The sequence below is a fragment of the Ixodes scapularis genome, unplaced genomic scaffold (genome assembly GCF_016920785.2).
Source record: "Ixodes scapularis isolate PalLabHiFi unplaced genomic scaffold, ASM1692078v2 PGA_scaffold3__209_contigs__length_174095766, whole genome shotgun sequence".
Taxonomy (NCBI): domain Eukaryota; kingdom Metazoa; phylum Arthropoda; class Arachnida; order Ixodida; family Ixodidae; genus Ixodes; species Ixodes scapularis.
The window spans coordinates 93,934,704-94,223,061 of NW_024609868.1; the positions used below are offsets into that span (position 1 = coordinate 93,934,704).

At 45.7% G+C, this 288,358-nt stretch overlaps 3 protein-coding genes and 2 pseudogenes across 4 annotated transcripts; 2 read left to right on the forward strand and 3 right to left on the reverse strand.

Annotated features, from left to right (window-relative positions):
- The first annotated feature begins 11,375 nt into the window (after positions 1–11,375).
- LOC115332939 (syntaxin-6) lies at positions 11,376–29,692 on the forward strand. 2 transcript variants are annotated; one of them, XM_029995421.2, is made up of 7 exons: positions 11,376–11,590; positions 13,067–13,236; positions 15,030–15,124; positions 19,015–19,077; positions 20,351–20,452; positions 24,271–24,472; positions 29,302–29,692. In XM_029995421.2, exons 1-7 carry the CDS (start codon positions 11,556–11,558, stop codon positions 29,376–29,378), a joined length of 744 nt encoding a protein of 247 aa, XP_029851281.1. In that variant the 5' UTR covers positions 11,376–11,555; the 3' UTR covers positions 29,379–29,692. The 2 variants fall into 2 exon arrangements, with proteins under 2 accessions (XP_029851281.1, XP_029851280.1); XM_029995420.4 differs by lacking the exon at positions 11,376–11,590 and adding an exon at positions 12,193–12,287.
- Positions 29,693–65,507: 35,815 nt separating this feature from the next.
- On the reverse strand, positions 65,508–125,749 carry LOC115332940 (cytochrome P450 3A4). Its single transcript, XM_042292801.1, has 14 exons — positions 125,499–125,749; positions 84,895–84,991; positions 83,465–83,517; positions 82,322–82,418; positions 81,564–81,689; positions 79,916–80,165; positions 79,476–79,606; positions 78,043–78,145; positions 77,806–77,893; positions 75,754–75,862; positions 75,540–75,628; positions 75,040–75,180; positions 69,331–69,496; positions 65,508–65,600 (listed from the first exon to the last, which is right to left on the reverse strand). Exons 1-14 carry the CDS (start codon positions 125,747–125,749, stop codon positions 65,508–65,510), a joined length of 1,794 nt encoding a protein of 597 aa, XP_042148735.1.
- A 20,750-nt stretch (positions 125,750–146,499) lies between these two features.
- On the reverse strand, positions 146,500–231,404 carry LOC115313149 (venom metalloproteinase antarease-like TtrivMP_A). Its single transcript, XM_029972067.2, has 14 exons — positions 231,356–231,404; positions 205,226–205,383; positions 204,201–204,293; positions 203,598–203,715; positions 191,898–191,939; positions 191,413–191,537; positions 191,209–191,280; positions 190,223–190,356; positions 183,064–183,116; positions 162,253–162,364; positions 159,562–159,717; positions 150,890–151,022; positions 147,846–147,935; positions 146,500–146,565 (listed from the first exon to the last, which is right to left on the reverse strand). Exons 1-14 carry the CDS (start codon positions 231,402–231,404, stop codon positions 146,500–146,502), a joined length of 1,401 nt encoding a protein of 466 aa, XP_029827927.2.
- LOC115313159 lies at positions 170,920–172,280 on the forward strand (annotated as a pseudogene).
- A 15,457-nt stretch (positions 231,405–246,861) lies between the features above and the next one.
- On the reverse strand, positions 246,862–279,272 carry LOC115313148 (annotated as a pseudogene).
- Between the last annotated feature and the right edge of the window lie 9,086 nt (positions 279,273–288,358).

Here is a 288,358-nt window from a genome sequence, read left to right on the forward strand (position 1 = left end):
AAATCATTTGAGACATATGGCGAACTTTAATTCGCATTACATGTCATGTTTTATTCACTTTCATTCCAAGCGTGATGTCACGTTTCACGTGAGTATTGTGGGTTGTTTGAAATTCCTGCACGAGGGCATGTAGCTGTGAAGTCATGACCCTATCGACCAATCAGGATTTTCCAGTCACGCCACCGACGTCGGTTTTTCTCCGACATGAGCTCCCTAACGCTATCACGTTAAAATCATCGATTAAGAAAGGTGATGCTGGTTTGCAAATTAAATTGACTGGCATCTTGTCAAGAACAATCCTCAACAGCGAGGCTATGCCAGCTTATCCTCTATAAGAAAATGTTTACTTGGGCAAGCGCTATTTTGGGCCAAATTCGATCTGAGTGTGAGGTTGTGTATAGATTAAAGTGAACAATTTCGATTAGTCCTTTCTGAATGATTAGTCGCATGCATCGCGGTGCTGAGTGTAAATAATGTTTGGTTAGAAAAACAAGCATTGTGATTGCCGCTCGGTGTTTCTATAAAAAAAATAGACTGAAACGGATTGCCCTAAAAGTTTCCTGACATTTTGAAAATTTCATTGCGTTTAGCTCAGTTGTGTCGTCCATACATATATATTGTGAAACATATTTTGTAAACCACATTTCATAATATAAATGACCACGAGGTGCATATTTCATAATTTCATTCGATGTAATTAATTCCTCAGTTCAAGGACGCAATCACGATTTAAACTTTCATCCTGCGACACAAAGCTCAACCAATCACGGGTATTTTATGCGACCTACCACACTTCGTGACAACATTTTATGCTGTGTAAATAAATGAGCTTGAACTTTAGAATTTTACTTAAACACGAAGAAAGAAAGGACAGTAAAAGACAGTATAGTTCTAAATTTCAAGCTGAACTATTTAGAGGTATGTATCAATAAGGCCCGCTTCAGACGGGGCGATTTCGCCTAGCAACTTGACGTCGCAACACCAGCAAAACGGGCCGCCCGCGTTCACACGCAGCAACCGAACTGCTACGACTTGCCATCATCATCATCATTCAATTTGATTTTTCGTGCACTATTTAGACGCACAACTACTATACGTGCTAAAAGCTTGTTTTTTTATATATTTTTGAATGGCGTTGGAGAACAATAACTCATCTTTCCGAAAAGGTTTATTTCTAAAACAATACATTTCAAACCAGAACCATGTCTTTAGCTGTCATCATCACCACCACCGGGTGTCACGTGAAAAAATCGCGACCGCCCTGATTGGCTGTTGCCGCTTCAAACGTCTCCGAGCTGTTCGAGTTGCTCGTCCGTTTCGAGCCGGACCCGATCTCAGCAATTCGTGTCGATCTTGGGAAAGCTAGGGAACAACCCGCCAGAAACCTCAAAATTGCTGGAAAAGTTGCCCCGTCTGAAGCGGGCCTAAGCTCAACTCTTTACTGTTGTATTTAAACACTTTAGAGCGCAGCTCTTAGGCTCCCGTTTCCGGCTTGAGCGGCGTCGCCGTCGGCGTAACCGCGCGTTGCATTATGGGGCGTCTCGCATAATGACGCCACTCGTGACGTCAAGTGTGCCGTCATGAGAATCAAGAGTGACGTCACGAGTGACGTCACTCCGCGTTGCGTTATGGGTAAATGTCCTCGCTAAATATAGCAGAAAGCATTCACCGCTAAATTTACCGTAAAGAATTTGCGGGAAAAATTCCCCGCTAAATTTAGTGGTAAAATTCCAGGCTAAATTTACCGGAAAAAGTCCCTGCTAAATTTAGCGGAAAAAAATTCCGCTGGAAAAAAAGCCCCGCTAATTTAGCGGAAAAAAATTAGCGGGAAAAATTATCCGCGAAATTTAGCGGAAAATATTCCCCGCTAAATCTAGCGAAAAAAAATTTTCCGCTAAATTTAGCAAAACAATTCTCCACTAAATTTAGAGAAAAAATTTCCAGCAAAATTAGCAAAAAAATTTCCGCGCTAAATTTAGTGGGAAATGTTTTTCACTAAATTTAGTGGAAAATTTAACTAAAATTTCCCGCTAAATGGGAGGGGCGCAGGAGGGGAGGATACGGGTGAGGAGGAGGGGAATACCCTCCTCTCTAGCGGAGGGCAAGTTCGTGTGCTTCTTGCGCAGGGGGTAGTGGTGACGTCAGAACGCCGAGCCCTGATTGGCTGATCGCGCCCCCCTATCTGAGCGTCGTCTGCTCCTTTGCAACGTCGTCTGCTCCTTTGCAACGTCGTCTGCTCGCAACGTCGTCTGCGTCTGTCTTACCTTTCCTACGACTTTCGGAAGTGCAGAGGCCAGATTCACGGAACGATCTTACGCCAAAAATGTGCGTAAGACAAAACTTAAGAACAAATTCGTATTCACGAAACGAAATTTTCGTAAGTTTTGCGCAGGTTACGACGAAATCCTACGACAGCTCCGAAGCTGTCTTACGCACTTCTTATAACGATCAAATCAGCATGGCCGACAGCGTCGCGGTGGCGACGACCTACGGACGTTTATTTTTCTACGGGCGCTTCTCACGCGTCCCGACTTCAAGCAGCAAGAAAAAAGTAAAAAGTACTTGAAACAGACCACGACGAACAAGAACGCTGGATCCATAAACACACGGGAAAAGCTCCAACGACCACGATCACACCGAACGCGACCAAGCGAGATCGGCAGTTAGACCTAGCCACCTAGCAGACACTCCGCGACTCAGCGACCGTCTGCCCACGACCGGCTGGCGTGCTGAATGGAATATGCCCGCGCGACCCTTGTGAACTTTTCCCGTATTATCGCTGACCTCAATTTTAGATTAAGAGGTCTGTTTCTTCCTCTTGTTATCTCCTTGTTTCCAGAGGCAACGGTGACTCTCGCCGGTGAAAAAGCGGTGAATCTCTGACAGACACAGGAAAGGTAAAGCAGCCATTGCTTTGACTAGCAGACGTAAAGCAGACGACGTTAACTGCGCCAACCCGCCGACGCCGTTAAAGAGTGAGGGGTCTCGCCGCGCACGAAAGGAGGGAAAAAGTATTTGGGAGTGAACTTGCGGACACTAACACGCTTACTCTCGGTTCTTAGCAAACAAACCTCGGCGCCTCGGGACACCTCGTCAGTGAGTCCTTTGAATTCCCTCTTTGGTGCACGTCTGCTAGTTGTTAGACAAAAACAACGTACCGCTCGAGTTATTTCGTCTGCCCTCTCTGAAAGGCGAAGTCGAGCTCGCTCGTAAAAGACCTGCACTTCCGCAAGCCGCAGGAAAGGTAAGACAGGCGCAGACGATGTTGCGAGCAGACGCGTTGTTAAATTGGGTTATGGGGATATTTATACAGCATGTATAGTTGGTCAGCCATTAAATTTGCGACGAGTCACACGCTGTAGATGAGTAACTTAGCCAGTGCAGCACAACCGCTAGCCTGGGGTCTTTAACGTGCACCACGCAGTAGTGATACACGACCGCACGCCGGTACGATGCTCATCCAGATCGAAACGGGCAGGGGTGGGGCTCGAACCCAGGATCCCTGGGTTCTGCAGCGCGAGCTTTCGCTCCACGCGCGTCGAGCTGGGTGTGCGCTTTAGCCCACTCGGCCACCGATCCCCCTCCCCCCCCCCTTTTTTTTGGAAAATCACAATGTAAAGTTCGAATTCTATATACACACAGTGAATGTTATATACATGAGGATGGAGGTGGCGGATGGATGCTCTCCTGGTGATCAGTCCTTAATGAACATAATGACTGTACTCGCACTCGTATCGCACTCATGTCTTCACTCTGGGCTTCTGCGGAAACGGAGACTACAAATTATTCATGGCATACACTTAAACAAATTCCTAAGGCAAGCACATTTCAAGTGTGTTGTGTATGAAAGACATAATTTGATTTCACTATATTAAAAACCAGGAAGTCCTAGACAAGCGTCAAACAGAGGAAACCAGTCGGGCACTGGTGGGTGGGCCTCATAAACACTTCCAACTTTTGCAATTTCTTCCAGAAATATGGATTTAGTTGTGCGTGGAATGTCAGCTTTTCTGTCGATCGTCCGGCATCTCCAGGGACTATGTAAACCAATCAGCATGAATAAATCATAAGGGATATTTGTTTCAGTCGGGACGTATAAGTAACGAATACTGTGATCAGTTAGGTCAATATCTTTTCTTAGGGTTCTTTGGAGCACATCCCAAAAGAAAATCGCACCTGTACAGTAAATAAAACAGTGCTCTATTGTTTCCGGCTGGTGGCATAAACGACAGTCAATTGACCAAGGCACAAAGAAACCGCGGTTCTGGAGCCACCATTTGACTGGAAGCGTTGACGTGTGTAGTTTAAACATGAACGTTTTAGCGCTTGGAGATACAGACATACGCTTTACACGTTTTAGAACGTCCTGTCCGTCACAGTTACCGAAGTTAGATCTGTATAACGGAGCGGGAAAAAGACTTTCGATCAACGCTTGTGCTAACCGCTTTCTGGGTACTTCAAAAAGATAGTCTAATGAAAAACGGACTTTTAAAAACAAGAAGGTATCGACTACCTCTTTCCAGAAACCCCAGAGGCCGCTTGGAGCAGAGCTTGTAGTAGAAACGATAAGAAAGAGTAAATGATGAACCAGTTTTCTTTGAACAGCCATGAGAAGAAACGGATGGGATAAATTCCTTAAGAAAAACAATCTTGAGACCAGTTGGCGCACAAATAAATGCGCCAGGCCCAGGCCTCCCGAGTCCAAAGGCAAGAATAAATTATCGCGTTACATGCGTTCCCAAGGAGAACTCCAGATAAATGTGGCGAAAATTCGATGAAAAGCTTGAATTTTAGAGCGATTACAATGCAGTACTTGCAAAACATACATAAGTTTGGATATTAAGAAGGTGTTACAGACGGCTGCTTTAGCGAAAATTGCCATTTCTCGTGCCCTCCATGCCTGCGATTTACGTCTAATTATAGTTACGGCGGTGCTCCAATATGGATCAGTGGAACGAGTTTGGTCAAGGGGAACACCAAGGTATTTGAAAGAACAGCGATTCCATGAAATCCCACCAAAGCATTTTGGAGTGGTTTCCCACGCTCCTATCCAAAAACCGTTTGATTTTTCTGCATTCAACCTTGTTCCAGTTAGGTTGCAATACTTCTCCGTCACCTGAAGTGCTTCTTCAACACTCGCCTTATTTGAACAGAATAACGCCACATCATCGGCGTAGGCTAGTAGCTTCACCTCTGCGGAGCAAAGTTGAGAGCCACAAATAGTATCTTTGTTGATAACACTACGGCCAGGTTCAAGATATAAGGCAAAGAGCAGTGGTGAAAGTGGACAACCTTGTCTTACCGAGGATTTTATAAGTATAGGTTCAGAAAATGAGTTATTTACAATTAGTCTTGTGGTGCTGTTCTTGTAACATAGCTGAATGCCCTTTATTATTGTGGTCCCTATGTTTGCGTGAGAAAGTAGCCTGAATAAAAAGGAGTGGCTAACTCTATCAAATGCTTTGGATAAGTCTAGTTGGACTATGGCTACTTTATTTTGTTCGTCGGATACTGAATCTATTACGGACCTTGCAACATGTATGTTCGTTTGAACATTTCTTTCACGTATACCGCAAGTTTGATGAGTTCCGATTAGAATGTCTATTATGAGATGTAAGCGTTCATTTAAAACTTTTGCGAAGATCTTATAGTCTACATTGTAAAGTGATATAGGCCTGTAAGCCTCCATCTTTTTCAAAGCTAACGTGTCTTCTGTTTTGGGTATAAGCACTGTATGCCCTTCGTAAAAGGTTGGCGATAGTGTTTGGTGCTCATATGCGGCTTTGAATACATCAAGGAGGAATGGACTCAGCAGGCATAAGAATTTCTTATAGAACTCAGCGCCCAGGCCGCCCGGGCCTGGAGTCTTATCTGACGGTAGAGCTTTTATCGCAGCTTGTGTTTCTTCCAAGGTCAGAGAGCCTTCAACACTCTCTTTCTTTTTGTCTGTTAAAGATGGCACGCACTCTATAAGTTTTTGTATGTCTTCGCTCTCTTTGGTCTCAACACTCTTTCCGAAAAGATAAGTGTAATGGTCTTGGAAAGCTTCTATAATGCTTTGCGTTTCAGTGCGGGCGCTGCCTTTGTGGTTTATTTCGAGTATTTCTTTGCTTAAAGCATATCTCCTTTCGTCATCAAAGGACCGGCGTCCAGGCGTCTCTCCGAGCAAATATTTTTGCGAGCGCGATCGGATCACCGCGCCTCGATATTTCTCGGTATCGTATCTTTGTAGCTGTGTCTTTGCCATGTTAATCTCCTCAGTATATTCGCCGGGATTGAGGCTTTCAAGCTCATAAAGCTCTGATAGCATCGCGAGCAGGTTTCGTAGCTCTAGCTTTTTCATAAAGGTAATGGAGCTTGAGCGTTCAATTGCCCAATTTTTAACTTCTTGCTTGAACATGTCCCATTTACAAAACACGTATAGGGAAGCGTTCTGTTTGACACGGGAAAGGATAGCGGGTATACCATCGGTGAATATTTTGTCGTTTAAGAGTGATGTGTTTAATTTCCACAGGCTCCATTCACGTCTTAAGGGGGGTTGTTTCTTTGTCCCAAAAGTTACCGATACAAGGCAGTGGACTGAGAAAAATATAGGTTTCACTGAGTAATCAGAAATATTGTCATAAAGGTCTCCAGTGACATATTTCCGGTCGAGTCGAGCGTGAGAGGAGCGTTGGGAATGTGTATAGTGCACTCTGCCTCGTTTTTGTTTTCCGATGTCTACTAAGTTGTTATCGCTCACAAGAGATTGGAGTACAGCTGCACTAGGGTCGAATCTAGTCGTTAGTTGGGAGCGATCGTTTAGATGTAGCACACAGTTGAAGTCTCCCAATAGCAACAGTTTTCTATCTGTGTCAATGTATGGTGTTAGAAAAAAAAAATGTTTGCGCGCTGTCGCATCATTTGAAGCGTACGCGCAAATAATGCGCAATTGAATGTTTACATGGTCTAGGTCGCAAGATATAAAGCGCACTACCTGGTCGGTAGTGAGAGAAGCAACAGTTAAACCCCCCCCCCCCCCCCAACCCCTTCTTTAGAAACAAAAAAAAACATCCAGCCGATGTGCCAGATGCATGAGTGACACACACTTCGAAATCTTTCAGGAAGGGCTCCAATGCGATCTCGGTTTGTTCCTGGCTGCACACTTTCGTTTCCTGCACAGCTAATATATTGATCTTCTGCTGGACTATTAGTTGTAGAAGTTGACACTGCTTCCGCTTAGAACTGAGACCTCTCACATTTAAGGTGGACACGCGAAGTTGGAGGGTGCTGGACATGCGATCATTTATGGTCGGGCGTTATCGCCCGTTTGCTTGTCTTCAACAAGCTTGGCGCCAGGGAGCGTCTTCGAATACGGCTTATGTCAAACAGCGCCCAGTCTCTTTTCATAGTGCTTTGCTCTAGTTATAAGGCCGGCATTTAATCCCACGTTGGTAAGCGCTTCTAGTTCAAGAATTGAGTCCTGTACCTCATCGTTTTCCTCCGTTTCGGTGTCTTCCAGGTTAGCCTCGGTGGTTGTTTCGCACTGTTTTTCGTTCGTGAAGACGTCCCTATTTGTTGGAGTCGCGGAGTTTGTCGGGGTGCTGTTTTCGGTTGCAGGCGAAACGGTGATTATTGGGTCTTCGCTAGAGGTAGTGGCCGACGTGAGGTTCTCTGGCACAACCGGTTTTCTGGAGGCCGATTGAGACCCACCGTCCAGGGCTCCTGCCTTTGCAGAGACGTCGCCATTAGGGTCAACAACTTCGCTTACATGAATGAGGTTCTCTGTTGTTGATTCTTCAGTTGTTCCCAACCTCAGCATGTCAGCGTAGGTCATGACGCAGTCCTCCGGTTATGCCCGTACCGTCGGCATTTCGCACACCAGGGAGTCCGGCAATGGCGGCGAATGTGGCCCACTCGATGGCATCGTAGGCACGAAGGAGGCCGACCTGAGATAAGAAGCAAGCTCTGGCACCCGAAGATGGTCATCAGGTGTGGAATCTTGTTCACGTTAGTGTCGTCTCGAATGGTCAGTTGTACTTCACGGTTGAGGGTTTCCATGTCCTCCATTCCTTCACATCTCCACTTTTCTCGCACTACGGAGCGTACTGTGCCGTAGGGTTCCATCGCTTCAACGATTCTTCGGTTTTCCATATAAGGTGGTAACCAAAGCAGTCTGATCTTCACCTCCTTTGTCCCTGGATCAACAACGAGACATTTCCGTCCTTTCACCTTCAGGTCTTCACATGCGACGAGCTTTGCTTTTGCAAGCGAAGTCGCACACTGGACCATCCACACATGAGACATTTGGTATTGTCCCATGGCGATTATATCCTTTAGATATACTTCAATTCAATTCAAGATCAAAGATGCCCTTGATCTCTGAAGTTCGGAGCTCGGTATGGTCTGGCAGCGAGATCCCCATGAAGGAAGACAGAATTTAGAACGAGGTTACCTGTAGGCAGACGTGGCATCAGAACACGGTAGTCGTCGATTGCAGTAATGGTAGCATCTGAATCTGTAGCCTGAATTCCTCGGCCAGAGGCCGATTTGTTTTCTTGAACGGAGAACATGAAAACGCAGCCTTTCGCTGCGGCGTCTTCTTTCTCCAGGCCACCGATCCCCCCAGACGACGTTGCAAAGGAGCAGACGACGCTGAGATAGGGGGTCGCGATCAGCCAATCAAGGCTCGGCGTTCTGACGTCACCGCTACTTCCTTTCTCATGCGCAGAAGACGAAAATGAGCCCATTTGCGAGGCGTATACCCTCCCCTCCTCCTCCTCAAGAGCTGCTCTCTAATTCGGTGTTACAGGGGTTTGTAAACGTCTTCCGTTTTTTTTTTTTTAATTCAGGTAAAATATATAGACCATTCCATTTAGTGCTCTCAGGGCGGTACCATTTTGTTCAACCGCAGCGCCCTCTCCGCACATCCGGGAAGTTCAGTGGGTTCGGCCAACACCACCTGTACGGCGGGGTAAAACGAGAGAGAGGGCACGCGCCCGACTCATCTAGCAGACAACAAACCGGGAGGTTGACGCTCTCCACCTTTGGGCTGTACCGGCGGGCTTTACGTAACATCGAACTCTCGCTCGTGGCTGCCGTTGCGAAGTGGTTAGCGTTCTTAGAATATTTATGGCTACTCAAAAATCAGCGTATAGCGCTCTGATGTTTTATTTCAGTAAATGATCAACTAGCTTTGCTGTTGATCATTTACTGAAATGATCAACAGATGCTGTTCCATCGTCGCTAGAATAGAAAAAAAGTTAATTATATTATTCGTCAGCAGCTTAAACAAAGCGCGAACTGGAAGGTAAGAAACGCCACTAACCTCTATGGACGCACAAGTCGCACCTGGATCGCGCAGTACTCCGCCTCGTACGGCTTCGAAGGGACGATGTAGTACTACGTGCCGTGCGCGATCTTCGACGTACTGTTGCAGCCGACCACGCAGCAATTGTTGCGGCTTTCTTGGTGTGGAATAGCCATCTCAGAAATTACAGCGCCAACCCACTTCAACGCACAACCAACGCAGCGACTGGCAGAAGCTCCCCGATGCAATGGACCCGTTTGCCGCTAGGGGCGCCCTGGTCGGGGCGCACGGTTCCTATAAACACGCGGCCCGCGGGCCGCATGCGGCCCGCAACTTGCTGGGACGCGGCCCGCAGGTGACCAGCTACGAGTCCCGGTTTCCATGACTCCAGCGCTAGAAATGACATGCGCCAGAGTGATCTCATATCGTCGATTCATTTTTGTTCGAAAAATAACTCTCATATTTTAACGTATTCACATGGTTTATACTTATTGTGTTGATTTGCTCTTTGTTTCGCTTTATTTTTTGCTTCTCATCTCTTTGTAATGTACTTACAATTCTGCTACTAGGGTGCAAGCGCGAACTCTTCGTTGAAGAATGCATCTCGGCTGCGCTAACTCCCGATCAGCAAAAGCAACAGCCAAAGATAAAGCTACGCGCTCTGCTCTCCTAAAAAACAATATCCAAATTAAAGTACAAGCATTTGTTCATAGTCTTGTATTAAAAATTGCCCGGAAAGCAAAACCTGTAAAATTAACTGATTGTTTGTTAGAGTCATCGTGTTGAGATTGACTAATTCCTGAGCGAATTGAGAAACGGGAATGACAGTACATGTACTTGATCTTGTTCTACTAAAATTCCCAGCACATTTGCGAGCCAGTGTCATTTTAATTCTTGTTATCACATCGTGTCAAGGCCCAAAGTAGTCCTATAAACAGATCATCATCATCATCATAAACTTTATTAATCGATAAAGTGAAAGGACCTTGCGATCTCTGGTCCATGCCCTTATAAACATAAAATCTAAAGCTGCCACTGGCAAAACTGTGGGTTTACAGAACGCAAAAAACACAAGGTCTCTTCTCTTTTAATCTTTGAAATCTCTCCCCCCCCCCTTCGCCTTACGTTGGCCCTCGGCCTTTCCTGTGTGCACTATCTGGCCCCCACACTCAAATGAGTTTGAGACCACTGATCTATTTGAGACCACTGATCTATATGACTCGTAAACAAAGGGATGTTGAGTCGTATGAACACGACGTTATATACGTGAAATTATAAATAGCTGAATTTCATATTTTTGGTACCTGAAAACACAAGTGAATTGCCCGGACGATAGAAGCTATATAGTTAATCGTTTCACGGCGTAAATACTGTCTATTGGCAGAACAACGCGGAAAATGTATTCTCAATTTAGCGGTTCAAACCGGTTTGAACCGTTATTTTTTGCTCCCCGGAACTGAACCGGAACCGAACCGAAAGCCGTGAACCCGAACCCGAACCAAACCGATAAAAATTTCGGTTCAACACTCTGCGTGATCTCATTCAGCACTGAGTCCTTGTTATCTAGGGGGTGTTGCTCAGCGCCTCCTCCTCTCTGGCTCCGCGCCAGCTGTGCGCGTAACTGACGAAAACCAAAGGGCTCGTTTTGACGAAAACCTGGCGGTGTCTTTCAGTTTGTCAGCTACTGGAAAAGAGGGAGAAGGAGGGGGAGAGCCTAGAGATTGACGCATGCTGACGCCAGCGCTTCGGACCAACGGGAGCGTCGTACGCGCCGTCCTCTCCCCTTCCTTATCTCTCTCTTCCTGTAGCGGGCAAACGAAAGACACCGCCGGGGTTTTGTCAAAACAAGCGTTCTAATGCTCACGCATTAAAAGCAAAACAAAATGAAAGTTGAGGCGTTTTCCTAGAGCCGTCTGTTCCTTCGGCTTGAAAGTTTCTTAATTTTTCCGCACCAACCGTACCGCAGTGTACATAGAGGCAGTGTATGTGGTTTTCTCCGCATCTAGTGGTATACAATGAGGTGACGACAACACTGTTATTTCGGTTTTCTCGGCTTCCACCTCTGGCAACAGTGCGCGAGCGTTCCAATTTTGGTTTGTTGTTTCTCGGAGACGTCATCGGCGCTGCCTACCGTAATCTGTCCAAAGGCTGATCGTCCGTGCTCCCTCCCGTGCGATATCACAAATTTCGCCCACTAGCGAAACAGTTTCATGAGAACTCATGCCATTACTAACTTCGCGGATGTTATGAGTGCATCGTAGAGGTCATGAGTCTTGAGGATCCATTCTTTGCCGTGAAAGAGTGAGTTGGAACGCTCCGTTTGCTCGCGTTTTACACTGCACGTTGATTCAATCAATCATAATTAGTCACGAACTTTGTGTTGTGCTGTTTCTTTAGGGACAGTGAGTCCAGGCGCTGTTTGAAATATCTTGACGACCTTCGCCTGTTTTGCTACTATGTCTCTTGTTCCAGGAAAGAACAGTGCGCCCAAATGCAGGTGTTTTGCTAGCTTTAAAGCTGGGGTGACGCGCGCGGAGGAATGCGACTTGTTTTTTTTTTGGTTCCCCAAACTCGAGACTAGCGTTACGGCTTATACGAGGCGCGAAAAGCTTCGATTCAGTGAACGCGTTGTCGCGTTCGACCGCTGTTCGTCACCTGCGACGACGACACGACACGAGGAAAAGTCAATAAAACTGGACTCCACGCAAGTTCGTTTGGAAACATTCATTGTCACGGAAGGTAGCAGGCAGTCGTGGAATCAACATTCCTTTTAGTAATCTACTGATCGGCGACGGGGTGCTGTACAAAGGTTCCTGTTTTTGTTTTGTTTTTTGCTTTGGGGATAATGTTGAGAGGCTCGGACCTCTACCTGAGGTTTATCGTGCGACGTCGTGATACGGGCGATATGACGAGATGGGAAACACACAGGAATGAGATCTTGTTCTTTGGAGTACTACCTTGCGCTCGCCTTGGATGTCTCGGCGATGGACACTCTAAGGTATGGGAGTTACAGAGCATGAAAAACCAATAGCAACACTTTTTTTTTTTTTTTTGAGCACTTCGATTGACGGTTACCTTTTTTTTTGAAAGGCCGGGGAGCACTTTTAAATGTAGCTGTTGGAGGTGTATTTATGTTTTTCTGTTTACTATGATTCAGACTTTCCCCTAGGTGACTGGCTAGCAGGCGCATCACATACGGGTTTCCACGTATCCGCTCAGCCTAGCACGTCACCCAGGGTAGTTTTTCTTATCTGCAAATACAATATTATTATTATTATTATTATTATTATTATTATTATTATTATTATTATTATTATTATTATGAACCCAATACAAGCTTTGCCTTGAGCGCAAGCTTTCTGCCTTTGATAGCACATTGTCAAACGTGCAGAAGGCAATGAGTGTGTGCTGGAGGCAGAGCATCTACGAAGTTCTTCACCTGTCACTGACTATGAGTGCACAAAATCACTCGCTAAAAATAATTGTTCTTTTTAAATATGAAAACAATAATGTGTTCGGCCTCAATAGTGATGGCAAAGTCTATCTTATCCGTAACAATCTGGATGAGCAGTCGTATCAAGTAAATTATGTGGGCATTACTTTTTACTTTGTATTGAAAGATCAGCTGCATCTCTGAGTAATTTCGCCGTTGATTCTTTTAGGAGAATATCACGTAAGTAAGTGATCCCTTTAACGTCTGGTGGCAGTTCCTTTTGCTGCATCATGCTGCTGCCATTCTTCGAAAGGGGGCTAAAACGATGACATTGTGATTTTCAGTGAAATTGTCAAGGCCATAGCGAAGAACAAGAGCCTCTTTGAGAGGTGGAACCAGTACCAGGACCCGTCCAGCCTGCCCTGCAAGGAAGAACTCGACTGGACCACGAACGAACTTCGCAACGGCTTGCGAAGCATAGAGTGGGACTTGGAAGATCTAGAAGAGACGATCGGTATCCTTTTACATTCAAGAAATGCCGAAGAAGCTTGGGGACGTGCTTGTCGAGCTTGTGCCCTTGCGCAACCTGACGCCGCTTTGCAGATTACTGCAGCTGTTCAAACTTTTTATGTTTTCCTGTCTACACCTACAGAGCCAAGGTGCAGCTGCACTTGTTAATTAAGTTGTGCTCAGAAAAGCACAAGCCACGAAAACCTGGGTGTGCCATTACACCATTACAATGGGGTTTTGATTTGGAGATCGACAGGATCTGCAGCTTGGGCAGGTCCTGCTGACCTTAAATACCGTATAATTTTTCTCAAATAACCCTGTTCGGGCTGTTTCCTTGAAAGAGACTTGCACCCGTATTCACCAGGCGCGACTAACTAGCGGCCTTTTAAGGTTAGTAGCACGACTAAGTAGTCGCGAGCTAAATGAGAAATCTGCAACTAACGAGCGATTATGTTTTACGGTATTCACGAGCGTGAAGCGAGCGGGTGACTATCTAGTCGGAACTAACAAGCGGAAGTGACGTAAAAAGATAGGTCACGCATATGCATACTTAAACGCCACTGCGTAAATGGGTATTTTATCGTATAAAAGCTAAACTTTAAATGTTTGTCAGGAAAAGAAAGTTACAATGAGAGACATATTGTCCGAGACGGAGCTTTACAAAGAAAAATTTAAAAACAACGCCAGGGAGAAACACGGAAGCCGCATTGCCAGCGACATAAACAAATATGGAAGCGCCTGTAAATGTGTTTTTTTTCTCGTCATCTAGTGCCCTGCCGAGATCTTTTTAGTGGTATCTCTGACCCCTGAACATGGCTACTTGCACATTATTTGCTCCTCCAATTCTTTCTAGATGTGTCCCCCAGCGTTCCGTGACAGCAAGTGCTTCGTTAGCACTGGCGTCCAGTGGTAATACGAGTCGGCCATGGCACTGAGCCGCTAGTCACCCGCTAAACACGTTCTAAACTAGCCCTACCCCATGACTAAGATTTGTTAGTCGACTTCTTATTTGCTTGGGGCGACTAGGCCCTAAACACCCTGAATACCAAGCGCTCACTTAGCGACGACTATCACTCGCCATGTGATCATTTTAGTCGATGACGTCACTAGTCGGTGGTTAAACAGGCGCTACTCGCGCCTGGTGAATATGGGTGTTGATATTTAACAATAGGGCTTCTGAGGCATTATTGCACAACATGACTTTTAAGTATGTTTATCTCTGGGCAGTGTCACCAGTCAAATTATTCTTATTGCATTTCATCCAGTAAATCTTGGATGGTAGCAGTGGTGTAGCAATTGGGGGCCCTGGGCTGGTACCAGGCGTCTCAGTCATGTACCCCTGGCATCAATCACCCCCCCGCCCCCTCCTTGGCAGCACCCACCCTGCTTTACTGGTTGGCTGCGATCTCGGGGAGTGAATGGGGGGGTAGGGGGGTTTACGAAAAACATAAGGATGGCCTAGCTATGCCACTGGATGGTAGGCTCAAAATACCGTAAAATACTGAGCAAGTGCTCCTGAAAAATTTGGAGGTGAGCTGTACAAAGTTAGAGGACACCTGCTCCGGAATGGTTAAAAAATTCGAGATGGCCGCGAGCTCAAAGACAAGACAATTAAGTTGTTGTTTAAGGACTTATAAATTATATAACTAATAAATTTAACATTAAAAAAAAAATTGATGAGACGGGGATTGGGTGTTAGCCCCATTGGCGGCATGTGCACGATATGTTTCGCTTTATTTCTTAAGTTGAGCTGCTTGAAGTCTATAGTTGCAAGATTTTGCCTTTACCCACACCTAGCTATCGTTGAAAAAAATCCAAAGAAGTTTAAGATTGACGACAAAGAGATCCGGAACCGCAAGTCTTTCATTGAACAATCCAAAAATGAAGTCAAGGTGAGAGGTCTCAACTTTGTCTCTGTTTATTGCTCCAAACCAGTGTTGGGTAAAGTACAAAGTAAATGAGGGGTTATGTACTTCAAGTAAAGTAGTAAGTACACTGGGTGCAATCTACTTGGAAGTACTATAAATACAGCGTTTTTTCAGGTTAAAGTACAAATACTTTTTAATGCAATCATGGTGAACTTTCATTCCCAATCTGGTGTGCATTGCCCCAAGGTTTATGGGGGGGTGCATCAGTTATTCTTGTAAATGGTGGCAAATTTTGGTAAAGTCAAGTGGCCACAGACTACCGTAAAATACGGCAGAAGCACCTGCTTCGTTCAAAAGTCCACTATTAACATTTCCCAAAGTTGGGAATTCTGCACATTATACGTTAAAGGGATACTTCAATGAAATTTGAAATATACCTGTCATGTTCAGAAATAGGCTTAATATGATCCACATATCTGCAAATAACAATTGCACATTCGTATTTGAGCCTGATGGCTGTATGTTTCGTTATAAAAAGCCCACTCTGGCAAGTGCTCAGAGAGCACGCAACGTCGGGCACAATCGTGACATAGTCTGTCTCGGGATGAGCAAAGCTGCGGCGAGGCTGATGTCGTCAGGATGCCCTAGCCATACCTGCCACCAAAGCGGGGAAAGCATGCCAGCAATTGGTGCCACCGCAACTAACCAACTAACCGCAAAGGTGCTTTGTGTGAATTTTGAGTGACGGGTTGATCTTCTGTAACCTTGTAGAGAGAGAATTGCGCCGTCTGAGACACGCAAAAGAGGGTCCAGTTGAGTGGGGAGTTCCTCCCTCCCCTCTTCTCTTGTGCTTCTCTTGTGGTGGCCGTAGAGCTGTCAAGATGACGTCAGGTTCAAAGCATGTATAGTTGTAGGTGAGACAGTTATTGTCACTACCTGTGAAGGTTCCTAGATGGGCATTACAAACGAGGCTTTAGCGACATCTGCCAGGTGCTCTCTGCTAATCATGTAATTCGGTTTTAAAATTCCTTTTCCTGTCTTTTAACAAGATATTAGTGTGTCCGATGTGATACTGCTCTTTTAAACACGTATAGACCAAAAAATAAGCGCCGAAATCTTGTTGCAGTATCCCTTTAAGTGCCCGATCTGACCGGACAAGTACACACGTCTCGATCAACCCAGTTTTTGGTGAAAGGGATGGGCGCTCCGGTATTTTACGGTAGTTCTTTTACTCTCACTGGCAAACTATTTAACAATCAACTTATAAGGCACCTATTTGTATCGGCCTTGTAGCCACCATTACTTCACTCAGAGCAACGATCAGACGATATCTGGAAAGACGATAGCATGTTTTCACATGATGATACACTGTTTCTTTGTTAGCGGTTTGTGAACTCTTATATTCGCCCCTTTAGTATTTATTCAGAGTTGACAAAGCATCTTTTTGTGATACAAATTTAACGAGGCCAAATTTGGATAGTATACATTGAAGTCGGGGGTTGCTCTTTTCTTGGTAGGTACCAGAAAAAAATACTTTAAGTAAAGTACAAGTACATACTCAGAGAATGTACTTAAGAAAAAAAGGACAAGTTTTCTAAATCTAGTTGAAGAAGTACTTTAAGTATGTTGTACCTAAAGTAATTCCCAAGACTGCCCCTAACCATGCAGGTAGCGCATTGTTGATTACGCGATATGCTTGAGGGTGATGGAAGCTGCAGATGCACAAATCTGTTTTTACAAAACCGGTGCATATGGCGCACGTGATACCGGTTCTTATGACACCAGAGTTTGTAGCTGGTTCTTGCATGTATATTGCACTGTGGAGTGTGAATGCTCTGCGTCCGAGTTCTAGTGTTGTACCCATATCGGGGGTGTTCATAGCAAATTCCCGCATACTTATCGTACCAGGGGACACGAATTCGCCGTGTCTGCGATCCGTGATATCATTATTGACAGGCGAGCTGGTGATGTTAATAATGATGTTTAAAACCCGAGACTTTGGTGAGGGAAAAAATAGGAAACTTTGAAGTCGAAGAGTTCCCGTTTCACGTAACTTGTAATGCCTCCACCCTCCCCTCTTCTTCCCGAGCTTATCACCAATTTTTTAAATAAAAAAAAATTTTGCTGTCACATGGTTTTACCCGAAAGTTTTTCAACATTTATCTTTTCATTTTGGGTGGGTCTTATTTCGGGACTTTACGGTATCTAAGCATACCTTAGAACCTGCTGGCATGTGTTCACCTATCATCTAATCTCTGGGGAAAGCGATAGCTACTCTACAAAACTGAACAAACATTTGGCACCTTTTTTTTCGTGTTTAGGGTGTTTCTTTTTGCTGGGACCGCTTCCGTTCTTTGGGCCGTAATTGTAACAATAAAAGCGATAATTGGTTGCCTCATCTGTAAACTTTCTTGTAAATGACGTACGTGGCAAATACACATTCTGGCACACAAACAGCAAGCCGGCAGAAGGACAAGGAGAGCAGTGGGAATGTCCTGCTGAGCGATGCAAGCTCTAAACTGTTGTGCTAGTATGCATCCAAGCAGTTGACTTGTGATGAAAAACCTTCCATTTTATGGTCTCACTTGCTAGTTTTGTCAGTCACTTTTTTTGTTTTATCCAACTCCTAAACCCACTTTTTCTTCATTCTATACAGTCGTGCTTGTTCTAGTAAGGGCTTAAGTGCATATGTTTGAGCGGGGATGATATCGTGAAGTTTTTAATATTTTGGGTTTATACTTTTATCAGATAGAGTAGCTCTGTTAATTATGAGTATTTGTTAGCTAAACAGGGACTTGGAGCATTTGTATTTCCTAATAAGGAAGAGTGTAGTCAATAAGTATTCGGCTTTATTTCATATTTGCATCTTGAAATGGTATCTTGGTACCATATTTACTCGAGTAGTAGCTGCACTGTTTATGAAGAAAACCTGAGGGTTTGCTTTTCTGCGGAGCATGCAGATTACCAATCACCACGATGAACAGCATGATTCCAGCGGTTTACAGGACAGAGATAATGTTTTCGTGCGAAGATACCATCTGTGAAGATTGCATTTGCATGGAGAATCGTGTTATGTTATGCTACGTTATTTATGCGCAGCGTAATGATTTGCTGTATATGTGTTCTGTGGGAAAGTAGACGCAAGGGTCATGTTCATAAATAGTGCGGCTATTACTCGAGTCAATACAGTATACTGCATCTGGAAATGGTAGATTGCATCTTGAAATGGTTTTGTTTTCAACTTATGGAACTTGTGATTTGGGTTGTTAAATAGACACAACTTTTTGTTTTCATGAGGCTTAAGTTGTGCTTTTGTTGATGCCTTTTATTGGAAATCCATAAGAGGAACCAGCCCACTACCAGGACAGTTCTAAATAGCTGCCATTCAGAGAAATTGCAATTATGCTGTTTGCTTTTTATTCTATGGGCTGGATTATATTTCAGGAAAGGGTATGTTTGGATATGGTTTCCGAACGTCACATGGAAGTGCTTTTTCGTTGTTTTTGTATTTAGAAAAACACCTCTGCACTTACAGCCCCAAGTTTGGCCTGGGTGACTAGCTCCAAGATTTACTTATACTGCTAAGAAACTTGACTTTTGTGGCTGCTGAACTGCTACAAAGCAGAACTTTTATTGTTTCATAGCTGCTCCAAAGGGGCATTTTTGCTGCTTCCAGACCTGCTACAAAAGGTTGAAGCTTGCTTCCACCCCTGGATCCCTTTACTGTAGCTGGCTGACATCCCTCTTGACGTTTAAAGGGTATAATCGAAACGCCAGCTGCTTCGATTACTATATGAGAGAGGCGAGGATAATGAAATTGTCAACTGGTATCGCAGAGAGTTTTTAACAATGCCCCTGTGTCACCCAGTGCATACCAGGCACGGCCGGAGGAATGATTGTTATTTTTTTTGCAGTGTATGAAAGAGAAGGTTCTTGAAAGCAAGTCAAAGAATAAGAAAATGAGGCCTTCTAGTATGGTGAGTAGTGCCTTTCTTTTCTTCTGCTCTGCATTCAATTTTTACTAATGTCTGTTGAAAGATCGAGAGCATGACAAGCCCAAGTGTGAAAAACGTAAAACTTGTTTCCCTAATTTTATTTGTCATTTGCTTAGTACCACAATATAGCGAGAAAGCATCCATCCTAAGTTGCATAAAAGTTTGTTACTGATTGTTACCAAACTTGGGGTGGAGTGAGAAGGTGGGGGGGTGCTCTCCTCATTGAGCAAAGTTTGCCAAGGATTTTGTCTGGTCAGTTCTAAGGTTATGAAAGATAAAAGGTGGCCACCTGCAAGATCATGAGGGGATGCTCGGTATTTCACAGTAGGTGGCTCTCTTGCGGCTGTTTCAGGCATAAGAAAGGCCTCGGGATTGGCAAATACCATATTTACTCGAGTAACAGACGTGGGCAAAGCCTGCGCATCCATTTTCTGCGGAGCACACATATAGTCGATCACCACGATTGAGAGAAGCCCAGCGATATATGAGGTATAGAAAGCATCCTTAGGTGAAATACTTTTTTGCACCGATTGCATTTTTGTGGAGAATCACTTTCTCGACCTCGTTATTTGCTACATTTCTTACCCTGAACGCAATGACGATTTTATGTGTGCTCGCTGGAAAGGTGGATGGGCGGCCGTAATTAATACAGAGAGCAAGTCGTCTGCTGCTTGCACAGGGGTTGCAACGATGCCAGAACGCCGAGCTGATTGGCTGATAGAAAAAAGAAAAGATAAGGTAGACCTCAAGGCATCTAGCATTGAGGTCTACCCACTATCCTTTCAAACAAAGCCAATCAGGCCTCGGCGACGTTATCATGTCACCGCAACTCCCGTGCAAGAAGCAGTCGACTTGCTGTCTGCATACTACCTAAAAGACCAGACCCACGCACTGCGTTGTCGTCGGCGGATCTCAGATCCACCCCAAGTGGTGAACACGCCGAAGCTCGCTGAATGTACGCTGCAGTGCGGCAGACACACGCGTCTCGGCGTCTCCACGAGCTAGCGTCTACACAGTCACAAGACGCTGCGAGGTGCCGGCGCGGCAAACACTGATGGGAGCTGGCCAGCCGTGCGGATTTATTAGTGGAGTAGAGGTGCGGGTGAATACTCGAGTGATTGCGTCACTTTTCTACCGTGTGCGTGCCGATCGAGTTTCCAGCATTGCATACACTGGAGACGGAGGATGTCCCATGTCGCGACCTAGACGGCTTGCATCCTGCGTTTTGATTTTGAGCGAGCTTGTCTGCCCGCAGGAGCTGTTCAACCCCTCTCGGACGGCCAAGTACACGAGCCTGAGGAACGAGGTAGAGAGTCCCATCCGACGTCTGCTCGACACAACCCAGAGGCAGCAACAGGTGCGTGGGGATCCCGGGCGGCACGGACGTCTTACGAATGTCCGTGGGACGTCTATGGAATGTTGGGACATCTCAAGGGGTTCTGCAGAATCATGCGTGCGCTCAGGCACTTGACAGCGGGTTCGGACACATTTGCGAGGCAGTATAAAACAAAGGTTTTGTGTTTTTGGTATGCACCGATAAATCCTGAAAAGCAAACCCCCAGGAGCCAGTTTTGTTCGTCGGGGGAATGTTGAAAAACCTTGAATTCAAACTGTTGTTAAATATAAAAGATCTTGAATTAGAGTTGTTCTTGAATAGAAAAAACCTTGAATTAAACTTGTGCTTTACTAGGCAAAACCTTGAATTAGAGCTGTGCTTGGATAGGAAACACTTTGAATTAGTACGGCCTCCTCTAAGCTGCCTGCAAGGTTGCTTCATTCTTCAGGCACCATGCCCACTGTCTCTTTTTTCTTCTCGTGTTGGTACCAAGAAGTTTTTTAAGTTTTTGGCTCATCCGCATGTTCCCTGGGGGTTGGGGAGTCCCTGTCCCGGTTTCTTCGACACGAGCCTCGATAAACGCAGATATCTTGTCCGACAGCGAAAAACACAAGGTGCATGGGGGAAAACAAACCCTAAAAAAACACTCAATTTCATACTTTTGACACTGACTGCCGGGGCTGGCATTGGGCACGAGCTACCAGGGCAGATGCGCCAAGCCTCGTGCTTGCACCAGGGCCGTGAAAGGGACTGTGGAATGTGGGACCCACAACCCACAGTGCTCGAACCAGTAAAAAAAAAATTTGTGTTTATGCATCAATAACAAGTGCCAAAAGAAAAGAAGAAGAGGTAGAAAAATAGCTTTTTTTTTTGGGGGGGGGGGGGGGGGGGCTTCGGGGAGAGGGCACATAATCATGTCAACCATTCATTGTTTCTCTGCAGCCAATTTTCTGATTGGCGTCTTCTTCGTTTGGGTGCATATGATCTCTTATTTGCTAAATGGTCAGCATGGGTCCCGATACGGTTACTTAACAGTGACAGTACTTATTCACACAATTCATGAATTTCTTTTCATAGTAGACAAGAATGGCCAAGCGGATGGCATTTTTTTAGATTTCACAAAGGCTTTTGATAGTCTCGCACCGGAAATTACTATACAAACTTAAACAGGTACTAAAACATGATTCTCTTTTACGATAGATGGATGCTTACCTTAAGAATCGTCAACAATATGGTACTGTTCGTAAGGCAAAATCTGCAGAATTACCCATTCTTTTAAGAGTACCCCAGGCTCAGTACTCAATCCTTTACTTTATTTGGTGTTTATTAATGATCTGCGAGATTGCGAGCCCCCAGTACAGTAGTAAAAGAATTTAAGTGTCAAGAAATGTGTGCTAATGACATTAACACTGAAAAGGTGTCCACTTTTGTTTATGCTATCAACTCCCTGCCTTTAGAAATCGTCACTTCATATAAGTATCTAAGTGTGGTCATTATGTCCAATTTAAATTGGTTTCTTATATTAAAAATATTATAGCTATTGCGTCCCGAAAGTATGGTCGTTACGCAAGGCAGTGTGTCGTGCCTCTGAAACGAAGCTTGTGGCAAACACCTCTTTGATTCATCCTTTATAGCTGATTCACACGACGGATCGAATCGCGATTTTCCTCCGCAGATTCTGTATCACGTGACTTGCACATCACCGATTCCTGCAATCCACGCCTCGGCCGTGGACGCATAGACTGATAAAGCCAAGCGCCTTTTCACTCGCTGATTTTTGGCGGGAGATTGACTTGAAAATCAGTTAACAATAGTACAATGTTTTATTTTTTATTTTTAGATATTTAAAACAAAAATGGTGCATCGTTGTGTTTTGTGCGTTTGCTGCTTCAATTTATCGCGTGATTTTTGGTTCTATGCGTGAAAGAAACTGCAGACACTTTGCCCGGGTGATGCTACGCACGTTCTGGTACTCCTCCGGGTGCATGTCATGAAGCTTCCGTGTCATGAAGCTTCCGCCGCAATAATTCTTGCACGTCCGATCAGCCTTTCACCGAGCAAGACCTTTTTTCTGTCTGCAGTGTGGTTGGGTGACGTGCATGAGTGTAGATTGCGTGAAGGCATCTCCAAGTGACCCTCCACGAACCCAGAACATTGTCACTTCTACATCGAAGCCTTCTCTAGCAGGACCTTGCCTGTGACACTGTCATGACTTAGTGGCAAAAGCAGTGGCGCTTCGTGCGAGGCCTATCATGGTGTTCGGTCTCGATCTGCACGTAACAGCGGCATACGATTCTTTATCGCAGTAGCAAACATTGATTTCTCTCTTGGACAACGGTGCAATGTTAGAGTTTCGTGGCACTGTCGGGTTGCGAAGAGGTTCGATTCGTCCTTGTTGGTGCCTGCTCGTCGTCTCGCTCGTGTGGATACGCTTGGGAGACGGACAAACGGTGGACATGTCGTTCGTGATCAACTTGTCCTGCAAGTTGGTTCGTCGTGTGAGTCGGCCATTACTGGAATATGCGGACATTCTGTGGAATCTACATTCTCTATCATTTACTGACCAATCGAAAGGCGTTCAAAACAAGGCACTATAATTCATTTATAATGTTTACGACATTTGTAAGTCTGTGTCATCCTATACAGTTTCTGGGTTAGCAGACTCTAGTTATCTAGAAAATTAAAGCGTTTTAAATTTTTGCACAACATAATACACGATAAGATTGCCGTGAACTTCAAGGATTATGTGAGAAACACAAGACGAATACACAATAAACTAATACCCAAAATTTCAGTGCAAAAAATACATTTTAAATATTCATTTTTTCCAAGGTCTATCCTTGATTGAAATGGTTTGCCTTCTAGCATTCCTGCAGTTGAATCTTTTGCTAGTGCTCTTGATGAATTATTTTCATTATAAGTGAATGATTATCATTCCAACTACCAGATCTCGCTAAATAGAATGTCAGTTTATGTATCTCCCTATAATTTCCTGCCCTTATACTGTGTACTCCTCCATACCTTGGCTAGCAAAAGTCGATTCTTAGTATTCTTAAAACAAATAAAGAAATATTCGCTGGATGTCCTTGCCACCTTTAAGAAAATTTGCTTTTCTTGTTTGTAGCTATATTTGAACAAAACCAAATGTACATGTATATAACAGTGTGATGTATAATTTAAATTCTGACACAAAATTAAGTTTCCTTCCCCTCTCCTTTTTTTTTTTTACCATAAAATTTCAAGCAAGCATCCACTAAAAATTTGGAGATAATCGTGCATAACTGGGGGATTGGCGCTTCTTAGGTCAACAACATGTGAAGCTATGTCCTTCAAGTATTTTTAGAACATTACAAAATTGAGGGGTGGGCACTTATTGTGGAATGAACGAATACTCAGTATTTTACGGTGTTTCTTTTTGTCCAGTGCCTCGCGTTGCCCAACGCCGGCCTTGCTGACTATTCTCGCACGGAACCCTACGTATGACGTATTGGAAAGCCACAAGAGGATGCATAATGCTAGGGTGATTGATTCAAAGAAAAAAGGAGCGATAGCACTTCTTGCAATAGATGGTGCGGTTGTGCGAGATGCAACGGCGACAAAGTGGTTATTCCTTGCGATCATGTGTGTTTTTGCGTACGGACGTTGCAGGCTTTCGCGGGAAAGGGGCACTAAGAGCTGTTACCATAAAACATGCCGCCCCATGTTTAAATGAAGAGCAACTGCATCCGCTGCTCCTGGGCCAGCAGTGCGTCCCGAGCCCGCATTTTGGCTTGGGCGTGTGTCAGCAGCAACTGCGGCTCGGATGTCGGTCGCGAGGGGTGTCGGTCTCGTCGTCGCAGGAGCTGATGGTGAGCCAGGACGAGGAGCTGGAGGGCATCCAGAAGTCTGTGGGCAGCCTCAAAGTCATGAGCAAGCAGATCGGCAACGAGCTGGACGAGCAGTCGGTTATGCTGGACGACCTGGGACACGACATGGACAACACCGAGTCCAAGATGGACGGGGCCCTCAAAAAGATGGCCAAGGTGCTGCACATGTCCAATGGTGAGTGCGGCCGTCCGTGCTGGGGCCACCCGATCAGAAATGTTCAAGCGGGAGTCCTCAAACTTTGCTATTTCGAGGACAACCCTACCGGGCATAAATAACGGCTGAGGAAATCCCCACTCCCAGTCTCGACGCTGATGTGGTAAGACAGTGCAGAATTCTGTGGAGCCTATGCGGACAGCAAGTCGTCTGCTTGTTGCGCAGGGGTTGTGGTGTTGTCAGAACGACGCTGAGCTCCGATTGGCTTTGATCGATAGTGGGTAGACATAATGCTGATGCAATAAAACAGCGCAGAATTCTGTGGAGCCTATGCGGAGAGGCCTACTTACAATTTTATTCAATCAGTCAATAAAAACTCGGCACTTTTGACATCAGCGCCTCCTGTGCAAGAAAATGACAAACTTGCGCTCCACATGAACAATAATGTGCGTTCTAGGAAGTGCTTTGCCTCATGGTTGTGCATCAATAAGTGGCTCGTATCTGCTAAAATAGTGCTTAAATCGGGGAAACACTTTCCCCCGAGAGTCGGGGACGGCCGAGGAAATTTGGGAGCCCGGCAAACTGCGAGGGTGCTCTGGGGAATCCCCACGCTTCCAGGAATCCAGTTTGCAAATCTCTGGTCGAGAGTGTCGATACATTATCCCTTGGCCGTCTTGTGGGCTTTGTTGCCTGGCGTAGTGCGAGTGCAATAGGCTCGTTCCGAAATTCAGTCTGGCCACTTCGATAACTATCATCGCCTAAGTGTATGTTATCTGTACATGCTAATGGCGGCCTTTTCATGGCTGGTGTAGGAAGAATTTGAAGACGAGAACCGATGCGAAGCCCGAGCATCCAGACAGTTTGCTGTATTGTTGTTCGACGTCGCCGTGACGAGACTTACAAGCTTCTTTGCACAATGCCCCTTTGCACTCCGCATTTGAGGGCGTTGTGCAAGTCCTCGGCATGCTCTACTTCGGCATACCCCGGACAGCTCGCGGCATTAGAATGTATGTTTTATTGAAGTTTACTCAACCAAGTCCCTCGTACGGAATGGTAGTCTCTTGGCACCATGCAAACAAAAGCAAATAAAGAAATAACTGTTTGGTGAAAAACGTTGTATACGTCTACCGTTGGTGAATAGGTACTAGATTTGATCTGCCATTAGCTTAATTTAGACTGATATTTCAGCCACTAGATGGCACTGAACTTGTGAAAGGGTTTATTGGCGATCGTTACAAGTAGAAAATATGAGTTCCCGAGCTTTGGGCACGACGTCGGGAAGCCCGAACATCATTCTTGCGCCCTCGCGTAAACATTTAAACTTTTGGTCTCATTTTTGAATTAAGCCGAAGTTCAGCAGCTAGATTTGTAGAACTTTTTCTATACATTATTCTGACCTCCTTTTCCTTGTAAAGAGCAGCTCATTGGCTACATTTTGCTGTATCATAATGAGCCATATGCCGATTAGTTGTGTTAATAAAAATCGTTCGTTCATCTCTCAAGAACAGCCCATTGCGTGGAAAGTTAAGCAGTAGTTTAGCACGTCTGAGCCATTCATTGATGGATAGGTATGTGCCGGACATGCCCAGTGTGCTCATTACTGTTAGCATACGCACTGCTTAAAGGGGTACTTGGCCAATTTTTGAGCTGCCCAAGGTAACTACATTTATGGTATACTCAAGCATGTCATTTAGTACCCCTTAATTAATCTTTAAATTCTGAACAATTTTCTTAGTGCTGCCACAAACAGCATTCAAATTTTGCTACACTTTTCAGTGGCATGATGTCGCTGGCAGGCATACCTTCAGCTTGAGCAGGCAGTCTAGAAAACAAAATGTCCCACACTGGTCACCCTAGGCCTAGCAAATAACGAGACCAACAATGTTGGGATCCAAAATGTTAGACTGCACTAGGGCCGGTACTGGTATGCTAAGCATGATGATCTCATACTTAGCATTTATTTATTTACAAAAGAAAACCTGCAGCGCCAAAACTTTGGCAGGTACAGCCCATGGATGCTTAATGGAGATCTAAAAAACAGTACACTTGAATCAGTCATGTGTAAGTTACTTTTAAAAAGTAATTCGTTACAGTTACTTTCAGAAAAAAGTAGCGAAGTTACCGTTACAGTTACCGCAACAAAAGAGTAACTCGTTACAGTTACAGTTACTTTTAAAAAGTAACGACGTTACTTTACAGTTACTTTTCTATAACACAAAACAAAATTTTAGAAAAACTAGAAAACGCCCCTCACATTGTTTTATTGCATAAAATTTAAAAAAAAGTATGCTTTTTACTTCATATTGTAACTTAGCAGCAGTTGCTTCTCCAAGTTAGTGCTTGAAAGTTTCCACGCCAGAGTAGTGGCGCAAATCAAAATACGAAACATGCGCAGTGCGGAGTAGTGGCGCTAATCAAAATACGAGACATGCGCAGTGCCCTTCACGTGTATTATTGTTTTACGGTTGATTCACCCGATTAAAAAGCGTTTGCACAGAAAAAAGAAAAAACACAGCAGAGGTAGTTCTTCAAGACACTAACCGCCGAATTCCAGAAACCTCACTCAAACTACACTGAAACTGAAGGGCCCCTCCACTTCCTGAAGGAAGGCGCGAGGGCCGGCGCTGGCCAATCGCGAGGACGGATCCGCCGTCGCGATTGGCCAGCGCCGGCCCTCGCGCCTTCTTCGAGGAAGTGGAGGGGCCCTTCAGTTTGAGTAGAGTTCGAGTGAGGTTTCTGAATACGGCGGTAAGATGGTAGTGTTTAGGCACGAAGTACAAGCGCGTGCGTAAAGATAACTAGGTATTTTTTCATAAAATCTACACGTGGCTATATTCGGTTCGTGACTCGCGAGAGAGAACGTATTCACAACTTTGTGCAAGGCCAACTTGACACTCGAAATTTCGGAATAGACGATTTGGAAAGTGCAAGGAATGGCTTAATTGCACCCTCGTTCAGTGATATATTATTCATAAAACACTGCAAAGTAACGACAAAAGTAACGTCGTTACTTTCATCGTTACTTCAGAAAAAAGTAATAGAACTAGTTACAAGTTACATTTTTAAAAAGTAACTCGTTACAGTTACAAGTTACCAAAAAAGTAACGAAGTTACAGTAACGCGTTACTACCCAAGACTGACTTGAATATACAGCCTCGGCTGTCAAAAAAGAGAATACATACATAAACAAAAAATCAAGACCATTTCCCGAGAAGAATAATCCCACATTATTAATAAAAAAAAAAAAAAAAAAAGACTTTGGTAACAGGTTTTACTGAGGAATTGTGTCTGGAAATATTTAAAACTTCTTATAATCTGTTCACAGAAAATTTCCCTTACCTTTCTGGAATGATCCATACGATTTGAAATATAGTTAGGCAATTCTGTGTATTCGCTTTTATCAACACCTGTCAAATCGTTAAAAATTGCAAGCAGGAACCTCAGTCGAAAATCTTTGCGTCTTAACAATAAAGTTTCTCAACCAAGTACATTTTTAATCTGTTATAATTTTTTAATCTCCATTATAATTTCCTGTTACAAATTTCGCCGCTCGGTTTTGAAGTTTCTCTAATTTATCTGCAAGGTACTGACATTCCATTGCATTTCTCTCTCTGTCAGGTGGTTATTGCCGACTAGTCGTTCGCTGGTGTCTGTTCGCAATTCCCCGTGGATAGCTGGCAAGAGGTTTGGATGGCACACTTATTGCTCTACATTTATGATGTCAGGTCAAGGTTATGACTTCGGGACGATGGTTTTCAGAGCCCATCCACCCTCGGTAACATCAAGTTCGGGGGCGTGCACAAAGGCATAGTATGACCAAGTATTTTACTAGGGTGAAAACTGGTCACCGCACGACTGCAACACCTCTGGAGGCAACGCATGTTTCCTCCAAACGCCACATCAAGATGGCACTGGTGGTCGCTGCAACAACCTTAAGCCTTTGCAGAAGGGAGACATATAGAATACTATTCACTCTGTTTTACATTCACTCATGCTAAATACAACGGGTCACCGGCAATGCTGGGCACACTGCCCAATCAGGAGGGCTTCGTACAGGGCAGGTTCCTTACGGTACGAAGCTTACCTAACCTTGCGCCGGATACGACCGCGAGTCACTGAGATACCCCTGCTTCGTACAAAACGTTGCAACCGATTAAAGGAAACAGCTTGGCCCACGGAATGCGCACCACAAATGTGCTGGTGACTTTTGGTTGTATCTCGATGCAAGGTTACATAAATTCGCAACGTGAGAAAACGGCGCTGAATTAACCAGCCTTAACGGTTCCGTCTCACGCAGATGGGGCAGGCATCCAGTATTCTTCGGGTCCCTTGTGAAAAGTTTCATGCGATCACGGGCTCTGTGGCAGTTCCCTCAACACCACCAAACAATTTGCCCTACCACGATACCCCTCTTACCGTTCAAAGCGAGAAAAAGTTCTACCAAGGACTTTGCATGGAGCACATGGCCAATCGTGGAAAGCCACTAGTGGCAACTTCTAACGCACAGCGTGTTTTGGTGGCCGAATTTTACGAGAAAACCGTTGCAAAGAAAACCCTCGCATCAATTTCTCCAATAAACTTGGCGGGGAAATTGATGTCCCGTGACATCCATCTCCTAGCTAAATTTGGCGGGGAAAGTGTCGCGACGCGACCACGTCGTGTTACCTCGAGTCATGACATCAATTTCTGCGATGTGGTAGTTTGTGCCAAATATATTCTATGCTGCGTGGTCTTTTGTCAGCATGATCGAGCTTGCGTAATATTTTTGGCACGGTTGTGCGTGTTACTAATAGAACCACACTGTGCTTTGAGTGCTCCAAAACAAGATGGGGGCGTGTTTCTGTTTGCAGATCGCCGGCAGTGGATGGCCATTGGAGCTCTGTCGGGTGTCATGGTCGTGGTGGTGGCTCTCTTCTTCCTCCTCTAGAAGCCTAGGTCTTCGCCTGCAGCTTAAAACAAATTTGCAGCTTGGCAAACACCTGCAACTGAGCGATTCCACGGGGGGCCATCGACAGCCGCAACAGTCCCTCAGGGGACGAGCCACCATTTTATTGTTATTGTGATGTAAATACTACATGCACGTGTCTACTGCATACATACACCATACAATTGTATGCGTCTCGGACGCCCAGTTTCTCCCTATTATATTATGTGCCATAGGGTGAATACGACTCAACGATAACCCTTTTTGGTTGAATGGTCTGGTCTACGTTTTTAAATAAAATGTGATGGATACCTCAACCCGCAAGCCTTGACTGACATTCCTTTAAAGGAGACGACACAGATTTTGAGGTATGTTACCGAGATCAGCGACACCCAGGGGAAAGAGCGCAAAGCAGGTAAGTTTAGGGTGCGGCGAGTACTGTCGCACTGAGGCGGCAAGCGTCTAGAATCGGAAACACGTCGACCCTACAATGTACCCACCTAGCCCAGCTGAAATCACACAGACCCCGGAGACGAGCACATGTAAGAAAGACTAGGAATGCTCCCAGGGGAATCGCACAACCATGCAAGCTAGGCGGACGCTTCTGGCAGCCGGGGACAACGCAAGTTCAGAAGAGCGCAATGCCGTGTCGTGGGTGGTGCATACACCTTGCACCTTCTTTGGGCCCCATCTTCACGGCCGTCACACTACATGATGCTGCAGATCTGACTCTGGAACGACTGCTGGTCTGCACGAACGCCGTTAGACACGTCGATGTAAGGTTTTCCAGATCCGCTGTAGGCGTAGCATTTCTTAGTCTCCCCATAGGATAGGAAACTGGAGGGCCTCTGCTTCTCGCTGCGCTCTTGAAAGAGGACGTGGGACGTGTCCTCATAACGCCTTTTGATGTCCCCAACGGATTCTGCAATGCCAGGGATGGTCGATGCCTTGTTCATCCCCTCGAGTCTTCTGTGGAAATGGGAGGCCCTGCAAACAATGCAACACATTTACAGCTCATTCTGAGAAGTTGATTCTGTTGTCTGGGGGGGTCTCCCACATGGGATATGCTATGCTCTCAAGCATGCATAAAAAACGGGAAGCCAAAGGGCCAGCCTCCAACTTGGCAAAACTCTTGTCTGGCCTTCCCCCTTCCTGCCTTGGCTAGGTTCTTTGCTGCTGAGCACAGTGGGGTATTAGTGGCCCAGTGGGCTAGCGCACACCAGCTCGGAACACGTGTAGCAAAAGCTTGCACAAGAAAACCCAGGGATCCTGAATTTCACCCCCACTGCTGCTTAATTCGATCTGAATGAGCATCATACTTGAAAGCGGTCGTGTATCGCAACTGCGTGATGCATGGTAGAGACCCCAGGCTAGTAGGGATATTGCACTGGCTAAACGTCTCGTTTACAGTGGGGACATCAGGCACCCATTGGGGCTGGCCAACTTCTGGCTGTCTCGGCATGTGCACGGGTCCATATCAGATGAGCGAATGACAATTTAGCAAACGGCAATCATTTGAGCAGATCGACGTATTAGCGAATGACTGGGGACACGTTAACCTACCTGCAACCCCCCCCCCCCGCCGTTTTGCGGTGACAGTCTGCGGCGGCTCATTGCAAAAGAGTTAACTGACCTAGCTCACCCGTAAACGCCGCTTTGCAGTGGCCGACCATTTGCTGAAGTGTCTCAGTGAAAAGTCTGCGTTCGCTAAAACGTTGTTGGACCAACTGAGTGCCACCCGTTATGAGCTCGTTGTGATTTGTCCCATCCTGCAAAATCGTCAGACCTGCTGAAGAAGGTTTGGCAGGTTATCCTTCAGGCACATAACGGTGTGCACCTCTTCAAAAATCTTGAAGTGTGTTTTTTTTCCAACCATGGAACTACATTTCCCTCGAAGACAACTTGTCCGGTGGTTTTTAAACATCTTTTAAAAACAGCCAAAGCAGTACAGTTTTTTTTTTTTTTTTTTTTTTTAATAAACTCGTTATCAACCGCGAATGGAACACATAATACCGTTCTAAAGTGATGCAGAGGCTACAAGAGAATTTCTTGGAGCAGAGTCCCAGCATTCTCGGGGCATCCCATGAACCACGTTTAGGAAAATGAGCTTACAAGAAGGTTGATCGAGTTTTAAATACAACCCGAATCCTTCACCGCGGAAGATTAGCACGACCACGCAAAAAGCACATAATTCGTTTCAAAGAAAGAAACAAAAACAGACCCGTTCGATTTCGTTGGAAGACGTCTGGATAGCACCTCTCGATCTTACGTAGTGCGTTTTTATTTTGTCTCGGACAGCAAGGTGACAGCATTCTATGGGTCAGTCACGTTTTACAGCTAACTTTCTACGGACCGGAAACACGGTAGTTAGATCTGACAGAAACACGGAAATCACAACCGAGGGCAGCAAGTGCACGGCCTTCCATCACCTGAATGCTGCGGACACAAAAATTGCACAGAACAAACATACCTGCTTATGTCATGAAGGGTTCATGATCTCGACGATTTCTCTGGCGATTGATATGGTCGTGCATAAGTTAGAAACTTCAACCACGGGCTACGCTAGGCGTAACCTGTTTACCAAATACCCGTGACTGCTGACATAGCACTATTTTTAATTGGTGTGCGAGTAGTACAAGCAGTACGATCGTCGAGCACCCGCTTTGCTTCGCTTCACACAATAATAACGCTATTAACCCAATAAAGCGGCGCCATATTGCGATGTTGGGCAGCAGCTAAATAGATACGTAAACAGAAACATAAATTGATAAAATAACCTTCGTAAGAAAGGTAGCTTGCGCCATCTATCCTACAATATTTACACTGTCATCAAACTTTTGCCTCGCAAACATTACGCATTATTTCCTGTGTCATTTCACACTTTCCTAGAAATTTTTGCAATTATTGTAACATTCTTTTTGTGGTTCTAAAATTTTTGAGTATCGTTCATGACCACAGCTCTTTGCTTGATCGCGCTTCCCCGCTCCGCGAGTGCGGCCTACGGTACCGGACGGCCATCTTATAGACCTTTGTCCGGAAGTGCTCTTTTTAGCCTCGACCGCAAGGAGCAAAAGCGAACAATAATCTCGAACGCAGACGCTCACGGGGTGGGGGGGCTGCGTCGGCCTGCGCCGCCGCTTCCCGTTGAGGGCTTCTTCGCTGGTGTGCCGACTGCCGTTTCGCCGGCATCGGTCCTGTTTACCGCGGTATGTGAGTATAGTGCCCATAATGTGAGAGCCGTGTGTCCATAGGCCACTTTGCCACTGTTGGTTTCCATCTAGCCGAGCCAGAAAACATCTCGCGACGAGTTGACCGCGCCGCGAGTGACGAAGAAGAAGCAAACATGGCGACGGTTTGTGCGATTGCTTTGGTGGCTCCGGTGTTGAGTGTCTTCAACGTCCTCGTGGGAAGGTTCCCCCGCCCTTCGAAGTTATTGCAAGCACCACGAAAGATGTAGAATCATCGTCTCAACTACAAGTAAGCAGGCCTTCACGAGCAACAACGGTGCCGCGCAGGCGCTCGGCACAGTTGTGTCAGGCTCACGCGCAGTTGTGTTGGTTGTGTCGTCAGATGTTCAACAACGCCGAGGTATTTTCATTTATCATTTGGAATGGCTTCAAGAGTGGGAAATTAATCTATTTCGCGGATTGTTAACGCCGAGGCGAGTGCCCTCCGTTGCAGTGCCGTCGTCGCGCAAAGTGCAGAGAAAACCGGGTGGCGACGGCGGCGGTGCTCTTTGATCTTGCGCCGTCGGGTTCATGAAGTCCGGAGTAAACGTACGTACGTGCGTCTGCTGGATCGGTGTTTTGGACTTCCTCAAAACACTTTCTCACGCGCATTTTCCTTGTGAAGCTTAGTAGCTCATTACACCTCATCGTCGACTGCGCTCATTTGACTACGACGGACGAGCCTGAGTGATGTGAATTTCACTGCCTAAGATCCTTGGTGTGCTGTAACGAGGGCTAATAAAATATCACCGCGAACTTCTGAACAAACGAGTCGAAGTTTCGTCTGCTATCATAACTGATCGCCTGTCACAATATTAATCAGTAGCGTTCCTAGACTCCGCCCCCACAGGCACCGTGCTTCGTTGCCCGATAGTAATGGCCCGTTCACACGATGCATTTTTCTCGCGCATCTAGTGTCGCGAAACGCAGTTTCGCGAAATGGTTGCGCCGTCTGAACGAGTCCGAAAAGGTCGCGCGCATCTAAAAAAGGTTGCGCGCACACCTCGCTTCTGGAGCGAGCTTTTGCTGAAACTTTGCCGAGTCCTGTCAATCACTCTGAGGGCGCCGCCAATGGCCGCTCAGAAACGCTCTCATGTGGCCTTTGAGGGGGGAGCGAGCTGTTTGAGAAGACCACTTCGCTGCCAGTGTTGTAGCCGAGCCAAATCCGAAAAAAAAAAAGAAACGAAACCAGGAACGATGGATACTACCGGCGCTTCCGCAAGCGCGTCAAGCACCACTGAAGGATAAGTGAGTAGCATATCGGAAAAAAAATCCAGCGATGGACGAAGACAATTGGCCTCATTCACACAGCCGGCGTCTCGCCCCGTCCCGGCGAAAGCGCCCTGGGCGCCGTGCCGAAAACGGGACGGTGCGGGGACAGAGGAGTGTTCGAACCAGCGGCGGCGGAGCTGCCGGCAATGCTGGCGGTTTTTAGAATGTGGCGGGAGATGGAGAACACTACGCTGAATGGTTAATGGTGATGACGATGATGTTGGCTTTCAACTGAAGCGCCACTTTATGGTCAACACCCAAACTATTTTCGCGAGTCTAAACGTCATCGTTGTTGCACGTGAAGCGGTACGTGTGAACGAGCACATTTCGCGAAACTTGAGTGTCGCGAAACTGTTGCGCGCCTAAAAGATGCATCGTGTGAACAGACCTTAAGTGTCTCCTGGTACCTCGTAGAATTCCAGCTCCCACTTCAAGTAAGTACCATCCTTTAGAACTGGCAATTAAAAGTTTCGAACCCAGACGCTCGCAGTGTGTATTTGTGTGTGTGTGTGTGGGGGGGGGGGGGGGGGGGGGGGGGGACGCGTGCTAACATACTCGGAGCCCTCGTTTACGCCGCTTCGCAGCGGCAGACAAGGTGCCACATTACAAAAGAAAGGTAATCCGAGCTGTCTATGTAACTAGACCCATTCGCTAGTCATTCGATGAAACGTCGTGGTCTCGTTTTCATTCGCTAAAACTGCGTTCGATCAAGTGAACGCCTCCAACTTATTTCGGCTCGGCAGAGCCGCGCTGCCGCAGAAAGGCAAGCAGATCGCGAAAATCGGTCTCAAACGTGCCACGAATGTAATGTCGCATACAAGAAGCCACCAATCAAGCATTTGAAGGCTAAAAGAAAGCGGTGGCGAAATATTTACAACGCAATGAACCCGGACTGAAACGCGGATGTCAAGGGTCAGCAGACACCGAGAACATTTAAGACAAGAAAGGTTTTCTCTTGTTTTCTTGATCGAGATGTATTCTCGAATGTTCACGACATCTTATCTGTTGAAGAACGGGTCGCGGAGGCTTCTGGTGAAGACATCGTTCACGATGTGCCGGTGCATTCGGACAGCCTGCCGCATCCAGCTCCCCAAAGCAACGCCGCCAACGCAGCCCCCCCCTCCTGCCTGCCAGTTCTCTCCGCGTGGTGGCGCGAGCGTAGATAAACATGGCGGCGCCCTGGAATTGGCGCGGACACTGGTCTATATGCGGAGGAATCGCGTTTACGCTAGAGCACTATATAGCTCCTTCGGAGCAGAGTAGCGCAATCTAGAACGCCGCCTCTCGGCGACTAGCGGCGAACGCCCGGAGGTTCCAACTGCGGTCAGAAATGCATGGAGAACGTGAGAAAATCGTTGTTTCTCCAGTATTGTGGGAATGTACGGAATCGCAATCATTTTTGACATAATAATGGAACACTTTAGAATAATTTGCGCTATGTTTTGTGCCCCGCAAGGACCTGACTTTTTTTTTAAAATTGCCTGAGCGGCATCATGCAGCAGACGACACGGCGACGTCACACCATTCACGTGACCCGCTCCGGCCAACCCGAAAAGCCCATCTCCGCTGCGAGCAAAAATCGTCTGCTTCAAACGCCATTGCCTTGGAAATTGCCTTCTCAAAATTTGCACACGCATCCGATATTGTTAAAACTTTGATAAAGTGTTTAGTGCTTTACGAACTTCACGACAGACTAGTTTTGAAAAGTGTGAACTCGCCGTTTATTTTTTAATCAGCCGTGTTGTGTCGATCTCCATGTATTCTCCCATAGGGCGGGCCGCCTCTTGGAACCCTGAGTACCACGTGACTCGCGCCGAGCCGCTCTGTCGGCCATGTTGTCGGCAAAACACGGGGTTCAAAGGATTGCGTTACTCTGCTCCGTAGGAGCTATATAGTGCTCTAGTTTACGCTAGCGTTGCAGAGGCTGGCGGCAGCGCGCTGAAGACGCGTTTTCTATTCGTTCGCCGTGATTCGTAGAAGAAAATGTTTAAAACTGTGTCTAAGCGGTGAGACTTGCCGTTGAGACACGTGAAAAGTTTTGCGAAAGCGCCGTGCCGCAGAAAAAAAAGGCGCAACTCGTCGTAAGCAGGTTTTGCCTGTTTCACGGCGTGATTAAAGCTTTCTTGACACGCCGAAGTGCTGCGACTGCGCCATCGCACGCTTGGACACCGATCAAGAATCGACGCCGTGTGGATGTGTTTTGCGAGTACAATGTACGTGAAGCCGTATGTAAAGGCACAACTCGTCGAAAGCAAGTTTCACCGGTCTCGCGGCGTGATCAAAGCTTAGCACGCCGAAGTGCTGCGTCTCTGTGCCTTCGCACGCTTGGACACCGATCACGAATGGACGCCGCGCCAAAGGTCTGGAAGTATGTTGCGCGTAGATGTCTTTGCATTATATATCGGCCGCGGACTTCTGGATTGCCCAGCTATTCCGGCGAGTTGCTCTCAATAAAGGGGGAAAAATCTGTACAGTTTCTTTTATGCACTATGGCTATATATGTTCCAAATCTTCTCTAATGGATCGCATGCAGCACAAATAGAGCAACGCTGTGGAGCAAGGAAGCCTAGCTTTTCGAACGCAAAAGTACAAGACGGCGAGATTGAAAATACTTGACGCGCGGCCCATATAGTTTTGAAGGGTTCAAATCACATCGCCACGTAGCAATAAAGTCAGGGGCATCGTAAGTGTTTTGTAGGAAAGGGGGGGAGGTGTGTGCACAAAAATAAAGATTTCTGTTCTACTGAATTGATTGTCCTATATGTCTAATAAACAAAAAAAAATGCGCCACTTTCTTTCTTTTTTTTAAACTTTTGTCGCGATTGGACACTGGATCAAGCTCGTTTCTGGACCGCGAGTGCCGCAAGTTACAAATGCAGTCAGAGTAAAGTAAAACGCTGCTTCAGAGGCACATACAGCTTCATACACATAGCGCTCGCAAAACACACATATCCATTCGGCGTCGATTCTGGATCGCTCTCAAATCATGCGAAGGCACAGAGTCGTGCAACTTCGGCGTTCAAAGAAGCCTTGATCACGCCGCGAGACCGACGAAACTTGCTTTCGACAAGTTGTGCCTTTTTCCTGCGGCGCTGCGCTCTCGTAAAAATTCACACGTGTTCTCAAAAGCAAGTCTCACCGTTTTCACAGAGGTTTAACAAACTTCTACGGAGAATAACGACGGAGAAGTAGAACGTGTCTTCAGCACGCTGCCGCCAGCTTCTGCAACGCTCGCAAAAACGCGATTTGGCTGCATGCAAGATGTACGTCCAGTGGCCGCACTCGCGCTACAGTTTGCGCTGTAGCGACCAAACGGGGATGCGCGATCCAGCAAATTGTCATAGAGATCAGTGTTCATGACGTAGTCGGAAGGATGGAGCGATGGAGCACGGTGGCATGCATCATGCAGATTTCTCAGCTCGCCAGCTCGCTTTATACGTTGTTTAGTAATATGGCACAACTTGTTTCACGCGTTGTAATTTGTAATTTAGTCGCACATGTGGTCAGACATTTCATCCAACGAGGTAGAGAGGCCTAGAGTGATAAACTGGTATCCCGTTCACCAGGCAAAAGGGACCCCCACTTGGCCGCCGCCATATTGTAAAATTTTGACCACTAGACACTTGATCTCACCAAATTCTGAGGCTTTCACGTAAAACTCAGCCGAGATTTATAATGCGATCGCCGTAAAAAAACATGATAAACTATTTTTTCAGTACTGTTAGCACCAGAGATCAGTGTCATGCTCCGATGAAAACCCAAAATACAGCACCGCGGATGACGGCATCTAGCGGAGGCATTGCAAAGCTGCCCGAGTTTCTGTCTTAAAAGCACATTTTGGACTTAAAACAATCGGAACATAACTCATCTCGTCGGTACTGTTATTAAAGTTCAATAAGAAACTATTTGTGCTCGGTACTTCATTAAAATATAAACAAAAATGAAAGACATTTACAATTTTCTGTAACGCTGAATTAGAGCGCCACTCTTGAGGAGGAGGAGGAGGGGTGGGTACGGAGTAGACCTGTGCGCCGGTCAAAAATCGCCGGCGGCGGCGCGCCGGTGTTTGTACCTCCGGCGGCGGCGTGTTGACGGCGCGGGGATGAACGGATCGGCGGCGGCGCGGCGCGGAAGAGGGAGGGGAGGGGGGATGGGGGAGGGGGTGTAAATTAGAGAGTGAGAGAAAGAGAGAAAGGAGTCGTTTGAATTTGGAAAGCAAGATGCAAATACCATTAAAAGGAACACTTTTTTATTTTATTTTTTTCTGGAGAGGTATGGACATTGCCTTCGCTGTGAAGAGTGCGTCCGTTAAAAGAATCACGTACTTCAGCGTCTTGTTTATTCTCGTTTGTAAGAGAATATGTCGCCGGCTGGTAGCCGCGGCGCAAGATCCTCCGCAAGACGAGGACCGACGGCAACAGGCATTTTATCACCGCGTTCCGCCTCACCACGCGCTTGTCGCACGCCCCGTGCCTAACAAGTCGACCGAGCATGTCCTTCGATTTATAGAACTCGTACTCATTCGGTACGCCGCAAGCCGTTATCACCGACAACGACAGGGTCCTAACCTCTCGTTCGGCTTCGCGGTACTTCGCCGACAGGCACATTCAGAGCATCCCTAACAGTACCTTAGGCTCCCGAAGCTAACGGCTTTGTCGAACGCGCCAACGGAAAAATCCTTCCATGTCTGCGCGAAAAGAAAGTCAACGGCGACATCGACCATTGGAGCGATTATAACCAGCTTTCGAGTAAACCAGCAGCCGTACGCCAGACTCCAGAAATCACCGTTCGAACTCCTGTTCAACTTTGTCCCACGTCGACCAATGGAATTTTCCCCGCTTCCCGACGAGGTCGGTGACGTCCGCGCGAACTGCGACGCTGCAAACGCGAACCTCGCTTACCTTCACGGCATGAAGCGTTCCTACGATGCAAAATATCGACCAGCTCCATACAACGTCAGGGACAGGGTATGGTACACGAACGGCCTTCCTACCTCGAAACTTGGCCTGCTTTTCCACGAACACTTAAGTCATCACCAATGTGAACAATCAAACCTACACCATTTCCAGGTTTACCCCGCAAGGCACACCGGATTGCCGCCAAGCTGCCGCACGATAGCTCTTTTTTTTTTTTTTTTCCACGAACAACCTGCAGCGATTGACGTCGATTTCAACCGACTCGCCTTGCACCGCAGCAAATCCTCCGATTACAAGCGCATCACGCCGACGCCGCCCTCCACGATGGCTAGACGCATAACAGAGGATCATGACAACATTAACAAAATGTGCGAGGGCGCAAGGATTTTGAGCTCGGGAGTGTAAGCAAACACGCTGGCGGAAAAGACCCGTAAGGAGAGCCTCCCCTACTCGACCGGATGGGAGCTCGACTTCGACCCCCGATGCTGGATCCCGGCGTGGAAACGAGAAAGAAGGGCCCCTAGAAACACGACGTGACACGAACAAGCCAGGCGTGTGGATCAAAATAAAATACGCTTGAAAGAAGCCTGAAAACGGACGCGAATATAGCCCTCTTATCAAATTATTTCACAAAGTTTTCATTAAATCGTTTTACGGTCTACAAAACTGTTCAGTCCGTTATAGCACTTTAAAAACACAGGCGAACTGGTGAAGAACTTACTAACGGGAGACACGAAACGATGAAAATAACGCACTAGACAACAAGTCTCAAACACAGCTTTTATAGCCGTTTTCACGTCAAGAACTCTAGTAAAAAGAGTCCGACTTTTTGCGAACCACTACTAATTTCCACCTTTATGTGGAGAATTAAGATATATGTAGCTGGATTCCACTATATGTGTTATCAAGACGTACACGTTCCAGCGCCAAAATCATTGCTTCTTTCTTCGACAACCAAATCTCGTAAGACTTTGCGTCGCGTATACGAACATCTTTGTTTCGTGTATGTGCTCTCCCCCTTTGTAATGCCTTCGGGCCCTGAGGGTACTTTAATAAATAAATAAATAAATGCTCAAAACTTCCTTTTTTCTTGAAAAAACGGATGTAGCTTATTTGAACAAGGAACGCTCCTCACCACCAAAAAAGAACTTTTTTAAAAAAGGGTATCACCATACACCCTTTTGTCCCATTTAACGCACCCCAAAACTTTAGTTTGACGCACAGCGCACAGACGGCCATACATTTAACAAAGGGCTTGATAACGGAGCGATATAACTTCTGAAATAGCTAAAGTACGTATCAAAGACCACAGAAAGAAAGCACTGGGGTTTTGCAGTAGGGCCAAGAAAACCTCGATTATCTTTTTTTGTAGTCAGTAACACGTACATTAGCTATGTTAATAAGTTGTACCACACGGCTATCAAGCCTCTCGTGAAAGTTAGTACCGTCAGATCGACGTCTGAAGTGTTGGGGTGTCTTATAGAAGACAAAAGGTGTAAGAGTACATCCTTTTTTTAGAGTGTATACGTCACTGAAAGCCGGACACTCAGACAGATCCAAATGATTCATGGTCACACCAACCTGCCACCCAGACGACCCCGCTTGATGACTGACCAGCCACATGCGATAACAGGCAACTCCATCAAAACCCTTACTAATGATACACGCGTGACGAGATGTCCCTAGACTCCCTACAGCGTTCAATTCGCTTAACGAGTGTCGATGAAACGATCGTGTCGACAAAACGCGTGTCCGTGAAACGTGTGCCCATGAAAAGTTGTCTGCGATACGCAATTCCACGAAACGAGTTTTGACGAAATGAGAGGGTCCCGTTCACCACTCCTGCCTGAAAAGTTACATTTGGTTTCTTATGTTTTTTTTCTGGAGCCCCTGAATACCATCAGAAAGGGGTTGACCTTTCTAATTTGTGCTGAGCTTTGAAAACTAAATTTACACCGAACCTATTTGCCACTTATATAAAGTTATGAGAGATTCCATGGCAGTAAGGCACACCCACACCTTTCTTCACAACCGGTTTTTCCACAGGAGCCGGATTAAACCTTCAGCACCTTGAGCACAACTCTAATACATCGTGGTGATGGCCCGTTTCCAGACGACGCATCTTTTGCAACTCAACTGCCTCACCAACCCAAAACATACGGGATTCTTTACAGGCGTTATCCATCGCAGACGCACTTACACCACTCTTAACTATTTTCAAGTGACAGCTGTCAGCTGCCAACATAGACGCTGCCAGCAGAGGCTTGGCTGATTCCTTGCCGTACCTCCAGCACAGGCCCTTTTCCGTGTGCAACAGTAGGTCTATAAGTACTTAATTCGACTGCTGCGATGGCAGGGTTCTGCAGTCCAATCAACAAGGACCGCACAACCGTGTCAACGTGTACATAAGTCTCGTTAAAAAAAAAAAAAAATCTCGGACAACACGTACTGAAGCAATTCACGACCCGATACGCACACCCTGTTTTTGAATAAAAAGAGAACCATCAAAGTCTACGGCAGTGGACTCTAAATGAAACTCCAGAATGCTGATAAAACTATCTACATCAATCCCAGTGGCAGACTGCAACTTCACTAGATTATCATCACACCACCTCCTGACCCTTATTAACAGCTCCGACTTATCCATAAAGTAACGTAAGTCCTTGATGTCTACAGTTGTCACATCGCACCTTCTCTCATGATGTGGATTCAATATTTCAATCAATTACTCAGAGTTTTTGAGTGACAATGGACTGTTGCTCCACTTCTGTCAGGCATTTCTAGATAAAAACAGACAATACCTTCTACCAAGCTCAATTTTCCTTCACAACCATTTTAACAATTACACCAGGATGGGATTGTTACAGTTGTGCTGAAGGTGTAAGGAACGTACGTTCAATCCGGCTCCTGTGGAAAAAACCGGTTGTAAAGAATGTTGTGTGTGTGCCTTACTACCTAATTGGAATCTCTCATAACTTTATATCAGTGGCAAAGAGGTTCGGTGTAAATTTAGTTTTCAAAGCTCAGCACAAATTAGAAAGGTTAACCTCCTTTTCGGGTGGTCCTCAGGGATGCCAGAAAAAAACACGCACAACACGTGCCGGAACTATTGATGGCGTCCGCCTCAGTTATCTCTCTAACAGTCTTATCTTTGTGCCTAGCGAGAACAGTGGAAGAAGCAAATAATGGTTTGCACCTGCAGTCATGCGTGGTTTCAATCGACTTTGCAGAAAAAGAGATAGTGTATTTGCCGTCCGCGGCGGGGCCACGGATTGGTTGAGATGTGGTGCGGTGACGCAGTGTGTATCTACGCTGAGGCTCTTGGATTAAATCAATTGACTGTATCTTCGTCTGTCTAAGCCTTAAAGCGCAATCATGTTTTCTCACGCACAATACCAACTCGCCCAACAATCAGCAATGGTAGGAGAGTTCTGAGGGAGACCATGCGTATTTTGACCTCTGGTAATTGAGTAAGCACACCGTCCTTGGCACTGGACAGTGACATGAGGCGTTTTTAGTGTCTGTTTTCTAAAAATTGTAAGGGCTGTGCTGGAGCTGGAGTTTCCTGTTATTGCATGTGGCTGGTCAGCCCTCAAGCGAGGTCATCAGGGTGACTGATTGGTGTGAATCTTTTAGATATGTCTGAATCATGATTCATATGGGTTCTGTCTGAGTGTCCGGCTCTCGGTGACCTAGTGAAGAGTAGGTGTTTCTTTTTTGGTGGTGAGGGTTTTGCGGTATGTGTAACAACGTTCGTTGTTCAAATAAACAACGAACGGTGTTTGAGACTTGATGTTTTGTCCGTTTTTTTTTATCGTTCCGTGTCTCAGTTTTTTATGTAACTTCTACATTTATTGATATATTTACAGGAGTAAAAATGAAAGGCAAAAAATCTATTCATTTTTATGCATAATATACTAAGTAAAACTCATACAGAAGCAGGAAAAAAAACACCAATACCCCCCCCCCCCCCCCCCCCCCCACACACACACACACACACAAAAAAAAAAAAGATGGTGGTGCCGGCGGCGCGCCGGATTTATTGTGAGGCGGCGGCGGCGGCGTGCTGGCTCTGGGGACTCCGGCGGCGGCGCAGGGCGGCGGGAGCAAAACAGGCGGCGGCGGCGGCGCGGCGCGGCGGCGCACAGGTCTAGTACGGAGTGGAGGGTAGCCCCTCTTTCTTCCCTGCTAAATTTAGCGGGAAACTTTTACCCTCGTGACGTCGCACGTGTCATCACAGGCGACGTCACGAGGGCAAATTTAGCGGGAGTAATTTTCCTCCTAATTTAGCGGAAAAATTTCTCCGCTAAATTTAGCGGGAATATTGGCAACGTTAGGTGCGTGTGACGTCACGTGTTTTCTATAATAAAGTCACACGTGACGTCACCTGTTACGTCACAAAGGTTACCCTCATGAATGTAACCCTCCTGAGGGTTACCGAGGGTAACCCTCTTGAGGGTAACCTCATGACCCTCGTGAGGGTAACCCCCTTGAGGGTGACCCTGGTGAGGGTAAGCCTCGTGAGGGTAAGCCTCGTAAGCCAACCCTCGTGACGTCACACGTGACATCCCGTGTGACGTCATTATGGGAAACGTCCCATAACGCAGCGCGCGGCTCCGCCGACGACGCCGCTCAAGCCGGAAACGGGCGCCTAAAGAGCTCAGCTCTAAAATATAAGGTCACGTGTCTAGTGGTCAAAAATGTGCAAGATGGCGGCGGCCAATTGGGGGTCACTTTCAGCTGCCAGTTTATCGCTCTAGGGCCCTCTACCTCGTTGATTTCATCATAGATCGTAGTGGCACCAAACAAACACTACTGGTACTAAACTGTCAAAGCACCAGTGCAAGGGGGTGTCTGAACTTCGAAGGGTCTGGAGGGGGGTATGAGCACATGGAGGCAATTTTTGTTTCTGTTTGTACTTTCCCCCTTTGCCGTTGATGTGTCCTCGAGTGTTTTTTGTGACCTCCAGTGTACCAGATTTGTTGGTTTACTCTGTTTAGTTATGTTTCTTCTTTCTTGTTGTCCCACCCTGCTTGAGCCTCAAATGGCCTGCAGTATGAATAAATAAATAATAAAATATTTTTAGCGCGGGGGCAGAGATGCATGCGTAGCGCCCGACAGAGTTGCTGGAACTTAAAGGACACATGCAAAGGAAAAGAAAACATTTTTTTAGACAGCTTAGATGGAAAAAGGATGTCATAAAACGATTTTACAACGGAGAAAAAAAATTTTAGAGCTATATTGACGGCGCTATATGAATTTGTAGTTGGCGCTCGCGGGAGCCGCCGCTGGTCACGTGGTAGGCCCGCGCGCCGCCGCACGCTGAGCGTTGTGCGAACGCCGCTTCAACGCGTTTCTCCGCGCCGCCGTCGCCGCCACCGCACAAGTTCGTCTGCTTCGGGGCGCCGCCGCCGTCGTCTGACCGGCGGACAGGTCTATCACGTCTGCTTGCGCTTCTTCAGGAGTTTCCTTTGGGCTATAAAAGTTACTTACTCATCTCAGTTTTTTGTTATACATCAAACAAAGATGAATAAGTCACTTTTAGAGGCCTAAGGAAGCTTCCGAAATGGCGCAAGCACCACGTGACAAATATGGGCCCGTCACGTGATAAACAAGGGCCTCTTTTCCGCGGCGCCCGTCAATATAGCTCTAAAATTTTTTTTTTCTTGGTTGTAAAATCGTTTTATGATATCCTTTTTCCATCTATGCTGTTTAAAAAAATGTTTTTTTTTTCCTTTGCATGTGTCCTTTAAAGGGCAACTCCGCTCAATTCCGAAAAATTTAGGCTTCCATGTGATTCACATTCACAAAGCACTACTAAACAACTCTACGTCTTCGGATTCGCGAAATGTGGAATATTATTTGTGTAATCCTAATCTAAACATCAGCAGATACCGAAACCGAAACTTCGGTTGCGTCAGGCAACATTGGTCTCGGGTCGTCAGAGTCATGGTCCCGTGACGTCGAACCACGTGGTCTTGTGACGTTCGGGAGGGAGCGAGAAACAGGACACGTGACGCGGGCAGGTCTTTTTTTATTATTATTATTGGACGCGGGTCGGTCGCTTCGCATGGCGTGGACGGTGATGGCCCGGGGGAGAGGAGGAAGGGGAGAAGACGAAAGAGGAGAAGAGGAGCGGAAAAACAGACCGATAAGCGCGCAGAGCAGCGCAAACTAGCGCATCCGTGTTACGGTGATCACGTGAACGCCCGGTCAGCCAACACCGGGAGGAGAAACTCATGACGTCATCGTTCAATTTCGCTTTGAGAAGTAAATACAAACAAAACGTGAGAATGACGTACACATGCCTCTGACGTAATGGTTCAACGTTGGCCGCTCCAACTCCGTGGCATTGACTGCGCTGATGATTGCGCCTCGCGCCGCACGCTAGAGTTGGCAGATTTCGGCGACTTGGCTCGCTTGAAGGTTTGCTGGCCAGTTTATTAAATATATAAACGGAATTAGATCGTTATATTTGACATGGAGTCTTCCTATATGATACTGAAGAGGGCCACATAGTTTTCTAAATATCAAAAATGAAGCGGAGTTGCCCTTTAAAGGGATCATGAAATGACCTTTTTACTTTTTCCAGATAACTTTTACATTAAACCGTCAATGTTCACTGAATGCCGAACAGGCATCCGTTTTCGTCTCGGTTTATTAACTTTTACACAAAAAATTATTGAAATATCGACTTTTTCATTCTCTCCAACTGACCGCAAAAGAAGCCGTGACGTAGACCGTTTCCGGAACCGGAAGTTCTCTCGGCAGTAGGAGAATGGGAGTGTTAGCGGCAACGAGTTGGGGTGCGCCGGTAGGTTTTACTGCGCTGATGTCACCGACGTATTTCCTGAATCGGCGCCTCTCATCGCCGCATCGCAGCTGAGCGAAATTCAATGAGATATGTTGCGCTACAGCGACAGCATGGGACTAGTCCCATACGCCGGTATGCCTGTTGGGAAGTGCAGCGAGTCTTGTCACCACCCCGTCATTGTTGGCAGAAGGGCCGGCCCGTGTCAGTCGTTTGCAAAGCGACGTAGATGGCGTTTTTCGCGGCCTCGGAGATGCAGGAGCGAGCCGACGTTAAAAAAGATACGTTTGAACTACGAGTGTCAGCAAGAGCCACGTAAATACCTGCTTACACTCGGAGCGGACGCGCGCGCTTGATGGAAGTCTTGTATTCGCGCTGTTGGTAAGCGCTTCGGGACCGTTCTTTTACGATTGCAACTCGATACTGACGCGACACTTGGCAAAGAAAGGTTGGACCGGGGTCGACAGTGACGTGCAGTCTGTCAGAATAAAAATGGCATACCAATAACAAAGTGTACATACCGTGTTACGAAGGCAATCCATACGGCGTTTATTTCAGCTCTATATCACACAAAACAAGAAGATAGAATCGACGAGTGTTCGTCAACACTGCCTCGGAAAACAAGGGGAAGAGATTGACCTCCTCACCTCTTAATCTAGAATTGAGGTCAGTGATCAAACTATAATACGGGAAGGGTCCACAAGGGTCGCGCGGGCATATTCCATTTAGCACGCCAGCCGGTCGTAGGCAGACGGTCTTGCGACGAAGCAACGCAGCGCCGAGTCGGAATGCCTGCTAGGCCTATACGCTTCGTCGGAGTCGGTGAATCCAGCGTTCTTGTTCGTCGTGGTCTGTTTTAAGTACTGTTTTCTTGCTGCTTGAAGTCGGCACGCGCGGGAAGAACACGTAGAAAAATAAACGTTCAGTCAGTCAGAGTTTTGAGAGGAAGGAAAACAAAGAAAATAAATGTTCGTCGGTCGCCGTCACCCAAGTAACTGGCGGCCCTGCCCTACTGCGCACGCGCAGTAGTTGCTTCGTTTACCACACGATAGATGGCGCTTGGCTCTCAGCATTATCAAATTTGGCAATTTTCGCCACACATCTCTAATTATGCTACAAAATGTGGATCTGAATATTATTTAACAAAACTTTTAGGAAACATTCGCCGGCTATTTATTGTTTACGATCGCGGTGCTGGTGAGGTAGGCTCTTACCCAATAGGCGATGTGGATTCGGCTGACGTGCACCGATTCTGCGTATGCAACGTAGTGAACAGGCGAAGGAAGGAAGGCGCAAAAGAGTCCAGTTTTCTTTTAAAAGTTCTACAGCAAATAATTTTTTTGGGCTCCCTATTTTTGTGTTTTTGTGTTTCTTTTCACACCTTTTACGACGTGCGGTGGATGAAACTCGATTTTAAAATCATTTCATGGTCCCTTTAAAGGGGCACTCAAGTCGATTCTGAGATCGTCCTTTTGTGGTAGCAGCTCAATCTAGACGCTCTAAGCATCCCAACAAACCCTAAATCGCAATCGTGCGTAGCTTATTTCCTCGTTAAAAGCGTGTTCAAAGATCGCGACACGCCCTTTTTGTGAAGAAATTTCTTCCCAGTGAAGTGGTCGACGAAGGGCGCTTGTCGGCGAGTTGCAAGCGATGGCTTCACCCGCGGAGAAAAAGTGGAGTCTTATCCGAATGTGCACCTATCAGACTCTCTTCGAAACGAGTTATAATAAAATCATTCGGAATCTGCGCGTACTGTAGGGCTTTCATTGGTTCACACAGTGTAGTCCGGAAGAAAAAAAGTTCTTCATTTTTTTCTTCCGCCCTGAGATGAATAGGCGGTTTTGTAATATAGGACTTGGTATAGACCCTTTCAGGCAACATTTCATGGGCGCCGCCATCTTGACGTCACGTGACCCTGCCGCCATAGCCGCCCTTCAGTTTCTCGCCGTTGCTCCGCGTTGTGTGCTGTACCGGCCACTACCGGAGCTTTGTTTTCGCGTTCTTTTACGTTCCGCGTTGACATCGCGTGTTTTCTGTCGGTCTTTTCGATATTTCGGGCTTTCATTTAATTATTTGATATATATATTTCAACATAGCTCTTCTATTTTTTTATTTATGAAATGGAATCGGACAGCGAATGGATCGACGATACAAGATTATATGGCTTCAGAGACCATGTAATTTCATCGCATTCTAACGTTTTTCTCGCTAATAAAGGGCAGTCAACACCATTGCGACATATGCAAATTTCAACTGACGCAGTGAGGCTATCCAGTCGTGCTTCTCGCTGCATGTGCGCGCTCGTTTCCGTAAAGCCGACCCGCATGTAAGCGATTTAGCGTGCGACGAGACGAGCGACGGCGACAACGACGAGAGTCAGCGACGAAGATTTCTCAATGTCGCCTGTTGCATCGCTCGGTTTTTTGGGTTTCCAGAAAACGTCACTCACCGTCTTGGTCGCTTGCTCCCGTCGCTTCCGTGCGGTTTGCCTCGTCGCCCGATTGCCCGAGCGACAGCGAAGCGGGTCACCGTCGGTTGTCTTGTTTCTCGCCGAATCGCTTGCATGCGGTTTATACTTAAAATCGAGGCGCCAATGGTTCAATGGTGTCTGCATGGAAATTAATTAAGTATAAACCGCATGTAAGCTATCTGGCGAGCGACCAGATAAGCGACGGCGACCCGCTTCGCTGTCGCTCAGTCAGTCGCGCGACGAGGCAAACCGCATGGAAGCGACGGAGCAAGCGACCAAGACGGTGAGCGACGTTTTCTAGAAATCCCAAAACCGAGCGATGCGACGGGCGACAGTGAGAAATCTCCGTCGCTCGTCTCGTCGCACGCTAAATCGCTTACATGGCGGGTCGGCTTTACGGAAACGAGCGCGCTCATGCAGCGAGAAGCACGACTGTGATAGCCTTACTGCGTCAGTTGCAATTTACATATGTCGCAATAGTGTTGACTGCCTTTTATTAGCGACAAAAACGTAAGAATGGGATGAACTTACATGGTCATTGAAGCCTCATAATCTTGTATCGTCGACCCCAATTGCTGTCCGATTCCATTCCATAAATAAGAAAATGCAAGAGCTATGTCGAAATACAAATATAAAATGATTAAATGAAAGTCCTAAATATCGAAAAGACCTAAAGAAAATCCAAGATTTCAACGCGCAACGTAAAAGAACACGAAAACGAAGCTCCGGTAGTTGCCTGTGCAGCACACATTGCGAAGCGACGGCGAGAAACAGAAGGTCGGCTATGGCGGCCCGGAATGCGCGCGAAGGGCGCGTCGACTGGTGGCAGCTCGAGTAACTGATTCGCTGAAAGCGTCTATATGTGGGAACTAACACATTTTAAACAATATAAGATAAAAAACTACCTTTTTTAAAAATGACTTCTGTGCCCCTTTAACATTCAGCATGACAGTTTAAACGTTTGTTGAAGAACGCTTAATAGACCGATCTCACGAGGAGTTGCGCGACGCCACCGCTGCCGCGGTGCACTCTGGTACCTGTAGTTCTCCCCAGTTTTCCGGCCGCGTCGGCGCGCATTGTACGCCGGGCGTTTGGAAATTTTCGGGTTAGCACGAGACTTTTAGCCAGGTGTTTACTCATGGTTTTCAATCGGTGGCTTCACATGGTGTACGCCACGGAGCTATAATAACAGCACCAGGCAAAAAGGCCTCGGATATTATGTCTTCCCGGACAGAGCGGCAGGAAAAATAGCGTTTTACCGTTTCTTTCGCGATTTGCTTCATAATTTATATCCAATTATTGTACGTCAGCTAAAATATGTAAGATTACAGGGCACGAGACATAGAGCGTGCCGAACTGTTCCGTAAGCTGGAATCTCTCTGAACATTTGCTCCGTAGCGGCCTATTCATTGGTCTATCTCAAATAGGACCTCCGCACTGCTTTGCGGAGGCCGTTTTTAAAACACTTCTTACTCGGTGTATTTTGGTGGTTATAACTGTTATTGCGACGACATATTTCAAGCACAACTGTGCTTCAAAAGATCAGGACAATCACTAAAAAGAGCAGCGATTCTCGATATGCACCATTTGATATAAAACAACTTTTTTTCGGAAGCAGCCTTCATTTTGTTTCCATACCAACGCGAAAAGATTACATAATGCAATTTAGAAGTGCAACACGTACTTACCGCCAAAAATGTAACAAACGAACCTCATCCATTTTGTGGTGGTCTATTAGGCTGGTGTTACTGGTTCATTCTGCACTAGCACCAGTCGAGACCGCAGAAAAAAGCTTCCCCCGTCGGGCGACTGTTAGCGTTCGGATCTTGCGCAAACAAAATTAAACTGAATAGAAACTGTGCACGAAAAATCATCTCCACCCCAAGCTTTCAGGTATCTGGCATGGTTGCTTTTTTTTTTTTGATAGATGCCAATTATTATGGCCCGTCAGGCATGGCCTTTCTGTAGATCAGTTCTTTGTGTGCAGGCTTCTCCCGCTGTTCATCTGTACTCTGTCGCACAGGCTGTCAACCAGAATGAAACAACTTTTAGAAAACTATCCCTGACCGAGAATGTCTATTTAGCTCCTCTTACTTGATGGCTGATTAAACGTTATGCACAAGACTCAGCACCACCAAGCTCAGTTTTTCATCACATTTGATGCTGTTCCGTGGTGCTTCGCCGAGCCGATGGTCCCTCGAATTTTCTTGTTCTTTGCTATTGCACTAGATGTTCACTTGTTTGCAAGGTAATTGAGACGTCCGAGGACTCGGAATGCTCGAGTAGTTTTTTTGTTTTGTTTTGTGTTTTTCCGCGGTCGCAGCGGGATTACCCCGTGAACCGCAGTCAGCTCACGCGTTCACGAAAACGAAGAAGCAGACGACGACGAAGCAGACAACAAAGCAATTTAAAGCGATAAGACGACTGAAACTGCTTTTCTCCACTTGCTGAGGAAAGTAAGGCATCACAAACAACACAATCTTATGAAGTAAAAACATGCAAGAGAATCAAGGTGATACCGGGGCGTGCCAAATGATAATCTATGATGATGTACGTACGCGCAGCCGTATGTAGCCGGGAAGCCATGAAGGGATGACTACAAGTAGCATGGCGGCGGCACCACTTCCGGAATGCACGCGCCTGCGCAGTTCGCTTGGTGACATCGGTCTATTAGGATATCGCAGTTCCCGAGCCCTATGCAATTCAAATGGCCCAATGAGGTAGAGGGGCTTAGAGTGACAAACCGGAAGTTCGGAAGTGGCAGCCCCCCGGTTGCCGCCATATTTTACGCAAATGTGACCACTCGTCACGTGACCTCCCAAGAGCCGTGACGTCACAGGTAAGATGGCAGCGCCCAGAGCTGGCGGATGCGAGTTTGTTCGGTGCGCGGCAGCCGTGATGTGCAGCTGCTTTCCGACGATTTCGCGCTTTTTCGTGCTCGCTGACGCAGGTATAATGTGAAAATATGAAGGAATGAGACTTTGTACCGTTTTTGCGCAAGATCGCTCTGGATCATCTGGATATTAACACCTGTGAGACAGCATCAGCCATATCGCCGTACCGGTGCTCGGATTCGGGATCTGTTCGAGGATCGATAAAACTTTGACTGGTTTTAGCATAAAATTTTCGCATTCTCTTCGCTTTGTTTGAACGTTGGAATGTCTGAGAATCGATGCGAAAGGTATACGTCGCGTTAGGACCTAGGAGAAGTTGTTTCAGCCCTGCGTCACCGAATAACCATAGCAACTTTTAGCGAGGAAGCTCCTGCGATCTTTAACCCTTTGTGCTAATCGACGATTCTACATTCGATCGCTTTTCTTCCTTTTTTGGTGAGTGCGAAGTGCACACTTATTTTCAGCTACGAGGATGACGTTTTATTGAGTGTGGGGATGAATAAATTGTTGCAGGCACCTGCTTCAAAGCTATTTGACTTGCAATAAGAACAACTCTTTTGGTGTATGCATAGATTAACTGCAGCTTTTTCTCTTTCGTAGGATTTATTGCAGCAATACTTTTTTTCGTCAAGAGTGCATTATATTAGTCGGTCAATTATTTACTTGTTCTAATTACCTGGTAAGATGATTCATATTTGTGTTCATTCCTACCTTGCCCGAAGAGCAGTCTTGTTGAAAAATGTTGACCATCCCTTTCGGTCTCTTCAATAGACCTTTTTGAAAAGTGTGGGTTGCCTATACTTCGTATCATTGTAACCTGGAAAAGGGCAACCACCACAGCCCCCTCGAACCAATCAGAGAGACAGAGCGAAGGTGTGTGACAAATCTGTGCAGACGAGCACTCTAAATGACATGTTGTCATGTGCCTCTCTCCAACGTGCATATTGACTCACCGAGAGTGTAGCCTTTGCCAAATTGGGATGAAACGAATTACAGTAGCTACTACTCTAATTGCCCCAGGCTTTCATACTTTGGCCATTTGTTCGACAAGAATGTTATGTCCGCCATCACTGTGAACTCGGCTCGGCACCTATTGGACTCGAATGCTGCATTAGCATTCGACATGAACTGGGGCCCATTTGTGTGCTCTACGCAGAAAAAAAATGGTAACAGTTGTGTTGCTTGATGGGGTTCTGCAAACGGTCTATTGTGTCATACATATAGAAAGTGTCCTGCTATATAACAATGCATCAACACATACTATTAAAGTATATGCTGAGAGGTGTGTTTGTTTTTGCAATTAAGAAGTTACAGCAGTGTGCTTTAATGTTATTATCATGTGTGTAGTTTGAAGTATCCTCTCTGCAATGCCTACGAAGGCCCCTGAAGGGAATAAATTAATAAATAACATTTTCACATCACTGGAGTTGGTTTTCGGATGTGCCACATGTTCAGGAGAAGTGGAATGAGTGCAGCCCAATGCAACAAGTCTGCCAGTCTGGTATGTCCCATTAATTATTGAAGGGTCAGAGATGCGACTGCCCTCAAAAGGACCTGCGCGTGCGGTGAACACAATTCTTGCTGTATAAACTCTCGAGGTGTAAAAGCAAGCGGAAATATGTTTATGTGGTTAGCGTATCAAATATGTTTATTTCCGCTGGATTACATAATTATTGATTCTTAGTTAATGGTTCCAGAACGAGTTCTTTCTGCGACAGTCTCCTGTCAGGCGTTGAGTCGTAATACCCGGGGACTTCGTTGTGGGATGACGCTCCTGGCATATCGGTGTTCAGTTTGGTCGAGTAGCAACTTTGACCGACCGATGCCGTCTTGTAATCATACGTCATGTGCGGCCACTGACATCTGATGCACTGAAAATGCAGGGCTGGCTTTTAATCCGCAAAATTTTCCTGGTCGTTTTCTGCATCAATGCAGCAAGCTCGGGCATGTATTGGTTATGTGGCTGTGCCTTTTGCTGTACCGTTGACTTGATAGCTGGCAACAATGTTTGTTTGCTATCCAAGCAACTTCACTTCCATTTCGTAATGGAGATTTATTCTGCATCCCGCGACCACTGCAACTTGTGTAAGTCTCATGTGGCAAAGTGAAGTGTGGTGATGCTTGCAGTCCACTTTTGAGAGCAACCAACCATTCTATTTCTTTAAGTCACTGAGCGGCATTCTCCCTCAAAGTTGGAAATCGTGTGCTTTGTGGCGTGGACACAGACAATTAGTGTCAGCAAATTGTTAAGTATTGTCCTTGGACGACAACCGACACGAGATCAACTCTCCTTGCATTGCCGCTCACCTGCTTTGTCGTGCTTACCTCCCGTCCAGATGAAGTAGATCACGAGCTTCGGGGTAATGTCGACACCAGGGACAAAGACCGCCGAAGATAATCCTCAATCTTCCGCGGACGCTCGTCGAGACGTGGTCCAGGGCCATTGGGCACGAACCTTTGCAGGCCAATTCATTGGTACGGGCACCTCCAGTAGACATGGTCGGCCTCATGCAGTGGTAGCAGAGTGGTCTTCGGTCGGCCATTCGCAATACCTCCGTTTTCCTCGGTGTACTTTGTTTAGCGCGGACCTACACTGGTTCTTCCCGATGTCGGGAATGCTTCGGCGTTGGGGTGTCTCGTTGAATTGGCATTCAATAGTAACAGGTAGCAGGTGGTGGTCGTTGTGACTTTGTGGCATAAGTCGCCCTCAGTTCGTCAGATGCCGCTTCACTCAAAGAAGTCTCCAGTTGAAATGCCTGTCGAACTGCTTCTGAAACAATCTCGGCGATCAAAATAAAACCCGGGCAACTGATGGCAAAAACTAGCTTCCTTATCTCCTCCCGGACACCGTTGTGGATGATGTCACGGATGCCTGGCGTCGAAGTCGCAGCTGGACAACTCGAGTGTCGAGACGCTGGGGAGTTGTTGATAGGGACAGGCTCGGGTCTGCAGTGTACATTCAATGTTAGAAGCCTCATTTATATGAACCCTTCGACTGTTGTCGTGGGGTTGCGGACAAGGCTGCTGAAGGTGTTGTCCCTCACTTGAGGGACATGGGATTCTTAGGTTCTTGTCTTCTGTAGCATCAGGGTTGGCGTGGGTGCTCGATCAGAAGCAAAACATCCTCCACGAAGGTGGTGACGCTCTCGTTGGGGCTGTGTCCTGGACAGAATCAGGAATTCGGCTCTCTCTCGTCAATGTTGACTGATGAACGTGCACTTCAGCTCGATGTTGCAAACTTCCCACGACGTTAAGGAAGATTCGTGGTTCTCAAACCAGTGCCTCGCAGTTTCTTCCACGAGAAGTATAGGTTCTGCAGGAGCTGGTTGTCCATCTACCCACTGTGGCGGGCGACACGGACATATTGTTCAATCCAGCCCTCGATGGCTTACGCACCTTGCGTGAAAGTGCATCAGAGTGTGAGATGCAACGGGCATGCAAACGATGGTGGGAGCGGACGTGGTTTGCTGCTACAGGTTTGTCATTGTTGGCTTAGTCCGCTTCGGTTTTTCTGGCCAAAGGCCTAGTTCCGGTGGCTCTTGATGATAGCAGCGACTTGCTTGGATTTCAAGTTCTTCGTGGTGTATTTCCGAGTTTCGTCCTTGTGGTACTCTCTCGTCTTGCAGTTTTTCTGCCGGGATCGGGATAGGACTTGGTTCACGGCTTGCCGGGGGTTTAAGACTCGGGATAATGTGCCACCCGTGTCTTCTTATCGGGCAACTCGGCTGAGGAGCCGCCAGGGTCTACACAGAGTGAAGGGCTATGGATAAAGTGCGCAGCACCTCCACCAGAACATACAATGACAGCTGAGCATGGCCTGGAACTTTCCAGAATAGTAAATATTGATAGAAAATAGGACTGGAGCAAGCATCCGTCACAATATAACAAAACAGACAGAAAAGAGTCTATCCTGACCACTAAAGAAGCTGCATTGCTTTAGTGGCATTCTGTCCGAATAAATCCTCTCCTTCGGGGTCTGGCGGCTGCCGTGGACGAGCTGAACTGAAATCGATGTGGGACCACTTTTCTGGTAATAAGCCCCTGCAGACTGCCGTCGCAAAGCGGCGTGAACGGGTGGACTGGGTAGGTGACACGCGCGATGTAATGTCCATACAGCTTGCAATTCGCGTAACGAGTGTTGATGAAACTTTGGTGTCGACGAAACGTGCGACAGACCTGCGGAATCAATACCAACTGCAACACCTGTGCTCCGTGAAAATGCACGTTTACGCCGGAATAATTTCGGAAGCAGCACAGCATCACCTAAAGCATGGCATAGGAGATACCAGCTTGAAGGCAGCTCTTCGGTACGTCGCACACCTGTGCTCCGTGAAAGTGCAGGTCTACGCCGGAACAGTTAGGGAAGCAGCACAGTATCATTTAGCACGGCACGGGAACTACAAGCGGCAAGGCAGCTCTCCGGTGCACCGCACAACCAAAGTGAGCCTTCGGTCATTTGAACGAAGCGGCACCACGATTGCACACTGCCAAGCACGACTCACGCAATTTCCGTCGCTAAACTGTGTATCTAAATATATTGCACACGCTTTACTGCAGATCTCGAGGGGTCCGATGGTCAACGAGAGCACAGAAACGTCGCCTTAAAATTTATCCTAGTGGTGTCCGAATCAATCCGAAGTCCGAGCAACGTAAGGCCGATTGTCTCCTTCGTGGCAATATCCCCGTCGGTCACTAGCGAAATGCACACCGTTCCTCCGTATTTTCACGTTATACCTACGTCAGGCACCACGCTGAACTCTGAAGTCGCTTTCGATCGGCCTCATATGACGGCTTTCGTGTCTGAAATCAGCTCACCGAGACGAACGACAACCAACAAAGCATCCGACAAGCTCCGGCCCAGCTGGGGCCAGCCGCTGCATGGGCGCTGCCATCTTTCCTGTGACGTCACGTCTTTGGTTTTGTCATGTGACGAGTGGTCAAATTTGCGCACAATGGCAGCCGCCTTATGGGAATCATTTTCGAGTGCAGACCGGAACCCCGGTTTATCGCTCTAAGCCCCTCTACCTCGTTGAAATGGCCACTTTTTAGTATTTTTTCTCGAGAACCACCGAACAAAGTGACTTGGGAATGGTTTTATTAGAAATATAATAAAAATACTGAGTAATATTGCGGCGCTACACGTCCCCGATTTCTAAGCTTAAGCATTTTTACGGGAACTGGAATATGCTTGAAAAAACCTTTTTTTTCCCGTTCCGTCCTTCATAAACATTTAAAAATAAACCGGGGCCTAAACACAAATTTCGGCGTGACAATATTCAAAACCAGGACTTTTTGAATATATCTCTTACAAGATCTTTTTTCCAGAGATTCTCATTTTGATACATTTTAACGAAGTTTGTAGCCGATCAAAACGTCAAGAAATCCAGCTGTCAACTGGCGCCATCTATAAGTGTGTCCGCAATACATGCTCTTAAAATTGGGCAATGTGTTATTGCGCCCCGGACTACTTGCATCTTCAAGGTCGCCGGGTTGACAGCCGAAATTTTGAGGAAGAGTGCCTCTGAAATCACGTAGCTTATTTTTTATTTTTTTCTTTTGTTTGGGGGTCGAGGATATTTCGCGGGTCATCGCGATAGTGAGTAATAGGTTGTACATCGCTCGAGCGCTGCCTTAGGAGGATGTTTCGGTTCGGGGTCGCACAAATGCGAATAAAAAGTTTCTATGTTTTTTTTTTGTTTTGTTTTGCGGCAAAGATATTTAGCGGGTGGGTGAGAGTCATACGTCCTCAATCGCCGAAGCACGTCATTGGGAGGATGTTCCATTCTTTGTTGGCATTTTGGGTCAAGAAAATGGGAGTGAAAGATTTCACGCTTCAAGCGGTTCTTGCGGGAGGCCTGAAGTTAGCAAATGCAGGCAGACAAAGCTACCAAAGCGTCAAAGAGTATGTTCACCACTTCTTTCTGGTCGAAGAAGGGATAGGTGATTTGATCTGGTGATTTCAATATTCTGCAGAGACACATTTAAAATGTTTACTTCTTTTAAATGTGGAAGAAACATACGTGAGCTCGTCGATTTTGTTTTATTTCGATATTCACTTTGCATATCAACTTGTGGAGGCGGATTTCTTCCGAAATAAAACAAACATTTGGAAAAAATTTTCAGGGAAGCTAAAAACAGAACAAGCTTTTTAGTAGTAGGCGTGACACGTTGCTATTTGGAAGTTGTGAAAGTCGCGCAGAAGGTTTTTTGTTTGACCCGAACCAACACACTTTTGATTCAGTATTTTATTAAGTAGAGGCGAATGTATTGGAAAACAGCCCGCACAACTTTTATTATGGTGTCCGACTGCACTGTCTTGACTGCGATGAGCCCTTGGTCGACTGTTACTGTTGGGCAGGGGCGCAAGCCCCCGCTGTTGTCGCCGCGTGGGAAGTCAACCTCCACCTGCTTGAGGTGCGCCCTGCCAGCTTCATTGCTGCAACGGAGGTTCTGGTGAAAACCCTCCCACCTGGGGTGGAGAACCCTAGCTATGGGGTTCCTCATGTGGACGGGGGGACAATGAGGGTCTAGCCAGCCCTAGCTTTCCCCGTTGGAGGACGGAGCCCCTGAGGCGGGGAGTGCGGCGTGTGACAAGTGGCGTGAGACGTGGGGACGGCGTGAGGCCACATGACGTGAAACGTATGACATGTGTGGACGCATGACGTGTGACGATCTGAACTGAAAAGGGATGGAAGTGTGACGTGAAGCGTGTTGACATGTGGGGCGTATGACGTGGAGTGGTACACGTGAGATCGAGACGTGTGACGCGGGACGTGGGACGCTGCGCAGTGATCCGAGACGAGGCATCCATTCAAGGGGAAGGTTGACAAAAAAGTGGGAACCCCTCGAATCTTCCCAAGTAGGGAGGCGCCCCGCATTGATGGCGGAGGTGGTCTCCAGGGGAGCCGAGGGACATGAAAGTGATCACTGCGACGGGGCAGTTTGGTTCATGATTGCCAAACAGTGACCGTCGGACCCACTGTGAGACGCACTCGTGTCTTAGTAGCGGAGCTGGACAGTGAATCGAGCACGTGGGTACTTTCAGTACCGGTTGGTTTTCCCGGGCCGTTCCACTGGCTGTTACAATGGTTGGTTTCATTCATCCCCACTTAACTCCAATTGGCTTTTCCTGAAAATTCCCACTTGATCATACGATCCAATTCATTTTTATTTGAATTGGCTTTAAATCGGCTGTGCCCTCGAGGCGGTACCGATTGAGGCATTTTTATTTTTCAATCTTTTTAGCAAAGCCTCGCCTTATCAAATGTTACTGTTGGGCGGCAGACAAAAAATCTCACCGGAGAACGGGCGGCGGAGAAAAGCTCACCGGAGAGAAGCTCACCAGTGAAATGCTCACTCCAAAACCGACAAACGCGGAGAAAAGCTCATTTACGAAATATTTTATTATTGTTCGCATTGCGGTGTTTATATTTAAAACTCACGTCCGCACTTTGCTCAGTGCTCATGCTGCGCTTTTTGCGTGTTCGTATATTTGTAAAACCAAGTGTTCTCGTTCAGCCCTAGAAGAATTGCTTATTTTCTAAGAAAAATGGGGAAGAGGCAGACGAATCCACAGTTTTGCAGAACGCGAACACAAAAAAGTGGGGAACACTTTTTTTTCTGTTAACTTTTACATGAAGACAGGACATTGCCTCAATGTTGAGTACTACGAAATGCAACAATGTGACCTCCGTCTCGGCGCCCGACGACTCCTGACCTTCCAAAAAGCATCAAGTTGTTCGTCTTAGGCCACATAACCGAAAGAGGTCATTGTTTGTTACAAAGCAAAAGAAAAACAGAACATAATATTGTCGCGCGCGCAGCCGCAGCCGGTCAATTAGGCAGCGCGCCCGTGGCCTAACGGTTACCGTGCTAATCTTCCACGCAAGTAGCCGAGGTTCGATGCCTGGCCGCGGATATACCTTTTTATAGTTTCTGTGATGTCGCGTCCTGGTAAATTCGAGAACCCTGTTGGGCTTATTTGAGGTTAGAATGTTCTACACACCGAACCTTCTAAGCCGAGTGTTCCAGGAGCCCACGCGTGTACATTAGGAGCTTCGCGTCCACAGTTTTGCAAAATGGGAACAATAGACCGATCTCACCAGCTAGTTTGAGTACGCCACCGCTGCCGCCAAGCATCCTGGGAATTGTAGTCTTTCTGCACGCGCGACAACCCTGTTGGAGGTCTGCGCGAGCAGACCACGAGGCAGCATGAGCTGTTTCGTGAACTGGCGTCTGTCTCATATGAACTACAGTTATGGCGGCGTCACGCATGCGTGGAACGCTTGGTGAGATCGGTCTATTAACAAAGGCATAGACACGTCTTTTTTTCTATAAAGACATTGCCTCATCGTTGAGTTCCATGAACAGCAACGAAGTGATTTCGTGATTGCATCCGACGACAACATGCAGAGAGCCCCCAAATTGTGTCAGGACCCATCACACCAGAAATCACAAGTTACTGCAAAAAAAAAAAAAAAAAAAAAAAGAAAAGAATACGGAAAAGAATGTTTTTACTATCCATATACCAAAAGAATGCCATTTCCGAAACCGAAAATCGTAGGTCAGTTTCCACCGCATTCATCAAGAGACCGATAAGCTTTTCTCCGCGTCGGTCGGTCTTGCGGGGAGATTTTTTTTTTTTTTTTTTAGGTTTTTTCTGAGGTTTGTGACTTCGGCATCGATCTGAACCTTTTTTTATATCGAAACCGCAGAATATCGCATGGGCCTGAAAGACGATGCCGGTTTTCAGCCATCACATTTTCACAAAGTGAGGCACCTGAGGTTCTGTTGCACACTAAAAGGTCACACGCACCTACACCGGACATTTCATCGAACGCCGTTTCATTGAATGCGTCATAGGTTTCTGCAATAAAATTTGAAAATTTCCCATTGTCCTCTCGTACGGCAGACGCCTGGATGGCACGACGAAGGAGACGCCCGCATGGGGTGTACCCAAGCGGATGGATTCGGGTTCCACCAGTAGCCCCGAATTTTTTCGTTTTGTGTTGTTAGCAACGTTTTTTGGCCGGCTATTAGGATTTCTTGTTTAAAAATCCCGTCCAATTGTTGCAATTAAACGTTTCGGTACGGGACGTCCACTTTTTCGATGAAACGGCGTTCGATGAAATGTCCTGGAATCTACGCGATTGTCGCGTTTTTTCCTTCGGGGTTATTTCCCGGAAGGAAATAACCCCGAAGAGGAAATAACGTTACAAGATTTGCTCGACGACAACTCAGGCACAGCTTTGTACCCCCCCCCCCCCTCTCTTTTTTCCCCCTTAAAGGGTAGCTGCAAAGAAAAAAAAGTGTTTTTTAAACATCCTAATTGGGACAATCTGGTCACAAAACAAATCTTCCGCGAAAAAACAAATTTTTTCTAGCAATATTTATGCCACAGGACGCTATTTAGTCGGAGTCACAACTTCTCCACATTTGAAACTCCCGCTCTTTCGACGCGCGCAGAGTGGCTGTTATACATCACTCCGTGACGTATAGCAGCCACTACGTGACGTATAATACCAACTTTGTAGCGCGCGATTTAAAACGGAGTAAATAGCCGCAAACTAAAATCAATCTCGCGCAATAAATATTGCTGTAAAAATTTTTGTTTTTGGCGGAAAAATTATTTTGTGACATGCTTGTCCCAATTAGGCTGTTCAAAAATACATTTCTTTTTGCAGTTCCCCTTTAAAGAGAAATTGGCAAGACACGAAGAAGGTCCAGACTCCTCGATATGCCATATAACGACGCCTACCTTAGCCACAATCCAGTGGACCTCATCCAATAAACCGATCTCACCAAGCGCTCGGTGCATGCGTGAAGCCGACAAAACTTTTGTTCACAAGAATCAGGCTGCAGTGTACGAGACGGCACTTTATCGCGCAGAGTTCCAGCGAGGTTCGGGCACGTGCAGAAATACTAAAGTTCTCTCGATGCATGCGGCAGCGGTGGCGTAGTCAAACTGGCCGTCGTTTCGTCACCCTTTCTTTGTAACATCGCGGAGGTTTGTGGAAACTTCAACTCCGGCTGAGAGCGAAGTTGGAAACCGTCCGCGCCAACGTGGTGCCTCTATTAGCCACCAGAACGAGCTTGCATTCAGTGTACTGACTGGTTGCTCTGTCCTCGCCGTGACGTCACGGGTAGAACAGTGGTTTTGTCCCCGGGAGATTAGAATCGCATGAATAAAAATATAGGCACTGTGGCACTGCGGGCACGATAATTTTTGCCTCGCAAGAACGAGGCAAAAATTATCGTGGAATATACTATCAGCCAATGCTAAATTGTTTCAGAGACGGCTAGGCAAAGAAATGATCTCGTCAGGTCACTATATCGGAACACGCAACAATGGAAGTTATTGTTTGAATATTTTTTTTAAGGCATAGCTTTGTGACAATAAAACTACGCTTTGATCAGTGCGTGTATGGGACGTAACACTATCTAAGCCTGTGGGTATTGATTTTTTGGCATCCCGGCAGTACAACATATAGTCCTGATTCCGTGCCATTTAGAAATCGGGGTGACCGTTAAAATCCGGTGCTTTAGAAAAAAAAAAAAGAAGTTGGGACTCTACTCTATTGGCTGTTGATGGTATCACGAACTGGTTCATTTCGTTTCTTTTTTCGCAAAACGATATCAGACACTTTTCAGAGTGAGTAGCTTTATTTTTCAAAGCACTGCTTCGCGGGAGTAAAAAGTAGGCTCTAAAGGGCCGCTATTTAGGACGCAACGCCATTCTGACTTGTGGTAGATTGTTTCGCAACATTACGACACGACACATGACATATTTGGTTTTGTAATGACGATATGGCATAGTTTGTTTTTATGTAATGACGGTATGAACAGACTACATGCTTTGCAAATCGTATCGCAGGAAAAATTTCGGAACGCGAAATAGCCGAAGAGCCGAGCCAAATGAATCCTAAGTATCAGGCAGCAAAATCGGGCTGTTTCAGAATCGAAGAGGTCGTGTGGGCGACTTATTTTAAATCGGGCGACTAACGTAAAACAAAACACAAACTGTATTCACACTAATAAATCAATTGAATATTATCATTGTACAGAAGCGTGCAAAAATGTTCCTCCAAATTCAGATTTACGAGCATCGGAAGTTGAGATTGTTGTCGGATCCCTTCTGAGGCGCGGATATTCACAAGGTTTTATTGAAAACACGCTCAAACAGATGCAGTAGGGAAGAAGAAAAGCGACAAATAATTACAAAGCAGGCATGGTGACCATCCCTTATGTAAAAGGATTCTCAGAATCTATTCGCCAGTGCCTCCTTCCCATTAGGTATACGAATAACTTACGTGAGCTCATCTCTAAGCCAAGTATCCCACCCCTCCTGAGTCACAAAGTGGTGTTGTATATAAGGTGAACTGTCAGGACTGTGACAAGTGTTACATCAGAGAAACCGGCCGAAAACGAAGTACCCGCCCCAAAGAGCACAGATGAGACGCGGAGAAGGCAACGCATGCAACAAGATCAAAAACTGAACTGTTGGACCATTGTTTGACTACTGATCACACTTTTGACCTGGTGAACGCTGTGACCCTGGCACGTGAACAACGGTGGGGCCCCAGAAGATATCTGAAATTATGGTGTATTCGAAGTGACCCATCTGCCAGTAATTCTAACCACGGCCCCCTCCCCGATGTGTACACCGACATCCTGAAGTAACTTTTCATTTAACATCACATCTACAACGGACCAAAAAAAGGACCGCATCTCCACGTGGTGAATGAAGTTGATTGGGGCGAAGCTTTTGTTGTGCTTGTCTGCGTAAACGGTGAGCCGCAGCATGCCAAGCCTTTCGTTCGTTTTCATTCATGTTAGAAAGAGAATGCGTGGTATGGGAACGTGGTTATATACGCATTTGAGCATTTGACCGCAGCGCCCTCTCGTCTATAAACGTTAAGCCAATGCATGCAAAGTTTAACGCGATTATATACGCATTTTACCGCAGCGCCCTCTCCTGTATAGACGTTGAGCGGCTACATGCAACGTTTCATCTATGACATCCCAGGCTCTTGAGTTACTACCACATCTCAGAGCCCCCTACTCGTCCCGCAGTCGTGGCCGTGTGGTGAAGGCGATAGACCAGAAATCCATTGGGGTCTCCCCGCACAGGTTCGAATCCTGTCAACTGCGCAGACATTTTTTCTTCTTTAAGAAGACAGATGGGATGACAATCGTTGTGAGCACGGACGCCAGACAAAGCTAAACCCTAAGAAGCTTCGCCCCTAAAAAAAAAAAAAAAAAAAAAAAACCAATATAAGGACGGACACACACACAGACAGGACAGTTCTTTTATTTAGCTTATCAACACAGTAAGAACGCCTCCTCAAAGCTGGGTACCCGAAAGATCTCCTTTCGACCACCCTCATTTGTCTAATTTAAGTTCCGCGAGCTCTCGGTCTCCCAAAAGGAGGACTTCTCATAAATAAGCGCAAAAAATACAAGGACGAGGAAGTAAACAGACAAGAGCGCTCATGTCTTTTTGCTTCCTCGTCCTTGCATTTTTGCGCTTTAAGTGATCATGAACCAACTGGCCCAAATTACTACCTTAATGAGGACTTCTCGGGTAGTTATCATACCTTACGTTCATAACACTTCTCACCGCTTGAAAACTATCTCAGCGCTGTATGGTTCTTCTGTTGTTTCTCGTGCAAGGCACGCCTAAAACAATTATGCCAAAAGGTCAATGACAACAGTTCCCCCAAAGTCTGCTCCCTCCAGCATGCCAACCCATTTCTACCTGCGGGGATAGGTACGTCGGACAGACCGGTAGGTGCCCCAGCACTGGCACTACCTCGAGGTAACCCGTGCGCCTATAGTAACTCCCTTCATCCCACTGTGTAGCTCAACCGCATTTTTTTAAATTGTGAGTCGGACTTTCAAGCTACGCGAGTGATTGGGAGATACAAGGACAGACTAGGACGAGCTGTTATTGTGTACTTTAGGATAGCCGGGGATGATTTGGACTATGCCTTACCCTCCCTTAGGTTAACCAAGGCAGAGGTAGAGTTTCTGAAAGAGGAGTTGGAGCGGTGAGCTCAAGTTGGTTCTGTGTTTTTTCTTTTTACGGCGGTGTTTTCTTCTCCTTCTTCTTTCTCTAGGGGAGGTAGGAACTTTCATTTTTTTCTTTTAATCTTAATTAACTATCTTGTTTCTGTTTCTTTTTCCTTTTTCCAACGGCGTTATCTTCTCTGTTTTTGCGGGTTACTTCCTATTTTTTCTAGAGTTGGATTAGAGAAGCGCTTACCCATTGAGGAGGCATCATAAACGTCGATTGCTAATTGAAAGAACTCTCGTGTCTCTGTGTGTCAGTCCCTATGTGTTTTATTCTTTAGTGTTCCAAGTCATTTAATTAGCTGCGTTGCGAAAGTAAGACGACCGGGACTCTACACGCTGTGCGTTTCTGAAGCTGTCAGTGACGATAGTAAAGCACATCAGCTAGCTCATGCATGGCGGGGATGTATGCGGCGAGCAAGTCTTCTTGCGCAGGGATTGCGGTGACGTCAGAGCGACGCCGAGTTCTAACTGGCTTTAATTAGACGGATAGTGGGTAGAGCTCAAGGCTAGATGCCTTGAGGTCTACCCGCAATTCTGTTCAATCAGCCAATAAGAGCTCGGCGTGACCTGTGCAAGATGAACTTGAGCTCCGCATGGCCGAATTTTCATTGCCACTTACAAGCAGTCTGCACAAGTCAAATCTAATATACACGCTATTCACACGGAGTAAGTAAAGCAAAGTTACTTGGGAGGCTTGTTTCTTGTGCACAATAAGGGGCCTTATTTAGTGTGTAGTAAAGGGTGTCCTTCCGTGCTCTTTTATTTTGGCCTCTTTAGACATTCTGTCTCGTTGGGCGCATAACTCGGGGAATTTTGGCCTCTAGAAATTTTGGCCTCTTTGACACGCATGACATGTGATCTTTTGGACACTTTGATTCGATGGTCATTTGGTTCAGAAGCTCGTTTGATTGGAAAGACACGTTTTTGAAGGATACACTACCTCAAAAAGCGAACGGAGGCGAGCACTGTGAGGACAGTCCTATATCGTTCCGATTATTCAAAGCCTGGTAGTTTGAGTGAGCCTGTAGTCCTTGCTTGACATCCGCAACTTTCTTGTACATCAACGCCTCGGCGCTTCTCTGCTAAAATAAGCATTTCAACTGAACAACAACAAACAACTCGAAGTGCCCCGGGAATATTTTAGACAGTAATAAAATACCAATACGCGGTAATAAGGCTTTCTGGACGTGTATAGCTTTTATTCCGCAACTCTACAAATTTATCTGCATTGAATCCCATAGGCAATATTTATACAATTGTATATGTCTGCTTCTTTTGACAAAAGATCGTAATGTCCCCTTCCCTTGGACTTTATTTGCCTGGATATCATAGAACGAAATCAATTTGAATTTTCACATTTTCTCGAAAAACTTTAATTTGACAGAAGGTCACCAAAATTGGCCATGTTTCTCCCTAAAAACACAGCCCGTCGTCGTGTTTTTTTTTTTTTTTTTTTAATATAGGTGTTTTAAAGAACACTCGAAATCTTCTGAAGCTTCAGCCAAACTCCTTTCCGGGGATAGCAGAAAATAGAGCTGGAGTCGAGTTCGAAAGGATTCTCCTGCAGCAGGGCGAAATAAAAGAAAGAAAAGAAATTCAACTTTTAATAAATCCAGTAATGAATAAGTGTGTAAAGATAATGTACAATGTTGAACCAAAATCAGCTTTAGGTTATTACAGGGGACAAGAGCGTACGCCAGTTGATAGTAGCGCTTTGTCTTGTCCTGTCCTGATCTTCTAATTGTCCGCGTCTTTTGCGCTCTTGTCCTCTATAATGCTTTGAGTAAGATACCAACTAGCCCAGCAGTTAATTTTGATTCAGCTTTATGGCTTGTCTACTTTTATTGATTTCTAAACTCAAGCTGGTGAAGCAATACTAAATTTATACAATTAAGTTTTTTTTTCAAGAGTTGTTTTAATTGAGATATTCTAAGATAATTCCGACTTCTCTCAAAAACTGAGCAGCCTTTATTATTTTTTTAAAGGAAAGCTTGCATGCCTTAATTTTCCAGCAGGATAACGCGGTTACTCATTCTCCTGCGCGGTATAAATAAATCAACAAGTGACAAAACGCCGATAACGTTATAAAACAGCACTCTAAAAAAAAAAAGTTTTAGTCAGTGACGACCTAAGAAAGGCTGGGTGTCGGCTTATTATGTTCACGAAGCTATTTTGCTCCGTGATTCGCTCCTCGCTGTTCCCAACGGTTAATGCCACAATTTGATTGATTGTGCAGCGAAAATGAGACGCTTGGGGGAGACTGGCCACACCCATCGTTTCTTACGTTGTCGGTGACCCCGGTGGCCGTCCCGTTTTCCACAGAGCCCGTCAAGATCTAGTCGCAACAATTCAAACGCCATGGGCGAAGATCAGACTGCCAGAAAAACACCATTTGTCGTGCGATTCATTCCCGCGCTAGATCGCGCTTTTGTCAACCCTCTCCTACGCATTGCGTCATTCGCCGAACAAGTTCCGTAGAACGAGGCAGAGTGCAACGTTACAAGATTAGCTCGGTTGAGGAAATCCCGCGGAGGTAAGGTCTCTCACTTACCCCCCCCCCCCCCCCCCCCCTCGCCCCCTCCGCCTGACCCTCCAGAGCGCCTCCTGCCGTTTGAAGTGCCATCTAGAATTTTCCTTTCAAAACTGTATTCCACAGAGTATACGGTGAAACGCCATCCAGACGCGGTGCTTCAAGACACATGTGGTCCATGTAGAATACACTTCAGTTACCACAGCTGCCGTCCTGAAAACGGTGGGGCGTTGAACGACGGGGGCCATGCCGCGGGAGGGGCACTGCTTGTGGAAGCCGCGTCTACATGGGCGCAGTTCCGTAATTGAACAAATCTAGTAACGTCGGCAACCACAGTGCTGAATATTATACCTCACCCACAGGAGGCTAACTCGGTTCAGAGACTGGGCAGGAGTGCTGCGTTAGGGATCGGCTGGGACATGTGCCAAATGAGGGAGAGAACGAGCCGCAGCAGAAAGCTGACGCACCACTCTGTCCACTCCATCCCTCGCGGTGGCAGCTTGTTGGCGCTTACGTCCAGATGCAGTCAATGCTACGAGCTAGTGGGCCCAATCAACCAGCGTCAAAAGCGTATAGCCAATGGGCCTTTGTGTTTATGAATGGTGCGACAATAGTAGAACCCGTACAGAAACAGTATGACCACCATGGTGGTGCGCTTTTGACGCAGTCTGATGGATAGCATCAGCTCGTAGCGTCCGCTACGTCTGGACCAAAGGTGAAACGAAGTATAGGCAGTGTTGGCGAAACGTGCACCAATTTAACCGGTGCATGGTTTGCAAAGAAGCAGACGCGGAAAGATTTTGTATCAAATATGGTCACCGGATGGATAGATGGACGGATGGATGGATGGATCCTTGTGGCTCTTCCCTTTATATCTGGCGGTAGCTCGCACCACGTAGCCTGAAAATCTTTCTGTCCATCCGTTTAAAATTTTGTACCAAGCGTTTGTGTCCCGTTAGCTCGTATAGCCCGTTAAGTTTGTGCGCAGTGCCAGGCTTCCCTGGATCTCATCGACGAATCCTCTAATCTCCTATTTACCATCGTAATGCCCTTATCATTCGTTCTTCTATTTTTGGTCTGAAAACCCCAGCGCTCCGGCCAAATCTGCCGCTGCCTCCGAGGTGGTGAAGCAAGCCCTGCGTACTTCAATACAATATGTTCTACTGTTTCGTTTTTTCCCCTGGCATACGGCACACCGCGTGTCCATTTCCTCGTACTGAACCTTATATGTCCAAGTTCTTAATACTTCTGTTCTAACTTCAAATTACAACAAACTCCCCGTGAACCATCATACCAATTTCCTTTCATTATTTCTTGTTTTTGTGCTCTACACATAGTTAAAAATGGTTTTTCCTGTACTCTTGTCTTCCCTCCAACAGTTTCGTCTCGGCTTCTTTTATTTACATTTCCACCGAGTTAGTCTGCCCAGCGCCAGCACACACTTGGTATTTATATTTGAGTTTTAGAGTTCGGTTTGTTCAATTAGTGTTCATACTTTCCATATATGAATGCTTATATACCTTTCTTGCTCATCGTGCATCCTTAATTGTGTCTTGTTTTTGTTCAAGTTTAAATGTGCTCGTCGCCTTTATATTTCATTCTGGATTGTTGATTTTCTGCTACAACCAACTGAAAAGGCCTTTCTGTCAATTGTCATGCTTATGGTATCACTTGCTTTGCAAGAAGGAAGATACAAATAATTTATTTAATATATCGCCATTTTTGTGACTTTATGACGCTCTTGGGTAACTGCATTGGATACTGGGTCATTTATTTAGAAATATTCTTGGCTCCACTCAAAGAGCTTGTAGGAGTGGTTACAATAATAACGAAACAGGAAAAAACAGGGGTCATAAAAAAAAAAAAAAAAAAAAAAAACCTATCCAAAGCAATACCGAATAACTTCTACAAAATTATCGAAATTATTTAGTCACAATGTTATTTGTTAACTTATTTAATTCCTGAATAGCACGAGGGAAGAAAGGAAATCTAAAACAATCGTTTTATATCTTTATTATGTTAATACTCGTCAATGGTAGTGCTTTTCTGTATTCATAGCTACCTATGTCAATGGATTCGTTCATTACATTACAAAAAACAAAGTTTGATCTATCAATGCTTTTGTCTGTAGTGTCGGAAGTTGAGCTGCTTACTAATTCGGTGGATGATGATCTCGTGTTGATATCTTCTACTTTGTTTTTAATATCTTCTACTTTGTTAATTGCATCCTTGATGAAAGGGTACTGCGCTAAGCTAGCGTAATTTAAAACAGGTCAAGCAAAACCTTTGCTGGCAAAAATTGTATTAACACAATCAGCAAATGTAATTATTTTCATCGCAGTACAAAGTGCCTCCGGCTTTGTTAACTTTTTTTTTAAATGTTGGTTTCGGATCAGTTTAGTATTAAACATACACCTAAAATATTTGTAATATATGGCTATTGGCTTATGTTTAATTATGAGTATTGAGAAACTATCTTTTGGTCCAAAATATAGCGTGTGACCATTAAGATCTACTACCAGACTTTTGAGTGCTCTTCACATCTAAGATTAGGTTCTCTCCTCGCGCATTTAATTACGTAAAAGAGGAAGGCAAATATTACGAAAACAATTATTCAGATGGATAACAGACACAACACATCGACAGTCTTGGTAACGTTATTGACTTTCTGATGGATATTACCTAATGAGAACAAAATGCAGGTAAGAAAATCACAAATTTGTTCCTCGTAAACAAAGGAAAACACCGTGACGTCGCTTACTTTCATCCGCTTTTCATCCAGAAGCAGCTTGTAATTTGCCAAGAGCTTTGCCAACATGAGCTTAAGTTCCAGTTGAGCGAATCGCATTCCGATGCAATTGTGTGTGCCGTTGCCGTAGGCCTGATATGCCATGGGAACGATATTTCCCTTATTGTCGTCGCTGAACCTGTTAAATATAAAGATACAAAGTTGCGCTTTCTTCAATGCTATTTTTGTAAGTAAAAACATACATATTTTGCTATTTATTAACATTCGTCGATAAATTGATTTTGTGGGGAAATGGTTTGAGAATATTTTGCCCAATACCCGGTGATGCTGTACACTTTAGCCTCCTGTGATCCCTTTCTGAAATCCCTTACCGCGTGCTTTTATAGCCACGTGTGGCAATGCAATGATGTTGCGAATTGATATTCATTCAATAACTCCAAGCAAATAATGAACAAAACTCATTGTTAATGATGAGACGATCTTAAAAAGAGAAATTTCGCCATACCTATTTTTCTGTTTTACATACCCACCTTTGTGGTTAAATGAACTGCTTCGACAGCGTAGTCTTATTTTTCTTAAAATCCTTAGGATTTTTGAAGGGCGTCTCCTGACTAAATTCGTCAAATGATCAACATAACCCCAGTGTTGTAGGCGTCACCGAAAAAAAAAGTAACGAAGTACGTTACTCGTTACTTGCAAATAAAAAGAGCGCGTTACCGACCTATGTTACCTCTAAATAAAAGCAACGCGTTACTGTTACCGATAAAAAGTAACGCACGTTGCTCTTGCGTTACTCTTTTTTTAATAAATTGACGGTAACAGCGCATTCTAGGGCGACAGCGTTTTCCGATACTAGAAAGAAGGGCGTAAGTCTTTTTTTTTTTTTTTTAGTAAAGTGGGACGTTCTGCGTTGAGAAAAGTAAGGTAAAATGTAAAGGTACGCGGAATGAGTGCAATAATTAATTACTTGGCTCTAATACCTCGTTTCAGCTTAAGTTCAGACGCAGCCACGCTACGAGCTAATGGCGCCAATCAAGCAGCGTCAAAAGAGCAAGTCACCGGGTATTTCTTGTTTATGGTTGGTTCAGCGATGATGGAACAGGTACAGAAACACGAAGAACACCCCGATGGTGCCCTTTTGACGCTGTCTGATTCGTCCCATCAGCTCGTAGCGTCGGCTGCGTCTGGATTCAAGGTAACGTTGTTTAAAACTGAGTATTGTGTCGAACTGTTGCGAACGTGGTGGTGGGTATAGGAACTGCTGACGCGATCACTTCATGAAGTGGAGGTGCCAGACACCCGCGTAACTATAACGCGTCTTCCAGAAGGCCAGTCGACGGAAACTTGGATGGCCAGAAGTCGCCTGAAAGCCACAATTGCGACGATGCCTGCTTGTTCTTTACGACCAGCCACCACATTTGATCATAAAAAGGGTTCCGCGTTTTCGGTTTATATTTTTTCAAAATTCGGCGTACTTTTTTCGGCGTTTATTTTATAATTCAATTTTCGTTTTTTTTGTGGCGTATATTTATGTCCACAAAAGTTTGTCGGCTTTTTCGGTGAATACAAAATAAACACTAACGGACACCGGATCAGAGTATCCTTGTAGCTCTGATATTTGTGATCACTCAAAGAATAACGGCGCAGATACATTGAAAAAGAAATGGACACTTTATTTGGCAAATATGTGCATCTCTGAAAGAAACAAGAAAAAAAAACAACAAAAAAACTCAAGTACAAACAAGTTAGATATGAAGCCTATGCCCAAAATCATTGAACTTCACCTTCTGTATATCAGGATTATGTGATCTTATTTTAGCACACCCACACATGTGCTTTCCCAGGTACTCCTCGTTGATCCGCACTCTTTCTTTCTTGTTAATATGACACTGAGTTTCGAGAATGCCCTCTCAACGCTAACACTGGACACTGGCAGGCTGAGGAGGTGAAGCGCTGTCCGAGCCAAAATCGACCAATCAACCAAATGTGACCGCCAAAAGAGACACGGTGAAACGTTTTAACGCACAACACAACATGCAGAACTTGCATCAAGTCAGTCTTCCTTACAACGAGTTTGAAAACACGCTCGTACATATCGAAGTTGCGGGGCATTTCGGACTTCTCGTTCCGATCGATGATGCGCACATTAAACCAAAACGTCATGATGGCACCCGTGCATCTCATACATTCGAACACGTTTCGATAGACACTGTCGTTCCACTTTTTCACCACGGCTCTGTGGCTCGACTGGAAGGTCAAAGTGACCTTTTTCGGTTAAAACCGAATTTTAGAAAATGGATTCGACGTACGCTTATCAGTTTTTATTGACTTAAATCGAAAATGCCGAAACTAAAAACTGACCTTTTTCGGTTAAAACCGAATTTCTGATAATGAATTCGGCGTACTTTTATCGGTTTAAACCGAAAACTCAAAACCCTAATCATAAATAACGTTCTGCGTTTGCAGAACTATCCTATAAAATCCAAAATTTACCCACCAGGAAAAAAAAAAAAAGACTAATGCGGATATATTTGAAAATACTCCAAACATAAGGACTGCCTATTCCACTCTTGTTCGTTAACTTTTACAAAAGAAAGTCTCTTGACTTATCAGAAAGATGTGGCTACCTTTCTACGACAATACAGTCGCACATCGGTCGCCGATTTGCAGCCTTTGTTTCAGACGGGTTCCTTTCCTAGGCGGTCATTCGTCTCTCTCGGAGTTTCATTTGTTGAAGACAGAACTTATCTTTAATCCGCTTCGATGAGGGGGATTTAGGGATATTCCCTCAGATATTTAATGACGCCAGGAAGCGAAAGTTCCCTAGTAATTAGGCAAAAGTGTAGTTAGATTTCTTAATGCTCTGTCGCCTACGTTAGTGCGGCTGATGGAGAGGGCGAATCGCTTAATACTTGATTTACCATTGGCCTATCCGTACGAAGAGAGCTCATCTCGATACAGGAGGATATTCAATTAACGGTACACATAATGTATATTGAAGGAATAGACACCTAATCGATTTACCTACCGATTAATCAATTAATGCTTAGTTTCGATACATTTCTAACGAGATAATCAGTTAAATGTTTACAAAAAAAATACAAAAAGACTAGTAAAAGATTATACGCTTTCACCACGCAGACGTGGGCGAGTACACGAGAATGAAGGCAAACTTTGGGAGAAATTGTGATCTAAAATAAACTGCAGGGGCGAGATTTGTAACTTCAAACAAGTGTAGAAGGTTATACGAGTCCCAGCCACTTCAACGCCGGGCGGGTGTCCGTTCAGCGCAGCAGAGACTGTTGCGAACAATCCAGGGAGTTCGCTATTAGAATACCAACGAACCTCCGTGCCGCTGCGGCTGAAGTAATAATTTGTGAGTGTGGGTGTCTTTTGACTGTTCTCAACTGCGCTTCAAGGTAGGACTTGAAAATCGAAATTGTACATCGAGCCGCTAATCACATATTCAATCGAGGCAAAAAGTGTAATTTTGACTTTTTAGATCTATTCTGCATGAAAAAAAAAACGAAACCGATTAATCGATGAATTAATCGATAAAAGGCTGGCGATTAATTGGGTAACAATTTTTAATCGACGCCCAGCCTGCCTTTTTACGAGAAATGCCGTTATTTACACGAACCAATAAAGCTAAACATGCGTATGGCTGCCAATTTCTGTTTCCGATGAACGACAGCCCTAAAAACACTTAATTCTCCCTCACACACACACAGACACACACGTATACACACAAAAAAACGCCTCGAAATTTTTTTTTTCTTAGAAAAAAAATTTTGAAAACGCAGGACCGTAATTACAGGTAATAAATCGTAGACCTTTAGAACTCGTTGGCAATAAGAAGAATAGTTAAATGTGTCTTTCAGGCATCAACATATGACTAACCATAGTCTGTTGCAGGTTAAGAGCGCAGAGCAAGCTCCTCACACAAAGTACTCCACTCTTTCCAGTTTAGCAGAGTAAAGGCTGGAAAGGGGGCGAGTCCTTGCTTGCCACTTCTCCAGCGTGGAGGGATTTGTGGGAGGAGCGATCTTATGGTGCTTTCACACTTGCGAATTCGCGGGCGGATCCGCGCCGGCGGCGAGCGGATTTCGGAGCCGGATGGCGAAATCCGCTCTTCATCGGCGGAAAATCTCGATCGGTCCGGGACCCAATTTTTGAGCCAGGCGAAGCGTTTCGCCTGACCTGAGCCAATCAGTGTTTACCTGATCTCGCGTTGCGCGGTCTGTCCTTCCGGTTTTTCGTGTTAGTTTATAGCAATTGCATCGCTCACGGCTCGATAGACATTCACCCGCCAGGACGAGGAATGGGGCAGCGTGCACGCTCAGTCTTTTCGCAGCATGGACGAATCATCATTGCCAACGGTATACCTCTACTTTGGTGTGCTCTGCACCTCCTGCTACACAGCAAGTAGGAGGCACAAGAAATGATTGATCGTGATCTTGGAAGAGTGTGATCGCATAGATAACATGATCACCCATGTCTACGTTTCCATCCCCGTCGCCTCTTAGAGAACAGTCTACTCAAGTAATAAAATGTACGTACCTTACGACGAAACGTAATCCGTGTGGCAGGTATTCTAGTTCTATATAAAACGGAACAGCATCACTTTGCGACGATCGACTGCTTCCGACAACATCCAAACCAGGACCGGCTTGAAGTAAACACATATTTTTCAAACACCACAGCCCTCTGCTACACAAGAAATAACACTGGAATGACGAAGGAACGAAATGGAACCAGCGAAACCCCAATACCAGGTCCACTTGGCAACCCGTTCAAATTTTAAATATTTTTATCAGCAGTGAGCCACTCATGCCGGAAGAGTCCACTTGAAATAGAGGGTCGCACGTTCACTAGGGGTGCGAGGCGGAGCGGGGAGCGGCTCTTCTTCCTGTTTGTTATTAGAAATGAGATCACCGACCACAGCTGCAGAAAAATTCAATCGAAGCGCAAGCGAAGACAAGAAGGAAGGCAGAGCGCGCGTTCGTTCTCTTCTTTTTGCGGTCTTGGAACGACAAATGCCCCGCTCCTTCTTTGGTTTGCGCTGCATGTCCTGCTACATACCAAGTAGGAAACACATAATCGTCGTGGTCTCGATCATCTTCTTTGCGGTCGAACTTGAGCATCCTCGCGAGGTATCTTCCATCTGGCGAAACGAGGGCGACGGTGCACGATACGGCGTCAACGAAGTGAATTAAGCCTACTCGTAGTGGACGTACTCAGAGCGACTCCGAGATCTTGCCGAGAGTGGCCGAGAGTAGCAGAGGACAAGAAATTTCTCGTCTTCTCGTAGCAGACGCGACGCTCCAAGTGCAAACGAGAAAACTTCTGCAGCCGGCAGAGATAGATGTAAACAACTCCTGTTTTCCGCCACCGCCGCATTCTCTTGGGCGGCAGCGACTTTATCGCAAGTGTAAACGCACCATTAACCTGTCACTATTCTACATGCGAACGGGTTAAAGTGTTTTTTTTATCTGCCATATTTAGAGAATAATAAGTGGTTTTGTTATGTTTTCTTATAAAAGATAAAACGAAATATTATATTTGTACGATAATCGCCGATTGCTTCATTTACCTAACCAGTGCCCAAGTGAAAAAAAAGTAGGTATTGTTTCTGTTATTACGCAATACAGATCCACAAGCAGGCGATTATTAAGAAACAATCCAACGTAGCTGTTATTTGCTAGAGATGACGGAATTCACCTTTCTGGGTCGAATTTCTCAGGTTCGTGCCACAAGTTCCGGTCATGATGTAGTTGATACACTGGAATTTTTATGCTCATCCCAGCGGGTATTTTAAGTCCGTTCCAATCGTAGTCCTTCTCACACGTTCTCGTAACGAAACTGTGGAGCAACAAAAGGTCGTGATTTAAATTAAAGCATTATACGAGCTGTTTGCCTCCATTACAAATGGGAGAGCGATGGTGAACCTTTTTGGGAAATTGTCCAATATTTCGGTCGATTTATTTAGAAGTATCAGAGTTCTAGATTTGTGAGGAAATGATGAGACACTCAAGTTGTAAACAATTTAACCATGCCCAAATCTTCTTTATAGCTAAACATTTTATGTCTGATTATTATAAAAAGTCATAATAAAGCATACAAACTAATGATAAAGTTACAGGTGTAAAATGAGCTATATAACTCGTTTATTATTGCAGGATAGAAATATCTAACAATTAAAAAAACAACACAATACTTACCCAGTGATAGGTGGATAAACTCGAAGAGCCTCTGAAATTACCTGATCCATGTAGCGCAATGAGGTGATATTCCCACTGTTGAATTCTCCCTAAAATGCCACACAAGTTAGTGAATTCGTTTTGATGGCATGCTTTCAGTAATCACGCATTCTTCAAATAAGCGTATACAAGACTATTCTTAAGATCCAGCGAAAACGTATGGCGAAAAACTTACATCTTTCTCCAAGGTAGCAGATGCTTCCGATCTAACTTTGTCCTGTATATCCGGATGCTTTGCAAGAAGATAGGCCATGAAGGTCATAGCAGTGCTGGCTGTTTCCACACTGTCTCCACAAAATAAACGTTAGATTTAGCATTCAGATCACCTTCTTTGTTCGAGTATACTGACTGGCGACACTAGAAATCTAATCCGGATTCTTAACTGTTTAATAGCATGCAGACACAACGGATCATTTCTACGGATATCCTACGCAGTGCAAAGTTGGCCTTTGTGCTAACCTTGCACGTTGGTGGGTTTTAAAAAGCTTGACTTGTAAATAATCCCCCTCCTTAATTTGTGAAGGTGTCTTAAAATTTGTGGAAGCGTAGCAGTTAATTAGCATTAGCTAAACTGCACGCCCTTTATGTGTCCGTGTTTTTCAGCTTATAAACGTTTTGGCGGATTCGAGCTGTAATTGTGAACGGTCCAGATCGCTTAGCAGCAAGCTTTGCAGCAATGCCTTTGCTGGCATTGATCGGCCTGTGTAAATCTTTGAGCACTAAGTTCCCTGAAACCAAGTCAAATCTTTTAATAAAACTTATTTTCCACGAGTCAACTGAATTTTAACCCTAAACACAAAACTAGTGCCTCACAAAAAAGCTTGAAATGTAGGCTTTGAAGAAAAGATGGGTTCACATATTTATCGCCCCAATAACGATTGACGGATAAGCACTTAATTTAAGTGATTTTATTGTATTTCTTCTCTTAACACCCCACGTCTCGTCTTCTAAATACTTCTTATATGCTAGAATTTTTGAATACTTAGAAACTAGTACAATGTTCGATAACCGGAAAAAAAATTTGGTTTTAAGGTGCTTCTAATTGATTTGGTGCATTAAGGAGCTGAAGGTAAATTTTGATCTTTTTGAAATAAAAAAATAACTTCGCAATTTTCTCTTTTTAGCTGACGCTGGAGTGAAGCGTCTAAGAGGGAGGACATGGCTTGCTCTCCATACGTGCTTGAAATGGGGTCGAATTCTAATAGGAAGTAACGTAATGGAGAAAGAATATGGGTGTGAGTAAATTGAACGAAAGTGGAACGTCCGAAGCACAAGTGGACCATCAAATTCTACAAAACAACAGGCACACTGCTACTATATCACGCTTATGAAACTAATACAATTCCGAGGACAGCTAAGTACTCATGAGTTGTGAATGCGAAAGCATGAATGTCGTTCTCCGGCTCCCTTAGTTCTTCTGTGGTGTACTAGCGTGGAAGGCCACGTTTCTCTACTGCTGACGTTGCGGCCGCCGATGATGCAGATGCCTCACGCGGGGCGCATGTTCTTCGGCGCCGAGCGGAGCAGGGCCGACTTGGTAGAAACAGTGTCTCAGCTGAGCCTGGGGGAAAGAAAGCACTGCCGAAGCCAGCGCACGAGCTGAGCGGGACTCTTGCCACGTCGCGCGCCCGAGCTTTTGCAGTGCTTTCTTTCACCGAGTCTCAGCTGAGACGCTGCTCCAGAAAGTCGGCCCAGAAGCAGCCGAAAGCAACCCCCCCCCCCCTCCCCCTCCTTCGGCAACGCCTGACACGAGAGCGGCGGCCGAGCGCGCGGTCTCGTGAAGCAGCCGCCAATGCCTATCTGGGAGATGTTTTGCTCAGCCAATGGAAGAATGGGCATTTCTTCTGTGCTTTTTGCGGTTCCAAACGCCGCCGGCTCCGCTCCATGGAATAGTTAATGATTTCGAATTAAAAATAAGTTAATAATGTATCTTTAATTATTATCAAGTATAGTATATGTACACTGCGCGGCACTCTTAGCACAAGGACGTCTGTGCTTTTTTACATTGTACTTGAAGGTGGTATTGGAAAGCTTTAAATTTTACCCTTCATTTTTGTTACCCAAATTAGCCCTTTTCACAACTCTAGTAGTTTTCTTGACAAACCTTCGATTCTACGAGGGAAAAAATCGCAAGTCGCTTGTTTGGTCTAGCAGCGCCGCGCAGTTTACGAACGCGCATTCAAACTCAAATTATCCAAATTGACGTAACGCGAAGTTAAGAACTCACCCATCGACTAAAAATGAAATCACGTTACACTGGATTTCGACGTTGGTCAGAAGTCGTGTTTTACGCAGGCTGGTCTTATTTTCCAGATCTGTTGAAAGTAAGACTGAAAGTAACTAATTACCGGCAACTACTCATTTCCGAACGATAAGCTAGAGTGAAAGTATATATCTATATAGAAAAATGTTTTTACTGCCTAGGGAGCAGTTAACAAATTTAATCAATCGTGAGAATACATACATCGAGTGTTATCGTTGTCTCCTTTTTTCGTATGAGTGTTTGTAGCACGGTCGTCTTCAGCTTCGGCATTGAGCAACAGCTGTAAGAAGTCCTGATCGACAGACTGAAATAGAGTTGGCACATTGAGAAAAGACAGCGAAACACACGAGCAGTGTGATCATGAATATGCTAAGGGGGTCAGCTGACAGCAGGGAAGCGAATGTATGGCCCTCTGGTATAGGAAGCAAAAGTAAATAATGAAATCCATTGCATGTTATCTGCTGAGTGCATTGTAGGGACACGTTATAATAAAGATAATATTTGGATTACTGCTTTGATTATTGTAGTTTGCCATCAACGCGGAAGCGAATAGTCAGTTGAAGATCGGAAATTTTGCATTTGTAATTGTTGGCAAGGAGACCGAACTTAAAGGGGGCGCAGTTTCGTTATCATCATCATCACCATAAACACTCGCTGTGTGGAAAACAAACTCCGACGCCAGCACTCGCTCAGCGTAGCCCGCAGCGTTTCCGCGCTCGCTGCATATTTCGCTGTAGCATTATGATGCGCACTTGCTGCATTCCTCAGTGCTTGAAGCATGCTTTTAAACCGGATATATGTAGCGCAGTGGACTGTAGCACGTACGCGACGATGCGGACACTGTCCGCCGTCGGCTTTGGTACAACGCTGCACTCGGTGCCATGATCGCATTTGAGCCCGTCCTCTCATTCAACAGGACACCACTTGCTTTCGCCGACGTCGTCCATGATTGTCTCAAGAGACAGGATAACTGAAAAGCGAAGTGCGTGTTTTGTGAATCATTCAGAAAAGTACGGACGCAGCGCCGGCCACACACGATCCAGCGTGCGCGGCCGCCACTTTTACCCTCCAAGATGACTTCGATGACATTGAACGCAGGAGAGGACTAGATTACTTCTATCTAGATGCGTTTAAGAGAAAAGAATACTGTTACATATCTTTCACGAACCTTGCGTCGTCGTCTTCCTTGGCACCAAATGCACTAATGAGTGCAGTCGGAGGGTTTGTTTGCCACACAGCTTTAGTTACCGAGGTGGCCGCTAGGAAGCGTCACTCCCCAATACCCTATCTCTCTTGGGCTACGGTGCAACACACTTTACCCCTCTAGAGCCATTATACTTTTTATAAAACTTGTTTTAGTTACTATTTAACCAACACACATTTACAATTGCCGATGTCACTAAGTTTACTGGGAAAAAGCAAAAGGTCTAGGCGGGAAAAAATAAATGTTGGGCAGGTGGCAGCCTAGTTATGCACTATTCACGTACTGTAATAGTTCAAGGACATAAAATGAGAGCAAAAGTAAGAACAAAACAAAACAAAACAAATGATCGTTTCAGCCAGTCAATGAATTTACTTATCTCAGAGTGGGACCAAACTCCTATTACCAAATGAATGACAACGATGTATCTTACCAACGGTTGGGACCTTCTGATATTGATGATCGGCATAAGTAGTTCGTTGATTTTATTAATTGGCAACTTCATAAAATGCCTCTTGAACCAAAATACACATTTCCATAGAAAAGTGAGCTCGGGAAAACATTCTAAAATATGACAAGAAACATTTCACACATTAACCTTTTCACCTTCTCCAATAAAAACATGATTGTCTTCAGATATATCACAATTTAAAGGTCTAAATGCCAATAATTTATGCATCGGCCTTGAGACCAATTTACAAATGTATAATTTTATTATTTTGGAATAAATGGGTTTAGGCAGTGTATATCTAGATGTATATATTTTAAGTTGTAATCTAATTAGTACGTCTCTTGTTAGCATAATGACGACGTATTTCTTTTGTTCTGAACCATTACAGAATATTTCCGATATATTTATTAAATCAGACGCACCAACCAGATATGACTCCCATCCATTAACAAGAAAGTTGAGGTGGTTTATAAGTTCCGTTGCAATTAGGTTAACACCCATCATTTCTCCCGTCTTTTGAGCGTTTGACTGAATTCCGAATGATGATCCCATCATGATGTCCAAGGCCAGTTTACGAAAAAAGTCTCGTATTTCCAGCGTGTTTTCGTCGCCATGCAGGGAGCTCAGCACATCCAAGAAGTCATCGCAACACTGGTTCATGAGGGTTGTCAGCTGCAATTAGAATATTTATTTGGTTAGCAAACGTAGCATGAAATATTGCAAAGCATTGACATTCTGCATTCTGCCAGGAGCATAAAAAGGAGGAGGATACATGATAGAACTAGACTACGAAATTAGAAATAGCGCTTAAGACGAGGACAAGTAGGAGACAGACACGGACAGGCGCTGACTCACAACTGATATTTAGTGAATAATAAAAGGAAAATAAAGCAGAAGTGCAAGGACATATACGAAATGAAAAAGAAGACTAACCAAAACGAAAGAAAGCAACAATTATTTTTGATTTCAAAATTACCAAATAAAAAAAAGTGCGGTAAAAATTAAAAATGTACACCAAGAAATTCATATGAAAACCTACTCCAATTATATGAAAGAAAGAAAAAGAAAGTGGAAGAAGAGGACTCTGAAAATTAATCTGGTTAAACGAAGTTCTCACTCAAAATATTGTAAGTAGTGCAATTCCTTCGCCGATAAGGCTACCGAAGGTGCACTGATGCATGTATCCCCTTTAGCTGCTATGACTTGCGCCTCATAAATTTCTCTTGTTCTTTGATCACTGAACTTCCTTAGAATTTTTGTTCGATGGAATAAGGGAGTACACTTGCAATCTCGAACGTGTAGAGCAAGATGTCCCGCCGGTGAAAACTTAAGAGGCAGTGCATGCTCTCGCAATCTCATGTTCACACTCTAAGGCAGTTCCCAAACTTATTAACATGTTTGACAAATAGAACTAGACATGAAAAGATTAGAACTATACAAAATGATCAGCTCGCATACTTGATTTTGCTTATTTGAGCACAGATATTAACAACCAATGCAAATGTGGCAGGCCTATGTTACGTTATGTTATGTTCATTTTAATATTGAATATTTTATAGTTTATGCTATCGCTTGTATTGTCTTGCATATTAAATGCTTTCTACCCAGTCGTTCTCTAAACGTTTAGAAGACCTTTAGCTGCTGGAACTTTCTTCTTGTAAGCAAAATGAAAGATACTGAAGTATTTTGTGAGGATATAGTAGCTGAATTAATTTAAAGGTATACACAAAGTAATACTAAAAAAACAAAAAAATATTGGAGTTGATTTGATTTCATAGTTTGATTTTACAGGAGTTTACTGAATGTATTGTGATTTTATTAAATGCATCAGATTTTAATTGCAGAGAAAATCATTCGGAATTCAGTCGATGTGTCTCAAATTCAACATTCATCAGGTAAAATGACTAAAGTACCTGCTTGTTTACTATAATATTCTTATGTTCTGTTTCGGTTTTGTATCTATTGTTATGTACCGTGGAATAGCCCCGTTTTTATTAAATGCTTTAAAGAAGGTAGTTTTTGTTGAACGAAGTTTGAACGTTTTATAAATTCAATCGATTTTATATGCACCTTTTTCACTTTACTTGACGCAAAGGCTGGTATAAGAATCCTTCTCATATCTTTCCAGTCATCTCCTAATGCATTCAAAAGGCTCAGTTTGCTCAGTTGGTGTTCCCTGGCAAACTTAGATACTATCTGAAATTCAAAAAGTTTTTATTAGGCAATCGAAAAAAAATGTTAAAAATAACTAAATTAGAAATATTTCTTGGTTTTTGAAGTGACCCAATTGCCTCTTATGTTTTATTATAGAACCCTTTAAAGTAAACAGTTAGAAATAAGTTAAGCCAGCGTTGGTGCCCAATAAGATTTGACAGCGCTTTATACATTTTTGACCAAGCCTTTATAAAAAAAAAATTGAGATCAACCATTTAGGCTCAGTCTGAAGTGATGAGACTGAGGGACATTCACGGCTGCCACACGCATGCCTCCTAAACTGGTAAACTATATAACTATTGTGCCCTAGCGCCAAGTTTAGCGTAATGTTTTTATTGATGTAAGATTTTCGTTATAAATGGCAATATTTGTTTTTTTATGTGTACACTAATTGTTAATTTGAATTTTTCTTGATAAAATAAACGTCCCGAACAGAGCAGGATTACTATAAGTGAGTATAATATTACCGCAGGTTATTGTAAGTTTCTGATTTTCAATACCTTAAAATTTGACTTCCAGCTTTATGGTATGCATCGTGTTAAAGAAGCACAACTTCACAAATTAGATGAAAGTAATAGTTAATGCAAGTTATGACCAAAGAAACCAAAGCTTACCCCTCTGTCATGAAAGTTGGAGAAATCTTGAATCTGAATATTTTTTATCAAATCCAAATCTTTGACAATCAATATGGGAGTTGCGCCATTGTAAAACCTGCAGGATATCTTTTGATGTCAAAACTATAGCTTGATATAGTAGAAATGCATTGGTTGTTTAACAATTCCGTTGTATGTGATAGATATTAGAACATTTATAATAAGAAAATTCACTACAGGAATAAAGTCCAAAGGTTATCACGCACCAGGTAACATTATACACATAAAATAGTCTAGTACTATTACGTATATTGTTATATTTGCTTACTCAATATTACGCACAGTACAATTTATTTTTGTGGAATCAAATCTAAGAAAAAAAGCCGTTTACAACTCTCTGTAACGCCGAATTAGAGCGCAGCTCTTGGAGGAGAAGGAGGGAAGGGCACTGAGGGTCACGTGTTCTGGGGGGGTCACGTGACCTCGGGGTGTAGTCACATGACCTTGGGGAGTCACGTGACCCCGGCGGGGGGTCACGTGACCCCCAAAGAAAGTTTTCCGCTAAATTTAGCGGGGAAAGTTTTCCGCTAGATCTAGCGGTGAAATTTTTCCGCTAGATTTAGCGGCGAAATTTACCCATAATGCACTGCGCGGTTACGCCGACGGCGACGCCGCTCAAGCCGGAAACGGGTGCCTAAGAGCTGCGCTCTAAAAACACCCATGCAGAAAACAAACCACAAAAGCATTGAAGTTATATTCAACAAAAGGTCCAGCAAAGCCTTATGAAGTGCATGAAGGAAGAAATTGTTTCTAATTTTTTCCTGTGAGCAGTAATGTTTGTAAAGTTGGAGTAATAGAACTGCCAGGAAACTCCTAAAATACAGCGTAAATAAAAGTACCTCAGTTCAAGTATTTTACCCGTCAGTGATTTAATAAGAAAACAAAACAAAAATACAATGAATATTTTATTCTTCATTTATTAGATTTTTATACCTCTATGGTATAGATTAGAAGGGCTAATTAAATTATTTTACATATTCAAACGCATGCGAAAAATAATTGATTTTTAAAATTTCCAGTGCCGCGAGGTTTTTGAAACAATTTATACAATACAGTTCACCATCTTCTTATCCTTATTCCCATCAGAAGTTGATGCCTTCTCACCCTATAATGTCACCGTATTTTGGAATCCATTCTTCAAATGCAGCAATCTCTCCCTGAAGATGAGAAGTTTTACTTCTTAGGCCGCATTATAACTGGTTCTTGATATTTTTTAATCATCATAAACATGAAAGCTCTAAGTAGTTATTTATGTAATTTGGCAGCATAAATAGTTTTGAAAACTTCCACTCTAATATTATGCTAGTTGTGGAAACCAGATGCCAAAGTTTGAGAATTTACGGTTATCCAACTCAAAAGCTATAAGCAGTGTTTGAAAAAATTGTAATGGAAAAATGGAAAAAAAGCCCACGAATACATAAAGATAAATGGCGTCTGCTACTGAGAACAAGCCTTATTTTTGCACTAAACTTTCTAAAAATCACGGAGCTCTTTAATCACAGTGGAGAGTTTTGACACCTTGGCAGCTTGTCCCAACCACTAGCGCTACATCTGGTCGTAAACAGAGTATTTGGCGAAGCGTAGTTTAATTTTGCGATGAGTAAAACACGATTCTCGTTTCTCCTAAACACACGATATATTCTGAGGAACCATGAGAAGTTCACATCGAGGGAGATAATCGCTGTCTGTATTTGAGTATGATTGTGCTGCCTAAGATCTAAAAAAACCCTTTAAAATTCAGTATATTTTTGCAATTAATACTTCTGCTAATAATCAATATTTATTAAGGCAAAAACACCACGTCATCAGGTCTTTCTAAGCTAAGGAAACACTTGTGCGTATGACATGACCTTACATGTAAACGCCGGGGGCCCAATCATCACAATATTTTTAATTAATAAAAAAATGTATTGACAATTGTTACTAAAGCTTTTATCATCTGTCTATAATTATATATATTTTAGGTTCATTGCGAGCTTTCAATTCAGTTTTTATTCTTCCATATGCAAGAATGTTTGTACGAAGAAGTATTTAAAATAAGATATCTTAGTATTAGTTTATTAGGATTCTCTACTGATCCGTACTCGAATGCCACTGGTGAGCAGGACACATGAGAGCAGCTAAAAAGAAAATGTGTGGTAGAAAAAAAAATTGTTTGAATTTTTAAAATGAAGCATTAGACTGATAATGAAGTAGTCAAGACCATTGGCTTTTTAATGTAATTGTAAATGTTCTCACCAGGCAAGCGCTGCTTTTAAAATTTGCTGTATATAAGAAAACTTGCACTTATATTGCGCTTTATATCTTGCGCCATGTTTACGAGAACAGTTTGGAGATATTTGAAAACTAAAACATTTGTTTATTTGTTCAGAGACTTCCCACAGTTTATAGGCGTATCGAATAATGCTCGTAGAACCAGTCTGTTCTTTTGAGAGTCACTTCAAATGTAGCATTTAAATTAGGTGTGTGCCATAAAAGTTAGCAAAAAGCAAATCAGTAAATCCACGGTAAAAATATATGGTCAATTTACTGACCTTTCTTGTCAATTCTGATAAATTTCCTGAAATTAAACTTGGTTCTGGCCCTGGTATCCCAAGCTCCTTGAAAAGGGAGAACCTATATCTTCTCCACCTGTCAGGGCAGAATGGACAATTATACGCTGCTGATGTGGAGTTTATTTTGGTAACAGACAGTGGAACTCAAACTTGTTTACTGCGGTTCTAACCACGGGTCTTCTTATTTTTTATTAATAAAATCTAGTAACTTCATTAGTTACAAAAGAGAATACAGGAAGAGAAATATATCATTTGATACTTTGTCAAGCTGTCCAACAGGGTAAATAAAATAACTGTAACATTTGTAACACTCAAATTCAGGGGGTCGGCAACCTTTTGCAGAAACGTGCGGAGTCGTCCCGAAGCCGACACTGAGCGTACCGGACGGCAAGTTGCGAAGTTTGTTTGTGTGCGTGTAAGGGAAGGAAAGGGGAGGGGGGGGGGGGGAGGAGGCGAAGGAAAAGCGAAAAGGAAGTGAAGACGTTTTCTGCCTAAGTATGGGGATGCCGGACATTGCCTGTCGAACCCCATTTGAGGTCAAAATTGCCGTGTGGTTTTTGAGTCTGTGAGAGGAAGCGGCAGGGGGCGCGAAGGGTACTTTTCTAATGTCGTGCTGGGGCCTCATAAAAAATGTCTTGCGGGCCGCAGTTTGCCGACCCCTACTCTAAATGCTTGACTCTATTGATTGTAACAATCTAATACATTAAAACAAAAAATAAGTGTACTCTAATAATCTGAAATTTGAAAACCCAATGTTTAAAGCCCCCTCCGTCCCTTGATAGGAGAAAGGGCAGAAATGCAACAAGCGTACCGGGCAATTTCAAAGACACCAGAAACTTAAAAACAAAACAAAAAAAAAAACAAAAAACCAACCGACACTGGGCACTTTGGAAAACAAGGCCTTAAAAAATTAAGGGGCCGAGCTGGCATTGAGACGATTTTGTTTTTAAATTTCAGATGGTAAGAGTTCTTTTTTTTCGCCCTAATTTAATAATTTCTAACCAGGTACGATATCTACCCAAAGGTTCACTTTTAGCATAATGCGTAGAGAACACATAATGTGAAATACAAAGTATTTTTTTATATTAAAGTGTCAATAAACATAATAATTCAACATACCTACAAATGCTTCACCGACACCCGCTTGACTATCCCAATTTCAGTGGAGTTTGTTTTAGGCCATCAAATGTTTGCAGAAACGTTACCTGGGGACTTTCTGGTATATTTTAGATCACGAACATTAATTCAATATTTTTATTGCTTATGTAAAATTCGTTTGATCTTCTGTCCTTATTGGTGGTCGCTATCGCTGACCAGAAGGATTCGGCGAACAAAACTCTGACCGTGAACCAAGTTTTCACATAACTGCTATACATTACCCACAATTATGAGCGCTGGGGTCGTGGCGTAAGTGCGTTTGGCGGGTAATTAATATGATACTATATTTGTTTTAGAAGACACTGCACATTTTCATCTCTACTATAGTCTACGGGACAGCGGGCTCTCGAGTTGTTTTCTTTGCTTCGCTAAAGTTGGGAATACACGCCGTGTACTGGCCTTTAGAAGTAGCACCATCGGAGCTTCTCCTACGCAAGGTAAATTATTTAACGTAGTGCATGGGGTACCTAGTCAATTCACTATAAAAAGTGTACTCACCGATACAGGCAAAAAGCAGCCAAAAGCAGAACGAAGAAAACGTAAAAAAGCATCACAATTATGTTCACTGTAGAACGCAATACACCTGAACAGCTAAAATCTCGTTCCTTTTACAAAAACAATGCGACAAAGTATTATGAATAGACTTTGTGCGCCGCCTTTATGGCGAAGACTAAGCGAGTTTGAAGAGCTCTCCACCGAGAGCGACAAAATGCGAGCGGTTCGGGCCGCATAAGCATACAGCTGGCATCGTATACAGCTGGCATCACTCGAACACGTACTCGGTTCTTGGATGTACGGAAACATACATGTTTTTAATTTATTTTCCCGACCGTTTCCGCCGGATAGGATTTCCCTACGCATAAAATGTTTTAAGAACAGAACTATAAGCTATTAAACTATAAATTATTAAAAGCAAACATGTATTGTCTGAAGTGCTCGAATATAAGAACCAATAAGAACGGATGCTAGTCATTGCGTTCAACAGTTACGTTAGTGACAACGGAGAACAGCTGGCAAGAATCAGTGTTCCCCTGCACTGCATTTCTTTGCGCCAACTTGCCTAGCTGTCCAGAAACTCGTGCAAACGCCTGTAGTGTTATATTTGAAGTCGACGGGGTCTTCAATATCTCTAATTTATTATCAAAATAAATAAATGACACAAATCACAAGCATTTAAAATATTTTTAAGTATATTATCACTTTAGTTGCCTATTGAGACTAGGTTGGTTTGTACTACTGCAATACGAACTATGATCAATGTACAGACAGGCACAATATCAACCATTACAAGATAAATTTGAATCAAATAAAAATGAAATAAACAGTTTTAATTTGACAAACGTCTAGGAGGTTTGGGCTAAAGACGATTAAAGTCGCTTGACTAGGTTCCAGTCCCCTTTGTACGTTTCAGAAGCACATCCACACAAGATCAAAATCTGAACATTATTGGATGGAAATAATAGCAGCCATAAATAACTAAGAGACATAACATACTAGAAGACGTGAAGCAGGTATGACCTAGGAATGCTTCCTCTCAAAAAATGCCCCAAGAACTGTCGCCGCAAGCCTTACTGATGCTTACAAAGAATAAAACAGTGTTTTCTTTAGTTTGACATGTATTTTTTATGCTTCCACAGGTCCTTCAGACGGTGCAGTTTCAAGTTCAACATCATGCCTTCTTCTTAAATCTACAGTGGCTTAAATTATAGCACGCGGCGTCCGGCTAGAGGTGAAGCCTTAAAATAACAAATATTTCGTAAATCCCTTTATTGTACGTCAGCAAAAAAAAAAAAAAAAAAAAAAAAACATTGACGTTTATTTTTTTTTTTTGCAGTTCACACGAAATTACGTTTTAAGATAGTCGCGGTGCAAGCATCCGGGAAACAGGAATCAATATATAATTAAAAAAAACATGTTTTTTTCTTATTTTTTGCACGTTACTATTCCTGAAACAAATGTAGTGGATTCCCGCAACAAGCGGATGCGCTTTCGTGACCGGAAAGTGCGATGGAAAGTACATTGCTGGTAAATTCGCGTTTCCCATTTTTTAAAATGATTTTTCGCTATCGGAAGTTTGCGGTATTCTTAGTTAGGATGAAGATAGGATGAATATTTTCGCGACTCGTACATTATTTTAACACAAATAGCCGTGAATTTTGCTTTGTACTCAAGCTTCAGAGCCGTGTATTTCTTGTAAATTCCTTATCTAAAGAACAATTCTTTTTCAAGACAGAACGTGCGCCTCAGCTTAAATATAATCATCTACAACGCTGTTATAATGTTCTTTGGAAAGCATCGCACTAAATGTATGGGGAAATTAGATGAATACATTTTAGGCTGTAAAATTAGTGCAGCGTCCTGATGTTTCCTTTTTTTTTCTAATCAACAGTGATAAACTGAGGGCGTACAATACAACGTGCTTTGTTTCTTATCCCTTCAACCAAGCGCTATGAAACGAACCGCTTAGGCTTTCTGGCTCCGCTTAATGGGCAACACTAACCTATATTTTCGATAATGTCGAGTTGGATTTATTGTTGAGGGGAGCTAAAAAGAGCCAAGTGTAAATGAAGGGAAATGCCACGCTCTCTCATAATATCATTATAAACTTGCCTCGCGTGTGTCAGATATCAGTAATATACGACCTAGAAAAGAACAACACTGAGCTGAGCGACAAAATAGTCAAATTGGAGGGTTTTACGTGCCATATCAACGAAGAACTAATATTAATTTTTATCACTCGGAAATCTTTTAACGTGCAATGAAAATCTGTGTGAAGAGGCGCCTTCTCCGCAATAACCGTCCGTCAGATTGCGGGCACCTCGGCCGTGGTTCGAATCAGCCACCTGGGCGGGTTTGGTCATCTCGCGGCTGCGGCCGCGGTTGTGGCCAAGAGGAAGTTTTATGTAACGCAACCAGCTTCATGGGGGTATGGAAGTACCTAGCGTCCTTGCATAATGGTAGAGAAATCCGTGTCGCGTCGAGCACAAAAGTTCGATTTTGCTTGCTAAAACTCACCGGAGAAGCTCACAATTCGAGTTCAATTCGCCGCAGCCTTGCACTTTAAGAGCAGCAAGTGACGGCAGGGAAAGGTCGATATGAGCCAAAATGAAAGAGAAATCACGCGAGACAAAAGCAGTGGCGTTACATTTATATATCTGCGCCAGCGACGCAGCTTCCGGTCAAGGTGGAGTAGGAAGGAAAAAGTTATAAGTGGACGCTCTATTCTCACTGTCTTAAATTTTACCAAATTACCAGGGCCATCGTGGCCCTGGGAGCCGTTGCAGAGAAGGCAGCGATCTTTCAAATAAGATGAGCTCTTAGGAGGGCAGCATGACGGTCCTTGGTGACCGCGGGTTGACGTTTAGGAAGCCGAAAACTCTAAGGAGTACAAAGACTACGGAAGGAGTACAAGGACTACGGGATCATTCTGTCACGTGTACCAACAGGTATGATGTTTTCCAACTAATTTTTTTTTTAACGTGGATATCACCGAAAGACCGCACTAGCCGATAGAATTCAAAGAAACTATTTGTTCGATAATTGAGGGTGAAGATCTGATCATCGCAACGGGCCCCTCTTAGATGAGCCATGTAAGGATGGCTGTCTTCGCCAACAGAGCAGCCAAGTGCAAAATCAAAGCGTGCGAAGAGCTTGTAATCGAGCAAAAAAAGTGCGTCGTGATTGATCCCACCAAGAACAAGACAAAACTTAAGCATCTATGGCTATCACCCTAGATACCTGACAACGAACTTAAGCAGAACCTAGAGTCCTATAGAAATATAAGAGAAATCACAAGAGAGAAGTGGAGATTTTCAAATTTGGAGGAAACAGTCACCTTGACCAGTGTTGGGACACTTGGCCTCAAAGGCCACCTCTCTGTTGACAAGGTACCCCACATGTTCAAGATCGATGTAATAAATACTCTGGTGGTCATTCCCGGTCGAGCTCCCGTCTGCCTACTCTTCAAAGCAGTATGCTACATTCGTAGGCACTGCTCAATTCCACGTTGCACTCAGTGCTGGTGGTTTGGCCATTCCATCGAGGATTGTGGTGTGACCTACGCCTCAAAGCTTCAGGGTAATTTTTTTTTTACTGTCAATGTAGCGAATCTATTATGGACGATGAGGAAATGTTTCCCAAAGATCAAGAACAACCTGAAGATCCCCAGGATCCTAAGGGATCTATCGACCAATTAAACAAGGATTCATCAGAATATCAGGGGAATGCACCGACGCCCAGTCTGGACGATGTAGAAATTCAAGGTTCTCAAGGGGACACTCCACCTACTAAGGTTAAGAAACCAAGAAAGCCACCCGCTCAGATGACTTTACCTGCAGCGACTGACAATAAAGAGAGGCTGCGAAAAAAAAAAAATTGAAGGTGGACAAAACTGAAACCTACCTCACAGCGGAACCCTGCTGTTCTAAATATGATGCCGCTGTGAGTGATGAACAACAGCAAAGTCCTTACTTCCAACAACAACGAGGAAAGTCAAAGATTAAAGATTCACAAAAAAGAAAAAAGAAAGAAAAAGAAAACAAGCCTAGCTCGATTTAGCACCAGGGTTTAAATGACCGCAGTCAGCTTTGGCACCGCTCAGATAAAAGATTTAACCATATGCACCCTTAACGTCCGAGGTATTATTTCAGGAAAAAAAACAACAATATCAACTCTTTTGTTTTTTGGAACCTCACAATTGTGATATAGTAGCATTACAAGAGACTAATGTGTAAGGAGAAACTGTCTTGCTTTTAGCAAACATGGTGTGGCGAACTTTTACGCCATATAGCACTGCCCAGCAACAGACCATTGTGCTGGATACGTCCTGGTGTTTAAAAAAGAATTTGCAGTACCGCATGTGCGCTTAACTTGAGGGAGTGGACTCAGGTAGGCTCCTTGTTTACAATGCCCTTATAAAAGACAGCCCCTGTCGCATAGTCGTTTCTACGCGTGCAACAATACCACGCAAAGGGAGGCTCTGTTCAATCAAGTGAGCATACATGCAGACACAAGATTTGATTTTATTGTGCTTGGTGAGTTTAATCGTATTTGCACGCAAATGACTAAATTCCAAACAACAAATCCGCCGATTCCAACGTAGACATCTTTCGAGCTCTTATCCAAGATTGTGACATGTTCGATGCATCTACTACAAAAAGCGTTCTTCAATACACACATTTTAAAAAGTCGCCACGTGCTCATTTGGACCGTATCTACCTATATGTTTCAGTTAGCACTAGCTCATGTGACTACAACGTTATCCCTGCATTATTTTCAGATCATTGTGTGGTCACCATCAGCGTAAATCCTGGTCATAAGGAAAAAAAAAAAAGCCGCAGTCATGGGAATGCATTGAAAATGAACGGACAGCTGCTCGAAAAAGACTACAGTAGAGTGCTTAATAGATAATATTGGGCAAGTTAAAACTTGGTGGTGCGAAAAGTGGGAACTGTTTAAGATAAAAATGCGAGAACTCGCGATCGAAATCTCTTCAATAAAAATGTATTATGAGAAAATAGAAGAGAAACGTCTAAACAAAGACTTCTTATACCTATGCAATCTCGAAGCCAACAACCAGGGCTGTATAAAAACGACATAAAAATATAAAGATACAAATCTAAGCACATGTCAAGAAACATTATGAGGAAGCTGCTGTAAGGACGCGTGTCCTACAACTAATTGAGAGAGAAAAGCCTACAAAAATACACTTTCATGCTTAACGTCAATACGCGAAGAAAAGTTTAATGCCACTAATACGAAAAAAAAACGGCCAGGAATTGACAGCCGACAACGATATTGAGCAGGAATTTCTGTCTCACTACATTAAGATTTTTGCATCGATTACTAGTGCTCCTCCTCCTCTACTACGTAAAATAATAACAAGAATGCCCACATTACAAAAATAAGCGACAGAAACATTTCGATGTACTCGAAATTACACAAAATATCTCCGAAATAAAAAGCCGTAAAACCCCGGACCGGATGGTGTGCCTGCAAGTGTTTACAAGAAATGGAAAGAAAAACTAGCCCCTACTGTTTGTGACGTTTTCAAAAGAGTGTTATACCGAGGGTACTCTGCCACTGTCGTTTCGTAAGGCTTAGAATGCTCATTTACAAATCAAAATGCCATAAAAAGTTACAACAGGTCTATAGACCTATTAGCTTCCTCAACTGCGATGAAAAAATTTTAGCTCGAATAATAGCGGCTAGACTACAGACTGTGATAAGTCAAATTGTTGGAGATCACCAAACATGCTCTGTCAAAGGCAGAAATATACATAACAATCTTCACATACTTATGTCAATGTTGGAGTTATGCCAACGTACGCGTAGGTCAGCTGCTATATTACAACTGGATATTCCAAAAGCTTTCGATAAGGTGGACTATACTTTCCATTTTCCTTTTTGAAGCACGTAAACATCGGCCAAATCCTTGAAAACGTAATCAAGTCATGTTCCAAGGACATAAAAATGAAGGCACTCATCAACGGATATCTTTCTACATCCAAACTGGTTCTACGACCAACACGCCAAGGCTTTCCGATGTCACCACTACTCTTCCATATCTACCTAGGACCTCTCTACAGGGACATCATAAATGATACCAATCTACAAGGTTTTCGTTTTCTTTCCTGTGAAGTAAAACTTTAGGCGTGTGCAGACGACTTAGTCCTTATATGCTCCGACAAGCCAAAGGTCATAAAGCAATTTCATATGTTGCAGACTACTACTGTGTCCGGTGCCTCCGTGAATAAGGAAAAAAAGCAGTGGCTCGTGGTGCGAGGAGTGGGGTACAACGCCAACCATCTACGGGGTCATCCAATGGTCAACGAAAAAACCGGAACTCTTAGGCGTACCACTGAGCGCTATGAAAATCCCAGGTCCATGTGGGACCCTATAAGAACTAATGTTAAGTCAGATGCTCGTATGTGGAATGTGAGGTACATTTTTATACGTGCTTGGAAAAGTTGCAGTTTGTAATATTTCTCTTTTGTCTAAACTTGCATATCTGCTGACATGCATTGTTCCAGAGTTACAGTTAATAAATTTATCAAAGTTTTTGCGACATTTATTTGGAATTCGTCGTATAAGCCAATGAGGAGTTCTAACCTCTTCAGACGAACTGAAGGCCTTGGCCATATCTTTGTGAGACAACTAATCGTCGGATAAAATTGTTTGCGAACCTTACATCACCCGTTTCTAGAAACATTAAAAAAGAGTTTTTCTTTGCGAGATATACAGGATCCACAATAGACCAAAAGTTCTTAAGCAATATAATCACCTTACGTGGTTTCTATAAAAAAGTTGCTAACACCACTGATGTCTTGAATACACGCCTCTCCAGTGCCTATTTAGAGTCATGCTACAAAAATAACTTAAATTTCTCATGAACTCTCTGTTTACCCAACCATTGTATCGCTGAATTTGTTTTCGGCTCCTCAAAATTGTAAGCAAAATGAACTAAAACGAGTTAAATGTGTGCCAATAAGACCCAAGTGCAAGACGTTCTTTTTCCTCTTCCACTCTAGAACGACACCAGTGAAGAAACGGAGTAAATCTTGCGGTTTTTAAGTATTTTGGAGCATGGACTGTGGACTATGCATTGCAATCGAGGCAATCATTCATGCTTTTGTACTGTGCGTCGATGCTGTATTGTTCTAGGATGTCTATAAGATGGCACTGAAAAATGACTTTGAAGTTGAATAGCGCATTCTGCGTTACTTGCACTTTGGAAGCCAACTTGATTCAGTTCTTGACACACTCGTCGGCCTAGGGTTTATAGCCTATGGAAAACTCGAAAAGTAAACACGGACGGAAAAAATAATATCTAAATAATATAACGTAAGCATATATGTACTTTAATTTCTCTTTTGAAGTTGAATAGAAGTAAGGGACCGCAATACATTTTTGTGACGTTTCCAGTTTTCGGTGAGCCACAGTAATAAACTGCATGTGATAAAAAATGGCGTCGTTGAATACCTTTTGCTTCAGAGTTCAATTAAGTCGTACAAGCCAATATATATAAAACACAATTGGAACAATGTCATGTTGGCACATGCTTTATCTCGCAAGGAACAAAATAACTGCAATTAGCTCCTCTACTAATAGGTTTTCTCATTGACTATATGCAGCTTCATTGTACACATGTTCGAGCTACTTGAACTTTTCCTGTGCGTTATCGTTGTCTTCATTCATCAGTGCCTGTTCAGAGCAGAGACGATACCGGCTCATATGAGTTAAGCTGTAATGTGTAGCCTTAAAGAAGTAGTCGATATATAATTTCGGGACGTGAGTGTGGATATCTATTAATATATTATTTTATTATCTTATTCGAGTGCCGGACAACAGCCTATAGGCCTCCACTCTCCCGCTCTCATAAACGTCTTTTACAAAACGGTATTTATATTTCTGCGAGGCCGAGCAAAAATAGCTTCACATATATGACGCTGCAATTGCTGTTCTGCTGTTCCTACCCCACTGAAACAAGACATACGCCCCTATATGACTTACATCCCTTAGTACTTTAACAATACTCATATGGACATTATTAAAAATTGAGCAGCCTTACGCGTTTCGAAACTGAGGGAATGGAGAAGACGAGAGCGCGCAGGGGGGTAACAGAACGCCGTGGTCTGGTTGGAGGGATTGATGTTTAAACCTAGAAGCAGCAGCCTTTGGCTCCACTGCACTCTTCGAACACGTTCGAATGCGAATGCCAAACGCCGGACGCCGGCGTTCCGCGTTCTAAAGGCTCTGTTACACTCCGACGTTGAGCGCAGCGAAAGCAATCATAGCGCACAACGCGCGTTTTTGATTGGCCGGCGAGTGCGAACTCGTTATCTGCGACCAATCAATCGACAACGTTTTCTACACTCAACGTCGGAGTGTAACAACGCCTTAACACGTTCGACGAGTGCAGTGAAGACAAAGGATGCTTGCTCTAGGTCTACACATTGATCCTTCCAACCAGACCACGGCGTACTGCCGTGGTCTGCTTAACACGTGCGGTAAGAAGCCAATGCCGTTTATGCGACATATGATATGCAAAGTGGGGCAAACAGCGAAGTTTCGGAATAAAATTAGTTTGTGCGTTACTCGTTGAGAAATATGCACAAGTTTTTTTTTTTTTTTCATACGGGCATTTCAGGTGGTATTTTGATATACGGTTCAGATGGGTAACGTACATGTTTTCAACAGGATATCGTCACACGTGGTAAGGCGAACTAAATTCAGCTAAAAAATAAGCGGTTTTCAGGTACGGGAATGCTAACCGTTTGCGCTAGGAATCACCATTGAGAAACAGGTGCGCAGGTGTTTTCCTGCTCCAAGCCTTGCGGATGTTCGCGCACATGCGCTGGATGCAGAGAAGTACAGGTACGTTGAATGCAATGAATAAACGGTCGAGACACTTAGCATAAAATGCGTAGTACCATATTTTCCGAACTAAGATCCACGGGCTATACATGTTTAAAAATTTATTTTTTTCCACGCTGTGGAGTATCTGAATGTGCGGGCTATATAAAGATTTGTTTTTCAAGATCTTTTGTTGAGACGAGACGTGAGGGATTTCGTAAATGACAGATAGCGTTAATAGTAATGACACGAGGTTTATTATTAGACAATAAATCATACATTTGTAGAGGCCGGCTTTATAGAAGACGTTTTGCATGGGGACTAGGCACTACTCAGTAAGTGCGGAATAAAAAAAGAAGAGTTCTTATTTTCAACTATTATTTGTTTCTGCGGACTCTGGTTCGGAGTATACGACAGTTGTATTGCAATTTTTTAAGTCTCTCATCGGCATGGGGACGGCTTCATTTACTTGGCCCGATAATGGGGTTTAGCTAAATTTGATATTTCGAAAATGAACAAATGAAGGACATAAAAGGCTATAGATTTTAAACAAACACTTGGTTACCCTCAGTGAGAGTATTTTTTTTAAATTTTCGTATATAGCAACTTAGCGTCCCAAATCTTTAAGATACTAACAAAAAAAAAAATCTTCGAATAGAACTGCGCTGTAAAATGGCTTTTTTTAATTTTTTTAGTTCTCCACATTAATTACAAGGTTTCAAAAAGCTATTTAGAACTTCCGAATGCACTCAGAATATGCATTGCCTCCCTATTGACGTGTCAAAACCTTGTTAAAGTAACGCAAATGGTTTTGGAAGCCCTTCTATTGTTTGTAATGAAGCAATTCTGCTTTAGAAGACCGGATTTTTTTATTGCAAGTTGGTCTGCATTTTCTTCTCCGTACTATATATTTTGCTTTTATATTCGTGCTGAACTGATAGATTTTTAGGACCTCTGCACAATTTAGTTATTAGGTTATCCTTGGTGCTTTTCTTCCAAAACCTCACTGTTGTGCTAAAGGAAATATGTAACAGTAACATACGCTTAAATACTCTTTACCTTAATTCAGTGGACTCTAACGGATACTTTACTGAGAGAAAACTTGAGGTACTTTGGAAGGCAATAAAAACAGGCATTTCTTATGAGTACGGTAATAATTTCAAGTAAGAGAAAACGTAATCGACGAGTCTATTCAAAGCACGCTGTACGAAATTGCCTGGGGCCATATTTCTTCAAACAAAATTCCAAGTTTATCAATTATTTCACATATACGAGTAGAAAATCTCGTTGATTTTGAGGGAGATTGTTTCACAATACCGACAGTGGTAACCGAAGGGTTACTATAACCGTAGCCAATATCATCAACCAGGATACCGCAAACCTAGTAACATGATCTCACATCTACGCAGCAATGTTCACAATATACATGAAATTTAGGATTCTTCGCTGCGGCCCACTTTGAAAAACGTACGTTGTGCCCATAATCGACGGATCGTTGTTCTCGGATACAACAGAAAAGCAGAGAAAGGTACAAGGAAGCAAAGTTCGAGGCCAGTCAATAGACACCCCAAAGTAGATACACGGGACACTGAGAGCGCCAGTCAAGAAAGCCCCGCAAAGAGCCCTGCAACACGTCCAAAACCTGTTGCGGCCACGATCGCTCGATTAAAAACCCCCTCACCCAGCCATGGTCGCTTGATTGCTTGATCAAATGCTTTACTAGGCAATACATCTTACCCCACGAAAATGGAATGGCCATGGAGCCGACAGCTTCTGCGTAGTTCGAACGGCTGGATGAGGGCCACCTCAGGGATTTTTTTCCCCTTTGAATTGGGAGGGGTAACCGCCTCCATCTATCGTCGTGAACAGCCTTCAAGACAGGGGAGACTACCGTCTTTGCTGTCTCGGCGAATCCGGTATCTGGATGCGTCGGCGGCACGAAAGCGTGACTGCGTGTATGCAGCGCGATGTGCAAGCGGTCTTTCGGACCAGAGCTGTCCGCATCGCTAGATGAGGATTTGTCGCTGTAGGCGCGCTGTACAGTGCAAATAAATATAGCAGAGTGTATTCCACTAGTAAAGTATTTGACTAGATCCAACATCTCCTAGATAACAGGCCGCAGTGCTGGATTTTATACGTCAGCTATTCGAGGCCAGCGTGGGGCATCGATTGGACGCGAATAAGGCGTCAGCGTTTAGCTAGGACTCGTGCCCTCACCCAATAAACACGGGTCCCGGCCGAACACTGACGCAGCATACGTGTTCAAAGTGTGCCCAAAGCTTGTTTCGAGCAGGTGATGTGTAACATTTAGTGTTACACCCATGTTTTCTTGAAGCGTTGCTCGAGGCTTTTTCCGCCCAGCAGCCCGAATCGCTTCCTGCAACCTAAGCCCTCGGACAAACAGCCTTCTCGCAAGAGAACGGAGAGCGAGACGCCCCAAGAAAGTTGGCCTGTTTATGCACGAGCAAGTTGGAACTCCCAGCAAGGCGGCTGAGCATTGGTTCTCGTGGCCAGGGTAGCCATAATGAGAAGGATACCAACGTATTCTTGCAATTTCAAATATCGAAACATAACAAAAAACGCAATTAAGGCGTGGATACTGGTGTCTCGACAAAACCAGAGCTTTGTTTTTGCGAAATTTCGTTTCAGTGTTTTATTAGACATTGCGAAAGTTTTTCCACAATATGCGCTTTAACTGCAAATTCATCCATCTCTCTACTAAGTGTTTTAAAAGTACTACAATTGTTAGATACAAGTTAAACACTTGTTCGAATCTCCGCCTCCAGCGCGACCTTTGTACTTTCCGTAATACTCTAGGATCTCGTGAGCACACCCAGTGAAAAAAGCGAAAGAAAGACGTGCACCTACTGGTGGCGGAGCCTCTGGCGTCTACTTAAAAGGCAACTCTGGCCAAAACTCAAAATGAAATAAATTACTGGTATCGCTGTAGTGACACAAAATACGACCCGAGCCCAAATATTACGTCCGTGGGACGCCGCATTCTCAACTAACGCCGATAGTAAAAACACGATACGTCGCGAGCCGCTGCTCCTTAGCGGGCGGCCAGCGGGTTGCCGATCGCTAAAGCAACATTGGGCCGTGCCGTCAGTATCGTTCTCTTTTTTTCCTCCGGTCCGGGCGTTGCGCGGAGTGCGCTTCTTTGAGCCACTACCACCGCTACTTTGGGTTGTGATTTGCGTGTTTAGCCGTTGCTTTTATCTGTAGCCCGTGTAGCTTCGGTATAGAATTTTGTTTATTTGCTTGTGAGGACTTCAAGACTCGTTTTAGCGAGCAACGCGGTGCGTCCAAGACTGCCCAGCTGTTCCTCGAAAGATGCCGAGTGCAACTTGTAGCGCTGTGGGCTGCTCAGACAACCCGCTGCGCAACCCGGAGGTGCTTTTTCACAAGTTTCCAACGGACTGGAAATTGAAAAAGGTGTGGGCGAACGCTGCACGACAAGCGGACTTTAATTCCCGTTCACCCTCTTGCAACCGAGTACGACCGAGAGAGACCAGACTGGTTTTTAAGCCTCTTGCGATCTCTTAGGACCAGCTCCCCGTGACCCGTTCCCCGTGACCTCGCCACTTTCCACCGCCATCCTGTTGGGCGTTCCCACGTTTCCCGTGACCTTCCCGTTTCCCGCCGCCGTCCTGTCGTGGAATGCCCGAGCCCTCCGGGAGGAACGGGGCAAGCGCCCCCTCACCCAGCGCTGACGTCGGAGGGTCGGCTGGCGGCAGGGTTTCCGATTGGACGGTTGGAGGGACAAAGCCAAGAAAGTCTTAAAAGGGGAGGCGAGACAAAGGGTGGTCTCTCTTGCTGCCGACTTGGGGATCAACAAGTCAGGGAGGCGAGCTCGGACGGCGGGGGACGCTGGCGCGGGGATTGCGGGCACTACGTCGAGTGGCGGACTCGACAAACGGACCGGAGAGCGACCCTGGACGACGACGTTCCCATGACACGGTGTGGACGACCACCGCTGGGACTCGGAGAAGCTGCTTGGGCAGCGGACTTCCCCCCGGCCTCGGTGATGACCGTCCCCCGATCCCGAAACCTCCCAGGCATTAAGTGAGTGAATAAACCCTTTTGCCGAGAGCGAAGTATTGCTGTGTCATGTTCATCCGGGAACAGGGTCTGTGGGAATCGGAGCTAGAAGCCCGCATAAACTGGCGCCGCAACGTGGGGCCTGATTTTTGATCAGGCAGGCATTCTGATTCCTAACCTGTTTCCGGTTGAATTGGGGCATCGTTTCGTGCTCTTTTTGGGGGTCACCTTTGTCACGGGAGCCCCGCACGAAGTTTCGTTGCGGGCACGCGGCACGAAGGTTCTGGCATGATTGCCTGCCTGGCGAGGAGGCGCGGACCTTGACCGTTGTCTTTAGATATTAACCCTTTGTCCCAGCCAGTCAGGAATTTACTTAGCCCCCGTTACGAGAAGCGCTTCGAGTATTTGCTGTTCAGCGCACCGTTCGATGCTGGCAGGTTGATCCTGCTACGCAAGAGCGCTGTGTGCGTCGAAATTACCGCATCCCTCGAGGCATGTAGCGTCGGGCGTCACCCCACTTACGCCTCCGGCCGTCCACGTCTGCTGGGAAAGATGCCGGCTCACGGTTTGGGAGATGTGACGCGCCTAACCGCCTTTGCTCGCGTATCAACGTATTGTTTTGGGCCGCTTGTTACCGATCGGACGCGTTAGAGAGTCATCGCTCTGGGTGGAGAACGCTCCCGTTGCGGATGGCGGTTGCACGGACTGTGTTTGCAAATTTTTCCCGCATTGCATTTTGTCCGGGAGGAGCCTAGCGTCTCGGTTTGGCCGAATGCTAGCTTCCAATTGGCCTTGCTTGAGCTGTCGGCGCGGTTTTGAATTTCGTTAGTTGACAGCGTTTTAAGGTATACGGTAGGCGCTCTTGTGGTTCCGACCAAGATCGCTTTGAACGAGTACCTTCTGGCCAGAGGCTACATTTAGGGGCTAAGCCCCCTAATTCGTGCCGGATACGCGATGTCTGGTGCACTGACATCGGAGTTCAGAAAACCACAGAGTTTCCGCTTTCACTTCATCAGTGGGAGTGTGCAATGCTCCGTGGAGTCCAGTCTGACGCGATGGGCCTGACCCATGCGTTTCTGGTTGTAGAGTCGTGAGGTTGATTCCGTTTAATTGTGCGCACAGTTGGTTCCGGATCCTCACACCGCCATATCGAAGGTTGAGCCTCGCGGCGGGAGTTACTCTTTAATTTCGTTTTCTCCGCCTCCGGAGGAGCGGTGGCAAGCGCGCGCTTTGCGCTGCCGCCGGATACAGTACGGCTCTCGGCCGTGGTTGGGTTCGCGTTGGGACGCGAGGGCGTAGGGAGCGTAATTGATCGTGCAGAGACCTTATTACCTGGATTAGAGTGAAATTATAAATTTAGGGGAGAAGAGACAGCTAAGTGGGGATAGAGCTGTGCTCGTGCAGTGAAGAGCTGCACGAGGGGAGTGGCGGTCTTGTGAGGATGAATAACGAGTTGTTCATAGTTTTATCCTGTACAGATCCGCGGTTGGCCCGGAAAAACGTACGGTTCACGTCGGCGGGTACGTGCCCGGGAAGCCTAGAAATTATGGCAGCGTCATGGCCGTCGGCGGCCTATAACTGTTGTGCGTTGGGTCAGCCCGTCGCTGTACAAACTGCAACCTTTGCATGAATGGGTAGCGGGTGTTGGAATGCGCCGGTAAATGCGGTAGACACTTCGACGCTGCGGAAACTGTTTATGCAGAGCAAATATAGTTTATTAGCTCGTCCATTTCCGAGACCGGCCGGTTAGATTACTTGGCATTTCGGTGTCGCGCTCGTTGCGCGGAAGTTGTAAGGTACGCGTGTGGGATGCTTACATTGTTCGAACCCTGCCTGTCCTCACAGTCGCAAGAAGACTTTTCAGTCATGCGGCGTGTTGACTTGGCTGGCGGCGAGCTTTGTGCGTAACCTACTGCGTTTGTATGTGGACACGTTGCTCGGATCGAGGACGTTGAAGAGTCGCGAGAAGCTTTGACGGCGTACCTTTATTGCCCGATCCCGGCCGGCCTTGACATCAGCTGGAAGACTTTTTAGTTATGCGGTGCCGAGGTTTGGCCGGGGGAGAACTCGAACGTGCGTCGATGCGCTTGTCGCGGTTGTCGAGCCCGTGCGGGGTTCGGTGCGGACTGCCGTTACGTGCTCGTCGCTCCTGTTGGGTGGTCGCCTCCGAGCAGTAAAGCGGTAACGTCTGGTACATGCCCAGACGTTACGGACATGGCGGTGTAAAAAGGCTGTCCAATGAGATCTGCTGTTCGCACGATCTAGATACCGTTCCTTTCGTACTGGTCAGGGAGGGGCAAAATACATGCAAATATGTATCGAAATACAAATACAAAATACTTCGTCAAAAATGTATTTAATTACAAATCTAATTACATTTCCAAAAAAGCATTTAAATACAAGATATAGATACAACCAAGTGTATTTGGTCCCCTCCAAATACTTTTCCAAATACATTCCTCAAAATTTGAATCAGCGACTTCAGGGCACAACGGGTTCCTGGGTATCTCATTTTAATTTTGCATCGCATACTCGGGATTTAGTGTGCGAGGTTCTAGTAGCGTGATAGAAATATAATCACAAAAAAATGTAATCAGCTTGGACGTAATAGGTGAAAAAAGTAAGATCTTCAAGCAGCTTTTTTTGTCGATTACATTTTGGTATAGACCAACAAAGAACCGTGACGACCAAGACGCGCAGCACTAGCTATTGAATTTTTTATTGTTGCAACTCGCACCAGTTACGACAATCTGGACGACCCGCGCATTTAGAATGTTCCAGGCAATAATATGGATGGAAATCAGGCTGGAAAGCATCACAAGTTGTCACAGGCACTTATTTAGCCAGTCTGCCTGTGAACGTCGATTTCGTCACTATTCTTGCCCTGGACTAGCACCATAATCACAAAGTCACTAAACGCTTGTGCTTGATTGAGAGCCACTCAGTGATGTGATTGGCCGAATTCATTTTAGAGCACCTTTCGGAGCAGCAAAAACAGTGTTTTGGAGCAGCAAATGTGGCCTTTGGAGCAACCAAAACAGCATTTTGGAGCAGAAAAAGTGGCTTTTGGAGCAGCCAGAAGAGTGTTTCGGAGCAGCAAACTGCTTTTGGAGAAGATATTCTTAGAAAAATAAAAATATTGGTTTTAGTGCTCTACAAACAAAGGGCACTTTCTGTTGTGTTGTGTTCTGATGTGACGTGTTGTGACGGAACTCCCTGCTTGCGTTTTCACTGCTGAGCACCGTGCTGCTGAGGCACCTCACAAGTGTAGAGTGCTGCAGGCGTTGCCGAGCAATTCCGAAAAACCGCTTGCCATCGTTTCAACTCTGGCAGCGTAGCTGCCAGAGTAGCGCCACGCTTTTCCCTGTGCCGCCTCTCACCGTGATTGGTCACACGCGGTACCAAAGCAACGAGCCGAGCTGGCACCGTGCCCATAGCAACCGAGTGACTACTCGTCACGTGACCTCACAAGAGCCGTAATGTCACCGGTAAGATGGCAGCGCCCAGAGCTGCTGGATACGAGTTTTTTCAGTGGGCGGTAGTCGTAATATGCCCCTGCTTGCTGACGATTTCAGACTTCTTCGTGCTCTCTGACACAAGTATAACGTGAAGATCTGAAAGAATGAGACTTTATACCTTTTCTGTGCAAGATCGCTCTGGATATTAACACCTGTGCGACAGCATCAGTCATATCGCCGTAGCGGTGCTCGGATTCCTGGATGTGTTCGAGGATCGATAAGGATTTTTGCATACAATTTTCGCATACTCCTAGCCTTGTTTGAACGTTGGAATGTCTGAGAATCGATGCGAATTGTATGCGTCGCATGTTGGACATTGGGGAAGTCAGCACCAGGTAACCGCGTAATCACAGAAACGTTTAGTGAGGAAGCTCCTGCGATCTTTACGTTTTGTACTAATCAATGATTTTACGATATAGCTTTTAGGGTAACATTTTCGCATTTTTCAAGCTTCCTTTGAATGTTGGAATTTCTGAGAATCGAAACGAAAGGTATACGTCGTGTGTTGGGCCTAGGGGAAGTTGTTTCAGCCCCTGGTCACCGAATAATCACAGCAACTTTAAGCGAGGAAGCGCCTGCGATCTTTAACCTTTTGTACTAATCGTCGATTTTACGAATTGACAGTTCTGAAGACTTTGATAAATGTCCTTTCGTTGCAATAGCTTGCATTTGATCGCAGTGTTTTTTTTTTCAAGTGAAAAGCTGGCGTTTGCTCAAATGACGTATATGAAATGACCTGCTCTATAACAATACATCAACGCATACTATTAAATTTATATGCTCAGAGGTGCGTTCGTCTTTGTAATTAACATGTTACAGACAAATATCGTTTAAGAGTGTAATATTTATCTCCTGTAGCTGGGCACGTATTGTGCTTGTTCATGTCCGTGTGCTATGATGTTATCATCATTTGTGTATAGTTCTAAATATCCTCTATGCAATGCCTAAAAAATCCAAAATGACGTCAGCCGACCCCAGCTCACGCATTTGACACAAAAAATGCGTCACTCAGACGTGTCCGCTCGTCAACAATCAATTCGTCGACGAATATTTGAATTCGCGTTCGTGGCCAATGAGTGCACTGACGGAAATTATCATCACTTGCGAATCCCAAGTTCTATGCTGTGCTTAAAAAACACGGTGGAAGCTTGGGGTCATCGCACCTGTGCCCTGGCATGTCACGACCGCGTGATTCCACTGTTCTTTTGAGTTAAGGATTAAAGCTAAGAAAGAAGAAGTTAAAAAATCATTGCATGGCCCCTTTAACACGGGTATATGCGTGCTACACCAGATAAAAATATTGACTTTTTGCATGCCGGTAAACTTCCCAACTACCACTTAGCCTGTCGCCAAGAACACCTCATATCCGGCGTCCGTCTCTTTTGATGGCGTTGACAATCCTTTGGAGACCACCGTGTTGTCCTTATTGGTTTAACCCCGTCTACTGTTCATCGCCCACATCGCCCAAAACGAGGGTGATGTCGTCGCCGATGTCGCTCCTCGCCAGTCGGTGAGATATTCTCATCTTGAATGAATGATTGGGTCTTCAAGAAGTAGGATGCTAAGCATACATTCTCTTACTATGGGGCAGTCGAGCAGCAGTCTTGTCCCAAGGCAATCGTCCTGTCGTGGCCGGCATAATCGAATTTTGTTACATAGGAGCGAAGTCCGAAAGTACAAGGACGGTACGTTCGTCCCACGAAGCGGCCGCTATCCCGGCGGCGCGGAAAGCCACTCGCCTTGTCCGTGCATCTACGAAACTTATAGCAGCTCTCGTCGCCCGACAGTCCCCGGGCTGCAAATCGTCTCGCTCCACAGAAGAAACAGGCGTCGCTCCTCCAGAGGTCTGTGCCGTACCGCCATGCCAAGCGTCTTTTAGGAATTTTACCACTTTTCAATGAACGAGTGGAATTTTGGTGAACACGCGGCGGTACTTAGTTTCATTTTAGAAAGCGCCATATACACGCGCATGCTCAATTATGATACTCAGTTTAGTTTCGGTATTGAAAGGCGACCGAAATTGGTTTCTTGGCGCAGGCTTGGTGCAGATCACCCATATTTCGGCAAAATGTAGCAGGATGTAGCAGGGTTAGCGCCTTGGCGCAGTTTGGCGCAGTTGGCGCAGCAATCACATCAATGGATACTGCATTCGGTGCAGAACGTAGTTTTCTTCCTGCTCTGGACAGTGCCTTTAAAATAAAGCTGGAGGAGAAAAAAAAGCCCCATGGCCGAATAAAGGATGGAGACCATATCGTACAACCACATGCATAAAAACAAGATGTATTTTCACCCACGAAATTGTATTTAACTACAATTGTATTTGAAATACCTACGTATTGGTATTTAAATACACACGTCAAATACATTATCCAATTTGTAATTAAACACAAATGCAAATCACACAAAGTATTTGAAATACGTATTTCAAATACTTGTATTTGAAATACTGGCCATCCCTGGTACTGGTATACGAGTGGCCGGTACCGCGGAACACCAGCCTCTCAGTAAGGTGATTATCCCTTCTGATGAAGGCGTGCTGCGTAGCTTGGCTGTAGCGTGTTTGTAGCTCGGGTGTCGCGAACGCCGAGTGCATGAGTGCCGGTCTTGGGTAATTGCTACTGTTGCCAGCGTGTTTTTTGCCGTAGCTATTTCGAGTCGCACCTCGCGAACGGGGCAGGATTTGTGGCCGTTTCTGTTAGTTTTTGGAGTTTTATGGCGTTTTTCGAGATTGTGTTAAAGATTAACATTGTTGTCAGAGGTGTGCGGTTCTAACACCCTGGTAGATTGTTTTCTGTTTTAAAAGAATGCGGTTGAGTTTTATAGTAGCAAACGTTGTATAGTGGGCGTAGGCACGATTTGGGTATGCAGTGAGTGCTCATACTTTTTAGTTAAGGAATTGTTTTCCTCGTATGTACCTGTTGAACGTGTAGCGTGACGTTCTTGATGATTGCCTGCCTGTTGGTATTGAAATGAAGAGTTTTGTTTTTATTTCGTGGCATCTCCAACGATCGAAAGATTTTGGTTTCGTCGCGCTGATAGCATGCCGGTATTCGTTTTTGCGCGATTCGCTGTCTGGAATATTGGGCACGGAAGCGAACTTTACGTGCCGGCGTGTTGTGTGTGCCCGAGGGCCCGTCCGTGTTGTGAGCTGTGGTGCTCCGGACAAGTTCGTGGCCCGTGCTCCGTCGGTGACGAGCTTCCCAGTGAATGAACGTTCCCCCCTGACCTGCCTGTTTTGATTTCACCACCGTCATCATCGAGGGTGCTCGTCATCATGGGCGACACTCAGCTGAGCGAGTTCCCTGCTGAAGGGGTTTCTCCCGGGAGACCGTCCGCCCCCCGCCGAAAAAGCCCCCCGGAGTCCGCGCCGTGAGGGAAGGGAAGTGAGGAGGCCCTCTCCCCGGCCCCCCGTACCCCCTGACCTCGCCACTTTCCGCCGCCGTCCTGTCGGGCGTTCCCACGTTTCCCGTGACCTTCCCGTTTCCCGCCGCCGTCCTGTCGTGGAATGCCCGAGCCCTCCGGGAGGAACGGGGCAAGCGCCCCCTCACCCAGCGCTGACGTCGGAGGGTCGGCTCGCGGCAGGGTTCCCGATTGGACGGTTGGAGGGACAAAGCCGAGAAAGTCTTAAAAGGGGAGGCGAGACAAAGGGTGGTCTCTCTTGCTGCCGACTTGGGGATCAACAAGTCAGGGAGGCGAGCTCGGACGGCGGGGGACGCTGGCGCGGGGAGTGCGGGTACTTCGTCGAGTGGCGGACTCGACAAACGGACCGGACAGCGACCCTGGACGACGACGTCCCCATGACACGGTGTGGACGACCACCGCTGGGACTCGGAGAAGCTGCTTGGGCAGCGGACTTCCCCCCGGCCTCGCTGATGACCGTCCCCCGATCCCGAAACCCCCCAGGCATTAAGTGAGTGAATAAACCTTTCTGCCGAGAGCGAAGTATTGCTGTGTCATATTCATCCGGGGACAGGGTTTGTGGGAATCGGAGCTAGAAGCCCGCAGTTTCTCTCAGTCTTACTCGGTCGCAAGAGTGTGAACGTTAAGGCCCGTTGACACTCTTGGGACCGAATTAGACCGAGAGAGACCAGACCGGTTTTTAAGCCTCTTGCGACTTCTTAAGACCAGCTCCGCTGCATCGCATCCGGTCCTAAGAAGTCGCAAAAGGATTAAAACCGGTCTGGTCTCTCTTGGTCGAAGTCGGTCGCAAGAGTGTGAACGGGCCTTAAGACTTCAGCTTTTACGCGCCCGAGGAAAAAAGAACGAAAAAACAGACGTGTACAGCCCAGCATACGTGTGTTCGGGTGCCGCAGCCCGCGCCGGAGAGCTTCAAAGCTTCGTGTCTGGGACTGACCCGCAGCGCGAAAGCGAGAGGGCTCCAGTACTGTACGTCACTGGCAGCGCGGCGTAGAGCAACGCCGCTCCATCTTCGGAACCCCGATGACAATTTAGGCCTAGCGACGAATACGGAAGACCACACACATAGCGACAGCCGCCGAGTACGGCACCGAACGAGTTCACTCGTTTTCCAGTCGCTAGCTTTTCGGTATACAAGCGACGAGTACGGCATACCGCACACACGTTGGCGGCCGCCGAGTACGGCAGCGTTTGAGTTCACTGGTTTTCCAATCACTAGCTTTTGGGTATACGCACTAACTCTTGCTAGATATGCTGGATAACTACCACGTAAACAGAATTAAAACAAAATCAGCTTACCTCCTATTTTTAGACGGCTAGCGCAACAGAGGTAGGTGCCAATCGGCCTGCGTACTCGTTGCACGAGAACGATCCTGACGTCACGTTCACATAGCGGCTGATTTCCAGTGTTGCAGGGGCCTCGAGCGGCTGGTTTTGGTTTTGTTGGCCGCGCCCCGCAGAAAAGTTTGAGGCGTCGATATCTTCAAAACTACGCACAATAATGAGAAAAAAATTGCACCTCGCAATTCAGGGACGCTGACTGCACTAAAAACAGTCATAATTCCAAAACCGAAAGTATGGACCGGAGTTGCCTTTTAAGCTGTACCTCAATATAGTACCATAATAAACTGTAATGTTTTCGAAATTTTAGTTCTAGTATGTGCAGCGGTTTGACCTTGCTGCTGCCCGTAGGCTGGTACGGCACCCGGAATCCAGTTCAATAGACAAGTGTGTATTATCTCTCCAGCTCCCGGCGGCGACTGCCGCCGGGCAGAGTTCGCTTGACTTTTATAGCGAGGCCCCCTTCCCGCTTGGGCGCGCGAGCGCCCCCCCCCCTCCCCCCCCCCCCCCCCCCCCCCCTCTGGGTGTGCGCGTACCAGTGTTGCGGAGTTGCCACTCCGGAGTTGGAATGATTCCGGAATCATTCCGAATTTTCGCGACCCCGGAATGGAATGGGAATGGAATTAGATGCCTTTTGCCCGGAATGGAATGGGAATGGAATGGGCCCGGTCTTCTATTTTTTTATCTTTTTTTGTGTGTGTTTACGGTCAGCGAATTTGAGCCAATCGGCGAGCCAGTTGCTCAGAAATAAAATGAGCGGGCGGGAAACAGCTAAGCCGCGTGGAGCTCTAACAGACTTATACGCAAAAAATGCAATACAAAAAAGAAGCGTCAAAGCAAAGAGCAGAGGGGGGAGGGAGGGGGGGGGGGGGTGGCGGTGACGCCTTTCGCGCAGGCGACGGGCTTTACTGGCGTTACACGAGAGCGAGCGAAGCAAGAAACCAAGCACCAAGCAACAGAAACGAAGCCATGGTGAATACACGCACACACAGACAGATCTGAGAGCGGGGGACGACTCATAGATTGCAGAGCTCCGATAACTCGTTGACTCGCGCGCCGCCGAAAGATGATCAGTTATTGCTTTCGTATAGTTCGAGGAGCGTTGTTTAGCAGGCGGCCAAACCTGCTGCCTTCCACGTTCATTCGCGCGCACTCCTTTGAAGTGCGAACTGTAGGTTTGCTTCGACAATAAAACAAAGCAAGATTCGCTTCTCTCGTCTCCTCTTGCGCTTTGCTCCGACACTTGTTTTATTATTCTGCATTTTTACGTGTAAGTCCATCTTTTACTTGGTCTTTGTTCCGATGCTTGTTAGAGGCAAGCTAGCAGATTCCCGCTCATTTCCTTTGACTTTAGTCTCTGCCTACTGTGTTTCACCTTGTGATGGACCGCTGCGGACGCTACGAGTCACCCCAGGCAATCCAGCACCGTGAGCAGGACTACACGCACGGCGCGCTGCTGCGCCCCAGGGTCACGCGACACTCAGAAGGCGCTGGATTGGTTTCGATGGCTCTCGTGCTGTCTGTTGCGGTCCATCATAAGTTGAAGTAGATTGTCTTCCCCGCTCTTGTCGCGTGACCGAACTGACTAGACTTGCAGAAAGACTGTTTCATGACATGGTCTCTCGTGCTGCGCCGTAGAGGTTGCACTTTTTCAGAGGATGTGTTCCTGCCACTGCGCATGGAGTCGCTTCCAGCAGCGTACTAACCGTATAGCTGTGCAGGTATGTGAAGAATACAGTACTTAACATAGCTTATTTTTGCGCCACGCACGAACTGGATATTTTTATGGTCTTATCAAACAAACACGCATGCCTCGTATGTCCTAGAAGACAATTGAAAAAAAAAAGTTTGCGAAAGAAAATTAGTGGATTTAGGTTTTGCTGTTTGTTGCGAGCCACGTGGTCGAAAGACCGATGTTTTAAACAAGCATCGACATATCAAGAGGCTTTCTCGATGTTTGCAGTAGAATGTAAACAAACACTTTGTGCCACCAGCACTCCGCTTAGTAAAATCAGTGCTTTTTTCGATCTCACCAGTTAGTTTGATTCAGACTTGTACGTAACGCGTTACAAGTAATTGATTACTTGTAATCAATTACAGTTAAGTGTAATTTTGTAACGCTTCAATTACATTTGTCAAGCTGTAACGCTTGGAGTAATTCAATTACTTTTTTTCTGTAATCAATTACACAATTACCAATTACATTTTTCATTCCACAATTTTTTTTTCTCACAAAAATCAACATAGTCACTCAGCCATGGAGCAAAAATGATTGGCATTTTTTTAACATCTAAAAAAAATAAAACTAGGATTAGTCGGCAAATCCTTTTTTCTTTTGCGCCACGCTCTTCTACAAGCGCGCCACCAGCCTTGGCTGGGGAGTTCCGGATCTCGTTGCAGATTGCTGATAAAGTCGACGGGAAGCGGGAACTCGCTATTGACTTTTTAGTGGGCTTTGTTCCTTAGGTCGACGCGTCAGCTACACGACAAGGTCCGGGTCTGAAAACAAAAAAGGGAACAATAACCAAACAAAATTGTGTACGCAATATTTTACTGTGTATTTGTGTATTTCTGTCATCGCAATAAGAAGTAACGTGAAAGTAACTTGAAAAGTAATCAATTACTTTGCAGTAATTGTTCAATTACTTCTGGGAGGCAGTAATCAGTAACGGTAATCGGTTACTTTTTTGACTGTAGTAATTGTAATTGTAATCAGTTACTTTTTTTCAGTAACGTGTACAAGTCTGGTTTGATTACGGCACCGCTGCCGCAGTGCATCGAGGGAACTTTAGTCTTTTTGCACGTGCGATAACCTCGCTGGAGCTCTGCGCGTGTAGAGCACGAGAAGTCACGAGCCCTCGCGTACACGGCCTTCTGCCTTCTGAGAGCTAAAGTTATGGCGGCGTCACGCATGCGCCGAACGCTTAGTGAGATCGGTCTATCGTCTATGCGTTTGATAATGTCAGCTTTATGGTGCTTATGCCGGCAACACAATGTAGCTGTCAAGAGCCAATTTTTACGTTTAGGAATTAGAGGAATGGAGTGGAACGATTCAGCCATTCCAGGAGTGGGAATAGGCCCAGTGTCCCCATTCCTAGGAGTTGAAAGGAATTGAATTATCGCAAACTCTAATTCCCCGGAATGGAATTGGAATGGAATGGGGGTGCCCATTCCGCAACACTGGCGCGTACTAGGCGTCGTCGTCTTCAAAGATGACGTCGTCCGATTCTCGAAGGAGGTGTGGGCGCAGTCGGCGGAGTAAGTTCAGTGCCGCGTCCAGGTCCGCGTCCTGCCGCACGTGGGCGGCTGGTGCCTGCTGCTCGCCGACCCCTCGGGCGGCTCGTGCGCGCTCGCGGTGGAGCAGGCCGACCCGATCTGTGGGCCAGTGAATTTCTGGTACCCCGCAGACTTCGCAGAGCAGGGACCTTTCTTCCGGGGTGTAGTGTGCCCGGGGCTCCATGGGGTGCCGGTCGGTGATGGTCAGGCGTCGACAGGGTTCCGGGACTTGATCGGCCAGTGTTCCCATCGGGACCTGGGGCTGGTCATCCCATGCAAGTCGCGACCACCAGCCAACGACGGACCCATCCGGGGTCAGAGCGGTCCACGTGGCAATGTGTTCTGTGGGCCGCGTGGGCGTGGGCTGGAACCGGTACGATGGTGCCCGAACCGGATGCCGGCCCCTCGGAACGTAGGGTCCCCATCGCGGCGAGCGAGCGTCTCGGCGTCCAGAACCCGGTTGGCGGTCCTGCGGCATGTCCTACGCATGTCAAAGGTATTGTTAGCAGGTTAAGGCGAATAGTGGAAAGCTCGACTGGGCCGTAGTGAGGACAAGGGAAGGTGAGGACTCTTCCCCTCCGCAAAGGAAAAGAAAAAAAAACAACAAAAAAACAAGGAACAGAAGAGGTGAGAAAAGGAGAAAAGGCACATGATAGGTGGTTGAAGGGGGAAGCCGGGGCGATGTCCATTCATCACCGGTGGCGCAGGTTATATCGCCGCTTAGGCGGTGTGGATGAGAAGGGGCTGTTGTTGTGGTCAAGGGTCTCGCACACCTGGGAAGGCCAGTCGTCTGCAGGGTAAAATTGTTTGAGTTCGGAGACGTGCACTGGGCCATAGTGTGCGCCTGTCGTGCAGTGCTCTAGCTCGTAGGAGAGGCGCGACTTTCGTGTTACTCTGTATGGTCCGTCCCACCTGTTTGCGAGGGAAGCTGTATAGCCTCGAGCAGCGTCGCTCAGCGGGCTCAACGCTTGAGCACCAGGTCCCCCACTGAGAAGTGGAAGTCTCGTCGACCCTTGTTATACTGCGCCGCTTGCTCCATTCGTAAGACGTCGATGTATTCGCGGGCCTCTCGAGTGGCGTCAAGCAGTCGCTTGCGCAAGGCACCTGCGAACTGGGCGTGGGACGGAATGAAACCTCCTGGGAATGGGCGAATGCGATTATCGAGGGGGAAATGTAATTCGCGGCCGAAGTTTAAGTAAGCGGGCGTGAACCCTGTCGATCGATTTATGGTAGTTCGCGTGGCGAAAGCCATTTCCGGGAGCTTAAGGTCCCAGTCCCTATGACGCGCTGTGTGCGCTATAAGCTATAAGCATGGACTTCAAGTTGCGATTTACGCGCTCGGTGATGTTGGCCTGCGGGTGGTACACTGACGTTCGGACGTGACGGATCCCCATGGCGTCACAGCAATCTGCGAACACCTTGCTGGTGAAATACGTCGCGCCGTCAGTGATCAGTTGAGCCACGAAGCCGAACCGGGTGAACACCTGTAGGAGGCACGCCCATACGTTCTTCGAAGTTAGCGTTCGCAGAGGAAAGAGTTCGACCCACTTCGTGAAGTGGTCGGTGACTACAAGCAAATACTGATTTCCACGGGAGCTTCGCGGGAACGGACCCATAATGTCGCAGGCAACAATTTGCCATGGTCCTCTGCTCTCTACGCTCTGCATGACACCGAACGGAAGACGGCCGCGTGGTTTGAATTCTGGCATACAGTACACGAACGTGCGTATCGAAATACGTCCTGTCTCATTCCTGGCCATGTAAGTGTACGGCAAAGGTTTTCGTAGGTCTTCTGACCGGAAGAATGGCCAGCGAGAGCAGAGTCGTGGTAGTAACGCAGAAACGACTTACGTAGTTTGCGTGGTACCACGATGCGAAAGGGTGTGTCGTCGTCTGGCGAAGGAATGTATCGGAGTAACAAGCCGTCGTCTCCGAGGACGTAGCAGTCAAACTGCCGGTCACTGTCGGTATTGCCTCGGGCTTGGCCTGCCAGCGTGTTGATCACCCGCAGACAGAAGCCGTCGGTCTGCTGTGCTGCCCGAAGATCATTCTTGTTCACAAGGGCGCCCCAGTGGTCGTCGAAGGTTGCCCGTATTGCGGCGGCTAGCTGCATTTCTTCGGGATCTGCCGGCGTCGCTGTAGGGACCGGTGCGCGCGACAGCGCGTCGGCGACGGCGTTTGTAGAGCTTTTCTTGTACTGGATGGTGTAGTCGTAGCGCTGCAGTGCCAGCGCCCATCGAGCAAGACGTCCTGCGGGATTCTGGAGTCTATGTAGCCAGGACCGGGCTTGGTGGTCCGTCTGGATTACGAAGCGGGCTCCATTCAAAAACATGTCAAATTATTTTGAGCACGAACACAATGGCGAGGCATTCCTTCTCGATGACTGAGTAGTTACGCTCGGCTGGGAGAAGCGTATGACTGGCAAAGGCAACTGGGCGTAACAGGTTATCAACTTCTTGGAGCAAGACTGCCCCCAAACCGTAATCACTCGCGTCCGTTTGTAAGACGAATGGTTTGTTTCGTGTAGCGGAAGTGCACGTTTTTTAAACGTGCACTTCCGCTACATTCCAGATCAAGGTGAAAAGGTTTTCACTTTTAAAGAAGGTTGAAAATCCTGCACTACGTTCGAGTTTAATCTCTGGAAACATCTCGGAACTCAACAGAATGGCTGGGAGCGTTTCAAGACTAGGACGGAAACGAGTCTGATTCAATGGATGTCTGTTTCACACGCTTAAACCTATGGTTTAAATGTGAAAAACAATGCTCCTGCCAGATGCTCCTCGAAATTACTGTCAGTAGAGATGAGCCAAAAGCTTTATCTTGTGCAGCATGTTCGTTTTCACAATCTATCCATAGTCTATCAACGCCGGTTTATAAAGGGTTATTAGTGTACAATGTAACTAAGCAAGCTTTATGAAGATCTTGTTATGACCGTCAACAGAGTTGAACAAATTGATTTAGCAATTATTGGTTACATAAACGATATTCTTTCCGAAAAACATTCGCTTTTACTTCAAAAATTAAAAAAAAAATTAATGCAGAGCTTACCATCAAACAATTATTTAGCCATATTTGTGCTCGCACCAGCAATGTGTCGTTTGAAATAGCGAAACTTTCATTTTTTTCTAAAGTACGTCTGGCCTATCACGAGGCTCGGTACAGGGACCAATAATGACCTTAATATTGATGTAACTTTGCAGTTATGATTGTTTGCTGACGATTGTGTCCTGGCGTCTGGAATACATGAACAGGGTTTATAATACATGTCTAGAATACACAAAGATGGCTTCAGGAGGCTGCAAGCTGAGCTAGATGAAATAGGACACTTTGTGCAGTCCAGTTAACGTCAGATAAGTTTGTATTAACTAAACATGGAAAACAAAAGTGATACCCAAATCACTTCAACAATGAGCTGGTAGGTAAGGAGGAAAGTATTTAGGGATTATTGTCTTCTGACTGCACGTAGGGTACTCAAACGGACAACGTTATTATGAAGGCGAGTCGAGCAATTGGTTTTTTCAACAAAACGTGAAAAACTTGGCTTAACACATAAAATAAGTCGCGTACATTCTGTACGTGCCAATTTTACTATATTGTGCTCGTACTGTGCGGGGGTTCCTGAATCACATACGTATGAGAAGGGGAAAAACTCCTGCGCTTGCGTTGTTCAATCAACTTGCTAGTACGATCAGTTTACCTCTATTATATATAAGTCTGTTTTTGTCAGCCCCAACGTTACTAAAACACTCAGTTGAGAAACTCACCCTTGAAACCCAGACCGCCCGTGCCCACTGAGAGCGCACTAGATGCGATTACAGTGTCGCTCTTTAGCGGCGAGTCAAAACATGAAAGTTGCTTTACATAGCTACTCCGAAATGACACTACGAGATGGGGCCACCGGCCGTTGCGCGGCTCGACTGAACCAGTATCTGCAGCCCTGCGGTTCCCGGAGTGGCCGTTCCGGGAGAAATGGCGGCGTTGTTATTGCGTCTTGTTCGGGTCTTGAGTGCAGATCGGAGCCTCTTTTTCAAATCATGCGCCTATGGCAGTTTCCCAATTGAGTTGTTCTAGAAACTTTCGCCAGCCCTTAAAAATACTGTACACTGTACAACACTGTTAGCGCAAACTACACATAGCTGTTTTTTTTTCATCTTTCTGATGAGAATCACAGGGCTGCCATTAAAAACCTACTTGAATCGGGAAAAATACTTAACTGGGGCACTAACCTGTGCCAAACTTTGGTACCCGTCAACACCCTTTAGAAGCAAAATATGAAAAAGCGCCGATGACGTGCTGGCACTAACAGTGTGGCGCAGTGTAAAGTGTGCTCAACAGTTCGATATAGACGCGGGTGGTATCTAAAACCGATGTCACCGCTACCTAAGGATGATATTATTGGTGCTGCAAAGAATAAAGAGGCTCTTCCGGAAACCGTCGCCACTTCCTTATACTCATTTCCCGACCACCTCGTTTTTTTTTCTTTGTCGACCTCACCTTTAATCTTTTTGTTCCATCCCGTTTAGCTTTTGATTACAACTGCTTTACTGTTGGCACCTTTGACACGACGGTGCGGTAGAGCGGTGATATCTTATAGCGATGAATGTAGGACATAAGGGAGTTCTAGATTGGTATGAAGACCTTTGGGTTGGCACTGCGTACGACGCACACAAGCTCTCTGTGGAAAGCGACGGGGCGCGTCAGTCCAGCACATTTTGCTTTTAGTACAGCGGGATGCACACGCATACGAAGGTAGTTCAAGCGCCATCTAGAAGTGCCCAGGGAAACTGCGCCAAGCAATCTAAGGCCACTATTAGGTCAAGCCAATCTAATGCCTCAGATCCCATTGTTACCCAATGTCGGGAATCTTTTTTCGAGTGCCGGCTGTGAACGTGATCCTTCGTTTCCATTAACTATGCCACCAGAATTTCAAAATATTTTTTGCATTTATTAATATGAGTAAGTCTCGTGCTGTTCCGCGCGCAACGACAGCAACGAGAATGGCACGCAACACTTATAAGGCATTGCCCCTCACACCTTCTGTAAACACTCTTTTCGACGAGGGACGAAGTGAAAACGCAGACTCGTCTCTTCTCTCTGCCAATCCAGTGACCTTACAGCGTATATTCACTGTCTTGTTTTACTGCGCTGCAAGCCGTTGGGCGTCTGGTCAAGTCTGTCGTCATGTAGCGTAATTTATTTTTTATTTGAAAAGTCTTTGGCGACACAGCATGTCGTGAAGCCTAAAAAGTGAAGCGACCGCGCAGCTCGACGCTGATTGGTTGACGGGAGGATTGGAGGAACGAAGGAAGCTTGATGCTGATCGGCTAACGGGGGAGATCACGTGGCTAGAGGTGGGCGAGGAGGAGTTCGACCACCTGCGCACTGACGGAGGAAACTGAACTCTCTAACGCGGAGAAGTCACGTGGCTAGAGGTGGGGGGGAGGCGCTCACCAGATTGAGCAAGGGCGCACTGGCGGAGGTCTCGGTGGCGAGTCATTCCAGTACTGCCATAATTGGGTGTCGTATGCCTCAAGTTGTCTCACGGAGAGCGTCGTGAAAGTAGGCGTTTAGCTGCGTGAAATCTCAGAGATGAACAGCGTGAACAGATATGTTAGACACGTGAGTTTGAGCACTAGAGACTAATCCCACACTACACGAAATAACGTCAGCGTGCTTAGCTATAAAGTGTAACCGTTGAGCGATGAAGCTCGAACGTTTCACGTAGGCAACACAAATGCCTAGCAATTTGCCATACATTTTTTTACTGTGATTAAACATAGTTTCTGCCACTTACAACTCACTTCCATATTCTCGACTTCAAACAAGCGCAGCAAAGATGATGATAATGAATAAAAGTCGAGTGCTAGTTAATTTGGCGTGCATCGTCGCAGGTTCTCTGCGGTGAAGACTGTGTGCAGGCTATCGAAGCTTCGCCTAGATGATTTGACGTAGCTGACGTCACTAAACGAGGTGCGAAGGCTTTATTTTTTATGGGTTGGTCGAGCATGGTCATACCAAAACCATGGTATTTAGTTATACTGAACACGTCGCCATGCGTCGCCTCTTCTGGTCTCCTATCTCCTCTTCAGTACTCTCCTTTCTCTTGCGAGGCATTGTGAAGACAGCGGCATATCCGGATTGTGCCACGCCCAACCACAGACGCATGCGTGCGATAAGAATTAAGAGAACAACACATGTTCGGCACACTCTGCGTATGCGCGTGTGTTTCATTGTGATTATCGAAATTTTTTGGAGGGTTACTTAAATAAATAGAAAACGCTTTACGTCAGCCCAGATTGTTTACTGTCTTCTTGACGTATTGGGTCAATAAGACACGAACGCTTCTGGAGGACCGAGTACGCGTGTCTTAACTGGTAGACGTTCATGACGCGGAGTCAGCCTAGAACAACACCGGTTTCGCGACGTGTTCCTCTAAATAATTTCAGTGGAATGTAATATTTATCTGTTCATTTTTTTAAACTATACTTATAGGCATTATCTTTTTAGAAGAACGTATCTCACCCTCCATATTTTGTGTGAGGTTGAAATATCGTTTAAATCACTGATTGAGAAATCTACTCTTATTGTGTTTGAGAATATTCTACACTATTATGTACATCCAACCTCCTACAAACACGTTAAGAAAAAAATTGATATTCCAGATGCTTTCTTATTATAATATGTACCCCCAGTTTGAGCGAGAGTAAAAGTCCCAGTGAAGGGGGAGATGGGCATATCAATGGTGGTAGTACTGTCTCAGCGGGAGTTTGGTACAAATATTAGGTCTATAGTTGTTTACCATTTTGTTGAATTCCATGATGCTTAATCTGTTTATTATCTTGTTTAGGGACCAGCGGGAATGCCTGATGACTAAATAAGTAAATATGGCGGTGTTTTAGGGTGTCGATTGACCAGTTTTATTTTTTACTTGATTCCGGCCATCATTGTTGAACGTATTAATTATAACTTAACTACACATTCATGTAAAATTCCTCTTTTTGTTAAAAGACACAATAAAACTGATAAAAGGTCAATTAAAAAAATAAACTGATAAATAACGCCCAAATATAAAGAAAAATAAATACCGAAAACACGGAACCCTATTGTAAGAAATGTATCTATTCGGCGTGTAGATAAACAAATAAACTACCATGCTTTACATATATTTTCAGTGTTCCACAAAATCAAAATCAAATGAAATTCATATGAAGTTAAAATATCCCTAACAACTCACATGTATACACCCGCATTGGGCCACTTGAAACTTTTCTTCGTGATGAATGCTACGTTTTCAAAACAACGTGACTTGTTCAACGTGGAAAGTAATTGCAAGTTTTAGAGCGAGGCCACGCCAAGCATAGTGTCAATAGAGCTAAAGTTAATAAAAATAATTAAAATAAATGACTTCTCCAACTTTCAAAACAGAGGGTTAAGTGGAATACTTGAGAATATGGTCAAGAAATACCCGCACATTTCAGTATGGTTGGATTATCGAACTCATAATATTTCTAGGACTAAATATATTCAGTAAATACTACATTTTGGCAGGAAAAGCACGTTCAGTGCGGTTCTTTTAAACACCTTACATATCAGAAGGGCACCTTGATGGTGGAAAGGAGTGCAATGTATCAAAATATGCAACACGAGCATGTCCTTAATTTGTCATAAAGCGAATAAAATAACACATATGCAGAGGGCGATGTAGCTTGTCTAGGTTAAGTACAGTAAACAGTACTGCTGATTGTTTTTATACAGCTTTTATACCGGTCTTTATTTCAGCACCCTGGTTTCGATCGTAACTTCCGTTATTCATGCTACAAATTAAACATTTGTAGTGTTTAAGGTATCTTGGGAGATGGTCGAGCCAACCACTCTTGAAATTATGCAAATTAATTCGGGCAGCTGACATATTTTGAAATGATTGCCAACAAATATTACTGCTTCTGCAGATGACAACCGTACAAATTCAAAACCATAAACTGACGAAGATGATTCCATTCAATAAATCTGGAGATCACTGAAGAAAAATGAAAAGGATCATGACAAGTGTATTCACTCTTAAGAAATTAAACGGGTAAAGCATTTGTGACGTGTCAGTTGGGTTGCGTGTTTTACATCTATCATCATAAGCTGAGGGCTATACTTTTGGAAAGAAAGCTATGACAAAAATTGTAATTATGATGCGTTTAATAATCATTGAACAAACAACGTAGATTTTAAAACGAATATACTTATATTGCCGCGTGCGTGGCAGAGATGGCAACGCACGAGGCTTCTACGCGGTGAAACGGGGTACGTACCCCACTAGGCCCAGTCCTTTCGTTTATCAATCGTGGCTTTTCTGAAAGTTCCGGGCCATTCTCGGCTTTCATTGTGTGTTCTGGTTCGGAGCTTTCCAGAACGCACCGGGTCTATCAAGGCAGCGATAATGCGCTGGTTCAGAGTAGTCACCCGCCGAACACCGACGCAAGATGCGGACACCTTCATCTTTAACAATGTAAGCACAAGGCCTCATTAAACGTTTATATGAAGTTTCCCATTCAAATCCTATTTTTATTCGTAACAATATAAATGTGTTATCGAAATTTAAACTTAGGTACTTCTACTACACCCAATTATCAAGAATGAATCATACCATATCTATCTAGCAGTAGAGGCTTAAACACAATGTTTTCAAATATTATTTTTTTCTTCGGGAATACAATAATGAAATTGGCTATATAATAATAATGGTAAAAAATATGATCATACAATTTTAACACCTACCTTGAATATATTGAGCAGCAGACATAATTTGAAGTTTTTTGCATCTTATATATACTTCATTATCTAGTACATTGTTTTTGTGCGCACCTAAAAACAGAATCTTATTCGACATTATAGATATACACACTTACCTGTAAAATTTATTTAAAAAAATTACAAGATTATTGTTAGAGCAGCTAGTTAGTGACAAGGATTGCATACGCTAATTATACCTAATTAAACCTATGCTGGAGTACGCTAGTACCATTTGGTTTCCCAATAGGCTAGGTGGACTAAGCAAATTAAAAGGGTAAAAAAAAAGGCCTTAGATTCATTCTCAACGCAGTTTTAAACCATATTTATATGTCGCTCTTGGTTAAACACGCCAACGTTCAAGCATCAAAAGCTAGGCAAACGATACGCAGGTAAAAATACTTATATATTCCTTCCTTCATGGGAAATTTAGACTTAGGATTGATACTTCTACTACACCGAATCATCGAGAATAAATCATACCAAATCTATCTAGCAGTACAGATTTAAACACAAAGTTTTCAAATATTATTACTTTTTTTTCTTTGGGAGTACAAAAATGAAATCGGCTAGATAATAAAGTATAATTTCTTTTTCAATTGACAAATTCAGTCATTAACGACATTCTTCAATAAATACTTTTGTGTGCATGTTCCTTTTTTGTATACTATTTAGACCGCTGTTGTGTACATGTCATTTTCTCTATATTTTATCATTGTACGTTACTTCTGCAATGACTTTCAATAGAGAGCCTCAGTATTAAAAAACACAACAAAATAACATATCTAGATGCCACTGATCAAAAGCCTCCATATAAATGACTACTTGACCTTAAAATGTTACCATTACATTTTCTATTCCAATCCGGTTTGCTATGTGAATGCAAGCTTTTTATATGAAATCAAAATAAACAAAACCCTACTTAGATTATCTTAGATGATCTAACGTCGCGATGATATATGAGTTCTGCGAATGATACGCGTAATTGGGTGATATAGTAATCCATATCTCCGGAAATTTTTATTATAAGTGTCTGGTTCTTTTTATCTTTCTTTCTACGGGCTGGTTAAGTGGTTAGGGAAGTTCTTTTGGTAGAAATTTGAAGACCAAATTAACAGTGGGCTGAAAATCGAGATTTTGGTGGGTCAATCTAAGTCACTGCAGCTCAATTGAGCCAACTTTGTAGGTCGTGGCCTGTAAATGCCAAGAAGTGGAGGATTATATATGCCAATATATAGAAGAGCTAACCAATATTTGAACTTTCGAAAGATTACAGAGGTGAAAGAAAAGTTGCAATGACTTGATGGATTATTTAGAAACTATTGAAGACAAAGACAAGGAATTTTATATGAACAATGTTTAAAAAACAAAACAAAAAATTAAACATTTATGATTGTACGCTCGTATTTTGGTGAAAATCCGTACGGAATGCTTTCCCCAAGTGGATTGGATGTCATTGCGAAAGAACTTCATAACTATCTAAACGGCGCAGCCAGCGGATTACAATAATTGATGTTCAGCAAGTTTCTACAAAAAATGTAGTCAGCAATTTTGAAGACAGCCATAATAGCTATGTTTAGAAAAAGAAAACAGTTTGCGTAACTGCCCTCCTAATATATCAACATTTTTGTATGAAATTGGAGACCATACACTCTCATGAATGTAAAATTTTAGCAAACACTAAATTTTTATTTATTTGAAATGTAATACCTGGGCGGTATTAAAGAAAACGGAAACCTCAAAATAGCAACAAAAGGTCGACGGCGGTCGGCGTGTTTGTTACGCGGTGACAAAATCTAGAGGCGCCAAGAGGCGCAGCCGCGACGAGCGCTACCGACACTGCGGCGCCGGTCGCCGGGACGCCAATCGCTATGGGCAAAACCCAGAGCACTGAACATGCATGAACTTTCTTTTTGTGTGCGTGAGTTTCCTTAAAGCTGCGTGTCGCCCGTCTTTTTCATTTCCTTTTTTATTTTAATTATCTTCAGACCGCCCTTCACTGTATTTTGATGCGAAAGCCGTAACTGGCCCCATGGAGCTGAGCCGGCGGCGTCTGTAACAGCGAAGCACGTGCAAGAATACGGCTGCGCCTGTAACTGCGCAAAAGATACGCGCAAAACATTCAAGAAATTTCCAGTAGCCGGCGGCGTCTCTAACCGCTGTAGTAATCATGCAAAACGTTAAAGAATTTTCCAGGGAAACAACTCCGGCTGGAACACGTCATAGTTTGAACGCATGGCACTCGACAGTAAAGCCATCTTCATGGCGCTACGGTCCGCACGCCAGGAAGCAGCGCATTCGGCCGTCGCTCTCGTGTCAGTCGTCGCCGGGAGCGGGGGGAGGTGGGGGGGGGGAACCTGAGGCATATAGCGGCACGTGAGGCATCTATATCGTCGGCTGCTCCAACCTTAGCAGTAGCGCAACGTGGCTGTCCACGCCAGTACAACGCAGACGAACTAAGGGATCGGAAGAACGACATTCATGCTTTCGCATTCAGAAATCATAAGAAGTGCTTAGGTATCCTCGGAATTTTTCCTCTAAAACTCATCCGATAAAAACGTTCGGGCGTGCGAGATGGCTGGATTGCGAGTACGGTGCGTGCTGTCGTCACGGTTTCACTCGGCTGATTGACTTCACGTGTGAGTATTACATAGGGTGTCCCAAGTCACCAGGCTCGATTTAAAATGGTCTGTTAAGATCGACGCCCGCACGTAGCAATCTAAAATTTTCGTCAGAGGTGTACTTCCCAGGTCAGTTTTTCTTGTAAAATTGCAAAGCGTAGCTCCCTTTCTGCAAGACATAGGGCCAAGAAACTTGCTAGGGTCAACGGCGGACGGCGTCGCAGACGACTGGGTTGACTACATAAAATTGAAAAAATAAAACACAGAGGGCAAGCACAGGACAACCATTTTCTTTCATTCAGCAACGACGTTTATTTTGGTCAAAGACGTTGCACCCTGAGCGAGACCCCGAAAAGGTTAATAAGGAGGAAGGCTAACAGGGACGCAAAGGAAACTTGGGAGATAGAAAGGTGATAAAGGGGAAGGGAAACTGGGAGATGGAAGGGGTGATAGGAGAAGGAAAGGGGGAACCACGAGGCACGGGCAGAACTACCGGGATGTTGTGTATTTACGGGGAGTTGCGATATTTTTCAATTTCAGGCTTGAGGAATTCTAATTCCCGTCTTGATAAGGTTACTGAGGCCGATGAAACGTTGCTTTCTGCGTTCTGGATGAGAAAAGATTCGATGATTTCACGTCCGTGGCAATTGCGGTGTCCCCCTCTCGTCTTGGTTCCTGCGAAGTCAGGCGCGCATCCAATGCATGCGTTCGCGTGAACCGCAATCAAATGAATGGGGTTGTCGGTTCTTGAAGTGGCCTCGTTTTCGTGCTCTCTCAAGCGGTCATTGATACATCGGCCGGTTTGTCCTATGTACTCGCACCGCATTTGAGAGGGACGGAGTAAACCTTTTCTGTGCAGCAGGTCCGGAAGAGGGTGGCGTAATTTTTTTCGCAAGCCGGCTAGGCTTCTTGTCGGTTGATCATGTTGCACATGCTTGCCAATTTGAATCTACTGGAAAAGACACCTTTCGTGTCATAGCGTGATGCAATGGATCGGATACGATGGGAAGCATTATGAATGTAAGGTATGCTGGCTATCCTTCGACTGAAAGGCGTTTTTGTAGTTTCCTTTGGGTTAATAAGTTGGTGGAAAATGAACACGAGGCGTTCCACCGGATATCCGGAACTCAAGAGTCGTCGAGTTTGGCTCTTTATGCTATCTGTTGCCGAATGCTGACAGGATTTCGTTTTAGCTGATGTTAGTATCGTCTTGATGATACCTATCTTAACAATTTTTGAATGAGCACTCTCAAAAGGGAGCACCGGCTTTTCTGAACGCTTACTGAACGCTTACTGAACGCCCAGCAAACGCCTTCTTTGGTTTTTTTCAATCGCAGGTCTAGAAATTGTCACCCTTCTGAAGAAGGATGTTCCTTTTTGAATTTTAGTTTGCCTCCTGCGCTTTCGAACGAGGCCACGATCACCTCGACTTTATCGTCTTCAGAGTGAATAATCATTTAGTCATCAACGTAGCGGACTACGGTGTACTCCGGGCTAGTGTCCTTGAGCTGTACCTGTATGGTCCTATGGACATAAGACAGGTAGATTTCACTTAATATAGGAGCAAGGCAAGACCCTAACACACCCCGGATTTCAGTATCCAGATTTGTCCTTCGTGGTCGATCATGGTGGATGGCTGCCAGGTCGACCACCTGGCAGCCATCCACCAGGTTGCAGCAGTCATACCGGAACAAGAACGAAAGGAATTCTTGGGGGCAGCGACCCGATCACTCTGCTACCATCCAGCCCCCCGGCCAAAGGCAAGTGTCAACATTCGGTCGGCAGTAGTGGAAATTCGAGAAAAAAACCTCAAGCTCCTCCAGGCGGATAAAACAGGAGGTTTCGTAGTAATTGATGACGAAATGTACAAAACGAAAGCTAAAGCCGCAGTTGAAAAAAATTTCCCCGCCATTAAGAAGAGACCTTCAGGATCCCTCCGCAGCAAACTGAAAGAACTATGCGTTCAGCTAAACCTACCAAAAAATGAAAAATTTGATAACAGCTCCAGCCAACCAATATCTGCAAGTATTCTTCGTCGCTAAAACGCATAAGCCGGACGTCCCCCTCCGCACAATAGTATCCGAGAGAGGATGCTGGCAGAAGCACCTCGCCACGTTTCTCCAGTAACATTTTTCAGGCGTACGTCCCTCACAACCTTATCGAATCAAAAACTCTCAGGAGCTTATCAACACCCTAGAACCGGTTCATACTGGTGCTCCTAACTTAGACTTCTTTTCTTTAGACATAGAAGATATGTACTATAACCTGGACATTTCAACTCTTCTCGAATCCGTAGAAGAAGCCATCACTGAACACGGAATCTGTAGCTTCCAAAACTCATCCGGAGTGTCACTTTCCAGCTTCATCGAGCTTCTGCAACTCTACCTAAAATCAAGAATGATCGAGCACGAAGGACACATCTGGATACAGAAATCCGGGGTGTGTATAAAGTCTTGCCTTGCTCCTATATTAAGTGAAATCTACCTGTCTTATGTCGATAGGACCATACAGGTTGTCACGCTTGGCTCAGCTGAGCGGACACTTTCACACACGTGCTACACTCCTTTATTCTCCCAGCGCCATCCTTCTCTCCCCGCCGTCCCTCGCTCCTTCCCGTGACTCGCGGGAGCGGGGACAAGTGTTGTCCCTAGGAATCCCCCCTAGGGAAGGAGTGTCCCCGCACGGCTCCGGTTGTCGCCGGCGCCACACACTCCTCACATTCCTTACAGGTCTCCCCCCCTTCATTCGTGAAATTGCAGGAGTGGCATCTGGTCCATCTTCGTGGTAGGCTGTCAACTGGTCTGCGTGAGCCACTCCGCGGCGACGTCCGGTAGTTGGGTCCCTCAGCAGGAAGTCATTCTCGCCCAAGCACTGTGCCAGCCGGAAGGGCCCAGAGCGCCGCGGTGCAAGCTTGGCCGTGATGCCCTTGGCAGAATTACTCAGGGTGTGGCTATCCAGTAGGACGAGGTCACCCTGTTTTATTGTTGTAGGCTTCCTGTGCCGGTCGTAGTTGGCCTTTTGGGTCTGCCTTGTTGACTCCTGGTGCTCTCTTGCAAAGCTGAGAGCATCCTGAATGCACCTGGTGACCTCAGCAGCAAAGGCATGGCTAGCCGTTACAGGCGGTTCAGTGTCGTCTTTGCTTCCTGGCTGCTCCCACGGGGTGCGCAGTTCCCGACCGTAGCACAGGGACGCCGGCGTGTATCCCGTCACTACGCTCTCAGCCGTGCGCATGGCAAAGGCGATTTCGGGGATGTGACGGTCGCAGTCTTTGTGGTCGGAGCAGTAGGCTCGGAGGCACTCCTTCACTGTGCCGTTGTGGCGCTCCACCATTTGTCGTGCCGGTCGATAAGGCACCGTATGGCGGTCCTTGATACCCCAGTGCTTAAGGAGACCTTGCCATACGGTGCTCACGAAGGGCTTTCCATTGTCACTTTATATTGTCGCAGGTGTGCCATGACGGCAGAACACCTGCACCATACACTCCACAATGTTGCTGCTTGTTGCCGCGCGCAGCGGGAAAAGTTCGATAAACTTGGTAAACTTGTCAATTACCACGAGCAGGTACTTGTGGCGTCAAGGCGTTGATGGCAGAGGTCCCACGATGTCTACACTGAGCTCCTCCATGGGCGAAGTGGCCCACTGACTGCTCATAAGCCCTTCGGGCCTCTGGCGGCGGACCTTTGTCCGCTGGCATACCTGGCAGCACCGGACGTACTTAGATACATCGGCTCGCATGCCCAGCCAGACGAAGCGTTCAGAAACACGTTTGAGGGTTTTGAAAAACCCTGCGTGAGCTCCAGTGAGGTGGTCGTGTGCCATCTTGAGCACTAACTGGCGAAGTTGGTCCGGGAGCCAGGGTACCTTCTTGTTACCTCTGTGCTGAACGAGCAACCCATTGGCCTCCAGCTCTGTCGTCTCAGCCAGGTCGTCCAGTAGGCGTTGGTCTGTACTGTCGTCTGGGAGCTTCGTTCCCTGCATCACCATTCTGAGCTTGGACAAAAGGGCGTCTTGATGCTGCTCGTGGACCAGGCTTCCCGGGTCACTCAGGACTGTGGCATCGTCCATCATGGACACTGTCGCAGCTGGTTCAAAACTGATTTGGCACTCAGTCTCCGGGGCAGCAATGGGGAAAACCGTCTCTGGCAGACTGTGTCCAGGAGTGTCCATACATTGAAGCGGAGCTCTGCTGAGGGCGTCGGCTGGGACATTTGCAAGCCCCCTCCGGTGCTTGATCTTGCAGTTGAAGCCCTGAAGCCGAAGAACCCATCGCTTGACTCTTGGTGAGGCTTGGTCTGTACTAAACATCCAGGCCAGTGAGGAGTGATCGCAGTGGATCTCGAACTCTGTGAACTCCAGGTAGGGTCGGAATTTGTCCACAGCCCAAACCACCGGAGACACTCCCACTCCTGAACGGTGTAGTTCCGCTCCAACTCAGTCAGCACTCTACTGATAAACGACACTGGCTGTAGCTGGTCTGGGCCCCTCTGCAGCAGCACTGCCGCAATGCCAACTCCACTGGCATCAGTCTCGACGACGAAGGGCTGAATCAGGTCGGGAAGACTCACAACCACGTCGTGGGCCAGGGACTCCTTGAGTGCGGCAAATGCTTGCTCCTGTTGATGAGTCCAGTGCCATTTATTGTCCTTCCTCAAGAGGTCTGTGAGTGGACGGGCAACAATAGAAAATTGAGAAATGAAGCTCCGGTAGTAGCCGGATAACCCCAGGAAGGCCTGCAGTTGCTTGACTGTGCTGGGCCGAGGGTAGTCCAACACTGCAAGCACCTTCTCATCGTCGGGTCTGCATTCCCCTGGGTAGATCACGTGGCCCAGGAACTTCAGAGACCGACGGCAGACTTGGACCTTGTCTGGATTGATGGTGAGTCCCGCTGACCTGATACGCTGCAACACCTCCCTCACATGCGTGACGTGGCTCTCCAGAGTATCCGAATACACGAGGACGTCGTCCATAAATGCCATGGTGAATTGGTGATTTATGCCGTCCAGAACCCTGTCCATCGAGGTTTGGAAGGTGGCTGGGCCCCCTGCCACTCCAAATGGCATCCGTGTGAACTCGAAGGTTCCCAGGTGGCAGATGAAGGCGGTCTTGGGAATGTCCTCTTTGCACACAGGAATTTGAAGAAAAATCCTGAAACAGGTCGAAACTCGAAAACCACTCTGCCTGACCCAATTGTGCCAGCAGCCAGTCCGTCCTGGGCATGGGGTAGACTGGTACCCTGGTACATGCGTTGAGTGGCCGATAATCGATGGCAAGCCTGAAGCCACCTGGTTTTTTTGCCACCAACACTGGTGCGCTTGTCCACTGGCTGTTGCTTTGGCGGATGAGTCCTTGTTCCAACAAGTCCTGCACACAGCCGTCAATGATTTTCTGCTTTTTGGCGTTGACAGGGCGCAGCTTGCAGCGCACGGGCGGACTCTTTCCTGTGTCTATCTGATGATGAGCGAGAGTGGTGCAGCCCGGAGTTGTGGTAAACATCGGCCGAAAGTCCACCAGCACATTCTCCATGCAAGTGTCCACTTCCAGTGCATGACTCTGAGGCCGATCACCTCTGGAGGTGGCCTGGTCAGAGGCGCTGGCGCAGGCAGGTTCTTCCTCCGTGAAGATGCCCTGGAGGCAGTAGGAATCCTCCCCGGCCAGAGGCTCCTCAGTTGGCCTCTTTTCACCCTTAGCAAACGGAACAATGCACTGGGGTTCTGTGCCAATCGTCCACCCCCCAAGTGCCACGTGCACTGAAATGCCGGTGATCGTCAAAAAATCTCTCCCCAGGACAATGTCTCGGCGAAGGTCGGGCATAAACAGGAAGCGCTGCCTCCGAGAACCGGCCGCCCATTGGATTTTGCACCTGAGCGATGTGGAGAACTAAGACCAGCCTGTTGCGAGGCGCAGCGTGCGGACTTCCCTCTTGTGACTGGCTCCTGTAGCTTGGGCAGCTGTCATCGCCGGCAGTCCCAGCAGACTAACGCTGGAGCCCGTGTCGAGCAGTGCCTGGAAGGTCGTCGAACCAATCCGCACGTCCAAGAGGGGTTCTTTCCCACCGGCAGTTGTCGCCACCTGCAACGCGCTGTCGTAGATGCCCGCCGGGGCAGCATCTACCAGTTCCCGTTTCCCGGGCACTGCGCTTGGAAGTGGCCCGGCTGCTGGCATCGGAAGCAGAGAAGAGACGCAGCGGGTGCTGACGCAGCCCGCCGACCGGTGGGGCAGTGACGAGCGGCGTCGCCGATTCCTCCGCAGCGCTGGCAGTGAGCCTGTCCTCCGTTAAGCTGCTGCCACTGGGTTGCCGGCAGCGCGAAGGTGGCTGGGGGCAGCATCGGTAAAGCTGGGCCGTAAAGCTGGTCCCGGTGGTAGGATGGCTGGATCGCTGCTGGGTGAAGTGGCCAGGGGTACGTCGACTGCGTAACTGCGGCCGGGGAAGCAAACGTTGCAGCCGCCGTCGATGGCTGGACCGCTACCGAGTGAAGTGGCCAGGGGTACGCCGACTGCGTAACTGCGGCCGGGGAAGCAAACGTTGCAGCTGCCGTCATCGCCGGTTGCGGTCTGGGAAGGCCCGGAGCACCAGCTGCAGGCCTGAAGGCGAGGTCTCTGGCAACTTGGTTGGTTTGGGGAGGCGGCGGCACGTACTGCAGCCGTCGCCAAGCGCGCTGCATGAGGCCGTCAGCCGCCTTCGCCAGCTCCGCCAGGTTCGCGAACTGCGTCCCCTCTGCCACGTTCTGCAGCTGCGGGTGCATTTGCCGGAGGACCCGGTCCGCTTTCTCCGAGTCCGGCACCTCTTCTCCGATTCGGTCGTAGTATGCCGCAATCGTGTAAATGAACTCCTTCAAGTTCTCTTCCGGGTGCTGTGTACGGAGTCGCAGCTCATCCTTGAGGCGACGCTTCGCGTCGATGGAGGCGAACTCCGCACGGCACGCGGACGTGAAGTTATCTCAGCTGGCGAAGTCGCCCACAAACCGCCACCCCAATTTCTCACTGCCCTCCAGTGCGGCTGGCACGACCTGGCTCAGTCGTTTGTCGGCGGCGACTCCCGTCACCAAACAAAAGTTCTCGAGCCGCTCCAGAAATTCCTCGGGCGACTGAAGATCGCTGAAGCCCGAGAACTTCGGCAGCTGGGCCGCTATCCTGGGCACAGGGCCACCGGAGGGATGGACTGTGGCCACAGTCGCCACGGGCACTTCGGCGCCGGTCAGCATCGGAGCCGCCATTACAGCTTGCCGCAATTGTGCTACAGCGTGCTCACGTTGCAGCGCTGATCCGTCGGTCTGTCTAAGGAGCTGCTGAACTAGCCCCTTTGGCACTGTGAAGGAGTCCATGGTGCAATCCCGGACGAGCCCCCACTTGTCACAGTTGGCTCGGCTGAGCGGACACTTTCACATAACTGCTACACTCCTTTATTCTCCCAGCGCCATCCTTCACTCCCCGCCGTCCCTCGCTCTCTCCGTGACTCGCGAGAGCGGGGACAAACGTTGTCCCTAGGAATCCCCCCTAGGGAAGGAGTGTCCCCGCACGGTTCCGCTTGTCGCCGGCGCCACACACTCCTCACATTCCTTACAAGGTAAAGCTCAAGGACACTAGCCCGGAATGCACCGTAGTCCGCTACGTTGATGACTACCTGATTATTCAGCCCGAAGCCGATAAAGTCGAGGTGATCGTGGCCTCGTTCGAAAGCGCAGGAGGCAAACTAAAATTCAAAAAGGAACATCCTTCTTCAGAAGGGCTACAATTTCTAGACCTGCGATTGAAAAAAACCAAAGAAGGCGTTTGCTGGGCGTTCAGTAAGCGTTCAGTAAGCGTTCAGAAAAGCCGGTGCTCCCTTTTGAGAGTGCTCATTCAAAAATTGTTAAGGTAGGTATCATCAAGACGATACTAACATCAGCTAAAACGAAATCCTGTCAGCATTCGGCAACATATAGCATGAAGAGCCAAACTCGACGACTCTTGAGTTCCGGATATCCGGTGGAACGCCTCGTGTCCATTCTCCACCAACTTATTAACCCAAATGCAACTACAAAAACGCCTTTCAGTCGAAGGATAGCCAGCATACCTTACATTCATAATGCTTCCCATCGTATCCGATCCATTGCATCACCCTATGACACGAAAGTTGTCTTTTCCAGTAGGTCCAAATTGGCAAGCATGTGCAACATGATCAACCGACAAGAAGCCAAGCCGGCTTGCGAAAAAAAGCACGCAACCCTTTTCCGGACCTGCTGCACAGAAAAAAGTTTACTCCATCCCTCTCAAATGCGGCGCCGAGTACAGAGGACAAACCGGCCGATGTATCAATGACCGCTTGAGAGAGCACGAAAAAGAGGCCACTTCAAGAACCGACAACCCCATTCATCCAATCGTGGTTCACGCGAACGCATGCATTGGATGCGCGCCTGACTTCGCAGAAACCAAGACTAAAGGGGGACACCGCAATCGCCACGGACGTGAAATCATCGAATCTTTTCTCATCCAGAACGCAGAAAGCAACGTTTCATCGGCCTCAGTAACCTTATCAAGACGGGAATTAGAATTCCCCAAGCCTGAACTTGAAAAATATCGCAACTCCCCGTAAATACACAACATCCCGGTAGTTCCGCCCGTGCCTCGTGGTTCCCCCTTTCCTTCTCCTATCACCCCTTCCATCTCCAAGTTTCCTTTCCCCTTTATTACCTTTCTATCTCCCAAGTTTCCTTTCCGTCCCCCATATCACCCTTTCCATCTCCCTGTTAGCCTTCCCCCTTATCAACCTTCTTGTCGGGGTCTCGCTGAGGGTGCAACGTCTTTGCCCAAAATAAACGTCGTTGCTAAATGAAAGAAAGTGGTTGTCCTGTGCTTGTCCTTTGTGTTTTATTCTTTCAATTTTATGTATTCATGTTCAACCCGCTCGCCTTCACCAGCCAGACTGAGTTGAGTTGCGGTGTGCGTTTAGCGCGCGTATTGATAGATGGCGTCGGGAGCAGCGTCCGAAGCTGTAGCCGACAAGCGGATGAAAGCAGACAACCCGCAGACAAAGTACGTTACTGACGTCAATTATTTTTTAACCACAGATACATTACAAAAATATTACGTTCATTTTATTAAACCACGGTGGTCCCAACAAACCACGGCGTTCCCGAGCAGTCTCGATAAGGAGGTCGCGCCATCTATCAATACAAGCGCCAAAACCGCCCCGCTACTCGACCTGGTCGCCTGTGTCGCCGCCCGCCGTTGACCCTGGCAAGTTTTTTTACTTTATTTTTTTACAGAAAGAAAGCTACGCTTTGTAATTTTACAAGAAAAAAGAAACGACCTCTGTAATAGACTTTTGGCTAAAAGTTTAGATTGCTACGTACAGGCGTCCATTTTTACGGTCCATTTTAGATCGAGGCTGGTGACCTGGGGCACCTTTTACTTTGGTGTTGTTTCTGAGCTCCTATATGATCACTCATTTTGCTTAGAAAGGTTTTCGCGATAAAAAAAGTCAAGATTACAAAATAATTAGCCATATATGCTCTTCGCTTTCCTCGTTTCCGCAGCACAACGTTTGATGACTTAAAAACATGCAAATGTGTTGTGTTGAACATACTTTTTTAAAGACTGGGAGCTGTTGACTTTTCTTTTTAAGAACCGATTTGAACCGGTTGGCGCTTGGTGGAACCATACCTCGGCAAACCTCACTCATGAGGGCCCTCACTCACCCTCACCCACCCTCATCCGCACAGGTGAGGTGAGGGTGAGTGAGTTTCTGAACCAGGAAAATTCATGAGTGTGAGGGTGAGTGAGGGCCATGAGGGCTGTGAGGGCTGTGAGGGCCGTGAGGGCGGTGAGGGCCGTGAGGGCCGTGAGGGCGGTGAGGGCCGTGAGGGCGGTGAGGGCGGTGAGTGGCGTGAGGGCTATGAGTGCGTGAGGGCCGTGAGGGCGGTGAGGGTGGTGAGGGCGGTGAGGGCGGTGAGGGCGGTGAGGGCCGTGAGGGCGGTGAGGGCAATGAGGGCCATGAGGGCGGTGAGTGCGTGAGACCCCTTCAGATCGAGCATCTTTCTCAGCAATTTTGGTGTTAATGGCGGGTTGTTCTCCAGCTTTCCCTAGATCGACACGAATTACTGAGATCGGGTCCGGCTCGAAATAAGCAAGCAACTCGGAGCAATTCGAATACGGTTGAAGCGGCTGCATCCAATCAGGGACGCAAAATTTTCACGTGATACCTCGTGGCGGTGATTATGACACCGAAAGACTTGGTTCTGGTTTGAACTCGATCGTTTTTTGGAAATAAACTGTTTCAGAAAGGTGCATTAGCATTCTTAACGAGGTTTAAATGCATAAAAACACGTTTATAACGCGTAATTGTGTCTAAATAGTGCAAGAAAAATAAAATTTTATGATGACGATGGCAAATTGCAGCAATTGGTTGCTGCGTGCGATCGCGGGCGGCCCATGTTGCTGGTGTTGCGACGTAAAGTTTCTGGGCGAAATCGCCCCATCTGAAGCTGCCCTGAGTGGCGTGATGGTCATGAGTGCGTGAGGGGCGTGAGGGGTGTGAGTGCCGCAAGGGCGGTGAGGGGCGTGAGCGCGGTGAGTGGCGTGAGGGCGGTGAGTGGCGTGAGGGCGGTGAGTGGCGTGAGGGCGGTGAGTGGCGTGAGGGCCGTGAGGGCGGTGAGGGCGGTGAGTGGCGTGAGGGCTATGAGTGCGTGAGGGCCGTGAGGGCCGTGAGGGCGGTGAGGGCTGAGAGGGCCGTGAGTGGCGTGAGGGCGGTGAGCGAGTGAGGGGCGTGAGGGCCGTGAGGGCGGTGAGGGGCGTGAGGGCCGTGAGGGCGGTGAGTGCGTGAGGGCCGTGAGGTTCAGTGAGGGTGAGTGAAGGGCTGAAGGTGAGTGTGAGTGTGAGGGTGAGGGTGAGTGAGGGGCTGAAGGTGAGTGTAGCTGTGAGGGTGAGGGTGAGTGAGGGGCTTAGGTGAGTGTGGCGGTGAGGGTGAGTGAGGGCGACCTAAAATGCCGACCTCTGGGTGGAACCGGTAACCAAACCTCTATTTCAAATCCATCACTGAACCGGATCCGAACCGGAACAAATTGCGAAGCTAGTAAACCCTAACACCAATTGAGCCGGAATGATGACCGGTCTGACCACATGATTAGAAGCGTCTGATCTGTGTAATTACAATCTATTACTTCCACAGGTATAAGTGAATAGGGCCTCAGTAGTGTACTTTTTTTATCTTAATGATATTCATCAAACTGGTTTATTGTTTGTTTATTTATTGAGAACGGTATCAACGATCAAAACGGTTACCATCCGAGTATCCTAATGTGCAATGTTTGATGCCTTCTGTTCGTAATATTGATGAGAGCTTTCCTGATCATCTACAAAAAAAAACAACAACAACAACAACGATTACACTCTTTATGCTAATGATATATATCAAATGCTAGCTTGATGGAACTGTTTGAGGAGGGTGACAGCCCCACTGGTCCATTGGTTCTTGTAAAAACACTTGTACCAAACGTGGCAAAAATAAACATTAGTTTTTCAGTGAAAAGTAAATAAATTCTAAGCACACCTCGTATTTCGTTTGCGTACCTCACTTGAGTATACGGTTTTATTTTTTTTACATGAATCATCAACTAAAGTGGCATCAACACACATAATAGCGCTGACAATATGTATAGGGTTATAACGATTCTATATAAAATACGGTACGTTTTTTAAGCGATTGAAACACTTTAATATTGCTTAATTCATATAAACTCATCAATACAGTTCAGAGTACTGCACGTCGGGTAATGCTTTTCAGTAATAGGCGCGAACAAACCAAATTTGCAAAATCTTTTCGAAACGGCTTACCATTCACCAACAACCTGAGATAGCTTATCAGCATTGTTAGCATGTACATTTATTGATAAGAGAAAAACTTGTTCATCGAATGATTTCACTCGTCAAAGCACCTTTCGTAACGTTTAAAATCTCTAACATTATTATATTTAGCTGTGGCTCATACGCAGGAGCTAACTTTAGAGCATTCACATTTGTTTCCGTTGCTAACCACACATGAAGCTTCCTCCTGCAAAAGTCAATGGACTTCAAGGTAGCGGCACGTGCACGGAGCATCTGACTGATTTATTTATACTTCGTATACGCTTAAGTCCGACGCAGCCGACGCTACGAGGTAATAGGACAAATGAAGCAGCGTCGAAGGCACAGGTCACTGGGCCCTTTCTGTTTGTGATTGGTCCAGAAATGGTATAGAACATCCACAGAAACATGATGAAAACCATGATTGTGCGTATTTGACGCTGTCTGATTCGTCCCATCAATTCGTAGCGTCGGCTGAGTCTTGACTTAAAAGATGAAACCAAGTATAGCTGTTGTTTTCTGAGAATACGTTTGTCCTTTTTTCAGGGTTTTCGGTTCTTTTTACAACTTTTGTATATTTAAAATTTTTGTAGCACACGTTCCCACTCTATTCATATCTGTTTCGTTTTATTGTTGGTAGAAGGTACAACTGTAAGAACGTGAAGGGTTCTTTGGCTAAGTGTTTTGCATTTTGTGATGCCCAGATAAAAAGCGTGGCCGCTAGGCTTTACACTGATTGGTCTTGAGGAAGGGGGAAAGATGTCATCTTTTCTAAAAAACGTTTGCGCCAGGCGGGAATGAAATCCAGTCCATTTAGATTTTCTTCAGCTTGCGTGGCCTTATTTTGCACAGTCATTGCGTAATATGTTTTACTTCGTTTCAATTTTGTAACGTGTCGTTATTGTTATATATTTGTTATAGTCGGAACCATGAGTAACTTCAATGCCTTGTTGCTTTATTATAAGCGTAATTTTCATTTAGCCCTGGATTGATTACCTTTTGACCCTTACAGTAACAAGAGTTCCCGTCAACAATTTTTCTTAAACTTTTGGGACCTCTGCTTAAGGTACGTTCATACATTAGCATTTTCATTTGAGTTCACTTGACGTTTGAAATTATTAGGAAACAAAAACCTGCGCATGTGCACACATTACCGGACAGTTATGCGAGAGTGGGACAAAATATTGCAGCGTTACGAACAGAAAAGAAATGCGTATGCAAAATTTATACTTGAAGATGACTGTCGTGTATCGTTATCTTCACAGATGGCGCCAAGCGAACAATGAGGCCATCGGCAACGCACGGGATACACGAGGCCCGCGGGGGACACTCACGCGCGGGAGATCGAACCAGAGGGAACGATCTGCGATGCTGCTGAGTAAATGCTTGTTTTAACCTTCGAGCTCCTGAATTCCTGATCGGAAACACGACATGGTGGCAGCGGCGGTTCGAACAGCGATCTGAGGGACCAGTCTCTTCGGGAACGACGGGATTTCGACAGCAACAAGCAGTCATCCGGTGATCGGTGAGCCAAGTTTCAACATGCCTAACGAACATGAAGCTGGTACCGAAGCCGCACAAAGGACTACTGCGACGCAGCAGGAAAATGGTGCTAATTCCTTCAACCCGTTCGCAATTGAGCTTCCCGAAAAGTTGGACTTTCGCGACCCAACCGACTGGAAACGTTGGGTATCACGTTGGGAGCGCTACGGTTTAGTGTCAGGTCTTCACCTCCGCGACGCAGAAACACAGGTGAATACCTTTCTGTACGCGATGGGAAAAGGAGCCGAGGACATTTTGGCATCGCTACAGTTGACAGATGCCGAGCTCACGGACTATGCCTTTGTTAAGGGGAAGTTCGAGCAACGCTTCATCCCCTGCACCAATATAATATTTGAAAGCGCTAAGTTCAATCGTCGAAAGCAAGAAGCGAATGAGTCAGTCGAAATGTTTATAAAAGAACTTCACAAACACGCGGACACGTGTGAATACGGCCCGCTTAAAGAAGAGCTCATTCGCGACCGCCTAGTTGTGGGGCTTTTGGACCTGGGACTCAGCGAGAAGTTGCAGCTAGATTCCAAGGTTACACTTCCGTCCGCCAGAAAAAAAGCACGGAATTCCGAGATTGTCAAGCAACAGCAGAAAGAACTGCGTGACAAAACAGAGCAGAGCGCCGCGGTCGATGAGCTTCGACGCCAAAAGGGACGTCAGGGCCATGGAAAAACACCGCGGAAAACGGGCAAGCCACCAGTTGGACAACCGGCAGGGCACAACGTATGCAAGTGGTGCGGCAGCCCACAACAGCCCTCTAAGAGACAGTGTCCAGCGTCGGGGAAACGGTGCAATAATTGTGGAAAGAGCGGGCATTATGCGACTGTTTGTTTGTCAGCACGTCAACTGTACACCTCAAAGAAGGAAACGGCAAACACAGAACTCTTTCTCGGGGAAATCCCCAAGGCAGACAATCAAGAGCCGTGGTTCATCACAGCAAACGTGGATGGATGCCCCGTTCAATTCAAAGTCGACACAGGAGCGGATGTGAGCGTCATTCCTGTTTCACTATTAGACAGCTACCACATGAAGCAGTCTAGAAATCAGAGAAGAGGCGTTTTGGACCTGGCAGAACTCCTAAGACAAGAGGGATGTTAGACGCGACCATTTCATGGCAGAACAAGTCTGGTCGCCAGCGGGTTTTCGTTGTGGAAAACCTCCAAACGGCCTTGCTGGGACGGCCAGCCATACGTGCTCTTGGTGTACTGGCACACTTGGAGGCAGTGGAGACGCAAGCACAAAACCCAGCAAACAAAGACAAGTCTCCAGAGGCGAGACCAGAGTTTAGCACATTATTCACAGGACTCGGGGTCATGAAGACAGTCTACATTGTGACGCTTCAGCCAAACGCTACACCTTACGCAGTAGCTGCTCCTCGACGAGTACCTGTTCCTCTCCTGCCTAAAGTGGAACATGAACTGGAGAAAATGAAGGAGTTAGGAGTCATCAAGCAAGTTGAACGTGCAACGCCTTGGTGTGCACCTATGGTCATCGCCAAGAAAAAGGATGACGAGATTAGAATCTGCGTTGACTATACACAATTAAACCAGAAGGTAATCAGGGAAAGAGTGATTATGCTAACAGTTGAAGAAAGTTTGGCAAAGGTAGGAGACGCCAAACTGTTTAGTAAGCTGGATGCCAACGCCGCCTACTGGCAGACACCGCTTGCTGAATAGTCCCAAGATATGACTACATTCATCACGCCGTTTGTGAGATTTCAATTCCTGCGGCTACCCTTTGGCATCGCAACAGCGCCTGAGTTCTTCCAGAGAGAAATGCTTCGTATCCTGGAGGGACTGCCTGGACAGGCTTGCCACCAAGATGACATAGTCGGGTTTTGGAAGGACAAATCGGATCACGACGCTAAGCTCGTTGCCGTGTTTCAGCGTCTTAAGGAAGCTGGAATGACTCTCAACCCACTCAAGTGCGAATTTCGGAAGACAAGTGTCAAGTTTCTTGGACACATCTTGAACAGTGATGGGCATTACCACCAATCCTGAGAAGACGGAAGCCATCAGGGAGATGCCACCCCCAGAGAACACGACTGAGCTCAGATCCTTCTTGGGTATGGTCAATCAGTTGGCAAAGTTTCTTCCAAGAGTGGCCGAAAAGACAAAACCACTTAGAGAACTGCTTCTCAACGAGACAAGTTGGTGTTGGCACGGACCTCAACGGAGAGCGTTTGAGGAGATCAAGCGAGACTGGACGACAACTCCCGTCCTCTGTTACTACGATCATCGAAAGCCTCTGACAATAGCAGCGGATGCGTCGTCGTATGGCTTAGGTGCCGTGCTCCTCCTAACAGACGATGAAGGGAAACGTCAGCCAGTTGCATACGCTTCAAGAGCACTGTCGCCTACAGAGGAAAAGTATGCCCAGGTTGAAAAAGAAGCACTCGCTGCAACATGGGCATGTGAACATTTCAGAATGTACGCGCTCGGATTACGTTTCCACATCGAGACCAATCATAAGCCATTGGTGTCTTTGTTCTCGACGAACCGGGTTGACGAAATGACACCTAGACTCCAGCGGTTTCGCATGAGAGTACTTGAGTACGATTTCACAATCTTGCACATACCAGGTAGGAACATGCACACTGCTGACGTGCTGTCACGAAAACCACTGCAGTGTTCTGGTGAGAACCTTGTTTCAGTCATCGAAGAGTATGAACTTTCGACAACCCAGCAGCTGCCAGCCTCGTCAGAGATGCTAAACAGAACCAGAGCCGAGTTGCAAAAAGACGCAACGACTTCACCCGTCATGCACTACTGTGCAACAAAATGGCCAAAAGCAGAGACATTAACGCCAGAAGTACGTAAATATGCGAGCGTGGCCGACGAACTCTCAGTAGTAAAGGGGCTCCTGCTCAGAGGTACGAGACTCGTCTTTCCCCCCACACTACGACAGGAAGTGTTGAAACGCCTTCACACAGGACACCAGGGGATCGCCAGATGTCGATCAAGGGCGAGAGAGTCTGCATGGTGGCCCTCAATCAGCCAGGATATTGAGGTATTTGTGAGCAGATGCCCTGCCTGTGAGAGACACTGCCAAGTACCAACCGAAGAGTTGTTGCAGAAGCCTCTCCCGGAACGTCCATGGCAAGTAGTTGGCACTGATTTGTTCCACCTTGAGGGAAGGAATTACATCATAGCTGTTGACTATTACTTCAAATTTTTTGAACTCGAAGAACTTCATGGGACACAAACGAAGCATGCCACCCATCTTTTTGATCACCTGTTCGCTCGTTACGGTGTCCCGGATATGATTCGGTCGGACTATGGCCCACAGTACAGTTCACTTGAATTTAAACGATTTCTGAGTGACTGGGGAGTAGAGCAAGTGACATCTAGCCCACTTTACGCACAAAGCAATGGCGAGGCGGACAGAACTGTTCAAACAGCTAAGAACATCCTCAGAAAATCCGACAACGTTGCTGAAGGTCTTCTGGAACACAGAGCAACGCCGGGTACCGAGGGTTACTCACCTGCGGAACTTCTCATGGGCCGAAGATTAAAAACCAATGTTCCGACAATACCTGACAGACTCGAACCAAAATGGAGACACAGATACAGGTACCGACAACGGAACAAAGCTCTCCGAGAAAAAGAAGCAGCAAACTACATTGTTCGGCACCGAGTGAGAGAGAGATCACCCTTGCAGCCAGGTCCAATAGTTTACATCAGACAAGGGGCCCAACAACAAGGCACCGTTGTGGGACCTGCACATAACCTGCACATACACCGAGATCTCACATAGTGCAGACAGCTGGTGGAAGTTTGCGTCGCACAAGAGCACACCTACAGACACAGACTCGGGGAAACAATGCCAGCAATGCGGAAGCAGGCAGTTCAAAAGAAGCCTGCCGAACCACACGCAGTGGCCGAGCAGTGAGAACACGAATTAGTGTTTTAGACAGAATGACGAAAAATCTTGAGAATAGGTCGAAACATGTAGACCAAAAGTCTCAAGACATACACATGCAGTCTCGATTGAGACTTCATGCAATGAAGTCTCAAGAAGTTTCTCACACCGTAAAGAAAAAAATGCCGTTTATTAAAATTCGAAGTCATCAACCGTGCACGTGAGGACCGATTTGGGGTTTCGGTCCTTTAATCCAATGGTGTTAGGGAGCCTTTATTTGCTTGGATCCGCTTGTATGAAGATGTCATTGAGGTCATGTCACATGGATTTGAGCGTGCGTTTAAAATACTTCACGTATCAAAACAATAACTATGAGAAATAAAAAAGTATACACTGTTATTTATTTCATAAACTAGTCAAGTGTTTCCGACTAATTTTAAAATCAGAGAAATATCCAAAGACGCTTTGTAGGCTCATAAGCGATGGGCAAAAAAATTAGGCAGAGACACTTAAGACAGTCTACGTCTGAGAATGCGAAAGCATGACGCATGCAATAGGCACAGCTTTAGTCAACTTGAACCGTGGAGCGGCCGTGGCGTCGGGGAAGCGTGCTTGTCTTGCACCCCGGAGGCTCGGGTTCGATTCCGACCCAGACCGGAATGTAAACATTTTATTTTCTCAGACATTAATTTACTTTGTTTACACGAACCTCCCTGAGAAATTGTTTGCAGCCATAGGGAATTTAGGTGCCGTTTTGCTGCAACAGACAACGTCCAGCCAATGGAGGTTAGTAGCCGTTTTCGCCGGCTTCACCAGATTCGTTCAATGAGATAGTTAATGCTTTCGCATTAAGATTCGTCACGGCATGGCGTCAGATGAATAACGTGATATCCGGTAAAACTTTGGAGCGCCAGTGAGGTGGTGTATACTGAACATTTTGAAGTACAGTACCTCGAGCTGTATATGAGACGTTTTTCTTCTCTTCGCGGGGTTTCAACTTCTCTAGCCCCTTGTCTCGGGTTGCTTCAAAATGATATCGATACTACGCGAGTTATATATACCCTTATTAAAGTGAATCTAGCACCGTCTTGTAAGTGAAAGTAGTTGCTCCGCGAATCGCGTTTATTTCAGTTATAATACATTTTTAAAACTAAAGTTTGTTACAAATATTATGTTAAAGAATGACAAGCGATAACCGGAACATCCTGCGTCAGGGCAACTACCGTATATTGTGGGTAGCTCATAGAACAGCGGCCAACCAAAGAAAGCAAAAGCGCTTCCTCTCTACTTGCGAAGTTTTCTGCCGCGGTTAAAAAGAAGTATGCTTCTGCTAGGTATTATTTTACCTTCGGAAAATGTGCAACTGTTTCAAAAGATGTGTCTTGCTCCGCGTAATTACCGCTGCGACTCGTATAATTCCAAAGTGATAAAAAAAGAAAGCGCAATACCTTGACATTGTGCCGGAGGAACAGGATCTGCTGAGGAAGTTTACCCGCAGAATGACGTTATGATCAGATCTCCGTCTCAGAACTGGTCTACCCCAACAAGTGGCACAACAATATGTTTTACATAGAATTTTGCTTTATAAGCTGCTATGTGCGTGCTTTACTAAAACTGTGGTTTTACCGTTAACAACTGTTGAAAAAGTATGTTTTTTTAGATAAAATATTTGTACACGTAACCAGGTATCCACAGACAAAACACTAAAAATTGTTTCTTTCCAGGAAGCGACCGCACGCAAAAATAGAATAAATTCTTTGATATAAAAAACCCAGCTCGTTACAGACAGGACATTCAATTCAGCGCAAAAGGCGAGGAAAAGAAAGGGACACAAAAATGTCCCCGAGTTCGTGTCCTTTACATGTACTCGTCTTTTGCGCTGTATTTGCTGTAAGGAATTACCAACCAGCCCAATTACCAACCCTAGTCATCATTACAGACATGTCCCAACAGAGTACTTGTGAAAAAAAAATGATTTTACAGACAATCGTTTTGCAGTGTATAAGAGAACATAAGATTCTTAATCCTGCATACAAGAGTTGGTACTTCTAGTACACCTATACTAATTAAAAAAAATATTCAACGTTTCTGCAGATTGTTTTTGCATTCCGATAATCATTGTTGGGGTACCCAAACGCTTTACTGGGAATACATCTAACTCCGCGAAAATAGTGACCTCGGCATGGATAGGTTTTGCAGAGTTTGAACGGCCGGGTGCGTCGCAGCGTTGGAGGTTTTCCCTTTTGATGTGGGAGGGGTAGCTGCCGTCATCTATCGTCATGGGCACCTCGAGTGCCAGTCGAAACGGCCGTTTCTGCTGTTCCGGTGAACCCGCAATCTCGTTTCACAGGCACCGCTCGACTGCGCAACAGCGTACAGCGCTATGCGCATGCGTTTTTGTGGAACACGAGATCTCGACACCGCTAGGGGAAACTTTAGCGTTGTAAGCCCACTAAATGTATTTTCCCCTGTGAGGCATTTGGGGCTCCTGACATGAGTATGACACTCCTCTTCTATGATCGCGGAAGGAACCTCTACCGCGGCCAGTTTCTGAACCAGGCGACAGAAAATGCGAATGCTGACCCGTGAATATCTCAGACCAATTGTCTTCAGTGTCTGCTACAGGGTCTTAGAGCATTTACTGTGTTACTTTTTGGCGCAAAAATAAACTACGCATTGCTGAACGATTTTTTTCCACCTAATTGCACCGCTGGCGGTCCGAACAAGATGCGAAAATTTTAAAAGTAACCGTTATCAAAAAGTTATGTAATTTTTTGAAAATTTTTAATGAAAAAATGGGGCCTGTCTTTGCCGTTTTCATAACCGCTCATTTCAGCTCTATGCATTTGAAAGCTCCGCCGGCCGCCATTTTCCCATTGAAAATTTCAGAAAATAACTTGTAATTTTTTTTATAGATATAAGTTATTCCTGAAACTTTGGGATATGGTTCGAATCACTAGCGCTATATTTGAGCGGACAATGAGCGTTTGGCGATAGGCAGTTTAACTTAACGGTAAATAATGCCATGCACTTTTTGGAGTTTTGCTGGCCGACGCATTCTGGTTTTGTTGACCGACGCAAACAATGAATTGTAGGAATAACGCTTTTTTTAAAAATTTTACATCAAGAAATTAAAAGGAATTCGAGAGTGCTGGCAAAATGAATCCTTTTCGCAGCACTGCGCTCGCTAGGAGCAGTAAAGACACAACACAACCAGAAAATATCGCTTCCCCTAGAACACGTCACTGTGCATGTGGTTCAGAAGACGGTGTAAATGGAGAAGCTCCGGAAACTCCAATATGTTTCATTTCAAAAATATTTACTCTCGAAAGCCAAAAACAATTGTTTTCTCTTATTCTATAAACAACAGCTCCCAGAGGTATTTGACCAAATCCGAGAATAGTTTTACTGCCCCTTTAATCCTTTTAATCATAGACATATTAGAATGGCTGTCTGCTTGCAAACAATTTCAGCTGTATTCACCACACGTGACTAGCGCTTGCTTAACCGCAGGCTAACTCTATGTAATCGATTAGAGTGACCATGTGGCAGGTGGTAATCACAGCTAAGTAAGCAGTGGATTTTCACCGACCATGTTTGGGGCTTAGTCACCCCGAGCGACTTAAAAGGCGACTAAAATCTCATAATCGGGAGATGAATATGGTTAGTTTAGCCGTTGTTTAGCGGGTGACTAGCCGCCCAATGCCATGACCGACTCCTATCACCGCTGACCGCCAGCGCTAATGGACCAGTTACTGTCTTGGAACGTTGGGGGACAAATCCAGAAAGAATCGGAGCAGCATATATTGTGAAAATAGACATGTTTAGTGGTCACTTCGGCGAGTCAAGGAAGCTCACGCCGCAATACCGTCGAAACTTGCTTTCGACGAGTTCTGCATTTTTCCTGTGGCACTGCGCTTTCGTAAAATTTTCCACCTGTTCTCAACAGCAAGTCTCAACGCTTACGCAGGGTTTTAAAATACTTCGGCGAATGACGACGAACGAGTAGGAAACGTGTCTTCAGCATACTGCCGCCAGCCACTGCAACGCTAGCAAAACTGCAATTCGTCTCGGCCGTCTGGTGGCTTCATTCGCGCTGCAGCGACCAACGTTATTAGATTAGCTCAGTTACGAAACTGCTCATAGACGCTGCGCGCACGAGCAGTACCCCCCCCCCCCCCCCCCCCCTCACTCACTACGACTCACCTCCCGTCGTTCGACGCGCCGGACGGCTGTTTTGGTAACTGCAGTGTATTCTATGGAATACGTACATTTTGAAGCGGAGCCGTCTAGATGGCGTTCCATTGTACTCTGTGGAACACACAACTTCTTGAATCTAAATCTAAATGGCGCTTCGAACGACGGGAGGCGGACTGAAGTAAGTGAGAAAAGTGACCCCTTCCGCGGGAGTTCCACAACTGAGGTAATCTAGTAACGTTGGCAGCGACCAAGCGTGCAAGCGCTATCCAGCAATTCTCCTAGAGATCAGTGCCTCTAAAGCAATCTCAGCAAGGAGCTGGACGACGAGAGAGCCCGAATTTACAGGTGCTTCCACTTTGCCTGTGTCGCTTTGAAAGACTGTCTCGGCTCTCATTATAACATTCCATTTTTTTTTGCTGATAAACATTTCAATATTGGTTTTTATACAATGAGAAAAAAAAAACATAGTGGCGTTTAAATGCGGGAATTCGTGACCTATTTTTTTGTTATGTCACTTCCGCTTGTTACTCCTGACTCGAGAAGGGGTTACTATCGAGTCACCCACTCGCTTCGGACTAGTCGCCCTTTAGTCGCTGATTTTCCTTTAGGTCGTGACTACTTAGACGCGCTACTAGCTTTAAAACAGCGCTAGTTAGTCACGACCGGTGGATACGGCTGTTTATGTTCTTGTTACAACCACGAAATAATACGTTTATACGAAATTCTGGAAAATGAGGAGTAGTATAATTTTTCTTTTCTCACACAGGTTTTTCTTTATTATACGTACTTTGAATGTATCTAGAATCCAGAAAATAGCAAAACTTGGAGTATACACTGTTTTTTTATTTTGTGTGTGGTCAGTACCACTTAAAACAGAATGTAATATAGGGTTGCGTAATGTGAATGCAAAAAGTTTTAACGTAACATGAAAATTTTTATTATAAATATACGAGGGGTGATCAGAAAGCTTTGCAACTCGGGTATAACAAAAAGTCTGACAGTGATGTCTTTATAACCGTTGGTTAGGTCATCTGTCTAGCCAAAATGTTTGTAATATCATGACTTTCGGTCAAGCTTTTGGTCTGCACCAGTCAGTGATTAAGGTTTTTGTGCAAAAAAGAGAGTTCCGCCAAGGAATTTCACAGTAGAATGGTGAATGTGTATGGCGATGAATGCCCTTGATATTCTACAGTAACTCGTTGGCTCAACGATTTTAAGCACAGCCGTGTGGACGTGCAAGACAACCCATGGTCAGGGCGGCCCAGCACTTCAACCGATTCAGCCCAAGCTGAGAGCTTCATCATGAAGAATCACCAAATTAAGGTGTCCGAAGTTGCTACAGAATCAAACATTTTACATGGCAGTGATTTCACAATCATCCATGACGTTTTGAGTATGTCGAATGTCTCGGGACAATGGGTGCTATGGAACCTCTCTACGCAGGATCGACAACACCGCTTGCATTCGTGAAGGGAGCCTTTGAGCATCTATGAAAGCGACCCAGAAGATTTTCTTGCCCGCCTTGTGGCTGGGGGTGAGACATAGCTTTACTAGTGAAACCCCGACACAAAACTACAGTCTATGCAGTGGAGGCCCCCCTTTCGGGGTCCCCCCATCTGAAGAAACTCAAGACGCAATGCTCGGGGAAGAAAGTGAGGGCGAAAGTTTTTTGGGACGCAAAAGGGATTTTACAGTTTGATTATCTGGAAAACAGTTGGACAATAACCTGCGAATACTGTGCCAACGTTCTGAGCAAACTACGCGAGGCCATCGTGGAAAAACGACGAGGAATGGTTTCAAGAGGCGTCCTCCTCCTGCATGATAACGAACCCGCTCAGTCTCGCGTTGCCCAGGCTCTCATTCAAGAGTGTGCTTTCGAACAGCTTAACCACCCACCCTACAGTCTTGATCTGGCCCCTAGTGACCTTTTTGTTACTCCCGAATCTAAAAAAAAAAGAACACCTAAAAGGAACAAGGTTCGATGACTGTAGCACTGCAAACTGCTACAAAGCAGTGGCTTGACAAGCAGGAAGAAATTTGTTTCCAAGGTATCAAAAGCCTTCAAGATAAATAGGAGAAGTGCATTAGTGTGAGGGGGGACTATGTTAAAAACATTTTTTAAAGCCCTGGTAGTTCTCATTATATGCGAGTTGCCAAACTTTCTGAAGACCCCTTGTATAACGTTTCACGCAAATATTTTGGCGGTAAAAATGCATCTAATTTTGTAAGGACGCAACCTACGAAATGACACTAGTGGAGGGCGGACAATGTGCTTGGATGAAAGTTAAAATTATGCCCCTGTTGGCCACTCGTATATTAGTACGGACGGAATTGCCTCCTCTATTTGTGGTATCTAGAAAACAAGAGGGCAAAGTCGGAACTTGTGGTGTAGATAACTAAATTACCTAAAATGTGCGACAAGGGTTACAAGGGTTACAATGGCCGTCAGTTTTCCGCAAAACCACCACAAACATTGAATTCTAAGGAATTGCATAAACAAATTTATTGTTTATCAACAATAATAATTACAAAAAACGCTTTCAAAGACAATTAATAAAAATTTACCGTATGCAAGCTTTGTTACTTTGGAAAGAAATGACAATAAGTTTTATTGACACTTCTTTTAGGAACATTATTATAGGCTTTTTTTACATGAGACATGGGTCGCTTTGGGTTTTATTAGTAATATCTTCACAATTCCCAAACCAGCACCTCTGAAAAAAAAAAAGGTTTACAATAGGTTGACTACTGCGGCCTTCTTAAATATTGACATTATAATAAAAACAACAACTTGGCATCAGCTTGCTTATTTTCCACAAATTGCGATAGTCTTATAAGAAGCATATAATTCCTTCTGGGGTAAATCTTACGCCACACAATATTCAGTAGTTTGAGAGACACTACCATTATTTTGTAATACATGTAACTAACCACTTTTTAAATTGTGTATAAACAATTGAATTTTTTTATTTATGGCCTAAATATTAGTGAACAAAAACGGGATTGTGGCGCCTACCAAACCCATAGATGCGAGCCTCTTACGCGGTTATAGCAAATTGGCGTGATTCCACAATGCGAGTGAAACGCATAGAAGACATTCAGCTCTATATGTAAATATTTATTGATATATCTCACTTTACGTCCGATTACAGCGAAGGATGCTGCAACAATATCCAAGCTTAAGAGGGCAAGTAAACATATCATTAAAAACAGCTAGCGCAAACGAACACAAGGATAAGTAGAAGAAGGGTCACAGACACAGCGACGACTCACAGCTTACTCTCTTTTTCATCTTCTGAAAAAACATCATCATAAGAAGACAAAGAAAGAAGAAAAAAAGAATTCACTGTCACGTAACATCCAAAAAATTTCTCATAGAAAGTACCATTACAAAAAACAAATGTTGATGTATCTTAAAAAGGCGAAAAAGAGAGCAAGTCGTGAGTCAGCGCTAAGTCTGTGCCGCTTCTTCTACTTGTGCTTGTGTTCGTTTGCGCTGTTTTTAATTATATTTTTACTATGCACCACCAACTTGCCCACCTCCAAACATTGCTTAAGAGAGCCACTCGGCAAAGTGAATGCTCGTTTTACTAAAGTTGCTGGAAAAACTTTAACTTCGCAACCGCAGATTCTGCGGCACTCTAGCTTAAAGTGACGCGACGTAAAATTACAAGTTAGATTTAAGGAACACAATTAAAAAAGGCAATTACTGAATATTTCAGCCCAGAAATATTTGGACCTTGACGCAAGCATTTCGGAAATCACACTTAAATCGGTGCACTTTCTGTTAAAATATGGTATCGCGCTTTTATGCAGCAACATCTCCACGGGACTCACCAAGCCCTGTTGATGTGTCTTAATTTTTATTAAATTATATATATATTTTTTAAATGTGATATAACCTTGATTGTATTCACCACCTATTTTCTGCATAGATAATATACTTAATCTCTGGAGAGCTTTGAGGCATGCAAAAATATTTTTTCTCCCATACCTTTTTATCTCCGCAAGGGTAGCCAAATGGGGCCGGGTAGGTTTTGACGCCATTTTTATTCGTGCATTTTATTAAGCAGACTTCTTTGTGCTAAAAAAATGTAGCAAGAAAATATTTAGGTTTCGTGATTAACTATAGGGTATCCCAAGTCACCAGGCTCGATCTAAAATGGACCGTAAAAATCGACGCCCGCACGTAGCAATCTAAGCTTTTCGTCGAAGATGTATTCCACAGGTTGTTTTTTTCTTGTAAAATTAGAAAGCGTAGCTCCCTTTCTGTAAAAAAATAGGGCCAATAAACTTGCCAGTGTCAACGGCCGGCGGCAACGCAGACGACGAAGTCGAGTTGCGGGGCGCGTTTGGCGCGCGCATTGATAGATGGCGTCGGGAGCAGAGTCGGAAGGTACAGCCAACCAGCGAAAGAAAGCAGAAAACACGCAGACGAAATCGTTGGCAGCAAAAGCGCCGCCGTTATGCAGACACGTTTTTTTTTTACTTTAAGCTTTGCTTTTATTGTTTGCATTTGTTTTTTAACCAAAGGTATATTACAAAAAGATTATGATCATTTTAATAAACCGCAGTGGTCGCGAGCCGTCTCGATAAGGAGGTAGCGCAATCTATCAATACGAACGCCAAGCGCGCCCCGCTACTGGACTCGGTCGTCTGCGTCGCCGCCCGCCGTCGACATTGGAAAGTTTCTCAGCCCTATGTTTTTACAGAAAGGGAGCTATGCGTTTTAATTTTACAAGAAAAAATTCACCTGTGAAATACACCTTTCACGAGAAGTTTAGATTTCTACGTGCAAGCGTCGATTTTTTCGGTCCATTTTAGATCGAGCGCGGTGTCTTGGGTCATGCTATATATGGGCACAGATACGCGTCCCCATTTTTAACATTGGTTTTAATCTCTAATCATTCGAAAAATATGGGCAAACAGCTATCAATGGAGCGAGTGGTTCAATAATTATGTCCGGATCAATGAATGATGAGGTACGCAAAAAGGTAATTTCAAATTGTTTGTTTTTATAAATTTAGGATATGAACACTTAGGGGACGCTTAACATTTGCCTTTGAGAGTTGAAGGGTTCGGTGGCACTGCTCACCCGCAAGAAGGACCAACGGAGCAGATATCGGAAGGAAGCACACCTTTAAGGCCGGTTCTCACATACAGCGAAGCGCTGATGTAGCGCTGCTCACGTGTCGTCAGCTACTTATCGTCTGTCATGAGCAACGGTTTTGACGGTGTGATACAAAGATGATGAACGCTCCCGTCAGCACGCGCTTAACGCGAGGTCAGAGCTATGCTTGTAGCGCTCCGCTGAATGTGTGAACAGGACTTTACTGTCCCCGGCTATTCCGCTGACCAACTGGTCAGGTGCCGAGCTCCGCCTGGCTCACGCCTGTCACCCTATGCGCTCCGTGCTCATGAGTCAAGACTCGCGCTTTTCTTGAGTGCGACACAACGCCGCTACAGACGCACAAAAACTCGCGACACCGTTATGAAGTGGAACGCTATATCGTTGTCGGACCCCGTTTGCAAAGCCTTCTCATACAAACCCGCGTTCGTTCCCAAGCCGTGCAAGCGTGTGTGCGTGGTCTAGTCGGTAGCGTCACGTGTCACGTGACGTCACACGACGTCTCATGTTATCAGTAAAATGTTTTTCCGATACATTTTGCGAAAACATTTTCCGACAAATTTGTCAAGAAGCTTTTCCGCTAAATCTAGAGGAAAAATTTCCCGTCAAATTAGAGGGTGAATAGGGTCGTGACGTCACAACCACGTGTGACGTCACATGTGGATGGGCTCGTTGCATTCGGGATTTTTTGGTCCCACCGGCGCCGACGCCGACGTCAGATGTTTTGCAACACAAGCTCCTGAAGGGTATCGCGTTAATGTAATGAGATACTGCCTTTCTTGCATAGCAGGGACGCCTTCAACTTTGCAAATGTCGAAAATACTAATTTTGATGTTATCGTAGTGCAGAACGGCCAAGATATTCATTGTACTTTTGTTGCTAGCATTGTTAGACACTTTATAAGTTAACAGGTGGCCACCATACTCACACACGTTTAAGTTATTGTATTGGATAAACTATAACAATTATTGCAAAGCCGAGTGCATTACTATATTCGCACAGATCCCCGTCAAATAAATGACAGTGAATAATCTCTTTTTTCACGATGCTGTTACAAATGCTGGCATTTAGCCACTCCCGTCGGAGATAACGCACCGACACATACAGCGATAACGGCAAATACCCTTCGGATTAACATAGGCACTGTTTCATGGCAGGTAAACTGAGATATTTGATGTTGACAGAAGAAAGTTTGAAAGAAATAGGAATGGATCGCTCAAGCTTGCACATGAAACGGTGTGTAATGTTTATAGTACAATGACAATGATTGTTTTCATGACAGGCACGCAATAAAATTCGCCCCTCAACGTTTTAAGTACATATCTTTTAGAAGTTTCCTTCTGTCATTTATCAGAACTCTGTATTAGGTTAGTGTTTCTACATTGTCATATGTTCACGACAATGATAACGCTAGTAAGAAAAGAAAAGAGAAAGATGCGCGAAGAACGAGTGCAAGGGGAGAACGAGAAAAAATTCGAAGCTGACCAGCAAGCGTCGACGGACGGCTACGGTGGCTACTTGAATCCTGGCACGTCCATGTCAGGTCGCCAAGGTACTGGCTCCTGACAAACCCGGTCGCCACGTACGATACAGCCGGCATCGCTTTGAGGCCCCAAGGCGCTAACCCTATGACGTACCTTCTACTACATTGGAGGAATCACCAGTGACTCTCAGATCAGAAGACGATTTTGACTACGTTTTTTGTGTGTGGCGATAACTCTAAATCTACCATTTTTGTGTTGCTAATTTATATTCGAATTTATTTTCTCGCTGAAAATATAGTTCCAATTTTGATTTCCCAGACTGGTTGGCTGGCCTGTTCTCTTTTTGTTCCCGTCAGCCGTGACATACATTGCTGTATTTCGAAAGCTTTTTGGAATACATACATAAGAAAGCCAAACGTTTCTTACAGCTGACAGATAGAGCTCTGGATTAATGCGTTGGCAGTACTTCTGGGGTGTGATTTTTGAGCCCGCAACATCTTTAGTGACATTGAAGAAGTTGTAGTCGGATTGCGTATCCCAACAATTCTTTCCACGTTTCCTGCAATAAAGTTCGCTCATTAGTACAGAGTTAAATATGTTTTGATATAACATCGATGCCTCACACTGTAACTGCGATTTGAAGCTTTTATAGGAATACAAAAAAGTGCACGTTATACGTATAATACTTGTAATATATATATAAAAAATATTACAACTAAAATTAGCAAATAATTCGACAGACACCATACATTAACCAAACTCTGCTCAGTTTTTTTCGTTTTTACGTGTAATATTAGTTACAAAATGTCTCCGAGTAAACGCACGACGGTCTAAGATGTAGGAACATTTTGTTTTTGTTTTGCCGGCTGATACGCAAAGATACACAAGCACGCTAAGTGCACAAGGCCGCTCATTTATGATGCTTATGGTCTTATCAGCTACCGATTTACCGTCATTTTGTTGGCACTTCCGCGTTTCTATAGAAAACATCACTCAACTGGCAGCTATACTTAATGTTCTGAGTGAAATGGGCGATCTCTACTCGCAGGTAATTTTTTAGTTTTTTATCTTATGAATGATGGGGACGGAGGTATGCTTTTTAGTATACACTCTATGGCTTATGTCACCAACGTATAACGGTTAATCAGAACACATATAACTAAATTTTATGCAATATATCAAAGTAAAACTTAAGAACTTTTGTGTTTATAATCCTATGCCTACCTTTTGAACAAGGACGAAACGCATCGCGAAGTATTGAACTTGCACCCTTCCTCCTCATTGTTATCAATACATTACCTCATTTATTCGTTTGATAAAAATGCCCTTAATTTTCCTACCCCCCTGGTTTAGTCCTCAGACTCCCCCTGATAAATTTAACAACCAACATTCATGTCAGCAGCTTCAGAAAAAAGAACATTACGACCCGAGCTTGTCGAGGTTCTTTCACACATACGCTATACGTCTTTAAGGAAAAGCTCCCGTGAGCTACCATTTTGTGCTATGCTGGCGCCACCTAACATTTAAGCCAAGTTGGTGCATGCTAAGGGTTCGTCATTGTGGTGTGCGATTGTGGACCAACCAGGAAAGGCAGCAGCCACGACGATTTATGTGATATGTGCGGCATGGAAAGAGAAAGACGTCGGCTCGGGCCAGGATGCACCATGGGAGAGCGCGAGGGCTGAACCCAATGCTCGACTGCTGGACCTGCTCGGATTTTTTTTTTCATCCTGTCTTTTGCTTCTAGTGGGTAAGCAGTATTCACCGATATCCAGAGACGTCAGCGAGACGTGCACTATGCTGATTGGCGACTTGCTCATTGCGAGCGAATACTGGTTGGTTTAAGTGAGGGTGTGGAATGAGCTCCATGGCGCACTCCTAGATGCGCTTTAAAAATATTTCATGTTTGTTACGGGTGTTGTTATTTTTTTTATTGTTTTATCCGACTTTGCAGTCAGAGGCAGCAACTGTATGTTATATACATAATTTTTCACAGTCTCTCAACGAACAGTGGCGTCTGTTTTGGCAAGGGGTAGTTGGGAACATGGTACGACGAGAAGACAACGTCCTCGGGCTCTAATCTGTGCACTTCACGAAAATGTCGGCGAGAAATCTAGGGACCATAATTGGATGGTGCAAAGGTCAAGTGCGTCGTAGGCCAATCACGGACGTCGGATTTCTTGCCGACTTTTCCACCAAAGTGCCTATATTGGGGCCCCTGGTTGTATTGGATGTGTGTCCCAGCTCGACGTGCGGTCCGTGTCTAAGCCAGGAAGCCACTGCCAACGTGTATAGGAGTTTCTAACGAAAGAGGCTATATCTGACTTTGCTTAGATAAAATCATGCACCCGTGTGCTGACGTATTTTTTTTTTTCGTGAATATTTTGTATGTTACTCCTCAACATGTGTAGGAAGCGTAATAAAGATGTATTTTTTTTTTCAAAAAGAAAACATGTAAAGAGAAAAATAGTTTGAGTGCGTCAGAACAGCGTATTCGATGTGTGAACTTTTCGTTTATGTAATGTTCTGTCATACCTACAACGCAAATTTTAAATATAAAAATTTCATATATTTTTAATTAAATCAATTATGGAAAATATTGATGTACATATGTATAGCAGCATTGTGGATGGTATATATTTTGCGTCCTAAATGCGTAAACATATTTCCTTTGATGTTTCGTCACTACATTTCTGCCCGTTATCCAAAGAAAAAAATATGTTCCTTACTCTTCTTAAGATGAACTTTCGAATAATATATAAATCATTTCATTATCCTAAAAATGCGAATTTTTATGTCACTCCAAGCTTGTTGTAGAGAACACGAGGGAGTTGTAGAGTACACAAGAGACTTGTAGAGTACGCTTCAAGGGGCAACTAAAAAAAAAAGAAGACATCTCCGATTTTTTAAAAATTTATAGTGATAGTTCTCCACCATACAATTGGTTGTGTCCATTAAAAAAAAAAAGAAAAAAAATGTTGCATATTGTTGTATTCTTCAAAGTTACAGCGCTGCAAAGTGCACCTTCCACGCCGGCACTTTTGCCCACTACCAAAAACTGAATTATCTTTTCATTTTCTGTATTTTAGGACTATATATAATTTTGTGCTGTATTCGGGTATTGGGCTCAAGTTTAAGTATTCGACTCGTTAAAACAATGCCCGCGTTGCTCTTCCTTTGCATTTTTTCTAACGAATAGGTCTGTATTGCCCTTTAAAATTACAAGTTCAAGGAGCTTTAATCAAATTTTTTCCAATTGTAATCGCTACTACTACTTTTTTATTTTGCAGAACACAATAGGAAAGTAAGAACAGTGTTGCAAATTATTTGCAAATATTTGTATTTATATTATTATTATTATTATTAGTGCACATGCCCTCAAGCGGCGAAGCATTGTAGAGGGGAGGGGCAAAGCAAACAAAAATAAAACAAACTGACAAAAAAAAAACAAAAAAAAAACAATCGGCAAGAAATTCAAATATCACAAATACACTGCGATTGGTAAAAGCAGTAAGCAATATCTGTTACGAACAAAATAGACAAAATAAAATGACTCATGTTGGCTCATCAAACAGAAATGTAAACAAAGATTGTCGAAAAAGAGAATAATCGGGTATAGTTGCGATATCTGCTGGAAGGTGGTTCCAGTCGTTTGATGTTTACGGGATAAATGAATAAAAAAAAGTGTTTGTTTGGCAACGTGTTCATCCAACTTTATTCAGATGGTCCAGACGGGAAGAGTAGTAGTTAGGCAATGTAAAGAAATGGTCTCGCAGCGACTGATGATGATACACTTTATGATACAGGCAAAGTCGAAAAAACTTTCTGCGCAATGACAAACAGGGTAACAACAAACTGGACTTCATTGATGATATGCTGGCTGTTCGTTTATAATTAAACAGAATGAAACGAACGGCGTTATTTGAACTAATTCGAGTGCTTTATATAGAAAGGCGTGGTTAGGATCCCAAATAGAGGCTTCGTATTCCAATTTTGACCGTACAAGAGTGTTATAAAGAAGTTTTAAGTTAACTGGAGCCGTTCTGAAGTTTCGTCGTAGGTATCCTAACATGCGGTTAGCGTTGGCGATTATTATATTGTCACGAATGAAGGTGACGAGAAGCTGAACATTGAACTGAGAATAAATGTTTAATGGGCGAACTTGTGCCAACCAAAAATAAGTAACGAAAGAGCGTCGAGGCAGCAGAAAAGCAGGCGGCGATACGGCGGCGAAAGAGAGAGCGCGAGCGAGACTGACTCGACAAGGTCGCGAGTAGCTGCTTATCTACCGTGCGTCACTATCTTGAAAGTTCGGCAAAGAAAGTTCGAGCGTCGCGCGCTCGGGGCGATGATGAACTGGCACTTTCGAGAACACGAAAGCAGGAGGAAAGTTACGTCTGGTGCGAGAATGACCGCGAATCCTCTAGAAGTCCGTGACCGAGCGTTTCTTTATCGACCCTGCGGGCGGCAATATCGATATGAGGCTTCCAGGTTAATGTCGACGATATAGTAACACCCAGAGAACGGTATGAGTTGACAAATTCAAGTTTAATGTCGGTTAGTGTATATGCTGAAGGGCGTGCGCCTTGCCGGGAAACGCGCATTAGTTTGCATTTGTTAGGGTTTAGATTCATACGCCATTTTTTCGCACCAAAGTGTAATATTATTTAAATCAGATTACAAAATGCGTTCATCATCATCATCATAAACTTCCCGATAAATTACACAGTCATCCGCGTATAAATGCATGGAGGAAGAAACACAACTTGGTAAATCACTAATGAATATTAGAAAAAGAAGTCGGCCTAAAATCGAACCTCATGGCACGCCCGATACCACATCAGTCAGGGATGAATTAATGCCATTGAGAGTTACATATTGTGAGCGGTTGGTAAGAAAGCATTCCAGCCAGGTTACTAATTAGGATTTAGGTTGATTGGAGAAAGTTCAAGCATTGGTAACTTATGATTAACCTTGTCGAATGCTTTAGAAAAATCGAGAAAAATACAGTCAGCCTGATGGTTTTTGTCCAGTATAGCATGCAAACAATGGGCGAAATGAAGCAGCTGCGTTTCACAAGCAACTCAGCGACGGAAAGCATGTTGAGTAGGGGCGAAAAAGGAATTTGATTCTAGGTAACTAAAAATATGAGAGTACAGTATTGTGCTCCATTATTTTACAGGAAATACTTGTTAGTGAAATGGGTCTATAATTTAATGGAGAATGCTTGTTACCGAACTTATGCAGTGGAACTACCTTCGTGGTTTTCCATTCTATTGGGAGCGTTCCACATTCAAGAGATTGCTGGAAAAGTTTGGCCAAAAAAAAGGATGAGTACATTTTAGTTTGTCTTAGAAATTTTGAGTTAATATTATCGCTTCTACATGACGATGATACTTTCAAAGAATGAATTAACTTTACATATAATTCCAGTAGGCTCCATGGAAATTGGAAACATAGGGCTAAACTCACAACCGTGGAACGTCATAAAACTACAGAAAAACTATTTGAAAAAACGCGATTAAACACTGATGGATATTCTGCCGGAGGGATTAACGCCCCAGACTCATCGCTAGGAGAAATTAAGCCGTTGTAATTCATATTAACAGTCTTCCAGAACGTCTTGGGGTCATTTAAAAGTAGTCTCGGTAAAGTGTTCTGAAAAAAACATTTCTTTGACGTTAGATAAAGCTTGGGAATATTCGACCTCAGCTAAAAAGTATGCTTCCCACCAATCAATCGTGTTACCTAATTTAGCTAAACGAAAAAGTCGCGGTTTTTTACTGGAAATGCGTTTTAGGTTGTTAGTAGACCAAGGTGCTTTAGCATCAGATTAAATACGCCTGACGGGTACATGCGCATCCATCAGTTCGTTCACTTTTAAACAGAATAATCTCCAATTTTCCTGCACGCTTCGTTGATCAAATTCTGGCAGATATATGTCCAGATAGCTGCACAGTTTTTGGTTAATAAGATAAAAATTGGCTTCATTGTAGTCAGAAATAAGCTTTACTTTTTAATATTGATTGGGGAGCAGCTTTGAGATCAAAATTTAACAACGAGTGATCACGTATGCCTGGAAGATACGTAAGGAAGGATAGAAGGTCAGGGTGTGTCGACAGAATTAAATCAAATGCGTTCGCTGTATCATTGGCATACCTTGTTGGTTTCGTAACCAGCTGTGTCAAATTAAAACACGCACACAGATCCAAAAAACTCTTGACTCTGAGTTGAAACAGGTTGAAAAGAAGCAATGAAGTGGGAATATTTGAGCCACCAAGCTTGTTACACTGTTATTCATGATGGTTGTAGGTCCAGCTGGCCAAGGTAAACTTGTGATTTCACTGGTTGACTCTTTCTATAACGTCCGTTAACATAGAAAAAATAATACTTATAAATGGTTATTAAAAAAAAAAAACTAAAAGTAAAAAAAAAAAAAAAATGTGTTAACACGTCGAGCGCTTTAGCTGCCCGTGTTGGCAGGAGGGCGTCATTAGATGTCCGTTTCTGGCCCCTCTTTAAACCAGACTTACGAATTACTCGAAACACTCATATGTATTGCGATAATTCCAACGAGTGAAAAAGAATTCGTCGATTCCGAATGTGGCAAATAGGGAATGCACGAACTGATTGACGCTGCCTCACGGGCGGAGTGTTCTGGGAGGAGAATTTGAAAGCCTTGTGGAGTAAGTCAAACTCCGGCCTTCTGATTGTCTTAGTTTAGGTACGTTGTAGCGAGCTCTTCTCAAAGCAGCAGACATACCTAGGCCTGAATTTATCCGGGCAAACCTGTCAATAATCACGTTGTCGGTGTTGTCAGTGTAGGTTAGGGATGGCGTTCTACCGATGCGGAAGCTATTTTTCACCTTGGATCGTTCGACGTGACAGATCGGAAAGCAAAGCAAAGCCGCCAAGCCTAAAGACCCACATGACCACCCATGAAACCAATTTTAGAGTAACGAGGTTTTAAGGGCATCGGCTGTAACCCTGTCGCCACGTGCACGCAGTTTGCAGCGGGACGTATTATCGCTTTGACTCGCTGGCGGCACCGATGCTAAGCAACACGTTTGTCCCTATACCATCGTCCCCAGGAGCCAACGTCGGCGTCCAAAGCGAAATGACGCGAGTCATAAAGCGACTAACGGCACCGACCTAATCAGCGCTAAATCAGAAAGGCGGCGGTTCATACAGAAAGCAAACTCCACAAGGCGGTGGTGGCCCCTCGTGAACATAAAAAGCAGCGACCGGCATGGACGACAGATCACACGAAATTATCACCTGCTTTTTCCTGCGTGCCCTTTACTTTTCGGAAGAACTGACCTGCCACATACTTAAACTTACTCTGTACGATGCTTCATAGAAAAGCTAATAACGTGTTATTTTTCCTTCTTTCTCTCTCCAGACATGCTTTCGGGAGGTCGCGGAGTCTTGTGATCGTGAGACAACACGCGCGCTGCGGTCATAAGAAAACGAAGCGGTTGCCAATGCCGTGTAGTTGCATCTTGGCAAAACGTATTCAGCCATTGCAACCACTTACAATGTCTGTAGTTCCTTCGTTCATGACTGTATTAGTAAACGGAAAGGTGGATAGAAAAGCAGAGACGCTTTCGCAGTGTGTGAGATCTGGATGTCAATTCTCCAAAGAGAATCGTGCGAAATCCTCCAGTCTGTGCCTTCCATATCTGTAGTCACATTCGGTGTTCACAGATTTTCTAGCACTTTTTAGAATTATTGCAGCACAAGTGAGCTCTTCGCTGAATTCGTCAGCCTGGTATGAAGAGGGACAAAAGACTGACTTCTCAAGTCGGCCTTCTTCCAACGCGGGCAACTTGTGCGCTCGATATCTTTACTCAATATTTTTTTTAATGTTTTTTTTTTATTTTATTAGGCTCAATAATTATAAATATTTTTAATTTTCACGGACGTCTCACTGAAAGTCTGCCAGTGAAGTCTCAGGGTTACCTTGGTGAGCCGGACGTACAACCGTCATGAAGAGCAGCGTAACAAGCTTAGACTTAAACATTCCCACTTCATCACGAATATAAGTATAAATATTCGAATATAATTTACACCGCTGCACTTAATTTTGTACTACTTTCTGTATAAAAAAGAAAAGGTTGTAGTAGCAATTACAATTGTGTTTGTCCCCCCTTTGTGGATATTGTTGAGCTAAAGCTCCTAGAACTAATTAATTTTAAATGGCAAAACATGATTATTCGTTAAATTAATGAAAATGAGAAAGCAACGCAGGCATCGTTTTAATTAGCAGAATACTTTAAATCGAGCCCGTTACCCGAATACAGCACAAAAACTATATATAATAAAATAATAGACGTAATACTAAGAGAATCGTGTCTGTTGCATTGGGCGAAAATGCCGGCGTGGAAGGTAAACTTTGCGGCGCTGTAACATTGAAGGTAACAAAATGATGCCGCATGTTCTGTTATGAATAAACACAAACTTATGATGGTAAACTATCACAATAAACTTCTAAAAAATAGATAATTTTTCTTTTAAATTGCTTCTTGAAGTGTCTGAAGTTTGTTCTTTAGGACAAATTTAGAGCGACATGAAAGTTTAAATGTTTGAGATAAAGCAATGGTTAGAAAGACCGTTTTATTAAGAAAATTATGACATAATTTTAAATATTATAGCTATTTACCGTTCTTAGATAACGCTATGTATTGAAAAAAACTTCAAACGAGATATATTTGCGCACTTTGGACGCAAACTGTATAGTCTTTACAAGGATGTACATATTAAAATAAATAGTCCCCATTTTTTATTATAAGCGTAAATATTTAAAATATTTGTCATTTGTATTTGTGTAGAGATGCCACCAAACATGCCATAAACGAAAACTTCAAAAATTGAATATGACGTCCTGGCGAACATTTTTTTCTCTAGAAATGATGTTTTTTTCGCAAACTTTCCTTGGTAACGTTTCCTACACCATGTCGAAGAATAATATATAAAAAAAGATAGCAAAAAAAAAAAAGAAACACACAAAAAAAACGTCCGAACTTGCGTTTGTGATCTTATCTGAACAGAGCAGTCTATATATGACAGCGCCTGTGAGAATACGAAGAAATACTAGCCTTAAAATAAATTCCATTTCTTTTTCACTGCAATTGGAAAACGTAAAGGGCGGTTGATGCTTAAAGCCCATGATATGTCCTGGTGTGTTCTTGCAGGCTTCAGCACCTGGATGACCGTTGAAGAGCGGAGGATTGCCATCATGCGTGTTCCCAAGCCTGCATAAACAATTACACTTAACACAAAACCATAATGTTTTCAACAAAATATGGTAAGTGTGCAGGCGAGCTGGGGAAGGTTTATCATGATGAATTATAGCGGAGAACGGTATAACTGAGATGTTGCCTTGCCCCTTTTCTTTCTGTGCCATCAACTGCTTATTGTTTGTTCCTATCTTTCTACAATCTAAAGTATAATTATTCATGTTTTCAACGATCGAAATCATTTCAAGTGTAGAGAATAAAAAAAAAGTGTGTTGAAAGTATTGCAAAATAATTCGCGCTACGTTAGCATGTTAAAAAAAAGCTTTCGTACAAAATCGAGATACCTATTAGTAAAGCAACGTCACACTTCTAATACAATTTTGACTTTTTTGTCATTTTAAACTTATTGAAAGCAGAAAAAAATATACCAAAGTGGGTATACAATTTTTAAAAGCACTATGAATAACGTTTCGCGTATCACTTTCAAGCGTTTTTGGAATAGGTTTACCTACTTCAAATGAGGTCTGCACTTTGTTTCACCTTATGTCAGAGCGCAGTCGGTTATAAGGGCTGATGAGGCCGATAAAACGGCACATAAAGCGCAAGGTCATGGTTTTCATATTATTTATGGTCTTGCTTTTATCGAATAAGCCAATCAAGCACAGCGATTGTGCCAACGTCTTGCACCTTTAGTATATCTGTCTTTGATTTTAAGGCTTTGACGGCGCTCTTTTGATAAAACGATGTAGTGTGTTCAGTTAGAGTAAATTTTGTTAAATAACAACATACAGAAATAAAAGGACCGAAATGCAGACACCCAGATGATAGTACACTGTAATTAAATATTTCGATTTAAGTAACGTATTTAAATTTTTATGTAAATACTGTCTGCCACTAACGCCGATATATTGCGACGTGCTTGGCCGAGAGGAAACGTTTCTCCATACTTCTAGAAGATTCGCGTTTACGCTTATCCCGAGTGTAGTAAATAAGGAATCCAACATGGCTTTGGTTAGTCAACCTAGCCCTTGTACGACGGTTGAACATTCTAGAACCAACTGTTGGAGATGTCGAGTGAGACACAATCGCACTCTCGCGCTAGCCAGTTGTTACGCCGACACCTCGTCAATCGCTGTTACCGCCGTCGACGTTCGCTGCAGCTTCATCCAAGCTCGTTCTTTCTGCTGTTTCTTGCACAAGTGCGCCAATTGAACATCTATTATCAGTTTAAGAAATAAACGTTTAATCGGCGAACTTGTGCCAGAAACAAAACAAATAAAGGAGCGTGGAGAAAGCGGCATCGAGCGTTGACGGCGGCTGCAGCGAGCGAAGAGGTGTCGGCGTGACAGCTGCTTATCGCGATAGTGCGAGAGTCTTTCATTGGGTAAGGTGAAGCTGGGCTCCATATCTACTACTTTGGTATGTCAAACATTCGGTAATAGAATGTTCAAGCGTCGCACATAGGCGAAACTGACCCGGCAAGGTCGCGTTGGCCTCATTATCACTCGAGTGCAAATCTTCTAAAAGTATGGAGAAGTGTTTCTTCTCACCATGCACGCAGCAATAACATCTACATGTAGCTCCCAGTGCTTGGTTTTATTACTTATTAAAAGTATGTATTTGTTTCTTTTGGCCGAATAGGCTCCTCAAGGAAAATGATTTTGCGGCCGGTATTATATATTTATATCAACTGCAAGGACGCCTGGAAATCGTCTCTTTATAAACGTATGCTCCTTGCTCGTATTGAGTTAACAGACTGAACTAGATGGTTGCGCTCCTCTCGATGTTAACGTAATTCTGAAAGTTAGCGGTGGATGGAAATGTAATTATTTAGAATAATTGATAATCCAACATAGAATTAAAAAAAAATGCAATTCCAGATTTACTGAAACTCAGATAATTGCAGATTTGTAATAATAACTAAAAGAAGCTATTAACATTCAATTGAAAGCCAATATGAAAGAAGTAAAAATAAAATAAAAATTGGGAATTGAATTCAGGACTTCCAAATACATGAGCACTAGAAGAGGATAGTGATATACAATGGGCTAAATATATTTGTTCGTATATGCACAAACCTCATATTTTCAGAATAACATTCAGACTTTGTGACATGGATTTTTATTGCTAACGCGAAAAGGGCTGCTTAAAATAAAGAAAACAAGCTAAACTTTTTTTAAGGATAACGTGTTTTAGAAGCCCGTTTCATTTTCGAATTGCTTCAGCAAAACTTAAGTGTTTAAAACTTCTATCCTAGCGTTATATGGCTGAAATCGCTGTTTTTGATCTGATATAGTGTATACATGATAGTGTATGAGAATATTTAGGTATATATAAAAGAATTTGTATGTTATTAGTTAAGCGAGAAACACAGCGTAAACCAAAAAATTCGCCGTACACTTTTTTCATTGTCTGAAAGTCAGAAAAGAAGTAAGCAGGGAACACAAGCAATATGAATAACTAAATCATTATATAGATACTTCGTACCAAGAGTAACACGTGAAGACGCGCTGATTAAATGGTTTATAAAGAAAGCGATGTGATACTTACAAATGTCCGATCTCGTGAGCTATTGTTGCGAAGGTAGCGTAAAGTAAAGGTACTTCCACAGCAATACCAACATTTTTGCCACTCACACAAACCCCCGTAGAAAATGCGGAACCTGAAAATACATTTTCCTTTTACAATATACCTACTAAAAGCTATTTCATGTTTCAAAAAAAAAAAAAAAAAAAAAAAGCTCTCAAGTGAGGAACGTTAAGTGTTCCAAGTTGAACAAATTACGCAACGCATAGTTTCGATGAACCATCGGGTTCAGTATGAGCCTGAGTAGCCCGTCCTAAAGTTTAACGTGCATGTCAAACCAATGTTAATAGATCAGTGAATTGGCAAACGTCTTAGAGCACCTGGCGTCATTTCGTGGCGCGCCCGCTCGGTACCTCTCACAACGTTATCAGCCCGCCTCATTGGCAAAAGTAACAGAATTGGTAAAGCGTTGGGCGCTCATTGCCTGGGCTCACGTCTCGGCTCACGTCATATTTCATTTGCACTGGAAGATAATCGCACATACACTGTACCAAAAACAATGGTCGCATGAATAGCAACGCACGACCCCCCCCCCCCCCTAATGACTAAAGCCGTTGGCTGCCCCAGAGGTGTATATATATACAGTGCGAATTCAGGGAACCAATATGCACAATGACTACTCATGAATGAATAATATTACAAATAGATTACTGTTTTCGGACGAAAGTCCGTTGATAAGAATGTTTTAAAGCGGTCAAAGGCATGCACCTCCAAGCAGAATTGTAAGTTGTAACATGGTAATCTTATGTGAAAGTCGATCAAACAAACCCCCCTCCGGCAACTACAAAAAAAAAAAAAAAGAATACAAAAAAAAGTGTTAATGGGTGAGCGCTGATGGGTCCGTTTTCTGGCCTCCTAGACGTGAGCCCAGAAAGTTCAGAATACACGAGCCCGGCTTGTTTTCTGCTGAAAGTCGAGAAAAAAACAAGAACTCTTGTCCTCGTTGCTGTTAGCGATGGGTGGCTTTCTTTATCCGGGATTACTCTGTGTACAAATTTAGAGAAATGAAGTGCGAGCGCGTGGATAGCTTTGATCGGTACTCATTGTGCGTGAGAGCTTGAGTTCCTGTACCTATGAAAAGTCGTGGGGCGTTACGATGGCGACGATGAGCGCTGCAATACTTTCGCGTGAAGCTCATCTGTTCCTGCAGGACTAGGCAAAATCAGCATCGCAGGTTCTCACGTTGTAATTTTCTTCGTGGTTCTTTCTGGAGGAAGATCAAGGTAAGAATGCTAGAGGCAGAGGTAACTTGAAGTGGGCCAGTAGGTTTTCTTCATTGCTTCTAGGAGCTAGAGAATTCAAAAACAAGGTAGCGTACCCCGAACTCAAATCCGCTGGACTGCGCGACAGACTGGCGTCCTCCAACTAAAGTGCTCTTGCACTAAATTTATAATTGCCGGGTATATATTCATATACCAATTTACGGACGGGGGATCAGGCTATCTTGACCTTCCCTTTTAAACTCTGCTTGTGCAACCTTTAAAAAGGCACTAAGCCTGGTCACAATGCCCGAAGGAACATCCAGGATGTAATCATGCAGTGCGGCCGTTAGGTGTCTAGGTTTTGTAGTGTTTAACAGGCAGGGCGCTTAGTGTTTACACTCAGTACACAACTGGGTACTTCCCTAAACGTCTTATGCTACGTATATTTTAAGTTATCGCTTTCTCTCAATCACGTCGATCCTCTGTCGAACATTTGAACGTTTTCTTATCCGCGCTGTTTTAACCTTTCTGAAAGAGAATGACATACTCTCGCCGTCCCAGCATGGTTTCCAGCCAAATCGCAGCTGCGAAACTGCCACTGCCACGATTACGCATTCCATCAGTGACAGCATCGGCGGCCGCGTCCCTGCTGATTTGATTCAACTAGACCGCAATGATCGGTTTGAAACGCTTGATCACACCATCCTGATCTGAAAAGCCGCTCAGGTTAGTGTCCGAGGCTTGTTACTACTTTGGTTGACCCGATTTATAGTGTGTCGTACCCAACGCCTTCTTTACCCCAAGCAGCACACATGTTCCTCCTGATATTGTCACGAATGACAATTGATGAGGCAATGATAACTGAAGAAACTAAAGGTTTATCGGGGCTAACTTGTGCCCAAAACAAAAAGGGAAAAGAAGAAAACAGCAGAGCGCCGCGGGCGTCGATGTCGGCGAAACCGCAGGATCGAGCAGGGGCGAGACTGACTGCGGCTAGCCACGCGGAGCCCCTTTTGTACACGCGTGGGCTAATCGAACAATCGGCGTAAAAGGTTCGAGCATAGAACATTCTAACCTCGAACGTGCAGCAGAGTTCTCGAATTTACCGGAACAGTAAATCGGAAGAATAAATAAAAGACGCGACGCGCCCAGGAATCGAACCCTGGCTCTTCGCGTGGGAGGCAAGCACGATAACCGTAAGGCCACGGCCGCTTTTTTTTTCTTTATTTCCGGTTTTTGACAAAAACAAAACAGAGCACTGTAAAATGATAGAAACTATGTTGGCCCTACAGCGGCCAACATGGCAAGGTTAAAATGAACTCAAATGCGTCACACTTTCCAGCACAAGTAGCCAGTCAGGTACACAACTTTGAGACTTCCACACCTCTAGAATTTGCAGCATCATTTCGCAAAAGTACTCGTGAACCTGTTTTGCGCCAATTTCTGCATGGCGCACGGCCATGCGTGACTTCCAAATGCTATGAAGCCCCACAAGAAAAACAAGATCGAACGGTACGTTATCGTCGTTTTCAGTGGCTAGGTACCGAATGCCATGTGGGTCCTAAGGTAAATCCTTCTTCAACGTACGTTGGAGAATGTCCCAAAAGAAAACACCGTCCCAGCACTCTAGAAACACGTGCTCTACCGTCTCCGGTTTCCTGCACAAAAGACAATTTACCCCCCATGCAACAAACAAACCCTTCTCCTCCAACCATGTCTTAACCGGCAGCACTCCGGTATGCAGTTTAAAGAAAAAAGATTTCACACACGGAGGCACTGCCATTCTCTTCACGCGCTGAAGCACGTTTTGACCTGGGCCCGCACTATACAGTGATCGGTATAAGGGAACAGGGAGAGCAACATCAACAAGATCCATCTACAATCTTTTCCGCGGCACTTCACTTAAATACTCCATAGAAAAACGAGTGCTCAAAAACTGTGTTGCTTGAGCAACCTCTCGCCAGTAACCACGGATTCCTCCGGCGGGGGGACACGCAGAAGAAACAACGAAATGTGGCAAAGCTTTGCCTAAGCGCAGCTGACACATAGTACAAAGGAAACCATCCTTCACATCACGAACAAAAATAAATCGGTTTACCACTTGCCTCAGGAATAAGTGCGCTAATGACAAGCACCCGGATCGGACACGCCGAAAAAGATTCGTTCGGCTAGTCCGCTCCCAGGTCGATCCCCAAATGAAGACGGCAAAAACTCAATGTAATTTCTGTACGTTGACGCGCGAGCAGTGTAACACTTGAAGTACATACCACAATTTGCTGACAAAAAACAAATTGCACACCGTGGCACGTGCAAACATTGACAAATCTCTGCCGTTCCATCTCTCGGCTTTGTCGCGCAGCTCTACAGTCTGACTTCTCCAGTAAAGCTCACTATCCCGATAATTTTCTAAAGGTACACCTAGTTATTTTGAAGGCGTTGTTTACCCACTTCATGTTTTCAAATGCACTGGGCGCCGAGTCCCATTCGCCATACTAGAGGCCAAGACATTTCTGCCAGTTTACCGAACTACCACTATATTTGCAGAAAAGTTTAATAGATTTCACTGACTGGCTTATGCTGCCTTTACCTACACAAAAAATGGCAATGTCGTCAGCATATGACAATACGCGCACTTCACTCGACAGTAGTTGAAACCCATGAATGCTTTGACTATTAAGAATATACCTACAAAAACATTCAATGAAAATGCAGAAAAGAAGGGGGGACAAAGGGCACCCCTGGCGCACAGCACGATGGACAGGGATACGTTCACCAACAGCTTTGTTTACAATAAGATTAGTAGTGCACCCTTTATACGCCATACGCACGCCCTCAAGAAGGACAGAACCTACATTTACATGTTCCAGGACATTAAAAAAAAGCTCGTGCGACACCTGATCAAAAGCTTTTTCTAGGTCGATCTGGAGTATTGCGACCACACGAGCCATACAATCACAGCATTCCAGCACGCTCCTAGCGGAATGTATATTTGACAGAATTGACCGCCCTTTTATTCTACACGTCTGGTGGGGTCCAACCACATTCTGGATAACTTACTGTAATCGCCTGGCCAGGATTTTCATTAAAATTTTGTAATCGACATTTGTTAGACAAATGGGGCGATAGGCCGATACTTGTCTCAATTTAATTCTATCGTCAGTTTTCGGGATAAGGACCGTGTGAGAGCGAGAAAACGAGGGTGGCAGCATTTTTTGCTCGTACGCTTCATTAAATACCTGACTTATCAAAGGGCTTATCTCAAGCTTAAACATCTTGTAGAAGGACGCACTGAGGCCACCTGGGCCAGGCGATTTTCCCGCATTTAATTCGTCTATTGTCCTTTCAATCTCACCAACAGTAATTGATTCTTCTAACCTTGACACTACATCGTCATCCAAACGCGGTAAAAAGCAGAAGAATTCTTTTTTGAAGTTATCTAAGTCTACAGGACGATAAGAAAACAAGTTTTTATAAAAATCACAAAAAGCGCGTTCTATTTCCACGAGTTCACTCGTCACCACCCCGCTACTCTCAATTTCTGCTATCTCATTGCGGGAAGCATATTTCTCTTCCCTCCCGAGTGCTCTCTTTGTTGGCGCTTCGCCCAGCAACATTTTCCCTGCTCGCGCCCGTACTAGTGCACCATGATATCGTTCTTTATCCAAGATTTCAAGCTGGGCTTTGACGGTGCAGATATCATATTTGAATACACCGGGCGTACGGCTTTCCTCACCAATCAAAATCTTAAGTGTGTTGCGCAGAAGTTCTTCCCGTTGTCTTGCACTATTCTGAATAGCGCTTCCTCGCTCCATGGCTATCATTTTAACTTCTTGTTTGAAAGTATCCCATTTTGCAGCATAAATATTTTCATCTTGTTTCATTAACTTTTCGATGCTGTCTTTGACAGCCTTTACAAACATTTTATCGTCCAAAAGTTTACAATTTAATTTCCACAGCTCCCAAGAAAACTTCTTTCCCTTTCCCTTGGCTTTGCCAAGAATGACAGAAACCAGACAATGATCACTAAGTGAAACCGGCGTTACACAGTAGCTGGAGCTCAGAGGCATCAGCTCTAAGGAAATATACAACCGATCCAAACGGGCATGACTAAATCCTTGAAAATGAGTAAAGCGACAGTTCAAAGCATCCCCAAGACTTCCCCAACGTTTTCCAACCCATACTCATTAATATTTTAATTTAAAAAGCTGGTACTCGCGTCTCTGAAAGGCGTTACACTGGATTTATCTCGCGCGGAACACACACAGTTGATATCACCAAGGCATATTGTCATACGGTCAGTGTCAAAGTAAGAACGAATAAGCTTGAAAAATACTTTCCGCTCTTTATCGTTGTTATGCGCATAAACACAAATTATGCGCCATTCTAGGCACGAAAAGAGAAGTCGCAGACGATCAACCGCCCCGCATCACAGGTCGTAACTGCCTGGACCACTGCCCCTAAACTCCGCCGCACAAGCAAGACGTACCCTGCCGACGTCCCAACAGCCTGGCAAACGCACACGTCGTAGCGTGCCCTGAAAGGCCTCACCATGCACTCGGTCTGATCCGCCCCCTCGACCTTGGTCTCCTGTAAGGCTACAACGTCGAGATCGTGTTCAACGACAAGGCGGTATACTTGTCTCTGCCGTCGGCGGTCCGCGAGCCCCCGCACGTTGAGGGTCGCCAGGCGTACAGGCCTTTCAATAGGGACCATGGGCTATCGGAACTAGACCGAGCGTACGGGGCTTACCTTCGTCGTCGTTTTACAGGGTGGTGCATTCACACAGCAGTTCACTGAGTCAGTTTCACCCGGCCCTTTGGTGACAAGGACCGCAGCCGACCATCCTTGCCTCTCCGGCCCTCCACCAACCTCCACTTGTGCTCCAGCTGGCACAGCCGTCGGTCCCGAGAAGACTCCGTGTCGTCGACAAACGGGCGCTTTGCAGAGCCTTCCACAACGTCCATCTCTGGCCCAGCGGGGTCTGCGTCAGGAGCCGGAGCCTTGCCTGCCTCGTCGTTTCCGGAAGACGTCGCCGACTGGACCTCGTCCGCCAGTGGCGAATGGGGGGCCTCGGTCGACGGCCCCGCAGGAGGCGATGCGCTCACCACCTCAGAGACGGTGCCAGGCTCGCCATCCTTCGCCCGCTCGGTCGTCGGTTCCATGGATGCTGCCACTTTCTCTGCCTCCTCTTCATCCATGAGGTGGTCCGTGTTGTCGTCACCCGCACCTCTTCCTGCAGCTCGAGCGTATGTGCGGACGCAGTCGGCCCGCTCGTGGCCGACGGCACGGCACTCGCTGCGCCAAGGGGCCCGGCATTCGCGTCGGATGTGGCCTGTCCTACGGCACCTGAGGCACACAGGGGCCCGTCCAGGCACAACCACGAGCACCATGCGGCCGCCCAGCCGAAGCTGGTGCGGCAGACGCTCAAGGCTGACGCCCTCCCGCAGAACGAGACGCACGGTGCGGGTTGTTGACTCGACGCCGTCGAATCCTGACACTTTCCACTTCTCGTACGCCACTTCCTTCACCTCCCTGTAGTCGTAGAAGGCCCGCTGTATGGTGTCGTTCGTGACGCCGAACGACACCCAGTGCAGCTTAGTACGGATCTCCTGTCTGTACGGGTCGACCACGACACATTTCCGACCCTTTACTGCAAGCCGCCCCGCCAGAAGTTTCTGCTTGGCCGTGTAGGTCTTCAGGTCTAGCAGCCAGACGTGGGACATCTGAAATGACCTTATCTTGGCCACCTCCCCGAGGTCATCTGCTTCGCCCAGTGGTTGCCTGAAGTCCTCTGCGGTACGGACGACAAGCGATGTCGCCGTGCAGCACGACAGCGTTCTTCATCAATTCCCCTGCTGGCAGTGCGGGCAAAATCATCCTGTAATCTTCGTCTCCGGAGATAATCGATTCACCGCGGCCGAAGGGGGCCGTTATCACCGCTCCTGCAGAGCACATGATTCTGCGTCCGTCCGCTTTCGCAGCCGGGAGAAGAATGTTCGGCCACGGCCGCGCTGCTCACTTGACCCGCTACGGGCGCGACAATATCCTCGGGATGTCTTGACGTTCCAGGGATGCCCCGTGGATGTGTATAGGACACCAGAGGACACCTGTGCTGCTAGAGACCATCTTTCAACGTCCCAAAGCTATTCTACATTTTCTGGAGTTTCACAAGGCTCCTTCTTTTGTACGACTTTGTTCTTTGTCTATGTTGACAACATGCCTCAAAACAGTAACACAGCACTCGCACGTTCCACCACGTTTTTTGGTGGAACGTGCCCTGATGGTCCATCAGATGACGTCTGACTGCCACTGCCAAGGGAATTTCATCAACAAGGGCAGCATTTATATAAGAGTAAAGCTATTAGCACTCATAAATATCGCCAAATGCCTCGATAAAACAAAATGTTCGAGAAAAAAAACAAGAAAAAAAAAGCAGGTTGACCGCGGATCGAACCCGCGTCGACATGCGTACAAAGCGGACATTTTAACCCCTATGCTATGCCATCGCTTAGGGAACTCGATTTGACTATTTGTTTTATACGAGATGCTTCGGCTGCAAATGTAGTTAAGCCTTCAGCATGTTATGCAAAGCTCTCGTACATCACTCGCCGTACTTCAGTTCTACTCACCTGTCATGTAGAGTACTTCTGCGTCATAGAACGATCCTTCTGTTCGCGCGTCTCCGGCCCAGTAGACCTGGTACACCTTGTCGTCTTCAACTACACCGCTAAAGTCCCTTACATCGTCGGAACTCACAACAGGCTGGGTCTTGTCGAGTAAAAATTCTACTAAAACATAAGACATTGTAGAGCCCGGGCAGGATCGACAGGTTGGAGCAAGCGGGCAAACAAAACGAGTCGAGAGCGACCGTTCATGGAAGCTCGGCGAAGCCTCTATGGGCGAAGCGAAAGTGGCGTGTTCGGCGTTTCGGTGGGCTTCTGATCAAGGTTGTCGGTCGGTTGCGCGTCATATCTCTAACATCAGCGGTTTTATGGGCTCACGTCCCGAAATCATTTTCTCAAGCATAGCTAGATTATTTTTCGTATTCATAGATTTGACGAAATAGGGGTATCCGAACGAACTTTACGTCCTTTGACCGTACGTCTGTCTGCACGTCAAAGCTCTTTGACGTACAGTCAGAGACAATCGATGTACAATAAGAATCGCCACCAAAACATCTTGATGGCATTTCGCGGCGGCCGACTGCCACCAGGAAACCATCAGAAAGCCGAGAAGCGGAGTCAGACTGGAGTTTGACTGTCTGTCAGGGTAACTTGTTGGCCAATCAGACATGCTTGACGTACAGTCAGGCACAGTCAGAGGTCCACTAGAAAACATTGACTGCCGAACAGGGTTACATTGATCGATTTTTCATTCGGGTATTACTATTACTTTTACTATAATAGGGCACGACGGAGCCGAAAGAGGCATGTCACCTGAACTATAGCTACTGTTCCAACAGGCGCTGCTGTGGTACGCAACATATCCAGCGCAAGCCACGACGACACCTGCAATCACAACAATCGGCGAAGATCACGGATGGCTACGAAGAGTGAACGGAACACTACCGCAGGGGCAGGCAACCATCCCTAAAGTCATTTACTGCGCCGAGCTTTTAAAAGGGACCCCCCCCCCCCCCCCCCCGCGCGACTGCTTCATAGGGCACATCATTGGACACGGCGGAGCCGAAAGAGGCATGTCACCTAAACTGTACCTACTTTTCCAAAATGCACCGCAGTGCAAGCAACGACAACACCTGCAATGACATCAATCGGCGAAGATCACGGATGGCTACGAAGAGTGGGCGGAACGCTATAGCACGGGCTGGCAACCATCGCTACCATCATCCACTGCGCCGACCTTTTAAAAGGTCTCACCCCAACGACTACTTAACAGGGCACGGCGGAGCCGAAAGAGGCATGTCACCTAAACTTTACAAATTTTTCTATTAGTTGAGTAGATACTTCCTTTGTAAAAGTTTAAAAGGGACAACCGATTTACCGTGGTTCTGCCGTGGCCTGAAGTGTTTTTTTTTTTTTAAACGCGTTCGGAATGTTGTAAATCACTCTTGTTGCTGCTGGGCGGGGATATCGAAGAAAATCCCGGTCATGATTTTGAGGAAATGTTTAACCAGCTTCTTTTAGGTAAAAAAAAAAAAAAGTGAAGATGCAAAGAGTTGGAAACAATAAACACTAAGGTTAGCCACTTAGACGAGTCACTACAAAAAATACAGCTGCACGATGGAAAAATATCAAATTATGAAGAAAGTTTTAGGAAGATGAGCGTCATTATCCAGACACAACAGGAAGAAGTAGTCGATTTGGCAGACAGAAGCTGCGTTAACAACTTGATAGTGTTGGGGTTGTGAAAACCCTAGTGAAACTAATGCAGATGTAAGAGAAAGCTTGTTAACTGACCTTCGTGAAAACCGCATGGTTGTTAAGGTAAACACGATTGAACGAATTCATAGGCTTGGAAAGAAAAGCGCGAACAAAGCAAGACATATTATCATGACGTTTTATGACTATAACGGTAAGCTTGAAGTGTTTAGAAATTGCCGAAGACTAAAAGGAACCAAAATTTGGATGTCTAACGATTATTCTCCGGTCACGTGAAAAAAAAAGAAAGTAGTTATGGGAAAGCACACGAGGCGACGGAGCTAAGGAGGTGTATGTTAGGCTCGTCCACGACAATATTGTGATTAATAAGGAATCGTATTCTTGGTATCACGAAAAAAATTGTAGGATGAAGCTCGCCTCAGGTGCAGCAAACCGAAGAACGCCCGAATGACAGTCGAATAACTCGAGCAGGGAATTCATGCTAAGTAATGTGAACGCACGTAGTTTTGCCAATAAAGTTGGGGATCTGGAGCACTTGCTTATTCACTACGGTCCGGATATGGTTACAGCTACTGAAACGTTGCTGCGCCCTGAAATAACAGATCTCCCCAAGTACAAAATGATGCGTAATGAACGCACTGCACGTGGTGGGAGTGTTGCTATAATACTGAAAGAAAATATTGACTTCGTTCGAGTGCCCGATATCGCAGATAACGAAAGTGTCTGAAGCAAAATAAATTTCTGCGGCATTAATTTTATCGTTGGCGCTGTGTACGGGCCCCCCGATTCCCCTGTCTCTTTCTTAGAGGCTATTGAAGACAACAAATCAGGTTCAGGTCAACTCTCGCGTCATTACTGCCGGGGATTTTAATATTCTGAAAATAAATTGGGATCACCTGGAAACGAGGTCAACTGATGTAAAAAAACTCGGAAGTTTTGACATTGCGTTTGAAAATGGACTTGTACAGATAGTAAACGAGAATACGAGGTGTGGGAAAACTGCAGAATCATTACTTAATCTTATTTTTCTTGATGGGCATGGGTCGAACTACTAAGTATCAACGGAAGATGGCCTGTCAGACCATAAGCTTGTGTTGCTGCACATGTGAACCGTTTTATCGCAACTCAATAAAACAAAGTTACTCATCTACATGTGGGACTGATGATGCAAGCAGTTTGGATTATCTGGAGACACCTCTGTGTGCATTTGTTGGGCGATGGGTTTGAATTCTTCGTGGCTTCAGTTTAAAAGTATCGTCGACTACTGTCTCATGCGATTCGTGAAAAAAATTATTTTGTGCGAGATAAAGAAACCTTTGGTTAAGCCGCAAAATTATTCAACTAAAGAAAAATAAGCGAAAAAAGGGACCAGAAATCAGAATGAGGTTAACAGTCTTTTACAAACTTCGAAAGATAAGTGCGCAAGCAAAGGAAAGATATTACAGAGACACCCTAGCGCAATTCATGAAAACCTCGCCACGAAAGTTTTGGCGTCACCTCGCCCCATCCCGAGAGTCTTTCAAGTACGTACTCGCGAACAATGAAGTTATCTCTGATCCTAGTGAGATGGCTTCCCGATATAATGATTTTTTTCACTCTGTGTTTCTTGAGACGCGTTTTTATGCACAGTGTCTGGAAAGCGTGCATGTAGAGGTGTCTCAGGCTGACTATGATATCTGAATATCACATCGGGGTATATGTTTGTCTTTTACTGAACATTGATAGTCATAGGTCTGAAGGGCCCGATAATGTTCCTAACAAATTTTTGACACCATATGCGGAATAGGTGTCTGATTATCTAACAATCATATTTAGCGCATTCTTGGCCCGCCATACTCTTCCTACCGACTGGCTAACGGCAAAAGTTACCCCGGTGCATAAAACTGGAAGCAAACATGACATTGAAAACTACCGTCCAATATCCCTCACTTGCGTCTGTCGATTCTGGAGCATGTATTATCGGGTTACCTCTTTGATTGCTTTGAAAATTTAAACATTTTTCACCCAAACCAACACGAATTCCGGGAGAGGCTATCGACAGTCACACAACTGACAGAAACTATATACGATGTTATGACTTCGCTGAATGAGAATGGACGAATGAATGTAATCTTCCTGGCCCTTTCAAAGGCTTTTGATCGCGTTCTACACGCACAACTCATTAAAAAGCTAGTAGACGACGGTATAAATTTACAGGTATTGAGATGAATCAGAGCCTACCTCACTAATCGAACTCAGTTTGTCGAAGTTAACGGTGCTAGATCTAATACATTAAAAGTCACGTCGGGGGTTCCCCAGGGGTCCGTGCTGGCACCGGTATTATCTTAAAGTTATATTAATGATATTTCAGTCAACATTAGCTCTAAATTTACCACTCGCTTATTTGCAGACGACCGTTTAAGGTATTCCAGAATTGTGTGTCCTGAAGATCAGATCACTTTGAAGATAGCGATAGAAACTATAAATGAGTGGTGCAAACTGTCGAAAATGCAAATTAACCTTCAAAAAACTGTATTCTGAAGAATCACAAATAAGGTTAAAACGTGCTTGTTTTTGAGTATGAACTTGACGGTAGAACGCTAGCGTTCGCCAGTAACTCTAAATGTATAGGTGCACCGTGTAACCTTGTCTGGAGAAATAAGTTGGAAATCCCATATCGACAACTTGGCAAGCACCGCTAAAAGAAAATTGTCGTTCTTGAGACGTAACCTCAAATTAGCAGCAGAGGAAGCAAAATTAACTGCCTACTTAACATTTGTACGCCCTGTCTTGGAATATGCGAGCACCGTGTGGGGGACCCCTACAGAGAAAAACAGATTGAAAAATTAGAAAAGCTGCCAGATTTATCACACGCTGATACCAAAGGACTGAGCCTGTAAGTGCGATACTCATCCAAATCAACTTGCCACCATTGGAAGAACGAAGGAGAGAAGGCAGATTAAAATTACTTCATTTTATACAAAACAAAGGGTTAAACATAGATTCGCTGCGATATTTAAAGTCTCGTTCTACTAGAGGATTTCGGGGCAGCCATACTGATGTGCTGAAGCCAATGAAAGCCCGGATTGACATTTGTAAGTATACCTTTTTTCCGAGGATCATAGCTGAGTGGAAAAACCTCCTGCAAGATGCTTTTACATGTAACATCGTTGAAGGTTTTGAAGTCGGCCTGAGAGGCCTGGCCAAACAACACATATAATTTATTTTTCTTTCAGCTTCTTTTCTGTGGTCTTTACTTCGCTTATATTTATATGCGTTAAAGGCATCTGTGTCTGAATCATTCATGTGCGTTTTATTTGTGGAAGTGAGCTTTAAATAATTGATTATTTCACTAATAACCCACTCCTGTAACGGCCAATATGCCAACAATATGAATAAATAAATAAAAATTGCTATGCGCGGGTCACGACAAAGGTGTGAAATTGAGGCAAACAGACAAGGGGGGGGGGGGGGGCATATATAGACGAGTAGAGACAAAATTTAAGTGTGGTTAAGTTGAAGCCTCCTTCGTTCCTATAGTTAAAAAAATAACTTCATTGTCTGAAAAAATGGTGCCTCGTGCCAGCTATGAACCTAGGCATGTTACGATCCGTCTATTTGCTTGGCTTTTGTGTTGGACATAGAGAAATAAGTTTTTCGAGTGGTGACGCGTTACAATTTCAAAAGTGGATTAAATTAGTCGAAATCACTGGAACGGCTGTGATGTGGTTCTGGGGACACTGCACCATCCTGTGCAACGGTATAGTGTTGGTTCAGTGAATTTAGACGTGGCCGCACCTCTCTAGAAGGCGACAAGCGCACTGCCAGACTTTCAACAGCTGTTGCCGAAGAAAACAACGCCACAATGGAGAGGCTCGTCAAGGAAGAACCTCGACTGACTGATTGGTGATATAGAAGGGCAGCTGAAGATTAGTTTGTCGAATGTTTTGGTGATGCTTGATGAGCACCTCTTACTGACAAGTTTCATTCCTTTGGCCACCACAAAATTCGAAGAAAGATCAAAGTCAGGCAAGGGTGAAATGGTGCCAAGGAGTGCCGTACCAATTCCAAAGTGGCAACCCTCAGGGTATATATCGGACATTGTAAAGAGCGAGAAAACGTGGACCTAAGCGTATGTTCTCGAAACCAAGCACTCGTAAGTTGTTTGGATATTATCTGGAAAAACTCCACGGCTGAAACTCAAAATGCCAAGAAGTGTTAAAAAGACAGTGGTGGCAATCTTCTCTACAACCAATGGGCAAGTGGCCACAGTTGCGATAGAAAACCAAAGACTGCACAATGGTGCATCACAGTTGGCCTGCCAGCAGTGTTCGAGGAGAAAGACGACCAAAAATAGGCTTGAGGTGATGAAAAAGAAAACTCATAAAAAGAAAACACAGGGATTGACCTGGTTTTTTGTCCCGGTTGGCTGCTCTCCCTAGGAAGAGAGAGATAAGGAGATGAAAAATAAAATAAAAAACGAGATAATAAAAACAGTAAAAATAATCGGTTTGAGACACTGTTTGACAACAGAGGGGTTCATCTTCTACAGAAAAAATCCAGTTCTGTTTTTTTAGGAAACATAAAAGTGCTTTTGTCGCCTCAGCTTCTATGCACGGATTGTCTCAGGTACCCAGTATTTTTTGCTGGAGAGAAAGATCGCTTTTCTAGGCATGTAAGCGTGTTTTTACTTCTTTCGTTCCTGCTTTGTAGATGCCAAAAAATACATGTAATGAATTGTTTCAACGACGTTTCAGCTAGGGCACTGTGGAGTTGTGGCTTGTTTAATTCAATGAAGACATTTGTTTGTATGTGCTACACACAGTCGTAGTCGTAGACAGAGGTGGGCAAAATACATGCAAATATGTATCGAAATACAAACACAAAATACTTCGTCAAAAATGTATTTAATTACAAATCTAATTACATTTCCAAAAAAGCATTTAAATACAAGATACAAATACAACCAAATGTATTTGGTCTCCTCCAAATACTTTTCCAAATACATTTCTCAAAATTTGCGTCAGCGACTTCAGTGCACCTGCAACGGGTTTCTGGGTATCTCATTTTAATTTTGCATCGCTCACTCGAGAGTTAGTGTGCGAGGCTCTAGTAACGTAATAGAAATATGATCACATAAACATGTAATCAGCTTGGACGCAATAGGTGAAAAAAGTACAGAGCTTCAAGCAGCTATTTTTGTCGATTACATTTTGGTATAGACAAACAAAGAACTGAGACGACCAAGACGCGCAGCACTAGCTAGATAATTTTTTATTGTTGCAAATGGAACCAGTTACGAAAATCTGGACGACCCGCGCATTTAGAATGTTCCAGGCAAAAATATGGATAGAAATCAGGCCGGAAAGCATCGCAAGCTGTCACCGGCACTTATTTAGCCAGTCTGCCTGTGTACGTCGATTTCGTCACTATTCTTGCCCTGGACTAGCACCGTAATCACAAAATCACTAAACGCTTGTGCTTGATTGAGAGACACTGCATTCGGTGCAGAACGTAGTTTCCTTGCTGCTCTGGACAGTGCCTTCAAAATAAAGCCGGAGAAGAAAAAAAAAAAAAAAAGCCCCATGGCCGAATAAAGGATGGATACTATATCCTACAACCACATGCATAAAAACAAGAAGTATTTTCGCCCACAAAATTGTATTTAATTACAATTGTATGTGAAATACCCACGTTTTAGTATTGAAATACACACGTCAAATACATTACCCAACTTGTAATTAAATACAAATGCAAAATACACAAAGTATTTCAAATACGTATTTCAAATACTTGTATTTGAAATACTGCCCATCCCTGGTCGTAGATGACGTAGAATATCCACAGCAATGCACGGCTTTCTCGTCTAGGTGGTGTTGCTAGTGCTCGCTCTTTCTCCCTTCGTCCCAATTTCTGATCCTGTTACCGACTACAAAGCCACATCACGGCTCCTGCCTAAAGTAGACATATAGATGACCCTGGGGTTTTGCATACATGTACTCACCGTTTGTTCATATATATACTTCGTTATGGTTGAATGCTCTTTCTCAATTCTAAAAAAGTTTTACATAAGGCTTTCAAGATGTGACTAAGTAAAAAAGTAAAAATAGAGAAACATTTCTGGTAACTCACGGACGGTTTTATTATCTAAAGATTATGCTTCCACGAACGGATCTAATATACAAAGTTTATGCTTACAGCAACCATCCTTGTTGCCCTGGAGTGGAGGATTGTTGTTTAGTTCGGAATCCAGGACGGGTTTCTTCTACCAATTTACCCTGCCTTTTCTATTTTTGAGAGCAGCTTCAACACCTCGCTTGTTTGTGTGGGGGAGGCGATCTTCAGCAGACACTCCAGAGTTGTGTAAAACCCTTTTGATGCTGGCGAGTACATGAAGTTAAGCACCCAGAGCAGGTAGAATACATCAATGATTGCCTGCGCTGGGTGCTCTGCCTTAAAAACTTAGTCCTCTACTGGGTCAACACTCTGGCCAAGGTTGTCCAAATCGTTTCTCCAGACAACATCGGATACGTTCCGGCCCCACATAAGAAGAGCGAACATACGATCAAGCTAGAGTAAACTGAAGTTGAATTATGTTTTCCATATTTTTTCGAATCTGTCTGTTTTCAGTCAATTTGGAAAGTCATTTTTAACATTTGTCGCTTGCGTGAAGATAAAACTGCGGCAAAATCGTTAAAAATAGCTTTTTCTTTACTTTGGTAATATTTCTTGTACTTTCTTTGTCTGGTCTTTATGTTTTAATCTTTCATGTATTTGAATTTGTACCAGCATGCTTGAGTGAAGTTTAAATTTGGTTAGTGCTCTATTTCTCGCCTTAGTTATCTATTTCAAAGTTGCTAGAGGAGATCTATTCCTGAATGTTTTGTGAAGTGTTGAAAAATGCATTTACAATCTTGGTGCATATTCATGCTCTACTTTGAATTGTAGGGGAGTAGGAAAACTGCCAGGCTGCAATGCTTTTCGTTTTCGCCTTCGTGTCCGGCAGTGCCAACGAAAAATCAAAAGAAAGAAAGAAAGGAAGAAAGAAAGAAAGAAAGAAAGAGAGAAAGAGAGAAAGAAAGAAAGAGAGGAAGAAAGAAAGAGAGAAAGAAAGAGAGAGAGAGAGAAAGAGAGAGAGAAAGAAAGAGAGAGAGAAAGAAAGAGAGAGAGAGAAAGTGAGAAAGAGAGAGAAAGAGAGAGAGAGAAAGAGAGAAAGAGAGAGTGAAAGAAAGAAAGAGAGAGAGAAAGAGAGAGAGAAAGAGAGAAAGAGAGAGAGAGAGAAAGAGAGAGAGAAAGCAAGAGAGAGAGAGAAAGGAAGGAAGGACATCCTGCTCTGAAAGGTTTCCCAAAAACGATAATCAGAGATTTGCCTTAATTTGTCATATTATGTGGAAATATAGTTTATTAAAATGTATGTGAAGAAAGTATGATGGAGACAAATCTGATTCAGCCAGTTTTAAGAATATCACTAAATGTTTTTTTTTTCTTTTTAGAGTTTGGATTCTGTTTGAACAGACTTCATGTGCTCCCTGTTTGCAATATAGAGAATTTATGACCAACTCGGTGAGCATGGAAAATGTGAAGAGGAACAGAAACACATGGTCAATATACAAGGCCTTCTTGCTTCCATCCTTAAATAGGGGACTGCCCGGGCCTACTGCTATTGCAATATAAATTATGTCAGGTAGAATGACGGGCTTAAGAGGCTGTTTCTCTCTTGTCAGAAAAGGCGTTTATACTGATTATTGCAGCAGCTGTACTACTACTGCGGTGTCTGGTATACCTTGCTATCCAGAGAGTAGTTTTTCCTTCAGCTTTCAAGCAAGGGTGAAAACACAGGCCAGCTTGTGTACAGCTCCCATCACAATATACGGACCGGGAATGATAAAACGACGAACTATCACACACATGTCTCAACAAATGTATGCCTACAAGAAGCAAGCTGGAAAAGGCAATCAAGACAATACATGCAGTGCCCTATCAGAGTTGTGGTCTTACCAGCTTCCAAACATAAAATTCCGCGGGTACATCGACTGCACAATGACCGCACGTATTGTTCACTAAAACGCTCAAATCTGAAATGGAATAGCGCAAGCAGGGAGCATACGTCAACTTCCTGCGAAACAGAAGGTGAGCTCGGCGACTGTCGGCGTCTACGTTCACAACCCTCTTTCACAGTAGAGAGTACTGCCATAATGATATTGGTGATGCGCGGAGCCAAACAACCAAGACGATAATTAGATGATTATCGGTTGAGACTGGGACACACGGTGCCATCGGCGAGGGTTCGCGTCTTGGGTCACGATCACTTTCAAAACTAGCAGTATTGCCATTGCAATGTTGCTTATGCGCGGAGAACAGAACACAAGGCTATCATTGGTTGACACACTTGGTAAGAACGTAGTACGGAAGACCCACAGACTAATAACAGGCAAGAGAGTCGCTGCAACGGTGGATTTCTTGTTCATCATGGTTACGGGCTCACCGTCGTGACGCTCAAGTCGGCTCAAGCAAACTCGGATGATTCTTGCGCATCCACCGTGGCCGGTATGTAGTGAAGACACCCGTCGGGAGTGATGAAGCTTCCTGTGGCGACATTCTGCTCGAGGGAAGCGTCCAGTCTCTTCAAGAAAGGGGAATCCGTTGCGTAAGAGAAGTAACAGAACTTAAAGACGGGCGCTCCATGGTGCTGGGAGAATTTCAGGAAATTATGGTCAAATTTGGCGGCTGTTTTGCCACGACATCAAAGGTGCGTCCGCCCACAGGCATCAAACCTCAGCCCTTTGCTTGGGAGGCAAGTACGATAACCATTCGGCTACGGGCGCGCTTGCTCGGAGACGTGCGTTGCAATTGAATCGCCCGAGGGGTGTAATGAACGTTTTGTACTCCTGGCAGCATTCGGGGAGTGGTACCTGGTGAAACACAAACATTGCGTCCAGTTTCGGGAAGACGGTAGCGCTTGCCAGCAGCCCGAACACTGGTCAATGGACGACACATGTGTCGACCATCGACCAGTGTTCGACCAGTGTTCAAACATTGGCGTGCACTCCAATGTTTGAAGACAAGGACACGTCTCCTTTTGGCAATATTTCAGTGCTTTTCAGCCTTCTTTTCCAAGAGCGCCCGAAGTGCGGCTAGCGGGGCATTGTACGCGGACGACATCGATATTAGCCACAGTAGGGTCGGAGTTAAGGTCTAGATCAACGTCACATCATCCTATATCCACAGGGTGTTGGATTGTACCATAGTCGATAAAAAGGTTCCCCAAAACATTGAAATTTGAACTTGAATAAGAACCATGGAGCATATGTCATCTTGCTGTGAAACACAGGGAGACCTGAGCGGCCGGGCTCGTCTTCGTTCACAACTACTTACAGAATAGAGAGCACTGGATTAGCGATATTGCTGATGCAGAAAGTCACGAACAAAGATGATCAACAGATGATCGTCAGTGGACACTCGGATACACGAAAACACCGGCCACTGTTCGCATAGCAATTCACGATCACTTTCCCAACAGACAGTAGTGCCTGAGCGATGTTGGTTGTGCGCGGAGAAACAGAGACAGGACAATCATTGGTTGACGAATTCGGCAAGAGCGTAGTACATAGTCGTACAGAAAAACTTAGTCACGAGAGTCGCGGCCACGCGGAACTCGAAGTCTCATTTGTCACATGCAGGCAGCAGCCCTCGAGTCTTGAACATACTCGTATCATCGGGCCTATGGCTGCCCGAACCGCTCGCACACTACAAGTTAACGCCCAACTGGCCCAACGCCGCCGGCACTGGCATGCCCAGCGTACGTAGCACGATTTTGGAATTACGCTGCATATGACGGCCTTGTTCACTGATCTTCCCAAACTAAAGGTAGTCCCAAATTAACGGTAGAAACGGTACTGCAGGCAAAATGAGTGAAGCAGCCGAAATGCTCGTCATCCTTGGTAGACTTGGAAGAGGAGTGTATTATGGGATATCCTACGGTTGACTTACAGGGTTGGTTCTCGGAAGTATTATCCGTTAACAATTTTGGGATGTCTGGGTGCACAAATACTGCTTAACAAACTGCACATGCAAAGTGTTTCCCTCTTAATATAAAAAAGCTCTTATTAGTTTGTGGAGGGAGGTCGTTGTCATGTTCCTCGCATACTTCTGGAATCCGCTTGGGGGCGCGTCAGTGGAAAGGTGGAAAACGCTCAGTTACTCTTTTTTCCTCCTTTTGTTCTTAGAGTGTGCCTTCGCGCTGATTTTTCTTGGTCACCAATAGAGGGGAAGCGCCCCTTTCTTCCCTTTATACTCCTCGTTCCGCGCGCTCTTTCTGAACCTGTCTCTGCTCTCTCGTTTTTGTCCTTTCCACCATTCTCCGTTCCGCAAGCATTCGCACACCACCGGCTTCTGCTCCTTCGGTTACTGCCTGTTGGGTCTGTGGTTCAGTCAACAGCGCTCTCGGTTTCTGTGCCGTTAACAGGGACGGCATCCCTTGAACCTGTTGACTTTTTACAGCGGAGCTGTTAAGGACTAGTTTCCCCAGGATTGTGTCCGGTACCAAACAAATGTTGACACCCGTGGTCGACAAAACACTCTGGTTGCCGCCGTCGCTCATAGATGGCGGAAACTGTGCAGAGTGTTGTGTTAGCCGGTTGTCTGCTTGCCGCCGCCGCTCATAGATCGCGGCAACCTTTCCAGCCTCGGCAACGAGACAACCGGTTGTGCTGCTGTCGCTCATAGATAGCGGCAACATTTGTTCACAGGAAAAAGAGCAGGAAAGGAACGAGCTTCGATGCGCGCAGCAGCGCGAATGGTTCCGTAACCCCACGAGGCCGCTATCGCCTAAAGTTCCACTGCGTCGAGCGCTTCGGATTCCCTTGCGAAAGAAGAGCAGATTGCTCGCCTGGAAAGCATCCGCCGAGAACAGAAGCTACAGCTCCGCTGCTTTTCCTTTTTCACCAGAATGGAAAGCTGAAAGATTTTTTTTTTTTTTTTCAAAATTGTTAAGCGGTTGTGGATTGACCGACCTACACATTTAGTGTTTACGCGGCTCCTGAGGTTAGTTGGCCCTATAAAGCTATCGCTTTAAAATTTATACTTACAAATTCTAGACTTTTAACAGTGCAAAATAATTTAATTCAGTATAAATATTGCGCATTAAAATAAAAAGGAGGATTCAAGAGTCAGTCATTCTAGCTGGTAGCAAAACGTTTTTGTCCAATATTCGAACAAGCTTCCGACATGTAAACCTGAATATTAATCTGTCTTACCAAGAATATTCGGAGATATTTTCCCTTCTTTGTTCCGTCTTCCTAAGCGACGCCTGAAATCAAGCATACAAATGTTTAGTTTCAAAATTATTTGTTGGCGGTGAAATATTTTTTCGCACTTTATTCTATTTCTTACTCCAAGCACACCGATAAAGTACACTGTAAAATATGGACAGTGAACGATATATAAATGCCTCGTGAGTGCTCGCTATTGCAATTACACTATTCTGCGTTACGGGTGGAACCAGCTGCACAATGAAGGAAGGAGAAACACAAAAGTTGCCACGCAAGATGCACGCATAGGGGTTATTTTCACGTATGTAGATGATTTTCTTATTTTGTGCACCACAGAAGTCGACGACCAAGCCTGGGATACCTCAAAACTACATTGACACAATTCGAAAAAAGCTGCATTGGCTTTTCATCCACAAAACTGCAGTGAATAAGTCGATTCGGTTTCTTGATTTGGCATTAAAATTCCAAGCAGGGCATGTCTTTTGGCAATACCAAGCACGATCGCGAAAAGGGTTTCTTCCCTATGATTCTGAACACTCAAAAAAATTTTAAGCAAGGAGTGGTTATCGCAGCCCTCTCCGCAAGCCTAAAGAAGATCTTCCCACATCAAGTCCAACAAAGCTTTGATACTCAAATTTCACAACTACACAATGTTGGTTATCCAAAAACCTTACTGGCCTCCACATGTGAAAAAATTATGCCGCACTGTCAAGAGGAACAATGTCCGAAGTGAAGAACAAGCAAGGTAAACCAAGAAGCCCCTTTGCAGTAGTCCCGTATATTCATAAAGTCACCCACAAATTGAAAAAAAAAAAGCAAACCGGGAAAACGTCCAAGTTGTGTGCTTCGCAATCAATAAGGCTTGTTCCTTATGCCGCAGGATCAATCAGACACAAACGGACAAGAAAGATATGTGTGACATCCGGCAGAGGACAAAATACGTTCCGTGCCAAAAAGGAGTCATTTACAGCATACCGTTAATATGTGGACGATGCTATATTGGACACACCGGGAGATGCATAAAGGACCGTGCACGTTTACATGTGGCCGACGTTAAAGGGGTACGGAAACGAAAATTGAAATGATCAAATTTCGTTCGGAAATGAGTCAAGCATGACGGATAATGACCGTCAATAATAATCGCAGGTTTGTATTTTGAACGACTGGCTATATTTTTCGCTCCAAACGGTGCACTCGAGCAAGCGCTGAAGAGAAGCGAATGGAGAGCGCGATGCGTCATGGGATATCCGGCGCAAAGAAAAACAAAAAGAAAAGATTCCCCGCATTCGTGACGTAGCAAGACTGGCGGGGTTATCAGCTTCGCCGTTGGTGGTGTTGTCAGCGTTGTGGTGGTGTCAATAGCGTCAACGTGTTACAACCAAGCCGTTCGATGTACCCTTTCGGTGACGAGCGTGTGGCTGGCCCAAGGACCACGTAGCCTCCAGAACACTGTCAGCTTAGGGCTGAACGGGGTGGGGAAAGCAACTTTGTCCGAGTTTTGAGCGACGGGATACTCTTCTAGGGGGAGAACGGCTGCGTCCGGGTACACAAACGGGGTCCGAGAAAGTGGGGAGTCCCTTCTTCCCGTCTTCTTGGACTATTTGGTACAATGCGCGATTTGTGAGTTGAGGAGGAAAGCTAAGAAAGAAAACGTTGGAATTCCAAAGAGCGGCGCTGCTCCAATGTAACTTGCTACGGCATGACTACGTAGCAAGCTGCCCAACGTTGCTAGATTACCTCCCAAATAGGCTCCACATACATCCCACAGGTGCAGATTGAAAGATAGTTTAATTAGCTTTAAAATTAGTTTTCTTGTGCCTTTCAACGAAAGACAGGTGTTTTTGAGGTTATGCTGCAACATGCAACACATTAAAGCTAAAAAAATAAGCGCTGGAATTTTGTATCCGTACCCCTTTAAGAATATCGCAGGACCAGGACACCTCACTGCCCATTGTCAAACTTGCAAATGCAAACCAAAGCTTGAGCAAGCCAGCTTCATAGGGCACCATAAAAACCAGCTTGCAAGGGAGATGTTGGAGGCGTTGGCTATTGGCTTCGAGATCGACCTAGAGGTGGCACTACGTTCGCTCTATCATCATCATTAAAGCGGGGATAGGAGAACAGCCGCCCCATGGGCTCTTTACGTTCGCGCGCGAGACGGAGTAGGTTCTTGCGTTTATTTTGTCGCATAATATCGGTGGGAAAAGAATTCTAGCGGAAAAGGATGGGGTACTGTTCGGTGCTTCAGTGAAGATTAAATCGTGTGGCCAGCGTGCGGCCTAAATCTATATAATCACTTCTGCGGGTGCGTCGTCTGCTCTAGGCAGACGTTGGAAAGCATGGATCACCACGATTGATGCCTGTCTCCGGCTGAACTGGAATATTTATGTTGCACATTTGTTTCTTTTAAAATGGATGTATCGGTTCATCAACGTGGGAATTAAAAACAAAACAATAAATTCCAACCCAGATAACATAATACTATACTGTGGGCTGTGAAATCGCAGCTTCTATGTTTTTTTTAACTTCTAGTTTTTGCAGTAATATAAATATTTAAAATGAAGATAAGTTAGCTCTGTATTGAAAATTACCATGCTATTGAGTTCCTCTGTCCTTTTACTGTGCCATAGTGTGGGTAAGATTTTCGGAGTCTGAACAAATCTACTGCGTTGAGGTGAGGAGAGTGTGTCTCTTCCCGTTAAGATCTGCAAACTGCACGGTTGGAAAGACAACTGAGACAAGTGAAACAAACTGTTCTAATATATCTGCCGTGACTGTAATAAACAAGTGTAACCGAGCAACGCAGCAATGTTCCTGTTGTTAAATGCTCTTCTCGGTAGTGTGGGTTCACCCGCTACAATTTTTGTTTTGGTGAGGGCCGCGGATGCCAAAAGGCTAATACTACAAATTTCTGACTAACTAATCTTGTATTCAAACACAGTAGACTCTGCAACCCCAACAAACGACGCGCACCACGACAGACAGCATCGGCCGCCGTGATACCCTTTACTGATGAGGGATAGCGGGTTCACAAGACTTTCCGATCACCCTGCGCCCTCACCTAACGTATATTGGGACTGGGCAGTTCATCGATTAACTTTCAGATTATTCAAGTAATGCTTTAATTGCACTTTTTTTTGCCGGTTAACTGGAGTCTTGTGCTGGAGAAAGTCAACAAGGAGTAAAAAATGCCTGCTTTAATATTTTTGACATCTTTATTTTCTTTTGTGACACAGGCTTGCACGGTAAAAAACTTCAGTGTGCTTGTCATTTCACCAAGGGTGATTATACTGTTTAAATAATCATTTAAAAAATTATTAATTAATTTTAAAAGGCTTTCCGTATTCATATTTATGTAGGACTCACAACGTGAAGTTTAAAATGGGAATGCAATATGCCATTTATGACATAGTAAAACCAGTAAAAAAATGTGTAGTTTTAACATCTTTCACGCAATATGACCAGCGAAAAATCAACGTACGGATTTATTGATTGATTAGTGTATTAAAGGATAGCGATCAGTCGGGTTAATTTTCTAGTCAAACCACAGACCCACTTAACATTCAATGCTTTATGAAAGTCACGGTTTGTGCGAGATAACAAAAATACGTGGGACCAGCGATTGTATACAAACCAACACACTAAGATTATGGAAGCTTCCGACTTAATAATAATAGTTTTGTTGAATTTCTACGAATGGGAAACGATACAAACAACCTTTAGTAAGAAGAAACGCCAACAAAAACGTAAAACATTTAATAAGGAATGTCATGCTCAGCCTGAAACGGGCTTGCGTCGTCGAGATCCATTCTTCTGAGCGTGCGCCCGTAGCAGACGACGCACGGCGGTATCCTCGCTTCTGCGCGTCTCCAATTTCGGCTGCACGGTGACGACACGGTTCGATTTCGAAGCGAATGCACCTTTCCAAAAAACGCTTCTAGGCCGCCGCCATGTTGCTGATGTTGATGCAGCTGGTGCGACTCTCGCGCCCTCTATCAGCTGGAAACTTTCAGCCACTCTCTTGGACTGTGAAAACCCGCTCAGCGCGATTCTCTACCTACGTTCTTGCGGTTTTGCGTTCGACGTTTTCTAACCCCTCTTCAAAGTTTCCACTTAATTTTTTTTATGCGTGCTGCGTACCCTTTTTTATGTTATCTTCCACAGGAGAAACAGGGCTTGAGAGTGCCTGCCATTCAATAGTTTCTGCTCAACCTTCACTGGAAACGAAGGAGGCGAAGGACGTCTACCGGCCCTCGACACGGTTTTGTGAACAATGACAATTGTTCTCCCCCTTCCCACAGATAATCCGCGTAGGATCCTCAGTCATCCCAAAAAAAATAGTTATCCGAGTTGGGGTGGAAAACGGATCAGTCGCGTTCGTTCCTTTGCCTTGGTGCTGTTGTGAAAAAGGTACCTCTCCCCAAAACGTGCTCCAAAACGAAGTCATCTTGGACTCCGTCCGAGCGTCAGGATGTAACTGTCATGGATTGTGACTGTGTTATTTGAGATCTTTCTCAAATAAATTATTTTTAGAAAACGCTCCATCGTGGGATACCTACAATACATTGTTCTAATGTTTATACTTGCTAAATTGTATGTCCGTGTCCTGTCCATCGGTAAACACGTAATTTGTGGGCGTGAAAGATGTATGCTTTTCGGCTATCTTCTGTTGTATATTAATTTCGATGGCTAAGCGCTTTGTCGTTTGAAACGCGGCTAAGCAGGCGGCGCCGTCAAAAGCTATCGAAAAAAAAATAAAGAAACGACAACTAACATTTTAGTTGCATTCGTTCTGTCGCACGCGCACTCAACAAAAAAGTTTACAAACTTTTTTTTTTTAATGTGGTACAACGCTTTAAATGTGATACACCATGAAGCACAAAATACTGCGGGAAAAGACAAGAATTTTGCCACCAGCACTGCTTTGAAATTTGCGCCTACGCAGGCTTCGCCTATCAAAATCAGAGTCCACTCGGTTAAGGTTAGCAGGGACGCCGGTGAGAGTCTAACCTCAAACCCAGTGACTGTGCTCGAAAACGATTTGCTGCCCCAGGGATCGAGTGTTTCTTGGAAAGGTGTATAGACAACGAAGAAGAAAACGGTGTGAGCTCCGCCTCAATAACCCTGAAATCTCAACAATAGCTTTCTCTAAAGGGGGCACTCCCTGATCAGTATCAATGAAAAAAAAAAAAAAAAAAACAATTCTAAAAAAAAAAAAAAAAGAAAAGAAAAAAAAATATATGCATAAGATCTGTAGAAGAGGAGGATGATTTATTAAAATAGCTGGTAGTCCAGCGAATGGTTTTCTTTTCTGTTTCTCCTTACTTAATTGTTCAGGTGGTTCTACCCATAATGTATCATAACCAACTAGCTGAACTCATCCCCGTGGAACACTATTCTAGACGACCTCGTGAAGTACCTACTTTTCCCTCAACTCCCTCCCCCCCCCCCCCCCCCCCCCCTGTTATTGGCAAGGCCTGCAGCCGCCTAAGTCATTACTCTAGTTAAGATTTGCTTCGAACAAAGACAACAAGTCAAGAATGATTGGCCGAAATCGCTGCTGCCGCCACGCTGATTCTCGGGGTAATGCGTGAAAAATTCGCGCTGCGGTTACATAAACCAAATCATGGTGAACGCATTCTATCAGCACTTTTTCGCGTTATGAACATTCCCGAACCCCTTCTTGTCCCTGGTGCAAGTAGATAAGTTCACTTAACGGGTGCATGTAGGACGTTGGCCGAACAGGCTTGGCTGGTTATAGAAAGCGACAGCGCGACATAACACCTGTTAACGGAGCTGCAGCGGAGATAGTGGGGCTAGGGAGTACTATTGTCGCCGGCGGGGCGCCGATGAGCGGCCTGTACGAATGGTTCATGGTGGGTTATCGATTTGTAATGAGCCGTCCGCAGACTGTCGCCGCGAAGCGACGTGAACGGGGGGAGGAGGGGGGAGAGGGGGGCGGGGGGTTTACATGCGCCCCAGTGATACAACCGCCGCCCCCCCCCCCCCCCCCCCCCCCCCGCGCGGCGCCGAGATTGCCAAAGGGGGACGTCGCCGACGATCTTCGGTTGCTAGGTGTTACGCCACGGCGTCGCTCCCTATAACCAGCTAATCTACTGCGGCCTCTGTTGCTGTGCGTCCTATAGCCAGTGGAATTGTACGTGGCGCTATCCCATAGCGACTTTGCGAACCTGTGCTGCACAGGTCTCCTCCAAACCTCGTTAAGGTCATCGCATCAACTAATGCTGACGCATTTATAATGCAAGAACTACATTTCTTAATCTGCCGTTCTCTCCACTGCTTTCTTCAATCAATTGTTAGAGTTGTCGTACCGCCTGAGGAGGCAACGGGTGGGAGGTCCATTGAATTGGATTTAGCTGAGTTTAACCTCTTGCATAGCAGTAGGCCAGTGACATACACAGTTTTTTTGAAAGAGAAGTCTAATCACTACCGAAAGAATTCTGTGTTTTTATTGACTAGAAATAAAGATAAATAAAAGCACTTTACCATTAATTAATCAAATTTGCACTACGCAATGCAAAAAAAAGAAGATTCTACTTATATCTCAGAAAAAAAAAAACAAGAAAAAAAAACTCGATTATCTTTTTGCTCAAGGACTAAGTCGGTGACAGGTTAACTGTAAAGTGGAAGCTCCTCTCACCTCTCTTTACTTTAGCAGAGCGAACGCTGGAGAGCAGGCGTCTACAGCGTTCCCTCTGCTAAGCTAGAAAGACGTGGGAGGAGATTTTACTGAACTCATAACCTGTCACCAACTATATTTAAAGATGCGTTTGTGGGTATCGGAACACCTAGCGGCTAAGCTCTATTCACTGCAAAAGCTAATCAAGGTTTCACCGTAAAAATGACCCCCTTTGTGAGAAAGAATCGACGCATTTTTATTCTGCTGCAAAGCGCATAGGCTTTAATATATAAAAAAGGTTCTTGGTACTTAAATGTTATAGAATTATTTAACGAAATTTGGTTTCGCCTTCAATAATCCTTCATTCATGCTGGCAAACCGAAACAGCTATTTGCTCAGGCACAGAATTTTGTGGGGATTGAAATAGTATAAAACAATAAGGTATGTTATTTCAGTTTAATGATACAAATAAGCCTTAGGTCGAATGCTCGTTAGCGTGCTTACCCAGCGAGCAAAAAGTAGAAATCTGCATGTCTCGCAAACGAAGTATTTTTTGTGAATATTCCAAAGGCATCCAACGTTTCATGCCCCTCGATGAAGCCACCTTCCTCCACAATAAATGGTTCATCCTGTTTTGTCTGTAGGCATTTAGAGAGAAACATAAGTCACAGGTTAAGGAAGTAGCGGCAAATGCCGCTCAAAGGGAATCATATATCCCTCCGCCACCTCTGCATCCAATAGCGTCCCATCGTTTCCGTGACGTCGCGGCCAACGTGTGAGGAGGGTCTTGCCTTTCTGTACATATTTTTCTTTTTCTTTCGACCTTGACTTAACATTGTGGAAGCCACGAGAGGGAAACTGGAGTTTTTCCCCTCCGACGGAAACAAATATGACTTTCGGGGATTAGGTTCCCCTCCGATGGATACAAAGGCTGCTTTCAGGGGCTCGGTTCCCACTCCGATGAATACAGAGGCCGCTTTCTTAAAAAGTGGGGGTCGAAAACACAAGTTGCCACCACTCTGTGGCCATTATCTATCCACTGAAGCGGAACAAGGAGCGTCTCAGTGGACTCTTCTTTTGACGGCGGAGGGATTTGAAACGGGCGCATCACGCTTGTGGCAGGAGCTTCACCTACCTTCTTGACTTGTAACCGACTATAGTGATATTGAAACTGGTGAAACTGAAAATCGAATTCTCTCTGGACGTGGCACCGCCTGCAGATCATCGTGGCGTAGTGCCTCGTCGATGCTAACGATGCCATATTCAAACATTATGGTCCGACTAGCCACGAGGAGCATGATTATTCTCGGCCAGAAACTATTATTGCACATAAGCATGTTTTATTGTGACCATGAATACCGGTCATAACTTAGTGCAATAAAATATTGAAAGCAGTATATTTAATGTTAAATGTGATATCCTCGCTTTTAATGTTTAAAAATTCGTAAAATGAAAAAAAAAACATAAGGTTTTTAATTTTTTATACTTACCTGGAACCGATATATTCCAACAAGATGGAGGTTTATTAAGGGTTTTTTGACCGTCTTGAATATTGAATTAACCTGCGTGACCGAAACAAGTGATAGACAAACTCGGTCAGTTGACTGAGAAAATCGATATTTAATTAACTATTTAGAGTGAATTACAACTTCATTTAGTAAACGTACAAATATTAAATACAAAAAACTACTCACGATATTCATAAGCCTTACGATGTAGAGCACTTGTAGCCTTTTGATACCTCTCAGGTACTGGTTTATTGAGCTGTCAATCATGATATACATTTCAGGTCGCCACACATCGGGTAGGTCTGGATCAGCTAGAAGGTTTCAGACACCAAGATGCTCTTATTGGTCAAAAATTTGCTCAAACACATAGTTCTACAGAGCCCGATAAAGTTAGCACAAACGAACGAGTACTTGGTTTTTCATTTGTTTTAGCATTGAATGGCGTTTATTCATACTAATAGGGGAATATAAAATGTTAATTTAGAAACCCAAAGTAAGTGGTAAAAGTTGATGCTCAGAAATACTGTTGAAGAGAAATAAATTCCGACGTCGCGTTGGCGGTAAAAGGGCCACACAGGGTTCATCAAAGGTTCTAGTATTTTCGCTCCAGATAGGCAGACTCTCTTCTTGAGCGTTAACTGATTTGCGATATAAAATTATCATGTGCTTACCACGTGGCTCTGGACTTTCATTCAGATCTTCATCTACTGGAACTGGAAAAAAAAACAACAAAAAAAACTGCGGCTCTAAATCAAATGTTAAAAGAGCAAGCGATGATGCATTTCAGTTTTGTTATTTTGGAAACTACCTGTATACCATTCTCCTATTTGGAAATTGTAGCCGGCGCGTAAGTTTCACCGCTTTAAACATTTCGTTTCGGATTTCCCCTTGGAAAACATTAAGAGAATACGCTGTAGGTGTTTTTTATTTTGCAAGAATTGACAGATGTGTGGATTAAAAAATATTTGCTTCCTGTCTACAAGGAGTGATGTCGTACATATAGTTTTCTCGTGTAATCAGGCTGAGGAAGAACGAAGCGCATTGAAGCATTCTATTGCTTAGGCTAAGATTTCTCTTATATATTTTTTTTCTGCAGTACCCACAGGGTCAAAGGACGTTTCAGAGGGGACTGGGTAACTATATATATATATATATATATATATATATACAGCAAAAAATACATAAATAGTCATCAAACGCAGTTCCGGGCCATTTAGAAAAAAAAAAGAAGAAAACAAAAAATCAAGGATTAACAACACCTATTCACAGATATTATGAGGGTACTCGCGCATGTAGTTCCACTATAATGAGCGTACTAGGTGGGATATTATTGTTATAGGCTAAGGTCTAAGGTAGTCGAATGCCAAATTTAAACTGGTGACTGATGCGTTAATAAATAACGCAAGAGGAGTCGGGGCGAAGTTTTAGTAATATATTATAATCAGTGGGATATAATATGAGAGCACCTATGACGCGATAAAAAAATGTTAAAAGTGGTTAGCTTTGATGACTGATATGCCGGCTGTACAGTGATAGTTACTGCGTGTAATGTGAACGGCGTGATCTTTAAGTAACTTCAGGTTAGTGGTAAGCGTCGTCTGACCAGGATCTGAGCCCTGAGAAAATATCCTATATGTATAAAACATATTTTGGCCCAATAAGCGAACATGATAAAATAAAATCATAAAGAAGCATATAAATACCTTATAATAATATATAAGAACAGTATATTTTTAAATAAGACGTTACAATAAATTTCTTAACAGTTCCTTATAACTTCTTATATATATTTGTTTGGCTCTTATATGTTCCTATGTGATGTTTTTGATAGTTTGCGTTTATTGGACAAAGAAAGGTTGTATACATATAAGATATTTGACTATAGAGATTGCAGCAGCGCAATCTAATTTAGAGCGAGCAGGGGATTTGAACAATTTTCTACGATGATAGGGGCATAAACTGAAGTTTTTATCTAGCCTAACATGACATGTATAGGGTGGCTCAAGTCATCAGGATCGATCTAAAATGGACCGTAAAAATCGACGCCTGCACGTAGCAATCTAAACTTTTCGTCAAAGGCGTATTTCACAGGTCAGTTTTTTCTTGTAAAATTACAAAGCGTAGTTCTCTTTCTGTAAAAAATAAGGCCAAGAAACTTGCCTGGGTCAACGGCGGGCGGCAACGCAGACGACCAAGTCGAGGTGTGGGGTGTGTTTGACGCTCTTATTGATAGATGGCGCTACCTCCTTGTTTCAGTCAGAGCTCTTGTTTCGGTTTGCTTTTAAAGAAATATCGAAAGTGCTCGCGTCGACCGTGGTTTATTGACACTAACATAATCTTTTTTGTAATCTACCTTTGGCTTGAAAATAAATGCAGACAGAGATAGCAAAACTTCAAGTAACAAAAATAAAAGAAAACGCGGTTGCATAACGACAACGCTGACGGCGCTCTTGCTGCCGGCGGATTTCGTCTGCGTGTCGTCTGCTTTCTTTCGCTGGTCGGTTGCATCCTGAGACGCCGCTTCCGAAAGCTTTTTTTGTCGCGGTTGATTGGAAAACAGCCACAATGCGTCACTTTGTACGCTATTTAGACCGCACTTTTGAGACACAGGAGGCTGCCAAAGCAAATTCAAGGTAAACAGAAATTAATGGCTCTGAAAACAGCCTGTCAAAAGAAGCCCGCGGTTTTCGCGGTTGTCAAAGCCGCTGGTCATATGTGCCAAATGGATAGGTATGTGCTCTTCAGTTCTCGTTGTCTTCAGTCCACATGTCCACCTCGAACTTGGAGGCACTTGTGCAGTCTTCGCTCATAATCCCTGAAGGCTGCCTCCCGCATGTTGTTCGTGATCGCATCGAAGGCGGATAGAATGCGCTTTTTGGTTCCGTCATCGTGCGCACGCGAACTACGTAGACCTGGGCTTTCACGAAACCCCAAACGAAAAAATCACAAATTGTCAGGCCAGGGGACCGTGGGGGCCAGGCATTGTCAGTGACCCTCGACCCATCCAGTTGCCGGGAAAGGTTCTGTCAAGCCAGTCTCTCACTGTGGTGGCGTAATGCGGGGGTGCTCCGTCTTGCTGGAAGATGCACACCTCCCTTTGCATGTGCGAAGCTTCCAGCTCCGGTAAGACGTCCTGTTCGAGCGTGCGAAGGTAGGCGTCGCCGGTGACCGCGCCCTCAAAAAAGAATGGACCGACAACGCCTTCCCTCCAAAGTCCACACCATACTACGACCTTTGGTTACTGGACAGTCTCTTCAATGATTCAATGGGGTTTGTCTCGGACCAGCAGCGGGTGTTCTGCTTGTTCACGTGCCCATCCAGATAAAAAATAGCTTCGTCCGTGAAAAGCAGAAACGGAAGGTGGTTCCTGTTTGTGGCGATGCGCCCAAGTTCGTCCTCGCAGAACTGCTTTCGCTGTTCATAGTCATCTGGCTGCAGCTCGAACGAGACCTGTGGCTTGAACGTATACATTTGTTAGCGGATCACCCTCCAGACAAAACTTTTACTGATACCAAGTTGTCTTGCGACTTGCCGCACGGACAGGCGTGGGCTCAATGCAAATGCCGCAAGCACCGCGTGACGTTTGTTCTGCTGTGGCGACCTCTCTTGGAGTACTCACAGCCTGGTCTGCACAGTGTTCTCCGTGTTGAATCGGTGTACCGAGCGCATGACAGTCCGACGGGTGGGTGGACGCCTACAAAAAGTGGCCCGAAACGTCGATCTCACTTGCCTCATACTCCTGGTTTCTGTAAACCAAAGGACTACCTGTGCCCTCTCTTGGACGGTCAGGTTTGGCTGTTTTCTCACCAACCACGACAGAAAAGGTCTTGGAAGAGGCGTCCGTGGATGCAACCGACCAGCGAAAGAAAGCAGACGACACGCAGACGAAATCCGCAGGCAGCAAGAGCGCCGTCAGCGTTGTCGTTATGCAACCGCGTTTTTGTTTATTTTTGTTTATTTATTTATTTATTTCGGGTTACCCCGCAGCGCCCGAAGGCATTATTGCAGGGGGGGGGGGGGGGGTACATAGTTGTGAGGGTAGAAATACACACGTGCATATGTACCAAAAAACAAGAAATAACGCAAGCTCACAGGAAAAAACTCAATCAAAAGCAAGCCCAGAATATGATGAAAGAAACATCGGCGACTGGCATTCCATGTACGTGCCAGATAAAAGAATCAGCTGAGGAAAATATGTGCTAACAGCGAAATTAAACAACTCACTTGCCGCATGACAAAAAAAAAACTTGAAGTTTTTTTTTTTTTTTTTGAAGTTACTTGAAGTTACTTGAAGTTTTGCTATCTCCGTCTAAATTTATTTTCAAGTTAAAGGTCGATTACAAAAAAGATTATGTTCCTGTCAATAAACCACGTCCGACGCGGGCACTTTCGATATTTCTTTAAAAGCAAACCGAAACCAGAGCTCTGACTGAAAGTATAGAGGAACTTTAACTGAAACAAGGAGGTAGCGCCATCTATCAATAAGAGCGTCAAACACACCCCGCACCTCGACTTTGTCGTCTGCGTCGCCGCCCGCCGTTGACCCTGGCAAGGTTCTTGGCCTTATTTTTTACAGAAAGAGAACTACGCTTTGTAATTTTACAAGAAAAACCGACCTGTGAAATACACCTTTGACGAAAAGCTTAGATTGCTAGTGCAGGCGTCGATTTTTACGGTCAATTTTAGATCGAGCCTGGTGACTTGAGTCACCCTATATATCTTTAGCAAGGATGTGATCAATGTGATTATGCAAAATTAGGGCATAATTAATATGTAGTACACAAAGATAATCATAAGACGTCGTATTCAACTACAATATTAGCGATTAAACGTTATAAGGTCATATTTATAACCTTCAGTATCTACCGCATACCGCTAAATGAACCTCATGGGTATTACAAAAAAATTGTGAACAGTTTTTGATACACTCCTTATTAAATGAAATAATACTAGGACAAGAAAATGGGTATGTAGCGATCAGTGAAAGAGCGCCAATGAAGAGGACGACCACATCACACACAAAGAGACGTCACGGGCACAATAAATGAGGCGGGACACGAGAAAGAACAATGTGCGGCTTCGGTCAACGGCACGCACCTCCTGCAAGCCAACACCATCACAACTACAAGAGCATTCTCAGATGACAAAGAAGCTATTATATAGTTGTAAATATTGTAAGTTAATTATGAAAGGTTACCCCCTTCAGGTCAATTAGCCTTCCCAGGAATCGGTCATTGCCTTAATCACAACATAACGTTTCTGAGTTGCTCGTGGGTTTCGGAGTAACGTAAAATCAGGTAGGTATAGTGAAAGTAGAAATTACTCCCTTATACTTTTTAGGGTTGTGAAATTATTCAGTTAACTTATGGATGAATAAATCAGTGCATTAGTTACTAATTTCTTAACCCATTAGGCGGTCAAGCACGCACCCTCCCATGGGATTGCGACACAGGTCCATCGCCGCTGTCGAGCAGAGCGCCAAGAATGATCTGGTAAAATTTATTTCTGAAATCCAGGTAGCGAAGTTTCTTGGACCAACATTATTGTTTTGCTTGATAATGTAAGAACTTAAAGAGCCTAAGGAAGACAAGGTAGGACCAAGCTTAACCTTCTTGGGTTAGAATTTGGGTATACTGGCGATGATTCGACAAGCTAGTGCGAGAGTTAGGCTTCACTTCTGGTTCTATGGTTCATACGCTGCGCCTTTGGCTCAAGTCTGGCTCTTTGGCATTTGCGTGGCGAACCAGCGAAAAGCCATAGAAACGTCAAAGAAACGTAGCCGTATTAGGCCAGAGTGAGGTCCTATACTACAAAGATTGTGACAAGTTATGTGTATCTTTGGCATGCTGCCTAGGCCAACATCACAAAGATATTCTTACTGGCATCTTGTCTCGTTTTCTTTGTTGTTACTACAGGGTGAGGACTAAGGTAAGCTTTATGCTTCTTCTGAGTCTACTGTTTCCTTCGGAAGGAAGAAATATTTCGAGCTAAATAACACATAAATCATATTCTTCAAATTAGTGAAAAAGAATCCCTGTGTTGCAATCCACAGCATATTTAAGACAAAGCAAGTATACACGTCTTTTTCACTTAATCTGTGCAAAACAAGCCATTAAGTAAAACTAAATGATTGTAACACCACACCATGTTTCTGCGTCTCTAGGAGTACGCTAATTCTAGAGAGCGTGGCCCGGAAATGCGTAATATTCTATTTATTCTGGGAATACTTTAAAAAATGAAAGCCGTTTACAAATCCCTGTAACGCCGAATAGGAGCGCAGCTCTTGAGGAGGAGCAGGGAAGGGTACTGAAGGGGGTCATGTCACCTGCGGGTAGTCACGTGACCCCGGGGGGTCACGTGATCTCTGGGGAGGGGGGTCACGTGACCTCGGGGGGAGTGGTCACGTGACCTCGAGGGGGGGGGGGTCACGTGACCTCGGGGGGGAGTCACGTGACCCCCCCCCCCCCGGTTACGCCGACGCCGACGGCGACGCCGACGCCGCTCAGGCTGGAAACGGGCCCCTAAGAGCTGCGTTCTAAAAAACTATCCTTGTAATCATTCCAATTAACCAATTATATACCCGAATAAATGTCCCGGAGTAATTCGTTCGATTTCATTTTCCGCGCATAGCTGACACTGTTGCAGATGATATTAATGGTAACAAAGATTAATAAGAATAAAAGTCGATTGCAAATTTCTGTAATGCGAAATTAGAGCGCAGTTCTTGGGGTATATTGATTTTGCGATGTACTGTGCTAAACAATTTAAAGAAGAAATATATATAGGGTGTCTCAAGCCACCATTCTCGATCTGAAATGGACCTAAGAATCGACGCCTGCAGGTAGCAATCTGAACTTTTCGTCAAAGATGTATTTCACAGGTCAAGTTTTTCTTGTAAAATTACAAAGCGTATCTCCCTTTCTGTAAAGAATTGGGCCAAAAAACTTGCCAAGGTCAACGGCGGGTGGCGACGCAGACGACCGAGTCGACTAGCGGGGCGCGTTTCACTCTAGTATAGACAGATGGCGCTACTTCCGTATTGAGACTGTTCGCGACAACTGGGGTTTATTAAAACGAACACAATATTTCTGTAATTTACCTCTGGTTAAAAAACAAATGCGGACAGTGAAAGGAAATCTTAAAGGGACCATGAAATGATTTTTTTTTACTTTTTCCAGATAACTTTTACAATAAACCGTCAATGTTCACTGAATGCCGAACAGGCATCCGTTTTCGTCTCGGTTTATTAAAGGGACCATGAAATGATTTTAAAATCGAGTTTCATCCACCGCACGTCGTAAAAGGTGTGAAAAGAAACACAAAAACACAAAAATAGGGAGCCCAAAAAAATTATTTGCTATAGAACTTTTAAAAGAAAACTGGACTCTTTTGCGCCTTCCTTCCTTCGCCTGTTCACTACGATGCATACGCAGAATCGGTGCACGTCAGCCGAATCCACATCGCCTATTGGGTAAGAGCCTACCTCACCAGCACCGCGATCGTAAACAATAAATAGCCGGCGAATGTTTCCTAAAAGTTTTGTTAAATAATATTCAGATCCACATTTTGTAGCATAATTAGAGATGTGTGGCGAAAATTGCCAAATTTGATAATGCTGAGAGCCAAGCGCCATCTATCGTGTGGTAAACGAAGCAACTACTGCGCGTGCGCAGTAGGGCAGGGCCGCCAGTTACTTGGGTGACGGCGACCGACGAACATTTATTTTCTTTGTTTTCCTTCCTCTCAAAACTCTGACTGACTGAACGTTTATTTTTCTACGTGTTCTTCCCGCGCGTGCCGACTTCAAGCAGCAAGAAAACAGTACTTAAAACAGACCACGACGAACAAGAACGCTGGATTCACCGACTCCGACGAAGCGTATAGGCGTAGCAGGCATTCCGACTCGGCGCTGCGTTGCTTCGTCGCAAGACCGTCTGCCTACGACCGGCTGGCGTGCTAAATGGAATATGCCCGCGCGACCCTTGTGGACCCTTCCCGTATTATAGTTTGATCACTGACCTCAATTCTAGATTAAGAGGTGAGGAGGTCAATCTCTTCCCCTTGTTTTCCGAGGCAGTGTTGACGAACACTCGTCGAAAAGGGACTCTCGTCGATTCTATCTTCTTGTTTTGTGTGATATAGAGCTGAAATAAACGCCGTATGGATTGCCTTCGTAACACGGTATGTACACTTTGTTATTGGTATGCCATTTTTATTCTGACAGACTGCACGTGTCGACCCCGGTCCAACCTTTCTTTGCCGAGTGTCGCGTCAGTATCGAGTTGCAATCGTAAAAGAACGGTCCCGAAGCGCTTACCAACAGCGCGAATACAAGACTTCCATCAAGCGCGCGCGTCCGCTCCGAGTGTAAGCAGGTATTTACGTGGCTCTTGCTGACACTCGTAGTTCAAACGTATCTTTTTTAACGTCGGCTCGCTCCTGCATCTCCGAGGCCGCGAAAAACGCCATCTACGTCGCTTTGCAAACGACTGACACGGGCCGGCCCTTCTGCCAACAATGACGGGGTGGTGACAAGACTCGCTGCACTTCCCAACAGGCATACCGGCGTATGGGACTAGTCCCATGCTGTCGCTGTAGCGCAACATATCTCATTGAATTTCGCTCAGCTGCGATGCGGCGATGAGAGGCGCCGATTCAGGAAATACGTCGGTGACATCAGCGCAGTAAAACCTACCGGCGCACCCCAACTCGTTGCCGCTAACACTCCCATTCTCCTACTGCCGAGAGAACTTCCGGTTCCGGAAACGGTCTACGTCACGGCTTCTTTTGCGGTCAGTTGGAGAGAATGAAAAAGTCGATATTTCAATAATTTTTTGTGTAAAAGTTAATAAACTGAGACGAAAACGGATGCCTGTTCGGCATTCAGTGAACATTGACGGTTTAATGTAAAAGTTATCTGGAAAAAGTAAAAAGGTCATTTCATGGTCCCTTTAACTTCTACACAAAAAATTAATGAAATATCGACTTTTTCTTGACCGCAAAACAAGCCGTGACGTACGATGTTTCCGGAACCGGAAGTTCTCTCTGCAGTAGGAGATGGGAGCGTTAGCGAGTTGGGGTGCGCCGGTGGGTTTTACTGCGCCGATGTCACCGACGTATTTTCTGAATCGGCGCCTCTCATCGCCGCATCGCAGCTGAACGAAATTCAATGAGATACGTTGCGCTACAGCGACAGCATGGGACTAGTCCCATACGCCGGTATGCCTGTTGGGAAGTGCAGATGGGAACAATTTGCCGCGGCGTTTTTCGCGGTCTCGGAGATGCAGGAGCGAGCCGACGTTAAAAAAGATACGTTTGAACTGTCAGCAAGAGCCACGTAAATACCTGTTCACACTCGGAGCGGACGCGCGCGTTTGATGAAGTGCTGTATTCGCGCTGTTGGTAAGCGCTTCGGGACCGATCTTTTACAATTGCAACTCGATACTGACGCGACACTCGGCAAAGAAAGGTTGGACCGGTATTGCACGTATACCTCCCACGAACTGTTACAGCTCGACAGTGACGTGCAGTCTGTCAGAATAAAAATGGCATACCAATAACAAAGTGTACATACCGTGCTACGAAGGTAATCCATACAGCGTTTATTTCAGCTCTATATCACACAAAACAAGGAGAGGATCGACGAGGGTCCCTTTTCGACGAGTGTTCGTCAACACTGCCTCGGAAAACAAGGGGAAGAGATTGACCTCACCTCTTAACCTAAAATTGAGGTCAGCGATCAAACTATAATACGGAAGGGTCCACAAGGGTAGCGCGGGCATATTCCATTCAGTACGCCAGCCGGTCGTAGGCAGACGGTCTTGCGACGAAGCACCGCTGCGCCGAGTCGGAGTGCCTGCTAGGCCTATATTCTGACAGCTTCGTCGGAGCGGGATTCGCGGCTGTTGTCGCTCTTCTCGGGTGTTTGTGGATCCAGCGTTCTTGTTCGTCGTGGTTTGTTTTAAGTACATTTCTTTCTTGCTGCTTGAAGTCGGCACGCGCGAGATGAACACGTAGAAAAATAAACGTTCAGTCAGTCAGAGTTTTGAGAGGAAGGAAACCAAAGGAAATAACCATAACCGTTCTGAACTTGTCCCTGCCCTACTGCGCACGCGCAGTAGTTGCTTCGTTTACCACACGATAGATGGCGCTTGGCTCTCAGCATTATCATAGGGAGGCTCAAGTGAGGGTGGGTGCAACTGCTAGATCGGCGATCACGGGACATGGACGCCATTTAATTGCTAAATTTTGCTGGGAGTCTATGGGGCAAAGGGTCGTTTTCTTTCCTAACTCGGGTCATAAAAGCCCATTAAGGTGCTTGAATAATTTACACAAGGTATAAATGATCACGTTTCCATAGCCACCAGTTTTGTTGCGATAGGTTAAGTATTTTTTTAACGCGAAAAATGGTAAATTCCACCATCTTGGACGTTGCTGCTTGTCTGGCAACTTTGCTTTCTCCGCTCGACGTTTGCAATTCTCGGAGCGAGAAGGAAGCGAGAGAGGCTGCGCCAAGGCGCTCGTTGCTTGCAATGGGAGGCGAGAGGAGGAAAGGCGCATGGAGCAACAGAGTTGCAACAGAGCGGGCGCCTGCTCTCTCGCAGGCAACACTGGCGCATATCCTTTCTCGAATCCTCTCCCTCAGGCGCCGCCATTAAATTGCAAACGCTCTCCAGGTTTTGAGTTGCGCCCACCCTCACTACAGCCTCCCTACATTATCAAATTTGGCAATTTTCGCCACACATCTCTAATTATGCTACAAAATGTGGATCTGAATATTATTTAACAAAACTTTTAGGAAACATTCGCCGGCTATTTATTGTTTACGATCGCGGTGCTGGTGAGGTAGGCTCTTACCCAATAGGCGATGTGGATTCGGCTGACGTGCACCGATTCTGCGTATGCATCGTAGTGAAAAGGCAGAGCTTTCGAAGGAAAGAAGTCGCAAAAGAGTCCAGTTTTCTTTTAAAAGTTCTATAGCAAATAATTTTTTTTGGCTCCCTAGTCTTGTGTTTTTGTGTTCCTTTTCACACCTTTTACGACGTGCGGTGGATGAAATTCGATTTTAAAATCATTTCATGGTCCCTTTAAAGTGAAAAAACGCGTGAGCTTAACGACGGCGCTTTTGCTGCCATCAGATTTCGTCTGCGTGTCGTCTGCTTTCTTTCGCTGGTCGGCTACACATTCGGACGCTGCTCCCGACACTATCTATTAATACGCTCGCCAAACGCGTCCCGCAACTCGACTTGGTCCTCTGCATCGCCGGCCGCCGTTGACCCTGGCAAGCATTTTGGCCCTATTTTTTAGAGAAAGAGAGCTACGCTTTGTAATTTTACAAGAAAATACCGACCTGTGAAATACACCTTTGAAGAAAAGTTCAAACCGCGGCTTGCAGGCGTCGATTTTTAAGGTCCATTTTAGATCGAGCCTGGTGACTTGATGATACCCTATATATGTGTACAAATCTAGATCACTTTCCTCACATTCTGGTTGTGCACCCTCCTCCTCTTTCATGTGCTCCTCCTCATTCGCACCCTCCTCATCCGTATCCACCCCTTCTCCTCTTCCGTGCCCATCCCCTCCTCATACTCCGTACTCTCACTTCCCCCTATTCCGCACCTTCCCCTCCCAACCCTCTATACCTTCCCTCCTCCTCCTGCGTACCCTCTCCTCCTTCTCCATACCCTCCCCTCTTCCCACAGCTTCCCTGCTAAATTTAGCAGGAAAAAAGACGCCACGTGACCTCAACACCAATTCAATTTCCCCGCTAAATCTAGCAGAGAAAATGACGTCACATGACCTAGTGTCCCGTCGCCTATGAACAAATTCAGTTTCTCCGCTAGATTTAGCAGGAAAATTAAGGTCACGTCACCTCAACACCAATTCAATTTTCTGCTAAATTTAGCGGGGAAACTGAATTGGTGTGCAAGTCCTTGACGTCCCATAATGTAACACAGCGCACTCACTTTCTCCGCTAAATTTGGCGGTAAAACTGTCGTCACATGACCTCAACACCAATTCAGTCTCCCCTTTAAATTTAGCGAGGAAAGAGTGACATCCTATAATGCAACGCGCGCGGTTATGCCGGCGATGATGCCGACGCCTCTCAACGTGGAAAGGAGCCCCTAAGAGCTTCGCTCTAAAAACACTTACATTGAGGGCACCGCGTGATAAAACAAAGCAGACATTTTGAGATCTTGTTTCCAATGTGCTTTGTTTTAAATATTGTTGGTGGCAGACGTGCAATGACACATTTGATCTAAAAGTGAATGTTTAGCTAATAATGTTAATACAAGATCAAGCATCACGCAAGGACTGTTACGATTTCTGCCATATATGTTTAACAAAAAATTCTTTAGAAGCGTACTTACGATCAAGATCAACCTCTCCCTCAAGCTTCGGAAGGGGAAATATTTTGTGAGGAATTCGTCCAGATCTGTCATTTATTTTTAAGGGCTTAATTCCGTGCGTAAAATTGAGGTAACCTTCCTGCATAAAAAGATTCGACTTTTAAAGAGTCGTCCACTATATGCAGTGTTTGATTCATTTATGAACTAGTATCCTCTTTTACAGCTACCAACAGTTAATAAAGCTTTCTCTGTAAAAATATTTTAAATAATGTTTTATTAGTTAACTAATTTGTGTGCATAGTAATTAGTGAAGTAATTTTTGTCATTTAATAATTATTGCAGTAATTTATTGGTTACTGATCAGATAAGTAATTTAGTTAATTCGTAAATGGTGAAATTATTTAAGTAACAAAAATACTGGGATACTTTATTTTCGAGTACATTGAAACTTTTCTTTTTCAGTACAGATTGGCTATTTTTGTGAATTGAAGGAGCGGAGTGGTAGGCGAAAATACCTAACTAAAATCTGGCATGCAAAAAAAAAAATAAAATATTTGTTGTTTGCTACAGTTGTCGCTCAGTCCCCATTGTTTTTGAGGAGGCAAAACGAATAATTATTCATACCATCTCTATCCCCGTGGGTGTTTTAGTTATAGTAAAAGAAGCTGCGTGTTCCGAGTTTTCATAAACGCTATTGCGTAGGGATGTGGTATCCATCTAAAGGAAATAATATAATGTTAGAAACATAAAATAAAAAAAAAATTCGTTCACATCGATACTATTAATTTTTTCCAAATAATTTAATAACGATGTTATTCCCCACAAAATATGTTATACCATGCCCTACTTAAACAATATTTTGACACGTAATTTTGGACCAGTCCCGTGATCTTACTTTTCTTGACATATTCTATGTCAGGTACGTGAAATATAATACATATGATACATAATGATACATACATATATATATATGTATGTATCGGCTTTTTTAATAATTGTATGTTTTACTTCCTTGTTTTGGCATGAGAAGTCATGCACTTTTGTAGATGAAACTAGGATACGCCTAGTCAGGCACATATCTTTTCATATATTATTTACTGAAAGGATCCGAGTCACACTCAATAAAAATGACTTCAGCTTTCATTATATATTCCAGTGCTTTTGGCGTGTGCTGCCTTCTTGCTTCGAGCAACTGAACAGTTTTAGTGCGCTGGACTTTTACGTTTTCCGAACAATGTGAGAGTCTACGAACTGATTCGATATCTCAATAGAGTAGAATTAAAAAAAAATCTCCCACTAAATGTAACAGAAATCGATCTTCGTAAGTAAGAAAAAATACTTGCTACATTAACAAACGCTAATAAAAATAGTAGAAATATTTTCGAAACCCTTAAACATGTTGAAGTTTTTCACGCACGTCAGGTGTATGTGGCCATTTTTATTATCCTTTGCAGGACCCCACATCTACTTGTATTTAGAGCAAGGTAAAGTCGACTTTTACGATAAAGTTTGTATGAGACATTTTTTTATATGAAGATTAATGAACTTCCCAATTTTGCTCTCTCGTTAATTTCTACAACAGAAACTAAAGCAATACCCTTTAAATTCAAACTCGCATTTGAGGGAGGGGGGGGGGGGACTTTTCTTACCAATTCGTGGGTCACCTCCCCATTCAGAGTATCGGTAAAAAACAAAGCATCTCCTAAGACGCTGGATTCCTCTAAGTTGACGATGTAATCCTCAGTCACTCGAACAGCGCCTTGTGAGCTGTCGCTTCTGCTTTCGATCAGAACAGGATAGACGACATCTGAAACAACAGTTCTCGTGTAAACATGTAGACCTTTTCAAGTGTGTCCCCGGCATAGCCTCGGACCGCGCGGCCTGGCGCCCGCACCGTCCGACGAGGGCGTCCGCTTCTTGTCGGTGCGCATTGCATGCCGATCGCGATTAAATGCGATTGTGCAATCCTCCAACAAACTCGGCTCTTTGGCGTTGGCGTGCGTTCTCAGCAAACTCCACGCTGAGAATTCATTTTTTATGTGAAGCGTTATGCTGGGCTTGTTTCACTCTGGTCGCATGTCGCAATGGTAAACCAGCAAGCTCAGGGAAGAGACCCTTTGACTGAGCGGCGGCGTCTTAGTGCGGCTTCAAGACGGCACAACCACGTTTGTGCTTCGTGCTTGTTTACCTCATCTATGCTGGTGCGTTTCGAGCATTTACGGCATCGAACGTCGCAAGTTTATTATTTTTTACATACATGTGTGTGCTAGTGTTCTAGTTATTACTGGTAGCTGTTCCTTGAGTGTGTGTATGTGTGTGTGTTGTGTCCAAGAAGCGCGTGTTTTCACTGAGTTTCACATCGAACGCGTTAAGGCTAGCATTTTTGAACGTTATTCTGTATAATCGTGAAAGCGTGTAGCTGTTTTGCTGTCTCAGCCAGAACGACATCTGTTTGTACGTTTTGAAACAGAATAATGTGGTGAAATTAGTGCTCGCGGTAAGATCCTGTAGTGGTGAAGTCGGCGTCGTCCCAGGACGGCGTATCGCTTTTTTTTTTCCTTCTGTCCAGTTCTGCAAGTGTCAATTATGAAAAATAAAGATAAATAATGCTCGTGCCTATCAAAGATCGCCGGTCTGATTACCCTTATGCCAGAAAATTATAACTCATCCCAGGTGTCAGAGGCAAAGCTAAATCAGCCGATGGCGGCGGAGAAGCTGCTGCCGCAATGCCGATTGCCATTTTCGTTGGGAGTCCCTGTGTCCCGTATACAGTCGTCCTAGTAGCTTGTATGTACTGCACAAAGGGTTCGTTGTATCCTCAAATGACGCAGCCATGGCTAGCGCACTGAACGTTAATGTTTCAACCGGCCACGCACACATCCCCAGAAACTTGTGCCATCGTATTCTTGCGCCATCTCTTAGCGGGTTATGGCAGCGCTCCCATAGGAGAACATGTATTTAATATAAAATATGGTTATAACACCGGAACATTACGCTTTAAACAATTTGTCATGCTACTACTCTAGTATATTATATGGGGCTATTCTATGCCAATATTTTTTGATGATTATGTGTAAACTGCAGGTTGCTCACTCGAATAAACTTTTTAATATATCGCCACTACTGGTAGCATTCAAGAGCTGTACAGTCTATTCTTGGGTATGAAAAACTCGTTATGATAGTATAAATTTATTAGAATCCCTCTCCAATAGTATGGCCAATTCTGTAGTGCCTAAGATGTGTATTTCATAGAAAATATATTTCGAAGGCGCCGCACGCAAATGTTTAAAAGACAACGAAGTTCAAACAAACACAATTTAAAAATACAGCAATGTACAAAATTTGCTATTCGACTGCAGCAAACCAGTAGACTGGACAATGTGCTGGGTACATTTTGTTTATTCTAAAAATATTTTGCTTGGTTTCTTGAGACCAATTTGCCAAATAAGGTGGATTTGATCTCGCTTAGACGTTTACGGTTAAGTTACCAGTATTCTGCTACTGACCATCAATAAACTCGCAATAAAAAAAAGCTGTTTTATATTACGATAATCTAGAATGATAAAAAATGTTTTCAAAATGTTCTCGCTAACTAGTAATGTCATGTGAGTAGAACAAAGGGATTTTTTTTATAAGGAATGTGAGCACTGCGGCGGTGAGCAAATAATTTACCGGTCGATGATTGTTCTTGTGAACTTAACATTCACGTGTCAAAAGTAATACATAGGCATATTCAAAATGTTTACATTATATTGATTATCCAAATTGCCCTGCGCGCGAACAGCAAAAAAAAAAAAAAAAAATCGGGAGAAGAGCGTATCAAACTATTCGACTTGGTATCACATTCCTCGAAGCGCGCTCAAGACCAAGATTTTTTAATGGCACCGGCTTGTAGTCGGTGGCCTTTTATTTTATATTTCGTGCGCAGTTGAGGACTCGGTTGAGCTCAAAACGTCCCCGGACAAGGTTCGGGTGCTGAAATTTCAAATGATGAACGAATGACTAAAAACGGTCGAACCATGTCCTCTTAGATACAAGTTTACTCAAAGATGGTTTATTTTAGAGGATTTGCCATGTCAGAAGCTTATAGTCGAGGACCCTAAATTTTGTATTTCGCAACAAGTTAAGTTATCAGCAGACATAAATAAAATCCTGAATGAGGCGCATGTGCCAGAATTTAGAAGACAAACGAATACTTAAAAACATCCTCAATTTTAGACCGGTTTTTAAAAAAAAAAAACCCACTCATTTTGCAGTATTTGCCATTATACCAGGCTGTGCTTGAGGGCTCTACATTTTATACTCTGCCTTTAGTTTAGGACTGGGTCGTCCCCAATAAATTGTTTTTGGCAAAAACGCAGATGCCCAAATAAAAAAAAAAAAAGTGAACGAATACGTAAATACGGCCTCCACTTTGAGACTGATTCTCCCAAAAGCGACTCATTTTGAATTATTTTCCAAAGTACCAGGATGTACTAACGGGCATTTTATATTCTGTATTTAGCTTGGGACCGGGTTGTCATCAAAACGTTCCCTGGCGAGGCGCGCTCGCCCAAATTTCAAAAGATGGACGAATGCGTGAAAACGGCTGAACCATCCCCACTTCTAAGCAATGCTGCACGATATGCGCTGATTTTTGATGATTTCGCAGGATGAACGGGGATGATAAAATTATCATACGCGTTTTCGCCCCGCCAGCCTTGTGCCTATTGCATGAGTCGTAACTTTAGCGCACCAACGCGTTTCCTACGTGCCGCGATTCTTCCTCAAATTTACTGATTTAGTTGCTTACGATGACGCCTCAGCAAGTTTCTCATTCACACAATATGTTTATTTCTAGAAGTTAAAATTATTCAAGAAATTTTAATTAAATATTTAACTCATTATGGCATTATTTACCTTACTATATTATTTCCCCCTCGCCATATAAGCTACACTATTAAACTGCAATAGCTACACCATATAAGCTACACTATTAAACTGCCTTAACATATAAAAAATAGAAAAAAACATCGACGTGAAAAGCCTAAAATAAACACCCTGTATACACGATATAAATGTAATACATTTATTTTTTAGTGTATTCGGACGTGGTGTAAATTCCCCATAAGAGAGCGTTTCTATACGCAAACAACGCTACGAGCTAATAGAACAAATATATCAGCGTCAAAAGTGCAAGTCACTGGGCTTTTTCAGTGTGTGATTTTTTCAGCGATGATAAAACACGTACAGAAACATGACGAACACCACTAAACGTAATTGTGCAACGAAGTATTAGCCCAAGAAGTTAGCGTGGCGCCACCTTACGGCGAACTGGAGTGGCGTCACGCCGAGGGCAGACGTTTTTCCTTACTCGCCCGGCTCGCCTTGTGGAGGCTGTGACGACGGTAGCTGACGGCACGCTGGTTTCTATTTCCTTTTTTGTGTGCGTTTTTTCTTAGGAAGTGTGCATTTTCATATATGCTTTATTGAGGTATGGTCTGTAGCTGCAGGCGAAATTTCAACCATAATTTTAGGCATGGTTCGCGGTATCTGTGGACTTGTTAATATTATTCCTTAAGTAATTTACAACAAACATAAATGGAGTTGTTTAGCCCGTTATTAACCCCTTCTCTAAGATTCACGTTTTAAAGGCTCTAAGACTGAGATTTTAGCTAAATCAAATTATCCTGAAACTAAAATACGAGTGGTATAGGGCAGGAAGAATCAGGAACTTATGGTACTGCACTCCCTTCTCCGTGGCGGTGCCGCTTTCATTGCACTAAAAATTATGGACCATTTTATCGCTGTGCGGCATGCGTCGCGCGGTTATATTATATATAACCGCGGTTATATTAAAATAAGTAAAAAAAAACACGTTGAAGAAAGAGCAGCGATAAATTCTAGTGCTGTTTGAACTTTGTGAAAGTAATGTGTGCGTGCATCTAAAAAGAAGCAATTTTTTACATCACCTGAACCATGTTTCCCAAGCAATACGGCGTCAACTGCTCTGTCAACTTCAGAACACGATGTTAATCAACGAAAGCATTGCTCCCCTAATACACAATCAAGCATCCACTACTGCACCGGCAAGTGCATACCTTTAAATAATATAACATCATGATTGACAGACTATTAATTCATGTTAACCATTCAAGTAAAATCAAAACATGATTTCTATAAATTGTGCAAGTTAAACGTTGACGACTGATTCAGAGCATATTTGCTGGCTAGATTCATTCTTTCGAACAAGAAGCACGTTCCAAAGCAGTAGGTTAATTGCGTCTACTCTGATTCCACACTTGAGTCATTTCCGCATCGAATGTTAGATAAAGCCTATTCAGATTGAGGTTGGAAAGCACAAACACCAGCTTTCGCATCTTGTGTCTTTTAAGCCTCTTTCTACGTTTGATGTGGACAGTGCTCCACTTCGATCAATTTGATTAACACGCAGCGGTGGATGGAGGAACTTGAAGTAAACGACAGGCAATTGGTGTCAGGGGCTCATGGTGAATTCCGCTCGTAGATCCGGAAAGCTTTCCAAAATCTGCGAGGGAGGCGAAATACCACTCCGTGGAACCCGCTCCGAATAGACAAGCGAAAAATGGACTCGCCTTTTTGTAGCGAAACCCTCCCCCCGCTCCCCCTTCGGCCGTTCAAAATGGCCGCTGCTCGAACTTGACAAGCCCACCAACGCCTCAGCCGACTGATCTTCCCGACAACCAGTGACAACTGTCACTGCTTAGCTGCAGAAATAACACGCGACACAGACCGGGCGAAATTATACGTGCCACAGAGCCCATGTCAGAAATAACAAGGAAGACATCCGCACTCGGCACCTTCACATACTTTTCGGCCGCCTCGAAATGGCGGGGCACGCACAGCGATGGCCATCGGTGGAGTTCAGATTGCTGGTACGACTTTAATAAACACAGAGCTAACAAACCATCACTGGCACAGTCGTTGCCTAATGTGTTCTTGCTTTATTGCACGAGAAAACGCCGGTGGCATGCGGTGTAAAAAAGTAAACAATCAGTGGCGGAAAAATGAACAGACCTAACCTTGCGCCTGTTCATTTGAACAGGCCTAACCTTTCGCCTCTTCATAAACAGGCACATGGCATGATCAGAATTAACAGGCCTAACTTTGCGCTTGTTTATTCAAAAAGAACGCCAGATTTTCTAGCGTTCTTTTTCTCGTTCTTTCTCTCACGATCACAGATGTCAGCGCTTCCGATTTGTCACCGCTCCTGTCCCGGATTTCCATTCCTTTTCTACGCGAGAGAGAAGCGTCCGAGCCGCCACAATTCCGCGTAAACAACCGACGCAACCGAGCAGATCCAGCTCGACCGACTGGACTCCGTCGCTCCGTCGACGGCACGGCCGGCGGCCCGTTGGCCCACAGACCTCGTCGCGCATGCGCAACCGCCGAAGGAGAGGAAATGACGTAGCGCGCTCTGTCAACTTCCGTGAAATCTCTGAAATCCCGCGGATCAAGTTCGGCGGAGTTGGAGGTGCTCCACGGAGCGGGAGCTGCCAGAGATCTACGAGCGGAAGATGACCAAGTCCAGCCAGATCTGCGAGCGAAATATGCGCGCTCAAAATGAGGCGCTTTTGAAGCGCTCGAGATCTGCGAGCGGAATTCACCATCAGGTTCACACAACCCTTGAAACCACGTGGATGGTGGGATAAGCTTTGCCGAATCGTCCAGTTGCTTCTTTCACCTAACACTTGACAGGGTCCTGCATTCAGTGAGATTGGACAGCACTTTTCTCGCATCAAGACCCAAGCTCCCTGCAACTTCTGTGATGTAATCCATAGCATGTCAAATGTCTTTACTCAAAAACATTCGTCTGTACTTCAGGTCAAGCAAATTTGCTGCCTCATACACTGGACGACAATATAAATTGCGTCACTCAAGCAGGATTTCTGCTGATTTCTTCTTTTCGTGTGTAGTGAGGGCAGAGCCTGGGAAGGGCCTCTTCAACTTGTCTTTTTACTTTGAGGAAGAGCTCATGAACATCTGAAAGAACAGCAGTGTCTGACTCAGCCTCGGAAATATCGCGGCCCACTGGCTCCAATAAGCAGAAAGCGCTCTGCACATCTCGCCACAATTCATCTTCGGTTTACGCCCTGGTTCTTATATTGCTACTCACTTGAAGCTCAGTGGCGATAGCGGCTTTTTGTAAACCTCCTTTGTTATTCAAAAGATCCTGCGGAGATATCAAGATGCCCACCCAACTAGGTGTAGCCGGTAACTTAAGTGTTTTTTTTTGTTTTTGTTTTTTTAATTTCCAGTTTGTTTCCTTTTTGCAAAGTGGGCCGGAACCACGTGAGAAGTTTTTCCGTACTTGATTACAGACTTGCACTTCTTATGAACTTCCTGCGATGACACCAACTTCAAGAAGTCCGACAACAGTAAGATTAGTTCGTGAACACAGCATACCAAAGAAGTGATGCGAGGAAAGTGTTGGCTTACGATCGTCCACGCGGCTTTCATGTTGCTTGCTTCTGTGTAACCAAGGCAAAAACCTTTTCCTTTTTAGGTTTTTTTTTTAATCTTCCTAATCTCTCCTGTGATGTATTATCCGGTGTCCCTGTGACCTTCCGTCTCTACGGCGTTGTAAAAGATGGGCTTTGGCGTGGCCACTTTGAAGTTCAAGGTACTCTGGCCTCGTATACCTTTGTCCAGCTGGCCGTGTGGTGACACTTAGTGCAGAGTTGATCGCGTTTTCCACCACACAACACCACCAAGACTGAAGGGTATTTTAAAGACACTGAGCGGAGTACGGCCCAGTGTCATTGCTGGGGCGTACTCCGCCTCCAATAGTCGACAACTTAACGAGTGGCCAGAGGGCGGTGAGTATGCGAGCCTGAGAAGCTTGGACGCCTCTTGACAGTTTCTGTTGCTGGTGACTGTTAAAGGCGTTCCACTAGAATATATCGCTCGTGCAAGTACCTCATCAAACTCCTTTGTTACTCCGGTGTCGTTCGGCCAATAGATGCTTGCATAGAAGTATTCTGGTCAATAAAACTGACAGTTTCTCTTCGAGAGTAAGCGCTTTTGCTTTCCGGGGGTGGACGTTCTGGCCGCACAATTTCCACGGAAGGGCTTCTTGTTGTGGTGTGGTGGTATCAAACTTTATTAACAATATGACGCCCTGTCCGGCGCTAAGAAGGAACCTGATGGGTCGGGTCTCTTCACTGTCGTCTCGACGTAATCGACCAGGGCCGGCTGGTACGAAAAAAAAGGGGGTCCGGGAGAGTGAGGCACTTCACCAGCGTCCCGGGGCGTTGGTGTGAGGGAAAGAGAGTAAGAGCTTTGGAGCGGAAGGGGAGAGAGGAGGAGCACTCTCATAGAACATGAGGGGTATTTGGGAAGCCCTCGCAGTCCGGGCAGATGGGGTGCCCAGGGAGGGATCTGTAATAGTGAAGGAGATGGGGGGTGGGGAGAGAAGTGGTTTGTGCTTGACGCCATACGGCGCCTTCTAACCTAGATGAAAAGGGGTGGGAGTAATTAAGGTTCTGCGAAACTCGCGTAAAGAGGCCTGGGCTTCTCGTTGCTGATGCTGTTTTAAGAGCAAATCCTTCAGCAGGTCATGCCGACTCACTCCGGCACAAGTGGGTCCTGGTAACTCGCCACAGGCCAAGGCGTGGATTGCCTCATTCTCCTGAATGCCGGACCCGGAACCCACTGGAGGGTCACCTCAAGGGCGGGATTGTTGGTCAGAAACTCTTGGAGGTCATCAAAGATTTCGGGGGGGGGGGGGGGGGGGGAGGGGGGGGGGGGGAGGGTGACGTCTCGGAAAGCCCGACAGGCCACCTGGCTGACTGTTCGAATTAGGAATTGGTTCGTGGGTTGGGTGGGTATTGTGATAGTTTCGGCTGTAGCTGAAGTTTCATCATATGTAGAAGACTTGATTGTAATATGGGAATTATAAAATATAAGTGAGTAAATGGGATGAATGGCTGCTGCAGTTGTGGCCCGGGGATAGGAGAGGGAAGCATCCACGTAATATGTGGTGGTAGAGGAAGGGGAGGGAGTGTTACGGGAGATTCGATCGGCCCTGTCAGCGCGTCTGTCCAGATTCCGCTCGGGGTTCATATTATGAGGAATGGAGAGTACCTCGACACGAGGTAGTGAAAGCCAAGGAGGTCTGGAGATGGGGATGGGAGGAAGGGTGGAAATGTCGTGACTAAGTGATCTCAGGAGGATTCGACCCGGTTCTGAAGAACGAAGGCGATCCACTTGACCTATTAAAAAGTATTAAAGAGGGATGTCGTTTCGAGTGTATCGTTCGGTGCGACATTTGGAAGCCGAAAGTTAGGCGGGTAAGCTTGCGCAAGAGACGATCAACTTTGACGTGGGGAGTTTTGCCGAGATTAGTGCAAGGATACTGATACAGTACCCTGAAGTAGACCAGGGCTTCCGTGACGCGACAAAGTTGTTCCTCTCAGAAGCCCTGGTTGCTCCAGGCAATGCGTTGCAGGACGCGATATATGTTGTTAAGTTGTGTGTGGAGTCTGGAGAGCAAAACGTTCCACCTACCGTCATCCTGGAGCCAGAATCCAAAGACGCGGAGGTAACGGGGGCTGGGTGCGGGCTTTCCATTCAGATATAGGCAGATTTGCTGCCGCGCGGGCTCAGTGTAGCGCAGCTGTCCAGTGACCACTACAATATACTCTGTTTTTTCCGGGGAACAAGAGAGTCCGAGTTTTTGTGTGTAAGCTTAGATTGTGTTGAGTCCTTGCTGAATCGTGTCCTCTTGCTCTCCTGTTGATTCAGAGCAACCCGATAACGTTATATCATCCGCATGAACAGCATGCTTTAAATTTGTAATGCAATTGAATAAATGGGGGAGATCTTTAAGTGCTATTTCGAATAAAAAAGGTGAGAGGATAGCCCCTTGTTGTACTCCTGTTTGGAAAGGTTGTGGTGGTGAAATGTAGTCATCAATGTTGGTTTGTACAGATCGTTGTGTTAGAAAGTTGTAGAATTAGCGGTAAAGGCGGTGTCCAGGTCGAAGTGTAGCGACTTGTGATAGTATTGTCCACCCCAACGATTGTGCGTAATTGGACCCGGCTGGGTTGGGAGTACACATCGTCATAGATTGACATCATTGCGTTCTCGGTGCACAAATAGGACCGAAAGCCGATCTGAGTAGGGGCAAGAGGGTGAAATCGGGAGTGCCAGGCAAGTCTTTTTAGAATCACGCGTTCCATGAGCTTCACTATGCACGAGGTAAGGGAGATAGCTCTAAGGTGGGGGATAGAAGTAGGGGGTTTGCCAGGCTTGGGTATAGAGGTACCGTGGTCAGGGGCCACGAGTCCGGAAGAGCACCCGATAGCCAGGAGTCATTAATAATACTCAGCAGATGAGAAGGGTTCCTAAGTAGGGGATAGGCACTACCATCAGGGCCAGGGGAGGTGTTACGTTGGAAGGAAGAGTGAGCTCGATGAAGCTCAAATAGAGTAAAAGGAGAATCAGCATCGAACGATGTGGGCCAGGAGGGGGCAGAAAAGGAGGTAGGAGGAGTAAAGATAGAAGGAAAGTGATGGTGAAAAAATACCTTTCCCAACTCGCAGGTGTTTTGACAGTGTGTAGTTGCAGTTTAGTGAGAGTGTATGTGGCTCGGCCCAGGCCCAGCATGGATCTTAGGATGGCCCAGGGGCTTGAAGTATGTAATTTAAGGCTTAGCTTCTTACAAAGTTTAAGCCAATTAGTTGTTGCTAGCTGTTGGGCATAATCATGAGCCTCTGTCGTAATTAGACACGAGGAAGATACATAGAAAGGGGGAAGGACAACGAAGGAAGTCTTCGTTGTCCGTCCCCCTTTCTATGTATCTTCCTCGTGTCTAATTACCGTTACCAACGCGCTCGTTTTGTTCTTACCTCTGTCGTAAGTTTCGTGATGCTATTGTGATGGGATTTGTTTAACTTACGCTGTTTTTCTGTTCAGTAATTAGTTTATGTCTTCTGTCCCAGAGGCCAACCAGGTGGCTGTCTACATGCGGGGTTTCTTCTGTGACAGCGATGCGTTTCTTAGTCTTTGAATGAGTAACAAGGAGGTCCCTGCCCCACGTGGGAAGATCAGTGCTGGGCTCTATTTTGTCGAGCTTGGCTCGGAAGGCGTCCCAGTAAAGGCGCTTTTTGTAATTGGAGTTAGGTGGAAGTGCCTTCCCTAATTTTAGTTTAATGCTTATTTCGTAATGGTCACTTCCATAATTTTCGAAGGTCGCTACCGTCCACGTGGACGGTAGCGAGCCGCGATACCAAGTCAAATCTGGGTTAGTATCACGACATATGTTATTACCCTCTCTCGTGGGTTGTGTTTAATTGTTAATAATGTAAATGAATGGTGTTCGTGCAAATTGAGCCATGACTTGCGCTTGTGGAGTAGTAATAGACTGAAATTAAAATCTCCTAAAAGTAGTATAGGACTGCAGGAGTGTAGTGATAGGAAAATGAGGAGGGGGGCCATCTGAGGAGTGAAATCTTGGGGTGTCCAATACGCTGAAATAATAATAACATCCTATTTCTGATTGTGCGGCGGGCATTGAATAGCCACATGTTTCTGTCTGATATTATTGAATGGCTCTGTATCTATCTGATGGCTGCAATGGGTTTATGTACTAAACTAAGAGAATATAAAGGTATGCTACCAAAGCTGAGTTTTGTTTTTTGTTTCCTTGTTATGCTAGGTTGAGAGTTAGTCACATAGCGTGGTAAATGAATGATGCAGAGGGATTCCTGTAGCACGATAATGTGTGTGTGTGTGTGGGGGGGGGGGGGTGTTGGTGGCCTGATGCACTGCCTCCAAAAGTGTACCTCGTTTTTGCCGGATGCTCCTGCAGTTCCACTGCCACACAGGGTTGTAAAGTACCTAGGTACAAGTAATTGGAAATCGGTATCTACGTACTTTCGTTGTACCTGAGGTACAAACCTAGGTACTTTAATTTCTCGGTATCTGTATTTGTATCTTAGGTACATTTTCCAGTAACTTGTGACTAAGTGAAGCTACTTTTTACAGTTACTTTTCTATTCACCTCGTTAAAATGGTAGAAACTATAAACCTTGAAGTATTAACAGACTACCATGTGCCGTGATTAACGTTGAGTTGGGTACAACATCGAGGCACTGATTTGATCGAACGACGTTTTAGCGACCGAAGCCCCGCCTATGATGTTTCATCGAACGACACACTTTAGTGAATGTAGGTGTTCATTTGAGCGAACAGTGAATTAGCGATGCGTTCTAGCGACACCAATTTATTTAATCGCTTCAGAACTCCGTTTAGGGAAAATATTCCGCCGACCTGCTTCCTTCATCTCAAACCAAAATCGACTTCATTGCGTGTTTGAAGTTCCTCTGACAGCTATACAAGGAAGGAAATAACTTGAACGATGTGCGCAGTTTCTGTTGCCCGTATCTTGTCCTGGTGGTGGCACTGTTCTGCCATAAATATTATATAACATATAATTGCAAATAAATTATAATTACAATCGTAATGCAATGTAACATTGCGTATATAATACAGTTTTCACTCAATAAATCGGACTCAAATTTCGCAGTTATCGAAACTAAGAAAGTTCCGAAAGAAAGAAAAAAAAAAACTACTAATTTTTCTTCTGACTAACGAAAGAAAAAATAAAACGAGGAAGCTTGAAGCCTTTCGCTCATCGTCGCAAAGGTTAGGTGCATATGCACTCGACTCATGCGTCTCTTCATGCGGCCAACGTCTTCTGGGCCCGTCGGCGTCAGCACCGGCTCTGAGGGCAAGAACGACAATGAGCGAGTTTCGGCGGTTTCGGTGTTGCCTGGTAAACAGTGGAAGCTGTGGCCTCGGTGAACATATTGGAGCGTGGGGACAAGGCACGCGAGGACTCAACACTGATGTGGACATCGCATTGACACCAATAAAACACATTTAACAAACTCGTTTTTGAGTGTATCCTTAGTATAAAAGCTTTACTTCCAATATATTTTAACATATTTGGAAATATAAATAAAGACAGTATCTTTAAAGTAACTGTACCTGTACCTAGGTACATCTTTAAGCAAGTACCTAGGTGCGTACCTAAGTACCTTTTTGTATGAGTAACTGTAACTGTATCTTAGGTACATTTTTGAAGTAACTTTTACAATACTGCTGCCACACGTGCATATAAAGTGCTGCGGATGAGGGCGGGGCAGGGGAGGGAATTGGACTCTTTATTATGGGATGGGACGGAATCAGAAGTGGAGGTAGAAGGGAGCACAATCACCTTATTAGGGGGCAAGTGGGTATCCTGTGGGGTATCTCTTAGCAGCTTTCTAAGGGCAGCAGGGGTGGATATTTGTTCAAGTTTGCGAAGCCGATCTTGGATATCGGCTAGTTCTTCTAAAATTTGGCTTAATTTCCGTCCGTCAGTCGGGAACGTAGTTGGGGGAGCGAAGTTAGAGAATCTTGAAAAAAGTTTGTCGATGTAATTGGAAATTTTGTGTTCAATTTGGCAAAGGAAGGTTTGCTCAATTCGGTGGAGAATCCGGTCCTCGAGGTGTTTAATATAGGACGGGGACGCTAAACCTGGCAAGGGGTTTTTGGAGAGCGGTGAGGGTGGGGAACTGTTGTGAAAAAACCTGAGAATAGAACGTGGGCAAGGAAGGAAGTTGATAAAAAAAACTGCTCCGACTTTACTCAACAAGATTAACAATTTAATCAAACGTTTCGTCTCCCATGCAGGAAACATCGTCAGTGAAACCTACAAGCAGGAATTCCTGCTTGTAGGTTTCACTGACGATGTTTCCTGCATGGGAGACGAAACGTTTGATTAAATTGTTAATCTTGTTGAGTAAAGTCGGAGCAGTTTTTTTTTATCATTATCATTCCCGGCTTTTGGAATATTTTTGCAGGAAGGAAGTTGTCCGGACGGCGGGTTACCAGGAGCACCCTGGGAATCTGGTGAATGCGTCTCACCCATCGTGTTTCGTGGAGCGGGCGCGGCGGTCGGGAAGGAGGTGCGCAAGCGTGCCCACGTCGCTGTTGTTGCAGTAGCTGGGTGCGGTCTCGTCGAAGTTGTGGCGCTGGTGTGGGAGGCAGGACCGGGAAGTGCTACTCATACTCGATGTCTTGAAGCGCGGTAAATCTGTTGCTGGTCCAGACGGAGGATCCAGAGGCGGGTGGCTTGTGCAGGGGTGGGGTGCTGGTTTTGAATGCTTCCTCGATGACTGGCGAGGGTTGAGGTGTGACATTTAGCGAGCATTAGTGGCTTCTTAACGGCGATGGTTGGCTTCTCTGCGGGTAGGGCACAGGGGTCGGTAGATTTGTGGGATCATTGGCAGTTGGCGCAGGTGGGCGTGCAGAAATGATCCTTTCGGGCGGCGTCTGTGTCGGGAGGGAAATGTTGGCCGCAGGTTACACAGGGTGTGTAGAGGGGCTTTGTTAGGGCAGTCGTCGATACGATGCCCGAGCAGAAGACAATGAGTACATTGAAAGGCCTTCGGCTTGTGGACGTAGATTTTGTATGCCACTCGATTGACGAACGCGTATCGGGGAGACGTGGGGGAGTCGACAGTGAATAGTACCCTATTCGAGGATCCGTGTCTTCGTACCGTGAGTAGTTTTCCCTGCTCAAGCTCCACGGTCTCACGCAACTGGCCGTCCGCGTCGGATGGCCGTATCGTGTGGATGACTCCGCTAGTATGTGACGAGGGCACGGCTCGATAGGATTTAAGAAATAGTTTGGAGTTTTTGAAGTCGACCTTGGCGACTGCAAGCAGCTTCTCTGCGGCTCCGGCCCGGTAGGTGTCAATCGCCAATATGTTTTGTTGGCTTCTTTTCTTTATGTACATGTCGCCTTGTTCCAAGCGCGTGAGTCTAACGGCGGTCTGAATTTGCGAACCAAGGTCTTGTGTGTCTGTCTTTCGCAGATCCAGCTGGGGGTGGAGACGGGTCATGATGGTGATTGCCGTTTGTTCTTCGGCTGACGGGCCTACTCGGGTCAATGGGGGCTCGCCCTCTGTAGAAGGCAGCGTGAGCTGCTGGTCCGACATATCGGTGTAAATGTCTTGAGGGGATGGGTCATAGAGCCAGTGGAAACTCACTCGGTGGGTGCCGACTGTGTTTCGTGGCCGATGCCGACGATGTTTCAGCACATTACGGGCACCTATTCACAATTTTCAATCAACAGTCAAAGTAGCACAGGGGAATCTGTTCACTCCGGAGGCTACGTCTTTTTTTCTCGGGGGCAGGACCTCCCTCGCGCCAGGTTAAGTGGTGGGCCTGCCGCCTTCTTGTTGTGGGTCACATAATTTTTACATTTCGATCTTGGCAGTTGGGTTGATGCTGCAACAAATCGAATATCCAGAGGGCACTTTCAACATCTTGCGATGTGAAGCCTCAAACCGATTGCGTTTGGAAATTCTTACTTGACACAACACAATCTACACACAGCTGGCCTTTTACTATTCTTGAGCGCATCGAAGTTAACCGAGGTTCGTCGAAGTTCAAATATTTGAACGGGGTCTCACCATGGTACGCAACGTAGCTCCCGATGTTCGAGAACTAAGCGCCTTCCGAACGTGCTTGCGCAAAAGTAAAGCCATATACCGGTGGTTTAAATTAGATTCTTTTGAATTTGTCTTTTAGATAGGGTTTTTTTTTTTTTTTTTGCTGACAGTCGTCAGGTCAGTAGCGAAGAATCCGCTATATTGTAAACAGTTCGCGTTGACGCTCAGACAATGAATATATTATAATACTATAACACAAGAATTAGCACAAAAAAAACACTCTTGTCGTTATTAAACTTTGTAGCTATCGTTTACACTAATGTTGTATAATTCCTGCTGAGACAATTGTTTTTAATGTTTCCAAAACTTCAGAAAAAATTCTTGTTTTTTTTTTCGTAGTGTTTTTTCGGCCATAAATGTTTCTGGAAATTATCCAACCCTACAGGAGTCGTCTACCTTGTGTCACGCACGTTCCTTGTCGTGTTGTGGAAAATTCGTCACCTTGCTGGCATACTCCCTCGCATTCTTCCGCGCGTCTCCCGTTTTGGGGACCCGCGGCAGATCGAGCGGGACGATCGGCGTTTCCTGGCCTGTGTGGACTATAGACTGCGGGGTGTTATAGATGAAGCTCCTCGGACGGGTCACGGCGTGGCGTGAGCTCGTCAGACTGGCGATGATTCCGCTAGCGATTCCAATTGGCTCTGAGATCGGTGAGTGCAGTGCGACTGTATATCCGGGGACCCTTTCTTTCCCAATAGACGCTGCTTGATACCAGGATCGTCGTTGTTGGCAAGGCGTTTGGAAACCCGGTGCAGCGACCGCGTTTGCTGGTTGCCGTCGACCGCGCGGGTTTTCTTTGTGCACCGGTGCCCGTACGTTGTCTAAAACTGAACAACCGAGCTCGATCCTGCCTGCACTAAGGCAACCTATTCTGCACAAAACGTAACCGAAAACATAAGTTGTTTTTTTGCCGAATATCGCAAGTAACCTTTCTTCAAGCCACAAAATTTTTCATATTTTTTTTTTTTTTTTTATTTTGTCACGTTTTTGCTATTTAAGTTGAAACCAGGCTTCTTGCGGGAACACTATGTGGCGGCTGTAGGTTTTATATTCTGGGACACCTCGCGATGAAAATATTTTTTTTCAGCTATAGCGAAAACGCGCAAGTTTAGCTTTTACATCACATGTAGAGAGATACTTAAGCCTAAGAAAATATTCCGACGCATCCTGAACACCCTAAACAGGGAAAAAAGTATTCGGTGTCCAAGATGTTGAAAGTTCACCGAATCGCCTAGATGTTATTTGTTATTTCTACTCCTATACAATCGATAAATCGTAAAAGTATTTCATTATAAAGTTCAAAATAAGCGCATTTCAGGAACATTCAGGACGCGTGAGGAGAGCGGTGATGCGCTAGATTTACCAGTCATGCAGGAGACGCAAGGCTGGCGGTGCGAAAGGGCGGATAATAACAGGCGGAAAAACTGCGGGGGTGCGTTTTCGTACCACCAGCCTTGCGCCTGTTGCATGTGTAGTTAATGAAACGCCCCACCGCGCTTCCCACGCGCCTTAAATATTTCTAAAGTGTATACTCATTTAGCGGTTTTTAATGACGCTCAGCAAGTATCTGACTGGAACTATATGTTTATTTGAATTATGAAAAGGTTATTTAACACGTTTTAGTAAATTAACCAACTTATCTTGGCGTTTATTTCTCTATCATACATCCGCCTGAACGCACGGTTCACGGACACAGATGACATTGTTTTATCTTTCACGGATTTTTAAAGACAAATTTCGAAAGCCTTAAAATCACCCTTTATAATAGAACTTATATCACGCGTGTCGCGATACTGTCTAGCCCAGGGCGTCTGCCCGTGCAAAACAGATCTACGCAATGGTGGTTTCACTTTGCTGGCAAAATTCCAGAGAAAGAAAATGTTCCCCGACCAAAAAAGAAACTTTGCGTACCTAAAGCAGGACCCCGCGACACTTTCGCACTGTAAAACAAAAGCTAACAGGAAGCTAGTAACTGCAGTTACTTCCTTTTTCTGGCCATTTCTAGCTTTTACTATTTGCTACTTCAAACGCCCGATGGATGGTAAAAAGGATATTAAATGCAGCAGTTACTACCTTTTCCTGACCGTTAGTACCTTTTAATAGTTATGTAATACCTAAAATGCGCCACAGGTGGTGACTGCAGGTGCTATGCGGGGAAGCAAGAAAATGGCTGCTAGGAACCTACGGGGACGCATCATTATAAACTGTCACAGTTTTATAGACCATATAAAAATTTCAGAGTTCAAATTCAAAGCGTCTTATTCGATGTCTTAAGGTGTATGATCTATTCGAGTCATGCTCAAAACCGTAAGGATTAATGTTTATGGGTCAATATCTTGTCCGCCAAATATTATATTGTCACGGATGGAAGAGGGCTCGACAAATGTGAGCTGAAAATGAAGGTTTAATTTGGTAACTTGTGACAAACGAGATAAGAAACGAGTGTTGAGACAGCAGGAAAAGGGGGTGGCTATTTGGCGTCATAACAGAAAGCAAATGCGAGACTGATTCGACAAGATCCCAGGTTGTCGTGTCCGCTTTTTATTGTCCTTTCCTCAGGGTTTTCAACTATCTCCTTATCTAGTGTGCGTCGGTATCTCGATATATCGGCCCAGAAGGACGGAATGATAGAAATTACGTCCCGAGTAAGAATGAACATAAATTTTCTAGAAGTCCGTGACCGAGCATTTTTCTTGACCCTGCACGCACCATTATCCCCCTCCCCCCCCCCCCCCCCCCGCCTTTAAAAGCGCATCATCCCGATGCGTTGAGAAAGGAAAACAAAGTGGCTAATAAAAAAAAAGTTTATGCGAAATAAGCATGCAGTGTCACAGCTCTAACGCGCGTAGAAAGGCTGGTGTCGGAACGACATGGACCACTTCAGGTTGTGGCTGGCGGCGTGCTGATGGTCGGGTTCCGTCAGGGAGCACCTCATAGTTTAACTCCTCAAGGCGGCGAAGGACCTTGTAGGGTCCAAAGTAGCGTCGTAATAGTTTATTGCTGAGGCCGCGGTGGCTAATAGACGTCCACACCCATACCCTGTCCACGTGCTGGAACTCCCCAACTTGGCGACGAAGATTGTACCGGCCAGTGTCAACACGTTGTTTGTCCTTTAATCGAAGGCCGGCTAGCTGGCGTACGCCTTCTGCCCGCTGGGTGGCCAGCTATACGTCATCGGTGCCGTCGCCCGTCGGGTCGTGAGGCAGCATAGCGTTCAGCGTCGTCATCAACCTCCTGCCGTGTACCGGCTGGGAAGGTGTAATTCCAGTGGTTTCTTGAACAGCCGTGCTGTACGCAAACGTGACGTAGGCCAACACCTCAGCCTACGTCTTGTGTTCCACGTCCATGTACCTCGAGATCATGTCGGCGATGGTTTTGTTTAGTCGCCCGTCAGCCCGTTGGTCTGTGGGTGGTATACCGTGGTTCAGCGGTGGTCGGTGGGGCTCAGGCGGAGTATTTATCGTGGCAGTTGTGCCATGAACGATGAGCCTCGCTCCGTTATCAAGACTTGAGGAGCGCTGTGTCGGAGGACGATGGACACGGCGAAGAACTTGCCTACTTCTACAACAGTTCCTGACGGGAGTGCTTATGACGGGAGATTATTGAACGTTTTTCCTGCGTCGACGGCTGGAAAGGATTAATTAAACCATTCCAATCTGCTGAAACGGTGCGGTCAGAGGCACAATCGTCTTTAGGAAGCCTGCCGGCTTCTTCGGCGGTTTCTTCCGTCGCTGGCACTCGCGGCACAATCGTGTGTGGAAGTGGACAGTCTTCGGAAGCTTGGGCCAGTAGTAGTTCTCTCGAATCCTCGCGAGAGTACCGCTGTAGCCAAAGTGACCACATGTCGGGTTGTCGTGGCAGGCTTGAAGATATCCTCTCAAACACGACTAGAAAAACCAGGAGCCACGTCGAGTTGCTGTTTCCGAAGTTCTCTTTGTAGAAAATTCCTCTTCAAATGGCGAATCTTGGCAGCGCACGTGAAAGGCTGGGGTGATCGTCGTCGTCGTTGTTTTTAACGTAGCCGGTAGCTGACTCGACGGGGGCTCTGGACAGGCAGTCGGCGTCGCTTTTCTTTTGGACTGGCTTGGAGACCAAGCTCACATCGTACTCTTGAAGTCGTAGTTTCCATCGAGCGAGGCGTCCCGATGGGTCCTTCAGGCTCGCCAACCAGTATAGCGAGTGGTGGTTGGTGACCACCCGAAAAGGGCTCCCTTATAAGTACGGGCGAAATTTCATGATAGCCCAGATGACAGCCAGACATTCCTTCTCGGTTGTCGAGTAATTTCGTTCCGCGCTCGACAACGTCCTACTAGCGTAGGCGATGTCGCGCTCTACCCACTTCTCGTTAAAGCGGTACCGCGCCGAGTCCTGTATTGCTGGTGTCCATGTGAATTTCTGTTTCGGCTGACTGATCGAAGTGGCTAAGAATGGGCGGCGCCTGGAGTCGGCGATTCATCTAGCCTAATATATGCTGTTGTTCTCCACATTCAAAGTTCACGGTGTCTTTCTTAAGGTGCGTGAGCGGCGCAGATAGCTTGGCGAAATCCAACGACCCGCCTGTAGTATGCGCAGAGTCCCAGAAATCTTCGGACGGCCTTTTTGTTTGTGTGCCGTGGAAATGCCGCTACGGTACGAGTCATATCAGAGTCACGGCGAACACCTTCGTTGCTCAGAACATGGCCTAAGAAATTCCGTTCGCCCTAGGCGAAGCGGCACTTCGTCGGCCCGATGGTGAATACGGCAGTCCGGATTGCCTGAAGAATGACTCGAAGGCGTCTCAAGTGTTCGTCGAAGTTGGCCATGAATACCACGACGTCGTCGAGGTAAACGAGACCCCTCTACCATTTGAAGCCTGCTAGTACGGTGTCCATGGCACGCTGGAAAGTTGCTGGCGCCATGCACATGTCCGAAGGGCATCACCTTGAACTCATACAGTCCATCGGGCGTGACGAAGGCAGTCTTCTCTCGGTCCCGTTTGTAAACTTCGATCTGCCAGTAGTCACTCTTCGGGTTCATCGACGAGATGTATCGGGAGTGGTGCAGTCGGTACAATGTGCCGTCGATTCGGCGGAGCGGATACCCGTTTTTATTCGTCACCGCTTTGAGCCGCCGGTAATGTACATAAAATCGAAGCGTTCCGTCCTTTTTCAATAGTACGATCGGAGACGCCCGTTGGCTGCTTGAAGGCTTGATGATCTGTTCGTTGAGCATCTCTTGCACTTAATAGTGAATGGCCTCTCTTTCCTTTGGGGAGACTCGTCGTTGGTAAATGTTGGGGGTGCGTGTACGTTTATACAGCCTAGAACATAGTATGCCTCAACGGGCAACTTGTCTCCCAGTTGTAGATAAGAAATTTAGCCAGTGCAGTACATCCACTAGCCTTCAGGGGGTCTTTAATATGCATCACGCAGTAGTGACACACGACCGCACGCCGGTACGATGCTCATTAAGATCAAAACAGACAGGGGTAGGGATTGAACCCAGGATCCCTGAATTCTGCAGCTCAAGCGCCACACGTGAGAGCCTTCAACTATTTTACCTGCGTCGCGTGGGGGTTGGCGTGTACACTCAGGCGCAGGACGTCTTCCACGAAACTAGTGACGCTCACATTCGGACCTTGAATTCTCGACCGAAGCAGTCTTCGGCTCTGTCTCGCCTATGTTGACTCGAAAACGTCCGTCGGTTACTCCCTTTGAGCAGTTCCCAAGAGGTGATCCTCGTTTCGTGGTTTTCGTACCAACGTTGCGTCATTCCCTCAAGGGAAAATAGACGTTCTTCAGCCACTGGTCCGGCTTCCATGTATTATGAGGAGACTCGTTTATACTGCCAGATACAGTCGTCGACGTCTTCGCAGATAACACCGCTGAGGGGCGCCGGCGTCCGAGGAGCGATGGGCAGGACGACGATGGGTGCGACAGCAGGGGTCTGCGACGATTGGTCGCTCATCGTCGGCTTCGGTGACTGCTCGGTTCTCTCCGGCAGTAGATCAAATTCCGGAGGCAAACCTTGAGCACGGCGGCTTTCTCGGGTCTCGGTAGTGTTTACGGACGGTCTTCTTGAGCCGGGGACTGGGCTTGTGCTGCGAGGCCTCGGAGGGTACGCTTCATGGGATGTGGTACCCCGAACCTCCACCAGAAATGTCACGGGTAGAAAAGGGCTCGACAAATACAAACTGAAAATAAAGGTTTAATCGGCGAACTTGTGCCAAACGAAATAAAGAACAAGCGCCGAAACAGCAGGAAAAGCGTGCGGGGATTTGGCGGCGTAACAGCAAACGAGAGAGACTGACGACAAGGTCCCGCGAAGCTTCTAATCTAGTGTGCGTCGCTATCTTGAAAATGCGGCCCAGAAGGTTCGAATTTCGAGCATTTAAGGTGAAGATGAACAGGCACTTTCAAGGAAAAGGAAATAGGACGATATGATAAAAGTTGCGTCCCGAGTATGAATAGACATGCACCTTCTAGAAATGTGTGGCCGAGCGTTGCTTGCTCGGCCCTGCGCGCGAAAAATATATAAATATTGTTTTTTATACAGCCTTCTAGGGTTTCACCTTAAAAGATCTCTGACAACCAAAACATTTTTATGGACTAAAAAAGCTTCAAGAGAGCAGAACATAACCATAAATGAACAAAAGGTAAGGGCGCAAACGAGCTGGTGGTGGTTAAACATTTCGACAAAAACCCCGAGACTGGGACAAAAAGGGACGGACAAACACAGTCTCAAACACAGCTGAATTTTATTTGACAAGGAAGGGTGCTTATATAGGCGTCAAATCCTACACAAATCAAAAGAGACGAAGGAAAGAGAGGGAGAAACCTTCACAAACAAAAGAGACGAAAAAAAAGAAGAAAAAATAAAACCCGTGCCACAAGCAGTACAACAAAAAACAAGCATTACAATAGAACTGAAAAGTTTATACAAAAACAAAAGCTAAGTAGAAGGACTAAAGTGCATTAGTCCCCAAGAGACCCCAACACTACAACAGGTCGTTTATACAGAAACAAAAGCAAAGTAGAAGGACCAAAGTGCATTAGTCCTCAAAAAACCCCAACACTATAACAGGAAGGACGCAACGAACCAACGACCAGGAAACAACAAAGCGAAAAGGGTTTTCTTCTTTCTTTTTTCTTCTTTTTTTTCGTCTCTTTTGTTTGTGAAGGTTTCTCCCTCTCTTTCCTTCGTCTCTTTTGATTTGTGTAGGATTTGACGCCTATATAAGCACCCTTCCTTGTCAAGTAAAATTCAGCCGTGTTTGAGACTGTGTTTGTCCGTCCCTTTTTGTCCCAGTCTCGGGGTTTTTGTCGAAATGTATAACCATAAACAAATTTAATCCCGGAAAATTTTAGCTTACGATAGAACCTATCAAACATCCGTGTCCCCCTCTCCTAAACCCGGGCCGTTGGCAAGATCATTTTTCAAAAATTCGGAGACATTGCCAGTTGTGTGTCTGACAAATAATAATGACATCCAAGGAATATCTTTTACTACAATTGTAGGCACACAATGCCACTGATTTCGAAATGTAAGAAATCCCAGAGCCCAAAAGTGTTGATTTATTTACTTATAGAAAATAAATAGTTCTTCCGGGTTCTGAGGTTTTTTGACGAGGCATCGCACGTCTCCTTTTATTTTAACGGACCTTCCACGTCTCCTTTTATTTTAACGGGCCTTCTTTCAGTCAGCTTTTGTGTATTCGTACACCCCCTCTCCTGGCCGTGCTTCCCGCTGTCGCCATTTTTGCAGGGCGAAGTTCCGGTACACCCATATTATAAGCACCCACCTTTGCGCAAATTTTTTTTTTTTGGCCATACTTGTTTGCGTTTACGCTAGCATGGGTGATAAACGGTAACGAAGATCAATACAACAATACGTTACCAGTGTGTTCTTGCGGACAGAGGCAAGTTGGGCTACCCTTCATATTTGTTGTTCGAAGACAACTTCTTGGACGGCGTTCGTTACTGGAAAAATATCGGTGCTCGGCAGGTGTGCTGAGGGCGTTGAGAAGTAAGGGGACGATGGAAAAATTGATGGGACTCGAAAGAAGTTTTTTTTTTTTCAATGTCGGATATCCTCTAGGATTTTGAAAGAAGATTAGTGGAGGGATCAAGGCTAAAAAAAGCGAAATTTCTAAAACACTCGAGAAAATATTCATGCTAATAAAAGACTCTCAAGCGGAAGCGGAAGGAAAGTTCGCGTACTTAAAATAAAATCTGTATTCTTCATTTGAGTCAAGAACTGAAGCGGCTTATCAAAGAGTCAGAAATTTTACAGCATAACACCTACCAATTTCCCATCGGGGCGCCCGGTATGTCTTGGTAATACATTAATCCATCGAGGAAGTCACATTGTGTTAGAGATCTCAGTATTGGTAAATACCATGTTTGAAATTTTAATTCCTTGAAGTTCTTCTGTCTTTACTTGTGATGATGGAACGTTGCCCAGTTTTAGCTCTTCTTGGAAGTATTGGAAATCAACAATATAGAAATACACGAGCAAGGATATTTCAAACTAAAGCGAGAGTGCGAACGAGCTGGTTCACTACTGACATGGTTAACCAGGAGCGGGATAAAAACGGCACGGGCAACACAAGTCTCCAAACAGAGCTAATGGTTTTACATCCTTAAATAGGCCCACGACCAAGCAGAAGTACACACCAAATAACTAAAAAAGAGAGAAAAGATTGAACAGTTTTAACTATCACAATAAGGGGAAAAATGCACTCAAGGATACAAGCACAAAAAAACCTAGTCCAACATACTCGGTCCCAGGTTACTGTGGGGAGTTAAATTCTTAGTCGCTATCATATTTTGTTGGCATTCGACTGTCGGGGGTAAAGTACTTAGTTGCGCATACTCAGTTCGCAGGCGACCAAGCATACACAGCTGGCTCCCGAATAACAAAGCATAACTCCCCACGTGAACTCGCCACATTACGAGTAGATCTTAAGATACGAAGAAGATTCCGAAGCGGGCGTATGACGTCACAACTACAGACACAAGTCACTAGACATCGTAAAGTGCGCGATAAACCTCCTCCCGTCGCGATTAGTTTAGTTACCAAGAGGAGTTCCGCGCAATTCAAAAGCACATAGAATTCAAAGCCCTTCACACACACACAAATAATCATAATTATAATAATAAAACATACTCGTGAAACAACGTATTTCTGAGTAAATTTGTACTTGTCTTGATCATTCCGATGAGCCTGTCAAACAGAAGCGTTTAATGTGTTTGCAGCGCGTCCGAAGCCACACAAAGCTCTGCGTAACCAAGCATATCGAATCACAACGCGCGCATAATGCACGCACGACACATCCGGAGAGCATCGAGCTCTCCGGGTGTGTCGAAATGATGAAGGCAATAAGAAATAAGGGAAGACACAAAAAAGAGGATGAAGAACAAAACGTCTCGTTCGTCGGCGTGTTTTTTTTTTTTTTTTTGTCCTTCCGTATTTTAAATTACCGTCACCAGCAAGCTCTTCATTTCTAGTTGATCAAGGCAAGTTTACAATTTTGTGCACATGAAGGTGGAAATGTGTTCTCTCTGTCTTTTTCCTACAGTTTGACCTATGATGCTTTAATTATTAATGATACGATCTTAGAGTTTCTTATTGGAAGACTTTTTAGTTGGTTTATTATTCCTGTACGTGTATGTTTTGTTTTAGTCGTCATTTTCAACTCCGCAATAGCGATCACGTGATGACAGTATCAATAAATAAAATAAATGACATGACACGTCGTCTGCAAGCGGAGAAATATCCCGTGCCAAAGCACACAGCGAAGTAGGCGCTGATCGGCCCGTTGGCGGGGGCGAGTGCTCGTGATTGCCGTGATCAATGAAAGGGAAATATAGAAAGAAATTGAGAGAGAAATAAGGAGAGAGTGAGTGTAACGACAGTTTCTGTTTGAAGTTATCCAAGAAGGCAATGGGTATACCGTGTCGCTATCTACGTCATTGAATAGGGCGAAACTTCAAATCAGGCGTTCTAGAAATATTCTTTTTTGCGTGTGTGCAAACAGACATATCTGGAGCTTAGAATATTTGAAACGATTCCTCGAAATCAATTTCAGTCACTTGCAAAAAAAAGAAAAAAAAAAAGAAAATCCGACGTCGGTTTTTTAGTGGTTTTTTAAGGCTGGACCCTATTGGCGACTTGAGCAATCGAAAGCGTCGCTGTGGTCGGCCTGCCACGTTGGGCGAATGCTGAATACGGCGTCAGCAAAGAATTTCTCATCGACGGAAATGAGAGTAATGGAGGAACTTCAATTTTGGTAGTGTTGGTTTCAGAGCGCAAAGATTTCAGGCTTCTACCATGTTAATTACATACAAATACCATCAAAATTTTGTTCGCAAGATAAGGACGTTACGAGGGGGTACTATAGGAGGGCGCCACCAAAATATCTCGCCGCTAATAATGCGAATATGCGGCGAAGTATACTCCGTTGACCTTTAAGCTAAGACTAGAAGCTCCGCCTTCAGCGCGAGCTCGCTGGCTTCCGCAGCGCTTTGGTTGCGCGTGCCTGGGCGTTCACACTTGTGTTAGCAAGAGCAGAAAGCTCGCGCTGAAGGCGGAGCTTCTATTCGCAGTTTAAAGAACCCCTAAAAAAAAAAAAAAACTTTCTTTTAAGCAGTTTGGTCGATACACACGTATTGAGAGATTAATTTTACGCGAATTTTTTGTTTTGATTAGAGCAATAGTGACGGCGAGAGATTTATTTGAAATTCTGCGCGCGAAGTCCATGACGTCAAGGGTCACTCTGAAATGACCATCTCGGTCTTGAAGGCGAAGCCGATCTACCTCTCTTTAACGCGCCCGAAATGCCGAGAGAGGAAACAAGTGGAAAGGAGGTGACTGCCCACTAAATCACGTCTCGCGCCGTAAATATTGTTCAAAATCTTTTTTTCTCACGTAAAATTAATTTTTTGACACCCGCGTCCCAACTGTTAGACTGTTAGACTGTCCCAACTGTTAGACTGTTAAAAAAATTTTCTTTTCAGGGGCTTTTTAAGGGTGAACTACGGACGAACTTCCCCACTGCGTGTTCGCTCTGCACGCGACGCAACAGGTGCCGAAAAGTGACTTGAGAACAGTCACTGTTCTCAAGTCACGGGCAGTATAAACGCAGCGGGGCAAAGCTCGTCGTTTTCTCGCAGCACGTTTGGCCCATAGATTTACGCCCTTAGCGCGAGCAGATTCTACGTAACCTAGAAAAGCCGAATGTTAACTTCTATATACATGGGGTTGGTACGTCACCGGCATGAGCAGGAGCGATGCAGACAATAATAAGCGTTGTCAAATACATTTCCCAAGGTAACGATGTGCATGCGATTGAGCAAACAATAGAATGTGGTGGCAGGATTAATTAAATAATATTCTCGTTTACTGGCAAGCACCTGCGTGCCTTTTGTATAAAGGTACGACAGCGCTATGCAAGGGGTGATTCATCGCAATAAAAAGAAGGGTGACGTACGCACGAAGCTTTATTCACCTGCTGCAGGTGGTAACCTCTCCACGAGAAAAACAATACCGGCCATTGACGCGTACGAAAAGGTCAGAACTATTCTCAGAGACAAAGTTCCGTGGGGGTTGTGAAGAGTTCGAGTGCCTAGATTTGCCAGTAGCTTTGAATGTATAGCTACCAATATATAGTGATCGTGATTATGAATGGCAAAACTTTTATTGTCAAAAACGTTATTTGGCTTTCGTTCGGTCATTGTGAGGTGTTCACATTACAAGCGTAAATTTTACTTGTTTCTTTTAGCGCCCCTTTTATTTTTACTCCTTAAGGTTGTGTGTTTTTATTTCTTTTATCGCCGCTCATACTTAGAACCCGAACCTCTTGTATAAGGACGAGAGTAAACAACAAAGGTCTATAGGCTTCGCACAAATAGCACGTGAAATAGCCATACCAAATTAGGGGCCGAGCCTTGAAAGTTTACATGGTAAAGATGCGCTCAGTTTCCATTCCGTGAAAGTTTGAGATTTTTATATGCAGGCGCGAAATTTTCCGGTTCGTTTTACAGCGTCGAATTCCTATTGCTGTTGTTTTTCAACAGGCTCAGAAAATATCGGCCTAGAAAAGCACGAGTATATTTCACGCAACCTCTAAAGTTCGAAAATTAACTCGTGTATACGTTTCGTAAACCATCGGCATGAGCAGGAGCGATTCTGAAAATAATGAGGGTATTTAAGTACAATCTCCCCGGAAACAAAGCAATTTCAGTTGAACAAACAACAATAAAATGCCACAGAGGGATTTATTTAGAAGTCTTCTCATTAACCAGGAAGCCGTTGCCCTTTGCACGAGAGTACATTAACACCGTAGAAGAGGCGATGCAATAGAATATATGAAAAAGTGACGTAGACAGGAAGCTGCATTCCGGTATTTCAAGAGTCAGCCTTCTTATGGAAGAACAAGTATTGACCAATGAAGGGTTCCTGGAAATCAGCACTATTCTTGGGGGCAACTCAGTGCGGCATTTCTGAATAAGTGAGGAGCGTGAGAGGATATCTCTGATCGGTATTTAGGGTGCGTGAGCGAACGAGCGTAGGTAGCTTTTTGAACAGAACTGGTGAGGCTGAGGTGTCAATGCTTAAAAACTCACGAATACCGAAATGTCAGCTTAAACAAAAAAAAAAAAAAACGGATTTTTTTTTTTATAAGAAAAGCCACCGTCGGTCTGTAAAAGCAGGCGACTACGTCTGTTTTTAGCTCCGTTTTCTCATATGGCGCTACGCTAGATTACAATACAGCTCACTAAATGCTTCGACACCCTTAAAGTGGTTTGGACACGAACATTGAACTGATTGAATATTCTTAAAATAAAATGTTCATAGAGTACTTAGTATCTACACCTAGGTTCGCGATTATTAGAGTTCTATTAGTTATAATCATCAGTTTAGGGATGTTGATCATTCTTGTCTGGCGACTAGGCAACGCTGCCCAGTTAGTCACAACATGGTGCCTTAAAGGGGAACTCCGGCGACTTTTTGAGCAACCCCAACTAACTATATTTTTGAAATCGCCGTCCTTTACTCTTTCTAATATGTTATTTTGTATCGCGAAATTCAGAATAGTTATTGTGAAATCGGCAAATGAAAATGACGCCAAAACGAAGGTTCGAATATACCCGCGCTTCTCATTGCCGTGACGTCACGAATGTGCCGGCTTGCGGTTCGAGCGGGCAGTCTAAAAATGAACTATGCCGAGCATTTCTATCGTGCTGCTGCGCGGGAGCTGGAGCGACTTTCCAAAGCATTCATTTGACACCATAAAACTGCTTGTAATCAGTTGAAAACAAAGTCTACAGCCCAAAGAGTGAACCCCTGCACACTCATGACGTTACTTTTTCAATGTTGCCAGTAGAGCTTTTCACTTTGGAAAACACGATGAGGACCAAAATTGTAAATTGTGTAACTTCGCGAAAAAAAGTTATTTTGTCCAAATATTTGGGTTACTAGTTCGGCGATGTTTGTTGGTGTTTTTGGCAAGTTTTTAGGCAAATCGGGGACTATGAAGAAAACGGCGGAGTACCCCTTTAAGCCACGCGATCATAAAGCTCCCTCATTCTAGGCGCCCCCATGATCGCCCAGCTCGCCTCGCCACGGTACGATCAAAACGGCTCATGCTACACGGCTATTCCGACGCTATTCTCGCTTTCGCCACCCGGTACGCTGACAGGTCTTCCACCTTGCATGCACCTACGAAATTGTCACGGACAATGGCGACCACGGTGAGTTCGTCTGTGAGTCGACGCCGCTGGGGCTGCTCGCCAGCGGGTTGCAGTCAAAACGACCAGCTTCCAACACCTCTTGGTAACAATCACTCTCATAGCTACCGCGATCAGTGTCGAAGAGTTATACTAAGAGAGCGATGCCATAGACGTAATCGTCAGGAACCGGATAGTCGAAACGCGGAATTTAAACGAGGAAGCTGACGTTTGAGACGCTAAGAGAGCTAAGTCTGTGAGTGCATGCTGGGACGCCGCGGGGTGAGCTAGCAACGTCACCAACCCAACTACCAAGGCCACCTTTTCGAATTGCCATGGTCCGAGGGTTCTGAACATAAATCAATTTATCCACAAAACTATTGCGCCATTTTGAAAACAAATTTTGCAAAAACATAGGACCATACAATGGGTCCTATCAGTACAGGAAAGGAGCGCGCCGGCGGCGTCGCCTCTGTCGCCCATGTGTTTGTAGAGAGCCGAGATTGTAGAGAGGGCCCAACTCAACCCATGGGGTGCGTTAGCAGTTTAATGGCAAACGCTCCCATCAGAGGTTGGTCGAAAATGCTTATGCGCTGCATTATTTCGGGGCTAGGACGAAAGCAGGCGAATAGGCGCAGACTCTCGCGGACGACGAACGCGTTCGTCCCTTGTAGCTCGTATTGCGAACGCGGCCCAGAAACCACTTGACCCAGATCGAGCAGTTGGAAATTTTCTGTAATACAGGCTCTCTAACTGCTCGCTGCCGCCTAGCGGTTGCCGCTGCCTACTCGGTCGGCGGGAAGCAATGGACCTTTTCCAAATACCGACGGCACCAGGCGGTGGCTGCACGAACTAAAAATCGAGGAAGTGACCTACCTGCGCTACCATTGATAATGGGAGCTACGTTACCAGTTGCTTCGCTCTCTGAGCAGCGTCGCGTGCCCAACGCAACGAGATAGGCCTAACGCGACTTTAAAAAGGGAAATCCGTAGCGTCCACTCAAACGTTGTGTTTTTCTTTCCGTACACTTTCTTTTTTTGTGTACCACAATTATATATATGCTGCAATTACGTGTTCTACTCGTCGATTTACAGCCTCATTCCGAATTTCCTTGAATTTTCGTGCCGACTTCCACCGCTTGGCATCGGGCGCTCGCGCGTGCGCAGAACGCTTCTCGGAAAAGGTCCATTCACCCCCTAAGTTATGACGTCACAACATGGCGCTCCTCTCCAAAGAAGCCGTTGCTATGGGCGTTGTTATGGAGAATTGCACAAGGGTTTCACGTGAGGTTAGAAATTTTCTGTTAAAAGGTAAATAATTTATTTGTTAGCATTAACTATCTCATGGAGCGAACCGGCGTTATCAGCTTTCGAAACCGCTCCAAACGGCACTTAAATGCCCCTGTCCCATGGAGCGAAGCCCGTAATCTGTAGCAGCGAATTGATGGATAAATTCTCAATGACTGCCGCGCGTCATATGGGGAATTCCACTCGTAGACCCGCTGCGCTTTCGTAGACCCGCTGCGAGGGAGGCACAATTCCGCACCGGGGGACCCGCTCCGAATCGACGAGGGGAAGATAAACTAGCATCTTTGGAGCGACCTCCCCTACACCCCTCCCCACCGCATCCCCCTCCGCCATTCAAAATTGCGGCTGCTCGAACTTGACAAGCTCAGTAACGCCTCAGCCTACTGATCTTTCCGACGACCAGTGACAACTGTCACGGCTTAGCTGCAGAAATGACACGCGACACAAGTCGGGCGAAATAATACGCACCACGGCGTCCATGTCACAAATAACGAAGACGTCCGCGTTCGGCGCCGTCACGTACCTTTCGGCCGCCTCGAAGCGGCGGGGCACGGACAGTGATTGCCAGCGGTGGAGTCCAGATTTATGGTACGACTTTAATAAACACAGAGGTAACAAATCATCACTTCCACCTAATCGTTGCCTAATCTCTTCTTGCTTTAATGCACGGAAAAACGCCGACGGAATGCAGTGTAAAATGGTAAAGGATCATTGGCTGCAGAATGAACAGGCCTAACCTTGCGTCTGCCTCCGGCTTTTCTGTCGTTTTTTTTCTCGTTCTTCCTCTAACGATCACAGATGTCAGCGCTTACGATTTACCACGCTCCACAGTCCCGGCTTTGTATCCACGATATGCACGAGGTAGAAGCATTCGAGTCGTCACTATCCCGCGTAAACAACCGACGCACCCGAACAGATCCAACTCGACGACCCGACCGTGGCCCGACCGGCCCGCCAACCTCTCCAACCTCGCCGTGCATGCGGACTGCCAATTTAGAAGAAAATCACGAGGGCCGCTCTGTCAACTTCCGGAAAGATGTGTGAAATCCCGCAGAGCAAGTTGGGCGGGGTTTGAGGCGCTCCGTGGAGCGGGCGCTGCCTGAGATCTACGAGCGGAAGATGACCAACTCGAGCCAGATATGCGAGCGGAATATGCGCGCTTCATATGAAGCACTTTTGGAGCGCTCGAGATCTGCGAGCGGAATTCATCAATAGTTTCAAGGAACGCCACCCCACAGAGGAGCCTTCTCCATGACGCTGGGACCCTCGCCGAGAGTTCTGCTCCTCTCGACGCCAAGGATGGCGCGCGCTGGGCCAACATTTACATAGAAGAGAAGTCGGTAGCGCTCTTCTCGTGACGTCGCGAAGGAAGGCCATCGGGGGCGCGCGTCGAAGCGCGCCCCCAATGGTTTCTCTTGCTCGCGTGCGCTCCCTGCGGCGATGACTGGATTTTTTTCGGTTCTTCTGAAAGTCTCCGCGTTCCTTTTTAGACATTCAGCAGCTCACGCACAACGTAAATTTACCAAAATCAGAGCCCGTAAGAGGGAAGAAAACGTCCCAGCGGACCGGTTCATTTGAAAAAATGTGGGGACCTGCGAGATTGCACGTAGTCCCGCGGTTTCGGGGATATTCATAAGTATAAAATTGGTACTTTCAATTTTGGTAGCGCGTTGTATATTATGTTTATATCATATATATAATAAATTGTACAACACTGCGCTTTTAAAACATACATTAGAGTCGGATAAACGCTCACGAACACCCCGCGCCGCTCGGCAAGAATCTTTTTTTCAGATCGATTCCCAGAAAGTTTTCTCACGTAGTTGCGCTATGGACTTCCTTCTCCGACATTGTGACGTAACGACTCGCAGTGCTACGGCCTTCTCTTCTAGGAGGTGTTGGCTCGGCCGCCGCTCTAGTGTCCGAGGTGTCGGCGGAGGGGGGGGGGGGGGGGGGGGGGGGACAGGGGGCGGAGGCGGAGGGAGTGGCTGCGGCCGCTTCTGTTCTTCCTTGCGACAAGGAATAGAGCGGCGCCTGAGGCATCGATATCGTCGGTGGCCGCAACATCGGCAGTAGCGAAACGCGGCCGTCCACGCCAGTACACCGCAGACAAACTAAGGAAGCGGAAGATCGACCATTCAGGCTTTCGTATTCACAAATTGTGAGAAATGCTTAGGTGTCCTTGGATTTTTTTTCTATCATCTCAGTACCATAAAGCGATGACAAAAGCACGCAAAAAAGTTTCAGAACCGGTTTTGCCTTGCTAGGAGACAATATAATGGCTTCGCGGGTTCAGTGGTTCTTTCTGTGGTAGTACACGACCGCGTTGAATGAGGTTGGTGGCGATCGACGAAACTTCTATTCGCGGGGTCAATTTTTTTGTGGGATTTCGGAATCGAAGAGTGCCCGTGCACAGCTTCGACCGACGCTCGAGGTAAGCGAACGCCTTCCTATGGAACTCGCGTCCGCAATATTTGCGAAGGTGAAACCGCTGTGAATCCGAATAACGTTCGACGATGAAGAAGTCAAGTGTGCCAAGGTCGAATTGGCCAAAGTACAGCCAACACTCGTTTCAAAGAATTCTGACAGCACAGTTTCTTGAGTGTACATCTGTGTGATCGAACGAAATGTAATATATATATAGTCGCAGATGAAAACGAATCGACAAGCGTAAAACAAAATAAAGATTTAATCGGCGCACTTGAACCTCAAAGCAAGAGAAAGGATGAGTGTCGACGCGACATCAGCGAGCGACGAAGCGTCGGCGTGACAGCTGGCTGTGAGTCGACAAACCCGCGCTCGGCTCCATCTACTACACTCGGAATCTCGAGCATTAGACCTAGAATGTTCGTTAGAGAGCTAGGGCGAGACTGAGTATATCAATGGACATTCTGGCATCCTTGTTTTTTACTCTCGGGGTAAGAGTAAACTCGAATGTTCTTGAGGCACGGAGAAGATTTCCGTCTAGGTCATGCATGCTTTCGGTTTTAGTTAAAACTGAAGAATCAGTAGGAGGTTTTCTCAGTTTGATCATTGCAAGGCACGTACAAAACACGGGCCATAATTGGAAGCCCGGAAAACAAAGTTTTTTTGTCTCGAACCACTCATGTTAGAGTCAAAAAATTTATATTTTATTACAACGCACGTTAATTGCAAAATTAAAGAGAGGGCCCGACGCTCCTTTGATATAATGTTCTAAATAATTTTCTTGCTGTATTTTTTTACAGATCTCCATAAGTGTGACGATTGTCTTCAGACAGTATCCCGTATCGCACAAAAATCAAATATGTTTTTATTAACTTGATAAGTTTTCTGAGGCCTGCCATGTTCCAAATAGATAAAACAAATCCAAATCATATCTTTGTGTAAATAATTCAAACTGTTACAGACGACATACTCCAGTCATTCCGTGTGCGTTCGTCATGCGTTCGTTGTCTGCAACAGGCATCTCGAGACATCTCGGGGACCGGAAGTTGCCGTCAAAAATGTTTCAAAAACAGCCGATTTTCGGAAAACTTCAATCGTGGTAAGTGTGAAATATAGGCTTGCTTTATTTATTATTTTCAAGACGTTGAAATTCCACACCTGATTTTTGACCTGTTGTTCTTTCGGCACACTGCCCTGTGCCATGTATTCGCTCATTACGAGGTCGCTGGCTTTCGCAGTGCTTTAGTTGCGCGTGCCCGCGCGTTCACGCTTAATAGAAGTATACCGCTTTATTTCTAAGTATGCGCATTCTGATTCTAGAAAGTCGTTCTTGATATTTTGCTTCGCTTTGTATTGTGATATAGCCGTTAATATTATACATATTTCTTATAATCAGTCATGATCAATTTATGTGCCTTGTTGCTTGTTTAATCTTCATGTGCTTTTGCATTGATTACATTCTGACGGTTATAGTCAAAGGGTGTTCCGTAAACAGTTTTCTTTAAAATTTGGGAGCTTTGTCTAAACACTCATACAGTAGCAACGTACTTAAAACATTTCTACTCGACTTCACTTGACGTTTTAAAGTATTAGAAAACCAAAACCTGTTTACGGATGTGCAGGCATCATATGTTCTTTATTTGAAAAAGTAAAAAAAAAAATATATTGCAACGGTACAGATGTAAAAAATAATTCACAAACATAATCTAAAAAAGAAAGCGAGTTTACGTTGCGTACGCATAACGAAAACGAATCGTCAGACTGGAGGTAAGAAAAGGTCAAAACACTTCCAGTCTTGAACATACACATTAAGTCTTAATTGTGACGTCAAGCGAGGCACTCTCGAGGGTTTTTCTTCTTACGTGTAGGAAGGAAAAAAAAAAGCAGTTTCTTAGAATGCGAAGGCATCAACCGTACTCGTTATGGTTTATTTGATGATTCTTTTCTCTAAACCCGCGGCCTTAAGGTATTTTTTATATACACGCATCCGCTCGTATGAAAAGGCTACGTTGAGGTCATATTCCATAGCGCGATATTACGTGGAATCGAATATGCGATGCCGAGAAGGCGTCGATCTTACGTAAAAAATGGTTCCCCAATAGGTTTGTCAAATAAATATGATTACTGAATCGTGTTTATTATCGAGCAGCGCTAAAAGTGCATCGTCACGATGCTATCATCTTTGTGCGTTTCATATCACCTATTAAGCTAGTCACACCCAGGAAATACGCCGTCGTCCTCCTGAGTTTTTCTCTTTGTGTGCGTCGTTGGTGGAGCCGGTGATAAGAAATCCACAAAGACGACGAGAGCCGTGACGGTGCACTTTCGGGTACTGCTTGAATGGCTCCGTCAAAATGTAACGTCGGATGTGGTCGGAATTAAGTGAAACGGAGGATAGTTATCTACGTCATGCAATCTCCTTCGGGACAGACGAGGCTGGGCCTGGTCGGGGGTTCGTCCCTCAAGCGCTTGGGTCACCCGAGGAAAGTGGCACAATAAATTCAAGAAAATACAGTCACAAAATACGTGGCAGGGATTTAAGCGTGGAAGAAAGAAAAAAACAAATAATTGAGAAGACGTTGTCGTGTATGTTTGAAGAACGAAAGAAACTGCGGATGTCACACGGCGCGAATCGAACCCGTGACCATAAGAATCTGAGCCAGACGTTCCAACGTCTGGGTCAAAGTATTTTTTTTAAATATATTTATTAGTTAACGTACGATTCTCAGCCAGATGCGAAGCAGGCTTTCCAATTGGAAAGCCCTTGAAGCCGCAGTTACTTTGCTACGACAAAAGTGTTGTGTGGCAGTATTAAGGGATATTACGCCATGGAACACAAACGAAAGTTTCACGGGAGGACGGGGAAGCGAGTGAAACTAACACATTCTGCGTACCGATTGTCTACGTGAGCTAAGGTCAATCAAACAAAGTAAATCATGTAAGAGAACATGAAGTCCTGATTGTCTATATAAACGTTTGCACTTTTAGTATAGATAAACATAAAAAAATTAATTTTTATATTTCATGCGATCGTTTTTCCGTTACGATAAATATACCCGAAAGGAAAAGATGCGCCGACAAAGACGCAACCGAGTGTCGGATTTCGCTATCGGAATAAAAAACCGATCTAATAAAATTTGCAATTGGTACGTTTTACTAGATAGTGTTTGCAATCCCATAGCGGTTGATAGGATTCTCAAATATTTTACTAGGTTAATTCTCCTCAATCCGCGAAATTCAATAGCCTTGGCGCGGATATGTTTTCAGTAGTTCGAACGGCTTGGTGCACCGCTGCCTAGTATTGTTTTTCTTTTAAAGTTGGAGGTTTCGCTTTCGGCATTTATTGTGGCGGGCCTTTTTCGCGATAGCCTTTTTCTGCTATCGCGACGAACGCGGTGTGTCGGTGCGCCGGCGGCAGCCGCACTTTCAAGGCACCGCGCGATTGCGCGGCAACGTAGACGGCGCTATGTGCATGCGATCTCTTGGACGCGAGATGCCCACACCGCTAGGGGAAGATTTACAACTGTGAGCGCGCTGTCTAATGCAACTAAGCGGAGTGGAATGGATTCTCCACAGGAACGTATTTGGTGTGCTCGTCGTGAGTATGTCGCTCTTGTTCCATCATCGTTTAAGGAGCTCGCGGGGCTTCTGTCACATTTAGCTTCGGAGTGAAGCTACGTAAAACGCGAATGCTCATCTATTAAAGTTTCGAAGTCCATTTTTCTAGTTTTTGTCAATGCCTCCATTTCGTGCGGATACAAATATCTGAATGTAATGAATATAATTTCTCGTAAATAAGATAACGACCACTGGTGGAAAGATTTCTTGCTATAGCACAGTGCTCGCTGAGGTCACCAAGGACAGAACTCAACCTCGGCTCTCCGTTCCCATTGAGCACGTCACTAGGTATGTGATTTGAAAGACTGCATAAAAGTTGAGGTGTACCGGGAACGGCGACATGTTTAATGAAAAAATATGATAAACACTCGCAGTCCAGAAACAAAGCTTCTTTTCTTTTTTTTCAGAAGTGATTGCCCTTACACTTATTTGAGCAGGGCCCGAATATCATTGCACCGCGACTTCAAGCATAGACATTAAGGCATGGTGGTTTGTGTGCAAAAGTTTTATGTGCCTGTTTCACCTACGACACAATACTTTAACACAAAACATTGGCACATCAAGAATACATATAGTTTTTCATCCCTGTTGCTCTGTGTGCATAAATATATGCATTGTGAAGATGCCTGCAGTTCTGAAGATGAAAAGATTTAGAATTTGCAATATCATATCTTGTATTTGATGATGTTAGTATAATGTCCTGACAATTAGACAAAAATAATAAGAAAATATAAGTTTTCGGAAATTAATGACGTTTTGATATAATCAGGAAGTTGATTTCATAACTCCTAATGTTTAACGTCAATTTATTTGGAGAGTAAAAATATTGTTACTTTTTTTAATTTACAAAGAGGACGTTCATAGCCAAATTTGACCAAATTAGAAGTGTCACGCGCCGTCTGCACGCCCTTTGTCCTCGTCGTTGGTAGGTTCTAACACGCGCCTCAGTAACATTGCTACACTATTTCCCCTCTAAAATGTTAGTTATGTTTCCTCCAAGATTGATTCGTTCTTCTAAACAACCCCTATTGAAGATAAGCCTTAATGGCCCATCATCCTTGAAGGTTTATGGGACCCTCACAGGCCTTCGAAACAGTTCAAAAATACCCTACAGAAAAACCCTTCAGGGATACCCCATAGGAAAACCCTTCAGCCCCACAGCCCTTCAACCCGTCAGACCCTTCTTCCCAAACCTCTTAGCCCATCAACCCTTTAGACGCCCAAAAGACTGTGAACCATAGACACGAATTCAGTTCAAAACGTTATTGAAAATGTATTGCGGAGATTTGAATATTATAACTCAAAAAGACGACAAAAACTAACGTTTGTTCAAACCCGGCGCAAGCAGCTGTAGACGAGAGATCATATCAAATAAGAACAACTGAGTTCTTTATCACAAAGAAAAATATCTTCCAAAATACTCAGAATGCCGCTAGGTAAATTTTTGATGTACGGTAGTTCAGCTAATAAAACCGAGCAGGTGCACCTCACGGACATATACACAGTCTCAGTAAGCACGTTTAGCGAAAACCACGAACTCGCAAGCAACACCCGCCACCGTTGAAAAATCCTGAGCACAGTCACGGTTTCGTCCATGATGCTGCCGCGGCGGCGTCTTCGGCGTATTTTTCGCTCGCAGGATGCTTCTGAAGCAGGACGTAAGAAAAGGCGCAAGGAACAAGGCCGGACAGCGGTCATAATCCACCGTCTTAGGACCCACAGTGCCATAATCCCGGTCCGCAGGCACAACATGCGGTGGGACGCTGACCCCGACTGCTAGACTTGCGGCTTGTAGGCCTACAGCGGCCACCATCTTCTCGAATGGGCTAAACACGATGGCGCTCGAGTGTTGCTGAAGGCGGCCAACGCCGAACTGGGGTTCACCTGCGGAACCAAGGAAAAAACTGCACGGATCAAAACAGACCAAGGGGCGAGCCCTCAAAGCCATGCTCACCTTCCAAGAGGAAATTGGTCCGCTCTAGACATCCACGGTGGCGGTAAAAAGCTAACGAGATCCAAACATTTCGGTTTAGGACTTTTCGGTGTAGGGCGTCTCGGTGCGATATTTTCCGTGCACGGACTTTTCGGTGCATGGATATTTCGGTGCGCGGACATTTCTGTGCACGGACTTTTTGGTGTGAGACTTTTCGGTGCGCGGACATTTCGGTGCACGGATATTTCAGTGTACGGTCATTGAAAACCGCGATTTTTTTTTTATTTTATCCAGAAATGATGTTTTTGCACTTTATAAATTTTTAGAATTCTTCATCCATTTATTGTTTCATACACGACCTAGGTGACTTCGTTAGGCACAGCACCATCCTGCGGGAGGACTGGATGCTTCGGAGGTTATGTTTCGTTTGCCGGTGTCTTTATTCCGACGTACGCACAGACGCCTTCTGTAAAGGTGTGGGCTTTCATATTAGTAATCTGTGTAGGAAAGGCCCTAAGAGCAAGAAGCTTGAAATTGTTAAAAAATACCCGAGACATGTGATGCGACTTGTGCACGTTAAAAAAGAAACACTGACAAGCGATCCCGTCCAGCGTCTCCAATCCTCACGCAGGATGGTACTGCACATAACAAAGTAACTTAGGTGGTATATCACTAAGTAGCCGTAAATGAATGACCAAGTCTAGAAAACTATGCGAAAAAAACGATTTTTTTTAGCTAAAATAGTGCGTATTACGCTTAAAAAAACAACAAAAAACTCTTGATTTTAATTGGCCGTGCAGCGAAATGTTCGTGCACCGAAAAGTTCGTGCATCGAAATGTCCGTGCACCGAAAAGTCCCACACTGAAAAGTCTCTGCACCGAAAATTTTCTGCACCGAAACGTCCGTACACCGAAAAGTTCGTGCACCGAAAAGTCCGCACCGAAACGTCCTACAACGAAACACCCTGCACCGAAAAGTCCTAGACCCCAAGCTAACCACCCACGAGCCGAGAAAAAATGGCTAGACTGGCCTCCTCGACTTACCACTCTCTCCCGCCTACCGCTGGAGGCGCGGCCCTGCACCCTCTCCCCATCGTCGAGTGGAGACAAGCGCAGTGTGGGTTACTGTTGCTGTTTCCGTTTTAAGGGGTGTCCAAACAGGACACTACAAAACTCACGACTCCGGCAAATCGTGAAAATTGAAGCGGACGCTTCTATTTTTACGGTCTGTCGGAGTCGTGAAAATGTTTGCAGGAGTCGTGAAAATTTTTACGATCACGACTGCTCTGCTCTTCAGATTGACGTCACACGCCACCTGCGTCTGTCTCACCTCGCCAACGCCCTCGCGTACCGCCGTCGCCTCGGCTCGAAGGCCAAGGAGGTCCGGCTTCGGGTGGATTTGGGACATTGCTGGGTCGAAGGGTGCGTTTCGCCCGCCTCGGATCTGCTTTCTTTGTCGAGATTCACTTTCGTCGTGATGGCGTCCGATGCGGTTCCGTATTGCGAGCGGAGGCCTTGAGCGATTGACCGACAGCCAACAGAGCGTGTGAGTGGCTCTCCGGACCCACGTGATAAGCAGAGCAAGGCCGCCGTGGAGGAAGCGAGGGGGAGATTTGACGGAGGGAAGTTTCCCTCCGGGAAGAATTGACGGAGGGAAATTTCCCTCCGACGGCCGGAAGCGGATCGCGGCAGAGCGCGGCACGATTTGCCGGAGTCGTGAGTTTTGTAGTGTCCTGTTTGGACACCCCTTTAGACGACGAAAAAGAGAGGACGTCCGACTCCGGTGAAAAGCAAAATGGTTCTGTTTATTTTCTCCTTTTTGGGGACCGTCTCCCGCGGAAAAACCGGCTCCCGGAACGAGTCGCTCCCGGTTCGTCCTCGCCATCTCCCCCACGTCACTGTTTCTGGGCAACGCGCTGCTCTCGGCTGCCCTTTTCTTTATTATTCATGCAACAAGCAAAGCTTGTTGTACGGATCTCGCCTCGAGCGGACAGGATTGACTTTGCCTCAAAACGCCGCTCGGCGAACACCACTCGGCCCGTGGCTCGTCAATTCTCCACATGGGGCGGTTGCCCCCAGTGGCCTCCTAGGCGACCGAACGCCTGGGCAGTGACAGAAGGGTTCAGGAGCCCACTCGTGTTTGATAGAAGAGCATTAATAAAAATCTAACTGTACACACACATGATCGGCATCCTCCAAATAGTTATTTTTTTCCCGTCGCGAACAATAAGCAGCTATGTTCTAATTTTGCGAAATGTGTTTTCTCCACCTAAGCCGTGGCCCCACAGACACCTCAAGAAGCTTGAAGGTTTTCCCGACCCCGTTAGAAAAGTTCTTGACAGGCTTTGAGACATTTCAGGAATCAGGGGTGCCTCTGATGGGGCCAACGAACACACCAGGAAATATCGGTGCCCCCTTCAAACATCTCAGGAATTCCTGAAGTCCCCTTCACACCCTTTAAAAATTTAGAACTTTCCTCTCAGAGTGATTTTCAATAGGGACCTCGCCATGTTCCATTGAATGTATACAGTTCTTTTCGCAGGTGTCGTTGCCGATGCCCTTTTCCACGCTCACGAAATTCACGCCGACACAGTTCCTCTGCAACACCAAAATCCAGCACATTGTCGCTTTTTTGAAGTTGATGCGCGGACACTTGTCACTTGATGGCGCTAGCTTCTAGTTTCGTCAACGCTAATAAAATGTCGTTTGCTTTGGATGCTTTGGACTCCGGTGCCTGCGCGGATGATATCGGTGCAAAATAACACTAAATATTTGCGCATTCTGAAATGAACACCGAATATGAAATGCGCTGGTGACGCCGAAACCCAGGAGAAGCTAAAATTTTTTTTAGAAGATTGCCACTTATGATTTCATACGTTGGATGGCGACAACGACCGTCAAAGATTTCAAGACCAGCACGCACATACGCGCTTCAATTGCTTGAAGGTCTGGGACGCAGAAGTGGCCATCGGCCAACGCTGCTTTTGCATTCACGGCCAAAAAATAGTCGTGGAAATTATGGTGAAGTGGTGACTTGTCCGTCGAAGGTACGGCATGAAGATGTGAAGCCTCAGGCAATCCAGCCGCGGCCCTATGACTCCATGAGACTCCTGTGCCCACCACGTCGCAGAGGACTTTCATCCTGACAGGGTGCTTTCCGGGTTGCATGAGGTGCCATACCGGAAATCCCAATTCTAACACCAATGTTACGTAATGTTGCGTTTAATTTACAAGCTGACGTTTGTAGCCAAATCAGACCAGATTAAAAGTGTCATGCGCCGTCTGCACGCGCTTTGTCTTCGTTTTCGGTGGGCTCTGGCGCGCGCCTCAGCAGCATTGCTACAATTTGTTCAGATTTGTAAGCACGGAACGAACGACATGCCACAAATATAGTAATTACGATTTGCACGAGGGCATGTTAAATTTGTGCTGCCACACTCCATCTTGCTTAAGCAGGTTTAAAATTAGTTCCTGGATTTGTTGCGTACAGAAAGAAAAGCTAAGTTGCAGCCTGTAATACAGAAACTTAAATCTTTGTGAATCGCGGCAACGAATAATCAAGCCCCGGCCGTCAGTTTCCAGTATGACGCCGACAAACTTTACATCCAAGTGCATTTCAATGACCATTTTATTGTTCAACGGCAATAAAAACACACATAAACTTACGAAGCAAATTGTGTTTAGATATTTTTCATCGAAGGCAGCGTACTTTGAAGAGCAACAACATTGCGCCCTATTGGCACTGATTTCGGCTTATATAAGCTTTTACCCGGCACATTAGTCGCTTTGTGTTTTGTTAGTAATATCTTCACAAGTCCCAAACCAGCACAGCTGAAAGGAAAGCTTACAGTTAATTAATATTGAACTTTTGCGACCTTGTTGAATAATGACATTATGATAGGAAAAATAAGTATGCCTGATATTATCTATTTCATAAAACAATTGATATGTTTGATATACAAGAATATGATTGGTTCTGAGGAAAATAGGCTAATAAAATATAGTGTAGTGTCAGAGACATCATCAAACGTTTCTAATACGCAACTGAGAAGTTTTTAATCGCATAATAACTATTAGGAGCTTATTCCATGGCCTAAACCTTGGTAAAAAACACGACCGTAACGCTTACGGAACCAACACATGCGAGCCTCTTATATGGTTAGGGAAATCAATGTTTCCAGGGTGCAGTCAAAACAAGCGGACCTTTTGCGCTATTTGCAAACGTTTGATGCAGTTCACTTTACCTTCTGGTTTCAGCGAAGGCTGCTGTAACAAGATCCAAACTGTAAGTGTTACTTGGCTGCGGAAATGCTGGGGTGAGTACGGTACCTACTAATCTCGCGACCGCGGGCTCTGCCGCACTTTAATATGAAGCGGAAAACATGTTGATACGCTTAGATTTAAATCGCAAAGCAAGAAAATTGATTGGTGAAAACAACGGTCGAAATATATTTGAGCCTTTGCGCAAACATATCTGAAACAGTCCATTAATCGCCAAACGCTTTGTCGAAAAGCATTTGCATACTAAAAACATTCACACCATTCACAGCAAAAAAGCCTGGTTAGGAGATTTACCCCTACTGCTACATACTCTTAGCACCATTATTTCCAGTGATACACTTATTTGATTAAAAATAGGGGGCTGTTGAAGAGAACAGCTTTTATATATTTAAGGGTATGAAGAGGGTGTGTGGCCAGGATAAAGTAAGTCGAACCCCCTTCTTGAAAGATGTTCGCACTTCAAAAACATCTTAAGCACTGGTTGTTTTAGCGACTAGGTTGAATAAGTATTGACTGTACAATTAATTTTTCTCCATGAAGACACATTAATTGAAACTAGATATATTATGCTTTCTGTGAAACATTGACGAGAACAAAGCAACACACTTGGAATGCCCGAGTCCTACTAGAGCAACAAACAGAAACAACCGACACCGACAAGACTCAAAAAAGCGCTGCACGCACGTGAGGTAACCTTTGGCAGGCTCGCAGTCTTTCGGTGCTCGTAAAGTAAGCACGAGGGATTGCAAGCCTGAAAAAAGATAGCTTCGCGTGCATGACGCACGTGTTTAAGGCTCGTCGGTGTCCGTGTTTCTGTTTGTCGCTTTACTGGGACTCGGGCATAACCATCTGAATTGCGGAGACGGTCACCTGCGAATGAGAGCCTTTAAATTGTCGAGTCTATAAGGTGGTGAAAAGATAGACACTGTCGTGATTCCTTCCTCGTGCCTGATTTACTTCGTCTCTATAGGCATTTTCGTGCACGTAAGAGCTGCCTGTGGTGTGTAAAACCTTGTAACCATGTTGCTGGTAAACAGCTATTCCTAGAGGGCTGCTAAGATCGCCAGCATCTTAGTTTGGGGTGTTCACCAGCAGGCGAAATGTGTTCTGATAAAACCTGATAGTTTTAGCCTTAAGGAGTGCTGATTAGTTGCGTAAATTGTTTTAGTGTGTAATGCGAATTTTATGCTGCAAAATTTCTACCTGGCTCAAGCAACCATGGTTCCTTCAAATATTTTTATAACGTCGCACATGACGCCATCCTTTAAGTCCTAAAAGCACAAACTCCGAAAGCAAAACGTACAACTACACCAGAAGCTTTTTGCAGGTCCGCTCAGCCCAACTGACACTAAGTACGCTTGAAGGAGACAGCATTTCCTATTGCTTTCAACAGGGGTACCCCACAAGGCTAAATTATATCGCCAACACTCTTCAATCTGAGCATGATGCACCTATTTAAGGATATGAATGCAATCCCCAACCGGCGGCACTCCATCTACGCCGATGGCATCACACTTTGGAAAAATAAATGCACACACGCAGATATAGAAGAAACACTGCAGATTGCAGTTGATGTAACACCATACCGAAGTAACACACTTCCTCAGCCCAAGCTTGGGCCATACTGCCGCGAGCTAGAGTCAACTTGGCTCAAGCCTGGCACAAGCTTGCGCCAAACTGGCCCACGTATGAGACGGGGAAGTGTGCTGCTAGGGAGTGCACAGGATAAAGTACTCTCCTGCTCAACGGATAAATCTGAACGGATAGTCGTCATCAAACACAACGCCAAACAGCAACAACTCCCGATAAAGTTATTTCTAAATGACTAGACAATTCCTCAGAAAAACGCCATTAAGTTTCAGGGATTAACTGCACAGAACAATGGACGAGCCAACCTCACCTTAGGCAAACTTATCGACCAGACGAACCAAACAATTCAACTTAACAAACGCATTTACAACAGGCACAAAATACTAAGAGAACAGACCTCCTGTGACTCAATGAGGCTCTTCTCATCTCCCGCTTCATGTGCCACATTCCCTACTTAGACAGACCTCACCAAAACAGAATTAAACAAAGTAACAGTACAGCTAAGGAAAGTCAGCAAACTGGCATTAGGTTTTCCTATATAAGAGAGCCAATAAGTTTTAGACGACACAGGCACACAGAATACACTAGAATAACGCCTGATGGACCACAAGATTGGGGAATTCAGACGTCTATAAAACATAATCCAGGGACGCACCATCCTACGCACCCTGGGCTGTCAAAAGGGCGATAAAACTCCAGAAACGCACGACGCCGCTCTCGGCCCCTACCCAGGGCAATAATTAAGGTATCACCAATACCAACTAAAATAAACCCTGGAAGGCACCGGGAAAAAAAGCAGCCAACTACATGTCATAGAAATCCAAAAGGTCTATTCATAAGACAGCCCAGGTTCAATGGGCGCTCTACGTCAATGCTAGCCTCGCACCGGATTCCCTTTCGGCAAAGGTGGCAGCTGTAGACAAGGAGCTTTCTACGGTTTTCGTAACCCCAATACCTGAATCACGCCCCAACCCAAGCAGAAATACCTGCTATCACTATGGCTATCGCAACAGATACCTAGAGACCAGATAATTGAGCCCAACCAACTATCATCCCAACGGACTCGCAGTCAGCCTGCAGAGCACTCCGTTTAAACAAACTTTCTGATAATACAGCCTTTACATAATCGGTTCTCTTAAAAGGAACGCACACACTAATTGTTACATCCTCCGGGTCCACGGACATGAGGGTCAACCAGGCATTGAGCGCGCAGATGCGATCACCCAAGTTCAGAACTTCCGGGCACCTAACAACCCGTGCGCTACCTTGGAAACAACACCCCGAAACACACAATCCTTTTCCTACCACAAACATTCCTCTCAAAAGCTAGAGATACCAGGCAAACACACCCTAAACCCCACTAGAGCATGAATAGATACCAGGGCTTAATCGTAGGACAAATCCAGGCAAAAACTCTCCTAACACCATACGTCACACACAAATTCCTCAAGGCACCGGGTACAACCCGATGCATGCACAGCGGAGATTACCCGAACATACAGCATATGCTGTGGTCCTGCCCAAATACACGCATACTCGCCACGTTCCTCGCACCCATTCCCATATCATGGAGCGACAAGCTGGCTAGTTCCAGAGCTGGAGACCAACTCGCCCTGGCCGACCACACGGAGGCTGCCATTGTTGCCGTTTCAAGCGACCTGGACTAAGGTTGCCGTTTTACTAAAATGAAGTTTTTGTTCCTTCTTCTACCTATTGGAAATCTACTTGATCCCGAAGAGTTTCGTTACGAGCAAAGGTATTAAGTGTCTTCCCTACCTTTCCATCTCCGCAAGGGTAGCCAAATGGGGCCGGATAACGTTTGACCTTATTCCCTTTCTTTATGCATGTTATGAAGCAATTGTCCGTCTTCTGAAATAATTTAGAGGAAAAAAAAGTAATTAGAGTTTGTGATTCATTCCATGTGAACATTTATTTCCATTAATAGGATTACTACCTCTAATAATGCGGAAAACGTGGTCACATTGCTGCCAAATGCGAGTGTTTTAATATATAAACAATGCACTCACACAAATTGTAGCAAATTTGAAGGGTGAGGCCTTCGAAAAGAAAGCAGTTATCAATTAATGATGAAGTAGGCATATAAATATAACCACCAATTTTCGTCCTAAAATAAAAATGCTAAATAAAATACATAGGCATTCTCTTTTTGCGAATAGAGGTAAACCTTCAATGTTGCCAGTGCCGAAAATGCTTACATTGGTGTTCTCATGGGCAGATCGCCGAAAGGTTTTTATTATGCTGTTCGTGATATTTCTTAAGACGTTTATAAAATATTAAGCGAGCAGCATAGTGACGCACGTTGGTAAGAAATCGGAGATCGGAAAACGGCGGCCCGCTGGCCGGAACCGGCTCGTGACGCAATATTGCACACCCCGGCACGCTACCAAAAAATATAACCTCCCCCTCACCCCGCCCCAAAGCGTACACACCCTACTATTGGCACAAGAATATTGAAGGTTTCACTCCTGATGTAGTCGGACGTCCTGACCCTGAAATCGCCCTTCAGGGGCTCAGTTGCCTATGCAAGTGCACTGTATCATCCATCACCGATTTGTGTGCATCAAAGTGATGCATCAAAAAGGAATATTTAAGGTCGTCGTATTAGCCTAAATTTCGTTCCGTGCCACAATGCAATTAATTTATAACGATTTTCAGAACACCTGATATTTCAATCGTTATAACCGATTATCGTTGTATCTGAACTAGAAACTAACTGTTTCTCGACTAGAAACTCTAGAGACTGATTGTTATAAGCGGTACTTCATAATATATGGTATCGTTATAAGTGTATTGCACTGCATGCTATTCGTATGTCAATTTCAACAGCTTTTGACACGCTCAAAGGCTTGGCATGATGATTCTGACCAAGACACTGGTCAAGATTTTTGAAAAATATCACGCAGTCCACAATAGAAAAAAAATTGACCGTAAACCTAGACGGTATTGAGTTTATGGGGTTCTTTGGACTATGGGAATCAACGCTGTGTGACTGCGAGAATGATGGAAGCAGGACCCGAGTTTCAAGATCCTCGCAAAATACAGTCTGGAGCAATGAGTATAACAGCTCACTGAGTGTTGCATCGGTTATTTTCGTTAGCTGATCACCCCCCCCCCCCCCCCCCGCCTCCCCCGGTTTCTTTATCCTGCCAACTACGCAGCTGCTTTACGACGATTTGGTCTGCTGCAGCAGAGGCTTGCTGACCCATGCTTTCATCTCTTAAACTCTACCAATATTTTGCAAATCCGCCGTAATATTATTTACATGTTTGTATAGTCCTACGTCAAAAAATGGCAGTCGAATAATATTCTACTACTGTGTACTCTTTGATATACTAGCATCCCAGCAGCGTCCGTCGTACACACCACTACAGACCACAACGAAGAACACCCTTCGCATTATAATAGCGCTGTTTTATGTATCTAGACTGAGATTGCACATGTTGAGAAAGGAAAGTGGAGAAAAAGAGTAGAGAGCTAATTCCTACACATTAAGCTGCAAGTAATTTTTATAGTACTATGGCAATAATTGACGCAAGAAAGTCACACAACAAATTTGAAACTCAAAATGTCATGTAAGGATGTTCGGAAGCTTTCTCGTCATTTATGAAACTAGGCCTATGCTACCCTTTCTACATTATCATATTTTTAAAGTTTTTTTTTATTAAATATAAGACAAAAACCAAATGTAACTTACAGCTGAAACATGCTGCTCCGGATTAATGCGTTGGCAGAACTTCTCCGGTGTAATTTTTGAGCCCGCGACTTGCTTAGTGACATTAAAAAAGTCGTAGTAGGATTGCGTCATCCAGCAGTCCTTTCCACGCAGCCTGCAATAGAGTTCTCTCATTAGTACACATTTAAATATGTTTCCTGAATACATCAGTGCGTCACACCGTAATGGAAATTGGAACATTTTATTGAATAAAAAAAAATTGCACGTAAAACAAAATATAATCGTAAAAACAAAGATTACATCAGGGCTTCGCAAATAATTCGACAGAAACAATGCGTTAAGCAAAACTCAGCTCCTTTGGTTTTTATATATAGTATTCGTTACAAGACATATCCAAATAAACAGATAGCGGTCATAAGTGTAGAAACAATTCGCTTTTGTTCTGCCGGCTAATACTTTTGAATGCACAAACACGCTAAGTGCACAAGAGCTTGCATATGTGCAGTTTATGATCGTATCTGTTTTCCGTTTGCCGTCATTTCTCGACACTTTCGCGTGTCTAGAGAAAAGAGCACCCTTCTGCGGCTGTACTTTATTTCTAAAGTAAAATGGGGTCTCTATTTGCAGCCATTTTTCTAGTCTCTTATGTCATGGATGGTTGGGGAGGGGGTCTGCTCCTTAGTATACGACTCACGGTTCATGTAACCAACGTATAACAATTTATTAGTACAGATGGAACGAAATTTCGTGCCATAAATCCGATTAAACGTTAAGAACTTTGTTGACATTATAAGCATATCCCTACCCTTTAAACAAAAAAGATATGAAACGCCAATAATAAAAGTTGCTCTCTAGCTATCATTGTTTTCAAGAATTGAGATTGTTTACTTTTATAAAATATAAACGCCGTTTATCCTCAGATCCCTCCTAATTTCATCCTGAAACTCCACTTTGTCAATTTAACAACCGGCATTCATGTGAGTAGCATCAGAAAACAGAAACAGTACGCCCCATGCTCATCGGAGGAGACCCAACACTTCTAAGCTAATGACGTTTTTAAAGAAAAGTTCTCGTGAGCTACAATTTTGTGCGATGCTTTTGCCGCCTAACATTTAACCCAAGTCGGGGCATGCTAACGACGCCATTGGTGTGTGCGTATGAGGACCAGTCAGGAGAAGCAGCAGCCATGACGATGTATGTGACTTGTGCGGCGCATGTGGAAGAGAAAGAAGATGGCGCGGCCCAGGGCGTGCCAGGGGAAGCGTGTGGCATTTACCCGGTGCTCGACTGCAGGGCCTACTCGGATAAAGGTCTCTTATTTTCTGTGTCCATCAAGTCCTTTTCTTCTTGCGGGAAATCAGTATACACCGATCCCCGGAGACTTCAGCGAGATGTGTATCTTGGTGGCTGACGATTTGCTCATTCCGAAAAGATATTGGATGGGGGTAGTGAATGTGTAGAAGGAGCTGCTGGCGAACTCTTAGATGCGCTCTTTCAACAGTTTTCGTGAATCGTTACGTTTTTAAAATTTTGTTGAATGTTTTATGTGCTTTTGTAACCGAAGATTCCGCATGTATGTTATATCAATAATTTTTGACACTCTTGAACACTCAGCGGCGTCTGTTTTGGTGAGAGACAATGGACAACAAGATAATGCCAGAAGAGAACGTCCCCGCTGTAGAATAAGCGTGTTTCAGCTAAACACGAGATTCGAGACTAAGCCAGAAAGCCACTGAGGAGTGTGCATACGACTTTCTATCTAGAACGGCTATACACGGACTCAGATTTGTTACGTCACGGCGCGCTTCCTGTCTGGAGCTGTGGGCTGAAGTCACCATGAGGGACGTGCTTTCCTGTGCTGTTTTGGAAGAAAGCAGACAAAGACCTGCCTTCACGTCAAAACGCCGTGGCTGTGGCTGTATCAAAAAGAGTCGAGAAAGGTTTGAAGGTCAGTTTTAGAGTGTTTTCCGCCTGCACGGTTTGTCCGAGAACGTAAACAGGGGAAGTGAAAAGGAAACCCTAACGCTGTCGGATCATGGTCGCTTGCGCGGGAGGCACTTTGGGTTAAACTCACGGATAATTATGGTCGTCAGATTTTTTTTTTTCCAACATGAACGCCGGAAAACCGCCAAGTTACATGAACCCTTTGCGAACTGCGTTCAGCGTGTCTTCAAGGTCAAGCGGCCGTTCGAACTGTCGTCTGCTCGTTCAGACATTTTTGGTTCTTGTCGGCTGCTCGTTAAAACGACAGACGTCCGTAGATCAAAGGCGGACCCGGTAATTGCAATAAGAAGTAAGTGCAGGCCTCAATAGACTTTTATATTTAAAGGTTGGTTGGGTTAAGTAGGCTCGGTTTAAACAGTAGATAGAAGGAGATGTCGATAATTGTTACCAAGGGCTATCACCGAATTGTTATGCCTAGAGTTCCCGTATAGGCTCCCTAAGGGAGCCCGAGTTGTGCGTTCATCCCCGTAGCGCCGTCTTTCCTGCACGGCATGTTGGTCCTGCTCCTTACGTGACTGAATTCAGCGAATTGCGGCGCCGCGCGTTCGAGACGCGCGGCGCGCTCAAAAGCAGGGGAACGTACGGCAACGCGCACAACGTCTACTTTCCTGCACGGCATTTGATCCAGTTCCTCACGTGACTCAATCTCGGTGAATAGCGGCGCGGCGACACGTGGAAAAGAGACGCCCAACTCTGGCTCCCGTAGGGAGCCTATACAGGGACTCTTGTTATGCCTGATCGCGTTGGTCCGATTCTCCTTGCGATTTTCCGTGTCGACATTAACCATCTCAGCTACGGTTCACGCTTTTGCAGCCCGAGCTACCTCATGACTAAAAATAGCGAATAATGCGAAGCAAGCTTAACTTTCCATTTTGCGGCGTCGACGTGAAATGAATCGCCACACGTCACTATATTCATACGAAGTTTTGACGTGCCACGAGCCTCGCTAATTTCACCGAGGCGGCTAAAGAAATCATATACTTCCAGTGAGTCGTAGAATCAACAATTCTAAAGCAAAAAAAAAAAGAAAAGAGCACAGGGACATACATTGACCTCGACAACACCGCACTCGAATCGTTTGTTTACGGGCGACGGCGAACTTCTTGCCCACACTCCATCGCGAATGCGCGGTGCGGTGCCGGTGGCGCCCGCTAGGGGGCGGTTTGTTTGTAAACATGAGTTGGTCTATAGTCTATATATGGCAGCGCCTATGACAACACGAAGCAATACTAACTTCAATATGTATTCCATTTCTTCTTCACTGCAACTAGAAAACGTGAAAGGTGATCCAGACTTAATGCCCATAATGTGGCTTGGCGGTGGCTTGCAGGCTTTAGCCCCTGGATGACCCGGGAAAAGTGGACCATTGCCATCATGCGTGCTCCCAAGCCTGCACAAAAAAGTCAACATGTAGATAAATTATCTCGTTTAAATTATCAGTTATTTATTATGTGCAAAAAAAAGATCGACCGAATTGTGTTTGAAAGTGTGATTAAACGATTCGTGGTACATTAAGCTACAAAAAGCTTTCGTACACGAATTCGGAGTCCTGTTTGTACGAACAATTACTCAATTTCAATCAAATGTTGGGTAAATTTTTATAGTTATAAGTTTTCGATAGTATATAAAAATACAGGAATTGAAATATTTTTTTTGGAAGTCATCACCATGTCATTTACTTTGTTTTTTTAGGACTTCGTAGCTGTTTGTCGCGCGGTCGAGCGCACAGTCTGCGCTACGAGCGGGTAGTCAAACACGCTTGTCGGTGGTAGGTGCATCCCCAGGTTATTGCCTTGAACCCCCTTGAAACATAGCCGCTGCTTGGGGCGTAACAACAGTAAACCGTGTTTCTGCTTGATAAAAAGTAACATTTAGATTCGTATCAGCAAGTAACATTGACGGTTTAGACCGGGATGACGACGCTGAAGCATTCTTTCTCCTCTTAATAGTACAATTGTTAGATTGAATTGCGGGTTCGCGACGACAGAGGTAGTTCTTGGCCGCCGGCGTCCAGAGCCTCTGGCTGCCTTGCCGAATCTGTGTCCGCTTGTGATTGCCCCTGGCTCGGGGTTGGAAATCCTATCGAGCCGTCCTAGCTGACTCCCTAGGTTTCCACTGGGCCTCGTCTTGAGCGAACCTGGTCCCGATGTCGACGAACCATTCTTCCTGGAGTGTCGATGACTAGCGTCACTGAGCCCAGGTTAGACGTGACCGTGCTGGGTGACCATCTTTCGCCTTTATCGAAGTTCGCGTTTACCAGTACTTCTGATTTGATGTCCCCGGATTCTCCTTCTTCCTGCACTTTGTCGTAGAACACTGGCGTGATGGTACGCACATATCTAAGCGTGACTAAATTCGGTACCCCGAAAAGTAGTTCCCCCGGAAATTTGCCTCATGGATGGCGCGTCCTACGATAGTTGATTCGAAATTCTGCCAGCCTCTTTCCCAAGTCTTCACTTTTTATCCTTGCGAGGTGGTTCTTAATTATTCTAATCGCTTGTTCAGCTGGCCCGTTAGATTGGGGGTGATATGGTGCACAGCGGAGGTGGCATATATTGTTTTTGTTTACAACATTTCCGATGGGCTGGCTAATAAAGAGGGGACCTATAACTGAAATGAGGCTTCTTGGGAGTCCAAATCTGCTAAACGGTTTTCAAAGTTGGTACACTGTGACTTCGGTATTAGTGGTTCGCATAATACAAGCTTCAATCCACATTGAGTGTGAGTCAATGACAATTAACAGCATCTTGTCGTCAATGGGCCCTTCAAAATAACTTTGCAGTCTGGACCACCTTTCCTTCGTTTCTAGCCAATCACACCGGTGAGCATTTAGGAAGCATCGTGGCGGTTTGTATGCACCCTTGACGGCTTCTGTTGTGTAGTTCCACCTCTGTCAAGTCCGGGCCACAAAAACGATAACCGAGCCTTCCTCTTCATGACTGCGACCCCCTGGCATGATTCGTGTTGCAGGCTCATCATATCCTGGCGGGCCTTGGTCGGGATTACGAGGCTCCATCCCCACTAGAGCACCCCGCAGCGCGCCGACAACTTGAACTTCCTGGAAAAGAACCGTTGCCAATATGAACGCCTGTCTGGCAAAGTGTTAGGCCAGCGTCGTGCACATACTGCATGGTTTATAACAACGCGGCGTCCGTTCTGGTCAGGTATTCCAATCGCAGTGTGGACATAAAGGTATCGTCTACTTGGCTCATGGTTAACACGCACTGTGGAAGCTCTTTACCGAGTGGTTCATGCTGTGGCGTAAGCAGCCGACTGAATGCATCGGCGTACGCGCTCTGTATATCCGGTCTAAACTTCATAGTTTGCTCAGCATCAAGGTCCACCGTTGAATCATCCCAAATGCGAGCAGCGAAATTGGCAGGTCTTATTGTAGCAGGCCCCCCAAAAGCTGATGATCTGCGACCAAGGTGAATCGGCGGTCCACTAGATAGTCCCGGAATTTTATGATGCGAAAGAGTAAAGCCAGAGTATAGTCTCCTTTCCAGTCGCGAATACTTTTTTGTCCGCTGGCCTGAGCGTTCGGGATTGAAAGGGTATCAATTTATCGATGCCTTTGAACCCTGTGCAACAGCACGGCTCCTAGTCCGGTGGGTGTCGCGTCACAATCGAATTTGATAGGCAGGTTAGCGTCTAAAGATGTTATAACCGGTCACGTCAGCAAGAGCGCTTTTTCCCGTTTCGCGGCCTCCTTTCGCCGCGGCCCTCAGCTTCACTTTTGGTACTTCGCGTGCCGCTCGTATAACGGTGGTAAGAAGGTAGCCTTGATAGGAAGAAACCGGTGGTAATAGGTCAGTAGCCGCAGCAGAAAACGCAGTTGCGTTGCGTTCGTGGGTGTCGGTGCCTCTCTGATGGCTTCCAAGTTCATCTCTATTGGGTTTAGGTCGTGTTTGTCAATCCTATAGCTCGGGTACGTGATGTCTAGTTTCCTGAACTGACATTTATACCGCCGAAGCTTGATCTCCATGAAAAAGAAACACCACAGCGCCCACCTTAGGTTGCCTGTTCCCTGCTGCTCCACTACCAGCACACCGTGTAAGTACACCTGTACTTCCTCCAGACCGGCCGGCATGTTCTCCATCTGCCTTTCTAAAATATCCGGCGCCGATGCAACTTGAGTACCCGGTCACTCGACGAAAGGCTCGAGACTTACCTTTTTACGGGAGTGCACCACGTACAGAAAAGACAAGTCCACTGCTTCCCTTTCTGCTTCCGCTACGGCTGCAACCGCTGTGTTCTGTCGTCCAGGCGTCGAAATTTGTTCTTTTATTATCTACGCACGTTTTTGCAAGATGCCCTTGTCGGTCGCATCTGAAGCACTTTGCAAACTTGTGGCGGCACCAATCCCGTGAATGATCGATTCCAGCACCGCTCGCATTTGTCTTCTTTCTTGATCAACTGACATTCACGACATCTGTGTAACTCCGCTTCGTCCCTCACCTTGTTTTCTTTCATATTCTTCACCTCCTTGGTGGCTACCTCGGCCGCGGCCGACAAATCTTCAGGCCCTTGCCGTGTTATATCTCGCTTTGATAATAACTGCCGCTGAACCGTCTGATTCCACACTACACAAATAGTAAGGTCCTTTAGCCTCCAGTCTAGGCTGACGGTGAAAATGCACTTGTCATCGGTTTTTCGCAGTTCAACAATGAAGACTGTACTGATTCCTTTTCTTGCTGCTGACGAGTGACAAAGTTTATTTTATCAGGGAGCGTAGTGTTCTTTGAGACCATCTGAACTCAGCGCCTAAAAAACATAGACAAGAGGAAGAAGCTGCTACACGTTGGCGTACTCGCAACTGAAAGTTTAATTGGAAAACACACACACTTATATAAGATTCGTGCCACAGCACGTCAATTTTTCTTGCCCCAAGTTTTGCAGTAAAAATACAAATTCCTTATCAGGAAGGGTCAATGATGGCCCGCTGACACACTTGGTTGTGTCTCTTGTTTTTATTTCAAAGGTTTCCTGTATCACTCTTGCAGTTTTATTACTATGTCTTCCGAGGATCTTAACTTCTAAAAAAAGTGGACTGCAATCACATCTGATACAGAACACTGCTAAGTGGCCTGAGGGTGACTGTTCAGTGACAGCGGCATGCTCCCTTACTCGATCATTAACGCATCACCCAGTTTGACCCACTTCAGAGCGACCGCATGAAAGTGGAATTTCATACATTACACATGTGGAGCATTCCCCAAATTCGCTTTGGTGCTTTTTCTTGTGACCCTCACTCCCCAAAAGAGGGGAAGCTATTTTTCGGCACAAACCAGATTAAATTATTTGGAGTAGAAAAAACTACTGAGGCATCATAGCGTTCAGAGAATTTTTTTAAAGTTGCGAGATAAGATATGTATGTAAGGAATGATTGCCGGCCCCTACCTGAAACGCTCTCGGGGGTCTTTCTCAGCGCTGATGAGCTTCTTTATTAGGTGTTCTTCAACGTCAATCAACATCTGGTGTGGGAACCCCGCACTCAAGCGTCGGTCGACCTGTCTCTGGAGGCTGTTCCTCATTTGATAAAGTCTTGATTTCGTCAAAGAGGCTCCGAGACAGGATGTTGCAGTTCCTCTTTTTACCAGTTGGAAGTGGGCCCAGTTGTATGGCAGCACAGCTTTCTTTGAGCGCGGTTGTAAAGATGTGATTGCACTCCACATTTTTCGGTGATTAAGATATTCGGAAGGCATAGGAATAAAACAAGAGCAGAAAGCCTTTTAATTAAAAATTAGAGGCTCAAGCAGGTGTGTCAGCGAGCCATCATTGGCCCTTCTTGATAAATAATTTTTATATTTGCAGAGATACTGGGGTCAAGGGTAATTTACGTGTTCTGTCACGAACCGTATATAAATGCGTGCGTTTTCAGAAATAAACTTTCAGTTGCGAGTACTCCAACGTGTTGTCTCTTCTTCTTGTCCCTAGTTTTCAGGCGCTCAGCTCAGATGAAAAACCAACTAGCCCAACTTAATATTTTGCTGCAGTTTTATGAGAAGGCCCCCAAATTCTTTGTAGGTAACGTCGTTAATCTTTGCGGTGCACACTATCTTCTTAGAACATCAATCGTCCGGGAACCGAACGCTGCCACCAACAATGCTCGTTGCCTTTTATACTCTCACTCTCTAGTTTTACTGCCCTCATCTACGCGTTAACACGAATCCAATATGTTTTGCACTTATTAGTTGTTTTGTAGAATTCGCGTTGACCATTGCTGCAGTAGCCTCTTTGTGCCCGTCGTTGCTTGTGTTCCCCTCGTGGCCACTGTTACGATTACCTGTATGTCGCACAGCCAAGCGCGCAGTGTGCGCTACGAGCAGGAAAACAACCACGCCGGTCGGTGGCAGGTGAAATCTCCGTTTATTGCCACGAGCCCTTCCAGCTATAACCCGCGCTTGGTGCGCAACAACAATAAACGGGGTTATCTGCTTGATGACAACAAGTAACGTTTGGATTAGTATCAGCAAGTAACGTTTACAGTTTCAACCGGAATGATGGCGCTGCATCACATTTCTAACTATTTTAGAGTAGTTTTCTCTAGCACGTTATTTAATGTCAGAATGCAGCCAGCGCTATAAGGCGATGAGGCCAATCAAACGACAAAATTGCAAATTTATTGTAATTGGCGGATTGACGGGTCAAGTGTTTTTTGGGGCTGGGAAGGGGAGGGGGGTAGTAAGTTGAACGAGCTGGTAAACGTTGAACATGGTTAAAATCGCGCACAAAGAGACGAGGACAAACGTTTGGCGTCGTCTCTTTGTGCGCAATTTTAACAATGTTCAAAGGGGAGGGGGGTTCGCGAAACAGAATTGACGTCACGTGTAATATCCTGTTACATATAACGGCCATTTACCTCAAAAAGTAATCAGAGACGGAATCTCAATCCGTATTGGTTTGCCGGGACCCTAGACATTTTTTTAAGGGAGTACCTTTAGATAATAAAATGCCTAATTCCCTTGAAATTAGGAAGAATACTCAACCAGTGTTTCTTTTACCGCCTTGACAAGACCGAATAGATCAGTCGTAATGCAGAGGAGCTGTGTAAAGCCATAGCCTCCTCTATAGGAAGAAAGCCTGGCACGTTGCGAGAAGAGGCGGCCGCCGTAAATGAGAAAGGAGGGGCGGGGAATCGGGAGTGGAGGGAAGACTGCCTGCTTGCGCCACACAAGAGGGAGCGGCCAAACCAGAAACACTCTTATTTTTTTCCTCGTTTCGGTATCGTGAAGAGGAGAAACTCAACGTCAACCATTTCCCATTCCTCCCTGGGTCCGTGTCTCCGCAACGGTCCTTGAACGATCGCGACCGTCGGTTTCGTTCAGTCAAAACTGCACGGTTCTTCCGCGGCACGATACGATGGTCCGACGACGACGCACTCCGCTGGCACGCCAACTCCGTCGCCGCCACCGGCATGGTGCATTGTTGCCAGCGCCCTTTCGAGTCGCCGCTGCCGGAGTACGAAAACGACGGTGACAAAAATACGAAAACAAACGTGGTTCGGGGAGCGGCCGCTCATGACCCAAGCTCTCGCACACTATCTCGGCTCTTTCTGTTCTGCACTACCATATTGGTCTCCGTTCCGCGCGGTCCTCCTCTCCTTTTTTCTGCGGCCGCGTGCCCTATGGCTCCGTTGTCAATGTGCCAGGCTTTCTCAGTATAGAGGAGACTAGGGTAAAGTAAACTCAAAATCTCAAAGGGCATTTCGCATGGAACGACGGTGAGGAAGAATCGGCGTGATTTGGAGTTTTGTGCGGCAAGAAGTCGATAAATAAAACAGGCACTTCAGCTGCCTTCCAGGTTTGTGTGTTTTACCTTTTTTTTTTTCTCGGGAGTAGTTATGTTGTTTGTTCGCTAGACCGAGGAACCTAGTCAGCCATATGTGGCTTTAGTCAGCCCCCATTGGGTGTCTGAAGTCTTCGCTGCATATGAGAAATTTAGCCTGAGCAGTACCACAGTTAGCCTGGGCTCTTCGACGTGCGGAATGAAAGCGCTTTGCCGCGCTATACGAGCAATTGGCGTGCCATAATTTAGCAGTTACCAAGCCTCAAATGAAATCGAGAGGAAATACTACAGACACAAGCTAATGAGCACTCCCCAGATAAACTATTTACATCTCCTGGCCTTCAGAAGCCTTAGCCATTCTCGCCTTGCTGGTGTAAAGGCGGAAAAGGAGAAGGATGAAGAACTACAGTGTGCTTGTTGTTATTGCCAGTGCATGCACCTTAAAGCCTAAAAAAAGTAAATCTGTCCTTGATAAGAATTCCGAGCAGTCAATACTTTTCTCATTAAGCTTGTTGAGACTAAAGAAAATAGTGAGTGAGGAAGGTAGCAGCTACAATAGCACGCTGATTGCTCGCAGCGCCGCCTGGAATTTCATCTACGGTGCTGCCATCTCGCTACGTGGAGAGAGGCGTTCGAACGGGAGACTAGCCAGTCTTTCTAGAGACCATGTTCAGACAGGAGAGCACGTGATCAGTGGATATGGTAAAAGAAAAACAGCGAAGAAAGTGTAAAATACAAAGTTCATATGCACAGGGTGGTTGGCACTAAAATAATTTCTAAATAGAAATCGGACCTTTTAAATCAAACCATAAATAATTTAATACAGACTAAATGTGGTCACTTAGATATTACTTAGTTTGTCGCATAGGAAAAAAAAAAGTCTTTACTAGTGAAATACTTGAAATAGTTTATGTAGTAGCGTAGAAGACGAGAAAGACTCGAGACATAGGAGCGTGCTGGTCTCACGTGAATTGAGGAATTCGGATCCTGGCGCGTATGACGAACGGTCTTCGCAATGAAGTTCTTGGGCCCAAAGTAGAGTGGCTTTAGCCTGCCATATGGGTCCGTGTCCACTCCGCTACAAATTGGCGACGAGGGTTCCTCGAGAATTCCTGGAGAACGGCTCAAGATGATGAATGCATCGGGCGAGAGATCGCAGCGAGCAACATCGAACGTCTTCCGGTTCATGGGACCAGGACCATTCGACCCGGAAAAAGAGGACTGGAACTTATACCAAATAAGGTTCCAAGCATCTCTAAAAATCGCCGGAAGGACAGATGATGCCACATGAAGGAACTTTCTGATTGCATCTCTGGGGTTCGAGACGTTCAAGCTGCTGCACTCTCTGGTTCAACCGAAGCAGGTCAGTGAAGTTCCGTATGCAGAATTGATAAAAACACTGGACACTCATTTTTCGCCGAAGCGTTTCAAGAAATTTGAACGAGCGAAGTTGTTTTCAACACGCCAGGATGAACGTGATTCGCCAACAGAATTCCTATCACGACTACGACCAGTCATTTGCAACTGCGAGTATGAGAACGAAGTCGATGCTCGCGCATGTTCGTTGCTCACTGATTTTATAACTGGACTTAAAGATCAACGCTTGAGGGCACGCCTCGTCCAAGAGAAAGAGTTATCGATCGACATTGCACTCAGATTGTCGGAAAGATTTCTTCGAGCGGAAGAAGAGTTCCGTCAATTGAAAAGTGTCGCAGACTCACCCATCGCAGTCAGCCAGGTGAGAGATCTACAGAGGTCTGCTAGCCAATGTTTCCGTTGCGGGAATACAAACCATGTCGAAGACAAGTGCCGGTTCAAGTCTGAACATTGCAGAGCTTGTGGAACTAAGGGGCACATTGCCAAGATGTGCAGGAAAAGACAGTCTGGCAAATCCCGATCAACAAGGAAAGGGACGGTGCAAGGAATCACCAGGGTTCTGTCCGTTTTCGATCGAGACGGCAAGTTTTTGCAATGTCAGATTGAAGGCAAGCGAGTGAAACTCCAAATAGACACGGGTTCACAAGTCACCTTATTAGACATTCAGACTTGGCGTCGCCTCTGAAAACCGAAGCTGAACGAAACTCCGTACAAACTGCAAAGTTTCCGTATGCAGAATTGATAAAAACACTGGACACTCATTTTTCGCCGAAGCGTTTCAAGAAATTTGAACGAGCGAAGTTGTTTTCAACACGCCAGGATGAACGTGATTCACCAACAGAATTCCTATCACGACTACGACCAGTCATTTGCAACTGCGAGTATGAGAACGAAGTCGATGCTCGCGCATGTTCGTTGCTCACTGATTTTATAACTGGACTTAAAGATCAACGCTTGAGGGCACGCCTCGTCCAAGAGAAAGAGTTATCGATCGACATTGCACTCAGATTGTCGGAAAGATTTCTTCGGGCGGAAGAAGAGTTCCGTCAATTGAAAAGTGTCGCAGACTCACCCATCGCAGTCAGCCAGGTGAGAGATCTACAGAGGTCTGCTAGCCAATGTTTCCGTTGCGGGAATACAAACCATGTCGAAGACAAGTGCCGGTTCAAGTCTGAAGATTGCAGAGCTTGTTGAACTAAGGGGCACATTGCCAAGATGTGCAGGAAAAGACAGTCTGGCAAATCCCGATCAACAAGGAAAGGGACGGTGCAAGGAATCACCAGGGTTCTGTCCGTTTTCGATCGAGATGGCAAGTTTTTGCAATGTCAGATTGAAGGCAAGCGAGTGAAACTCCAAATAGACACGGGTTCACAAGTCACCTTATTAGACATTCAGACTTGGCGTCGCCTCGGAAAACCGAAGCTGAACGAAACTCCGTACAAACTGCAAAGTTTCAGAGAGGAGGTCATCAAGATCAAGGGCCAATGTGAGCTTCAGGTTGAATTCGAAGGCAAGAAGTACAGTCTAGAAGCTATTTTTACTAACAGAAGTCAAGTCAACTTGTTGGGGAAAATCTGAGTGAGAGCACAGAAATTGAATCTCAACAACTTGTCGCTCTTGTGAAAACAGAAGAGAGCCTCAAGACGCTGCTGATTAGGTACGGAGTACTATTCAGAAACGAACTTGGTCGGTGCACGAAGATCAAGGCTTAATTTCACTTCAAGGAGAATGTCATCCCGAAGTTCATGCTGCCAAGACCACTGCCGTTTGCATTGCGCGAAGGGGAAGAGTCTGACTTGAAGAGACAAGCAGCCGACGGCGTATTGACTCTAGTGGAAACAGCACAGTGGGCCACTCCGATCGTCGTTGTCCCGAAGACCACTGGATCCGTGAGTGTATGCGGAGATTTCAGCGTGACTGTCAATCATCAGTTGAACGTCGCGCAGTACCGGCTCCCACGACCCGAGGAACGTTTCTTGAACTCAGCGGAGGGCAGAAGTTCTCGAAACTGGATCTGTCGGAGGCATATCTCCAGATGGCGCTAGAGGAGGATACAAAAAAGTATCTCGTCATAAACACTCACCAGGGATTGTTCGAGCTTAACCGGATGCTTTTTGGCGTATCATCAGCGCCAGACATCTTCCAGCGAACCATGGAACAAGTAACCGCTGGCCTGGGAAGCGTGGCATGCTACCTGGATGATATAATCGTCACCGGAGAAAGTGATCAGCAGCACATCAAGAACTTGGAGCTTGTGATCCTCCGACTCAGACTAAGGGTTCACGCTAAAGAAAGAGAAATGTGCGTTTATGTCTGCAGAGGTGGAATATTTGGGTCAAATTTTGTCAGTGGAAGGAAAACGTCCCTCTCAAGGGAAAGTTGGAGTCATACTGAACATGCCGGCGCCATCTAACCTACATGACCTACGGGCATTTCTGGGCATGGTTCAGCACTACGCAAAGTATTTTCCAGGGTTAGCCGACTTGTACACACCGCTGAGTACTCTACAAAATAAGAATGTTCCTTGGCAATGAAGTTTGCCTTGCGTAGAAGCTTCGAAGACATCAAGACGCGTCTAACATCCATGGAGACTCTTGTTCACTTCGATCCAAGCGAGACAATTTATTTGGCGGCTGATGCTTCATCAGTTGGCGTCGGAGCGGTCATCTTCCACAGAATAAAAGGAAACGAATGCCCGATTGCGCATGCATCGAAAACGCTAACTTCCGCGGAGAAACAATATGCCCAGATTGAGCGAGACGCTTTAGCCATAATGTTTGGCGTAAAGACGTTTCATCAGTATCTGGGGGGAAGGAGGTTTGTCTTGTGTACAGATAACAAACCATTGACGGTGAGTCTTGGTCCAGTGAAAGGAATCCCTGTAACGGCTGGCAACAGACTTCAACGGTGGGCCTTGATCTTACAAGGGTACTCGTATGACATTAAGTATACTCCAACAACTCAGTTTGGAAACGCTGGTGGCTTGTCACGACTACCTCAAGGACCTGATGCAGAGTTTGACGCGGAAGTTCAACATGGAGGCGCCGATGTTGTGAGCTTCATTTATTCAGACATCATGGCAATTGTTGACAAAAAAATATGACCATACTTTCAGTCAGGGCATCCGACATCTTAGCGGAGATTGCTAAAGACAAGACACTGTCGAAGGTCTACCGGTACGTCGTGGAAGGATGGCCATCGGTTGAACGCGACGCAGAAATGCAACCATACACATCGAGACACTCGGAACTCACTGTGGCAAATGGCTGCCTGGTTTGGGGCATGCGCACAGTGATCACTCTTAGGTTTCGACGTAGTCTTCAGGATTTAATACATAAAGGACACCTTGGACAATGAAAAATGAAGATGTTTGCCCGTTCCTACGCGTGTTGGCCAAACATGAACAAAGACATTGAAGCGAAAAGTCGGGCCTGCGTAGCTTGTGCTTCAGTCTCTGACAGGAACGTAGACGTTCCTCTACGCCAATAGGAAGTGCCAAGACGAAACTGGTACCGAATCCATGCATATTTCGCAGAACACCAGAACACCATGTACTCGGTGGTGGTCGACGCGTATAGCAAGTGACCTGAAGTCACTTTGATGCCGTCGACCAGAGCTGAGCAGACGGTGGAAGCATTCAAGGAAATCTTCCTTGTTCACGGACTGCCGGAGCAGGTAGTCAGCGATAATGAACCACCGTATACTAGTGCCATTTTTAAGAATTTTCTAGAGGAACAAGGGATTCGACACATCTTAACACCACCGTTGCACCCTCAGTCAAACGGCTTAGCCGAAAACTTTGTGAGGACACTTAAGTCTGCCTTGCGAAAATCCAAGAAGGGAGAGGAAAAGGAAGGACTGAGGCAGTTCCTCCTCAAGAATAGGGTGACACCACACTCTACAACGGGACAACCCCCATGCGAGATGCTCCACAAGCGACACTACAGAACGACGATGGATTTAATCAAGTCAGGCCAGTTGTTCGAAGGTACTCGTGAACGGGCTGGCTAAAAAAGCCACTACGGCAAGAGAAGTCATGAACGGACGTTTCAGAAAATTCAGAAACTCTGGATGCAGGATAGGCTGAAGAAGAACCACTGGATCAAAGGTATCATGTCAGTCAAGAAGGACGATTATATTTGAAGTAGAGGCGGATGATCAGAAGCGACACCGGGTGCACGCAGATGAGATCAAGAAACAAATTTGCGAAAAAGACTAGATCGCATTGTACGCCCCAACGGCGGTGGACAACGTTTGCGAAGTTGAACCACCGCAAGCAGAAGCAGATGCATCGGACACAACTCTGCAACAATCATCTGATGCGTCCGAGTCCACTGCGGTTCGTCGGTATCCGACCAGACTACGCAAAGCAACTGATGTCTTCACATTCACCTGAGGAGGGAGGAATGCAGTAGCGTAGAAGACGAGAAAGACTCGAGACATAGGAGCGTGCTGGGCTCACATGAATCGAGGGATTCAGATCCTGGCGCGTATGAAGAACGGTCTTCGCAGTGCAGTTCTTGGGCCCAAAGTAAAGTGGCTTTAGCCTGCCATATGGGTCCGTGTCACTCCCTCTGAAGTTTACACCAGCATCGCATAAACACAATAGAAAAAAAAAATACAAAAGTGACCCCCCCCTCCCCCCACTTGCAGTCTTAGAGACGTAGCGTGTCTCTCCATTTCTTATATCTTCTTATTCCGTTCTCTCATGCTCACGTACCGTGATCATTTATGGCTTAGTGTCCTCTTCGGTATGCCTTCCGTATATTTATGTTATCAGTGCAGGTATTTATAATACAAAAGGTAACTATCAACACTTAAGGAATACAGACAAACAAGGTGTGGTATTGGACAGAACCGAAGAAGAAAAAAGATATAATTCAGGTAGGAAAGCAGAAAAAGTCAAATCGTTCTATAAGGACTTCCTGATACCATACATTTTCACCTGATAAAACATGTCCTGACGCTTGCAATGTCGTCGATGCGTTTCGTATTTGGTTACCGGCTGAACTTGCTTCTCCTAGACAAAAAGGTCTACTTGCTATATCTTATCACGGAAGCACACATCGATTTGATCGATTTAATAACTGCCGTTTCACCGAGAATGGGGCACTTTTACGTAAAAAAAGCCTCGTGCAAGCTAATTTTTGTTTTTGTTTTGAAAATGGGGAGCGCTGCGGGTTTTCGAGCATTGCTCTAAGCAAGTGAGGAAGTCTGTAAGCTAAAAGTTCATACTTGCTCAGAACTAAAAGGAACTTCAAGCAAGCAAGTATATGAGCTATAGGTGTGGCGATCGGAAGCCAAGCGTGCTATCGCACGCAGCTTGGAGCATGTACAGCGACAGCTCTCCCTGCAGAACTCAGTAAAACTCAGTAATCCAGGGAGAAATCCTCGCCCCTGCCCGTTTCGATCTGGATGGGCAACATACCGGCGTCCGGTCGTGTATCACCTTCGGCGTGATGCACGTTAATATTACCGGTCTAGCGGTGCTTCTGCACTCGATAGTTTTTTTTTTTTTATCTACAGCGTAGACCAATGTCGCATCACTTCAACAGCCAACCGACCTCAGGTGTCTCAACGCCAACGCTATTTTTTCCTAATATTTTTGCGAGCAAGATACATATATATCTGAGAACAAACAAACGTCAAAAACCACCCAAATAAACGGAGAACAGAGGAGGCTCTGAACAGTGAAGCTATAGGGAGACATTGACAAACGAAAATCCTTCAAGTAGAAAATCGTTGAAGTCATCCGGGCTGGCTGAGACCCAAAAAGCGAACACGCTGCGAAAACAAAACAATTTTGTACGGCTGCAATCGGTCGGCGTGCGGCATGAGAACATGGGCTGTTGCCCAGCACACAAAACGCAAAGCGTAAGTGACGACGAGAGAAGTTCGTCGGTTGTTTGCCTTAGAGTAGATTGACAGAGTCCAGCGTTTAAAAGCAACTCGAACCCCCGGCCTCAGCCCGAAGAGAGTTCTGCAAAACGTTCGAAGTGCTCGCAGAAATGACAGAACCGAATTAAACTATAAATATGGAGCTTCATGCGCGCAAATATTTTCCAACGCAAGATTTTTTTCTCTTTTTTGCGCCGTCGAACGGTAAGATATATCTTACCGTTCGACGGCGCAAAAAAAAAAAAAGAAAAGACAAAAAAACTCTTGGGTTTGAAACGCATAATACTTTAATTGTGTTCTAGGATGAGAGGGTATGGACGCCTCTCCCTTGCCTTTGCACTGCTCACCATTCAGTCTATACACCTGCGCTTGTTGCCGTTCGACGGCGCCATTCGCGGGTGCAACCTAAAATTCGTACAATGTGAGCCTACCGTCTGCGACTGCCAAAATATGTTAAAGTGCGTCACCGAAGTAGCTTTGCTTAACTTTGTCGAACATTACCTTGAAAATTATAACGCTGACATAGGTTCACATGAAAAGTAGCGAAGAACGAAGAGGGCATAGCGGGTAAAGGGTGCGGCACTTCCAAAGACAGCCTAGGGCAGTGTCACAAACTCTGGCACCGACCAACGCTTCCACGAGTTTTTGTATTTGCGATTTTGTGCTGCTGGCCGTGCCCCTTCGCCATTTTGCCTTTCGAGTGGGTCGTCCTCCGTTGTGGCGACCACAAACGGAAAGACGAAAGCCGGTTTTGTTTGTTCTTTCATTTCTTTCCCCCGGGGTTGCCTTCGCCGCCGTGGAGAGGGACGGCTTCCGTGGGGAGCCGATGGTTTCGGTAGAGCTTTTTTGGATCGTCCAGCGGACAAGACGTTCGTGGTTGCGGCGTGAATCCGGCGAGAATGGCGGCCCGGTGACGTGAAACCTTCTGAGGCCTCTTGATCGTCACCGCCGCCGTCTTCCTGCTAGCTCACCACCACCGAGAGCCCGACGATTCCCCTTCGACGCCAAAGATGAGTGAGATCCGTCCATACACTTCGGACTTAATTTTTACGGACGTTTTATTTCTTATGGTCTCCGTCCGTAGTTTTGTTCTTTTCTTTGACTGCATGTGTTCTGTTTAGAAAGTTAGTATTGCTGATGCGCGTCGCCTGTTCAGACTTTCGAATGATTGTGCAGGTTGTTTTGCAACCTTGATGTCGCTGTAGCGCGGTGACCGTTTTGCTTTGTTTCTTTTGATTTGAATATTGAGGGAAGTTCCGTGTAGAACTTTCGGGGTTCTCTCTTTGTTGTGTGTTGTTTACCTATGCGCCAAACCCTAAAATTTATATTTCTGTTTTTCTTTTCAAGTAAATATACTGTTCATTGTTCAAACCACACGTGTCCGCCTGAGCTCATTCCCTTCTTCCCCAACTTGGGCACACGCGCCAACCGCGCGGGCTGACCGGCCTTAACAAAATTAAATGTTGTCCACAGTCATTGTAGAGGGCCGGCAGGCGAACTGTTAAGGGGGAATCGCACCTTTAACCTCCAGTTGGGGGCAGCTGTGACAGGCGGAAAGATGGCTTATTCGACTCCGGCTACGTGTCTTTTTCTCCGCAGACAAAACCACCCTCGGGCGGCTAGAAAAAAAAGGCCCCCTCCCCCACCTTTCCCACTTTTTCTCAATCTCCCTCTGGGGCTCACAGCGATCATAGTTTCATAATAGTTGTGATTTTAACGGATAAACTCTAATAAAGCGCTGTGAATTCCACTTTTAGTGTATCCACCTCTGTAGGTATGTCTTCAAGGCACTGACTGCGCCTTTTATGGTGGAATATACTCTAATATTCGGGTTGAGTACATTATGTTAAATATTAAGCACACAAGAGAAGCCATGCAATGCCATCTTCCACTCACGAACACACTATAATCAGATGTATTGATTGAAGTTGACGCATTTAAATGTTTTACGAAAATGTTACCCGTCACAAACAGAAATATAACCTTTGTAGATGGTTAAATGTTCTCGGTTGTATTAGTTTTATTAATTATTTAAAATCTGCATTATAGAATAGGTTTACGCAGTAAAGTAGTTTTACGCCGGCATCTATATTTTATCAATAAGTAATAAGAGTTTGAAAAGATAATATATCATAAAGATATTTCATTACTCTTAATGACTACAACTCAACTACAGATATGTCTCGTTAATATGGAGCCCGTTTATAAGGATAACTCGCAAAATAAACACCATTTTCGGGGACAATAGGCGAAGGTACATGCATTTGTATCTCGTTCCTATGGACAACTCATATTATGGGCGATTTTTCGGGGGAACGGAGGTGTCCATATTGCCGCGCGCGCAGCTGGTCAAGTAGGCAGCGCGCGCGTGGCCTAACGGTTATCGCGCTTTCTTTCCACGCTGAAAGGCCAGGGTTCGATTCCTGGCCGCGGAGGCACATTTTTGTAGACTCTATAAAGTAATGTTCTGGTAAATTCGAGAACCATGTTGCTTGTTCGAGGTCGGAATGTTCTACACGCCGAACCTTCTACGCCGATTATTCCAGAAGCCCACACGTGTACATAAGGGGCTCCGCTTGGCGATCTGCATTCAGTCTCGCCCCAGCTTTCGACTCTGCTGTCACGCCGACTTCGACGCCCGCGACGCTCTTTTATTACCTTTTGTACCCTTTTATTTTTGGCACAAGTTCGCCACATTAAACGTTTCTTTCTTCTTGTTTATTTATTGTTTTTGGTCACCACCCGTGACATTTTGGTGGAGGTGCGGGGTAACACATGCCAATGCCGCATACCCCTCCCAGGGCCCGCAGTGCAAGTCCGACGCCAAGCCCACGAAGAACCAACGAAGGCACTACCGAGATCCGGTTCAGTCGTCCCACCCAAGGCCTACACCCGGAATTCGGACTTCTGCCGCCCAGGACCAAGCAGCCAACAAAGCCGACGATGGCCAACCAGTCGCCGACCCCCGCCGCTCCTGCCGTCGTCTACCTCCCCGCCGCTCCCCGTACGCCGACTCCCTTCCACGGCGAGATCCACGAGGATGTCGAAGACTGGATCAAGCACTACGAGCGTGTGGCGCGCCACAACGGATGGACTGCGGAGCAGTGCCTCCAGAACCTCTACTTTTCGCTGGAGGGTACTGCGAGGCATTGTTTAGAGAATCACGAGGCTTCGCTTACGTCGTGGGACATTTGTGTGGCCGAGTTGCAGCGGACGTTCGCCACCCTACACCGACGGGAGAAGGCAGAAGATCTCCTCCGAATTCGAACGCAGGGCCCCGACGAAAGCGTCACAAGCTTCGTAGAAGATGTCCTCCGCCTGACCGCCCGTGCCGACCCACGAGCCACAGACGACAAGAAGCTGCGGGTCCTCATGCGCGGGGTGAGAGACGACATCTTTGGAGGCCTCGTGCACAACCCGCCGGGCACCGTCGAAGCCTTCGTCACCGAGGCGACAAACATCGAGCGCGCCCTCCAAGCGCGCTTCCCACTACCTGCGACATCCAAGTGTCGCTGCAACCGCGCTGCTTGGCGGCGAGAACGCTCTTGGTACGGACATCCGCGAAATTATCCGAGAGGTCGTCCGGGAGGAACTCCGCCAGTTGCTGCCAGCCGCAAGTCGTCCAGCGACACTCCCCATTGCCGAGGCTGTGCGCGAGGAAGTACAACGGGCGCTCCAACCAGAGGTTCCCGTCACCACGGTGGCACCGGAGGAACCGACGTTGAGCTACGCTGCCATAGCCCGACGACCGCCGCAAGCTCCCCGCCAAGCCACGGCGCCACACCGAAGAGACGCCTTAACGCCGCAGTATCCCCGACGACAGGAAGATCAGGCGCACGTTCACCCAGACCGACCTGCGCCGAGGAAGACAGACGTCTGGAGGACGGCCGACCGACGCCCGCTGTGTTACCACTGCGGAAAAGGTGACCATGTGTACCGCCGAAGCCCATACCGACGACTCGGGCTGCGTGGATTCCATCCACACGACCCACGCCCCCGGTATGGTGAACGCCCTCGGGAGATCGACGAGTATCTGCAACGACCTCAGTCCCCCGAGCCTGCGTCCCGCCGAGAGTTCCGGTCGCCTTCGCCACGACGTCCAGCTTCGCCGATGCACCGACCCCGACGTGAAAACCTGTCGCCCCTCGCTCCACGCCGGGGAAACTAGGCGCGGCAACCCCTGGAGGTGGAGTTGCCGAAGACGACCGACGCCAAGATCCTCCACGAACGTCGGAGTGCCCCCACTCGAACGCTACCGGAGACCGAAACGACGCTCCTGAAACGGCGTCCAACAACCTAAACGTCATCATCGACGGCCACGACGCATCGGCACTCGTGGACACCGGAGGAGACTACTCAGTCTTGAGTGGGAGGCTCTCCCGCCGCCTTCGAAAAGTCACGACGCCGTGGGATGGACCTCAAATACGAACCGCCGGAGGGCACCTCATCACACCATTCGGCAGGTGCACTGCTCGCGTCGATATCCACGTTGAGACGTGCTCTGTGAAGTTCGTCGTGCTGCAAGACTGTTCGAGGGACGTTATCCTCGGAATGGACTTTCTCTGCGAGTATGGCGCCGTCATCGACCTCGCTGCAAACCAGTTGACTCTTCGAAAGCCCGTCGTGCCGCCGGTGGAGATCAACACGACGTCAACCGCGATCCGAGTTATCGCCGACCATGTGAACCTACCGCCGCGGTCGAGTGTTTTCGTCACCGTTATAACCGACGCAGCCATGCACGGTGAAGCTCTTCTGGAAGGCAGCGTCCAACTGCTCCTCGAAAAAGGAATTGGTGTCGCAAGAGGCGTGACGGATCTCCAAGAAAGACGTACAACTGTTCTTGTGACGAACTTTCGAGAGGAGCCGCAGTACCTAACGAAGGGTACCACCATGGGCCACATCGAGGAGCTTCAGGCGCCAGCCGTGGTCACCGCAATCTCCGAGGAAACCTCGTCGCCACAGCAGAAGAGCACGATGCCGTTGCCGCTCGACATTGACCCCGAGCTCCCAGCTCCGAAGCGCCGGCAGCTGGTTGACCTCCTCGCCGAATACAGAGACTGTTTTGCCACAACATCGAAAGTTCGCCAATTACCAATGGCGAAACATTGCATTATTACTGACGACGACGCACTCCCTGTCCACCAGTCGCCGTATCGAGTCTCCTTAAACGAAAGGAAAGTGATTCAAGATCAAGTCCAGGAGATGCTCGACGACGACATCATTCAACCCTCAAGAAGTCCATGGGCGTCCCCAGTCGTCCTTGTAAAGAAGAAGGATGGGACCCTGCGGTTCTGCGTGGACTATCGTCGACTGAACGCTGTGACGAAGAAGGACGTCTATCCGCTCCCCCGTATCGACGATACGTTAGACCGACTGCGCCACTCCCGGTATTTTTCGTCGATGGACCTGAAGAGTGGTTACTGGCAGATTGAAGTCAACGAACGTGACCGGGAGAAAACTGCCTTCGTCACTCCCGACGGACTGTACGAATTCAAAGTGATGCCGTTCGGACTTTGTACAGCACCAGCCACCTTCCAGCGCGTCATGGACACCGTGCTAGCAGGTCTGAAATGGCAGTGCTGCCTCGTCTACCTGGACGATGTCGTAGTATTCTCACGAGATGTCGCAAACACCTCAGACGACTTCGAGCCGTGCTTCAAGCCATCAAGACCGCCGGCCTGTCACTCAAGCCAACAAAGTGTCGGTTCGCCTATGGGGAACTAAAGTTCCTCGGCCACGTCGTGAACAACAAAGGTGTTCTACCTGACCCCGAGAAGACCCGCGCCGTAGCTGCATTTGCGCCGCCGTCTAACAAAAAGGCAGTAAGAAGATTTCTCGGACTCTGCGCCTATTACAGGCGCTTTGTTCGAGACTTCGCCAAACTATCCGCACCGCTGACACACCTCGCGAAGGACGCCGTAAAGTTCGAGTGGACGGAAGAACACCAAAGGTCATTGGACGAGCTCAAACGAAGACTCCAGACGCCCCCGATTCTTGGCCATTTCGACCAGTTTGCTGAAACCGAGAACCGCACCGACGCCAGTAACACCGGACTGGGTGCGGTACTAGTCCAATTGGAGGACCGTGCAGAGCGAGTTATCGCATACGCAAGTCGGACGCTGTCTAACGCGGAGACGAACTACTCAACGACTGAAAAGGAGTGCCTCGCTGTCGTCTGGGCAATAACAAAGTTTTGCCCATATTTGTCCGGAAGTCCTTTTCGCGTGGTCACAGACCACCACTCGCTCTGCTGGCTGGCGAATCTGAAGGACCCCTCCGCACGCCTCGCTCGGTGAAGCCTACGACTGCAGGAGTTCGACATGACCGTGGTGTACAAGTCCGGCCGGAAGCACAATGATGCCGACTGCCTGTCGAGGGCCCCAGTCGAGGCCGGTCCTTCCTGCACCGAAGAGGACGACGATGAGTGTTTCCTCGGCGCTCTGGATGTCAGCGACATGGCAGCACTCCAGCGAGACGACCCTGAGCTGCGAGCACTCATCGAGCACCGAGAGGGACAAGGAAGCGCCGTTTCGCGCGGGTTTGTACGAACACTGCCAACCTTCTCCATCCGACAAGGTGTGCTCTACAAGGAGAACTTCAGCGACAACAGCACGGTGTGGCTGTTGGTGGTCCCTTCCAGTCTTCAAGAAGAAATTGTTCAATCCTGCCACGATGACCCGACGGCGGGACACCTTGGTTACAGCAGGACTCTTGCCAGGATACGCGAAAAGTACTACTGGCCCAAGCTTGCGAAGACTGTGCACCACTACACCCGATCTTGCCACGAGTGTCAAAGACGGAAGAAGCCACCGACGAGACCGGCAGGACTTCTTCAGCCTATTGCGGCGCCATCTGCCCCATTCCAGCAAATCGGTATGGATTTACTCGGACCTTTCCCACCGTCGACGCAAGGAAACCGATGGATCATCGTCGCAACCGATTATCTCACGCGGTACGCCGAGGCAGAAGCCCTTCCATCAGGAACGCCTGTTGAAGTCGCGAATTTTTTATCGAGTCCATCGTCCTCCGGCACGGCGCTCCCGAAGTACTAATCTCAGACCGTGGATCATCATTCATGGCCCAGCTGACGCAGGAAGTCCTTCGTCTCAGCCACACCAGCCATCGTCGCACCACGGCGTACCACCCGCAGACCAACGGGCTAACGGAGAGACTCAACAAGACCATCGCCGACATGACCTCCATGTACGTCGACGTGGAGCACAAGACATGGGACCAGGTGTTGCCGTACGTCACATTTGCCTATAACACGGCCGTACAAGAGACCACCGGAGTGACACCCTTTCAACTGGTGCATGGGCGCAAGGTAACGACAATGCTGGACGCTATGTTACCCCACGAACCGGCAGTCGACGCAAGCGACGACGCCCAGGTGGTTGCCCAAAGGGCAGAAGAAGTCCGTCAGCTCGCCAGACTCCGGATTAAGGCTCAACAACGTGTCGACACTGGCCGCTACAACCTTCGTCGCCGGGACGTCCATTTCCAGCCCGGAGAGAGGGTGTGGGTGTGGACACCGATCCGCCGCCGTGGTCTCAGCGAGAAACTCCTTAAGCGCTACTTTGGACCCTACAAAGTGCTTCGTCGACTCGGGGATATGAACTACGAGGTGATGCCCGACGGAACACGGACTTCCTCACGCCGCCCTCCACGACCGGAAGTCGTCCACGTCGTGCGACTGAAGCCGTACTACGCTCGATAGGACTGTGGACCTTATGTATTCCAAATGACTCTTTAGTTTACCGTCCTTTTTATTTGCTTTGTTTTGTTTTTGGGTTGCATCGGGACGTGCACTTTTTTAAAGGGGGGAGTAATGCCGCGCGCGCAGCTGGCCAAGTAGGCAGCGCGCGCGTGGCCTAACGGTTATCGCGCTTTCGTTCCACGCTGAAAGGCCAGGGTTCGATTCCTGGCCGCGGAGGCACATTTTTGTTGACTCTGTAAAGTAATGTTCTGGTAAATTCGAGAACCATGTTGCTTGTTCGAGGTCGGAATGTTCTACACGCCGAACCTTCTACGCCGATTATTCCAGAAGCCCACACGTGTACATGGGGCTCCGCGTGGCGATCTGCATTCAGTCTCGCCCCAGCGTTCGACTCTGCTGTCACGCCGACTCCGACGCCCGCGACGCTCTGCTATTACTCTTGTACCCTTTTATTTTTGACGCTCTGCTATTACTCTTGTACCCTTTTATTTTTGGCACAAGTTCGCCACATTAAACGTTTATTTCTTCTTGTTTATTTATTGTTTTTGGTCACCACCCGTCACAATATTAAGGAGACGCCACTGTATTTATTTTCATTCCTTTTGCTGTTAAAATATTTGTGGAAGTTAGCGGTGATTTGAAGTACAGTTATTCAAAATTACTAATATAAAAAAGCTGTTTCACATTACTGCAACGTTCATAATTGAGGATGTGTAACAATCATTTGAAATACAATTGACATTCACTTGAAAGCTAATATGGTAGAAGTACTGAAGAAACTGAAATAACGACACTGAAGTTAAAACCTGTAACCGCTTGAGTGAAAGAGGATGCGAAATACAAATACTACTAATGTTTGCATGCCTATAGAAGTAATAGAGGGTTTTAGTATTACACATACGAGCGACCGCAAGCGATGAGCGTATGCGTTAGCGTTGCGTCATCTAAATTGCGGATGCGATTTGTCGACCGCCATTAGTGCTCCACTCCGCAGTTTGTGCTTCACTCACGCGCAATGTGGAATAACGCAAACGCAGATTGCTTGCGTTCGTTTGTATACGCAATACTAAAGTTCACTAATTTCAGAACAACAACTGGACTTTGTTACATGCTGTTTTTTTTTTTTTTTTTTGGTACTGGAAATGAACTGTACAAAAGATTTAAATTTGACACATATAAGAAATTACAACATATTCTTGAATGCGAAGGGGGGGGGGGGGGGGCAAATCGTCTGCTTCTTGCGCAGGGGTTCCGGTGACGTCAAAACGATGCCGAGCTCTGATTGGCTTTGATTGAACGGATAGGGGGTAGACCTTTCAACCAACTGATAAGAGCTCGGCCTTCTGACGTGATCGCAACCCCTGTATCAGAAGCAGACGGACTTGCGCTCCGCATACCCTTCCACTCTTGGAAACTTTCTGCAAAACAATACATGTCCTTAAAACATCTATCCAATGGTTATATTGTTCAATTGCTTGTTCTGACGTAGTGTACACGATCGTGTATGCAAATATTTAGGTATATTTCAGAAAACATTTTAATTTTTCTCGGATTAAGTGTGAAGCATAGCATTAATCAAGCAATACTCTGCCTAACTTTTAATCTCTGAAATTATGGCACAAAGCAAACGAGGAACTGGAGAAAGATGTTTAACTGAGGCATTTCGGAAGATTCTTTGCGCCAAAACAAAATTTGAAGACGCGATCTTGAGACGTTTTAAAGAAAGCGATGCGATACTCACAAATGTCCAATTTCGTGGGCTATATTTGTGAAAGTAGTGTAAAGAAGAGGAACTTCCACACTCATCCCTACATTTGTGCCTCTCATACAAATTCGTCCAGGGAACGCGACACCTGAAAACAAAAACAGGTATGATGTCAATATCTATATACCTGCTAAAAGTTTTTCCCTTTATCAGAAACAAGGTGTCAAGTGAAGAACGCGTGACGTCTTCCAAATCAAAGTGATCGCGGAACCTAATAAATTTGATAAAATATAGGGTTGAGGACGCGCTGGAGTAGCCAACCATGAAAGTTTTTGTGCCTGTCAGACTCTGCGTCGAATTCGGAACCTCTCTGAGTATTGCTACTTCTTTACACGCCAAACGGGCATTTTTTCAGAAATATTTGCGCATGTACATGCCCTACGCATCGCAGAAAAATCATAATACGATTGGAGGAAAGAGTTGCGATAAGCACTTGCCAGGAACATACTGCACCGTCAACTGGTAGCGCAGGAGCCGGATGCTGTACCGCTAGACGCGACGAGGCGTGAGGTCGAGGTCGGCGGAGCCCAGCAACCGGAAAAGCGGCTGGTGGTCGGTTTCGACAACAATGTTCAGATCGCGCTGAAACGTTTTGAACCTCTGGACGGCCCACGAGACTTCCAGTGGTTCCTTCTCGATTTGGCTGCACCGCTGTTCGGCAGTATTCAGTGACCGCGACGCAAAGGCAACAGCTGGTCGCTCACAAGATGTTGCTCCGGCAGGAGAACGGTGCCCAGGTCGTACGAGCTCGTGCCTGCAGAAACTGTTCTGGGATACTCTGGGTTCTAGCGAGCCACGCAGAAGCTGGATGCAATTATCGTCTTCAGCGAGTCGAGGGCTGAAGCTTTACCAGTCACCCAGGTGCACACCGTGTCCTTGTTCAGGACGAGCCTGATCTACGAAGTGGCGGTGGACAGGCCCAGCGAGAAATCTAGGATGTGGTTCAGCCTTCCCAGGATGCGCCACACGCCTTGGACGTCTGTCAGAAATTGTATACCTGTGATGGTGGGGGATATTGTCGAGGTCTGCTATTATGCCGTTGGTGCTCAACTCCACATCGAAGAAGTTGACGGACAACACCCCGAGGCGGCACTTTGAAGCATTCAGCGTAACCTCCGATTGCTGCAGTCTCTCGAGGGCAACTCGGAGTCTGCCGTCAAGCTGAGAAACACCAGAAGATCATCTACCGTGGTGAGGCTTCCTTTAAATCTTTCGTGGATCAGTGACATCGGACGCTGCCACACCTCTAAGGCAGACGAAATTACGATGGACAGTCAGCGATAATAGTGTTACGAAGGACAGCTGATGAGGCGACGAAGGACTGAAGGAATCTAAACGTTTAATGGAGCAAAGTTATACCCAAAGCGAAATGTAAGAAGGCTAGCGTCGAAGGCGTCGATTGCAGCGCAACAGCAGGATCGAGCGCTGGGGCGAGACTGACTGCGGCTTGCCACGCGGAGCCCCTTATGTACACGCGTGGTCGTTTCGAACAACCGGTGTAGAAGGTTCGGTGCGTGGAATATTCCTACCTCAAACAAGCAACATTGTTCCCTAATTTACCAGAACGTGATATTGAAAAAAATAACAAAAAGGCGCATTCGCTATTTTTGGCACCGAACCTCGGCCCTTTGACTGGGAGCCAAGCACGATAACCATTCGGCCACGGGTGCGTTTGCTCAGAGACGCGCGTGGCATTATTCTTCACTTGAAAGAGCACCGTCTCGATGCAATGTGCAAAGAAACAAAGCAGAGCAAAACAAAGAAAATGATGGGAACATTCGGAGGCTGGTAGACAAGCGTAGCACGGGGTTAGAATTCACAGTCTTATTGAGCGTAGCACGGCTTGAGGTGCACGACGTGGACGACTTCAGACCGTGGTGGGCGGCGCAATAATGTTCTTGTTCCGTGGGGCATCGCCTCGTAGCTCAGATCTCCGTGTCGACGAAGTATCTTCTAAGGTCCGAAGTATCATTTTGTCTAGTGCTTTCGTACCAGTCGGGAGCGATGAAGCTAACTGTAGAGAAGTTCCGCTCGAGGGAAGCATCCAGTTTCTTGTAGAAAGGGGAATCCATGTCTTAAGAGGAGTAACAGAACATAAAGACGGGCGCGCCATGGTCCTTGCCGAATTTGAGTGAATTATGATCGAATTTGACGACTGTTTTGCCACAACGCCAAAGGTGCGACCGCTCCAACGCATTAAACCTCAGCTTTTTGCTTGGGAGCCCAGCACGATAAACATTCATCCATGGGCACGCTTGCTCGGAGACCCGCGTGGCAATGGAATCGCCCGAAGGGTGTTATGAACGTCATGTACTCCTGGCAGCATTCGGAGAGGTGTACCGGGTGAAACAAACATTTCATCCAGTTACGGGAAGACGGTAGCGCTTCCCAGCAGCCGGAACACAGGTCGACGGTCGGCATCAAATGCTGCTATCGGGGGACGACCTGGTTCAGCTTGGTTAAATCTACGCGCAGTCGATAGCCTCCCGCTGCCTTGGGAACCCCGACGAGGTCAGCGCTCCATGCCGTAGGAGTCTCGACCGCCGATCACTAACAAACACCAATGTTCGAAGACAACGACACATCTCTTTTCGGCAATATTTCAGTGCTGTTCAGCCTTTTTTTCGGAAAGCGCCCGAAGTGCGGCTAGCGGGGAACTACAGGCAGGCGACATCGATACAGGCCATAGTGCAATCGGGGTTACGGTCTAGATCAACGTCACAACATCCACTATCTGCGGGTTGATCGATTGTAGCATAGTCGAATAAGAGGTTATCTAAAACAGTGAATATTGAAATAGAATAACAACCAGGGAGCATATGTCATATTGTCACGGGTGGTGAGTCGTGACCAATAAACAAGAAATAAAGAGAAATAAGTAAACGTTTAATGTGGCGAACTTGGGCCAAAAATAAAGAAGGAAACAGAAGAAAGCAGAGCGTCGCGGGCGTCGAAGTCGGCGTGTCAGCAGAATCGAGCGCTAGGGCGAGACTGACTCGACAAGGTCGCGGGCGGCCTCTTATCTAGAGTGCGCCGCTATCTCGAAGATTCGGCGAAAGCGGTTCGAGCGTCGCGTGATCGGGGCGAGAATGAACACGCACTTTCTAGAAAACAAAAGCAGGGATAAATGATAGAAGTTACGTGCGGTACATGAATAAACGGGAACTTTCTGGAGGACCGTGACCGAGCGTTGCTTTCTCAGCCTTGCGCGCGGCATTACTCCCCCCTTTAAAAGTGCATCGCCCCGATGCAGTGTAAAACAAATCAAAATAAAAAAAGAACGATAAACTAAAGAGTCTTTGGAGCACAAAAGGTCCACAGTCCTATCGAGCGTAGTACGGCTTCAGGCGCACGACGTGGACGACCTCAGGTCGTGGTGGGCGGCGTGACGATGCTCGTGTTCCGTCGGGCATCACCTCGTAGTTCAGCTCGCCGAGGCGACGAAGTACCTTGTATGGTCCAAAGTACCGTTTCAGCAGTTTCTCACTGAGGCCGCGGCGACGGATGGGCGTCCATACCCACACCCTATCTCCGGGCTGGAAGTGGACGTCCCTGCGACGAAGGTTGTAGCGGCCGGCGTCGACGCGTTGCTGGTCTTGAATCAGGAGTCGGGCGAGCTGGCGAACTTCTTCGGCGCGTTGAGCAACCGCCTGGGCGTCGTCGCTCTCGTTGTCAGATGGCTCATGGGGCAGCATGGCGTCCAGCATGGTCGTTACCTTCCGACCATGTACCAGCTGGAAAGGGGTGAATCCAGGGGTCTCTTGAACCGCCGTATTGTAGGCGAACGTGACGTAGGGCAGCACCTCGTCCCACGTCTTGTGCTCTACGTCGACGTACATAGAGATCATATCGGCGATTGTCTTGTTGAGTCGCTCCGTTAGCCCGTTGGTCTGCGGGTGGTAGGCAGTTGTACGACGATGGCTGGTGTGACTGAGTCGGAAGATTTCTTGGGTCAGTTGTGCCATGAACGATGATCCGCGATCTGTAATCAGAACTTCTGGAGCGCCGTGCCGGAGGACGATGGACTCAATGAAAAACTTTGCAACTTCCACAGCAGTCCCCGACGGAAAAGCTTTCGTTTCGGCGTACCGCGTGAGATAATCTGTGGCGACGATAATCCAGCGGTTCCCCGACGTCGAAGGCGGAAAAGGACCAAGTAGATCCATTCCGATCTGCTGGAAGGGTGCAGTTGGAGGAGAAATAGGCTGCAGGAGTCCGGCCGGCCTCGTCGGAGGTTTCTTGCGTCGCTGGCACTCGTGGCATGATCGTGTGTACAGGTGGACGGTCTTGGGGAGCATGGGCCAGTAATACTTTTCACGAATACGGGCCAGTGTCCGGCTGTATCCAAGGTGTCCGGACGTCGGGTCGTCGTGACATGCTTGAAAGATCTGCCCTCGAAGGTCGGTCGGGATTACCAGCAGCCACGGCGAGTTGTTGTTCCCGAAGTTCTCCTTGTAGAGTACACCTTGTCGAATGGTGAAGGTCGGCACGGCTCGTGAGAAAACACGGGGTACGGTACCGCCGCGCCCTTCCAGGTGCTCGATTAAGGCTCGCAGCTCCGGATCGTCTCGTTGACGTCGTGCCATGTCATCGGTGTTCACTGCCCCTAGAAAGCACTCGTCATCATCGTCGTCGCTGCTGCCGGAAGGTGTTTCGACAGGGGCCTTGGACAGTCAGCGTCGCTGTGCTTGTGTCCTGACTTGTAAACCACAGTCATGTTGAACTCTTGTAGCCGGAGGCTCCACCGAGCGAGGCGTCCTGACGGGTCCTTGAGGTTCGCAAGCCAGCAGAGCGAGTGGTGGTCCGTGACTACGCGGAACGGGCTTCCGTACAAGTACGGACGAAACTTCGTGATTGCCCAGACGACCGCAAGGCATTCTTTCTCAGTCGTGGAGTAATTTCTTTCTGCCTTGGACAGTGTACGACTTGCGTAGGCGATGACTCGTTCGGTGCCTTCTTGTACTTGAACTAGTACCGCGCCAAGTCCTGCGTTACTTGCGTCAGTGTGAATCTCGGTGTCCGCATCCTGATCGAAATGTCCAAGAACCGGAGGCGTCTGGAGTCGTCGCTTCAGCTCGTCGAATGCCCGCTGTTGTTTCTCGGCCCATTCGAACCTCTCGGCGTCCTTCGTGAGGTTTGTGAGCGGTGCGGAAATCCGTGCGAAATCCCGAACGAAGCGACGATAGTAGGCGCAAAGTCCAAGGAATCTTCGCACGGCCTTTTTGTCTGTCGGCACTGGAAATGACGCGACGGCACGAGTCTTCTCAGGGTCTGGGCGTACGCCTTCGTTGCTAACCACGTGACCTAGAAACTTCAGTTCGTCATAGGCGAACCGACACTTTGACGGCTTGAGGGTGAGTCCAGCGGTCCGTATGGCTTGAAGAACAGCTCGGAGTCGTCGCAAGTGCTCGTCGAAGTCGCTGGAAAACACCACGACGTCATCGAGGTAGACCAGACAGCTCTGCCACTTCAGTCCTGCCAGTACGGTGTCCATAACACGCTGGAAAGTTGCTGGCGCCGTACATAGTCCGAAGGGCATTACCTTGAACTCGTACAGCCCATCCGGCGTGACGAAAGCTGTCTTCTCTCGGTCCCGTTCGTCGACTTCGATCTGCCAGTAGCCGCTCTTCAGGTCCATCGATGAGAAGTATCGAGAGTGGCGCAGCCGGTCTAACGTGTCGTCGATTCGGGGGAGTGGGTAGACGTCTTTCTTCGTCACCGCGTTCAGCTGCCGGTAGTCCACGCAGAACCGAAGCGTTCCGTCCTTCTTCTTAACCAGTACGACTGGAGAGGCCCACGGACTGCTTGATGGTTGGATTATGTCGTCGTTCAGCATCTCTTGAACTTGCTCCTGGATCACCTCCCTTTCTTTAACGGAGACTCTGTACGGTGATCGATGCACAGGGCGCGCGTCGTCCTCGGTAATGATGCGGTGCTTCGCAACGGCTGTTTGGCGTACCTTCGACGACGTCGCAAAGCAGTCACGGTATTCGGCGAGGAGGTTAATCAGCTGCCGTCGTTTCGGGTCCGGAAGCTTAGGGTCGATGTCGAGTTGCGCTGGCGACGTACCGTCTTGCTGAGGTGGCGAGGATTCATCAGTAATGGCGGCGATTTCGGCGGAGTTTCTGAGATCCTCGACGTGGCCAACGGCTGCACCTTTTGTGAGGTGTTGCGTTTCATTCCGGAAGTTCGTCACGAGGACCACAGTGCGGCCATCCTGAAGTTCAGCTACTCCTCGTGCGACGCCTAGTCCTCTTCCCAGGAGCAACTGGAGGTTACCTTCCAGAAGAACTTCGCTACGGGTAGCTGCATCGGTCACGACAGGTACGACAACACTGGATCGCGGCGGCAGATTCACGTGGTCGGCAGCGACTCGGACGGCGGCTGACGCAGTTTGGAGTTTCTCTGAAGGCGGAAGAGGTGTCCGCAGCGTCAATCTGTTGGCTGTCGAGTGCCAGGTTATCTCCTTGAATTGGTATATAATACGAAGCACAGATTTCCCGGTGACTTTTCGTAACATAACGCAAGAAAATGGGTCTGGGTGAACGAACCTTTAGCGCTTCATGAGCGCTGAAAGAAGCGCTCATGTGGCACCGACTTGCGCGTGACGTAGCCGTCGGTTAGCGCTTCAGAAGCGCTTCAGTAGGCGCTCGGTTGGCGCTTCAGCAGCGCAGTGTAAGCGCTTTTGCCGTGCCGCGGCGTAGCGATACCAGGTGCGTTCTAAGGCCCTTGCCGCATGCTTTTCAATGGGCGGAAGGAGAACAAAAAGAGTTCGAAATAAGGACTTAACGCAGAAGGCTGCATTTCTCCAGCGCCTCATAATTTGACGAGCCTTGCACGGAAAGCAGGTTTTTTTGGCCATCCCGCGTCCTGTTTTTTTTATCCGGAACATGGGTCTAAAGTATCAAACTGCCGTTTTAGAATAGGGGGCCCCAACGCTTTGGGTAACCCAAAGCTTTGGGGTACCCAACGCAACGACACCTCACGCAGCGTGCTTATAGAATAGGGTTTGTGACGACCCAACGCGGCACGCTCGCCTTTTTCGCATGCAGCGCCATTGTGGACAACGAACGAACTTCTTAACAGTGAAAAATTATTAAAACGCAAAACATTTCCGCCGAAACGACACTTTATTGTGGCTTGCGGTTCAAATAATAGGGAGGGTAACACCAGTTGGAACGGCACAGCAAGGCCCATCTGCCGACCGTCTCTGAATCAAAAGATTTACTTCTCTGGTCAACAAGAGAGTGCACGCCCTCAGATACCAGGCTATCATGTGAGCCAATGGAACTATCTGAGAACTGGACGGGCCATTCCCCGGTCACAGGCACGACGCTGGTAGGTGTAGCTTGCTGTTAGCTCATCCTGTAGCTGAAGCAGCATGACAGTTATAGAGAGTTTTATAATCGGGGGTCCCAAAGCTTTGAAGCCCCAAAGAAATAGGGGCTCAGCACTGCGCATGCGTAGAACCCAAACTCCGTTTGGGGTTTTGGGTTGGCTCGCGCCCCCAACGTGAAATTCGAGAAATAACGTGGGGCCCCCAATTGCTTGGGGCCGGGTTGTATATCGGCAAACATGGCGGCACCTTTTTCACTCGCTTCGGTGCAAATTCGTCATGGTCGCTGCAGTATTAGCCAATTTCATTGCCAATGAATAGTGCAACCGGATTTCGCTTTGCTTAATCTCGCTCAAGTCACAAAGAATGAGCGGTGGGATCGCCCCATTTTAAAGATCGTACCTGATTCTGGCCGTTCCTAAGCCTAAACATACGTCGTAACTGTTGACATTGTGACGTATTGCTACTCCGCGGCTAAAGGCTCGTTCACACAGGCCCGTTTCTTTCTTTTTCTTTTTTTTTTTTTCACGTTAAGTTACGAAAAGTAACCGGGAAATCTGTCCTTCGTGTTAAACTCTGCCAGCAGCAGGTCGACCCGGTCGCGGATGGCCCGCGTGGGGAACAGAATGTTAAGTTGGGCTAGTTGGTTGTTCATGACTGGAAGGAAGCGCCGAAAGACAGGGACAAAAGAAGTAAGTTCTTTTGTCCCTGTCTGACAGGGACAAAAGAAGCGCTTCAACGTTCCGGTGGTTCTCACGGCCCCTAGCAAACTTTCGTCTTTGTGCAAGCGAATTAACTACCCACACAGGAACAGGGAAGAATGCACAAAAAAACACCAAAATAAGTTTTTGGAATGTTCATCCTGTGTCGTTTACGACATTCCATTATCATGTGGGCGTTCCTACGTAGGACAAACTGGCCGCTGCGTCAATGAACGTGCAAGAGAACATGCGTCAGCTGTCAAACAGACGCCGTCAGGGCATCTGGCAGTACATTGCGCTAGATGCCCGTGCACACCTTTGTTTACCAACACCGCCATCCTGGGACGACACAGCGATAAAACCACTAGGGAAGTACACGAAGCATTCATTATCAAAACAAGGGGCGTTGACAAGTGCGTCAGCGAGCCGTCTGTGGCATTGTTAGATAAGGAGATTCTATTTTTAGAGAGAGAGTGGGGTGGCAGGAAATGAAGTGGTTTGTTATAGCATTTAAGTCTTTGTATTTTCCAATAAACCTTCAGTTGCGAGTAGCGCCACGTGTCGTCGTTACCTACTTCTTTTGTCCCTGTCTTTCGGCGCTTCCTTCCAGTCGCGTGGGGAAATTTCTTCCGAATGCTTCGGGGACCCTTTCGGCCATTCAAGTCCATCTCCTGGAATGGAATGAGTTAGTGGCATACACATCGCGAAGCACATAAATGTCATCGTCGATCGAGAAGCGAACGCGCGCGGCAGCCTTCTCTTCCTCCATCCAAGGCCTCGAACGAGTCGAGGCCTTGAATCGGCCTCGACTCGTTCGCCCATCTCATTTCGGGTGTAGCCGAAACAATCCAATCCGTAGCGCTCTATACTTTGTTTCACCTTATCTGCGAGCGAAGCCAAAGCTAAAAGCGCGAGACCAGCGCTTTTTGCGTTTCTCCCCAGCTCGCGCGCTCGAGCAAAGCCTGAACGCACGGAGCTTTCGTGCTCGCGCTTCCAGCTTTGCCTTCGCTCGCACATAAGGTGAAACGAAGTATAAGTTGGCGCTTGTTCTCGTAGTAACATAGAGGGTTGAGCTAGCTTGTACATAGAAGACATACCTAAAACAGCGCAC

Coding starts and splice junctions, on each gene's coding strand:
- LOC115313149 (XM_029972067.2), bottom strand. CDS start 231,404: ATGTATTTGACAACGCTTATTATTGTCTGCATCGCTCCTGCTCATGCC. Junction 205,384..231,355: donor CATCGCTCCTGCTCATGCCG/GTGACGTACCAA, acceptor CTGTTGTTTCAG/ATGTCGTCTATCCTGTTCTG. Junction 151,023..159,561: donor GAAATGGAATTTATTTTAAG/GCTAGTATTTCT, acceptor ACTTTATTGCAG/GAAACGTGGAAAGAATTGTT.
- LOC115332939 (XM_029995420.4), top strand. CDS start 12,220: ATGAGATCTTGTTCTTTGGAGTACTACCTTGCGCTCGCCTTGGATGTC. Junction 13,237..15,029: donor AGATCTAGAAGAGACGATCG/GTATCCTTTTAC, acceptor ACCCACACCTAG/CTATCGTTGAAAAAAATCCA. Junction 20,453..24,270: donor CAACCCAGAGGCAGCAACAG/GTGCGTGGGGAT, acceptor TCGTCGTCGCAG/GAGCTGATGGTGAGCCAGGA.
- LOC115332940 (XM_042292801.1), bottom strand. CDS start 125,749: ATGGTGGAGCGCCACAACGGCACAGTGAAGGAGTGCCTCCGAGCCTAC. Junction 81,690..82,321: donor CCAACTTTCATGACAGAGGG/GTAAGCTTTGGT, acceptor TTTGAATTTCAG/ATAGTATCTAAGTTTGCCAG. Junction 79,607..79,915: donor ATGGGAGTCATATCTGGTTG/GTGCGTCTGATT, acceptor GTCATATTTTAG/AATGTTTTCCCGAGCTCACT.